This window comes from Sarcophilus harrisii, chromosome 1 (assembly GCF_902635505.1).
Source record: "Sarcophilus harrisii chromosome 1, mSarHar1.11, whole genome shotgun sequence".
Classification (NCBI taxonomy): Eukaryota; Metazoa; Chordata; class Mammalia; order Dasyuromorphia; family Dasyuridae; genus Sarcophilus; species Sarcophilus harrisii.
The window spans coordinates 271703917-271932714 of NC_045426.1; the positions used below are offsets into that span (position 1 = coordinate 271703917).

General features: G+C 36.0%; 2 protein-coding genes across 6 annotated transcripts; one reads left to right on the forward strand and one right to left on the reverse strand.

Annotated features, from left to right (window-relative positions):
• Positions 1-2524: 2524 nt before the first annotated feature.
• Positions 2525-15693, reverse strand: TMEM159 (transmembrane protein 159). Of its 3 annotated transcripts, none has more exons than XM_031942267.1 (5): positions 15536-15556; positions 13292-13476; positions 9942-10110; positions 7954-8092; positions 2525-3432 (listed from the first exon to the last, which is right to left on the reverse strand). In XM_031942267.1, exons 2-5 carry the CDS (start codon positions 13385-13387, stop codon positions 3354-3356), a joined length of 483 nt encoding a protein of 160 aa, XP_031798127.1. In that variant the 5' UTR covers positions 13388-13476; positions 15536-15556; the 3' UTR covers positions 2525-3353. The 3 variants fall into 3 exon arrangements, with proteins under 3 accessions (XP_031798127.1, XP_031798133.1, XP_003763078.1); XM_031942273.1 differs by lacking the exon at positions 15536-15556 and adding an exon at positions 15118-15138; XM_003763030.3 differs by lacking the exon at positions 15536-15556 and adding an exon at positions 15580-15693 and having other exon boundaries at positions 2528-3432.
• A 16244-nt stretch (positions 15694-31937) lies between these two features.
• DNAH3 (dynein axonemal heavy chain 3) lies at positions 31938-228418 on the forward strand. 3 transcript variants are annotated; one of them, XM_031942286.1, is made up of 62 exons: positions 31938-32142; positions 36123-36227; positions 37846-38065; positions 42191-42257; positions 43840-43890; positions 44536-44716; positions 45218-45407; positions 49156-49351; positions 55983-56108; positions 58194-58389; positions 66892-67071; positions 77747-77883; positions 78170-78275; positions 78432-78610; positions 80053-80237; positions 85524-85647; positions 108247-108400; positions 108880-109024; positions 116637-116848; positions 123170-123261; positions 127724-127838; positions 130922-131038; positions 136875-137054; positions 137574-137710; positions 138614-138815; positions 142165-142257; positions 143658-143768; positions 144608-144722; positions 147813-148011; positions 149891-149999; positions 150441-150554; positions 151192-151368; positions 156440-156531; positions 162674-162893; positions 163638-163772; positions 166913-167024; positions 172188-172429; positions 175759-175859; positions 176640-176745; positions 178801-178930; positions 181468-181710; positions 184109-184212; positions 189400-189694; positions 192233-192412; positions 198102-198225; positions 198318-198474; positions 199146-199289; positions 200828-201494; positions 202000-202165; positions 202363-202579; positions 203468-203650; positions 207491-207689; positions 208666-210807; positions 211506-211731; positions 214363-214607; positions 217667-217783; positions 219112-219266; positions 219933-220100; positions 221604-221746; positions 223108-223312; positions 223876-224013; positions 227062-228415. In XM_031942286.1, the coding sequence occupies exons 2-62, from the start codon at positions 36150-36152 to the stop codon at positions 227413-227415; spliced, it is 12198 nt and encodes a 4065-aa protein (XP_031798146.1). In that variant the 5' UTR covers positions 31938-32142; positions 36123-36149; the 3' UTR covers positions 227416-228415. The 3 variants fall into 3 exon arrangements, with proteins under 3 accessions (XP_031798146.1, XP_031798155.1, XP_031798148.1); XM_031942288.1 differs by lacking the exons at positions 31938-32142; positions 36123-36227; positions 37846-38065 and adding an exon at positions 44078-44228 and having other exon boundaries at positions 42231-42257; positions 227062-228418; XM_031942295.1 differs by lacking the exons at positions 214363-214607; positions 217667-217783; positions 219112-219266; ... (3 more) ...; positions 223876-224013; positions 227062-228415 and having other exon boundaries at positions 208666-210829; positions 211506-211627.
• The last annotated feature ends 380 nt before the right edge of the window (positions 228419-228798 follow it).

Genomic DNA, 228798 nt, shown 5'->3' on the forward strand with positions numbered 1-228798 from the left:
GGATTTGATGTGGTGCATTATTATCAGGAATGATACGTGCTCGATCCATTGACTACCTTATCACATACACAAAGGGAGGCCACACTCCTGAGACTGTTAACTTGTTAACATGACTGCAGCTTGCTCAACCCAAAGGACCCTTCCTTCCCCTGAGCAGGTACCCTAGAGGTATTCTTGTTCTACAAATAACCTTTGTGACCTAAGCACCCTTTTCCTGGCATCCCATCATGTGGATGCTGATGTAGAGATAATGTGCATGTTTGTTTTAGTCTAGGACCCTCCCTAACTCTCTAGACCCTCCTCTTACTTCCCTTTCCCCTCTTACCTTTAAATAGCTTTCCTATCACTCACAGCCTATTGCCAAATCATTTTTATTTACCCATGTGCTTTTTTTCAGGCTCCTTGTGGCTACAATAACACCTTTTGTGAGTTTTTCACATTCTAAACTACTCTCCCAGAACCTGGTGTTTTTCAAACTCACATTTTCCTAACTCTGAAGTTTTATGTTCTATCTGCTTTGTTTTTATGGGAAAAATTTTCCAGAACTTGAAGACAGTTATCATTTCCACTCCTCAAATCTTTTCTTTGATCTAAACATCTTTAATTCCTTCAACTAATCATCACATGGATACAAAGAAGAATCTTCCTCCTTCATTCCTTTCTTTCATCACCTGTCTCCAGCTGAAGGTGGTCTCCCTCCTCCTTTAAATTTATAAAGTGCTTTATTTGGAACCCTACCCTCATTCTTTTGCATCTATCCCACTCTACCTTATAATGTATTTAGGACACTAGATTTAGAGCTAAGAGGGACCTCAGAGCTAATCTAAATCAATCTCTCATTTTACAGATTAAAAAAATGGAGGCCTATAATATGGAAATGTTTTGCATGATTTCATTTTATCATGGGTACCATATTGCTATTTTCTTGATGGGTAGAAATGGGGCTGGAGGAAGAAAATTTGGAACTCATCAAAAAATGAGTGCTAGTAAATGAATGATAGCTAAATGAATACATAAATGTGTGCTTTTGTTTTTTAAAGAAAATGAAGGAAGAGAGAGATGAAGGTAAACACCCCCAGATAGCAAATTGTGGGTGGAGCATAGGGAAGGAGAAATACCAAGTGGAATTCAAACTCATCATCTAATACCTTTCCTCCCTTATTCCCCACTTCCAATATAATAATTCTACTGCATCATGATTTGCGTATGTTTTAGAAGGTCCTTGAAAACAAGGTTTATGTCTCATCTATCTTTATATCCTTAGTCTTACACATTTTGGAATGGCCTGAATTTGATGGATATAAATTAAAAGCACTCCCAATGAAGAAACAATGTGAGTCAACACTGTCTCTGTAACTCAAATTCCTAGAGATAGGCCTAGGGCACCAAGGGGTTGTGACTCAACAAGGCTCACTTGTGGTAGTGATAGGCTTTGAATGTAGGTATTCTTAGCTCCACGGTTAGCTCACTTTTGCACTGTACAATTCTGCCTCTTCATTGTAGCATTTAATATTGGTGGAATTTGAATTTGAAATGTAGTAAAATCTGTCTGAACTAAAAATAAGACTAAAAACTCAGGTTTGGGTGAATGTTATGATATCCTATCAATTCCAAAAGACCTTTATCTTATGATTTTACATATACACATATACACGTATACATAGACATACGTGTGTGTGTATGTTTATGTATATATTTTAGGGGCATATAGTTGGTTCAGTGAATAGAGCATCAGCCCTGGAGTCAAGCCAGAGTTCAAATCCAGTCTCAGACACTTACTAGATATGTGACCCTGGACAAGTGGATCACTTAACCCTGATTGCACTCCCCTCCCCCCCAATAACCTAAACATATGCATATGTGCAGGTGTGTGCATATATGGGCATGTGTACATATATCCATATGTGGATTTATATATTTTATATTGAAGATAATTATATTTTAATAATATTTCCTTTGCAGTCCAAAATACATAAGAATTTTTAAAACATCTTTAAAAATATTATTCTGTGCATTGTATTTTCACCTTTTTGTTGTTTGTTTACTTGGTTTTTTTCCCCTGTGATCTGTTTTTTCCTGCACAGCATGATAAATATGGAAATATGTTTAGAAGAACTTTCATGCTTACCCTATTTATGGATGGCTTAGGGGAGGGGGCAAGGAGAGAAAGAGGGAGGAAAATTTGGAACACAAGGTTTTGTAAAGGTGAAAGTTGAAAACTAAATTTGCATATATTTGAAAAAATAAAATACTATTAAAATGTAAAAAAAAAATTATTCTGTGTAAGCATCTATAGGTTTCACTAGACTACTAAATGGGTCCATTACAAAAAAATGGTCTAGAACTCCTGAATTACAATAAAGTGGAAAGAGAAAAGCTTGAGCTCATGAAGTGACTTCAATATTATTAAATTAATTAAAGTAGTGTAACCAATAAAGACTGATCAACTCCTCTGAAATGCAGACTATCTAATTCTATGGAGACATTGGCTAGCACCCAAGCTACTAAGAAAAGATTAAAAGTTAAAGTAAATAAATAGAATTTAGTTTAATAAAGTGACATGGCAAATAATGCATCACCACAGGAACAGAAGTGCTAACATAAGTCCTTTTACATACATTTTCCAGGAAACAGACTAACAGAGCAAACTCTTTAAACAATATCCCACCCAAATTAATGCACAAATACTTTTTTTTAAACCATTAAAAAAGATTAACAGTACACATTTGGAGTGTAGTCCTTATAGTCAAATATCTTTAACAATAAATTCCAATAAGAGAATTTCAGTCTTGAACAAGTGGCTGCTAAAGTACCTCCATATTATTATTCTGATAAAAGCAATTAAGGCTTAAAGTGTTTTTCAATTCATCCCCAGACTCCAAATGGAAGAAGACACAATAAGTAGCCAATATGCTTTGAATAAAGTCCTACATCTTTACAAGTCAGGCCCCTAGGAGTATATTTTAAAGCTTAGATTTGGGATTTTTCAAAATACTAGCAGCCTCCCTGTTTGGGAGATTTTTTTTTTTTTTTTTTTTTACTTTGGAAGAAGGATGGGGAAAAGGAGGGAATTGTGTTATTTTCAAGACTTTCTGGTACTGCTCTTGTGGGTATGGCCCCTTGATAAAGCCTTCCTGACTGTAGCTGTGTCAGCAACATGAAGGGACCATGTGAATCCGCCAGCATCCTGTTGTCCCAGAGATCCTTCAACAATCAACCTGAAAATACTAAAGAATATTTCTATGGTGGTGATCACCTACTAATCCTATTAGTCCTGCACCCTGAAAAAAAGCCATAATCCAATGTCGTAAACACAATATGACCCCTAAAGCCTTTAAAATAAAGTCTTGGTTTCAGTCATGTCTTGTAGAGTCGGGATTTTGGACGGTCACTGGGCACTTGTTTCCAAGGATTTGCTGATGCTTTAGCGTGCTGCAAAATAAGAAATGAAGAGTCAGTCCTAAGACTTTGTTAGTGTATACAGAACTACTTATCTCTTGTTTACCATTCCTTGCTACCACACACCTGTTGGTCCCATTTTACAGGTACCTAAGTGGCACAATAACCCTAGCATTAGATCTGGAGTCAATTAGACCAGAGTTCAAATTCATCCTCAGAGACTCAATTGCTGTGTGACTCTGAACAAGTTACTTAAGCACTACCTGCCTCAATTTTCCTCATCTATAAAATGAGAATAATTATAGTACCTACCTCCCAAGATTGTTATAAGACCAAATGAGATAATATTTATAAAGTACTTTGCAAATCTTGAAGTACTATATAAATATTAACCATTATGATTATGATTATGATTACTATTATTACAGATGAGAAAATAAAGAGCCTAGGGTGGATCAAATGAACTACTTAAACAAATGAATTATTGTTAGGGACAAGTGTAGAGATTGGTGTTCTTAGTTCTTCAGTATGGAGTTATTTAGTCTTTTATTATTTAATCTTTGTATCTTGCCATTCTGACTAATAAAAAAAATAACTATAGACTGCTTGTCATCTGGGGAAGGGATTGGAGGGAGGGAGGGGAAAAATCGGAACAGAAGTGAGTACAAGAGATAATATTGTAAAAAATTACCCTGGCATGGGTTCTGTCAATAAAAAGTTATTAAAAAAAATAACTATAACAAGATTACATTAATACAATACAAGGTTACATATTTTATTCCTATAGTATCTTCACTATTTTAAAGATATAATGTTTCTCTTCTATATAGATATAATTGTATCTAAATTATTCTACATAGATATAAAGGTAAACTTTTAATGAATTATTGAAGTAGTATAGTAGGGCAGTAAGGTGTCACCTTGAGTCAGGAAGAGTTATTTTCCTGAGTTCAAATTTGACCTCAGACACTTACTAGCTAAGTGATTGTGGCAATTCATCTAACTTGTCTACCTCATTTCTCCACCTGTAAAATGGGAATAATAATAGCACCTACTTCCCAAGGTAGTTGTAAGGATAAAATTATGATTACAAATTGCTTAGTATAGTGCCTGGCACACAGTAAGCAATATAAAAATGTTAGCTACTATTACTATTGTTATAATATAGATTAAGCCAAGTATTGTGCTAAGCACTAGATTATTCAGTGATGGCAAGCTGCTTGTTACAAAGATATTACTACAAAATGCATTGTAGCTTATGAGTGAAGTACCCCTAAATTTGTATAATAGTTAAACCCCCAAAATTTCAGCCTCAAATGATGGTATTTTGGTCTAATGTAGCTAGATTGGAGAAGAGAAAATTGGGCAGTATTTCTATAGCATTCCCATGAATCTCTTCCATGTCTAACAATAGTATACTTGCCCCACAAACCTCAAAGACCATATACCTAGCTAAAAGAAACCAGTGCAATCTCACCTCCAATTTCATGGACTTGCTACAGAGCAATAAGTGATAGAGAATGGAGGTGATGAGGACAGAGGGGATCTTAAGATTTCTTTACTTTTTCATTGCCTGCTAGTGAGTAAGACTTCCCTAAGAGTAGGAGTTGTCAAAAATCTCCAAAGACTAGAATCTGATGGGAGAAGTGAAGGAAAATGACCTGAGTAATGAAGGTGGGTAGGAGAGGAAGGCTTTTGCTTTTTTACTTTTTTTTTTTCAACTAACAAGCATTGATTTTCTCTCCCTCCCATCTTTTACCTTCTTTGCCTCCCCAAATAAAAGAAAACAAAACAGAACAAAAATGTAAACTTTCTATTATTTGAGTTGGGAATTAATAATTTTAGATTTTCTTCAACAGTGCTACATATTTGTAGGTAATACAACTATTATTTCTAATTTACAGAAAAAGAAACTGACAGTCTAGAGAGGTTATGATTTGTCTATAATTACACAGTGGATATGAACTAGTTTCTTATTTCTGATGCTCTTTGAACCTCTTCACTAAGCTGCGCCATTATCCTGAGACATGGAATGATTGTTATGTGTGTATATATAAGTGTGTATACAAACATGTTTTACATGTGCATATATACATGTAATTCAGATGTGCATACAGGCATACATACCTATTTTTATTGTGTTTTGCTTTATTGTATTTTACAGATAATGCATTTTTTGTAAATTGAAGGTTTGTGGCAACCCTACATAGAGCAAATCTATCAGCACAATTTTTCCAATGTCATGTATTTATATAGGGTAATTCTCACAATATTTCAAGCTTTGTCACCATTATGATTACTATATTTGTTATGGTGATCTGTGATCATTGATGTTACTATTGTAATTATTTTGGGGTACCATGAACCATAACTGTATAAAATGGCGAACTTGATAAACGTGTGTTCTGTCTGCTTCATTAACTAGTATTCCCCTTTTTCCTGTTTCCTCAGACCTCCCTATTCCCCGAGACATAACAGTATTGAAATTAGACCAATCAAAAACCTATAATGGCTTTTAAATGTTCAAAGGAAAGGAAGAGTCAATCAATGCAGCAAATTTCTTTGTTGCCTTATTTTAAGAAATAGTCAAATTCACCTCACCCTTCATCTAATCAGTCAGCAGTCATCAACATCAAGATAAGACCTTCTACCAGCAAAAAGATCACAGCCCACTGAAGGCTGAGATGATGGTTAGCATTTTTTTTTAGAAATAAAGTATTTTTTAAAATTAAGGTATATACATTGTTTTTTAGACATAGTACTATTATGCACTTAGTATATTAAGAGTATATTATAAACATCACTTTTACATGTACCAGAAAACCACAAAATGCAAAAAATGCTTTATTGTGATAGTCACTTTATTGTGTTGGTCTAGAACCAAATCCATAAATATATCAAAGGTATTTCAGTTATAGAGAACTGCCCAATGAAGGCTCAGTCCTTGACAAGGAATGGAGGGGGTCTTATCTCCACTTCGGAGCCCACATAGGTATTCTATGACTGTTTCTGTTTGGTCAATCATGTTGTAAAGAAATGTTCTTTTGATTGGCTGCTGAACCAGCACTGGGTATACATAAAAAAAAGTACCAGCTTGTAAGGAGAGGTCACATACTCCTTTAAGTCCTGCTATTGGGGGAGGATGCAAACTGCTGCAGCACTAGAGTCTAGCAGTTCCTAGTAAATGTAGGGTTATAAAGCCAATTAGGTGCCCACACTATGTACCAATATGTAGGGGCTGGGGAGGCAGTAGGGGATGAGGGAGGGAAGATGGAATTGGACAGGAAGCAAAAGATGTTAAACTTTCCAGACTCAGGAGGGGCCCCTTCATATTCAGCCTGAGTGAAATGTCAATACCCAGATTCAAGGGGAGTGTAGGGAGGAAGGCACTAATCAACCAAAGTAAACCACTTTTTTTGTGCATAGCAACAGAGATTGCTATACATATCTGGGTGGGGAGAAGATATTATGGCAGAATCCTCTTGCTTCCAAGTGCCTGTCTTCCCACCCAAGCCAACATGTAGCCTTAAGTGAACTTGAAGACCCCCTCTGAGAACAGCCAGATGGTACAACTGAATGCCAGGCTTGGAATCAAGGAGCCCTGAGTAGGCAGCTGGGTGGTGCAGTGGATAGAGCTTCAGCCCTGAAGTCAAGAGGATCTGAGTTCAAATCTGACCTGACACTTAACACTTCCTAGTTGTGTGACCCTGGGCAAGTCACTTTATCCCAACTGCCTCAGGTAAGGGAAAAAAAAAAAAAAAACAAAGGAGACCTGAGATCAAATTTAGTCTCAGGGATTGACTTGCTATGTGACCTGGACAAGTAACAACTGCTGCCTGACTCAGTTTCTTCATGCCTTCCATCTTCACCTCTGTCCCTTGGAATCCCTGCTTTCCTTCAGCATTTAAATCAAATGCCACCTCCTATAGTGAGGCTTTTCCTGATCTCCCCACAACCCTAGCTACTAGTACCTCCTCCATGAAAAGTTCCTTTTTATTTATTTCATACATTTTTATATGAGCACATGTTATTTCCCTAAGCTCCCAAGGCAGAAAATTTCATGTTTGTCTTCATATTCCCATTGCCTAATACAGAATGCAGAACATAACAGGTGCCTAATAAATGACTGTTGACTAATTATAAAACTAATGGGTCCTATATTCAGAGTTAGAATGGGCCTTAGGAAGAACTTTTATACATGGTCTATCCATATAAGCATGGAAGTGATCCAATTGATATTATAACTCCTCCTGAGCTTGATACATGGCAAAAGATGGGAATTCTTAACCATTTTTGTATCATGGACCCCTTGGGGAGTCTAAGGAAGCCAATGAACCCCTTCTCAGAATAATGTTTCTCAATATATAAAATAAAATACATAAAATCCCAAAGGAAACCAATTGTTTTAAAATACAGTCATCCAATTTTTTTTTTCTTAAAAGTTCACAGACATAAGGTTAAGCACTCCTGATCTGAAGAGTAATCATAAGTTGTTATACATATTTTTAGAAAAATCTTCAAATAAGGAAGTTACATTCTTATGTAAATATTTACCTGAAAGAGAACCAATAGTTGGTGAGGCTCGAGAGCACCACGTAGCACACACTGAGTGTTCCAGATATGGCCAGGGACACGAAACCCAAGCCACATAGTACACAGAGCAAGGTGAGGCCGCCCACAGATATAACGAATCCTGGAGAGAGGAGAATCCTGTTATAAAAGGACCCAGGCAAGCACAAGGACTGTGTTTGGAGCTAATGGCACCACATTGTGATTCCTATGTTTTGATGGTGACTGCACCTGAGTTAGAGGCAGAGATCTGTAAAGAGTTCTCTCCTGCCCCGAGGACAAGGACGAGGAGGGGAGGGAGGAAGAAGAAGGAAGGATAGAAAGAGTATAGACATGGAGATCTTATGTTTTCAGAGTACTTGTCATCTGAAAAGTCTGAGTACTTTCCATAGAAAAATAAAGAAAAAAAATATGACAGAGATAAAATCCTCTCTTCAAAGAACTGATTAAGGATTCCATTATGACAAATAATTTCTAATCTGCATTAAGAATTGTATGTGGGGAAGATAAAAAATAAAAGGGGATTCTGACTTTAACCAGAAGCACTTGGTCTAAGAGATTTCATTAGAATAGATATAATATTGCATATAAGAAGTGATCAATAAATGCTATTTAACTGAGTAGTCTTAGGAAAGCCATTTAAGCTTGGGGACTCAGTTCCTCTTTTGTAAAAGTGTGGGTGTTGGGCTAGACTTCCCTGGCTTCCTTTAAGTTTCAACTAAAATTCCATCTTTTACAGGAACTCTTTCCCATACCTTCTTTGGGGGTGAAGAAGAATAGGGGTTAGGTGACTAGTCCAAGGTCACACAGCTAATATGTATCTGAGGCTAGATTTGAACTCGGGTCCTCCTGATTACAGAGACAGTGCTCTATTCACTGTGCTACTTGTCTCCCATTCCCTCTTCATTATAGTGCCCCCCTTTTGTTAATTATTTCCTATTTGTCCTGTATATAGTTTGCTTTGTATATCTTTGATGGGAACAGTCTCACCTATTAGATACTAAATTCCTAGAGGGCAAAAACTGTCTTTTGTCTGTTTTTGCATCCCCCACGTTTAGCACAATGCCTGGAACAGAGTAGGTACTTCTTGTTTTATCTGATTTCATGACATCAGAAAGATGATGCTATGGCATGCAAGTGAGTTAGATTTAAATGAGGGAGGCCTGTGCAAGGTCATCTGCTTCCCTTTCCCCTCCTCAGCGATCTGGGTCTAGTGACCAGATATGGATCGAGACAATTGAAAATGGCCCTAGATGCAATGAGAGACCTTGGCCAACTGGAAATGGCCCTAGATGCAATGGGAGACCTTGGCCATCTGGAAATGGCCCTAAATGCAATGGGAGACCTTGGCCTTTTCAACCTAAGATCTTCAACAGGTCTCATTTTGGACTGAGGCTGCATCCATTCAGTGATTAAGGCTAGGTAGCAATTGAGGCAAAGATTCTAGCTCTATACTTCCTTCTTGGCATTTAAAGATCTGGAACAATGAGAGAAGGGGTAGAAGGAAAATATGGTTACAGGGATGAGGATGAGGCAAAAACACCAAGAAGTAGAAGGCTGTTTCAGCATGGAGCTATTCTATGTTTTTCATTTTGGATAATAAAGGTCTGAGAATTAAACACAGTGAATGGCCATTCAGCTATTGTAAGCTACTAGTTAGTCCTCCTTACCATCTAAAACCAAACTGTCTTTTGACTGTGGGCAGACTGAATTTATCTTCAAGGTTTTTTTTTCTTCAACTCTAAATCTTTAACTTGCCCACAACACAAAGAGAAATGTATACAGAACAAATTGTTGTAGCTTGCTATCATCGTAGAATTTGATACTTAAGTTCATCCACAGCACAGGGTACACCTCAACAGTCAGCACTTAATAAATATTGATCGATTAATAGGTGATTTGTAAGGGTTCTTCTAATGCTACATTTAAGATCCTATGACTAATCCATTTTATGAAGAGAAAATATGAAATACCTTCCACTAATATAACTCCAACACAGGCTGCCAGAGACATCAAGACCACAAGCAGCAGGAAGAATCCAACAGGAATGGAAGATACCATAATGAACATCAGCAAGGTTAAGGCCACAAAGGGATGTTTATCTAGGTATTGACCAACTGGAGAGTTCATAAAAGCAATCACCTGTGAACAAAGGGGACAGAGAGTTACTACATAGGTCAGGCAGCATTGTAACCACGTTGGGGAAACAGAATCTAAAGAACTTTTCTCTTAGTCCTGACATGACTCTACTCTAGGTCAAATAATCAAAGAAGTTTGGATAGTCACTCTAATTGTGATTGTGAAATGTCCTGATGGATGTGACAAAGCCATAGAGATAATCTAAAATTTAGGTCAATGAAAGGGTTTGGGATTTTCTGAAGTAGCTTGGTGTAATCTGAACCTGGTTTTTGTCTCCTTAAATTGAAATGTGAGCATCTTGAGAACAGGGTTTGTTTCATTTTTCAACTTTCATCTTCTGCTTATCCCAGTGCTTGACACATAAATGAGAGCTTAAATGCCTTTTCATTCATCCATTTATTCATCAATCATTCAGTACAACTTGACACAGATGGTCTCTGAGGTCCCTTTCAACTCAGCAATGCCATGATTTAGCTCTGAAGGGTTTTCCTTTCCATATAGTGCCAAACTTGCAATTTGGTAGCCCTATCTTGAAATACAGTTAAGTCCTCTGAAGCTATGACACAAATCTAATTCAAGGAAAGATTGATATAATATGGTAAAACCTGGAAAATTTCTGAGGTTGCCTTTCCTCTCTAACCCCACTCCTTTAGACATTTAATACTCTAATATCATCTGACTTCAGCATCTTACTTTGATATCCCATTTCTGGACAGTGCCCCATGCTCCAATTTTTTCTCAACTCCCTCCCCTTTGCTAAAGGACTCTTCAGAGTGATAACTAGCTATTGTGATAATCCTACTTTTTACAGGAAACTTTCCTAGTCTCCTCCCATTTCCCCCACAGTTAATGCTTCCTTTCAGAGATAATCTTCTAATCTACTCTCTATATATCTTGCCTGTCCATAGAGTAGTGGGGTTTTTTTGTCTTCTCTATTGCATGTGAACTCCTTGAGGATAAGAACTATGCTTTTGCCTTGTTTAGTATATCCAAAGCCACACAGTGAAATGTCTCTTACATAACAATAAAGGTTTATTAACTGATTTGCTTAGTGCTTTTTCAGTGTCCAACTCTTCATGACACAATCTGGGTATTTCTTGCAAAGATACTGGAATGGTTTGCTATTTCATCCCTAATTCATTTTACAGATGAAAAAACTGAGGCAAACATGGCCAAATGGCTTGTCCGGCGTCACATAGCTAGTATTTGAAGCCAGATATAAACTCAGGAAGATGAGTCTTCATGATTCCAGGAACCACACTTTAGGTGCAAAGAAGTCATTCTTTGCCTCAATTTCTACCTAGTTTTAATGACTAAATGTGTGTGGCTTCAGTCAAACTGAGACCTGTTAAAGACCTTAGCTTAGAAAGGCCAGAGTTCCCCACTGTATCCAGGGCTATCTCCTGAACTAAATCTGGCCAAGGGGACCGAAGTGGCTCTGGAAGGGAAAGTGAGGCAAGTGACCTTGCCCAGCCTCTCTCACTTCAATCCAGTTCACTTGCATGTCATAGTATCTCCTCCCTGATATCATGGTCCTTTTCAAGAATAAAGGACAAACAACAATAACTTTCTGCCCATTGAATTACCTACAGACTGGCATATAAAAAGTAACTGTTCTAGCTAGAACTGCTACATTTCTGTGGGAATCTGCTAGAAACACAGCATTAAAACAAAAGTAAATCTGATGGACATTTCAAGTATGGTAAAAGTAGGTGGAGAAGATCGTGGGAGAGGAGCAGGCTTTCTGACAACTTTCAAAATTACACCATATAATGCATTCCACCTACAGGTGTGGTTGATTTTGCTTACTATAGTAATCCAGCTCACAGAGGAAGGGGGAGCTCTGTAATTCTTCTTAGATCAACAACATTTGCTTAGAAATTTCTCCTTGTATCCCCGAATTTAATTTTGGTTCAAGAGCCTCAATAGTCAAGATAATCAGAGAGTAGAGAAGGATCTTTTTACAGGAAGTAGTTAATAGGTCTGCAAAAGCTGATTGGCCAGGTGAGAGTCCCAGATCTTGGACTTGGTTGTGTCTACTTCCAAATGCCTTTAAAGTACTTTTCTAGGATAACACCTTTGAAGAGGCCATTCCCTAAATCAGGACTAGCAGGAAAATAGTTGGCAAGTAGTATTGCTTAAATTATTTAAAGGTGGAGGTCACACTAAAACCAGGCAGTCTGCATTGTGGTCAACAACAAAAATAGAAATAGAAAATAGAAAAAAAAATAGAAATATATAAATAGAAAAATAGAAATATATAAGACTCAGGATTTGAGCATCTATTAACTTGTCAAACTGTTAAGCAAATATCTCAGGGCTACTTGGGGGTGAGGTGGAGTGAGAGAATGATTAATAAACCATCTAACATTATATCCTCTATATTTTCCAAGCTAATATATGTCAATTGTTGTGTAAAATAATAGGGATTATAAAGATGCAAACGAGATGAAATCTGTTATCTTTTCTACAATTCAGAGAGCTTTACAAAACCCTAAAAACGATCCTTGGAAGAGAAATTATTTCTACATGTTTAGCAATCAGACCTTACTTGTGTATCAGGATTCTGTTACTCTCCAGTCTGGATCAGACCCTTTCTGGGTTCTAAGATCAACTTTCTATTCATTACACTGTTTCCACTGTTTCTACCTTAAATTGATAGAGAACAGTGAACAGATATTAAATCATACAACCAGACTAGTTTCTAATAGCTGTAGCGCTTCATTTGAAAAGTCTTCACTAAGACCCACCCTATAATATAAGAAAAAAATTACAAATCACATAGTTTAAGGAAAGAAAACTAGATTTGAAATAAGAGAATTTGAATTCAAATCTGATCCTAAATGTGTTCTCTGAGACTAAATTTCTTCACTTGTAAAGTGATGGGGTTGGATTAGATCAGTGGTTCCCATTTAGCAGTTTGCAAACTCATTGCTTGTTTGAGTCTATGATTCATACTAAAATTTTTCAATATCTCCTAAGGCAGTAAATAACTAAAGAGTAGCATATTAAATTACCTTGGGGAAGTTTATAACACATTTTTGTTGTTGCTGAAACAACATAGAACAAAAAATCAGAACCAGTATTTTAAATGATTTATAAAGGTTTCTTCCAGCTCTAAAACCTATGATAAATAAAGGTTTATATTCTGGCACTGGGAAGCCAACAGATGAATCATACTCACCTTAGAGTTGCTCTGGATGGAATTGATCAATGAAACTAGCTTCCTCTGAAGCTCCTGCAAATCTTTGGACGTACTGGAGGTCTCCATTTTCACCATCTTGCTTTCTTCTCTGTTCAAGCTTTCTCACGGAAGTGGTAAACAGAATAAACCAACTCTGTATTTCACATGTCTCCGTTTACTTCTTGCTGTAAGGGAAAAAAGGTAATTCTTAATCAACTAACGGTCTGCAACAAATCAAATCAAAGTACTATAGCTGCTGAGCATAATTTCTAAAATCCTGCTTTCCTCCATCAAAGATCTGACAATTTCCATCGATGCTGATCTCACCCTTTCTAATCTTTCCCTATTATTTATTATACATACCACGAATTTGAGTACTAGATTCATAGACCTGAATTTTAATTACTTTATGCACACAATTTCTTTAAAGTCCCTAAAAATTGACTGTATCCACAGCACTATGCTAACCTTCTAATCTTTCCCTATTATTTATTATACATACCACGAATTTGAGTACTAGATTCATAGACCTGAATTTTAATTACTTTATGCACACAATTTCTTTAAAGTCCCTAAAAATTGACTGTATCCACAGCACTATGCTAACCTTCTAATCTTTCCCTATTATTTATTATACATACCACGAATTTGAGTACTAGATTCATAGACCTGAATTTTAATTACTTTATGCACACAATTTCTTTAAAGTCCCTAAAAATTGACTGTATCCACAGCACTATGCTAACCTCATAGTAGGAGTTCAATACATTCCCATTAATAATGAAATGGACTTCAAACGTGAATGGTATAAAGGTGAACTGAGCCTACAACCATAGTCATCCTCTTTCTCTCCTATCTCCAAGTGACCCATTTAGTTTGTAATATCAACCTGAAAAGAATCTTATCTCAAGTCCTGTTATATTTGAGCAATTCCCAAGCTTATTCAAGATTTATTATCTTTTATATCAAAAGACCAAATTTGCTAGTGGTTGCATCTAACATTACAAAGTAAACAAGTTTCTAAGAGACACTGATCAACAAGTGTTTACTGAATTCCTGTCATATAAACTGTATTTTTATAAATCCAAATCATAGTCCATATGTAATAGGAACATTTGGTACAGTATTGTTACAATAAAGCAAAAAATCATTTTATTAAGCAAACATTCTCTTCTAAGAAGAGTCTAGATTTGCATCAAGTCTAGATTTTCAACTCAGGTCTGCTTAAAACAATTTCCCAGCAATAGTTCCAGGTTTTGGGGCACTGTGTTGATTGTTTATCTCATTTCTGTTCAACGCAGCTTTGTCCTCCCCAGACCACTTATTTAGGATTTGAGAAACTGTAAAGATTACATCAACAAAGCTTTCCTCTCTCCATCTGTCACCAAGCCCTTGTTTCTAGAGTTTGTTACTGCTCAGCTTTGTATTTATACAGTGATTTTTTAACCTTTTTTTTTGGTGTCAAAGACCCCTTTGGCAATCTAACAAAGCTTGTGGACCCCTTCTCAGAAGAATGTCTTTAAATGCGCTAAGTACCTTACATAGGTTTATAAAGGAAACTAATAATGCAATAGTTTCATATGTTTATATATTATAATTAGATACTGTACTGCCACATATTTATATGTGCACATATTACATACAAGTATATTTAAATATATGTTTATATGTGCATATACATGAATGTTAAAAATTTCAGAACGCCAGGTTAAGAAGGCCTGGCCGGATCATTTCATGCAAAAAGAAGGAATAAATCCCAACAGCTCCCACAGACAAAAACCTAACCACTGTAAGTTAGAGTTCAGGGAGGGAAGTCAACATCTTACTCTTGTTCCTTCTTGAATCCCAAAGTCAATACTGCCTCAGTCTACCCTTCTCCGGGGGGCCAAACTGTCACCCCAACAACATTCTAATCTAGAGCTCAAAGCTGAGGCGGCTGAACTGGGGACGGGGTGAGAATGGAAACTTTCCAAAGAAGAAGAACCAGAGCCCCCTGTTATACCTCTCTCTTCTTACAGCCTCAAATACTAATGTTTCCGCTTTCCCAAACCTCAGATTTAGCTCAGGGCCTCTGGTTCCCAAAAAGCTCCGAAAGTTAGGGAGCAGGGAAACACTAGGTTTCCGATTGGGCCACAAAGAGAGAGAAGGGATTAAGGGAAGGTGTGTTTTGTTTTTTGTTTTGTTTTTGTTGGGGGGGAGGGGAGGGAAGAGGAGGGGGAGGAGTTGGAGGCACCGAGTGCTTACCAGTTCCTCGGGCTCCCCACCTCCCCAGCTCCAGGGACTCTCACCTGCTCTAGACTTCCTCCGCAGCTCCAGCCGTTCCAGACCCCGCTGCCCACCCGCGTTGACCAGCGGAGCAGAGAAGCGAAGGTCCCCGGCCGCGCGCGGGCGGAGGCAGGAGACCGTAAAGGAAGTGGAGAAGACTGAGCCAAAGCAAATGCACGTAGGGGGCGGGAGCTGGGTGACAGTCGGCCTCAGCTTCTCTACGGTCCCTTCCCCGCCCAATCCGCCTCCTACAGCCAGCACCGCCCCTTCTCTCACGAAACAGCCCCTTCTCTCCTTAGCCTGGCGAAAGGAACTCCACCCGAGCCTGGGCGGCTGTCAGTTTGGAGTAGCAGTGGGCAGCTGGGGTCGGAGCGCGATGCTGTGACTGAGAACGCAAGCAGCCGACGATGTTTGGAAACAGCGAGAACAGGAGGATGCAGGGCTGGAACTGTCCAGAGAGACAGCTCTGCTGCTCACCGTGGGGGATGGCAGAGGGTCCGTGAGGGAGTCTTCCGCTTGGTCTCTATGCACCGGGCAGTCCCTTTCTGTCCCCTCCCTGCTGGACGTCTGTCGAGAAACCAGAGTAGTAAAAAACTTCCTTACATCTTACGAGTAGTACTTGTTTTCTTGAGAGGACGGAGGAGGAGTCCAAAGAAATTCATCTCTAAATGGGAGAAATGTGAGCCTTGATGCTCCTCCCAATGTCGTGTGTGTGTGTGTGTGTGTGTGTGTGTGTGTGTGTGTGTGTGTGTGTTTGCGCGCGCGCGCGCTCTGCCTAGTCAAAGTCAAAAAGCGATTATTAAAATTTATTAAGCGCTTACACCGTGCCAGATACGGCTAAACTCTGGGGATCCAAAGAAAGGTAAAAAGATAGGACCTGCTTTCCAGGACTCTCTGTATAACGGGGAAGATAAGTAGGTACAAACAAGATAAAGACAAAATAAATTGGAGATAATCTCAGAGAGAAGGCACTAAGATTAAGAAGGATTGGACAAGGCTTCTTAAAGAAAGCGGGATTTTAGGTGAGTTGAAGGAAGCCTGGAAAGCTAGGTAGTAGAAATGAGCAGGAGAACGTTCCAGTCTAGGGAGATGGTGAAAGCAGCTCGGTCTGAAGACTGATCAGTCATTGAGCAACAACAAAGAGGCCAGTCTTACTGAATTACAGATACTTAAAAGTGCAGTAGCGTGTGAGAAGATTAAAAAGATTAAAAACGGGCCAAACCTGAAAGACAGCCTTGGGTAGGAGATGGCTGTGACTAAGAGACTTAAGAGAATTCAATATTTTGCCCCTGTTCTCAGAGAGCATCTATATGGGAGAGAGGATTTGAACCTTAGTCCAGTAGCCCATTATTTGACACTACTTCTCCAGATCCTTAACTGCTTCCACTACATCTCCAGGCTTCTCCAGATATGAGCAGATGAGTTGAATGTGATCTACTAAAAAATTCATTCATGGATTGAACACTAATTTAAGAGCCAGGTGATCTGAGCCCCACCACTCATTAACCATGTGGCCTTATTTTATCTATCTCTTCTTAGAGCCTCAAATACCAATATTGCCTCTTTCCTAAACCTCAGACCTAGCTCAGGGGTCCTCTGCTTATTAACTAACATACCAGGAGGGTGGCATTAGTCACCATCTTTGAACATGGGATGTATGATCAGGGAGGGGGAACATATTAAGCAGTAAACGTAATGGGAGTCCCTTACTCTCTCTGAATTTCAGTTTCTTCACCTCTGGAATAACAGTCACAACTACCTCCCCCATACATATTGTCATGAGGACAATTGAGATTTTGAAGACAGAGTGCCTTACAAACCTTATTTGTTATTTGGAGGTAATAGAATTTAAGTTATATTTAAGGGGAAACCATTCTTTGTTATAATTTTCCTTCCTTTGGTATTTCTGACTCTCCTGACTTTGCCATTATAACCCTGACTTAGCTTTCTTACCCTGCAATTTTCCTCAGCCATTGGAGGGAATAGAGCTTATGATGGAGGGGGAGAAGAAAGTGAAATTTGGGAGAAAGATCTCCATCAAGGGTGGAGAATTAGAATAGGAGATACTTGTGAGAAGTAAGGAGGGGGTGAAAATTCACACTCATCTTGGGCTCCAGGATAGGAAATAAAAGATTACCTTTGTGGTTTCTAAACTTGCTTACTAACCTAAACACCAATTCTTGCAAGAATGTATTATAAAATCTTTTCAGCATTCACCAGTGAATCAGTGAAGTTCTTGGTAATACATTTTGTTATAAGGGGATTCTTTTTTGGAGACCAGTTGACAAGATGATTTCTGAACTCCCTTTCAGACAGTGGTTTAAATGTTTAACAACTGGCTCTCCAAACAAAACAAAACAAAACAAAAAAACGGTTTGCAGGACTCATTTTTAAGTTTAATCCTAGCATTAACATTTTTCTCCATTATTTTCTTAAGTTTCAAGTCAACAAAACAAAATGATCCCTGATGTGTACCATTTGCTGATTTTTAAGTAAGTTCACACTAGAATTTTAACAATTTGCTCTCATGTTGCTTTTGACTCCAGTACAACTGTATTTCCAACTTTAGATGTATGAGGTATATATATATATATATATATATATATATATATATATATATATAACATTAACAGTAAGTGTGGCCCCTACTTCTGTAATCAGTGTACTCAGGTATTTAGGACTCATAAGGCCTTTTCTGTTTTCACAAAAATTTAGGTAGGGAAGTCATATCTTGGTTTTAGATAAATCTTAATTCCCTCCTTTGGAGCTAACTCGTAACCAGATTAGACTTCAAAATCTTAGTACTTTATTTACAATACACTTGTTGAGTATGAGTCTACACTTAAATGAGGTGTGAGTAGATAAGATAATCATGTTGGTCCCTGTGTACTTTCTAGCTTACTTTCTAAAGTGGGGGAAGGGAGAGAAGCAAAACATTGAGGGGAGAAGGGGAGGAAGAGAAAGTACTGATAATAGTGGCCAAATTTGGAAAGTCAGAATCCTCTCCAGGAGGGACACAAAGCTTGTCTGGCTTGTGCCGATCCCTAAAATGGAGACCCCTTCCTCAAATTTCACAGCCCTCCCCCCTCCTTAAGAAGAAGCTCTACTTCTCTCCAATGACTGAGGAAATAGATTTAGCCTGTCAACTAAGGAATACTCCAATCTAATGGGGTATTCCCTTTTGCGTTCCACTAGAGAACTTGTCCTTTCCATTATTAATCGCTAATTTCCTTGCTAACTGTATGCTTTCCCAATTCTATTTCATATTTATCATTGCTGGTATCTTTTGTATCTCTTCATTTTGTCTGTAAACTCTTCTAAATAAATCTATCTTTTGCCAGAGAGAATTGGTATTGTGAATTGTTTACATGACTGAACCCCAACATTTGATGCCTACATCAATCTCAATATTTGGTGCTGAACCCTAAACATATTATTTGGGACTAGAAATTGCTCTCCTAAATCACATCATTATAACTTCCTAAGGCAGCCAGTTCCATTTTTGAATAATCCTAATAGGAAACTCTTTCATACATTGAACCTTACTTAACCTGCCTCTCTGCATTTCTCCCCCATTGTTCAAAGACTGCCCTGTGGGGCCAAACTCTCTTCTACAGGGCCACTTTGAAACTCTTAATATTCATAACAACTGACACATATTACATTTGTATAATTATCTGTTAATCCTCACAATAACCCTGTGCAGCAAATTATGTTATTTATCCAAGATAAAATCGCCTGTCTCCTATTCTTTCTCCTTTAATTATAGATCTAATGTCTTCCTTTACCATATTCAAGTGTCTTATTTATACTACCTGATGAAGTGCTGGGTCACTAGGTAGGGTTTAAGAGAAATAATACTCTGAAACCCAAAAGGGTACAGTGAATGAACAGACTCAGGATAGGTGAAGCAGTTTTAACTTTACACTCCTGCAGGAGTTGGTGTGAAAACTCCATAGGAGTTACCCACACAACTCACAGATATCAGAACCCACAGTTATACCATGTAATCCTGCCCTAACCCCGCCACCTCCTCCTTCCCAGAGTTTCCAGTAGAGGAGACCTTTCAGAAATCTCACATATTATTCTACTCCCACTACATACATTCCCTAATATGTTCTTGTGTTCTCCTTCCCCCTTATACCTCTCATGTTCAAAGATGATGACTAGTCCCAGTTAATATATGTCAGTTAATTTGCATAAGACTCATTAAGCAGGCATGCTTGCAAAAAAGCTTGTGTCCTGTCATTGGCCCCAGCTGGTTTTAGGTCAGTTTTAGGCCTGAGTCTCCTTAACAGAAACTATGTTTAGTCAGTTCCTTGACTCACAATTTGATTCATGGGAGATATCTTGACAGAATGTTTTAATCCTTCCCTTCATCCTGACTTTGTATTTGAATAAATTCTTTTGTGACTACAAGCACTACTACTAAACAAGATAGTATAAATCACAGATTTAACTCTCCCTCCAATTCCTTATCTTTATAGCCAAGTCACAACATTTATGAAAATAGAACATTGTTCTCCCACCATTCCTTCCAGATTGGCAGAGATTGCCTAAAGTACGATAAAATTACTCCCCGAGGCAACACTGAAGGGAATCAGTTCAACTTTATAATCCCACCCTCTACAGAGGTCCTGGTCAGCCCCACCTTATTTTGTCCAATAGGAAATCCAAATTAAGTCAAACCCCTGAAGTTAAATTTCCCCTCTCTGCCCTTGGTCCACACAATCTTTTTCCACATCAATCATTTTCAAGGGAATCAAAGGCTCAAGACTATATTGTGGGGAAGGATCCTGTGGTAGGAGAGAAGGGGATTTCTCTGTCATCTCCCTTCCTCCCCCCACTTAATGATGGCATTTAGCAGCAACTTGTCTATAGGGAAAGACCTCATCAAACATTTCAAGAGTTTGTAAAATTAAATATTTGAAGCACAACTGATAGATAGGAACATATTATACCCAGACAATGACATAGAAAGGTGATTGGTCACTTGAGGGAAGAAGCAGCCTAGAGCAATGACATACCTAATGGCAAAAAACAAAGCCAGCTTTGAACTAGAAAGCTAATCCTGGCAATTGAGAATTGGGCTATGAAGTTGATCCTGGGCACCCAGCTGAAAAGCCCATCCAGCACAGACCTGATGACCAAAGGGGGCTTGGTGAGGACTCTATAAAGAGAGAAAAAGACTTTCAGGCTCTGATATATTAGGAATTGGGAGTGGTCTTTGTCACAAGTGTATCCTACATGTGTACACATGAGCTACATGGAAAAGTGTGCCACAGGTTAGTTTTTTATTATGACATCTTAGTAAAATGCCTTTGCTAAGAGCCATTTGTGTGGGCAGTTGGGTGGCACAGTAGATAGAGCATGGACTTGGAATTAGGAATCCTCATCTCCTTGAGGTCAAAACTGGCCTGAGATGCTTACTAGCTGTATGAACCTGAGAAAGTCAGTTAACGCTTTTTGTCTCAGTTTCCTCATCTATAAAGTGAGTTGAAGAAGGAAATGGCAAACTACTCTAGTATTTTTGCCAAGAAAGTCCCAAATGGGGTCACAAAGAGTCAGGAATAAACAACAATAATAACAAGTTAGCTACTGGCTAACTGTTCGTGGGAATCTTACTAGTAAAGATTATAATGTTGCAAGTATAGACTGGCAAGATTATCTCTAGAATTCAAGAGCGGTAGTCCAAAGGGATGCTATACTAAATTAACAGCAAATGCTCTCATTGCCTATGCTTTGTGCCAAGACACCAATCTGCACCTGCAGAAAATTGCCAGTCTAGTTGTGTTTCAGTCCCTTGACCCAGCTCCTACAGCTGGGGGTCAGGATAATGTGAGTTTCCAATTCCCATGAAGGATCTCTGGGTTACCTCAAGGATCTCTGAGTAATTTGGAAATCTGCTTCACCTGTCACCTTTACAGATGAACAAAGTCCCTAAGGACTTGAGTTCTAGCCAGAAAGAAGAATAAAATTCAAGTCAGGAAAATGTTTCTGCCTCAAATGTCAAAAATCTGACTTGATGTTTGGGCTAGTTTTCTGGAGGTCCTCAGGATAAGCCCGAGTCCTTGGTCTTAGTGAAGAAGTGATGAAGGCAGGAGAGCAACCACGAGGCTGAGCAAAAATAGAATGTCTCATTTCCAGTCCTTCTCAGCCCTTATATACCTTAGTACAATTAAATCATTACAGCATACTGAATATGTGTGAACTAGAGAACCATTACATCACCATACAAAGTACTAAGTATTTATGTGAACTAGAGAACCATCATCTCATCAATTCCAGTAAATTAACACCTTGTTTCAAGTATACTTCTCCAGAGTTCCAGCCCTTTATAATAATCTACTTGTACAAAGTCTCTGTACAGTAACTCCAAAGACTTAAAATAAAACTAGAAGGATAGAACTAGAAGAATCTTTGGGGACATCTTCATTCAACCTGATGAATGAGAATTGAACTTTTTTTTTTAACAGATGAGGAAACTAAGGCCCAGAAAGTAATATGTGACAGGGTTAGGATTAGAATCCAGGTTCTTTGAATTCAAATTCAATGCTTTAGAGCACTTGAACATGCTATATACAAGAGACTCTAATGGCATAAGAAAAAGAACATTGAACCTGGAAGGAGAAGGCTTGGGTCTAAATTTCATCTCTGTCTCTCACTAGATGCAGGAGGGGAAAATCATTACACTTTAGTAATTTTTCTTTCATCTGGAAAACAAAAGAATTTAACTAGCTCTGACTTCTAATTTATAGTACTGACAATCTGCTTTGAGTAATTTTCCAGACTTCCATGAAGACAGACCAGAAAAGATGAGAGGGAACATTGAATTCTTGGTAAGGTAGAATGTTAAAAAGTGAAAGGCACATCAGGGTCCATCTAGCCCAGATTTCTCATTTTAGAGATGAATTAGCAACACCCTGAGGGTTGACAGGGATTGCCCAAGATCACATGGATAATTAGTAATAGAGCTTTGATTTTGATCCTCTAATTCTGTTCTCTTGCCATTCCACCATGGTAGAAAAGATTTTGAAAATTATATGTATATATATTTAAATTTTAAATTTCAATTTTTTTCCTTTTAGACTCTTCCCCACTCATTGAAGAAGCAAGTAATGATATCCCATTATACATGTAAAGTCATGCAAAACATTTCCACAAAAGATTACATTCTAACAAAGTAAAAATCTAGGGGTCCTCACCATGGTGAGGAGAACAAAAGGAGAAGCCTGATCAAAGATATGAATAGCAATCTTGTACTAGAGAAGCTAAGAGCAAAGATATGTTATAAAAAATCAGATTTTCTATAATAATGTAACTTTCTGATATACATTTGTATTCTGCTCTGATTCACAAGATTGAGTATCAATTTTATAGACAAAATTTTAGCTGTTTCCTACTGAAAAGGAAATAATATGAGAATCATCAGAATCCTAGCCAATACCTTTAGAACTGACCTCATGATATTCATTTGTTCATTCACCAAACATTTATCAAGCTATGTATATTTTGCTATATGCATTACATTTTGTAGTTTCTAATGGGAATATATCAGTTATTTCAATGGATCTTTGTGTATATTAATTCAGTGGTACAGATTCCAACTCATCCATCCTTCCTGTATGACTTTTCTTTGTCTTCCCATGGATACTAGAGAACTTCCTTACCTAATTATTACATAGCTACCATTATATATTAACTATCCTTCACTTCATTACTTGACCAGCCCATATTTTTTTCTTTCTAATTATATATTTCTTTAAAAACATCATTCCTTACATATCTTTTTATTTGTGATGTGTTGCAGCCATTTGGGAGATCCCTACTTTCTATTCTTTGGATACCATCCCATATATAACTTGCAGCTATACAAAGATAAATTGGAATGTCCTTGTTCTCAAGAAGTTTGTAACCTATTAGAAGAGATAAACCTTGCCTGTGGATAGAGACAGTATCATGGTGTAGTATAAAGAACAGTGTATGTGGAATCTGAATGCTTGGTTTCAAGGCCTGGCTCAGATACTGGCTAGCTAGCTTTGGGACTGACTGTGAGAAAGTTACTCATTATAAAATAAGAATAAAAATACTTGTTTGACCTGTCTCTCAGGTTTGTTGCAAGAAAAGCACTTTGTAAATTATTAAGTGTTATGTAAATATGAGATTGTAATGATATCATCAAAATATGACAAGTGATGACTACAAAGTACTACAGGCCCAAATAAAAGCAGGGATGGCTTCCAGATTTGGAAGCAGAAATCAGAAAGGCTTCATGGAGAAGGTGGCATCTGAGTTGAGACCTCGAAAGATGGGCTGGATATCAATAGGCATAAAAGGACAGGAAAGAAAATTATTCCACATATAAGGAACTATATGAATAAAAAAAATCAAGATATATTGGGGTATATTGGGGAATAGTAAGTAGTTGGGAAGAAATCTGAGAAAAATAGAAGAACTAGAGTCAGATTTTGTATGGCCTTGAATTCCAAACTAAGGCATCAAGACTTCATTTAGTAGATAATGGAAAGCAATTGAAAAGTTTTGGGGTTTTTCTTAAAAGTAGTCAAAAGACATGATTAAATCTGTATGTCAAGATTAGTCAGACAGTGGATGATATGTAGGACAAAAGGCTGGAGCTAGAGAATGTTATTACAGTAATCTAGGCAAGAAGTAATGAGGCTGTGAATCAAGGGAAAATTTATTATAAGGAATAGTAAGGAAGGGTTGAATAGTAAGAAAAGGACCTGGATGATTTCCAGTTTTTCATTTTAAACCACAGCTTACCTGAGAATTTTAAAGGCATGGTATTAAGGGTTCTTGAGATGAGGTGATTGATTTTCTTTTTTTTTTTTTTTTTCCTTCCCTTTTTCCCTTCTTCCCTCCTTTCTTGTTCCTTTCCTTTCTTTTTTGAGGCAATAAGGGTCACAAGTCTTGTAAGTGTCTTAGGTCAGGTTTGAACTCAGGTTCTCTTGGCTCCTGGGCCTGTGCAGTGTTTTATCTATTCAGCTGTCCCAAGGTGATGGATTTTTTGCTGGAGAAGTGGTCAGCAATTGAGACTGCAAATCAGATTTCACAATAGGTGTAATATAGTTGATTCTGGTTTTTCTTTCTTCAGCTCTAGCCCCCGTTGGATGTTTCCACTCCATTTTAGGGACCTTTAACTAGTATTCCACTTCTATTTAACCACTTAATATCATTAGCTTTTACAAAGGAATACTTATTTCACACATTAGCATGAACAAAAATAAAAATTTCCACTAACACCTCAAGTGAATAATTTTCCTATACTACTTCTGTCTAGGGAGAGAGATAAGGCAAAAAATTAGGCTCACATTTTTTTTTTTTTTCTGAAGCAATTGGGGTTAAGTGACTTGCCCAGGGTCATACAGCTAGGAAGTATTACACATCTGAGATCAAACTTGAACTCAGGTCCTCCTGACTTCATGGGTAGTACTCTATCCACTGTACCACCTAGCTGCCCATGGCTCACAATTTAGCATTGATCCCACCAAGTTCATGGCCAAAGATAACCTTGCTGCTAGCTTCTGCTGGGTTGGAGTCAGGGACTCCAGGATGTTGATGATGGGCTGGCAGCAATACCTGGTCTGGATTGCTGAACTCCAAGATCCCCATGTCTGGAGCTCATGGCCCAAATTAAAGACTATATATTCTGAACCTAGAATAGAGAAGAAAGAAAAGACCAAAGAAATAGACCTGCTTTTCAAGGGCCATATGGCCCCATAAGGAAAAGGCTCCATGAGCCCTTTCTTTTATAGCATGCTTCTCTCACTGGAAACCATTGTCAAAGGAGTCACCTTGCCTCCCTCAAGTACCTTTGCCTTCTATGGCAAAAGCCTCACAGGTTTTTTATTTTTATTAAAGCTTTTTATTTACAAAACATATGCATGGCTAACTTTTCAACATTGCCCTTTACAAAACTTTTTGTTCCAAATTTTCCCCTCCTTCCCCTCATCTCCTCCCCTAGATGGCAGGTAGTCCAATACATATTAAATATGTTAAAATATATGTTAAATCCAATATGTGTATACATATTTATACAGTTATCTTGCTGCACAAGAAAAATGAGATCAAGTAGGAAAAAAAAAACCTGAGAAAGAAAACAAAATGCAAGCAAACAACAGAAAGAGTGAGAATGCAATATTGTGTCCACACTTAGTTCCCATGGTCCTCTCTCTGGGTGTAGATGGCTCTTTTCATTACTGAACAACTGGAACTGGTTTGAATCATCTCATTATTGAAGAGAGTCATGTCCATCAGAATTGATCATTATAAAGTCTTGTTGCCATGTATAATGATCTCCTAGTTCTGCTCATTTCACTCAGCCTCAGTTCATGTAAGTCTCTCCAGGCCTCTCTGAAATCATCCTGTTAGTTATTTCTTATAAAACAATAATATTCCATAACATTCATGTACCATAACATATTCAGCCATTCTCCAACTGATGGGCATCCACTCAGTTTCCAATTTCTGGCCACTACAAACAGGGCTGCCACAAACATTTTTGCACATGTGGATTCCTTTCCCTTCTTTAAGATTTCTTTGGGATATAAGCTTAGTAGTAAACACTGCTGGGTCAAAGAGTATACACAGTTTGATAACTTTTTGAGCATAGTTCCAAATCACTCTCCAGAATGGCTGAATTAATTTACAACTCCACCAACAATGTATCAGTGTCCCAGTTTTCCTACATCCCCTCCAACATTCCACATTATCTTTTCCTGTCATCTTAGCCAATCTGACAGGTGTGTAGTGGTATTTCAGAGTTGTCTTAATTTTCATTTCTCTGATCAATGATGATTTGGAACACCTTTTCATATGAGTAGAAATACTTTCAATTTCTTCATCTGAAAATTATCTGTTCATATCCTTTGACCATTTATCAATTGGAAAATGACTTGATTTCTTATAAATTTGAGTCAATTCTTTATATATTTTGGAAATGATGCCTTTATCAAAATCTTTGAATGTAAAAATTTTCCCAGGTTATTGCTTCCCTTCTAATCTTGAGTACATTAGTTTTCTTTATATGAAAACCTTTTAAATTAATATAATCAAGGTTATCTATTTTGTGATTAATAATGATCTCTAGTTCTTTTTTTGGTACAAATTCCTTCCTCTTCCACAGGTCTGAGAGGTAAACTATGTTCTTCTAATTTGTTTATAATATCATTCTTTATGTCTAGATCATAAACACATTTCGATCTTATCTTGGTATTTGGTGTGATGTGTAGGTCATACTAGTTTCCATTTTTCCCAGGAGCTTTTGTCAAATATTGAATTCTTATCCCAAAAGCTGGGGTCTTTGGGTTTGTCAAACACTAGATTACTATAGTCACTGACTATTTTGTCCTGTGAACCTAACCTGTTCCACTGACCAACTAGTCTTTTTCTTAGCCAGTACCAAATGATTTTGATGACTGTTACTTTATATTAATTTTAGATCTGGTACAGCTAGGCCACCTTCATTTGCTTTTCTTTTTCATTAATTCCCTTGAAATTCTTGACCTTTTGTTCTTCCACATGAATTTTATTGTTATTTTTTCTATGTCAGTAAAATAGTTTTTTAGGAGTTTGATTGGTATAGCACTAAATAAGTAGATTAGTTTAGGTAGTATTGTCATCTTTATTATATTTACTTGACCTATCCAAGAGCACTTGATAGTTTTCCAATTGTTTAAATCTGACTTTATTTGTGAGCCATAGGTTCTTTTGAAGATTTTTATCAGTTAATAAGTACATGGCCAATGGAAAATGCTTTTCCCAATCATTGGCACTCCAAATGGAATCAATTAGTAAATGTCCATTGATGGCTCACCCTCACTGGTATCTTGAAAGCAACCTCCTAGTTTCTTACTCTTGGAGATTTTCATGTTAGCAAATTTATTGGAATTTGCATATATACTAGACACTATCACCATTCCCTTCTTCTTCACATTATACAGCAAATGTTATTATAATCACATAGCTGTCCAAGCAAGGGGCTTCCAACTCTCAACTAATTAAGTTCCTACTTGCTAATTAAGTCCAAAGTAGGAATTCTGTATAAATATGGGGACATAAAGAAATGAAGATCTTGGAGAGTTTTTGTTTTTGCTTTAATTCATAGAATTCAAAGTTGGAAGGGATTTAGTCCAAGAGTTCTAATCTTTTTTATGTTAAGGATCTCTTTGACAATCTGGTGAAACCTATGGATGGAACCTTTCTCAGAACAGTGTATTCAAATGAATAAAATAAAAAACAGAAGGCTACAAATGAAATCAATTATATTAAAATACAATTTTCAAAATTAGAAGAAGTTTGTGGATGTTAGGCTAAGAACCTCTGATTTAATACAACTTCATTACTTTATGATAAAGAAACTTAGAAGAGGTAAGTGACATTCCCAAATCTAGTAAGTAGCCAGGAGTATTCTGTTACCAGCTTCAATTAGCTCTGAAAAGCTGATTGCTTAAATTGTCAATATCTAGAAAACAAGCAAATGATTTGGATCTGATTTGTATCATCAGAGCTTGATTTATTGTTTCACTGATGATCTGGACTTGATGGAGACAATGTAAATAATGCAGTTTAAACTTAAAAGTGTTTCATGTGTACATTTTCCCAAGAAAGCCAATTTTTAAATACTAGAACACCACTGAACAGTACAAACTAGAAGAAAGAAAAGAAAAAACTAGAAACTGCAAAGTACCTTTTGAGTGATGTCTTTTGAAAGGTAACTGTTTTTAAACAGTCCTTTAGCATAAGGGAGTCTCTCTTGAAAGGACCTAAAGCTTCACTATTAACCTTTGGAACCCATGCTGGCCACCAGGTAGCTTAGGGGATAGAGCACTGGGTATGGAGTCAGGAAGACTAAATTCAAATTCGGCTTCAGATACTAATTAAGAGTGTGACCTTGTTTGACTTAACTGGTTTGTCTAAATTCAATGGAGAAGAAAATGACAAACTACTCCAGTTTCTTTTTAAAGAAAACCTCATACAGAGTCACAGGGTTAACATGATTGAGCAACATTCCTCCTTGTTGTCTACAATTGGGTTCACAGTATCATATTTCCCTAGTTTGGGTGCAATTATCAGTAGGTTAAATCCTTGCTCAGGTACTCATTTTATGTCTAAGGAAAGGTTTGTGACATTGGGGAAAACAACCTCTTTTTTTTTTTTTTTAATTTTAATAGCTTTTTATGTACAGGTTATATGTATGGGTAACTTTACAGCATTGCCAATTGCCAAACCTCTTGTTCCAATTTTTCACCTCCTTCCCCCCACCCCCTCCCCCAGATAGCAGGATGACCAGTAGATGTTAAATATATTTAAATATAAATTAGATACACAATAAGTATACATGACCAAACCGTCATTTTGCTGTACAAAAAGAATCAGATCTGAAATATTGTACAATTAGCCTGTGAAGGAAATCAAAAATGCAGGTGGGCAAAATGTAGGGATTGGGAATTCAATGTAATGGGGAAAACATCCTCTTAATGAGTTTGGATAACATGCAAAACAATTGGAATCAGTTCAATGCAAAGTTTTGTTGCAACAGAAAAGAAGGCATGGGGAGAGAGAGAAAGGGGACTCAACTTATAATTCAGGCATTCACACTAACAGAGCATCACTCATGTAAAAGCAATGCTGCATTGGGAAACTCAGAAATATGGGTCCTATCAGCAGGAAGGGAGTGTTCCAAAGTACCCTTCTGAGAGGGGTTATCCCTCTGATTTTGTATGATACTTCTGGAACTAGTCGATTTGCATATTAAAGGTTAGGGCAAAATGTTTTTGGGGGGATTGTTATCAGGGAGAAATACAAATTGTTGCTAGACAAAATGGGAGACAGAGGTATACTAACCTTTGAAAAATATTACCTGTATTTTTTCATGAGTATATTCTGTAAGATTCCAGCCTCACTTAAGGGAAAACTATACTTCTGCATATTTCAACTAAAAATATTAAGTCAAGAGCTAATTTTCATCTTCCCTCCAGATGACATCATTAAAATTCCAGAGTTACTTCTTCCTTGAGAGAAAAAAATGAATGAAAATCTATTTGCCCCATTAATTACCACTACTATCATAGGTGTTTCAACTCTACTTAAGTAAGGAGAGACTATCATGATGGCCTCAAGACAATCATGCCTAATTTTATTACAATGACTTCCATATATAGGTTATATAAGCTATATCCTCCTTTAGGGGAAACTGTCATGGTAACCTCAAGATTTCCACATCCAATCTTATACCAGTGACCCAATTACTTTTTAAAAGTCTTGGAGAGGGTGGATGGAAAAGAGGAAAAAAAAAATTTGGAACTCAAAACTTTATTAAAAATGAATTTTGAAAACAATCTTTACATGTAATTAAAAAAATAAAATACTATTTTCAAATTATACCATCCAGGATTTTTCTGAAGCAGTCTCAATTTAAAATAGGTGGCTGAAGTTTATAGTTCTTTAACGCACAACTCAAAATCCCATTTGTAACCTTTGGCAAGGTGCTTAACTTTCTAGTTCCAATAAGTAGTGTCAGAAATAGGATTTGAACTTTGGCCCTTTGACTCCAGAATCAGAATTTTTTCCATGGTACTAAGGTACAATAGAGGAAGTTTGAGAAATGAATAATTTATGTATGGTTTATTTCATTTTTTGGGCAAGATTGTTCACTTAAAGAGCAAAACTAAGATAACAGTGTACACAACAACAAGATTATTATTGTGCCACAGTTCCCTTTATTGTCCTGCCTCAGTTTCCCTAAGTTGTCCTGCCTCAGTTTCCCTAAATTGTTCTGCCTCAGTTCCTTGAATTGTTCTGTCTCAATCCCCCTCATTGCTACCCCCTTTTCCTGTTCATTAGGACTGAGATAATTAGGGCTGTGGAGATTTGGTCATTCTAGCATTCCAAAAGAGTCATAAATTGTAAATGTATAATCCAGACAAAGGGGGAATTCAGACTTCCTGGCTTCTAAATTCTCCTAAGTTATCAAGAATTTATGGTCCTACTCCCAACCTTTCAGAACTTGAATTGATGGTCTCTGCCTGGAAATATCCGCCTTGTACCAAGGCTCAGACTCCACCCCTGCCTTTCTCTCCCTGATCTTGGAGCCAGCCACATATAAAAATCATTGGAATCTCACATTCAAGGCTGATGCTGATACTGATGCTGATGCTTAATGCTTTAAGACATCAGCCCTGGGACCAAAATGGATACTTTGGTCCCAGAAAATCTCTCCCTCTCAGAAATCCAAATAAAATATTAAAAACTCTCTAATCTCTATCTTGCCTCAGCTTCTCCGACATTACCTTATGTGATGATCAACTGTGATGAACTTGGCTCTTTTCAACAATGAGATGATTTAAGGTAATTCCAATAGATTTATGATGGAAAATGCATCCAATGCAGAGAGTCTCTATGGAGACTGAATGTGGATCAAAGTATAATATTTTCACCGTTTTGTTGTTGTTGTTATTTGTTTGCTTGCTTTTTTTCTTTCTTTTGTTTTTTTTCCCTTTATGATCTGATTTTTCTTGTGCAGCATGATAAATATGGAAATATGATTAGAAGAATTGCATAAATTTAATCTATATTGGATTGCTTGGGGGGAGGGGTGTCAGGGGGAGACCGAGAGGGAGAAAAATTTGGAACACAAGGTTTTGCAAAAGTGAATGTTGAAAACTATCTTTGCATTATCTGAAAAATAAAATCTTATTAAGATTGTTCACTTAAATTTTAAGTCAGAAAAAAAGTCCTTTGTCAAATCATAACCTGATTTTCAGTAAACGTGGTCACCATAGTGTTTGTAGATATGTGTACAAGTCTGTATTCATCTATTGACATGTGGGTGTGGAGTTATGATCTTTTTCTTTTTACAAAATAATAATACAAATAACATTTTATAGTCATTTATTCTCTTTCTGGATACCGAAGAAATATTGCCCTCAAACTTGGCACCAAATACTCTGCTATCCTGAATGAGGGTCGGTATAACAATGGATGAGACCTGGGGCATATGCTGAGGTCAAGTTCCCCTGTGTCCCCTAGGAAAAAGGAGAACAGCTTCTCTTTCCCTTAGTAACAGACGCTGTAGCCTTGGTTACCAGCCCTAAGACAAGAGAAAATGAAACTCTAGCTTTTAAAAATCTGAGAGAGGAGAAAGGAGTGAAGGGAGACTGACAAAGGTGCTAAAAGAAACTGCTTTCTACTTTTTCACCAGTGTTGGGATTGTATTGTATGTGGACCTATCAAGATAGCCCGAGGGTAAGGAAAAGGGCTGTGGGCCAAGTATGGAAGATCAAGAAAGAGGAAATTTGAAAAATTCTTAGTATCTTTACTTTCTGTCTCCTTTTCCCTATTTTTCCTCCTAGGAATTTACTCAAGTTTCCAAGACCTAGTACTTCCTCAATGGGCAGAATTTATTGAAAAATCCATTGTCTGTGATGCTTCCATTGTGATGCACAGCCTGGGGCATTTTGAGGTTGTCTGGTGCAAACTGTCCTTCAGATACTAAGGGTTGTCTGTTGAATCAGGATAGGGACCCTATTTGAATAAATTTATCAACTTATACATCTCCTGGAAAGGTGAGTGCTTTGGGGATTTTAAGGAATGCTTATTCCTCCTGTCCTCTGACTCTTAATTTTATTTCCATTAGATTTAGAAAAAAAAAAAAATTGTGACCTTATCCCAGGACAAGAGACAAACTGCCACTGGGAAGGAGGGAGAGAGACTGCCTCACTGGGGAGGTGGGGGGGAAAATGTATTCTAACATAATAAACATTCTGAGATCCTGAAAGAAATTACATATGACTTCAGGTCACTGAAGAAGCAATTTTTAAAATGTTCCTTGCATGATACAGTACTTTGTTTTTGCTATCCAAGTTTTTTCTTTTCATGCAACCACTATGGTACTAGGAGTCTAGCCAGCATATTAAGTTTAGCTGGGGAGATTTCATGCCTGTTAATCAGAGAGGCATATTTTTTTCAGCAGTAAAAAAAGAAAAGAGACACAGAGAGAGGGGGAACCACATGGTAAGATATTATTTAATTAACTGCCTTATATTGGGAATAGTATCAGAGAAAAAAGTTTTTAATCTGTCTCTGAAGTTCCTACACTCAGAAAGGAAAGAATGATGCTGGATTGACAATACTATCTCCAATTTTGTTTAGAAAAGCTCCAGGGTTCAAGATTTTTAAAAATTGCAAACCAATTTGTATGGTTTCACTTAAGGAATTTCAGGGCTCAGAAATCTTTTGGAAGTGATATACAAAGTTTATGATGGGTTTGTGAGATTGTGGGTGGTGAATTGGATGGTGAATTTGAGCCAATTCTTCTGGAGGAGGTAGGATAATACTTAGCTGCTCTCCTAGGTTGCAAGGGGCAAGTGTCAGCTGGCCCATGTGCAGTAGCCAGCATGCCATCCTGGTACATGTCACTTGGATTGACAACCCTTGATGTAATTCATGGGGCTCTAACCCTCCAGATATATAAAGCAAAGGTGAAATATGCCAAAGCAAAGGTATTTAAACTCAGAATCAGAGACATTTTCCACTGTTGTCCTACTTTAAGGATTCAGGTTGGTACAAAGGTGGTCCTGCAATCTTGAAGACTATACCTTAAGAGCCCAAGATCTAAAAAGTCCTACCAAAAGTGCCAAGATTTCCAAGATTTCCAGATGGACTTGGGGAGAAGCTTCTTGCCTGTCATCTGATGGCAATTCCAGTGAGGTTTAGAGAATCTCATGACCAGGTTGACTGCAGGATGATGAATTTTTTTAGTCCTAGGAAAATAGAGACAGCCTATTAAATCATATATGGGCTGCAATCTGTGTTAGTGAATCTGCTGTCCATGTTGGCAAAATGAAAAAGCCAAATATTACAAGCATCACATGTATGAAATAATAATAGATTTAAAAACTAATCCATTTAGTCACACTTCAGATTGAGAGACAATGTACTACAGATAGAGATACATTCAGCCCCAATTAGAGTTGATTATTGAAGGAACTAATTGGGAGATATAGCCCAGCTCTCACTAAATTCATGTGTCATGTACTATGCTAGACACTGGGGATCAAAAGAAAAAGAAACAATCTCTACTTTCAAAGAGCTTTCATTCTAACAGGGGAGATGAGATATGCATATGTAAAAAATGACAAATGGAATAAAATATAAATATAGGATAGAATATAAAAGAATACAATACAAAGTAGCTAATTACAAGATGGAAAAGGAAGAAATTGAATGATGGGGAGAAAAGGAAAGACTTCATATAGACCATGCTGGAAGTAGTCTTGAAAGAAGAGAGCAATTTTATGAAGAGAAAGTATATGTTAGAAAGGACTGACCAATACAAAGACATAGAAATGGGAAATGGAGAACTATATGTGAAGAAAAGAAAAGGCTAGTTTGATGATACTGTAGAGTGCAGGAAAAATAGTTATGTATAATAAAGCTCAAAAAAATAGGTCCAAGTTGTGAAAGAATTTAAAAGAAAAATTATGGAGTTTATATTTGGTCCTATAGTTTATTAACTATGAGTTTTTCAATTCAAGTTTATTGAATAGGAGAGTGACATGATCAAATTTATGCTAAGGAAAAATCATTTGCTATCCAGGTGGAGGTTGAGTTGGAGTGAGGAAGGAATAAGAGAGGAAGGCCAATCAGGAGGGCATTGGAATAGGCCTAAACTAAGGTGATAGTTGTGAGAGGGAGTCAGATACAAGAGATATTGTGAATAAATGGTAAGATCTGGCAACTAATTAGCTGTGTGGGGTAGAAGAGAATTAATAGTTGAAAATAAAGCCTCTGAGAGGCTAGGAGAATGGTAGTGGAGGCTGGAATGTCCATCCTCTCCAACTCCATTTACTGGCTTCTCTGGCTTCCTTTAAGTTCCAAATAAAAATTATCTTCTTCAAGAAACTTTCCAACCCCTTTTAATTTCAATGCTTCCTTTTATTTATTTTTTATTTCTCCTATATATGACTTATTTGATTGCTTATAGCTTATTGTACATAGATTAATTGTTTGCTTATTGCCTCCCTCCATTAGATTGTAAGCTCTTTGAGGGCAGGAAGTGGTTTTTTTGCATCTTTTTTGTATACCCAGAGCTTAGCACAGTACCTACCAGATAGTTGAAACTTAATAAATGTTTATTGACTACCTATTGATTGATTGATGGCCTCAATAAAAACAAAGAAATTGGGAAGAAAACTGGTTTTGGGAGGAAATGAAAGAGTTCTGTATTTAATATATTCAGTTTAAGATGTCTATGGCATATTTATGGTTAAAATGTCCAATTAACAGTTGATGATATGGGACTGAGTCTCATGGGAGAGAATGAGACTTGATAGATATGTATATCATCTGCTTAGAGATGGCAACTAAAACCATGGGAGCTGATGAGGATACCAAGAGAATATAAAGAGAAGAGTTGAGGGCTTAAGATAAAGCCAAGAGGAGTGCCCACAACTGGGGATGTGAAGGCAGCAAAGGGGACTTTGAGTGGTCAAGCAGGTAGGAAGAGGAGCAGGAAACACTGATGCCACAAAAGCCCAGTAAAAAGAGAGTATCCAGGAGAAGAGAGTGGTCAGTGGGGTCACATGCAGCAAACATATCATAGATAATGAGGATTGGGAAAGGTAATTAGATTGGACAATTAAGGGATTGTTGGTCAAAGAAGAGAGATGAAAGACATCTTTTCCGTTGGGGGAAAAAGGAAGGTGTCTACTAATCTGTAATATTGCACATAATTAAAAATTTTTTCCCCTATGTATTGATCAGATTTTTCTGAATTCATTTTCTCTCTTTTTAAAAAATTATTCTTATTTATTTAATACTTTCTCTAATTATTTAAAACAATTTTTACATCTTTTTAAAAAACTTTTGTTTCAGATTCTCTCCCTTATCCCCACCCTAAACCCTCATTAAGAAACCACATGTGAAGTTATGCAAAACTTTTCCATAAAAGTCATGTTTTGAATGAAAATATAGATTTCCCACTCTGATAAAAATGCTCAAGAAAAATAAAGTTTAAAAAAAGAGGAAGAAAGAATATGATTTAATCTGTATTCAGACACAATCAGTTTTTTCTCTGGGTATGGATAGGATTTTTTCCTCATAAATGCTTCAGAGTAGTCATGGATCATTGTACTGCTAAGAATAGCAATCTTAGTTTTTTCTTTAAAAAAATTTGTTTTAAAGTGTGAACCTCAAGAAGGAGGAAGGGATATAGGGGAAATTGTAGATGATGTACAAAGAAAAGATATGAATATTATTTTAACATGTATTGGTCAACCTGCCATCTGGGAGAGAGGTGGGGAGGAGGAGGGGAAAAATTGGAACAAAAGGTTTTGTAATTGTCGATGCTGAAAAATTACCCATGCATATATCTTATAAATAAAAAGCTATTTAAAAAGATTTGAATAAAAATCTAAAATATTGTTGAGTTTCAATTGCATGATTAAGTCAGAAGCCAATTTATTCTTCTTCCCTCCCCCACCAGTCAGACAACTATAAGCACATTCTGATTCTTTAAAAAAAAATTTGTTTTTCTTTTCTGCAGTCCTTCGGAAAGAACTCCATAATCAACATGAGACACACTAAATTGCGACCAGAGTTGCCTCCTCTACCTAAATCTGCCAACCAAGAACCATCTGACCTCTACAAGGTCCGTTTGTAGTATTGCTTTTTCCCCTTGAGGGTAATAAAATGATGTGCTAGGACCCAACAATTATTCTCTCTCTCTCTCTCTCTCTCTCTCTCTCTCTCTCTCTCTCTCTCTCTCTCTCTCTCTCTCTCTGTCTCTCTCTCTCTGTCTCTCTTTCTCTCTTTTGAGATATCAAACTAGACCCATATGCAGTGCAACAAATATTCAAACACATCACTATTCTCACTTGCTTATCAGAACGATTTAAAGAAATAGTTTTAAAGAAAGTTTTAAAGAAATAATGAATGGTCCTTGGAATAGCTTTGTCATTGATTCAGAAGTGACATCCATGGATACTTGTCATATAATCAAAAATTTCTAACCCTTTCAACTGGATAAATATTTGTTAAATGCCTGCTATGGATAAGTACTTTGCTGGATACCAATAAGCAGTCCCTGATTTAAAAATAAGTTATATTGTAATAGTGCCAACCATTTAAATCATAAATTCAACTAATGTTGATTAAGCATTGGGCCAGGTACTTAGGGACTGGAGATATTGTCCAATATACTTGTTCTGATATATCTAATTAAGATTAGGTCTCTTTGCACTATGAAATATAAAATATATATATGCAATTGTAAGGGTCTCTCTACTCACCAAGAGGGTCTCAGCTGGACTCCTACCTTTTCCCCGGTCTTCAGATGTATCTGGCACAGCTCTCTCTATAGCGGTATTCTCTCCCCACAGAGCACCCGGGACACCAGATGTTACTAAGTACAGCAAGCGTTTATTAAGCACTCTACATCTCCTCTAATGGGGTCTGCTTCTCTCACAGTTACATTCCTTCATATATACCATCTCATTACATCATCTCATACCCAGCTTTCTTTGTCTTTTATCCTGTCACGGTACAGGCTACTCAATAACAAAATCATTAATCTTGGGGTAAACAACCTTTCACTACTGCCTTCCTGTTTTCCTCCTTTGCACACCTTGTTCCCTCTCCTCAGGTTATTTCCTGCTATACAGCTCCTTTTGCCACATAAACCTAAAATTATCTAACATGCAATATTATATATATATAATATAAAACACATAGTAATAACACTTATTTACATAGTTCTTATATTTCTTAGCTTTTTCTTATCTAGTTTTCCATTTTATTTACACAATATCCTTTTGGTAGTTAGGTAATTTGTCAAGGTAGGTATTGCTTCTAATACCTGGTCAAGCATTCTTTCCCCTTACCCTATAAGAAAATATGAAAATGATATTTCTAGTAGTAAAATAATTCATACAAGAGACATTTAGCTTCAATATTTGATACAATAAGACCTGCTGTGGACATTGTTAAACAGATTGATTTGTAGTGGAAAAAGAAAGGAGAAAAAATGATATGAATGACCGGAAAGAAGAAAACAGGTGGACACTTCATAATATTGTTCAGTTTTCTATGAATGGGTGAATGAAGGAAGGAAAAGAAGCATTTATTAAATGCCTTCTATGTATAAATCACTATGCTAAGCACTAAGGATTTAAAACAGAAATGTTAGATAGTCTCTGCTATCAGGGATCTCACATATTATGTAAATGAGTTGTTATTAGTATGTTTCTTCTGGCTTTCTCCAAATCTAGAGAATCATGTCACACAGTTTTTATCCTCCTTTGATGCAAGATATGTCATGGACTAAAGCTGTGCCATTCAAGGACCAAATCTACTATAGTGGCCCCAGTGATTCCATTGCTAACAACTACTCCATGAAGGCTCGCGATCTGAGAATGAGAGACCTAACAAAAATGTACGGTCCCGTCAAAGTCACCTCATCTGGACAAGAGCGTCAGAAAACCAAAATGGGTATCTTTTATTTTCAGAATAAAATTCACTGATATTAGTAGTTTCATTAAAGGAGAGAAAGTTTTGAGGAAGGTATGATACAGAATAACACTGCACTCCTATAACAGCTGAGACTATCCTCTTTCCTTTGATTGATCTTATCCAAAGAGACTTTACCTACGATCATCATTTCTTCTCCTGAAATTGACTTCACCTTACACTTCTATCTGAAATTACATATTAATTACCCCTCTTCCTTAATTATTTTTAATTTTGGGCCTTTCCTACCAAGAAGTCATCATTCTTTTGACTTTTGCATTATCTTATCATGGTTTAGTCATGGATAAGTGATCTTGTGCTCCCAAGAAACAACTCCCTTTTTGGAAAGTGTAGGTTTTAAATCACTTCCAGATTCTGTTAATCTATATTCTTTTGGAAATTTTTTCTCCAGAAAGTTGAGGTAGAGTGAGGGTGAGCCAAAGCATAATCTGTGGATCAGCATGAAACTGTCCATGGGTTCCTCAGAGGCACCAGGAGACAGTGGAAAGATTATTGGATTTGTGGTCACAGAACCTAGATTTAAATGCCATTTATCACCTGTATGACTTTGGGGTGCTACTTAATCTCTCCTTTTCAGTTTCTTCACTTGAAAATGGAATTGGTCTAGACTTCTAAGCTTATCTCTAGCTCTATACATTTATAATCTCCTACTCGTATCTGGAGCTATATGATCATTGGATATATGGGGGTACTTTCAAGAAAAATTTCTGGCACAAACAAAAAAACTTTTACCTAGACAAATATCTTTACTAGAGGGGCAGCATATTATAGTGGATAGAGTGTTGGACTTTAGGATCAGGAAGACCTGAGTTCAAATCCTACTTCTGACACCTGTGATCATGGACAAATCATTAATTGTCGGTTTTTCTTATCTGTAAAATGAGAGTTTGGACTTGATGACCTCTAAAAATCCCTTCTATTTCTAAATTTTGGAGCCTATGATTAGACATGTGATATAGCATTTGCCAGTTAGTTGGATTACTTCTCAAGGAAGTTTAATAAGGAAAAGAAAAGGAATCTAGTATCTTAGTATTGACAAGAGGATTTATTATCTGCTTTATGGATTATCTAGACCTTTGTTTTTCTTATTATTTTTTCCCTTGGCTATTTTGTTGATTAGAGGTATGGAGAGGAGGGGAAAAGCAAATCAGGATTTCGAAACATTTTAGTGAAAGTTAGCTATAAAGAAAAAAGTTAAAATCCAAGCTAAAATACATTTTATTTTGATTATTAATTTTCTAATTTTCCTGTCCTGATTCCCAATAATGGAAAGTCAGTTTTATTTTTTAGTGGTTGCAAAATGAAAAAAAAAAACATAACAGAGACATTTTATAGTTGGTCTAGAAATGTGAAATCCAACTGTTGTCTTTTGATCCTAAATGAATCTAATTTATCATTTTAATTTTAAGTCATTATTCTCCAATATATTATACTGTCTTTTTATTTGTCTTTTGGAATTAACGTGTATTTTTTTTTGAAAAGCACCCTCCCTTCCACTCATACATATTCAGCTAAAATTGGGCAGACCAGTAATATTTTATAATGATGTGAGAAAAGCAGGAAGTTGCTCATTTTGTTTTAAAATTGCAAATATTATATGTAATGAAATGAAAAATTAAAGCAACAATATTTATTAAACATATAAGTACTCAATACTTGCTTGGTGAAAGATGCAAAAGAAATATGGGAACCAGTCCCTTCCCTCAAGAAGTTTTTAAAGTTACTAGGGAGAAAAAAATGTACATTTAAAATAATAAAATAAAATAGCAATACAAGATAGATACAATTCCAAACAATAAGATACTATGTATATACATATATGTGTATAGTGAGGATTTTATGAAAAAAAAAAGCATCTATGAGCTCTATGGTAGTCAAAGATAGCCTCATGGAAAAGCTTTCATTTGGACTGATTTTCAAAGTATAGGTTCATCAACTAAGCAATGCACATTTATTAAGTATTATGTGCTGGAGATACAAGTACAGAGAGATCCCTGTTCTGAAGTCATTTACATTAATGGTAGTGACAATGTATGTTGGGTTCTGAAGATCAGTGTCCCTGAAGTCATGACTTTTACTTTTCTCTGATGTGTGTCTACTTTGTCCACAATATATGTTTTGTCTCCTGATGCATATATAGTATTAGACATTGCTATCACCTTCAGTGGATACTGCCACCAATAAGACCTCCACGTCTTCCTATCTTTGGAGATAATACAAAGGCCTAACTTGGTCAACTCCATCTCTGTAAACTCAGGTGTTTACCTGAAAAAACATATTTTCTTTGACTATGGCTCTCTAATCACAACTAGGTGCGTCAACTGGTTTTGTCATTTTTCTAGTACAATGTCTCCAATAACATGTTTATTAGGGAAGAAGCAGCAGCAATTCACTTTGAGGGACCTATAATCCTTGGCATTAAATATGGAATCTCCCATTTGGCTGACTAGTTCTAAAATAAATTGCCATTTAATATGTAACCCAAGAGGCATGCCTTTATCTTCTGCAACTAATCACATCCAATTAAGGACTTATTAATACCTACTTTACTTTTTAAAAAACTAGTTTGCTTTTGATTAATTTAATCAAGATGTCTGGGCCTTCTATGATTAACTGGTTTGGGGGTAGACTTTTGCCTTTATATAAGAAAATGTACAAAAGTTATGGTTCTCATAGTTGAACAGAAAAATATATATAATTTATCTTAGAGACAATAGGATAATTGAGCTTATGGAGAACAACATGGTCAGATCTGCTTTTAAGGAAAATCACTTTGGCAGCAAGCTGAAGGATGAGAATATATTAGAGTGGAAAAGAAATTGATATTTGGTATTACAGGGAGTCTTCTGCTGCAGCAAAAGTTAACTGTGGATTTAAGGACACCAGAAGGTTAGAGGTATGTCCTGGCCAAAGTTCCAGATGAGGTAAAATCAACTTTGGGAGAAGTGGAATCACCATTCAGGCTCAAATTTGGAGACTGGAACAGAATAAGGGTGTGTATCAGAACAGTAGGGAAATGCATATATAAAGACAATCCATTAACTGTCTTGGCAGACATCACTGTCCTTGCATTACAGAGGCAAAAACTGTGGTTGAGGGTAGTTAGGTGATGTGTTAAGCCAAGAAAATGGTTGGCTTGGTAGCTCGCCTCTTCTGACTTTGAGTTTGGCTCCCTTTTCCACACCACTAGGCCTTCTAGTTAATCTTCAAAATTAACTTGTTTATCCTCTGGGACAGACTCTGAACATCATCTCACATTGTGTTCTCTTTCTTGTGATTTTTTTTTCTTCTGACCTGTGATTTCATTGTTGTAAGAAACTGCCACTAGGGAAACTCCTTTTAGTGGAGCATATCAGTACTAGATTAAGTCCATCAGCAGGTTTATTAGGTAGGTATCTGGGGATAGGTATGATAGTTGTAATTTCATTACTAAAGAGAATTCTGAGGTTGAGGACACTTTCTCTGTCATTGTAGACCATTATCTTATCCACAACTTAGGAGTTGTCTCTATCCAAGACAATTGCAGAGGACTCATGATGAAAATACTATCTACCTCCAGAGGAAAAAAAAAGCTGATAGCATCTCACTACAGACTGAAACATGTTATTTTTCATTTTCTTCATTTTTTTTGGTTTGAGTTTTCTTACACTAAATGACTAATGTTGAAATGTTTTACATGATTGCACATATGTAGTTTATATCAGATTGCTTATTATCTCAGGGAAGAGGGAGTTAAAAGAGGAAAGGATAAAATTTGGAACTCAAAACAAAAAAAGACTTAAAATTGTATTCACATTTAATTGGGGAAAATATAAAATATCATTTTTTAAGTTTCAAAAGATTTCCCTTGAGCACTGAGAAGTTTAGCGATTGACTGGCTAAGGTCCCAGACAGTATGTATCAAAGATGGGATTGAAATCCAGGCCTTCCTGACTCCCAGGACAGCAATTTGTTCACTCTATCATGCTACACCTACCAATTTCTGGACATACCATTGTTTGTGGCTCTGAATATTGAGAAGAGAGGGAGGAGGTGATATGGAAGTTTCTTCATTGTCTTTATTGCCTTTGTCATTTCTACTTTCAGCTTCAAGAGATGGACCCAGTGCCAAGAGAACCAAATTTTCATCCAAAAACAAAATGGGCAATGTCAGGTAATCTACTATACTGAGTATTCCAGATTGGGACAGAACTGATCGCAGGCCCCATGATAAAATAGGTGAAGTTTATTCTCCTATCTCACTTTTTAGGAGGTCTCCTTTTTCCTTCATCGTCTCATTATAACCATCATTGTAGACACAGATTATATAGTTATGGATGTAGATATAGATTTGATTGGTCATATGATTTCATTGATATAGGCAATTCTCAATGAAGAAATCATTCTACCATGCATATTGGCATCCTCCCTGCAATTTATAATATTAGAATTTTCCCTGCATTACCAAGAAGCCAGGTGATTCTTTCCACAGCCAGCATATAATAGAGATAGGACCTGAGTTTTCAGGTCTTTCAGACTGAGAAGATAACTGTCCATTAAGTTTTCCCATCTACCTGCTGATGGTGCTGCACAGGATGTAGCAGCAATGGGTAAAGTGATAGATTTAAGAGTCAGAAGGGTGTGTGTGGCACTTGAATGCTGGCTCTGATATTTCCTAACTAGTGGATTTTGTTCCCCAAAGGTCTGAACATTCTCTAAACTCCAGTTTCCTCATCTGTAACACAATAATTTTACTCATACTATATACTTCATAGGGTTGTGAGTACAGCACTTTAAAATATTAGAAAGTTAAATAAATATGACCTATTGGGGCAGCTAAGTGGTGCAGAGGAGAGAGCACTGGCCTCTAGAGCCAGGAGAATCTGAGTTCAAATCCAGCCTCAAGACACTTAACACTTACTAACCCTTATGACCCTGGGCAAGTCACTTAACCCTGACTGCCTCACCCTCCAAAAAGGTGAACAGTTCTCTGCATGTGATATATTCTCAGCAGTATTTCTCAAATTTTTTGATCTCAGGATCCCTTGACACACTCAAAACATTTTGAGGACCCTGCCCCAAAAGAATAAAAATTCATGTGGGTTATATCTATGGATATTTATTCTCTTAGAAATTAAAACAATTTTACCAGGAAAATGACCTTTCAGATCCACTGAGAGGATATAGGGACTCCCTGAGCCATAGTTTGAGAACTGCAATTTCAAATTATGGAAGTAAGTATAGCCCAGCCTTTAGCTAACTTCTAATATCAATTGCTTCATGAATTTTCAATTTTTCATTTTGTCATTCTGACATTGGAAATGAACTGATATACTTACGCACATTAAGACATATAAATTACTAACAAATGCTTTGAGAACCAAATTTTCATCCAAAAACAAAATGGGTACATCCTCATCCTGCTGGGCAATCATGTCTTTCCGAATCCCATTCATCACATAATAATTTTCTACAGTTATTTACATTATTTTATCAGAGAATAATATCAGGGAAATCCCATGATATTAAGACTGTAGTCCTCAATGATGGGCAGGAAGAAGAAATTTGGGGGGAAAATCAGGGCAGAAGGGGCAATGTCTCAAATTATGCTAGTGGCTGGTTATTCCTCTTATTTATAAGGTTAACCCTGGCCACTATCCCTCTATTTCAGACACTAGGTCAGCTAGAAACCAGAAATATAGTCCCTCTTACACTGTCCACTCAAAAAGTTTATTTTCTTTTTTCTATTTTTCTAGTAAGAAAACAGAATACTCAGAGAGAGAGAATGAGGCATTCTTTCAGACCAGGTAATTACATTTCTCTATTATTCTCTAAGGAGTGGAGCAAATGAGTTTCTTTGAGTACAGTGGAAAGGATATGAATTAGATGTAATAAATAACTTTCTCATGGTCTCAACATCACTATACTCACCTATACCTAAGCCTGGCCTGATGTATCCTTATGTATACTGCTTTTGTATCTCCCTTCATATAGGAAGATGATTGGTAGCCACCCAAAGTATACATTTTCTAATAGTAGAGATTGATTTGCATTGACTTATCCACACTTTCTTCTTATGATCAACTATATTATATGCACTTGGAAGATAAATGGCTGGAATTAGGAGTTGCTGTCTATTGACAAGGTATAGTGGGAAATGAGCTGGCTTAGTTTTCTGACCTTAGTCTTATCCCATGCAACTGAACTAACAAGTCATTGATGTGTTTACCCAGTGGTCATTCAATAATAAAAATTCATTTTTAACTTACCATACAGGAATATACAACATGGGGAATAAATGTGGGCAAAAATATTCTGTAAGAAGGTACAGAACAGAGGCAGCCTGCATAGTTACTTGTATAGAATTATTCTTGTCAGTCTACAGAAGATAGGATGTATTAAGATGTCTTGGTGTAAAAACAGATCACTTAAAGAGAATGTGTTTATTTCAGAGGCGCACTACCTGCTAAGACTTTGACCTCTGTTTGCTCAACTTCGATGGTCTCAGGAATGGATATTTCTGATTTGCCTGGGAGCCGGCCAATGAGTCCAGAAGAACAGATTAATGCGATGATCCAAGAAGAAAAGGAAAAGGAAAAAAATGAATCTGAACCCTCAGAGTCAGACTTGAAGGTGTTCTCTGTTTTGTTCCTTTTCCCTTCATTGTTTATTATCCCCTATCATCCAAGAAATGAATCCTTATGTCTAACCAAAAGCTCATTTGTTTTTGTTTAAGACCCGTTGTTCTTGGACAGTACTTTGCAGATAAGGAAATGACTGATTAATCTCTTTATTAAAATAAGAAATAACTGGTCCCTTGAACTTAACTGTGACAGCTACATGGTGCCATAATACACAGAGTGCTGGTTCTAGAGTCAGGTTGACTCATCTTCTTGAGTTCAAATCTGGACTCAATCACTTACAGGCTGTGTGAACCTGGGTAGAAAAAGGAGAGTGTTAAAGGGGAAATAAAGTTTAAAGCTATGGAGTATCAAGTCTAAGGCAAATGTCTCTAGAAAGATCATCAATGGCTTCAGTTGTTATACACAGCAGTTTTAAGAAATCCATCCAATTGTTTCCTTTTTAAAAGCTATTTTTGTTGTGATTGTTTACATTTTGTTTTGTTTTTGGTAGAGATATTATTATTATGTGATGAATGGGATTCGGAAAGACATGATTGCCCAGCAGGATGAGGATGTACTTGATCGTATCCTAAAACTTATTCCAACACACTTGATAAAGAATCCCACCCTGGAGAACTTATTTAAAAAACTTGTGCAGGAGAATGACCAGGACTACTACTACAGTCTCATGAAGGACATTGGTAAATCATAGGACAAGTAAGGTCATGGCTAAATATATTCAAAGAAAGGAAATAATCATGTTTAAAGTGTTAATGTGTGCTAGGCACTTTGCTAAGTACTTTACAAATATTATCTCATTCGATCCTCACAACAGCTCTTCTAGATGGATGTTATGTATCATTCTACAGTTGAGGAATATGGGATTAAGTGACTAGCCTGTTGTTTCATAACTATCAAGTATCTGAGGTTGAATTTGAACTCATATCTTCCTGACTTCAGATCCAGGGTGCTCTCCACTGAGTGATCTATATATCTTTAGATCCTATTTTTCATACTTTATGAATCTTCAATTGTGATCATTCTTTAAAGCCCTCCTGTTTCCTTTCCCATTCTTACATCAGCTAAATAGGTTATGTGGAGAGAGGCTCATATTCCCTAGAGTGTTTCACATCATGAATTTTTTTCATTAATTTGTTATTTTTTAACAACTATTTCCGTTTTTCTATCTTCTCTGAATATTGTAAGGACCAGCCCTGTGATTCCCCACTGCTGACTAGGAAAAGACCAAATTCTTTACTTTGGCCTTCATCATATGGATACTTTCTGCCTTTCTAGCCTTATCTGATTATTCAGCTGCATAAGCCTTCAATGTCCCTCATATATGTCTTTCCTTTTCTAATCTTTCATTTTTGCTCAGGTTATTCCCTTTGATTTCCTTTTCATCTATTCAAATTTTAATTGTCCTTCAAAGTTCAGCTCACATCCTCCCTCTCTCATCATCCTTCCCAGACCATTCTGCCCAAATAAACTAGGTAAATTTGTACAGTGGAAATAGATACTGGATTTGGAGCTGGAGAATTTAAATTCAAATGTTAACTTTGCCATCTTTATGACTTTTATGAAGTCACTTGACCTTTCTAGATTTCATTTTCTCATGCAATCTGTAGAAGGGGGACTGCTGTAGCTTTTTGTAAAGTATTTGATAAAATTTCTCCTCCTCTCTTTGTAGAAATGAAGGAGAAGAATGAGCCAGAGCAACAGATCTCAAGATCCCTTCATATGCTAAAATAATTATCAAGGGCCTTTGTTTGATTTCTCAAAATCATTGAGGACTCCAAAGAACTGTTAATATTTACCATTAAAAGTGAAAGCTAATAAATTTTTAAAGATTTATTAATTCATTAAAATAACAATAAACCCACATAAAATAATGTTATACAACATAAATGACATATATTTGTGAAGAAAACTATATTTTACAAGACAAATTTAGTGAGAAGAATGGCGTTATTTTTTACATATTTTGGCAAATCTCAGTATCTAGTTTAAGACAGCTGGATTCCTATATCTGCTGTTGCACTTTTAATCTGTTGGAATGTATTATTTTGATTGAAATATGTGAAGAAAATCTAGCCTCATACAACAGTGTAGTTGGAAAAGAGGAATTTTAATAGGCAAATAATGATTTAGTATTATTATGAAAATAGTTTTAACTTCAAGAACCTCCTTAAAGGGTCTCACAGACCACCTAGGGATCTGAAAACCATAGTTTGAGAATCACTGGGCTAGAAGAGGATATGATTAAACGAACTGAACTCAAACAATAGTCATTAATCACATAATCACAGCTTGAAGGGAAGCTTCCAAAGGATCTGTGCTTGGTCCTAGGCAGTTTAATATTTTTATATTATATTTATATATTATGTAACATATCTAATTATATTTTACATAATAAATATGTTATGTTATATTTAATATATATTACATATTTATATTATATTATCTTTATGCCTCAGACAAGGTATAGAAGATACATTTAACAAATTAACAGATGGCACAGATTTAAAAAAAAAAAACTAGCTAATACATTACAAAGTCAAGATTCAAAAAAACTCTTGATAAATTAGAACAATGTTCTATAAAATAGAGAACAAGGTTATCTCTTGGGAGGCTGTGAACTGACCCCAAAGAGTGTATGATTAACTTAGAGGGTGACATGATAGGATCCCAGCTTTCCCATTGTAGGCAATCTTAAAGCTTGTCTCCAACACAACTAAATCCATCTTTATCTCAGAATACTGGAATTCTGACTGCCTTCCACACCTCCCTTGTGTAGGCTCCCAACCTCTCTGATTCCAACCTAGTGTTAGTCCCTCAAAGCAGTTATAAACTAAACACTATCCAGGCACTCAGCATCCTAAGTTTTCCATATTACCTGGTGACTCAAGACATTTCCTCTCAGAGAATGACTTCTGTAGCTCATACCTGGAATACTCTCATATCATTTGAATGCCCTGAAGACTCAGCTCAGGTATGACCTACATAAGATCCTTTCTTACTCTCCAGTTAAGAAAGTTAAGCTTTCTCTACCAAAATTACTTTGTATTTACTTATCAGTCTATTTGTTGCTTCTGTGAGTAAACTATAAATGTCTTAGTTATGGGAACTATTTTTTCTTTTATCCTTTGTGCCACCATTGTGTAAGCACAAAGCTTGAATGTAATAGGCATTTAATAAAGGCTTATCAAATTAAATTGAAGAGCATAATTTATTGAAAAATGAACAAATCATTTTGGAGACAGAAAGGAACCTTAAAGACTATGTAGAATGGCATCCTCATTTTTTTTTTTTTAGATGAGGAAACAATGGCTCTGGAAATTAAAAATTCTTAATATTTTTTGTATCCTATACACCTTTGGCAATCTAGTGAAGCCTATAAATTCTTTTTTCAAAATAATATTTTTAAATTCTTATACTAAAATGCATAGGATTACAGAGAAAGCCAATTATACAGGGTAAGTTAGCAAATAAAAAGACATGAATTTTGAGCCTACTATGTGCCAGGCACAGTGATAAGTACTTTTTACAAATTTTATTTCATTTAATCCTCCAACAACCTTTTGAGGTAGAAGTTCATTTCCAATATAGCTAAAGCTTAAGCTATAAAATATAGGTTGTTGGGGCAGTTACAATGTTACAGAGCACTAACTCTGAAGTCAGGAGAACCTGAGTTCAAATGTGATCTCAGACACTTAACACTTACTGGTTGTGTGACTCTGCAAGTCACTCAGTTGCCTCCCTCTACCCAAATACACATTGTCTAAAAAGTTTCAGTATAGTTTTAGGACTTTATACCTTTATAAACCTTCAAAGATTTAAAGTTATACCAAGACTTTTAGAGCATCTTGTATTGAAACATAGTTATTAAGAGACATATTTTTTAAAACTCATGAAACCCAATTTTAGAACCCCATCTCTAGACTCAACTGTTTTTTTTTTTATTTCATGGAAACTCCCTTCATCCTTCAATATAGGCAAAATGGTAGCCTTTCAGTTTATTCCATACAAAATTTTGCTCCTTTTATAAAATGTTCATATAATTGGTTCCAAATATTCTATTCAATAGGCATTTTCCATTCCATATTTTCATTTGTCAATCCCATATTTAATCCCACTTTATTTAAGATACTATGTTATAGATTCTATAATATGATTCTGTCTTGGGTTCACTTTACTCTAAACCCTAAACATCTGTTCCTGTCTCTTCTGAGCTCACTCTAGGGGAAAAAAAAGTCATATATTCAGGATGAATGTTGCACCTTGGTCGAAGCCAGGGGATATAATCCAAAAAACCAACTATAGAGGAAGAAAAGAAAGAAATGTTTTAACAGCAAAATGGGCAAGCAATAAGAATTTCTTGTTGAGGGTGAAGATGTGGAGGATCTGAACATTTCTGACAGAGTGTTGTATTTATTTTCTTGGTTACAGTTGATTATATCCTGATGGATCCTCAAGAAAAAGAAAGACTTTCAATTAACAGCACTCCCCGGGTGTTTCCACAAAGAATAATTCGAGCACCAGTACCATGGAACAAAGACTATAAGGCTGCAAAAATGTGGAATGAAGATCATCTCTTTATAGTGAATCCCATGATGCTGATCCTAAAGGAGTTGTGGTTTTCAGAGTAAGACATCCATTCATTGTGTACTTATTAAGTGTCTATCATGTTCTAAACACAGGGAAAAGTAATTATAGAAGCCAGATTATGAGGAATTTAGAAAGGAATGGGCAAGGAATGACATAGAAATAGCAAGCAAAAACAATATTTGATATCATCATCATCATCATTGATATGATATTGGTTTAGGGAACTCTAACTACCATGGCAGATCACCTCCTGCACTACAATTTATAGTTTTGGAGTTCTGCCCTAAGGCATTAAGGGATTAAGAAATTTACCAAAGGTCATACAGTCACCTTGTAGGAAGGGACAGATAGGTCTTGAGTCCAGATCTTCCTGGCTCTCAGGAGGTGTCTTTCCATCATACTGCTGGATGAAACATTTACTAACATCTTAAAGTTTTCAAATAAATTTATATTTGTACCTTACAAGGGAGTTAAAACAAGTCTTGTCATCCCCATTTTATAGATGAGGAAGAATCTGAGACTCAGAAAGGTAGAGAAATGGGATGGTAGCATGAAGGAATAGTAGGGTCATCAAAGATTGACAATGAAAGAGCTACACGTGTTGAAGACAAAGAAGAAAGATCCAAAAGGAGGATGGATGCTGAAAAGAAAGGGAATATAATAATGATAATAATAATAATGATAGCATTTATAGAGCACTTACTATGGTCTAGCCTCTGCACTAAGCACTCTACAATTATTATTTTATTTGATAACAACCCTGGGAGGTAGGTGCTATCATTGTCCCCATTTCCACTGGAGAAAACTGAGGCAAACAGATGTTAAATGACTTGCCCAGCATCACATAATTAGTAAACATCTGAGGTCAAATTTGAATTTGGGTCTTCCTGTCTCCAGGCATATCTACTGTACCACCTAGCTACCTAGGGTATACGTGTTTGAAAGAGATTCCCTCAGAAGCCAGGAGGGCATAAGACCTGGAGAGTTGGTATCAAGATTAATTTTAGAAGAAATGATAGCCTTTCCTCTGGGACTAGAAAGAATGAGTGGATAGTGATATATTGAGATATATAACATCTTGGACAGTAAAATATTGAGATGATGAGAGGGGTAAATAAGGAAGATCAAGCTGAATAGCTTCAATCTGTACTAGATATTGGGTATATAAAACCAAAAAATGATCAGTCTCTTCCCTCAAGGAGCTTATATTTTATGAGGAGAAAAATATACATATATGTAATGTGTATATTTGTATTTAAGTATATCCCATACTACAAAATACAAGATACTACAACTAAGCCTCAGATTAGCAAGGATGATCCTTGAACAAAAGATATACAAACTTTCAGTAGGCCTGAGTTCAAAGCTTTTTTAGATGGGTAAAACTTGCCAGAGCCTGCAGTCCATTGACATAGCTTCTGAGAACTTAGAATCATTTCCATGCAATATTATGGTTTCAAAATAGAAATTTAGTGAAGGATGTAAAATACTTGTGGGAGAAAGCACCAAGATGGTGGAGTAGTGGCAGTACAATCAAGCTCTCTTTCAATAAAAATTCATTCAATTCTGGAGAAAGTGCCCAGTGGAATCCTGATAGAAAATCAGGAAGAAAAAAAAAAAACTCACAGCGAGTCATTTGTCCAGCCCAGTTTGTCACAGATGGAAAAGTTTTCTGACACTGTCAGACTGGATTGGCTTAATTGAAGCACACACCATCTGGAGAAAAGGTTCATACCTGGACAAGAAGACCCAGATATACAACCTGGCACCACCTGACCCTTAGTGGAGCACAGCAAGGAGGACAGAAGCCCCCTGGCATCTTTGTTGTCCACTATCCAGTTCTAGTTCATAAACATGGAGTAAACTGAGATAGGAACTTGTCCTTGGGGGTAGCATCCCAGATAGAGAGATCCCAGGCCACATATCACAAAAGGAGGACATTCAGAAGTAAACCATCAGATCCCAGGAGTTCTGATCAGACCCAAATCTAGATTGGGAACTTGAAGTATTCAGACCAGGAGGCCAGTAATTAGACTTTGCCCTGAATCGTATCTCTTTGGGAGCACAAAACTTTATAGGTTTTCAGCTGTCCTTGAGATCCTAGAATAAAAAAAAACAGTCAATAAATACCTTGAGAAAGTAGCAATAGGAGCAACCCAAACCTCTCCAAAAGTGTGGTGAAGTCAAGGACTTGTCTGAAGTCAGGAAGTAGACTAAGTTACTAAGCAAACAACAACAAAAAAGAATCCTTCTGTAAAAGTGCTATTATGATGGCAGAGATGCTCAAGACACAAACCCAGAAGAGAATGCCTCCAAAACAGAGAAAAATACAGCCTGAGCAAAAATTTAACTAGAATTCCTAAAAGAGATGAAGCAAGACTTTAAAAGAGAATTTAATAAAAGAGAGTTTAAAATATCTGTCTGTTTGCTTAAAAAATAAACCTAAGGACAATATTTGAGAAAAACAATAGAAGATAAATGAGAGCTTTATAAGAAAGAATTGGAAAGGTAATTAATAGTTTAGCACAAGAGATGCAAAAATCTTTTCTAAGCAACAATTTTTTTGAAAAAGTGAATGGACCAAACTTAGAAACCAATGATTCCATGAGGCAAAAAGAAATGTTACAATGAAGTCAAAACCATGAAGAAAAAAAAAGCAAATTCCATACCAAAGTAACTTAACCTGAAAACAGATTAAGGAGAAAAAAATTTAAGAAAATTGGAATTGGAGCAGTGGCTCTACTGGGTCTGTATCCCAAAGAGATCATAGAAAAAGATTCCATAGGAAAGGAGCCACATTTGCAAAAATGTTTATAGCTGCCTTTTTTGTAGTGGCAAGAAACGGGAAACTGAATGGATGTCCATCAGTTGGGGAGTGGCTGAATAAGTTATGGTATATGAATATAATGGAATATTAATGGTCTATAAGAAACGATCAGCAGGATGTTTTCAGAAAGACCTAGAGAGACTTACAGGAATGGATGCTAAATGAAGTGAGTAGAACCAAGAAAACATTGAACACAACATCAACAAGATTATGTGATGATCAACTATGATGGACTTGGCTCTTTTCAGTAATGAGGTGATTCAGGCAAGTCCCAATAAATTTGTGTTAGAAAGAACCATTCGCATCCAGAGAGGACTGTGGGGACTTAATGTGGATCACAATATAGTATTTTTACCTTTGCTATTGTTGTTTTTTGAGTACTTGTTTTTTTCTTTCTCATTCCCCCCCCCCCTTTTAATCTAATTTTTCTTGTGTGGATGATAAATGTGGATATATATATTGAGAAGAATTGTATATGTTTAACCTATACTGGATTACTTGCTGTTTAAGAGGTGGAGGAGGTGGAGAAGGAGGGAGAAAAATTTGGAACACAAGGTTTTGCAAAGGTGAATGTTGAATACTATCTTTGCATTTATTTTGAAAAATAAAAAGCTATTAATAATTATTTAAATTATTTTTTAAAAATTGGAATTGGAGAAAATAGGTGGTACAGCCCTGGAGTCAGGAGGACCTGCATTCAAATCTGGTCTCAGATACATAATACTTACTAGCTGTGTTACCCTGGACAAGCCATTTAACTCCAATTGTCTCTCAAAAAAACCCAAACAAACAAAAAAGACACTTTAAAATTGTTGGACTATCTAAATACCATGAGCAACAATAACAAAAAGAGCTCACCATCCTATTTCAAGAAATCTTAAAAGAAAACCAATGGATGATCTGGAGATGAAAGGACAAAGTATAAATAGAAAGAATCCACCAATCATTTCTTAAAGAAACCCTAAAATAATCATTTCCAGGAACATCTTAGGAACATCAAAACCCAGAGTTTCAAGATCAAATTAAAACTACTCCACTACACACCTCTCACATTGGCTAAGATGACAAGAAAAGGTACTGATAAATGTTGGAGGAAATGTGGGAAAATTGGCACAGTAATACATTGTTGGTGGAGTTGTGAACTGATTCCAACTATTCTGGAGAGCAATTTGAAACTATGCCCAATGGGCTATCAAACTGTGCATACCCTTTGATCCAGCAGTGTCTTTGTTGGATCTATATCCCAAAGAAAGCATAAAGAAGGGAAAGGGACCCACATGTGCAAAAATGTTTGTAGCAGCCCTTTTTGTAGTGGCAAGAAACTGGAAACTGAGTGGATGCCCATCAGTTAGAGAATGGCTGAATAAGTTATGATATATGAATATTATGGAATGTTATTGTTTCATAAGAAATAATCAGCAAAAAGATTTCAGAAAGGCCTGGTGAGACTTAAATGAACTGATGCTAAGTAAATTGAGTAGAACCAAAATAACATTGTATACAACAAGATTATATGATGAAAAATTCTGATGGGGTGTGGCTTTTTTTCAACAATGAGATGATTCAGGTCAATACCAATGGGCTTGTAATGGAGAGAGTCATCTGCATCCAGAAAGAGGACTGCCTGCACTGAATGTAGATCAAAACATAGTTTTTTCACCTTTTTTATTGTTGTTGTTTGCTTGCTTTTTATTTTTCTCATTTTTTCTTTTTTTATCTGATCTTGTGCAGCATGATAAATGTAGAAATATGTATAAAAGAATTGTACATGTTTAACATATTGCTTGCTATCTAGAGGAAGAGGTGGGGGAAGGAAGAAAAATGTGGAACAAAAGATTTTACAGGGTGAATGTTGAAAGCTGTCTTTGCATGTGTTTTGAAAATAAAAAGCTATTATTTTAAAAAAATATATTCCAAGCAGTCAGAAAGAAAGAATTCAAATACTAGGGAGCCACAATCAGTACTACACAAGATTTGGGAGGAAATAAGAAGGAGAAAAAAGGTTAACTTTATTTACCATTAATTAGGGTGCACACACAAATATTGAGAGAAAGCAAGGAAGAGAAGAGGGAGAATGATTGAACCTCATTCTCATCTGGACTGGTCAAAAAAAAGGGAGGAATACAGACACATACATACAGTTGGTACAGAAATACATTTCAATGATCCACTCATTCTAGAGAGCAATTTGGAACTATGCCCAAAGGGATATAAAACTGCATGCCTTTTGATCCAGCAGTCGCACTACTGGGTCTGTATCCCAAAGGAATCATAAAAGAGGAAAAAGGACCCACATGTGCAGAAATCTTTGTAGCAGGTGTTTTTGGTAGAAAAGAATTAGAAAATGAGTAGATGCTCATCTATTGGGGAATGGCTGAATAGTTATGGTATTTGAAAGTCATGGAAGACTATCGTTCTGTAAAACATGGTGAAAGTGCCTTGATTTTAGAATAATCTGGAAAGAATTACATGAACTAATGCTGAGCAAAAGAAGCAGAACTAGGAATACATTGTACACAATAACAGCAAGACTGTGTGATGATCAACTGTGACAGACTTGATTCTTCTCTGCAGTTCAATGATCCAAGGCAATCCCAAATAAACTTTGGTTAGAAAATGTCATCCACATCCAGAAAGAGAGCTATGAAAACTGAATGTAAATCAACACATGCTATGTTCACTTTTTTTTTCTTTTTCTTCTGTTTTTTTTTTCCTCTTGTGGTTTTTCTCTTTTGTTCTGATTTTTTTCTCCCAACATGATTCAAGAAAATAAGTTAAAAAAAAAAATCAATGTACACATATAACAAAAAAAATGTTGTTTTTATGTGTAATTAGGGAAAATTAAAATGTAAAAAAAAAATTTTAAGTTCATCCTGAAGGGACAATTTAGGTGGCGCAGTGGATAGAGCACCAGTCCTTAAATCAGGAGGACCTGAGTTCAAGTGTGACCTCTGATGTTTAACACTTTCTAGCTGTGTGATCCTGGGCATGTCATTTAACCCCAATTGCCTCAGAGGGAAAAATAGTTAATCCTGAGTTAGGTCAAAATTACATTTCACTCAATAGAGAAACAGTAGGGAAAGAGGGAGAGAAAGAGAAATTATAAGGACGGTCAATGAAGACATTGATTAGTTCTAAGCAAGACAAATTCTAAGAATGTATAAAAATATTTGGAGATCTTTTTGAGATGGGAAAAAATGGAAATCTGAAAGGTTATCCATAAATTTGGGAAACTGATGAAACAGTTGTGGTATATAAATATGATGAACTGCTATTGAGCTGCAAAAATAAATGATGAAGGGAGATGGTTTCAGGGAAACCTAGAGAGATTTGTACAATGTTATGTAGAGTGAAGTGAGCAGAAAAAGAGAACATTTATAAAATGACAAGACAACAGTATGGTAAAGACAATTTTTTAAAAATTAAGAATTCTGACCAGCACAGTGACTGATCACAATTCCAGAGGACTAATGATTAAATATGCTCCCTACTTTTTGATAGAAAAATAAAGATTTAAAAGTACAGAACAAGACAAAATTTTCTAGACATGGCAATGTGGAGATTTTTTTGATTCACTATACATTTTGTGATGAGTTTTGTTTTTCTATTCGCACTTGGGAGGAAAGGTTGGGATGAGAAAATGAGAGTGGACTTTTTGGTGATTGAAACAAAATATTTTAAAATAAGAAATATATATAAAATTAATATTAAAGCTCCTCCTAAATCATCATGTCATTAAGTCCCATTTAATAAAAGAGTAGGAAAAATACATTTCATTTGTGAGCTATGAATTTGATTATAAAATAAAATTTAGCTTACACAGATTTTCCCTCTCTTTCAGATTTTGTAACATCCGGTTTGTTCGAACAGCAGAATTACTTGCAGGCCCATTGCCTCTATTGCCCAATGAATTTTTCAGTGTCGTTCAAAAGCACTGTGGTGAAGCTCGCCAGATTCTTCTTGACAAGTCAGTATTATATCCAAATGGTGCTATTAATGAGACAGAAGCAATTGGAATTAAAATTGAGAATGAGCAGAGTTTATATTCTTCTCAATGCTGAAATCCTATCCTCTCTTTGTACTTACATCGATAAACCCTTACATTCATGATCCTAATTCTTGGACTTCTCACTGTTCCCCCCTTCTTGTGTTTTTTTCTTTTAACTATTCCTTTGTTTTCATAAAGCCTCTTTCTCCTGGAACCTCTTCCCATCATCTGTTATCTATTATAGTACCTACTCCCATTACCAGTCTTCAAACTTTTGAGTCCTTTCTTGGTTATGGATGCAAAATATTTAACATTCTTGTATTTTGACCACCCAGCTGATTAACCTCAGAATACTAAGAATAAAGAAGCTTCCATTGTTTTAACACAATTTATTTTTAGCCATGATAAGAATATAGCTACATCTAGAGCCAAAGAAAATACCAGCCACTTCAGAGACTGAACGGCATGAAGAATTTAGGCAAAGATTTCCCAGGAAAATTGGCAACGAGGGTGGATATAGGGAGGCATGTATTGCTTGGGAGCGAGAGTTTGAAGGAGGGCAACGTTCCACTTTTAATTCTGCTTTCTCCCTTTCTGAGCAGGGATCCCTATTTCAGTTTTCTTTTTTTTTTTTTTTTTTTTTTTAGTCAGTGGATAAACATTTTTAAGCACCCACTATATGTTAGGTACTATGATAAGAACTGGGGATATGAAGAAAGGTATAAGACAATCCCTGTTATTGAGAAATTCATAACTTATGTGCAAACAAATCATATACAGAATACATTTGATGTAATCAATGGAAGGAAAATACTAGAATTAAGAGAAGTTGAGAAAATCATCTTGTAGAAGGTGAGATTTTAGCTGGAACTTTAGAAAAGTAAAGAAATAGAAATGAGGGGAGAGAACATTCCAGACATGGGGGACAGCCAGAGAGAATGCCCTGAATGGAGAGATGAAGTGTATTGTTTGAGGAACAGCCAGAAGGTCAATGTCACTAGATTGAGGAGTAAAAGGGAGTGAGGTAGTATAACATGTAGTATCTGATAGTTAGAAATTCACATTTCTTTTTCAATGTACTTTATCAAATATTCCTGACCACATGGGTTACCATAGCAAAAATATCTTTTTGTTGCTTTTATCTCATTTACTTTCTTGGGAAAGGGGAAATGGGTAAAGTTGGTCAGAAAGTTTTTTTCAAAAATATTTCTCATGTGTTGGGGTTATGCATAAGAGAGACAGAATGATGAGATGGATAGAAAACTGGCTGTAAATCAGATCACTGTAGACTAATATTAACTTAGAAAACCACATATTAGTATTATCTATTTCTAATTTTAAAAATTTATTTTATTAAATATTTATCAATTACATTTTAATCTGGCATCTTTGCACTTGGGAGCATTGCAGGTTGCAAATGCAGGTGCAAGCAGCATATTTGCTATCTTTATTCCAGGCATTTCTCTAAGATGATAAAAGAAGGCTATCTAGATTGGTAGCTGGAGTTCTCTTACCTGGGAATTCCCCATGCTCGTAAAATCTGTGGCCCATTGACTAATCTAAGTGTACACAAAGTGTGCCTAGGGATTATAAAAATGAAAACAATGAGTCTGTCTTTTAAAAGATTTACATTCATTCTATTAGTAAGAGGCAACATGTACACAAATAAGCAAATACATCTTTCCAATAATGTTATAAGATCCTACAGGTACTCAGAATGTGTTCACATCTTCTGCATTTGTATTATTCTCCACAGAACCTACCATTAATAATAGCAATAATAATTAAACTTCTAATTCAAGAAGGAAAGAATATTAACAACTGAAGGAATGAGGAAAGGTCTCCTATTAGGAGATGGCACTGCAAAAGAAGAAACTTGTCTTGAAGAAACTTTAAGATAACTAACTGATGTGATTATTTTAGTGGGAAAGGAGCCCACCTACTCTACTTGATTTCCTAGGATCCTTTCTACCATCTTCCTTGGCAGAAAGGTCAGCAAAGAGTGAGGAAGGTCTCCAGAACTCAAATACCTACCTGATCCCAGGTTGCCTTTTGTCCTTGCAGGTGGATTCCCAAGTGTGCCCAGCATTTTATCTCACAGAAGCATCATTGGCTTCGTTTTGCTCCCAAGAGTGACTTTGATTCCTCTCGAAACATTGAAGAGTATTTTGCTTCGGTGGCTTCCTTCATGTCCCTGCAGCTTCGGGAGTTGGTCATTAATTCGTTGAAGGACCTTGTTGAATTTTTTATGATCCACAAGGTACAAATGGACAATGAGTTGATCTTTTGGATATGACAAAAGTAGTAAGAACATCATCCAATGATGGGTGTATAATTTTTGTATTTAAAATTTTTTTTCACCAGTGCCTTTGGATTGGGGTAAGAGGTTGTTCCACCCCACACACAATCCTCCCTTGTAATAGAGATTTAAAGAAACTGTTAATCAAAACTGTCTGACAAAGCAATCATGCTTGGCAGAGTAAAGAGCATTTTGCACCTATAATTACCCTCCTCTTTCTTTCTCCCTCCACTTCTCTCTTGAGAGGAAGAATGTATTCCATCCTCAGGATCCAAGATTGCTCATTGCAATGAATCTGCCTTTTAGTAAAATGTTCATTTTTGTTATAGTAGTCATCATGAAACTCTTTCTTTTGGTTCTGCTTTCTTTGCCCTGCATGAGTTCCTATAAATCTTCCTATGTGTTTCTGAATTCCTCATATGCAACATATATATCTATGTTTATGTACATACATGCACATATTTATATATACACATATATATATTTATAAATTGGTGGGAGAGTCTGGATCTCTGATTTCATTAATGTGTCTGACTCCAGAAAACTCACCTCACTAAGGCATATTAGCGACTCCTTTACAATGTACAGTTATAAAGAGATGTCAAGGATACAGGCCACACAACCAGTTTGTGTTAGAGGCAGTATGTGAATTTAGGTCTTCTTGAGTTCCAGGTTAGCTCTCTCTGGCCTCTGTTCTATGTTATGTCTTTTATCATTTTTTATTGCAAAAAAATATTCTATTATATTCACACACTTCAACTTGTTTAAATATGTTTTCTTTTATATGTAGCTAATATATGAAGATCGGGGTCTAAACAAAAGGCAAATTTTAAAATTAATTGTTCACTTTCATTTTATTTTATTTTAGAAAAGGAAAACAAAACAAAACAGAATATTGTTATGTGCCCAGCAGAACATCAGGAAGGATTCAAAATATGTAACAATAAATTTCCAGTTCAAGAAAAAAATATAATAGAAGAAATTATACCCACAAGTGTCCATCTTTTCTTTGCTTCCTTGTAGGTTGTTCTTTTATTGTCTACTGCATACTTTTTTAACTTCATTTTCCCCCCCTTTCATTCCCCCTCCATTTTCCCCAAGCAGGCTATAGTTAAACACAGATATAGCTAATAGATATACACACACAAATATGTATATACATACATCACACATCCACATACATACATACAACCCCCCCCACATATATATCTATATATACACATATATAAAGCAATGTGCATACATATCTACATATACTCACACACACACACATTTACCCATATGTAAACATGAATCTAAAACAATAATAGTATGGCTGATTTCTCTCTCGATTAAATCTTTAAGTTTGACTTTGCTTAGACCAATGACTACTAGCTGTACTTTTTTTTTTCTCTAATAAAGTTGTCTCCTGATCCTTGTTGTAGTGTTTGTATATATCTCTTCTTTCTGCTAATTATTCTGATTTAATTCTGTTCTTTACCTTGTCTTGCTATTTCTTAATCTTTCCTGATCTATGGATCCCTCTCTGGTTTTCTTCTCCCCATCCTACACTTGTCCTTCTGCCCATCCCTTCCCCCTTATTTCTTAATAGATTTTGGAGGGTGCTATATACTTCAAGGTAGTGTTGCCTATTTTACCCATTCCTGATGTGAGTATGAGCCCTTCTCTATCCTCTAAAGCCTCTGTGTCTATTTTTTCCTCTGTATTTCATTTGTATAACTATTTCTTTTGAGCTACTCAATTAATGATATCAATCTTAAAGATATGTTATACATTTCCATGTAAAAAGCACAAACAATTTGTCCATGTTAAGTTCCTTGAAATTAATCTTGGATACAGGCTCTTATATGTTAAATTTTCTACTGAGTTAATGATTTGTTTGATTGAAATTCCTGAAAATCTGCAAGTTCATTGAATGTCCATTTTTTTCATTGGATATTATAATTTTGCTGGATATGATATTTTTGGGCAGAGGCCTGGGTCTTTTGATTGCCAGTAGATATGATTTCAGGACCTGTAGTCTTTTATTGTGGCTGCTGATAAATCCTCTGCAATTCTAATTGTAGCTCCAGCATATTTGAATTTTTTCCCCTTGTTTCTTGATCCAGGAGTTTCAAAATTTGGCAATAATATTCCTATGTATTTTCCACAAAGGATCTCTATGAGGGTGGTGATTGGTGGATTTTTTCTATTTCTACCTTCCCCTCATGTTCTCTTACTTCAGGACAATTTTTCTTGGATTATGTCTTGCATTATTGTGTCAAGATCACTTTTTTGGTCACAGCTTTTAGGTAGTCCAATTATTTTTATGTTTGCTCTTCCTGATTTGTTCTTCAGATCTGTTGTTTTTCTCAAGTTTCACATTCTGTTTGATTTTTTTCATTTTTTATTTCTGTTTTGTTATTTCTTGGTTTCTATTGCTTCACTGGTTTCTCCTTGCCCAAGTCTGATTTTTAAAGACTTATTTTCATCTTTAAGACTCTGTATCTCCTTATCTAGTTGATAACTGTTTTTTTCATAATCTTGTTTTTCTTGGATTTTTTTTTTTAATTTTCCTCAATGACTCTCTGATTTTTAATTTTTTTTTTTAGTAGTTCTCTAAATTTTCTCTGGGTAGGGAGTCATTTAATATTACTCTTTGGGGTAGAAGCAGCTTTTTTTTTTTTACCTCAGTGTCCTCTGAAGATGAACCCCGGTCTTCCCTGTTCTCATGATAACTTTTTATGTTTGGGTTCTTTTTTCTTTGCATGGTCATTTTTTTTTAATGAGAAGTATTAGTATAAGCACCTCTAAGTAGGGAGATGGTGTCTCTGCTTTCATTTTAGTTCTCTACTCTGATGTGGAATCCTTAATCAAAAGCTTTATTCTCCTTCAGTTGCCCACAGTCAGCAGCATTCTGCCCCACTGCTTCTACACTCACTGGTGTGCTAGTTCCTTCTTGTCCAGGCTCTCTCTGTAGCACAGCTGGATCTGGTATTCCTAATCAGTGGAGGTTCCCTCTGGTTTCCTGGACTCAGATCCCAAACTTGGCATACAGTCTGGGAGTGCAAGTCTCTGTGGTTCCAACCAAGACTCCATCTAAACCCAACTAGCCCCAGGAGTTTCTACTTAGGTGTTTCTGCTGAGCTAGACAGGATGTGTTTGCACTTCACATTAGTTAATCCCACTTTGGGATCGATCTTCAGATCTTATTGGGTTGTGCCAGGAGGATGTCAGTTTTGCCCCAAGTCTTCTTGATTTTTCTTCTTTCTTATGTGCACCCTGAGACATAAATTTGTTTTGTTATTGGAGGGAATCTGGAGAGCTTGAAATTTACTGAGTTACTCCGCCATCTTCCCAGAATGAACTATTCATTTTTAAAAGCACTTCACAATAGGAATTGTTAAAATAGCAAGCACTTCTACTACATTTAAAACAATGATTTCATTTGCAATTATCCAGTTTATGCATAGAACCTTTTAGGAAGTATTACATAAAGCAAAATAAGCATCTACAACATAGTAACTCATCAATTCTGATCATAAGTAGATGTGTGGAGCATATTGAGTTTTAAATTAGATCTTGAAACATCTAGGTAGTGCAGTAGATATAGTGCTGGACCTAAAGTCAGGAAGATCTGAGTGCAAATTCTGCTTTAAATACTCATTAGCCCTGTGACTACAATCATGTCACTTAATCACTATCCACCTATTTCCTCAGCTCCAAGATGAACATATCTCTTAGGGTGGTTGTGAGAATCAAATGAATATTTGTAAAAGTTTGCAAATCTATTAGCCTCTCTCCCCCTTCCTTTCCCTCTTTCCTTCCTACTTCCCTATAGGCTGAGATTAGATTTTCTGTGAAGCTAAGTGTGTCAGATATACCCTTTGAACCAACCATGATGAGAGTAAGATTTACACAATGCTCATCTCCCTCCCCCTTTCCCTTAATTGTAATAGGTCTTTTTTTGCCTCTTCATGAGATGTAATTTACCCCATATCCTCCTCTTCCAATGGAATCACCTTTCCTCCTCTAGTTTCTTTTTAATATCACAATAAAATCAAATTATACCTGCATCCTCTAGATATAACCAAACAGATAGAGATTTCAAGAGTTAAACATATCATCTCCCCATATAGGGATATAAGCTTTTTAACTTTTAAAAGAAAGTTATTTTTTCTTTCCTTCTTACCTTTTTTATGCTTCTCTTGAGTTCTGTATTTGAAGATCAAATTTTCTATTCAGCTCTGGTCTTTTCATCAGAAATAGATGAAATTGATCTGTTTCATTCAATGTCCATCTTTTTTCTTGAAAGATAATACTCGGTTTTGCTGGATAGTTGATTTGTCTGTAATCCAACTTCCTTTGCTTTCTAGCATATCAGACTCCATGCCCCTTTGATCCTTTAAAGTGGAAGCTGTTAAGTCCTAGGTAATTCTGATTGTGGCTCCTCGATATTTAAATTGTTTCCTTCTGGTTGTTTGCAATATTTTCTCATTGATTTGATTATTCTGAAATTAGCTATGATGTACCTTGGAGTTTTCATTTTGGTGTCTCTTTCAGAAGGTGATTGGTGAATTCTTTCAATGGCTATTTTACACTCTGATTCTAGGATATCTGGGCAGTTTTCCTTGATGATTTCCTGAAAGATGGTGTCTAAGTTCTTTTTTTTTTTTTTCATCATGGTTTTCAGGATGTCCAATAATTTTTAGATTGTGTCACCTAGATCTCTTTTCTAGGTCAGTGGTTTTTCCACTGAGATGTTTTACATTTCCTTCCTTTTTGTTTGTTTTTCATTTTTTTTATTTTGTTTGACTGATTCTTGAAATCTCATTGAGTCATTCACTTCTATTTGTTCAATTCTAATTTTTAGTGAATTATTTTTTTCAGTTAGCTTTTTTAAATCTCCTTTTGAATTTGGCTAGTTGAATTTTTATATGAAATATTTTGTTCATTGAATTTTCCCCCCATTTTACAGATTTTATTTTTCAATTAATTTGTTTCTTTTTCATATCTATTTTATAAAGTTATATGCTTTTTCCATTTCATCAAGTCCATTTTTTAAGAAGTTATTTTTCAAATAATTTCTTGTTTTCCTTTTCCATACCCTCTTGCAAAGATTTCATTTCTTTCCCCTGTTTTTCTTCTAACTCTCTTTTAAGATCCCTTTTGAATTCTTCTAAGAGAGCATTGTGAAATGGGGACCAACTCATGTCACCCTGTGGGGCTTCATCTGGAGCTGATTTGCTTTTAAGGTCCTCAGGATTTGAGGTCTCTTTTTTTCTCTATAAAAGCTATTTATGGTCAGAGTTCTTTTTGCTTTTTTGCTCATTTTTTTAAAGGTGGAGTTCTGCTTTTAAGGCAAAGGAGTGACAGCTGTTTTAATTTGCCCCGGGGCCAGGGCTGCTGACTGATTTTCAGGGCTGGGTAGGCATGGCAAGGTTCCCCATTCTTCCAGGGCTCAGTGGCTTTCAGTTTGCCTCCTACCAGATTGAAAGAGACATTTTCTGAAGTTCTTCCAAAGGACCTTCTGGAAGTTTCTTGTACTCCAAATATTTGTGGGTTCTATCACTCCAAAACTAGCTCAGAGGCTTAATGTGCTATTGTTCTAAGGGGAAGCTTGGGGGGAGATCAAATAGAGTTATATCTACTCTCTGACATCTTAGCTCTGCCCCCATGCTGTGCAAATTTTAAAGTGGTATATAAATGTTAGCTATTATTATTTAAATTAAAAACCATATAAATCAGTCAAAGAATTAATCCAGCAATCAGTAAGTCTTTATTTAGCAACTAATAAAAGTAAAGCATTGTTCTAAATACAAAAGAGAAAAAGAGAAAAAAAAAATTAAACAGTCCAAGTCACAAGGGGCTTAAGCTATTTTCTGAAGATCACTACATATTATAAGTAGACTCATTTTCATTTGGAGTTTGAGGTAACTATTTTGAAGATTTTTAAAAGACATTTAAAAATTGATGTCTTAGGGCATTTAGGTGATTTAGTGGATAGAGCACCAAGCCTGAAGTCAGGAAGACCTGATTTCATATCCCACCCTTAGACACTAACTGTGTGATCTTAGGCAAGTTACTTAATCCTGATTGTCTCTCCACTCTCCCCTCCCCCAATCGAAAAGGGACATATTGATCTGGGAACTGGGATGCTAGAGCCAGCTCCACCTGGATGCTCAAGAACCAATTGTTAAATTTTCCATGTGAGCATTTATATTTCATAAATCTGCAAACATTATAAATCAAGGCTGGATTATATTGTGGATTGTTTTGATTTACAAAAGTAATGAAGAAAACATTAATAACGCAGATTAAACCGAAAAGGTATCCTCCTGAGCATTCATATTTATCAGTATACCCCACCTGAAGTTAGGAATGAATTCCATGAAATTCATTCTAAAAAAGGGCTTTGAAGCAAAATGAACCCATCTTCTGAAATCTGATTCACAAAGTGGGGAAGAGAAAATTTACGGCATCCTGGAATTAGGAGATCTGGTCTGACATTCTATAAACTTAACCAAATTAATTCCTTCTCAGGACCTCAAATTCTTCTTCTGTAAAAATGAAGGTACTAGACAAGAGACATCTTAAAGTACCATTCAATTCTAAAATTCCTTGATTCTCTGATTCTGTGACAACAGCATCAGATCTGGATTCTTTAGCGATCCAGAAAATAATTTATAGTGAAATTTATGAACATTCCCTCAAATTATATGATCACAGGATCAGAAGATTTTAAATCTGGGAAGCAACTTGTAGATCATCTAGGCCAAGCCCATAATATTACAGATTAAGAAACTGAGGTCCAGGGAAATTGAATTGATGAGGGGAGCCCCAAAACTCTTTCTCATTCCTCATTCTCTCTCTCTCTCTCTCTCTCTCTCTCTCTCTCTCTCTCTCTCTCTCTCTCTCTCTCAGACTTTGGGGGGGAAAGCTTGGGAACTCTCTCAGAGACACTTTCCCCTGAGAGACCCCCCCCACAGGGAGTCAAGATAAAGTCATTCTGTTATCTGGATGGGACTAGTTGAGTCCAGGACCACATCTACTTAGCCCGAAGCTAGAGATCTGGATTTTTATCTAACTCTATTGAGTTGGAGATTAGTCCAGGGACACTCATTCAAATGGAAGATTCTCTCTTCTGATTTCAACTCAAAATGCTCCCAGCCCCCACCAAGAGCTATCCATGTAACAAGCTTCCTTCAGCTCAATTCCTTGCAGAGGACCTAAAAGCAGGAATTATGTCAGGAAAAAGGACCTCCCTTGGCATACCTGCCTGTGAGGAACTCTCTGCTCGCTGAGAAGACAGTCTCTTTTTTAGCATTAACTTCTCTTAGTCTTTTTCACACATTTCCCTAAAAGCACTATACCTCTCTGTTAGGACTTCTCTGCTAGACCTTTATCTCTCTGCCAGGATCTTGCCACTTGGAAGTCAGTCTTCCTAGCAAATGCTAACTTCCCAATGCCAAGTGCCAACAAACTTCTTTTTGCACTCTAACTTTTTGGGTTCATAAATTCATTTACAAAGGATCTGTGCCGACCAGAAGGGGGTTCCCACAACTCTGCCCTGCGCCAAACCTCATCATTTTTGGTTCCCTGATCGAGGGAAGCCAAATCTCATCAGAATGGCTTGTCTAAGGTAATTTCTGATAGTAAAACAGACTAAACAAGCCTTCTGATTCCAAAATCAGGACATGCTAGTTGTAGTTTAAATCTGATATCCAGATTTAAATTCCATCCCAATGCTTAGGTAATGTGACCTAAAGCAAATCACTCAATCTCATGATCCTATGTCCTTATATATAAAATGCTGGGATTGGTCCAAATGATGTTGAGATCCCTTCCAAGTCTAGATCTGTGATTCTGACACCCAAATATTGTAACAGGTGATTAATTTGTACTTCAGAAAAGGCTAGAGAAACCAGCATTTGTGATCCTTTCCTAAGTAAGACCAAGACTACTGAAAACCAGTTGCAGTCTACTGACTCATCTAAAATACCCTTAAAATAACCTCTGAAGATTTTTTCAGAACTAAATATATTTGGATTGGATTATTAGAATTGCCTGCAGGTGATTCTGAAAAGAAAGGAGGCAAACAGAAAATACCTATTAAAGAGACTCAGAGAGGCAGATATAGGGATTTCTCTGAATGTGACCACTTCATAAGGACTTTCCAAAGGCCACATTTAGAAATAAGGAACATTTTAATACAATAGTTCGTGGATAAGTATATTTTTATTAAGTGGAATGTAGGAATAATTGGAAATCTTCTTCCCCTTGCCTCCAAAAAATCTATTGCAAAATTTTTACTGTATGGTGTCTCGAGACTAGCCACAAGTATTTTTTATAACTTGCTTTGCCAATGTGAATTTCCTGCCTGAACTGAGGCTATAACCTTTTTATTGAGTTCTCCTTAGTTTTAGTTCCAGGATTTCTCACGTTCTAATTGTTATTCTTTTTTTTTTTTTTTTCTCCCATAAGGATGGGAATGATTTTGAACATCCTTATCAAGAGATGGACTTCTTCATCCATCAAATAATCCTCTTAAAACTTGAAGTGAAAGAACCAATGATTATCTTTGACCCACCTTTTGATGAATGCTGGAAAATAATCTATAACTGCTTCATGGAAATTATTAAGAACTCTGAAAATATTCCTAAGGTAAAGTGTGACTCATAGAGAGGGGAGATATACAAAACAAGGTGAAAGAAGACTACTTGGAACATAATAGAACCTAAAAATATCCATGATAATAACATCAAGAGACATTTAATGGGAGTGTATAGGTCACCTTCTAAAGTCCAAGGGAGATTAAAGGAAATTAGAAAGGAAGCTAGAAATATTTTGAGAGACAACCTCTCTCATGGATATATTCTTCATGAATTGAAAGCTTTCTCAAATTAACACATACCTTTGGTTTATGCTAATCTCTTAAATTAAGAGAATGTGGGGGTAGCTAGGTGGTAAAGTAGTAGCTAGAGCACTAGCCCTGGAGTCAAGAAGAGCTGAGTTCAAATCTAGCCTCAGACACTTGGCACTTACTAGCTGTGTGACTTTAGTCAAGTTACCTGACCCCAATTGCCCCACCAAAAAACTACCCCAAAGCAAACAAAAAAGAAATTATGTATAGATTATAGATCTAAAGCTAGAAGGGACTTTATTTTTAATATGCATTGCTTTATGAATCATATCTGAAGAGAAAAATCAGAACAAACAGGAAAAACCATGAGAGAAAAAAAAAGTTTTTTTTCTTGACTTTGTAATAGGCTCATTTCTTGGCACTCTCCTAAAATCATCTTGGTGATTATTCTTGTAGGTTGGTGAAGGTGCAATGAGGACACAAAGGATTCCTCTGCTTTTATTTGCATTAAAATGATCCCTTTGCATTTCAAGAGGTGTCTTTTTATTATTGGAATTTGTAAACAAATATATTACTTCCTCAGTGTCCCAAAACAGATCAACTCTGACTGAATCTCCTGTCAGCTTTTGTCTTTCCAGACTAAAAAGGGCTGTCTTCATATCCAGACCCATCTTCTTTTGACTATTTAAATTGACCTTTTTTCCCCCTAGTTCAATGCAATTCAATAAGCATCTTTTACTTGCCTATCATAGACATTTTACTAGGTACTGAAGATAAAAAGTAAAAAATGAAAATGTTCCTGAACCAACAATTCTAATTGTAATGCCAGAGAAACTGAGGCAAGATAGGGATTAGAGAATTTTTAATATTGTATTTGAAAGGGAGAGATTTACTGGGATCAATTGATTCATGGTTTGGTCCCAGGGCTGAATGAGAGTATAGTCTTCAAGAGTCCAGCAGCTAATGTGTGTTTCCCATGAAGTACACACACACACACACACACACACACACACGGCTCCAAACCATCAGGGTAGACTGAGGCAGGGGTGGAGCCAGAACACTGAGAGCAGGAATAGACTATCAATCCCGTTCTGACAAGGTGGAGGGAGGCACCAGACATTCTGATAAGTTGGGAGGCACCAGACATTCTGATAAGTTGGGATCAAGAAGAGCAATGACAGAATAGGGGAGGCACCAGACATTCTGATAAGTAGGGAAGGGCTGGGGTCATGATGTCTGAAATAGAAGGCATTTATTCATTTGAGTTGTAAAAAGCTTGGTTTTTTTTTAACTTTGAACTTAAAAAAAAAACAAACACAAAACCATTATCTCATACATAGAAACCATGAATCTCCATTTCATAGTACTTGCTTCTTTTGAAAAAGTAGATATTAAATTCCCCACAGTTGTCTGTCCTTCCTTCTGTTCTCTTGTATACATTAAAAAAAGTTTCAATGGTTCTCTTTTTTTTCAGAGGGAAGGGTTAACTATCATTATTGCTAACCCCTTTACACTCTTCCCTCATTTTTCCTAATTAATAAAATGAGAAAAGAAAAATCCATTATAACTAATAAGCATAGTCAACTAAAAAGAATCCATGTAAAGGCCAGGTCTAAAAAAAAGATATTTCTTTCTTCACTTTGAGCCCATTTCTCTGTGAGGAATGGGTACCATCATAGGTCCTCTGGAGTGAGACATTGGTTATACCATTGATCAGAGCTCTTTAATCTTAGAAAGTTGTTTTCCTTTATTGTTATTTTTATTTAAATTCTTTTCCTAGTTTTTCATTATACATTCCTATACTTCATTATTCATTCTACATTAGCCAATAATAACCCAGGAGTTTTAAAAATTGTCTCAATTTATCAAATAGTGCAATATAGCACATTGTTCAGTCATTTTCCAATAAATGGAAACCCCCTTTGATACTACTCCTTTTATTTTTCCTTTTAAATTCCTTAATTTCTTTAATTCTACTTCTCTTCTTTCCCTTTTTATTTCACCCCCAATAGATAGGAATTCCATTAGATTCTACTCCTTTCCTCCTCCTTTTGAATCTTACTCTTCTCCTTTTGGGATAAGGCAATTTGTATTGCTTTCACCTATTTCCTTTCTCTTTAAAAACTTATCTTTGCTTGTTTTCCTGTTGAGTTGCATCAAATCATTTATGTGTGCAATCATGTTTTGTCTATTTCAGAGACTAATAAATAGTAAGTTTCTACTGATGCCCACTCCCTTGACTTCTTTCTTCATGTTTATTAGATGTTTATTATTATGTGCCTGAATTATGAAAAAAATAGCAAGTCCTACCCCTTCTTCCTACACAAATGTATTCCTTTTACCTTTCCTTCTCTTGTCCCCCCACTTAAATCCCTCAAAATAGAACCTATCCATCCTTAGAAACTTTGTTTTTCTTATTTATTTCCCTCAATACATTTTGAATTCATCAAGGATCTAAAAAGTCTAAAAGGTTACTTTTTTCTTCTTCCCTTATCAAAAAATTAGCACCAAACTAATAATTCTTAGATTATCTCTTGACTTGTTTTTTAAGGCAGGTGTTTTTTTTTTTTTAAATGTCAGATAATGTACATTTTCTTTAACTTAAGTCTTTGATTTTGTTCTAATATTTTGGGCTGTTTTGTGTTGCCACTGATTTCTATTTGTTTATATCCTAGTTTTCAAGGAGTCTGTTACTTGTTAAAGTTTAATACTTTTTCTTCTACTCTTTTTCTTCTCCTTCCAATTCTTTTTCCGGAACATTTATTTTATTTTTGTCTGTTTCAATTTTTCTAGATATTAATGTAATCCTTATTTTAAAAGATCCATTCTCTCCCCAAGTCTCTGCTTACCGTAGTTATAGAGTTGCAGTCCCCTTTTATACTGGATTTTGAAGCATTTCTAAGTCTAAAATAATTTTTTTTCACTAGCCATTGTTTCTTTGGTTTACTCATCTCCCTAGCTTTAGTTCTTGAATAAGGGCTTTGTTCTAAGACTGAATTCCATTCCAACCTTTAGAATAAGTAGCCAATTCTGCTTAGTCTCACCCTAGATCACATGGATTTCTACACTGAATTATACCTCTGGAGATCAGGTTCCCCTGGATCCTTAAAGTTCAGAGTGCTAAGTTTTCAAATTCCTCTATGGCATCTCAGGACAGACTGTTAGGGAATTTTGTTTCTACACAGCTGGGTTATCTTTATATATCTATATCTATATCTATATATCTTTTTATTTACAACATATATGATGCATGGGTAATTTTTCAGCATTGATGATTGCAAAACCTTTTGTTCCAACTTTTCCCCTCCTTCCTCCCACCCCCTCCTCCAGATGGCAGGTTGACCAATACATGTTAAATATGTTAGAGTATAAGTTAAATACAATATATGTATACATGTCCATGTAGTTATTTTTTTTATTTTTTTTAATTATTTTTTTTTATTCAATAGCCTTTTATTTACAGGTTATATGCATGGGTAACTTTACAGCGTTAACAATTGCCAAACCTCTTGTTCCAATTTTTCACCTCTTACCCCCCACCCCCTCCCCTAGATGGCAGGATGACCAGTAGATGTTAAATACATTAAAATATAAATTAGATACACAATAAGTATACATGACCAAAACGTTATTTTGCTGTATAAAAAGAATCAGACTCTGAAATATTGTACAATTAGCTTGTGAAGGAAATCAAAAATGCAGGTGTGCATAAATATAGGGATTGGGAATTCAATGTAATGGTTTTTAGTCATCTCCCAGAGTTCTTTTTCTGGGCATAGCTAGTTCAGTTCATTACTGCTCCATTAGAAATGATTTGGTTGATCTCGTTGCTGAGGATGGCCTGGTCCATCAGAACTGGTCATCATATAGTATTGTTGTTGAAGTATATAATGATCTCCTGGTCCTGCTCATTTCACTCAGCATCAGTTCGTGTAAGTCTCTCCAGGCCTTTCTGAAATCATCCTGTTGGTCATTTCCTTACAGAACAGTAATATTCCATAATATTCATATACCACAATTTATTCAGCCATTCTCCAACTGATGGACATCCATTCAGTTTCCAGTTTCTAGCCACTACAAAAAGGGCTGCCACAAACATTCGTGCACATACAGGTCCCTTTCCCTTCTTTATAATCTCTTTGGGATATAATCCCAGTAGTAACACTGCTGGATCAAAGGGTATGCACAGTTTGATAACTTTTTGAGCATAGTTCCAAACTACTCTCCAGAATGGTTGGATTCGTTCACAACTCCACCAACAATGCATCAATGTCCCAGTTTTCCCGCATCCCCTCCAACAATCATCATTATTTTTTCCTGTCATCTTAGCCAATCTGACAGGTGTGTAGTGGTATCTTAGAGTTGTCTTAATTTGCATTTCTCTGATTAATAATGACTTGGAGCATCTTTTCATATGACTAGAAATAGTTTTCAATTTCTTCATCTGAGAATTGTCTGTTCATATCCTTTGACCATTTTTCAATTGGAGAATGGCTTGATTTTTTATAAATTAGAGTTAATTCTCTATATATTTTTGTCCATATAGTTATTTTGCGGTACAAAAAGAATCGGACTTTGAAATATTGTACAATTAGACTGTGAAGGAAATCCAAAATGCAGGCGGGCAAAAATAGAGGGATTGGGAATTCTATGTAATGGTTCATAGTCATGTCCAGAGTTCTTTCACTGGGTGTAGATGGTTCAGTTCATTACTGCTCTATTGGAATTGATTTGGTTAATCTCATTGTTGAAGAGGGCCATGTCTATCAGAATTGATTATTATATGGTATCGTTGTTGAAGTATATAATGATCTTCTGGTCCTGCTCATTTCACTCAGCATCAGTTCATGTAAGTCTCTCCAGGCCTTTCTGAAATCATCCTATAGCTGGGTTTTCTTGATCTGAACACTGCCATACTGCATTGATAGGTCACTGATGCTCCCAGGGACATCTTGATTCTACTACATCCTCCACTAAAAGAATTTTGACACTGCCTCTCCAGCCAGGTTTTCTCTTAAAGGCTTTTCCTGCCTCCTGAAAGTAGCAGCACTGAATATTTCAACCTAGATATCCTATAAGAGCATATCAAATTCAACATGGCTCAAATAAAATTCATTATTTACTAACTTGACTACAAGCATCTCTATTTATCTTTGGTCATCTTGTTAGGCTACTGGACTGATTCTGTGACTTTTTAAGTAGCTCTCTTTCCTATTACTCTGAGCTTTTTAGTTTATCTTTTGTGTAGCTCCAAGGTAGGAGTAGTTATTTCCAATAGTTTCTCATTGAACTTCTTCCTTCTTGATGAAATCAGTGTAGAAAAATAATTTAGAGATGAATTGGGAAGCATTTTAAATTCCATACAAAAGATTTTCTATTTTATCCTAAGGAACCATTGAAATTTCTTAAGCAGGAAAATGACAGTCAGACATAGACTATAGTAATCAAGTGGTCATCTGTATAAAAGATGATTTGGAGAGAGAATAGACTGAAGATAAGGAAACCAGTTAGAAGACTATTGTAATATTGACTGATTATAATTTCAGGGGATTGATGAAGAAGCATCTACTCATCTTCAGGCAGAAAGGATATAGACTTGAAATACATAATGAGGCACTTTTTGAACATGGAAATTTGTTTCAATTGACTTATGTATATTTGCTTAAAAATTTTTTTTCAACTTTCTTCCCCCTGCCCCACCAGTGATAGGAGGAGAGGAGGAGAAAAAGAAAACAAATGTTTGTTAATTAAAAAATAAAATAAATATTTTGGGGGCTTTTAAAATTTAATTTAATTTTTTAATTTAATTATTATTCTTATTAAAGCTTTTTATCTACAAACATATGCATGGATAATTTTTCAACATTGACCCCTGCAAAACCTTGTGTTCCAAATTTCCCCCCTTTCTTTCACCCTCCTCCCCCATTTTTTAAAAAAAGAAGTCTACTGTAGTATTAGTTCAGGAAGAAAGTAAGGAGAACCTAAACTATTTGAATAGAAAAAAGAGGATAGAGGCAAGAGTTGTCATGGAGATAGAATTAACTGATTGGATTGGATAAAGAGAATAAGAGAGATTAAAGAGTGGAGACTGACACCAAGGTTGTGAATCTAAATGACTAGAATGGTAAAGCCCTCAACAGAAATAGAAAAGATAGGAAAAGGAGTGGGTTCAAGAATAATGAATTTTGTTTCAAACATATTAAGTCTGAGATACCTATAACACATTGAGTTTAAGATGTCCAACTAGTAATGTTGAACCTTAAGAGAGAAATGAGGGCTTAATATAGATTTGGAAGTCATCTGCCTGAAATTCTTAATTGAACCCATGGGAGTTGATCATCAAGGAAAAGTTTAGAAAGAACAGAGAAGAGGGACCAAAACCCTGGATGTGACATCACTGAAATACACACATACACATGCACACACATATACACAGAGTTCATTTAAAGTTTTATCTAGTAACAACTCTTATACTGTATTTGGGAAGCTTATTTTTTGGACTCAAGTTCAAAAACCTTTACACTTATTCTTATTAAATTTTGTTTAAATGTAAATGTTGTTAGATTTGTCCAAAGGTCGAGCTTTTTGAAATCTTTTTTTTTTTTGAATACTGATTCTACATCCTTAATATGTGTTAATCCTTTCTGCTTTGTGTCATCTGCAAATATAAGAATTTCATTTGTGCCTTTAGTCTATTAATTTAAATAATTTTTGAACACCATAATATCAAAAATAGATTGTTAGAGCACTTCACTACAGACTTTCAGGTTGACAGTGGACCATTAAATGACTCCACTTTAGGTCTAGTCACGTAACCAGTTCTTAATTCACCAAACTAACACAACTCTTTTCTTTTTGTCCAAAGAGATATCATGAAATACTTTGTCAAATGCTTTTCTGGCATTTAGAGGTACTATGTTCATGGCATTCCCTTGACATACAAGTCTAGTAATCCTGTCAAAAATGAGAAGCGCATTACTCAGGTATAAAATGTTCTGATGGAGCTAGATTGCTATTAGTGAACACCATTTTCTTTTCTAAATGCTCACAAGCCATCCCTTCCAGTTTTACATATTCCAGTTTTCTTTTTTTGGCCAGAAATTGAAGTGAAGCTTTCTGATCTATAATCAAGGTTCTTTTTCCTTTTTTTGAAAATTAAGTCAATATTTAACCTTTAGAATATCTTTCTGTCTTTTAAAATTCCTTCTTTTTTTGTCTTTCCTTCAAAGTATTTCAAATCTTTTAAGAAGTACTGCTTTCTTCCTGATAACATGGAGGGTAAGGAGATACTCCTTCAACTTTTTGCCTATTTTACTAAAAGGGAGGACAGCTTGTATTTTGTTCATTTACAGCAGTTACCAGGCACTGAAATAAACACAAATATAATATACTCATTGCACATCATTGCAAAATTCCCTTTTCTCTCCGTTCTTGCTTAGAAATAATATTTTGAGTTCTGCATTATTTATTGGTGGAAATCAAAGTGGCAAACTGCCATTGCAAATAACTTGTTTGACCTCTAGTGGCAACCAAATGAGGTTTTATTTTTTAGGAGTTTTTCAGTCACTTTATGGGGTTTTCTCAATCTATTCTTTCAATATGGTGATAGTTTGTTCAGCTAGAGTTGTTCTAATTAACAAATTTCTGCCAAAGCATAATGCAATTCCAACCCACAGATTTCTGGGTTGACTTTAAAGTTATTTTAAAGGGGTCTGGGCATATATCAAACATTGCCATTTTCATTTTTATGTAATCTATATCCTAGAATCTGATCTCCAGACTTTCATGCACCAAGTTCAATCTTGGAGGGTTACCTTTCAAATCATATTTCTTTGGCTTGTTTGCTTCCATCAAGAATTTCCTCTAGGAAACTCAGAATATGTTCATATAGATATATTTCCCTTATATAAGTAAAAGGCCCCAAGTCGAATGCAGGCACTCAAGATAACAATGTATCTCAGATTTAAGACAATTTTTATTTTATTACACTGAAAATACAAACCATCCTAGAACTCATAGTAATAGTAGTCCATAAAATGTCAATAAAATTCCTTTTCTCTTTCTGAGGAGTCCCATTTTCTACCTCAGGGAACTAAACAGACATACAGACATATAGAGATTATATAGAAAATTTGTTAAACACTTAATGTATACTAAGGACTGTGCTAAGCTCCAGACATAGAACAAAAAAGACAGTCCCTATTCTCAAGGAACTTACATTCTAATGGAGGAAGACAACACCTAAAATCCCTTCATATTCAACTCACATCTGTGCCCTTTGCCTATATACTCCTTCTCACTGTCATAATAATGAAGGCATAATAATGAAAAAGTTCTAATGAGTTACAAGTATCATCCTTCCTTGTAGGAATGTAAACAGATAAACCTTAGGAAGTTCTTTATATCACTTTCTTGATTACCTCCATATGCTTCTCCTGAGTCCTGTATTTGAAAATAAAATTTTCTGTTCAGCTTTGGTCTTTTCATCATGAATGCTTGAAAACCCCTTTATTTCATTGAATTTCCACTTTTCCCACTCAGTTTTGCTGAGTAGATGATTCTTGGATGTAATGCTAACTCCATTGATCTCCAGAATATCATATTAAGTAGAAATTTAACTTCTAGAAACTTCTCCTCTCTTTCTCTTCTCTCTTTTACATATTGATCAGATATTAAGAACCTATTGTTTCACTTCTTTGAAGACATTTCTATTTCCCAATGAAATACAAATTCCTCTTCCTGACATTCAAATCCCTCTGATCTGTCTCTAAGCTACTCTTAGCCTATGTGACTTCTTTCACAAACTGGTTTTTTATTTTTTTTCTGGGCAAACTAGAAACTCGAGTATTAACTGTCTTAGAGAGTGAGTCAGTCTGGTTTATTCTCACTCTAAGGAAAGTTCAAAGTGATTTTTCCCTCCTTGCATCTCCTCATAGTAACTTGTTTGAACTTTTGCCATGTATTTTATCACATTCTAATTTATATTGTGATTATTTGTGTAGTTATCTTCAATACTAGACTATAAAATTTTCAAGGAAAGGACTAGGGACTTCATCTTATTTATCCTTATCTAATCTGCAAAGTAGGCTTTTAATAAATGTCTGTTGAATGCATTTTTTTGGGTTAATGTGGTCCAAGATAAGTCATTCCTTCCATGTAAGCAACCCATGCAGGTATTTATCATTCACAATTTTGCTAAATTTGGTTCTCAGATCAGCACATAGGAATGTTATTTTCCTATTAAATCAGAAAAGGTTTAATAATGTTTTTCTACTATTGCACATATATAGTGGCCTTCTTCTTTTAAAGTTCAGATTATTCCCAGGTCAAACAATGTTTCCTAAAATAAGGGAAAGCCTGATATAATCAGCATAATTAAGTTATGTTTTTAAAAAAACAAATACAAAATAGAAAAAAAAATTGTCACATGCACAGAGAAACATAAGAGAGGATTTAAAATATGAAACAATAAATTTCCATTTCAAGAATTTCAAGAATTAAAATAAATACTACACATTATATTCAGAACTATCCATCTTTGCTTTGTTGTAGATTTTCTTTTGTTCTTTGCTGTGTACTTTTTACTTAGTTTTTTCTCCCCCTATCCTCCCTCTCCCCAAGAAGATTACAGTTAAGAGTAGAAATATTTATGTATATACACACACACATAAACACATATATGCATAAATATACATAAGATATTTATAATCATATTGATGTATATTACCTATACATTCATATACATCTGTATAAGATTTATTTCGCTTGTTTTCTATTTTTCTAAATGTGGACGACATCATCCTTCTAAAGTCCAAGTCCTTGCATATTTTTCTAAATCCACTAACTCATCATTTCCTAACTCATCATCATATAGCAATATTTCAGCTGCATACTATGTAGTTGTTTTAAATACTCTGAAACAATATTAGTTAATATGATTGACATTTACATAATTAAGTACTAATATGGTCTTTGACCCTGTCTTTTAACATCATCCCATATGAAGTAATTTCATTCTTTTAGGTTACAAACATTTTCCTAGAACATATCTTCCATTTTCTAGGATGTTAAATTGTTGCCTCCCACCTACAACCTCAGATACTTTCTAGCCTTGGGACCTCAGGCAAGTCAATTAATCTCTGCCTACTTCAGTTTCCTCAATTATAGAATGAGAAAAATATTAGTACCTACCCTGCAAGGTTATTGTAAGAATCAAATTAGATAATATTTGTAACATGCTTGTTCTCTTCTTCCCTTCCCCTTTATTCACAGTTAACTACTGGATTTGACCTAACTTTCTTTAGGGACGATTTCCTTCAAGGAAGTGGTCTGGCCACTTTCAAAAGATGTAAAATGATTTTTTAAAAATGCAAAGATCATATTTGGGGGATCCGTGCATTATAGGCATTAACATTTCAAAGTGAGGACTACTTACTTCCCTTTCTCTGTGAAAACAGTTTCATTTATGTTCTTTAGGTAGAAGTAAACCTTTTTCCAGAGCTCCAAGGACAGAATCTGACTCTTGGGACTGTCTGCCCAGATGAAATATTAGTTTCAGATTTTGTGAAGCAAACAGAAGAGGTTTTTGAAAAAAACCAAGTAGGCCCCAAAAAGTAAGTTGGCTTAATCTTGAATCCTATAACCTACTTTGGACCCATCAATTCTACTTATGAAAGAATAGTCTGTTTGTTGGTCTTCCTTCCTTCCTTCCTTCCTTCCTTCCTTCCTTCCTTCCTTCCTTCCTTCCTTCCTTCCTTCCTTCCTTCCTTCCTTCCTTCCTTCCTTCCTTCCTTCCTTCCTTTTTAGAGAGAAGATGGTCTTGATTGGGAGTTAATCACTGCTGACTTTGAGATGTATGTATTGATTATGTGTTTATTTCTTTGTTCTTCAACCTGAAAGATATTTAGATGTGTATCAAAAATACAACAATTTGTTGGATGGTACTGCAAAAGAAGATGTCACATCTTTTCTCTCAAAACCCCATGACCTTGATGATTTTGTGGAGGTAAGAAGGGTTACTTTACCTTGAGTACTTTAATGAACCAACTTGAAATGATCTAGCAATAATAAGTGTTTTTGTTGTGCCTGCCAAATGGCCAGCACTGTGTATGGTATTCCTGGAGGGCCCACTAAGACATAGAATGCTTCCTTTTCCCCACAGTTCATTGACAGCATGAAGAAATTGAAAGGAGAAATTGCATCTATGCATATCACAGTACCTTTGGCCCTGTTCTGCCTTGATGCTTTAGCACTAAATGAAAATCTCTGTGATCGGACCCAAGCCCTGAAAGATCAGCTGATACAATTCCAAGTTGATGAAAACCGAGAGCAGAATACCAAGTACATTTTGGTTCTTTGAAGAGAAATTACTTGAAGATTTGTAGAGATAAGAAATAAGGGGAATTTGAACTTTTGTCCTCCTGACTATAGGGCTGGCATTCTCTCCATCTGCCCTTGGCCTCTATTCTTTCAAAGAAACCCCAAGTTGTCTTTTGGGTTGAATTTTCTCTAGTTAAAGGTTTTTCAAATCACTTAGTAATGCATAACATTTAGGAAACTGGGCTCTCACATGTACTTTTCTCCTGTGCAGGGTGACACATAGTAAGATTCAAGAACTATCCAGGAAAGTGATGTCATAAAATCTGTCTGGAATATTTATTTTTAGTGGCGAATAATCTAAATTTAAAACAAGCCATTTTGTATTTGTGATTCACTTCATTTAGGCTTGAAAAAATAGGCTCAGATTCTCACCTTACCTAATCCTGCAAAAACTCCTATAGGACTTGTCTTTATCTTATTGGTTTGGGCTGGTTTTGACATCTTTTCCAGAAGTATTCTAATGCTATCTTCTTGTTCTCTATTAGCATTGTAAGTACCTCTGAGGTGGGAAGCTAAGGTTGCATGTGTGTGTATACAGTGTTAGTTTTTTATTTCTACATTAGTTAGTCATTGATCTCAATTACTTGGAAAAGATTACTCAGGAATTTTCCTTTTCTTATTGGCTGGGCTATTACTATATTCCGGATGGGCTCTGTTTACATAAAGTAAGGCCTTATGGAATTTGGGCTTACAAGGAACTCTATAGAAGAAACAAGGATAAGGAAGGGGAAAACATGGAATCTAACTGAATGCATTGTTTGGAAAATTTAAATGAAAATCAGGTTAAGTGAACCAATTTCATAGTATCAGAGGCCCCATGTAGGCATATTATAAGTGTAGAAAATGCTTAATGATTTCTGTTTGATCCAATTAATTTCATTTGTGGGAAGCCTCCTTTGAGAATATTCAAAGCATAACCCTCCACTAGGCAGCATGATGAAGTGGATGAAGAGCTGATTTTAGAATCAGAAAAATTTGGCTGTCTTTAACACATACTGGCTCTGTATGAGCAAGTATGGACAAGTCATTTGGTTTCCTAGTGATAGATGAGATATTTGTAAAGTGTTTAGTACAGAGCCTGACTCACAAGAGGTGCTTAATAAAAGCTTATTCTTTTTCCTCCCTTCTCATTGTCTCAGGTTCCTCTTTAACTGTATTTTCTATAGAAGAGATATTGATATGATCTGATAAAGAGAATTTCTTTAACATGAATTCCCTAATTCAACAAAATAACCTTTGGGAGGAGAGAGGGTGATTAAACAAATCCCCTAAAAAATGGAGGCAGAACAGCATATATACATACATATACACAAATCCCAACAGAATAAATAGATTTTTCATTATCCTTTTAGTAGCTGCCACAAAGAACTATTGACACTCCTCTCTGGTTTTTCCTCCCCTAGCCTCTGCAACCAATACAGCATGATTGCCGACAAAGTCAGTGAGATTCCTGCTAACACTGAGGAACTGGTGTCTCTCACTGCATTCTTAAAGAAGTCCAGCGAGGTCACTGTATTCAGGATCAGGAGGCAGATCTCTGATGCAGCTTGGAGGCTGGAGTTCCTAATGAACTATGCTGATCTTCCCAGTAGGTCCAAACCAAACTCAACACATTATTTAAGGGATGGAGAGCAGATGATTAATAGCAGAGCATCAATTGGAAATCAAGGGACTATGCAATCAATGATCACAATGTATAATTAGGTAGTTAAGTGTGATATGCTATAATGATATGATAGTCATCACTAGGCTATGTATTCACTGCTCTGGTTGGTTCTTAGTTCCTTTATTTTTCTATTGATTTGTTGGTCATTTTCAGTCATGCCTGACTCTTTGTGCCCTTTCTTGGGTTTTCTTGGCAAAGATACTGGGATGTTTTGCCATTCCAGTTAATTTTGTTTAATGATGAGGGAAACTGAGGCAAATAGGGGCAAGTGACTTGCCCAGAGTTATACAGCTAAAAAATTTCTGAGGTATATTTTGTACTCAGAAAGATGAGTCTTTCTGACTTTCCAGACCCAGCACTCTTATCAATTTAGCAGCATCAATAAGCACCTTTTATATGTCAGGCACTGTGCTAATCAATGGGAATTCAAAGAAAGACTTAAAATAAACCAATCCCTGCTCTCAAGGAGCTCACAGTCTAATAAAACAGACAGCATGCAAACAGCTATGTACAAATAAGATTTATATGGGATAGATTGGCACTAGCATTAAGTAGGAACAGGAAAGTTTCTAAAAAAAAAGGGGGGGGGGAATTTTAGGTGAGATTTGAAGGAATTCAGAGGTATTGATATGATCTGATAAAGAGAATTTCTTTATCATGAATTCCCTAATTCAACAAAATAACCTTTGGGAGGAGAGAGGGTGATTAAACAAATAAATCCCCTAAAGAATAGAGGCAGAACAGCATATATACATACATACACACAAATCCCAACAGAATAAATAGATTTTGTTTCTCAACTTTTTTGATTTGGAGGACCTTTTGATACTTAAAAATGATACATTAAAAATGAAAGTTTAAAGAAAGATCTGTTGATCTTTACCATATTAGAGTAAAAGGGATTAATTTAAAAATTTTTAATTTATTAATTAATTTAAATAATGCATCTATTTATTACCTTACCTTAAATATTTTTTATGAAAAATAAACTATTTCTCCCCCCAAACTTAGTGACAATAGAGGCATTGTTTTACACATTTTTTGTTTTAATAAAGAGACTTAATAGATAACACCTGAATTCTCAATCTGCTTCTGAGCTCAATCTGTTGCAATCTGTTGTTGTTTTGGTTGAAATCTATGAAGAAAATCTAGCCTCAAACAGATATGTAGTTGGAAAAGGAGAGATTATTTTATTAGGCAAATAATGTCTTAATATTTTTTGAAATAGTTTTGAGTTCTTAGTAATCCCTAGGAAAGATCTGAAGACCACCAGAAATTCATATATCTTACTAGCCAATGCCTTTGCACTCGTTAAATTCTACCCAAAGTCTGTTTTTATATAGCAAGTAGAATATTTTTTATATTTTTAAATAAAGTTTTATTGTATCTAAAATATTTTTTAAAAACAACTCTATCTCTCAGGCCATACAAAAACAAGCAGCTGTCCAGATTTGGCCCTGTGGCTGTAATATGCTGATTCTGCAATAGAGGATGGGACTTGGAATCAGGAAGGCTTGGGTTTTAAACCTGTGTGGAACAGAAAGCACCACAAAATCAATCAGAGACTCTTAGAGTAAGAAAAAGCAAAAAGGGGTTTTTATGCTCAAAGGGCATCTCCTAATTGATAGGGTGTCAGTTAAAGGCTGGCAAAGCACAAACTACAAAACTCAAGATTAAACAGAACAGAAGCTCCTTCCCCCTTTGACCTTTTATCCCAATGTCTGGAGAAATCCCATTGTCTGAGTCTATCCCAGAAACAAAAGAATAAATTAAAAAAAAATTTTTTTAAGTACTTAAATGCTAATTAAAAGTTGGAGGAAACAGGAGGGGAATGTTCATTCAAGACAATTAGAACACCTGCAGCTTTTTAGCTATAGCTCAACTTGTTATTGCAAAGTTTGGAGTCATAATTAGGGCAGAGATTAAGGCCATATTCCCATGAGGGGTTCTTTACTCAGTTTATCCCATACAATCCTTCTTCTTTATTTATTATCTTTTGAAGAACTCTCACACCATTCTTAATACATTTCCTCAACTATTTGTGTCCTTAGTAATTAGGGTAGGATCTTTCACAGATAAAAATACCTATCATGAAAGTCAGCAGCCACAAAAATGCTAAAAGAAACAGATATATGCATCTAGCAACAGAAAGATGACTAGGTCAAATACTTATTTAGGATATAATGACCACATATTTTCATGTTGGGAACTGCAAGATTTTATATCTATTAAATACTTGCCCTGATTAATGAAATTTGCTATAAGAGGAAAAAGCAGGAATATGATTATAATCAAAAACTGGTCTTTCAGCTAATTGTATGCAATAACAATTCTGCCTTATAACCAGACCCAGGAATAATCAGGTGGGTTCTTATTCAAAGAAACACCACTGGGAAAGTGAATCAGAAGGATCCCACCTTAGGCAGAGATCAAGGTTGTCCTCCCAACTCTTGTCCAGTTACTAACATATTCCTTTCAAAAGGTGGATTACTGACTTGATGATCCATTAGACAATCATATCTGAAATCAAAACCCCAAATAATATCGGCTACAGTCCCAAAAGATTTTATCTCAAACAGCAAGTCTCATTAATCAAAGCTTCAGGTGAATTTAGTTTTCAAGAATCACATATCCTAAATAAGTATTGACTATAATCTTGCATATAATAAGAAATTCATCCTAGAAAGTTCACAGCTTATCTTCATATCTAAGTAATAGCTTTTAAATTCAACATCACACAAATCATTTTACTTTAAGATGCTCAATAACTAATCTATATCAAAACATATTCAGGTATTAACCATGTTCAAAGAAACAAAGACATAGACCACTGTTCTCAGAATCTCCCTAAGCAATCGGAACAGCTTTAAAATGACCCAATACAACGAATTAAAACTCACATAGAATATGGGATATCCTAATTTCACATTAAAGAACCCTATCACAATTAATATTAATAATTTCTTCATCCTAAAAAAAAGTTATTTCAACTTCTAATTGAGGAGTCCCTATAAACTTTTCTGGAAATATAAATAACAGGTACATTATTAATTCTGTTAAAATTTCTCTAAGCATAAACATTCCCATATCCCACCAAGACATTCCTAATTGCAAAGCCAATTGAAGAGGTTATAAATTGTCCTTAACAGTCAATTCTTAAGATTGCTTCAAGGATCCTTTAAGTTTGGTGTTCTCAGCCTCCAGACTGCAACTTCCGTCATCTGTAACATCTGGTAAGATCCTTCCCATTCTGCTTGTTTCAGGACTTGTTAAGCACCCATTCTCCTGCAAACTGCAAAGATATTGTCTAGGCCAGCAATCCTTATTTCCTAAGCATTAAAAGGGATAAGGACACTGCTAGTATATAATTTCTTAAAAACTTGTCCTTTGTTTCAAAGAGCCATTGTTCACTTTTTTCTCCCAAATAAATGTAAATCAAACTCATCTCATATGAGGAACACCTCATATGGGGTCCAAGGCAAAGTCTAACATCAATTTAGTAATCTGTTTCTTAAGAATCTGATTCATTCTTTCCACTTTCCCTGATGAGGGCAGATGCCTAGGTGTATGGAATTGCCACTCAATTTGTAATCCTTCCCCATTATTTCTCATAAAATCTTAGAAGCAAAATACGATACTTTATTAGAATCACTGGTCTCTACCAATCCATACTTAGGTACAATTTGTTTCAATGTTATTCCACTAACTCCTCTTAAAGCAGCAAAGCTCAGGGGCAAAGCTTCCACCCATTCCCCCCAGTGTAATTTCATTAAAACCTAACCTAAATATTTTGGAACCAGGCTCCCTTCCTCTGGAGAGACACCTCAGTACCTTCTTATTTATCTTTAGACATATGACACACCGTTCAGATACAATTTGTTTCACAATTACATATATCCCTAGATGCCAAATTTTCTTGTTTTACTTCTTTGTTAAAGGGAGAAAGCAAGACAAACCTTAAGATTAACATTCTAAACAGCTTTGGACCAAATTTCACAAAATTTATACCACATATCCAGCTAGGCTGACAAAATATTAACGCACAGTTCATACAATTTTTACAAATTACCCAATATACAATTTAGAAAGCAACATATTTCATTTAATTAGGAGATAAACATGTGGCCTTTTTAGGTAAGTTATCAGAGAGCCAAATTTTTTTTTAACTTCAAATCAAAGATAGATTTAAATTTCTAGTAGCAATACTTCAATATCAATGCAAACATATTTCTAAAATCTTATACCAGAATAAATAAGTTCACAGTTTTAGCATGTACTAGTTAAGAGTAATTTTCTCATACAATTTCAGAATCAGAATTCCAATGTAAGCACATATAGTTCCAAAATTTAAGGTGACAGAAAACTGCCCTTTCAAGTCCCTCCACTTTAAGAAACTAGTGGAGTTTGGGACCCCTGGGGAAGTCAGAAAAATTTGGACCTAGATGTCCAGTTTCAGGTCTGTGGCTTCAGTGACTAGTCCACCCACCATGCTAAAAATGCCAGGGCAGTAGGGGTGGGGGAGGGGAAGCAGGAGGGAGAGAGGGGGAGGGTAGCTAAGTGGTGCAGTGGATAGAGCACCAGCCCTGAAGTCAGGAGGACCTGAGTTCAAATGTGGTCTCAGACACTTAACACTTCCTAGCTGTGTGACCCTGGGCAAGTCGCTTAACTCAAAGTGCCTCAGCAAAGGAGAGAGAGAGGGAGGAGAGAGGAGAGAAAGAGGAGAAACAAAGAAAGAAAGAAAAGAAATGCTGGGGGGCCATGTCAAGATGTTGGGCACCAGCACAAACCCCAGAAGAATTCAGGCCAGCCAGAGACACCAGTCTAAGAAGCTAGAAAAATCCCAGAGAGAAAAGGGTGATTTTGTTTTTCCTTCTGCAGTTTTTCTACAAACCTCAAGTTCTAGCCCTCCGAAGGCTTTTAGTCATGTAAATTAAACCTACTTAAAAATACAATAGACTAACTTAACTTAGCTATTAGACAGTGCCAAGCAACTTAATGATTAGTCTCAAAAACTCCAGAATCTGCCAAGTTTTTGCTGTTTTTTAACTTTAACTATTTCTGCAGACCCAAATTGACCAGTTCTAGGTCCACAGAAGTGTCAAGTTTTTTTTTTTCCTTTTAGTGTGTCCTGCCACCCTAAGTTTGATGACTCTACTCAGTTCTCTCTATTCTAAGAGTAATATATATCTTTATATTTATGTTTTGCAGCTGAGGATATAAAGTTGAACAGTACCTTGTTCCTCTGGCCAGATCAGATTGAGGATATTTTTGAAAACAGTCGAAATCTGCTGTATACCAAAAGGGAACAGGCAGAGATGAACCTAATTAGAAGGTATGTATTGTTCAAGGAAATGTCTTGGAAACTGAGACCTTCCATTCTCTTGTTTGCTGAGGTCAAAAAGAGATTCTATTCTCCCTACTTCTGACCTCCCCAGAGGATCAGCTCTCAATTCTGTTTTTCTCTCAATTTTATTTTCCTTTTTTATGGAGTTTTGAGATGTCAAGGACTAGAGGCAATGAATGAAGAAGAAATTTCTTTTTTTCCTTGATGAGGGAAACAGTTGTCAATTCAACACACCATGAATCAATTAAGTATCTATTATATTCAAGGTACTGGGGATACAAAGATGACTAAAATGAAAAAAGTTCTTATCCTATAGGAGTTAATAGTTGGAGAGGCAAGGTATATTTATACTGGCTGAAATGTGGCATGCTGAAACCAGCTTGAACAGGTTCCTGGGAATTGATAAATTTTCATTGTGAGTATTACACTTCAGAAATTGGCAAATGCTACAAATCAAGGCTAGATTTTCCATTCTGGTAATTGTCTAGACTTAAAATTATGGAGAAAATTTTAATAATGCACATTAAATTAAAAAAAAATGTGTCCTCAAAAGCCAGTTATTAAACAACAATAGCATTCTACTGCATATAGGAATGTGGGTCATGTGCAGTAGGTCACCATGTCAATGCTTTTTTCTCATGTCCTTAAAAAAGAAATATTTGATTTTGTGTCAGAAGAAATAGCTTTATGAATAATAATTAAATCACCAGCTTCAGGAGGAAGTGTCCTTTTTCCCCCCTCTAGATACCAAGGTAGGAAGACAGTGTGGTATGGAAATAGGACTGATAATGGAGTCAGAAAAGCTGGATTTAAATCCTGTCTCTAATATAGGAATTCTTAACTTGGGGTCTGTGAATTAAAAACACATATATAAAACCATATTGTCCTTTATTATTCCATTTATTTTATGCATTTAAAAACATTATTCTGAGAAGTCCATAGGTTTCAAAGGGGTCCAGGATATGAAAAGAGTTAAGTGCTGATGTTTTAACAGTTTCTAGGAACCTATGAGACTTTAGGTAGTCGTTTTCCCTTTCGGGTTAGTTATTTGGTCTATTAAAGGAAGGGATTTAGACCTGGTGGCCTAGGAGATCCCTTCCAGCTCAAAATCTGTGATCTGAGCGTGGAGAAAGCTTTGGAAAACATAGTAAATAGGATGCAAAACAATTGATTGAATCTGCAGTGGGTCAAAAACTTGTGCCATAATTGTTATTCTTCAGTAAATAGTTATTAAGAATCTTTGGACAGCTAGGTGGTATAATGGATAGGGTGCAAGCCCTAGAATCTGGAGGACCTGAATTCAAATGTGATCTCAGATACTTAGCTGTGGGATGCTGGGCAAATTGTTTAACCCTGTTTGCCTCAGTTTCCTCATCTGTAAAAATGAGCTGGAGAAGCAAATGGCAAAACCACTCACCTATTTTTTTTAAGAAAATCTAAAATGGGGTCATGAAAAGTCAGACCTGACTGAAAAATGACAGAACAATAACTATTAAGAATCTCACATGTTCCCAATATTGTTCTAGGAACTATTATGGTGATGTTACAGAACTTAAAGTTGATTGATTTTATGGAAATGTTTTGCAGAACTTTACATGTGGTTTCTTAATTGTGGGTGGCAATAAGGGAGAGAACCTAACTCAAAATTGTTTAATAACAGCTTTTTATTTTCAAAATATATGCAAAGATAGTTTTCAACTGACTCTGCAAAACCTTGTGTTCCAGATTTTTCTCCCTCCCCCTTCCTCTAGACAACAAGTAATCAATATGTGTTAAACATGTATAATTCTTCTAAACATATCTCCACATTTATCATGCTGCACAAGAAAAATCAGATCAAAAAAGGAAAGAAAATGAGAAAGAAAACAAAAAGCAAGCAAACAATAACAAAAAAGGTGAAAAAACTGTTGTGATCCACATCCAGTCCCCACAGTCCTCTCTCTGGAAGCAGATAACTCTCTCCATGACAAGTCTATTGGAACTAGGCTGAATCACCTCATTATTGAAAAAAGCCAAATCCATCAGAATTGATCATCATATAATCTTATTACTATGTACATTGTTCTCTTGGTTCTACTCACTTCACTTAGCATCAGTTTGTCTAAGTCTTTCCAGGCCCCTCTCAAATTATCCTGCTGATTGTTTCTTATAGAACAATAATATTCCATAACATTCATATGCTATAACTTATTCCCCAATTGATGGACATCCATTCAATTTCCAGTTTCTTGCCACTACAAATAGGGCTGCCACAAACATTTTTGCACATGTGGGTCCCTTTCCCTCCTTTAAGATCTCTTTGGGATATAAGCCCAGTAGAAACACTGTTGGATCAAAGGGTGTGCCCAATTTGATTGCCCTTTGGGCATAAGAACTCAAAAAATTTTAAAACATATGTAAAAAATTAAAATTATATACAAATATATGTTTAAAAAGTACAATTATTACAGTTAAGGAGGTTATGATTGATATAGGTGAAAAATTAAATACCACCCTAGGAGCCCCATGAAAGCTGTTGTCCTTAATTTACAATCTCCAGATCAAGGAAAAGATTCATCTATAGAAAGTTAGCTGAAATCAGTCTGCACTGAAGAGAGGAAGAGACACACCTATGAAGGCCTTAGGGCAGTAAGAAGCCATAAGTCTAAGTGCTGAAAGGATTCTTGGAGATAAAAGAATTATCAAAGACAAACATCACTTATTTCAGAATTTCTTTCACCAGCTTTTTTGTGTGTGTCAATGCACAATCATTACTCTGTCAAGCCCTGAGGAAGAAGAAAATTATCTTTTTTTTTCCTTCTTCAACTCCAGCTCCTCCCCCATTTCTATATGAATTCCTGTTTCCGTAAACCTGCAGCTCTTTAGCCTTCACACAGAGGTTGATTGGTTGGTGTTCATCCTTTGTCCTTGAAGAGGTAAGAGGTCCATGTGTAATGCCAGAGAAACTGAGGCAGGAGAGAGATTAGAGAGTTTTCAATAGTTTATTAATTGGAGAGTATAATTGTATGGACAGGACTCTTGTCTCAAATTATCCAATCAGATAGAGATAAAGATATACTGGGACCAAGGAATCCATGTTGGTCCCAGGGCTGTCATCTCAAAGAATGAAGCAGCAAAGAATAAGAGCGGTCCCCTCCTTTAAATAACCCTAGAGACAAAGACCCCCCAAAAAGGCGGGAAGGCTTCTGTCAGGTTGGGGGGAGACCATAACTCCTAAAAGCCCAGAGACAGGATGTCTGAATGCCCAGAGATAAAGATGTCAGTGAGGTATCTTGGAATATTTTAGAGGGATATTGTAAATTCTTGAGGACAGGAGTTCTGCTCTCTTGTTTATCTTGCTAACAATTTATAACCTTAGAGTAAACGGTTCCCAGTCTTAATGGACCAGAGTGGGTTTTTACAACTAAGGGGATTTAACAGAACAGCTAAGGAAACTGAGACAAAGGAAACTAGTTTAGGGAAACCGAGTCAGAACAGTTAAAGAGAACTGAGGCATAACACATGACATCAGGGAGGGGATGCCAGGGGATGCAGGCGAATTGGATTTGAGTGAGGGAGGGCTGTGCAGGGTCACCTGCCTCGCTTTCCCCTCCAGAGCCACCTGGATCCAGGGGCCAGATACAGATTTTGTGGCCTCTTGGATCTCATTTTGCTTTTTACCCTTCAGTCTATGTTAGCTTCTGTACAGTAGAGGTCAGCAGAGGACTGGAAGTGGATAAGACTTGGAGCGAGCACAGACCATGTATAGAGCTTTCTTCCTACTATTTATAGCCTTCATCATAGCTTTGGACAAACTCCTTAACCTACTATGAAAACAATGACCTAGACTCTCCGGGAAAATGAGGAAACAACAACAAAATAATAATGATAGCCAGCATTTATATGGGGGCAGCTAGCTGGCATAGTAGATAGAGTGCCAGTCCTGGAATCAGCAGTACCTGAGTTTAAATCCAGCCTCAGACACTTACTAGCTGTGTGACTCTAAGCAAGTCACTTAACCCTATGAGCCTCAGTTTTCTCATCTGTAAAATGAGCCAAGCTGTGTGACCCTGGGCAAGTCACTTAACCCTGTGTGCCTCAGTTTCCTCATCTGTAAAATGAGGTAGAGAAGGAAATGGCAAACCACTCAAGTATCTTTGCTAAGAAAACTCCAAATTGGATAATAAAGAATCAGCAGAACTAATTAAAAACAAGAAAAAAAATTATGTATCATTTATCATGTGCGAGGCAGTGTGCTAAGTGCTTTACAAACATTAATCTCATTTTATCCTTACAACAGTCCTGGGAGGTAGATGCTATTATTATTCCCATTTTACAGATGAGGAGACTAAGGCATATGGGTTAAGTTCCTTGTTCAGGGTCACACAGCCAGAATGCCTCAGAGGCAAAACTTGAACCCAATCTTTAGGGTCAGTTCTCTATCCATGATGCCATGTTATATCTCTATGTTTTGTGAAAACAAAACCAAACCTGATGCTTCCTTTAAGTTCCAATCCATGCCCACTCCAGCTCCCTTCTCCAAGAAGACTTTCCTTACATAATAATTACATAATTACATAATAATAGGAAAAACATAAGTTCAAAAATTAGAAGTAAGTACTTTTTAGTCTAATCATAGGCATTATTTAGCTTTGAGCTTGGTAAGACATCAAAGGTGCCGAGGTCATCCGCTGCATTCAGGGTCATCATCAGTCTTCCTGACTTCTGTCTTGTCACTGGACATCAATGATTCTGGAAGACAGAGTGAGGCTGATGACTGTGCAACTCTACCTCACTTTAATCCAGTTTATCAGTTCTTCATTTTGGAAGAGGATATCACTGCTCCTCTTCAAAAATGGATGAACAACAACTTAGTTGTCACTTAACCTCTATAGACCTTACTTTCCTAAATGAGGAGATTGGATTAGGTCATTAAGGTACCTTCCCATTCTGAAATTCCAGGATCCTGTCCTAGCTTGTGATTACCTTTTTCTTCTATGAGTGCCTATAAAATGCTAGCTTATACTATTCCATTGATCCAATAATTAAGCATTTAATAAATTCAAGACTTTTTGCTAAGTGCTAAGGATATACAATTCCTAAGGAGTATATCCTAAGAATATACAGCTTTTCTACTAGAGGAATTTACATTGAACTGGCGGAACAGGGAAAACTTTTGTCTAATTAAATAAGAATTTGAGAAGGGGGAAAGCATTAACCATTAAGGCGATCAGGAAAGGCTTCCTATAAGAAGCTGCACCTTGAAGAAAGTCCAGTATATTAAAAGGAAGAGGTATGAGAGAAAGACACACTAGACATAAGAATGCACTCCATTAATAATAATAATAGCTAATGTTCGTATGGTGCCTGCTACATGCCAGGCTCTATGCTAAGTACCTTGCAAATATTATCTTATTTGATCTTCACAATAAGTCTGTTAGGTAACTCTACTTTGATCATCACTGTTTTACAGATGAGAGTACTAAGGCAAACTAGCTTAAGTGACTTGCCCCAAAGTGTCACAGCTAGTAAGTGTCTGAAGCCAGATTTGAACTCCAGTTGTCTTAACTCCAAACTCAGCATTTTATTGTGTTAATTATTATATTTTACTGTATTCTAAATGTTTTATATAAAGATGTCATCTTTCTAATGTTATATGCTTTTTGAAGTCTGGGGCTACATTTTCCATTTCTTTTGTGCTCTTCTAAGGATTTGAATTCACATCTTCTCAATTTTAAGTTTTGTGACTGCCTTTTGAAAATAAAATTCATTGGAAAAACCATTATATTTTCTAGGCAGCTAGTGACATAATGAATAGAATGCTAGATCTGGAGACAGAAAGGCCCGAATTAAAATCTTTCCTTAGACACTACCTGTGTGACACTGGGCAAGTCATTTAACTGCTCTCTGCCTCAGTTTCTTCATCTATTAAGTGGAGATTTGAAGGATGGTTATGAGCGTCACAACATGAGATAATAATTATAAAATATTTAGGACAGTGTCTAGCACATAATAAACACCATGTGAACAATATTGTTGTTATTATTGTGTGAACTTAGGAAAAGGTATCTTAGCCATGTAAGACAGCTGAGCCACTGCCTGATTTTCCAACTGGCACTAAAATAGTTTCATTTGTCCAATAACTATTTACTCAGGAACTTATTATGTGCCCAACATTGTATTAAGCACTTCTATAAAAGAGAATTTATATAGTTAGGCATGTTTGGGGTGGAAAAAAGTAAATACCATTATCAGGTCATAGTATATGAATGCCTTATATGAGTGGTGCAGAGGGACTGAGACTTAGTTACAAGTGTTTAATGAATATGTATGTGAATTGATAATTAATTTAGGAAATATAAAATTATGCAATGGGAACAGGCATACCCAGTTCTTTGGGTACTTTTGGGAAAGACCATGATGGTAAATGAGTGGTAAATGAGGATGTAATCACACTTTAATAAGACATAGAGAAAGTGGGGGCAAACATGCCAGAAAGTATGGAGACAGGTGAACAGAAGCAGAGGATGCGGGAATAGGAGAGTGAGTGATGAAGGGAGGCAGGCTATGGTAGGGAAGGGGAGAGGCAGAGAGTATCACTCACATAACCATGGATTAGAGTTGGGAGCAATTTGAAATAGAAAAAGGTTGGGGAAGGCCAGGAATTTGAAGTATTATTTTTTAATGGGGGAACAGACTTTTATCTATGCCTCCTTGAGATTATTTCATTAACATAATTCAAAGCATTTCAAAGTTGTCATAAAACTTTAAATTTTATATGTCCACATCATCTCAAAATTATCAATAACTTTATGAATAACTCTATAATAACTCTACAAATATGTGGAACTTGTCTGAGATTTATATATCATAGAATCAAAAACCTTGACTACAGAGTCTATCTATCTTCCCCTGATTCCACTTATTACTAGAATGTGATTTTTGGTTAATATATGATGACAATTTGTAAATTATGCTCCTTTGATCTTTGGGACGGTTTGTACAGGACTTCCTCTCTGCAGTCCTTATTTCCTTTATATCATCTGCTTATAAACTTACCATACTGATTGACTAGAAAAGATGGAGAGGTGGTCAAGAGCAACCAAAACAAGATACAATTTTAACACAACACATATGAAAGCTAATTCCTCAGCAACAGATTCCTAGCTAAGATTGGTCAGTGGTGATAGAATGGAAGCTTGCTAAATAATAAGCACTTATGAATATGGGATGGTTTGAAATAGGAAAAATAGTCTATTTTCTTTCTCTTCATTCTTCCTTGGGAGATATATGTAGATGGAAAATATAATCCATACAAGTGACTTTGAGTATCTCAGAAGAGAAGTGTTTGACCTCAGGGGAGGGTGCTCTCTGAACATTACATTCTTTGCTATTCTTCCAGTGGTCTAAATCTTTCTCTGAAACACCTTGAAGAGAGGATAAAATGTAATGATTCTCAGGATCTTAGCCATTTTTTAATTAGAGCCTGAAGGTCAATATTGTCTGCAAACTTCACCATGCTTGGTATGTCAGTGGCTCACAGATGTTTACCTCAAGCTTCCCTGATCCCTATGATTCATTTGCTATTTGCCCAGATGAAAAGCCTTTTCCCTGGCTAACTCTTCTTGTGCTGTCATCTGTATCCAGCCCTACCCTTCCTCAGTCTTTGTTCTCTTCTGCCTTTCTCTTTCAGTGTACTTTCTGGAACACCTGTTATGTTGCTTAGTAAGCTTGCCTTCTAAAATCCAGTTTCTATCACCCATAACCTGTTTTTTTCCTAAAGATAGCAAGTTAAGCTAAAAGAACACTTCTCCTACTATCATTCATCACTGTCTCTTAATTTCAAGTGTATTCCAAGTGTGTGTATATTATTATTATTATTTTTCTTTTTGCTGAGGCAATTGGGGTTAAGTGACTTGCCCAGGATCACACAGCTAGGAAGTGTTAAGCATCTAAGACCAGATTTAAACTCAGGTCCTCCTGACTTTAGGGCTGGTGCTCTATCCACTGCACCACCTAGGGGCTCGTGTGTATATTACCTTGTCTGAATTCTTATTATCACCTCATCTCTAGCTCATTTTCCTTCCTTTTTTCAGTAAGTAGCTTAAAGTCTTTTTTTCTTAATATTTTTTTCCAATTATATATAAAGATAATTTTCAATATTCATTTTTGTAAGATTTCCCTACCTTCCCTCCCCAAGATAGCAAGCAATCTGATGTTATGCATAAATCATTTTAAACATATTTCCATATTTCTCATGTTGTAAAAGAAAAATCAGAACAAAAGTGAAAAACCAAATAAAGAAAAATCAAATAAAAGAAAAGATAAAAATAGTATGCCTTGATCTGCATTCAGTCTTTTCCCTCTCTGGATATGGACAGCATTTTCCATCCCAAGTCTATTGGAATTGTCTTATATTACTGTGTTATTGAGGAGAAGTAAATCTGCCATAGTTGATCACATAATCTTGCTGTTACTATGTACAAGTTCTCGTTTGGTGTTCACTTCACTCTGCGTCAGTTCATTTAAGCCTTTCCAAGATTTTAGTAGATTAAAGTCTTTCTCTCCATTTCAATCCCTTTTCCTCTTTTTGACTCATATATATATATACATATATATATAATTAGGAAGATATTCAAAGAGACATATATATATATATATATGTCTCTTTGAATATCTTCCTAATTATTTCAATCTCTTTATTCCCATTGACTTACATCTCTACCAGATCTCAGCCACAGACACAAGTGGGCATACTTTAGATCTTACCACTTCTCAAAATGGTTTCCACTCTATGATCTTTAACTTAGAATGATTTTGAACTTAAAAATTCTCCTCTCTGATCATAATCTCTTGTCCTTCCTTCCATTTCTCTCTGCTTCATTCCTCAACCTATGTTACATTTTCACTCTAAAATCCTTCATTCCTGTTATTCTAGCCCAACATTCCAGTTTTGATCTTACTGTCTTTCTATCATTGTCTTGACCCTACACTTAACCACTTCATCAAAATACACTCTTCATCTTTGAGTGACTTTTTTCTATTTTTTCTTCTATTATACTTGCCTTATTCTTATTCAACCACAAGCCATCCCTGCTAGCTGCCTTCTTTCCTCCTACTCCCATGCCTTTGAAGAAAAAGAAAGTCATACAATGATACTGATTGATTTCACAACAAATTCAGTTTCTCTGATCTCAACTGGATCCTCATTGATGCACTATAATACTTTTATTCCTCTGATTCTCTATCACTCCATGAAGCAGTTCCAAACCTTTTCTCTCTTCAAATCATCAACCCTACTTTTCTCAGATGTCTTCACTCCCTGCTTTATTGAGAAAATCAAAGTCACCTTTAGCTCTATCACCTCCCACCCACACCCACATACTTCACCAACTCAAAACATCTCTGTATCATCTGCTTTTCTTATCAAAAGCTACATACTTTCCTCATACTCTAGTATTCGTCAGGTGCTTGCTTTATAAATAACCATTCTATCTCTGTGTGTGTCTGTCTCCCTCTCATTTACTGACTCCTTTCAAATGTCTTCTATCTTTAAAATACTTGCTCTTGACTCATAATCCCATTAAGCTATCATTCTATATTTTCCTCCTTTTGTAGCAGGGGTAATCAGGAAGGCTTTGCTGAAATGACAAAGAGAACTCCTGGTGGGTCTACAATCCTTTTAAAATGATTTTCTTTCTTTCTCTTGGGTTTCTCTTAGACTAGAATTCATCAAAAGTAGGATAGAAGGGATTTCTCTTTTATTTTTGGGAGTCTGGGACATTCCCAAAGTTTATCTCTTGGGTAGAGTTCCTGAGTTGGAGAGCAGGTGTTGGCCACCCAGCAAGAGAGGATTTCTTTAACATACTTCTCATAGGAGAAAAGGACCAACAGGAAATCAATTCTGTGCCTGAAGGATTAAAGAAAGCCTTACACTAACTAGGTGGGAGATTTAAAATTAACCAAACTTATGTAGTGTTTTTTATGAGTTTTTTGGACAATGCAGGCTGGAAGTGAATGTGAAATATCTATTCCCAATTCTACAAAGGCACTTTGCCTTCCAGGAGGAATATAATGGGTATAATTAATTAACTGAACAGTTTATGTTTCCTGTATTTGTTCATGCATGCCTTTAAAGTATCTTGAATTTTGTGAATTTTGTGTGGAGTACAATGAAAGCTATCCTGTATTTCATACTCAAATTATACATTGAATACTTTTGTGGGAGAGCTCTTGTTTACAATTTTTGGGGAAACCCTAGACAGGATCTTGCTTATCCTTTGTGTCAGATGTTTTCCTAGAAAAATCATTAGATTGGAAAGACTGTTTTTTGTCTCTTTTTGTATTCCCAGTGTTTAGCAATAGTGACTAGCACATATAGTAGGTGCTTAATAACTTATCCACTGACAGAAATCCAAGTAGATAGCTAGAGATAGAACTTGGCCTTCTTTGGGGGTCAAATGCCCCTAGGCTAGATTGTAATGCTGGAGAAACTGAGGCAAGATAGAATTAGAGAGTTTTTAATATTTTGTTTGAAAGAGATTGTGCTGGGACCAAATGGTTTCATGATTTGGTCCCAGGGTTGAATGAGACTATCATCTCCAAGAATCCACCATCCATCAGCTAATAATGTGTGCTTCCCATGAAGTATATATGCACATAGCTCCAAGCTACTGGGGTAGACTGAGGCAGGGGTGGAGTCAGAGCACTGAGAGCAGAAACTATCAATCCAGTTCTGACAGGGTGGGGGGAGGCACCGGACATTTTCATAAGTTGGGATCAAGAACCACAATGACAGAATGGGGGGAGGCACTCATTCTGATGAGTAGGGAAGGTCTGGGGTCATGTGTCTAAGAGAGAAGGTCTTTCTCCTTATCTGAATCATGATGATTAGGAGCGGGGGTTGGGGGTTGCAACCAGGCAGAACAATTCAGGGAAATTGAGGTAGAACAATTAGGGAAACTGAGTCAGGACAATAAAAGGAAACTGTGTCACAACAGGATCTGGATCCCTTTGAGCAAAACATTCCTCACTGGGACTCCCTTACACTTTCTATGCCAAACTTCTCAAAAGAATCATCTGTCCTCTGCCTACTTACCACCTACTCAGTACTTGGCTTTTAATATTTCCATTGTAATGAAATTGCTTTCAAGACGTTATTACTCTTTCTTTATAAGATTTTAATTCTTTGTTATTATTCTGAACTAAACAATTATTAACAAACATGAACATTTCCATATACAAAGAAAAAAAAAAGGATTAAAAGTGAAATAACCATTCTTTATAGAGCACAGTTTTTTGGGTTTTTTTTTAGTGTTGAGGTTGGGAAAGGATGGACCCCCAAAATATGGAGTTCTGCACTGGTGTTGCAAGGTGCCTCAAAAGAATTTGCAGGCTTGAACTCATCTCCTAGTCAAGGGGCAAAACTGCATTGCAATAGTAATGCCATTACAAAGCAGACTGGAATTCTAAGGGAATTTCAGCAGAGAAACAGAAGAAAGGAGATTCATTTATCTAGCTTTCAATCCTAGATATGCTAATTCTATGGCTCATAGGTAGGAAGGAGTGGTCTCCAGAATTTGGTTCTCTTGACCAGATTATTACTGAATAATAATCCAGTCAGCAATGAATTGAGGAGTGGTTTTATTCAGTACTGTCTCAGGACTTTGATCTGTGGGACTATCCTGAGGCCAGAAGCTATCTGACTAAGGAGTGGTCAGAATCAGGCAGATTGGATGTGGGAGTTTCCTGAGGCAGAAAATCTAGAATCACTGACTTATTGCTAGAACAGAAGTCCCCCTAAAATCATGGGATTACAAAATCAAATTACATCAAAAGTACATAATAAATTCATCATAGTAGTTCCAAAATTGTCCTGCTTATCTATATTTCTCTCTCTGAATTTCCTAATGATTTCATTGGTTTATTTAAAATAATTCTTCATTGATTTTTTTTACTTTATCTTTCTTCTTTATAACATCATTATCTTTCCTTTCCCACCCCATTCCCTGCTCCCATCCCCCAGTAAAAAGCCCTACTTCATAACAAATATACAGTCAAAAAAAAAATCCATGCATCAGACATATATGAAGATCACTACCTTATTCTGGGTCTACAATTCATTACATCTCTTTAAAGAGCTGAGAAACACTTTTCATCACTGGTTTTCTGGATCATGATTAGTCATTTCATTATTCTATTTTCCTTACATTGTTGTAGTCTTCCTGAACTCAACTTTTGTTTCAAATATTTACTAGCTACATGAATGACTTTGGGTAGTAAATCACTTGATTTCTGTGTGAGACTGTAGCAACCACTAAAACAAGCGGAAATCCAAGTTTGAGTGTAGGAAAGAATTTTTTTTTTCATGAGAAAGGGTATGTAATCTCTGACACACAAAGCATGGTTTTAGAGAGACACACAGGGGTTAAGGGCATTTCTTTTTTTGCTCCCTAACATAAGCTCTTCTCCCCAACTCCCTACCTCCTTTCCCCATTGGCTGGGGCTTCTAAAACATAGTTTCGGAAATATGAGGTAAGAAAGCCTGAGACTATCAAATGCTTAACAGAGTAGGGTGTTTCCCATTCAATCCAGTTCTTGTCCTCAAGGACCTTCCATTCTAGAAGGGGAAAATAACTGTAAAGCTACTGGTAAAGAACAAAAACTTCTTTTCAAATCTCAGGTCACCAGCCCTGATTACAAAACCCAGTCCCTACTCCCTAAGGAGCTTACATTCTTACATGCTTTTGAGTGAGATAACCTCCTCTTTCTCTTCCTTCCCCCACTACCCTGTGGTTTTCATTTCTCCAATTTAATTTTTATACTATGGAAACCAAATAAATTCACTTCTCACCCATCCTTTTCTTACCCCTCAAATATGGCTAATACTTTTTACATCCTACTTCATAAAAGTCTATTAACTTCTGCATAGTTCTCCTCACCCAGGATGGGTAATAAACCCCTGAATTCTCTAATTCTTCTGATAGGATTGTAATAGGAGTATCCTTCTTTTCCTTCCAATAACCTATCCAGGGTCATTCTATTTTCCCATGCATTCTGCTAGTAACATCTAACTATTTTCTGTCTCTCTGGTGTAACTTATCCAATAATATTCACTCAACAGAGTAGAATTGACCAAATCTAGTAGATTTTTAGGCTTGAATTCAATTATCCTTGATTTACTTCTTTGAATGCCAGGGTAAAAGGAATAGCCAATTAGATCAGGGCATGGGTGCCCATTCAGTTCCCAGTCAAAGCAGATTTGAGAATGTTACCTCCACAATACCATCCATGGTTGGGGTATGCTCATTCCTGAGAAATTGCCAGAGCTTCCAGACTCAGGTACATGCCATTACAATCCCTAGAGTTTGGAATCTCTCACCCTGTCATGAGAGGTAAACTGATCTCCAAAAGTAGCCTGGTTTATTCCCTCACAGAAGGGAAAAGTAGAATAAAGCAATGCAATTCTCCTCAGAAATGCTATTTTGGGGAACTGAAAGATCCTGCATTTGAATTCACTCTCACGTTTTTCCATATCCAAAGGGAATGGTACTACTCGGGCATGGGGCAACCCAGAGCACAGACATAGAAATTGCTTTTCTTTCAGACTCTTTGCAGATTATTTTACCAATTCTATCCAGGCATTGGTGTCTATCGATTGCCCTAGTCCTTGACTTGATTCCAAATCTTCCTAAGAGATCTATAGCTATTCCCAATATACCCTTTTGATATACATTTTCTAAATGTCCAACCTTTATAGCAAACTAAACATTTATTCCAAATTGGACAAGTGGTTCCACAAAAACCATTCTCTATCAGGATACAAATATTTTTCTATAGCTAGTTAAGCCTCTATAATTCTATAATTTTAAAATCATCAAACTGAATTTTTTGTGGAGTATCTTTCTCAGGAATGTTAACCCAAATCTTAAACTGATGTCCCTATCCTAAGTCCCAAATACTATTGCAACAGTGGAGTAGCATTGATACTATATAACCTCTCCTCTTCATGGAATCAGTAAACTTATTGGGGACTCACTCAGACACTGGGTAGTTTGGGATCCATTCACAAACCAGTTCCCATTCATTCCCAAACCAATGGGGCCCAAAGTCCTTTGGGTGTGGGGCGATGGTCTCATCTTCTGAAATTACTTCCTGCTGAGAATGGGCATTGAATTGTGTCATCCTACAAAGTCCCATTTGAAGGGCTTGGGCTGATTGAAGATCCACTGGATTGAGTCAGACCCCTAAAGATGGATAATACAGCTATCTGGTCATTTGAAAGTGAAATGCTCAAAGCCCAGAGGAAAACAAAGAGAGAGAATTACAGACAGTGTGAGAGAGCACTAAGAGCAGGACCTCATTCTTGGGAGGTATGTTTATATCTTCCCTGAGGATTATGTAAATAATTAGCTAAGCATCATCTATTTTAATAGAGACTATATTATAATCCAAAAACAATTTTGAGAAATGGGGAATCCCATCAGAATAACAGAGGTATTCACAAAATCCTTCTTTCACAGGTCTCATTTGCCTATCTAAAGTCATATTTTGATAAGAGATTAACCCAAATTTCTTATTTGAGGCATATGTGAAGCCTTTCTGCCAGTATTTTTTTTTTCTAGATAAGTATCCCTCTTCCAAACAACTTTCAAGAGAAGGGGGTTCAATGGTACTTTCAGGAGTCACTTGGGCTCTTAGCCTGACATCAGTGAAAATAGATTTCATTAAAGCCTTTGTAGCCTGTTGTAAGCCTAAGAGAAGTTGCGCTGGTTTGACTCTGGGATTAGAAACTGGCCTGAAGTTTTTTAAAAACCACTCAGATTTCTAGATTAGCCAGCAGCTTTTCATATAAATTATTCAAAAGAAAATGTTTGTGTCACAGGACCCATTATATAAACAAATGTTATTCCCACATTAGTTACAATTTTAAACAAAATCAACTTTCCCATTGATACAACAAAATATTCCATAAGTTACATCTTCCTAAGAAAACTTGAATACACTAAAATCCTCTTCTTTAAACCATACAAAGAATGTTTCAGCTTTAGTTTCAATAGTCAGTAAAATAACAATTAGGTCCCACAGTTAGTTGTATCAATTGTTCTTATGTTATTTTGAAAACTTTTAAGAATCCTCTTTCATACATATATAGAAATCTAGCAACAGATAGATGACTAAGCCAAATATTCATTTATTTGACCTAAATACTCATTTACCTAATTATCTAAGATATTATGACTACATATTTTCAGATTGAAAACAGCAAGATATTTACATACTTGAACTGTGTTTATGGCTTCTATTGACCACTTACTCTGATTATAGAAATTTGCTATAAGAGGAAAAAACAGGGGCATGATTATAATAGTATCAAAACTGATCCTTTGGAGCCTTAGCCTGAGAGCACAGTTGACAAAATCATGTAGTAACAATCACACATTAGCTAACGCAGCTCTCAGATGCTGGGTTACTAATTTAATTCAGCTAATCATTTCTAAATTCAAATCTCAAAATAGTTTTAGTTATAATCCCAAGAGATTTCATCTTGATAGCAAGTTTCACTAGTCAGATTTTAGATCCTAAACTATGTATCCAATGGGCCTGTAGGGCGCAGCCAAAACTCGAAGCAGGACTGTCTGGTAGGAATCCTGGTCTAGGTATATCAAGAAAGAAATAGATCATATTCCCTATCTTATTCATTAAACAATGAAACCATGATGCACTTAATAAATATTAGATAATTTGCTGAATGGCTTTTGAAATAACCATTTTCAGAGAATTTGCAGTTAACCAGAAATCTAACTTCTCTTAGAAGTTCCTTGCATTGTCAAGCAGTAGAACCTTGATAACAGTTTCTTATTTAAGCTATCTTTAGCATTAAAGAAATGATTTTACTCTTAAATCAACCACCACAGACTTGAAAAATAAAAACAAATATTTGGTTAACACCTTCTAACTTCTAGGCTGAAGAAGAGTTTTTTTTTTTAATTTTTTATTTTTTTTATTATAGTTTTTCATTTACAAAACATATGCATAAGTAAATTTTTCAACACTGACCCTTGCAAAACCTTCTATTCTAACTTTTCTCCTCCTTCCCCCACCCTCTCCCCAGATGGCAGGTAGTCCAATACATGTTAAATATGTTAAAATGCTATGTTGTGGTCTACCCTCAGTTCCTATAGTCCTCTTTCTGGGTGTAGATGGCTCTCTCCATCACTGAACAATTGGAATTGGTTTGAATCATCTCATTGGTGAGAAGAGACACATCCATCAAAATTGATCATCATATAGTCTGGTTGTTGCCATGTATAATGATTTCCTGGTTCCGCTCATTTCACTTAGCATCAGTTCATGTAAGTCTCTCCAGGCCTCTCTGAAATCATTCTGTTGGTCATTTCTTACAGAACAATAATATTCCATAACATTCATATAAATCTTACAGAACAATAATATTCCATAACATTCATATACCATAATTTATTTAGCCATTCTCCAATTGATGGGCATTCATTCAGTTTCCAGTTTCTTGCTACTATGAAAAAGTCTGCCACAAACATTTTTGCATATGTGGGTCCCTTTGCCTCCTTGGGATATAAGACCAGTAGTAAAACTGCTGGGTCAAAGGGTATGCAGAGTTTGATAACTTTTTGAGCATAGTTCCAAATTATTCTCCAGAATGGTTAGATTTGTTCACAGTTCCACCAACAATGTATAATGTCCCAGTTTTCCCACATCTCCTCCAATATTTGTCATTATTTTTTCCTGTTATCTTACCCAATCTGAGAGGTGTGTAATGTTATCTCAGAGTTGTCTTAATTTGCATTTCTCTGATCAGTAGTGATTTGGAACACCTTTTCATATGACTAGAAATAGTTTCAATTTCTTCATCTGAAAATTGTCTGTTCATATCCTTTGACCATTTATCAATTGGAGAATGGCTTGATTCCTTATAAATTTGAATCAATTCTCTATATATTTTGGAAATGAGGCCTTTATCAGAACCTTTGAATGTAAAAATGTTTTCCCAGTTTATTGCTGCCCTTCTAATCTTGTCTGCATTAGTTTTGTTTGTACAAAACCTTTTTATTTTATTTTATTTTTTATTATAGCTTTTTATTTACAAGTTATATGCATGGGTAATTTTACAGCATTGACAATTGCCAACCCTTTTGTTTCAATTTTTGCCCTCCTTCCCTCCATCCCCTTCCCCCAATGGCAGGTTGACCAATACATGTTAAATATGTTAAAATATAAATTAAATACAATATAAGCATACATGTCCTAACAGTTATTTTGCTGTACAAAAAGAATCGAAGTTTGAAATAGTGTACTATTAGCCTATACAAAAACTTTTTAACCTAATATAATCAAAATTATCTATTTTGTGATCAATAAGGATCTCTAGTTCTTCTTTGGTCACATACGCCTTCCTCCTCCACAGGTCTGAGAGGTAAACTATCCTATGTTCTTCTAATTTATTTATAATCTCATTCTTTATGCCTAGACCATGAACCCATTTTGACTTTATCTTGGTATACAGTGTTAAGTGCGGGTCAATGCCTAGTTTCTGCCATACTAATTTCCAATTTTCCCAGCAGTTTTTCTCAAATAGTAAATTCCTATCCCAAAAGCTGGGGTCTCTGGGTTTGTCAAACACTAGATTGCTATAGTTATTGACTATTTTGTCCTGTGAACCTAACCTATCCCACTGATTAATTTCTCTTTTTCTTAGCCAGTACCAAATGGTTTTGATGACTACTGCTTTATAATGTAGTTTTAGATCTGGTATAGCTAGGCCACCTTCATTTGATTTTTTTTTTTTCATTAGTTCCCTTGAAATTCTTGACCTTTTTTTCTTTCAGATGAATTTTGTGGTTATTTGTTTTAGGTCAGTAAAATAGTTTCTTGGGAGTTTGAGTAGTATAGCACTAAATAAATAGATTAGTTTAAATAGTATTGTCATCGTTATTATATTTGCTTGACCTATCTAACAGCATTTGATATTTTTCCAGTTGGTTAGATCTAACTTTATTTGTGTGGAAAGTGGAAAGTTTTGCTCATATAGTTCCTGACTTTCCTTTGGCAGATAAATTTCCAGATATTTTATACTATTGATGGTATTATAAATGGAATTTCTCTTTGTATCTCTTGCTGTTGCTGTTGGATTTTGTTAGTGTTATATTAAAATGCTGATGATTTATGTGGATTTATTTTGTATTCTGCAACCTTGCTAAAGTTGTGGATTATTTCTAATAGCTTTTTAGTAGATTCTCTGGGGTTCTCTAAGTATACCATCATAGTGATACTAAAGAGTGATAATTTGGTTTCCTCATTACCTACTGTAATTCCTTTAATCTCTTTTTTATCTCTTATTGCCAAAGCTAGCATTTCCAATATAGTATTAAATAGTAATGGTGATAGTGGGCAACCTTGTTTCACCCCTGATATTATTGGGAATGGTTCCAGTTTATCCCCATTACATATGATGCTTACTGATAGTTGAAAATCTCAAAGTATTTTTTAAGTATTATATCATAAGTATCACATAAGTGATGTGGTCCTGAGTAACAATGTGATAGAGAAAGCCTGAAGTACTGAAAAAATTATTCCCTGAAGCAAGCAAGGAAGGGCACTGATGGAGACCAGTTCAATCTTATAGTCCTATCCTCTTTGGAGGTCAAGGGCAGCTCTGCTATGTTCAGAGTCATGTCAAATCCCTGAGGTTAAATTTCCCCAATAAATCTGTCTATGGCTCATTATCTTTGCTTCAGGCAGTCCACCAGGGCATTCTGCCTCATGGAGTCTTTTCCTTCCTCCTTCCGCCATGCCACGAGGTATTCTCTCCTCTTATCCCCCACCATACCTCATGGTGTCCTTTCCATTGTTAAACTCTTAGCATGCTAAACCCCTCTGTGAGTTTAGCCTACAAACTGGCAAGGTATATTCCAACTAATTTGGAAACTAGGGAGATTCTCCTGGTTAATTGTGAATTCTCCTAGGGAACTAACTGGTCTTTTGCCTTGTTAACTGTATGCTCTCCCAATTCTTATTTCATATTTGCCATTCCTTCTGTCTATTGTGTATCTTCATTTTGTTTGTAACCTCTTTTCCTAAATAAACCCAGCTTTTGCCAAAGAGAATGGCCATTGTAAATTCTTCACATGACCAAATCCAATATTTGGTATATTTGGTGCAAAACCTCAAACATGTCATTTGGAACAAGAAATTGTTCTTTAGATCACATCATTATCACTACTACTATAATCTAGAACAATTGGTTTTTTTTTTTAATAATCTAGATCAGGACTTTCAAAATTTTTTCTACTAGTGACCCCTTTTAACCCAAGAAATTTTTACATGACCTAGAGTATATAGACATATAAAATAGATATACAAATCAAACATTCACTAATAATAAATCATAATTTCATTACTTCAACATTCAGTTAGATGACTCCATATGGGGTCACAACCACAGTTTAAAAAGCTTTGATCTAGACCCTCTTTTCCTGAATATTTATACTCTTTAGCTTCCATGGCACTAGAAAGCTCTATAAAAATGTGACCTCTTAAGATTAATACAAATCTTCTTCCCAATTTATCCCTATAATACAATGATACTCCTTTGCATTCATATGAGGCAGCTAGGTGATAGATAGAGCAACAGATCTGGAGTCAGGAATACCTTAATTCAAACACTACTAGCAATGTGACTCTGGGAAAGACAACATATGTATTTCAATTTCTTCATGTGTAAAATAGAGATAATAATGGAACCTACTAGACAGAGTAGATGTGAAGATTTGTATAATCATCCATTTTCCAATCCCCCCAAGTAGAAGAGGCTTTGTCCTGACTCTTCCTTTCTTCTGGCCACACTCTCCCTTATCCTTCATAGTTTCAGTTATCACCCCTACAGAAATACTTCCAAATTTTCATATACAGCCATAATCCCTTTCCCGAACTCTAATCCCATTTCTGCAACTGTCACTGGTCATTTCTCTTTGTATATTCCACCAGTACCACAAATTCAGCATACCCAAAATGAAATTCATCACATTTCTCTATCCTACCTCTCCTCCAAATTTCACTATTTCTGTAAAGAACCACTATCCATGTTCAAAACTTCAGACCCATCCTGATCTTTACTTCACTCTTACCATACATATTTAGCCAATCCTCAGGTTCCATAGACCCAACTGAAACAGCTCTTTTATCTACCCCTTCTGTCTATTCATACTGCTACAACCTCAAGTGAGAACCATATCATCCTATAGCTGGACTATTGTAAAAAGCTTCCTAATCAGTCTCCCTGGTTCCATCCTTGCTATTCTCCATTTCATTTATTTTCAATACATCAATGGATTTATCGATCTCTTCAGTGAATGTTCTCTCCCATGTTACAGATTCAATTTACTCATACCTTCTCATTTCCTGTGACTTAAGTCTACATCCCCCATACGTTTTCCATACAGAATGAGAGTCCATTAGATGATGACTAAACAGTATGAAGATCCCAGTGGGCTGTATATTTGATATCTGAAAAGAAAATTTTTAAATTTTTGTGTGTGTGTTCCATCTTATAGGCAAATGGAGAGAAATAGAATTAAATGACTTGCCTAAGGTCATTAGTAAATATCCGAGGTCAGATTTTACTTCAGGAAGATGAGTCTCCCTAACTTCAGGCCTACAATTCTTATAGAAAGTTCTTTGCTGGTTATATGCTACTGTCTATAATATAGAGACTCCCCTACATTTCTTCATTGTTTTTTGGATGACCCATAATTTTAGTTCTTCCTTGTTTTGATTCTTTACCAAATAATATGGACAGGAGAATATTGTATTGATAGATAAATTTTCCTTTCTTTACTGCTGCCAAAAAAAAATAATAATCTACCCGAGGCAGAGATTTGGACATGTCACTCCCCTACCCAAACATTTCCTAAGGTTCCATATTGCCTATTTAAAAACACAAACTCCAGATTCTGACATTTAAGTCCTTTTACAATCTCATATCAACCTACCTTTTTATTCTTAGTTCACATCACTTCCCTTCATCCATGCTGTTTTAGATTTACATGAATTGATGCTGAGTGAAGCAAGCAGAATCAGGAAAACATTGCACACAGCAGCAGCAGAATTGTTCAGTGATCAATTATGATAGATTTGGTTCTCAGCAGTTCAATAATCCCAGGCAATCCCAATAACCTTGGAATGGAAAACACATCCACATCCAGAGAGAGAATTATAGGAGACTGAATATGGATCAACATATGCTATGTTCACCTTTTTTTTTTTTTTTTTCTCTTGTGGTTTTTTCCTTTTGTTCTGATTTTTCTCTCCCAACATGATTCATATGGAAATATGTAAATAATGAATGCACATTTATAACCAAAAAAAAAAGCTTTAGCCATTTTTCTAAGTCTGTATCCTAACACAACTCCTCCCTGCATGGGACTCAGTCACCTGTGGGTTTTGTTGTTCTTGGGATCTAAGCATACCTATCAGGGGTGTTGTCCACAAAGATCAGAACCTACTTGTCAGAATTTGAAGAAATCTGGCATCTCAGAGGCTTACCCAACCCTTTTGCCAAAGGGGCATGGGCATAAATCCCTGTAGTATGTTCTGGTTCTAGAAACACAATAAGAAATTCCCCTAGAATTATTTCTCATTTAAAATAAACAGGCTGAATGGAATAAATAGGTTAATTAGGATGAATAGCAAAGTGCCTGGCCCATAGTAATTTCTTAATAAAGTGCTTCTTGCACTTGATTCTGACAATAAATATGTTGCTCAATCGTTTCTGACTCTTCATGACCTCATTTGGGATTTTCTTGTTAAAGATACTGGAGCTGGAGTTGCCATTTCCTTCTCCAGCTCATTTTACAAATTAGGAAACTGAGGCAAACAGGGTGAAGTGACTTGCCCAGGATCACACAGCTATCTAAGGCCCGATTTGAACTGAGGTTTTTCTCTGATTCCAACCCTGGCATTCTATCTACTATACCACCTACCTGCCCACAATAGAACACAGATAATATTATTAAGTGGTTTTCTAAGACAATATGTAGCCTACAGGGATTCAATGTAATTAATGATTCTTGTTTTTATTTGAGTCTGACATTACTGGCTGAGAACACTGAATGGGTCACTCAGCCTATATGTGTCAGAGGTAAGTACTGAACCCAGTCTCTCCCACTCCAAGGATGACTATCCATTATGCATACCTTCTCTCTACATTTCTATATTACTTTATATCTTTCACATAGATTAAACACAAATTGCCTCCTTTTATCTTCACATTAATTCTGGGAGAGAATTAAGACACATTTTAAATTTCACATTTTATGATAAATTGAAATACATGAGTGACTTGCCCAAAGTCATAGAAAGTCAGTGGTGGGCATGGCCATACTATCAGGGCCTCCTGATTTCCTTCTTTAAAGATCTTTAAATTAAATTTCTTTGCAGTTATCTCTTTTAAAATAACAGGGGGTTCTCCAGGGGTAAATTTTTGCCAGGCCTGATAGGGGGAGTTTCTCCATGTTCCATTGCAAATGGACTGAAACAAAACTCATTGGATAACTGGGGCTTTCTTTGATTCAGGTGTGCCGAATTTGAGGGGAAACTCGAGAATTACTTCAAGGAAGTGGAGAGCTTTAGAAAGAAAGAAGTGGTAAACATGGAGGAAATGAAGAACAATGTTGAGAAACTTAATGAGTTGTCTAAAAATCTGGATATGGCACTAGTGGAATTTGAGGTTTGTAATCTAGGATGTGGGAGGGAAAGGCACTGATGAAAGAGATCTGACATTCTTAGAAGTGTTTTGTTGCTTCCACAGACATTACTTCTTGCAACCCTGAACCAGTTAAATGACTTCTTGCATTTTCTGTTACCTGTCACTGTCATGATTAAAAGTCAGAATTATGGTTCTGTCTTAAGGAGGGGTGGCAAGAACATATAATGTTTACTATCTTTGTGACTTCATATACCTTACTTAACCTTTCTGAACCTCAGTTTCTTTATCTGTAACATGAAAGGGTTAAGTGAGATTACCTTGGTTATGTCTTCCAACTCTAGATCTAAGCTTTCTATGATCAGTTTTGATTTGGGAGGGGGAAAGTGAGAGACTGGGGATTTAAATGTAGCAGAATCTCAGAACTCCAGTCACTAGATAGCATCTGGGACGAGGTAGTCAGTGATGGTCAGATGGTTGATAGTTCAGTTTGTTTTTCACAGGCAATCAACAAAGAAGAGGAGCTTTTAGAAAAGGAGAAGAGTAAGTTCCCCCTTCTGCAGGTGATTATGACCAACAAGATGCCTTTTGAACAGCTCTGGACAACAGCTTATAACTTCTTCACCAAATCAGAGGAGTGGATGAATGGTGAGGAAGATGAGCTTGGGCAAGTGATGCTAAACTGGGCAGATCTGGAAAAGGAGAGAGAGGAGAGGGAGAGAAGGAGAAGGAAAAATGGGGTGGGGAGGGACAGACAGACAGACAGACAGATATAGACAGGGAGATATAAACAGACACAGAGAGAAAGAGAAAGAGAGAGGGGGGAGGGGAAGAGAGAGAGAGAAGGATGGAGGGACAGACAGAGGGAGAGAGAGAGGGAAACAGACAATACAGAAAGAGAGACAAAAAGAGAGGGGACAGAGATAGAGACAGAGACAAGCAAAGAAAGAAACACAGAGAGACAAAGATAGACAGAGACAGAGGCAGAGAGATATGGAGACATACAGAAACACACATAGAGACATAGAGAACAAACAGTGACAGAGACATAAACAGAGACAGAAAGACAGAAGCAGAGAGACAGAAAAAAAGACATATACAAAGAGAGACATATAGAAAGAGATAGAGGGAGAGACACATACAGAGATAGAGAGACAAAGAGACGGAGACAGAAAGAGAGCTAAAGAAAGAGAGAAAGAGCTAGAGATAAAGACAGAAAAAGATACAGAGAGAAATAAAGACAGAAACTAAAAGACTAGATAGGGAGAGCACAATTGTTTCTAGTATATCACAAATTAGGGTAACTGCCTGCACCTGCTCTTGCAGAAGCCAGTCAGTTGGATTGATGACTTAGGAACACAGATGGCAGAGAGGAGAATGAACTCTTACTATAAAATACAAACACATATGCATATACCTTCAGGATTATAATATTTAGTTAGAAAGGCCTTAGACATCATCTATTTTAACCTACTTATTTCTGTAGGTGATAAAATTTGACTCTCAAAAATGTAACATGAATTGCCTAAGATCACATAGGTAGTGGGCAGTAGAGCTGGATTTGAACCTAGGATCTCTAGCTCCAAATCCCACATTCATTCGATAATCATTGGCATTTTTCATATAACTTTAAGGTTTGCTGAATACTTTATATGTTGTATCTCATTTGATCTTTACAACTACCCTATCAAAGTTTTTGTACAAACAAACCCAATGGAGCAAAGGTTAAAGGGGAAGAAGAAATCTGGGGAACAATTTTTATAGCCAGTTTTCTGATAAAGGCCTCATTTCTAAAATATATAGAGAACAGAGTCAAATTTAAAAGAATATAAATCATTTGCCAATTGATAAATGGTCAAAGGATATAGACACACAATTTTCAGATGAAGAAATTAAAGCCATTTATAGTCATATTAAAAAAAAGTGCTCTAGATCAGGGGTCCTCAAACTTTTAAAATAGGGGACCAGTTCACTGTCCCTCAGACTGTTGGAGGGCTGGACCATTGTAAAAACAAAAACTTTGTTTTGTGGGTCTTTAAATAAAGAAACTTCATAGCCCTGGGTGAGGGGGACATGTTTGTCGTTTGTTTGTAAGGGCCGTAGTTTTAGGACCCCTGTTCTAGATCAACTACCTTGTCATGTAAGTGCTATCATGATCCTATTTTTATAGATGGAGAAACAGACTGAGAGATATTAAATGATTTACTCAAGTTCACAAAGCTCATAAGCGTCTGAACTCAGGTCTTTTTGACACCAAGTCCAGCATTTTATCCATATCCACTGTACCATCTGGTAAATGTCATAGATTTCTCCTCCCTATTATAGTACAAAAAAACTGAGATTTAAGCAACTTGTCCAACTAATGTGTGAATCAAAATCTGAGCCCAGGATTCCCTTACCCTATGTCTAGAGTTCTTTCCACTATATCATACTCCATTATGCTAAACTTGCATACATAGAATTCAGCCTGTAAACCACCCACACTCCAGTGAAGCACATTTCCCCAAACAAAGCCTCCCTTTTAAGGCCAGCACTTCTGGTAAGAGTTATAAATGGGGTTGTTTGGGAATTAAACTCCCTCCCCCAGAGTCCTACTGGAACTATTCAGAGCCAATGACATCTATCCTTTCATTTCATGAATCCTTTCAGGAAGATGTAATTAAAGATTTATGGATAGCCATCCCCAAGCCTGACCCACCTTCCTTCTCTTCTCTCTTTGGAGAAGCTAAAAGGAACTTTAGATCATTTAATTCTCAAGGTTCTGAGCCTGGGATTGGGTGTCTGTTGGTAGATTTGAAAGGGGTCTATGAATTTACTTCTTTATTTTTACTTACCTCTAAGTGAAATTTAACATTTACCCCAATTATTTAAAAACCTTCTCCTAAGAAGGAGCCCAAAGACTTAACCAAACTATCAAAGGGGCCCATGACAACAAGAGAAGTTAAAAACCACTGCTTTAATCCAACCCCTCATTTTATTATAGGCTAAATTGGTTGTGTTCAGCATAGCTTTTATTCAAGCTACTATAATATTACTTGATGCCTTCTCTTTTAGGAACAGGCTCAAGTTTCCAGAACGGAACCATTATTGCCTAGCAGACAGACAGAATAAAGTGAACACACTTTCACTTTGCAACAGTCATTCTGTTGCATTTCTGTCTTTATGAGGACATCATTTCACAACTCTTGTTAATACCACCCAACTGCCGATGCTGACTCTGTAACCAGCATAAAGAGTGAGCCTGGAATGAGAAAGAAGATAATTTCTTCCTTGCCTATTCATTAATTCGCATGCATTGTATGACCAGAGACAAATAATTTTATTTGTTACCTCAGTGTCTATATCTACAGAGTTGACAGTAAAGTCTGAGGGAATCTCAGTGTAATAACTGAGTCAGATTCATCTTGGTTAAAGGGTAATTCCTAACAACGAAGGCATCTTTAGAGCTGCAGTAACCATTGATAGCAATGAAAATTATCAGCTGTTCAATAATACTGTTCCCTTAATACCTGATTTATGTATCCCTTCCATTCAATTGTAGGCTCATTGTATGTCAGGATTGTCTTAGTACAACGATACTTAGTACAATGTCTAGATAAAAATAAATATTTTATTGATAGATGAATTGATTTTCTGTGCCACTAAAGAATAGCTAAATCACAGGAAGAATATGGTTGAGCAGGAAATTCAAATGTTTTGGTAGATAGAGCACTGGAATTGGAATCAGAAAGAGCTGGAAACAAATTCTGCCTAATATTTACTAGTTGTATAAGTCTTGCAACTGTAACTGTAACACTTAACTGTAAAATGAGAATAATAATATCTCATACCTCAGAGGATTGTTATGGGATTCAAATTACATGATATACAGTACTTCATGAATTTTAAAATGCTATATAATGTGATATAGCGGTAGAAAACCAGTCAGAGGCAAGTCCTGACTGTGAAACATAATGTAATGCCAGAGAAACTGAGCAAAATAGAGATTAGAGAACAATTTAATAATTTATTAGGAGAGATTTACTGGGACCAAATGGATCCATGGTTTGGTCCCAGGGCTGAATGAGACTATCGTCTCAAAGAATCCAGTCCTGAATGACAGATGATATAATGGGAAGTACTGGAGAGGCTCCTAATATTCTAATGATGTCTAAAATGGATAAAGACCTTTATCCCATCAAACATTAAGAGGGAATTATTATAGCCTAAGGTCTAAGATATAAGACCTTTATCCTATCAAACATTAAGAGGGAATGGTTATAATCTGAGGCAGAGTAACTAAATAGGACAATTAGGGAAACTGGGTCAGGACATTAAAAGAGAACTGGGGCACAACATTCTCTCTTCTAACTATTCAAATCTTTGAATTACCTTCCTCTAGAAGGTCTTAGCATCATAATTTTGACCAACCCTTTGTGAAGTAAATATTCCAAATAAAAATCAAAATAAAGCTAGAACAATGCAAGGATTTCTGGCAAGGTCAAGTCTCTCCCTGATAACCCCAGAGTTAATCAGCAATGCACAAAGCTCCTTATTGCAATCATGTCACGTCCTCTGCAGTTGGAGAGCATATGAACAGTTTACTGTGAGTTAGATCTGTGGTCATTTATGACTCAGCCTCTGCTTACAGAGCAGCGGGGCTCAAGACACTTGTGCTGCCCATTTAGAGGGGCAACCTGCTCCAGGGGAGAAGGGTGAGACTTGGAGTAGCTCCCCTTGTCCCTGCCCAGAGGAACAGACAGGGCTGAAGAAAGGATCAGATTTCTGAGCAGATTATGCACAATTAGACCAAGGCAGGCAAATCCCAAACTTTTAGAGGTCCGATACCAAACTGCAAAGTCCTTTTAAGTATGCTGAAATACTAATTAAGGACCTGGGGTAACAGGAGTGGAGAAACACATCAGAAAGATTGCCAGTCCCAGGACAGGTATGTGATTTCTGGTTGTTTCTAAAAAAATAATCCCCAAAATTGAGTCTGCCAGGGCAATTCAACAAAATAAGGGGTTCCAAGGTTAAAGCATAATCAACAAATCATAGTCCAGTAAATTTAAGTAAGGAGTAAAAAAATGAAAAGGACTGTTTAAAGATCTTCCAATTAAATCTGAAGTAGTAAGATAGGGGGGTGGGGCAGAAGTGCCTAAGAAAATATACTAGTTTCCCCAATTTCCTATTTCTTCCTCCCTTTTTTTCTCATAGAAAGGAATTATCAAATAACCATACCACATAAATTCTCAGAGTGAATCAAAATTCCTATCATATACATAAGAGACTAAAAATCCCTCAAACATAACAGCAATAGTTACACAAATTTAACAATTTCCATCCCAAGTCTTAAACACAGTAATACAGTTAAAATTCTAACAATTCAGCCACTTTCTCACTCCCCCATATCAGTCCATATTACATCAGGAGCAGGGGTGATGGTTTTCTCAAAAACTGCTTCTTGCTGAAGATGGGCAGAGATGCTCAGTCGAGGGAGGGGGATGGGTGTGATGTGGTGTGCTGACAATCAAAGCTTGATCTAGGAACCAGAAGCAAGTCAATATATCTGTAATTTGGCCAAATCTAGAAACAAAAACAAATCTAACAAAGAAAAGTTAGAAAAGTCTGGGATAGAAAGACTGGTCCACAAGGACTATTACAAGATGTAATTCTCATTAGTTATAAACCTTAAAAAAAAAACAAAACTTGACTATCCAGACATAATATCTAGTAACTGACAGATGACCAGACTAAATACTTATTTGCTCAAGCATTTAGGATATAGTGATTACACATAATCAGATTGGAAACAGCAAGGTATAACATAATTGGATTGCATTAACAGTTTCTTATTGACCATTGCTCTGATTACAGAAATCAGTTACAGGAGGGAAAAATGCAGTGACATTAACTACAAACCCAAGAAATTTTACCTCCAATAACAAATCCCATTAACCAACATTTCAGATAAATCCTAAACAGATATTTACCTTAACCTTATATTTATACAAATCAGTTTGCTCCTTTTAGCCAAAACCAGGGGCTACAACTTGATAAAAAAAAAAAAAAAGTCTGGAACAGTTTAGAGGGAGGGAGTAAGGAAGGAAAGAATTCCATATTACCACCCTTCCCCCCACTCTACCTCCAAAGAGGCAGGAGGGAGAGGAGTGAACTAACCTGTACTCCGGGGCTAACTAGATGCTCCATAGAAGTAGCAGACAGCAGTGGGGGGTGAGTTTAATCTTCACCTTTGAAGACAAAAGATCCCCATCCCACCCAACCTTTAAAATAGCAGAAAGCAGGGGGGGAATGGCAGGGTTGGGGAGGGGGAAGATTCCATAAAACATGTCCAGCAGAGCTAGATTTAAAGCATAATTTACAATGTTGTAATATAGGTAACAAACTCTGAACTAAACTAAATACAGCTTTAAATTCCCAATAATATAAAAGTGCTTTTCCTATCATATTTCAAATAATAAATTTCACTAAACAACATAGTTTTTCTTTTTTCTCCCTCTGGCCCCAAGTGGCCATTATTCCCAATGGACTTTTTCTAAGCTCCAACTTGGCCAGAGTTGGAGCCTTCAGAAAAGTTAGATCCTTTTTGCTACATACTTTACCTAATTAGAGGCACGTGACCCCTTTCAGGCAAGTTAATAGAACTTCTTTAACAAGCTATTGTTCTTTTAAGATCTTATACTTAAAGATAACTAAATCTAGCCTGCATAGGCTACAGTAGAATTATTTCCCACAATTTTAAAACTGCCGAAAAGAATACTCAGAACAAATCTGGCATGCAAAGGCAATAGTAAAATTATTTCCCAAATTTAGAATCTCCTAAAGTTCCTAATCAAATGTTTTCTCCTGCTGGAGTTCAGAATTATACTAAGTACAGTTACAACATTGAAATAACCAATTCCCAAATTTCTTGATTATTGTTCTTAAATTTAACAGAGCTCTTGAATTAACAAAACAGACAAACAAATTACACAGGACACACATAGACTGTGAAGTCAAAACATTTAACACAGATCAGGGGCTATCTGGAAAGAGTAGCCCTGAGGGAAGTTGTGGGCTCCAGTCTTTCCTCCCATAATCCAAACAGAGCCTTTTTTTTTAGCCAGATGGTGTTTTAAAAAAAGACACCCAGATTTATACTACCTGGCACACAGATGTGTCTTAGACACCCAGGCAAGGTCCTCTGCGTCCAGAAGACCCTACTCCCAGAATTTATGCCCGTCAGCATTTCATAATTCCGGGAATACAAATGCTAGCATAGAGACAGAACAGAACGGGTCTTATACAGACAGAACAGAACAGGTCTTAGGACTTAACCAGATCGTACTCCAAAAGGTACCCAGACAGACTTACTCTCCTATGGCCAAAATGGGGGTGTCTACCATCAGTCTGTTGTGGCTAGAAATTGCTCTCTTTGACAGAGGCTCTGGAAAAAAAAATCCAGGGGGGCCCGGCCTCTCCAGGCCAAGAATTCAGATCTGCAGCCACCCTAAGGCCCAAGGCAGAAACTGAAAAGTCTCTTATCCCTAATCCTGCTCATTTTCTAACATCTTGCTGGGGAGCTCCAAAATGTAATGCCAGAGAAACTGAGCAAGATAGAGAACAATTTAATAATTTATTTAAAAGGGAGAGATTTACTGGGATCAAATGGATCCATGGTTTGGTCCCAGGGCTGAATGAGATTCTCAAAGAATCCAGCAATGAATGTCAGATACAAGATTCTTTTATAGGGTAATAAGAACAATGACATAATGGGGGAGGTACCTGGATGGGGGTGACCTAATGGGGGGAGGCACCTACGATGACATAATGGGAGGTACTGGAGAGGCTCCTGATATTCTAATGATGTCTAAAATGGATAAAGATCTTTGTTCCATCAAACATTAAGAGGGAATGATTATAGCCTAAGGTCTAAGATATAAGAACTTTATCCTATCAAACATTAAGAGGGAAAGATTATAACCTGAGGCAGAGTACCTAAATAGGATAATTAGGGAAACTGGGTCAGGACATTAAAAGAGAACTGTGGCACAACAATAATGGATAGCTTTGTGGACCTGATACAAGCTAATTAACTTTTCAATACTCTAAACAATCAAGATTTTTAAATTACAGAGACGGTAGCTGATCTGCATTAATACAGGGATACAAGTGAAACAGATGTAGCCCCTTCTGAGGCTTAAAATTGTTCAAAGAATTCGGGTTTATAACATGTGACTTGTATCTCTATTGCCTGAAATTCCCTTTCCCACTATTGCAGGGCCTCTGTACACACTAAATGCTGAAGAAATCACTGATGAAGTGAACAACATGTGGAGGACAATGTACAAACTGACCAAGACTTTGAGTGACCTTCCTGGACCCAAGCGTGTAGCAGAAAATGTCAAATTCAAGATTGACAAATTCAAGATGCATCTCCCTGTCCTGTCTATCGTCTGCAATAAAGGGATGAAGGAGAGGCACTGGAAACAGGTCCCTTCTATAATTCTTCTATGCATTCAGTAGCCTCCCTCCCTCAGCTTAATGATAGTTTCTAAAATTCTTGAAGCTTAATGAAACAGATGTTCCCAGACTTTTGAAAAATGTTACTTTTTCTTTTACTGAAGCTTTGAGATCATGGGATAGAAGAAGAGGGGGTTGAGAGTGATAGTGAAAGTAGGTGAGGAATAAGGATATTTTCCATAAGCCATGTTGTCCTTGTCCCTGCTATCAATTTCCAATGATCATGGAAAAAATAGAGAATCATTGTAACAGCTACCATCATATAATCAACCAGGCTGGGCTTTTTGACAACTAGGGATAATTATAGGAGCAATACTTGTCAAAGGATAGTCTGGGGCTACCTGGTTGTTTCCAAAACCCTTTCAAGGGGACCATAAAAACTAATTTTTTTTTTCAAAATAATAACAAGATGCTTTAATTCCCTATTTGATGAAGTTGAAAAAATAATCTATATAAATAAAAGCTTTTGGGGGTCTTCAACAATTTTTAAAATTATAAAGGAGTCCTGAGGCTAAAAGGTTTAAGAACCACTATATTAGACATGGGCCATGGTTTAGTCTGATGAAGCTTGTCATTTTTTCCCAATAGATGATAATAGTATTATAATAATAGATACCACGAAGAATGAGTACTTTAAAATTTGCAAAACATGTTAATTATGTATTATCTCATTTGCTCCTCACAATAAACTTTTGGGATGAATTCTATTAGTATTCCCATTTTACTCACAAGGACATTGAGGCTAATTGAGGTGGAATGACTGACCACCAGACAGAGTCATCTTGCTAGTCTTTCTCAAGATCTGAACACAAATTTTCCTGATTTCATATTCCATACTCAATCCACTATGCCAAGCTGCCTCTCAGATGAAAGCTATATAGAGAATGCCCAACATAGGGATGATTATTTAAATAAATAATAGGAAGAGATTAAGTTAGATGCAAAGGAAAACCTTTCCATGAAGGAAAAATAGCCTTAGTTCCCTAGACTTGAGGCATTTGCCTAGGCTGTTGAAAAGAAGGGCAGACAATTACCTTTTTGAGTTGACCTAAGTATCATCCCCCTCCATTGGAAAACCTCTTTTGATTTTCCTTCCAACCTTTGGATTCTATAAATACGAATAACAAATATTCCATTTAAAAATAGTTGGGATTTTTATATACACTCAAGTGTGAGGGTGATGTGTGGTGTGAAAACAGACTGAAATAAATCTCACTGTGTGGCTACTGGAATCATAGACCCTAAAAACTAGATAGAAAAGCCCTTTGAAAAATCTTCCTGGAGCACTGACACTATGTCTTGATAGTGCTGTGATTTGAGGGTCTTGAAAAGGATTCTAAGAGACCACCATGACTTATCCTCTGTTCTTGTCTAACTTGAAATCACTACAATAAGAATCTGTAAAGGGATGTACTACAAATATGGGGTGATATTTGAATATGAAGATCACTGTCAGAATGTACATATATTACATATTATCTGGAAAGAAAGGAAAGAAAGGAAGAAAGGAAGTAAGGAAGGGAGAGAGGGAGGGAGGAAAGGAGGAAGGAATGAAGGAAGGAAGGAAGGAAGGAAGAAGGAAGCAAGCAAGGAAGGAAGGAAGAAAGAAAGAACACAGGCCCATGGCTTTCCCTCCTCACTCTTTTCCAAATATATCAACATGCTTTAGTTGCTTAAGATTAGCAGGGGTGAGTTATAACCCAGAAAATGTCATTGTCCTAGAAAGTGAAAAAAAATATAAGACCAACAAGCCCTGTGTCACTAGTTGAGGTGTTAGTGACAATGCAGTGCCCCCGAAAGAGATACTTATATTGTGAAAGAGGAATCTGGAGAAGGAAATGTTTAAGTTACTAGAACGAACAAGAATATGGAATGTCTGGCACTGAGGAACATGGGGAGGAGAGAACTGGTATTCTCCCTGATAGGCCGCCTGGATGCCTGGAGGGTGGGATGAATAGGCAGTGAAAAAGACTTAAAGAAGGGCATCACAGACAAATTTTTCATACTTCATGATTTGCCCAGAGCAAGTGTTATATTTAATCCATCCATCCATCTTATAGGTGGGGTTGTAATCATAGTGACATCTATAATTTCTCCCTCTCTCCTTTTCTCTTCCCTGTATACAATACACACACACACACACACACACACACACACACACACACACATATACATACATATATATATGCAATTCAAATTGTACTTCAGAGAAATGGTTGGTTTTGGCTGCATAGCTTAGAATAACAATATTATAGAACAATTTTGCTTAGAAGTTGGCACCTTGGTTTTCTCATGGGTGAAGACCCTATAGAATGCTAGTAGAAAAAGTGAAAATTTCATCTGAAACTCAATTCAAGTGTCATTTCTTAATTGAATCTTCTCTTTCATCTGCCCATCCTAATTTTCTCCTAATTACTTTACATGATCAGCACAGTGCTTGGAACATAGTAGATACTATGTAAATGTTAGCTGTAATATTCTCTTTAAAATGTAATGCCTGGGAGCAGGTTTCTTGGGGGGCTTCCTTTCAGTTTAGTAATCACAAAGAATTAAAATCTAAATCCTTTATTGTCTCCTTCAAAGCCCTATCTCCTTCATTTGGGGCTTGTTTAGTTTTTCTGGAGGCCTATCTCTCTCCTTGGTACTGAGAGGCCTGCCTTCCCTGAATCTCCCCAATTAAATCCTGGCTGAGACTCCGAGAGCTTCTAGTGGGCTTGTCCTTTTTGGCCCTGAGAGCTCCTCCTTATATGTTCCACACTGAGTATACACCAATCATTATGTCACTAGGAAACCATTATTTGTTATAGGATTAAATCAATGCTAAATTAGATTTAACCATTGTCTCCTCAATTCCACTTAGTACCTTGTTTCAAGTCCTGGCCCATAACATTTCCTGCTTTCTTTTGTTTTTAGAACATAAGTGGTTATGACCTCCCTGACTTCTCAAGGAGGTGAGAACCCCCAAAAAGGAGGTAATCCTGCTTTCCCTGACTCCTCAAAAAAGGGGTGAAAACACTATAAAAGGAGATGATCATGCCCTTCCTGACATCTCAGGAAGGGAGGTGAAAACACCAAAGGAAATGGGAAATCAAATCAGATTAGTGGGTTTCTGAAGGGTCTCACTCTTAAAACAGGTATACATAAATCCATTCATATGAGAGGTAGTGCACATAATTACATAAATTACATAAGCACATAGTAACACAGGCTAGTAGTGATATAACAAGTAACATGAGTCAACATGAGGAATTATACATGTCTATAAGTCCTAGAAATAGTCCAAAAGGAATCTATTGTCCATTAGTTCATGTGCCAGGAATCCAATAATTCCTACAAGTTTTGAAGTCCTGCAATAGTCTTATTATGTGTTAGGGAATCCAATGATTCCTGCTGGTTTTCAAGTCCTGCAATAGTCTCCTTATCAGCCATGCTCTTTCAGTGTCAGATGTTTCTTAGGTCTTCTCCTTTGTTTCAAGGTTTTTCTTTTTTCTGTCTTTCTCCAGGTGCTCGTTGGCACGCATCTGATTACTTCTTCATCTGTAGAAATACAAACAAACCCTTCTATTTACCACTTTCTAGATTTCTTCTCATCACCTGGCAATTACATTGAAGCTGCTCATTATATTGAAGGTCTCACTGGACATTGCCCTTCTGTTGGGTTAAAAAGCTTGTATTCTCCCCAGTTGTAATCCCTTTCTGCTATCTGATTGCTTTTCTGAAGCTTGATCATGTAATCCCTTTCTGCCATCTGATTGCTTTTCGGCTGATTGATTTCTCTGGGTCTCTGGTTTTTTTATCTGTAAAATGAGGAGCTGGACATCTATTAGATGTGACCAAATGAGTTAATAGTCTGATCCTCAATTTCCTCATTTGTTAAATGAAAATAAGATCATCTTCCTCACACAGTTATAAGGATCAAATCAGTAAGGTACAAAAAGGCCATTTCTAGAGATGGTTAATATGAGACACAGAGAAACCTTCCCTGGTTCTAATATATCTAATCAGAGGCAAAATTGTAATGTGCTGATGTGTGACTCTGGTGATTACTTTGTTATGGTCTTTCACCTTGCCCTCTTTCTCCCCATGCTGTGACTTGTCTCCTTTCCACCCATTTCCTTCTGGCTTCCAGCGCTCGCATGTTTCTCTAAGTCCCTATTCTAACTGAACATTCAAATCATTGAGGTCTAATTGACCGTGTGATGCCCTCACAAGGGAATTTATCTTTTATAAGAGGGACTTGGACTTGGAGAAGACAGTACTTAAGCCAAAAGCATGAACCTCTTTTATCATTTTTTTTCTTTTAAAAAAATTCAATAGTATTTTATTTTTCAAATTACATGTAAAGATAATTTTCAACATTCATTTTTGTAAGATTTTAAGTTCTAAATTTTTTTCTCCCTTCCTCTCCTTCCTCCCCCCTCCCCAAAACAGTAAGCAATCTGATATAGGTTATACATGTACAATTATTTTAAACATATTTCCATATTTGTCATGTTGTGAAAGAAAAATAAGAACAAAAGGGAAAAGACCACAAAAAAGAAAAAGCAAACAAAAAGAAGTAAAAATGGTATGTTTTGATCCAAATTTAGTCTCCATAGTTCTTTCTCTGAATGTGGATGACATTTTCGATCCCAAGTCTCTTGCAATTGTCTTAAACCACTGTATTGCTGAGAAGTGCTAAGTCTGATGAGGGAGACACATAGGTCCAACATGAAAAAATTCACTAACCCGAAAAGTCTGAATGGCAAAAGGGATTTTTATTGACATTGAGAAGCCAGCTTTGCTAGGAAGACAGACTCCTCAGTGGCAAGAGGTCCTGGCAGAGAAGTAACAAAAGGTTATCACTGAGAAGAAGGTTTCTTCACAGCAGGCAGGAGTCCTGTCAAGAAGAGAGCTTTGTTGGCAAAGCAAAATTCCTACTTTGGCCTTCTGCAGAGATTTGGGGTTCAAAATTGTCTTTCTATTGGCTGTCTGGGGATAGGGCTTTTATCGAATGAGATTCCTTCGAGGGGCCTAGATTTCCAGTTGAAAAGAAAGTACTTATTTTGGGAGTTTCAAGCCACTCAATAACTGGGAGTTCCAGCTACTGGGAGTGGTTCTGGGCTAATCTTAATGAAACCACTTAACTGCCCTGAAGGGTGGGTCTCTGTCAGAGGAGTTTCAGAGTTCACCCCCCTGGCTTCTCCCCAAAAGTCACACTGGGGACAGTTTCAGGGTTCACCCCCATCAAGTCATCACATAATCGTGGTGTTACAGTGTAGAATGTTCTCCTGGTTCTGTTCACTCAGCATGAGCTTCTAATGGCAGAAATTGATGCTGTGGAAATTGGAGAAAGAAAAATTTGTGTTTACAAGATAGTAGTTTTGGTGCAACTCGCATTGCTTTAAAATAAACCATATGGGTAAATACCTGGCATGAAAGCCTTTTGACTCATGGAGAATAATTCTGAACTTGAGATCAGGAAAGAATTGGGCTTGAATTCTATCTCTAAAACTTGGTCAAATCATTTAAACTCTTAATCTCAGTGTTCTCATTTATGAAATGGGGATGCTAATACCTATAGGATCGACCTTAAAAGGTTATCATTATGGTCAAATGAGATAATTCCAAACCTTAATTATACATTTTGTTGAGGAAACAATTCTGCTATCAGAAGAGATAGAAGATTTCTACTCCTCATAAATTTAAATAAGTCTTAGGGAGTTGCCAGAGATGCAATGAAGGTAATGGACTTATTCAAGTGAGCCTTACAGATGGGATTTAAATATAGGTCTTCATACTGAAAAGTAGCTAGATGGCATAGTGGATAGAATGTCAGTCCTGGCATTAGGAAGACCCATCTTGCTAAGTTCAAATTTGGCTTCAGGTACTTATGAACAAATTTTGAAACATCTCTCTCTCAATGTTCACGTGGACTATTTGTGCCCAACCTGTCATAAGATATTCTGAACTCATAATTCTCTGATAAACCACAATTGCATACACTGTATTTTGACTGAAATAAAGTGACATTATTTTTTGTCGTCTTCAAGAATAAAGGACAACAACTAACCAACTAACTGCGTGAGCCTGGGGACTTAACCCTATTGGTCTTAGTTTCCTAATCTGGAAAATGTGTTGGAAAAGTAAATTACAAACCACTGTAGTATTTTTGTCAGGAAAATCCAAAATGGGGTCCTGAAGAATTGAACATGACTGAGCTCTATGCTATATGAAAATGTATGAAAAATGTATGAAAATAAGAAGTGCTCTTGTTACTATGATCTAATCCATTTTATTTCTTTGTTTTAGATCAGTGAAATAATGGGGATTGAAATAAAACCGGATGAAACAACTTGTCTTTTAAACATGGTGGAATTGGGAATTGGCAAGTTTGTGGATAAGTAAGTGATTGAACTCTTCCTTTAGAAGATTTTTTCATGGACCAGAAATTATTGTGAGATGCTATATATCAGTTTCTTGCCTTGTCCTTTCCCTTCCTCTTCCCCTTCCCCTTTCCTTTCCCCTTCCCCTTCTCTTTTCCTCTTTCTCTCTCTCTCTCTCTCTCTCTCTCTCTGTCTCTCTTTTTCTCACTTTCCCCTTCTCTCTCCTTCCTTCTGCTTAAAGTTCCATCATATTTCTTAATAGGGCTCATATTGGATCATTAGCTATTAAAGCATTATTAAAGGTTATAAGGTAGGATAAGGGAAGTATTATTATTCCCATTTTATAAATGATGAAACTGAATCTCAGAGAAGTTCAAGGCCATACACTATTCATTAGTTTGGCACCCTATCTATCACCTGTTTCCCAAGTCAAAAATCTTATTGCACTATGTAATTAGAGAACATTGCTCCCAATTTAAAGTTTTGAGTTCCAAATTCTATCCCTCCTTCCTTCCCTCACCTCCCCCTTCTCTGAGACAGTAATCAGATATAGATTTTACTTATATGATTATGTAAAACATTTCCATATTAGTCATTTTGTATAAGAAGACTTGAGTAAAAGAAAAAATGTATTCTATCACTCTGTATTCAATCAATATCAGTTCTTCCTCTGGAGGCAGATAGTATGCTTCCTCCTTAGTCCTTTAGGATTGTCTTAGATCATTGTATTGCTGAAAGCAGCTAATTCATAATTCTTCATTGAACAATAATACTGTTATTGTGTAAAATATTCTATGCATCAAGTTCATGTAAGTCTTTCCAAGTATCCAGATTCTTACTGATCCTCACAAAAACTTTATGGGTCAAATAGTTATTGTTTGCATTTTAACGATGAGGGAATTCAGAGAAGTTGTTTGAATTTCGACCTGAAACTTAGTTTTCTGACTCAATGTTCTTCCCCTTACACCTGATATTTTAAAATATTGACTTTTCCCCTTTATATATGTCACACTCTTAGTTTTTCTTCTACACATACAGGGGTATGAATGATAGAAAATTTAGGAAATAAATTATAAACAGTGGTTCTAGAGGTCAGATTCAGGACTTGGCCCACACTTCTCTAGAGTATTACTTAAAATAATCTGCCCCTTCTTAGTTTTCCCCTCATTCCCTTATTTTCTGTTCTGTCAGGGAAATTTGAAATTTCCCATCTTAGTGGCCTTTAAGAGTGTAGGATAATCTACTTCTTTGGAAAAGCACTGAGTAAAGATACTTTGCTAACTTGGACAAGGTAAGACTAGCATAATTTGTGCTACTTGACTAACCCACTAATAGCCTTTATCATATGCACCCAGAACAGGTCCTGACAAAATGGGACATCAAATTGCCAGGTTTGGATGCTGAGTCACTCTAGTAGTTTAGGCCTTTCATACCTGGAGTGGTCTAGGACAAAATAGGGAGTTAGGCACTTGAGGAAAATGGATGATGGAAAATTTAATGAACATTCACAGACTTGTCAGGTCTCCTAAGTATGGTCTCAGAATCAGGACCCTTGGCTTTGGTATAGTAGTAAGAGTGCCAGGGAAGTTCACACCTTGAGCCTGGGCAAGTCAAGTAACAATTCTTTTAGTCTCTGATTCTTCATCTGTAAAATGAGTTTGGGACAGCTGAGTGGCATAGGGGATAAAGTGCTGGGCCTGGATCAGGAACACCTGAGTTCAAATCCAGCCTCTGACCCTAGGCAAGTCACTTCAATCCCAACTGCCTCAATTCCTTTTATGTAAAATGAACTATAGAAGGAAAAGACAAACCACACTAGTATGTTTGCCAGGAAAACCTCAAGTAGGATCATGAAGAGTCAGGTACCACTGAACAACAACAAAAATAAGGCTAATAATTACACCTATCTTGAAGTTGTTGTGAGAACCAAATGAGTTAACCAATGTAAAATACTTTACAAACCTTAAAGTGCTATATAAATGCTAACTATAATTATTATTGTTTGTAAGTCTTCCCATAAGTCAACAAACATTAAACACCTACTATGTGCAAAGATTGGGAAAGTCTTGAACCCTGAGCTTTCTGTTTTTCCCTTTTTAAAAAAGGGAATGATAGTATTTCTGCTCTTTTCATAAGATTTCTTTTGTTAATTTGTATATAATTAACAGGTATCTGTATGGGAAATAATCTGCCTTATTAATTATTTGCAGTGACATTTTTATCCCAAACTGGCTTTCTCTGGCTTTGAGCACATTTCTGGGCCAGCTGCCATCCTCTCTTAATCCAAGTGTGCTCAGGGAATGAAAACTCATTTGGTTATTATCCTTAATAAGCCATAATTAGAAAAGGAAATCTGATGATGTCTTTTGGATTAACGATTATTTGAGGTTCTCTGCACCACTGATTCCATTCATTAGTGTTATGGATAATTGAGAGCTCATATTCCTATTTTCTGACAAAGAGTTTTGACTTTTTTAATATAAAAGTTTTCCCAAGTCCTATCCTAGAACTTTAGTACCTGTCATTCATAATCCTCATGAGCTACAGAAACAGTAATGATTATTTTTTCCCCCAGGAAAGTTTGGGAATACAAAATAATATAAAAAAAAAAGACTACTACATGGATTTGGAATCATAGATTTTGGTTCTAAGTCTGCCACTAATTAGGTTTTTTGAACTTGGCTGCATTACTTTTATAGTATATGGATTTGGAATCATATATTTTGGTTCTAAGTCTGCCATTAATTAGGTTTTTTTGAGCTTGGCCACATTACTTCTCTTATCATCCTTATGCTTCTATTTCTTCATCTGGAAAGTGAGTGTATTGTACTTATATGTTTCTATTCTGCTCCAGCTCTCTGTGAAATATTATTTGTTTAGTCTTGTCAAAATAGAAAATTAATTATCCCTTCTCTTAGTTCTTCTTGGGTATTCTCTCATGCCTATAATCCCAACTAATGGGAAAGCTGAAACTGGTGGATCTCTTGAACTCAGGAGTTCTAAGCCGGTGTAGGGCTAAAGCCTATCTGTACTAAATTCAGAATTTCATACAATGAACCTTTAGAAGCAGGGAATGACTAGGCTGCCTAAGAAAGGGTGAATTAACCCAAGATGGAAATAGAGGAGCTCAAAGCTCTCTTCAAAACAATTATAGGGATAGGCTTGTAAGTAGCTCTTGCACTTACTGGGTGAGTTGAGGAGAACCAGTCTTAAAAAAAAAGTTGAAACAGCCTTTGTGGCTCCATTTTTAGTCATGAAGTGTCCATTTTCATAGCTCAAGACCTAGGTCAGAGATTAAGGAATCTGGTTCTGCTCCTATCCTCTTTCTAAAAACTGGAAAGATTCCAAAGGATGAAATCATTTGTTATTATAAATGTTGATGGAAGAAAAAAACAGCAACTTTTAAAAATACCATTATTTATTAACATTCATTAAAACTTTTTTTGGATTCTGAATTCTTTCTCCCCCTCTAATTCTTCTTCCACTCATTGAGAAGCAAAAAATATGATATCAGTTATACATGTGAAACCATGCAAAACATATTTCCATATTAGCCATGGTACATTAAAATAAAAAGAAAGAAAGATAAATTAAATATATATATATATATATATATATATGTATATATATATATATTTCCATCTGCACTAAGACTATATCAGTTTTTTCTTGGGAAAGGGATTGTATTTTAAAATGTATAAATAAGTAAGGAAGGGCAGCTAGTGGTGCAATGGATAAAATGCTAGCCCTGGAATCAAAAAGGCCTGAATTCTAATGTGGCCTCAGACACTTATTAGCTATGTAATCCTGGACAAGTCACTTAACCCTATTTGTCACTTTCCTTTTCTGTAAAATGAACTAGAGAAGGAAATGGCAAACCACTAGTACTTTTGCCAAGAAAATCCCAAATGGGGTTGTGAAGAGTTGAATACAAGTGAAAAGCTTGAAGAGCAACAAATGAATAAGGGGGATTGGATATGGTTAATTAATCTAGACTAAGCATAGGCCCTGTGGCTGAATTTAATTCAACTAAATGTTCAATAGCACTATGTGCAGAACATGCTGTGGACTAGGAGGGTGGACAGAAACTCCCTGACCTCATAAAGCTTATAGTCCTGTGGAGAATGTCTATTGTAGGTACATATGACTGAAATAAAGATTAAATTATAAAGTTAATAGAGAAGGGAAAGATAAATCGTTTGCAGCAGATTACACAGACCCTAAAAGAAACCAGGTAATGGGTGAATGGGCAAGAAATAAAAAATAGAAAATGGTCCCAAGAGCTGGCATTTCTTTAGAGTCTTCTGTTTTCTCTGCCACAAGAAGCATCATTTTAATGATCCTGACAGTTTCTATAGAGGGCATGTGCTCCCTGGTGGGTCAAAAAAAGGTGTTAATAAGGCCAAAGGCTTTCTGAATTTCTTCAAAGCTGTGTTAAAACACCTCTTACGTGTTGTTTTCTTTTTCATCTTTCCATTAGACTTGAGCCTATTAGTGCAGCAGCCAGTAAGGAATATTCCCTGGAGAAAAACATGGATAAGATGAAATCCGAGTGGATCAGCATGCTTTTTAACTTTTCGAAATACAGGGACACGGTGAGCTAGTCAGACATTCTGACCTTGATCTTTTTATACAGATGTTGGGGGAGGCAGTTGAGGGAAAGGGAACTAACCCACAATCACTTCATAACTAAGATTTGAACATTAATGTGCATATTATTTCATATTCTGACTATCAGGAGGTGAGTTGCTAAAACCTGAAGGTTTGTAGAAAAAAACTATTAAACTTATTGAATATAGGATGTGAATTCTTAAGGTCTATAGAAAAAGAACAAGAAATTTACTGGATAGTAAGAAGGAGCATAGTATAATCAATAAGTATTTATCGAGTACCTATCTACTATATCTCAGGTTCTAGGATTACAAAAGACAAAACTGAAAAAAAAAAAACCTATACTGAAAGACCTCACATTTCGTCAGGAGAGCTATCAAGGGAGATTACATGCACATATAGCAAAAAGACCTCTAGATGAATAGTCAGTGGACCTAAGTTTTAATAATGGCTCTGCTACTTGATAATTATATGACCTTAGACAAATCACTTATCTATAAAATGAGTGGTTTGACTAGATTTTTTTCCTAGTCCAGCTCTATTCTATAGCTAGACTGACATATCTAAAATCTTTGTTCCCTTGATACTTAAATCTATCCAGGAAGCATCTCATAACATTTATAAATAACTTAGCATAGAGGTAGGCACTAATTAAATAAATGTTAGTTATCATCATTATCATCACCATCATCATCATCATCATCATCATCATTATGTCCTTTAAAGGTAAATATGCTATATTCTGGACATTCTGGGTCATAACTAGTTTGTGGCAGATGAGGACTGGTCATCTATCACCCTGGGCACCCAAGATTCATATATTCATGTTTGTATGGACAGGTGTAATGCCGCAGAAACTGAGCAAGATAGAAATTAGAGAGTACTTAATAATTTATTAAGTGGAGAGATATACTGGGATCAAATGGATCCATGTTTTGGTCCCAGGGCTGAATGAGACTATGGTCTCCAAGAATCCAGCAGCGAATGTCAGATACAAGGTTCTTTTATAGGATAACAAGAACAATGACATAATGGGGGAGGTACCTGGATGGGGGTGACCTAATGGGGGGAGGCCCCTAGGATGACATAATGGGAGGTACTGGAGAGGCTCCTGATATTCTAATGATGTCTAAAATGGATAAAGACCTTTATCCCATCAAACATTAAGAGGGAATGATTATAGCCTAAAGTTTAAGATATAGGACCTTTATCCTAACATTAAGAAGGAATGGTTATAACTTGAGGCAGAGTAACTGAATAGGATAATTAGGGAAACTGGGTCAGGACATTAAAAGGGAACTGTGGCACAACACAGGCACACATGTAATTGACCCCTGAACTTCCCACCCTTACTAAGGCAAAGTTATAGTGGAGTGATAAGAAAGATGAAGATGGAGAATTCTCATTTTCCCTTCAAAAATAACCCCCAAATGGCATAGTTAGGATATAATTTTTAAACTTTAAAAATGCCCTTAATGTTCATTTTTAACTTTATTGGTAGAATAGAAGCTTTTTGAAGTTAATGTCATTTTTTTTTTTGATCTATATCTTCCTAATGCATATCCAGAGTACTCAGTATTCAGCAAATGCTAAATAAATGTTTGTGGAATTTAATTGAGTTGATTTTTACCAGTATTGAGAGGAAAGGAGGGTGGGGAGAATACTTGATTTTTCATGACTTTCCACTGAACTAAGGATGTTCCTGTGTATATACATATTCATCTTTTAAAACTCACATTTGTTGAGCACTAGAACAGAAGATTAATGATAGTGATAATCCCTTATATTTTTATAGCACTTGTATTTTTTTAAGTGCTTTCAAATGCATTATGTCATTGGATTAGCTGTGACCTCTGTGCACATATTTATGCCATGATAGCCAGGGTGGGGGTGGAAAAATTAATCACTTAAAATCTATTTTCAAGGAGAATAAAAATTCCATTATACCTGGACATACTGATTATATGTGACAGAAATAGCTTCCTATCTCACTGACACAGAAAGAACATCAGAGGACTTCTTATCAGCTAGATAGTACTGTGGATAAAGCATTAGGTTCAGTTAGGAAGATCTGAGTTCAAATTCTACTTTGAATGCTTCCTAGCTGTATTACCTCAGGCAAGTAATTTAATTTCTCTCTGCCTCAGTTTCCCCATCTGTAAAATAGAATAATAATTGTGTCTACCTTGCTGTGTTTTTGCGAACAAATGAGATAATAATTATAAAGTGCTAAGCATAGTGAGTAGCCTATAGTAAGTACTATGTAAATGTTAGCTATTATTATAGTTACAAAAATTTTCAGTTCTTCCTAGTCACTGCATGAAAAAGCCAGTGCAGATTACAGAGAGCCAGGCACACTACAATTTATTTATCCACTCAAGAGTGTTATTTACCCCAGCAGGAAATGATAGACAAGTGTATCTCATAATTTTATAGATGGCATATATAGTCTTTACACCTGAAATACCTGACTCAAGAGAATTTTGAGTAAGGCCAGATAGGACATCTAAGTAGAGAAAAGGTAAATTTTTGTTTTTTTTGTTGTTTTTATAATAATAGCTTTTTATTTTTCAAAATATATGCAAAAATAGTTTCCAACATTCACCCGAAAAGGTACGTTGTTAGCAAAACAAAACAAAACAAAAAGCATGCTTAAACTTTTATAAATTCTTTAGCATAAAACCATTTACACTAGGAAAAAGAAAACTATCTTCTTTATCAGGTAATTGTTTTCATTTGTTAATTTCCTATTCTGTTTGCATGAATGGGTGTGTGCTAGCATATGTCTTATTAGATAGGATTAAGAAAGCTGAATGAATTCCTCAGAACTATTCAAAATCCTATGCATTTTCTTGTGAAACCTTAAAGGGGAAGGAAAATACAAAAGGAAACATCCAGTAATTTATACAATAATAGCAAATTTGGCACAAAATAGAGTTGATGTTTTCCCTAAAATCCAATTTTGACATTATTATTGTTATTGTTAGTAATATTAATGACTTATATTAAGCATTTTTGTCCTTACAATATTTTAACTAAAAGGGCGGGGGCGTCTCTGTATTTGCAGGACATAAGTATTCTGTGTTCAATTGATGACATTCAACTATTACTTGATGATCATGTGATAAAGACTCAGACCATGTGTGGGTCACCTTTCATCAAACCAATAGAAACTGAAGCTCGGGTAAGAGGATGGATATGTTTTTAATCCTTTTAAAGTGATGTGTTCTTCTTTCAAGGTACAAAACTCCCATAGATCCAGCTGTTTTAATTGAACTACCAAACTGCTCCCTATCTTTTCCAAGAATTATGATTTCCTGTGAAAAGGAGTCAGTAAGATAACCAATCATTGTGGAAGAAATAATTTCCTTTTTGAGTTGATATAGTCGTTGCTGCTATTGAAATAATCTACAACATAGAATTATAGAGGTAAAAACCTAGGTTCTGAAGCCTGAATCTAGGTTTTATTATGCTTAAGCATAGATTCAGGCTTCAGAAAATTAAACCTGAATAAAGATTAGGATTTTTAAAGACTCTTTTTACAGACAAAATTATGGTAGAGAGATAATTCTTTTACATGTTGTAGAGAGATAATTCTTTTACATGTTGTAATCTTGTAATTTTTTTAGACTATAAAAATTAAAAAAAAATATTCATAATTCCATGCTTCCTTTAACATCATAAAATTTGAAAAAATAGTTAAACAGAATCATAATCTCATACATTCCCTAAGGAAAGAAATCCAATTAAAAAAGACTTTATAGGTAAACCAAATAAAGTTCCAGATTAAACATGAGTTTGCAAAATTCTACACCACCAGACATATTTTTAAAACGTTACAACAGACTAATTGAAAGAAAAAAAGAATTTACATGTCACAAAGACTTGGGAGTTGGAAAATTTTTTTCCAATAATAAAATCTTTTTGGGGAAGCTTTAAAGATGCTTTATCTTCTTTTTTCTCTCATTTGGTTCTTTATCTCTGGAATGTCAAAAATCTTTTATTAAAATGAAATCATGGTAAGGTTAATATGAAAATAGTATTTCAGTTCATCAAAAGTTCCAGGAAGAATGATCCTGAGCCCCGAATAATAAAAATTAATAAAATGAAATAAAAAAATTAATTCGTGTCAGTGACAGGACTTAATAGTTATTATCTACTAGGCATTATACTAAGCTAGTAATGATGGTCCAAGACCTCCCCAAAACTATTAGAGACTATATTTCCATTCTCTTTTTTCTTTCCCCAATGCCAGGGCATAAAGTACATAGAAGAGAATGGGGTTTAATAGGTGTTAGTGTAAAAATAAAAATAAAAATTTAGTTGACTGACATGTGGTCAGCAGCTCTCTCCTTTCTGGAGTAAATACCTACATACATACACACATACATATACACACTTTTTTTTTTTGAAATGGGCAGGTCATCCCATCCTGATCAATATCTCTTCTTGTCTTAGTAGGAGGAAACTTCAAATTAATAATAAATAGGAAGTCGTATGGTATAAATGGAGTAGTGAAGAATGAAGAAGACCTGACTTTGTCTTGCCTCTGATACCTAACTCTGCAATTCTGGTTAAGCTTAATTAAGAGCCTGGTGTCTCCAGGCTAGCATCAATTGTAGAACAACTGTAGATCTGTATTTAAAGATGAAAATCACAATGTTGCACAACTTCCCTTCTTCTTCCCCCCCCCCCCCCCACTTCCCCCAATGAGTATCAATAGTTTAGTTTACCTAGTGCTTAATGTTTGCAAAGCATTTTGCACTGTGCCACAACTAGGTGGCACAATGGAGAGAGCATCAGGTCAGGATGACTCCTCTTCCTGAGTTCAAATTTGGCTTTGAATACGTGCTAGCTGTGTGACTCTGGGCAAGTCACTTAACTCCATTTGCCTCAGTTTCCTCATCTGTAAAATGAGCTAAAAAATGAAATAACATCTCTCTAGTATATCTGCAAGAAAATCCCAAATGGAATTATGAAGAGTTGGACATTATTGAACAACAAAATTACACAGATTATTTCATTTGATCCTACCTTTGGTCTTAGAGTCTTGAGGTTCAAAGTTCAAATTCTGCCTTTGACTCATACTAGTTTGGTGACTGTGTCAGAGTCATTTAAACTAACAAGACTTTGAGAAACTCTTTTAAATATAAATTATAGATGAATTGCTATTCAGCACAGAGTGCTATATGCACAAGTCATATTATTTGGGACTTGGAAGAGACCTCTGGACTTTTCAAATCCAACCTATACAGAAAGAAATCTCTACAAGAAAATTTTCCTGACCTTGAATTTAAATTTTTCTCTTAGCAACTCTAATCCATTTCTGTCTATGTCTCTGTCTCTGGAGCCAAACAGAACAAAACAAGTTTAAACTTTCCTCCTCCAGATAACCAGATAACCTCCTCCAGATAATCCTTCAAATATTTGAAGACATCTGTCACACCCCATTTCCCTATTATCATCTCTCCCATCTCACCCACCCCCAGTTTTCTCATCTTTGGGCTAGATATCCTTAGTTCATCTAATTAATTACCATAGAGCATAAACTTGAAGGCTTTAGACTTCTGGGTTTCCCTTTTTTTGCACATTTTCCAGATTATCAATGTTCTCCAAAGCTCTGGTCCCCAGAAGTGAATATGAAAGAAGGAGTTTTATGAGGGCAGGGCTCAGTGGAACTCTCACTTCCTTATTCTTGGAAGTTATGCTGTTTTTAATACTGCCTAAAATTTTTTGGTTGCCACATCATACTGCTGACTCACATGGATCTTGAAGTATATGAAAACTCCCAGATATTTACACAAGCAATTGCTATCTAGCCATTGCCTCTCTTATCTTGACATTAAAGAGTTGATTTTGTGTGCCCAAGACAGTTTACATCTAACCCCACTAAATTTCATTTCATTGGATTCAGACTGTCAAGATTTTTTTGGATTCTAACTTCATTGTCTAAGTTCCCAGCTTAGTGTCATCTACAAATATGATGAACATGCTATTATATGCCTTTATCTGAGCCATTGACAAAAATATTGAGCAGAACAGGGCCAAGTACAGACCTCTAGGATACTCCACTGAGACTTCCTGCCACATTAATATAAAACCCTTAACAACAACTCTTAGAATTCATTCATCCTGTATATGTTTAACCTGTAGTGGATTGTTTGTTGTCTTGGGAAGGGAAGAGAGGAGAGAGAAAGAGAAAAATTTGGAACACAAGTTTTTGCAAAAGTAAATGTTGAAAATTATCTTTGCATATATTTGGAAAAGTAAAATACTATACTTTTTTTTAAATTTTAAAAAGTAAAAAAAAAAAAAAAGAATCATTCATCCAAACAGATCTGAATCCATATAAATGTATTATCATCCAGTTCATATCTTTCCATTTTCTCCAAAAGAATAGTATTAGACACTTTAAAAGACTTGCTAAAATCTAGAATAAACTATATCTACAATCTATCCTTCATTACCTAGTTTACTAATCCTGCAAAAAAAAGGAAATAAAATTGGTCTGCCATGACTTATTATTGATGAAGCTGTGCTGACTTTTTGTAATCCCTGTTTCCTTTTTTAATCATTTGTCAATCATCTTTTTCTGGATCTGTTTCGAAATTTTTCCTGCCATCAGTCAAATCTATAGTTTAAAGTTGAATTGCTGAGAATCAAGACATTTGCCCTCTTCCAATCTTGATTTCTTTCCTATTTTCTATGATCTTTATAATATCATTGATAGAGGCTCAGTGGGTCATATCTGTCAGTTCTTTCAATGCCCAAGGATGTGGCTTATATGGGCTAGGCTATTTATCAATGCCAACCAGTAGATTTCATTCTATCTCCTTTCTTATCTAGAATATCAACTCCCTGTTGAGTCATTGCTCTTTCTTGTTGGTAGCAAAAAAGAAGCAAAATTAGAAATGAGCAACTCTGCCTTCTCTCTGTTGCCAGTTATCATTCCATGCACCCTAGAGCAGAGGTCCTATCTCTTCCTTGCTCTTCCCTTTTTCCTGAAAGAATTTTTAAAAAACCTTTTTTTTGGTGGCCTTAGATGCCAAAACAGCCTTACCTCATTCCCTGTATTAGTACACTGACATTTTAAAGAACTGTGCCACACTATTATATTTATCCTTAATTATATGAATAGCTTCTATAAATTAAAAAAAAAATCTAAATTGGTTGATAATTTTTCTGTCCATTGTTTGCATGCTGTTTCCTCCATTAGACTTGCAAGCTCTTTGAAGACAGGGATTGAGGGAGGAGGGTAAAGAGGGATGACTGCCTACCTGTGTCTGCCAAACTTCAATAAGCAATAAGTTGGAATGAAACAGTAATGACCCTTGTTTGTTTCTTTTTTATAAGCAAATTGCACTGTTCAGGACAAGCTTGTTTTTTCTGTTCCATTTGATTTTTTTGTATGTTTATGTTCCCACAAAAAATACCAGAAATAGCATTAAAACCACACCTACACAGACATTTTAATCAAGGCAATTTATTTCCACAGGGAATACTGAGTAAATATAATTTGATATGCTATGGCAGAATTGGAGACCAGACGATAAATCTTATACCATAGTAGCACAGTCCTATTGAAGTAATGGAAAGAGGGATGTTGTGGAAAGATTGCTGGATTTAGATGAAATATTGTTGTTACTATTGGTTCAGAGCAAACCTATCTGTCTAGGGGACTCCTAGTATGAAAAACCTCTTTACAGTTAAATCTCTAAAATACTTCTGTAATTTAACAATCTTACAGGCATTTTCCTGGGGGCACTAAAAAGTTGTGACCTGAATAGACCCATGCAGAAGAACAACACAACCCCAAGTCTCCTCAACCCTAAAACCTGCCTTCTATCTATTTGTGCCATGTTTTTTCCCCCCCCACAAGTTCATATTATCAGTACAAGTGTGTTCTTGGAAAGCTCATCCAAGTTGCAAGATCTCCATGATCTGTTCTAAAATTATTCTATTTTACTAAAATATATCCTTCAAAATTTAGAATGGGGAAGGGCAAAGACCCCTTAAAAAGTCTAGTACAAAATCTAAGCCTTGATAGAGGATTATATAATAAGCATTTCAAGGCAAATTAAAATTTTAATGAGCTTGAACTTCCAAAGTCAGGAGAAGTTAATCTGGGTTCAAATCTAAGTTCTGTCATTTAATGCCTATGTGGTCTTAGATGAATTGCTTATAGTGAATTACTTCAGCTCCCTCATCTGAGAGGCACTATAATGTAGTAGAAGGAGTGAAGATCTGAAGTTAGGAGAAACTTACATTCACATCCTGGTTCTTTCTTTTGCTTGTTATGTAACTTTAGGGAAGTCACTGAATTTGTTTCCTTTTCTGTGAAATGTAGTTAATAATACCTAGAAACTTGCTTGTGATTAGGAAAAAAGTACTTTACAAATCTCTAAGTGTTAGAAATGCAAACTGTTAATTATCATCTATAATATCATTTTAAAAACTTATTTCCACTAGCCACCCCTTTTTGCCTGAGAAATTTTTACACAACTCTGGGTATATAGGTACAGAACTCAAACATGTACTAATAATCATCATTTCACCACCCCCACATTCAGTTATGCAATCCCATAATAGGATAGTGACCCCACATTTTAAAAAGATTTGATCCATAAAATGAAAGGGTAGGACCAGATAATCTCTGAAGTCCCTTCCAGTTTCATGAAATTCCTAAAAAGATAGGCAATTCATGGAACTACTTACTAGATGGTGCAGCAGATAGATCACTGGCCTTGGAGTCAGGAGAACCTGAATTCAAATCTGACCTAAGGCACTTATTGGTTGTATGATCTTAGGCAAGTCACTTAACCCCAGCTGCTTCACCAAAAAAAAAAAAAAAAAAAGAAAGAAAGAAATTCATGTTTCTGAATGCTTACTCTGTGTGTGTGTGTGTGTTTTAATATGTCTCCTGGTATAGTATCATATCTGGATATGGTAATTAATTGCTGGACACTTGTTTGATCTGAGCCTGGGTCCATGACTCAGAATGACTATTGTTGTATTTACAGAAATGGGAAGAGAAGCTGGTCCAAATGCAGAATATTTTAGAGGCCTGGTTGAAATGCCAGGTCACATGGTTGTACCTAGAGCCTATCTTCAGTTCTGAAGACATCATAGCACAAATGCCAGAAGAGGGAAAGAAATTTGGAATTGTCGATAGTTATTGGAAGGGCATTATGAGCCAAGCGGTAAGCCCTTGTCCCCTCATCATGTTTGTTAAAAACAATTTGTCCATGAAAAATTGTTGGTTGATTGACTTTCTATAAATCCAGTTTTATACAAGTATTAGAGAAGTTTGCAAAAGAAAAATTTGGGCAAAAATTATGTGATAAACCCTTTTGCAATGTGAATAACTTTTCTTCCCTACATTCACTGCACTCAATCAATGTTTTTATCAAGTACAGATATTCTTAAAAATTAGACTTTCTTAAGTTGGATGTGCATTTGGTATGACATTAGCCCTGAGGCAGTTTATTGCCCAGTTTGCTTCAAGATAAATTATCTGGGAAGTTATATTCTGCTCACCTCCTCTATTTAACAATTGGAATAAATTCCCTGGGTAACAAGCCATTAGGATCCAGATCAATACTTTCTGGCCAGCTTTGGAAACTAAAGATAGCGAATAGTTATAGTAATTCTAATGTTTGTATGGGAGGTCATACATATATTTTCCCTCTCAATCTTCCCTTTTGGACCCTTCTCTCTAGGTGAAAGATGCCAGAGTGCTTGTAGCAACAGATCAGCCACAGATGTTAGAAAAACTCAGAGAAGCCAATATTCTGTTGGAAGACATCCAGAAGGGACTGAATGAATATTTGGAGAAGAAAAGACTGTTTTTCCCCAGGTATACCATGCTGTCCAACTTATATGAATCCAGTGCTCCAATTCTCTCTTAACAGAGAGATCAATTCCTTTGAACAATGATTTCCAGAAGAGAAGAGGATTCATACTGCAACATTCATACTCATTCTCAGTTCCCCTTGTAGTTCATATAACATATACTTGTGAATATGTTGCCATGTGCTCTGAAACTTAGTGTCTTAAGGGTTTGCTTAGGGCACTTTCCCAGGGTCATACCCCAGGCATATATCTAAGGTAAGAATTTGAACTCAGGTCTTTCTGATTCTGCATCAGGCTTTCTATCCACTATTCTTCTCTAATTATTACTATAATGACATTACACCTAATAATTCAATACATAATTTAGAAGTTGGGGATGTAAAACTATGATAACTTTCCTCATCTTTACATGGAATTGGAAAAATTGATCCCTTAGTGATCATTGCCATTGGACAACTCTTCTCCATGAGCAGCTTTGAGGCTCCATTATAGACTTTTGCAGAGTTTTGAAGATGAATCAGACAGTCTTGACTGTTTTATAAGATGATTAAGCACCTCTCTGTTCAAATGGATATTTAACTAGATTGTTTCTCAACTTTCTTCAGTTATTAGCATGTCCAAGAACTTGCTGAGATGTATCTTAGAAGAGCCCTTTCTCTTTCATCTTCCATACAATCATTTCTCAGTCCACAATAAGCATCCCAAACACATTACTCATGGGTGCCATTTTAGCCACATACACATTCAATCCCTATCTACAACTGGCAAAGAGAAGAAGTGAAGAAACCCAGTTTAACACTAAATACTGAAGATGCCTTTGTGAAGCTACTCCTTGTTTGGGGATAACCCCTGTGGAACTCCTGGTCTAGAAAGGAGATTTCATTTTCCATCTTTCTCTTTGCAACAGGTTCTTTTTCCTATCAAATGATGAGCTGCTAGAAATCTTGTCAGAAACAAAGGATCCCCTCCGAGTCCAGCCACATTTAAAGAAGTGCTTTGAGGGAATTGCAAGACTTGAATTTAATGATGAACTGGAAATTTTGGGCATGATCAGCTCAGAGAAGGAAGTGGTTCCTTTCAGTAGGAAAATCTACCCACTTCAAGCCAAGGTAACATTTACCCATTCTCCTTTCATCAGGCCTTAGGAGGAAGGAAAAGAGCTTATAAACAGTTATACTTTCATAATAACTTTGTCAAGAGCCACAGTTGAGGTATTAAACAGTAATTGATGAGGAACTAGTCAGCCAAAAAAAAAAAAAGTGTGTTTTTGTACTATTTGTGTTACATTTGTATATTATATAAATGTGCTATTTGTACATTTGTATAACATATACTCTAAATCAGCCATTTTGCTAAGCCCTTGGAATACAAAAAGAGGCAAAAGACAGTTCCTGCCCTCAAAGAACTTACTATTTAATGTAGGAGACAACAAAAAAATAAAAACAACTAGACTAAATACAGGATAAATAGGAAATAATAGAGGGAAGACACTAAAATTAAAAGGAATTGAGAAAGGCTTCCCTGGAAGATAGGATTTTAGCTGGGACTTGAAGGAAGCTAGGGAAACCAGGAGGCAGAGATGAGGAGGGAGAGCAGAGAGGCAGGGGAAGATAGCAACAGAAAATCCTGATCACCAAGGATTTTTATTTTATTTTTTTGTCTGTAATATAGGATGGAGGTAGGACAGACTCATGAAAGAACTAGGAAAGTTTAGGTCCTTGAGTATAAGACTGTTATAATTTTTTTCCCAAACCCTTTAGGTCAGATCCCAAATTTGAGAAAGGACTTTAAAAACTCTTTGTGATTTGAAAACCAAGTAACCAGTCCTATAATCTCAATTCTTCTACTCTCTCTGCCCCAATCTCTCTCTATTCTACAGACTATTGCACTGGCTCTGGGAAGGTAAAGGGGATGAAATAGACAAGGAGACACTCAAATTCCAGATTGATCCTAGATTGTCAAGGTTCAAAGTTTTGGTTCTTCAGTAGGACATCAACAGCTTAGATAGTTTTCTCTTTCCTTATCTCTAGTTTGCCTCTCTGGGGCACTAGACTAGGCAAGAAAGTAGAAAGTAGACAAAACCAGGTTCTGGGGACAATTGTATATTTTTGTATTAGTCAAATGGCAAAAATGACCCACCAAAAGCAAGAAACACCAGTTTTATATGGAAAAAAAGGAAGGAAGTGGTGGCTATAGGGTTTTGTCCTTATTTTCTCTCATTTCTTTTTTCATCAACTTTTCTAAAGTGGAATTCAAGGATTTGGGACTTCTTAAATGGTTCAGTGTTTTTGCATGCAAATAAGCCATATAATCCAGATAATTTGGAAGATGGCATTTGTCTTATCAAAAATTTTTACAAAATTAACAAAGACGCCCCAAAGGTTGTTATATTTTTTAATAGTTTTTCAGTTTATTGTAAAATAGTAAAGTTATGATGCACTAGTGAATGTTACTTGTCAAAGTTTTCTTGTTCCCCTACTAATAAATAAAGTGATCAAAGATACCTTTGATTCACAGATGATTCTTATAAAGATTTTTTTATAAAGGGGAAACTCAGCATCTGTCAATAGATGCTGGGATTTTTTTGATCACCTTTTTTTTGAGTATTAATAGAGTCTAACCTTTTTCTTTTCCAAACACCTTTTTTTTGTCTTTTTCCTACTGCAAACACCTTTTTGAAATGACTGACATAAAGATTTTATAGAGACAGAAGAGTAGGGATGTAGGTCAGTGGTCATTGATGTTTCCTCTGTCATTTTTGGGGGGTATCAGTAGGATCCAGCTTTCCCCATGCCTCTTATTATCTTACCCTTTTTCAGAAACTTTATATATTGCCCCTCAGTGCCTGTAGTACAAATTTCTTCTATATCTACTTGGTTCAATCCTGCTGCTTTTCTTGTCTTTATACTCTTTGGGTCATTTTTCCCCTACTCTATAAGCAGAACAGTGGAGTTAGGATCTAAGTATGATGGTTCCATTGCCCTTGATGGAGAAAACATTATAAAATATTTTGTCATAATGAATTTTGCAAATATTTTCCATTTTTATCCTGTTTGTGATCCTCCTTTCATTTTTTCCCTTAAATGCCCTTGAGATGACTTGTTAGGATATCTTGCCACACTTTCTTTAAACTGAATTCTCTTCTGTTTCTAAAGGTTATCATCCACTATTACTTTTTTAAAATAAGATTTTATATATAACTTTACATTCTAGTTCACTCTTTTTTTGGCAGCTACCTCTCTAAATCTGGCAAGTTAATAGAATGTTTGCTGATTAAGGAGCTTTCTGAGCTCTTTTGGTGTACTTATTTGTGGCAACTGATTTACATTAAACATTCTATTTGTTGCCGACATCATTTCTTTTGTCCATTAAAATTTTTTCAGTTACTTGTTTAAATAGTTAGTGTTTAAGTTGTTTTCATTGTATATGATATCTTTTTCTCAATGTTTTTCCTTTTTTTAAAATTGCTTTTTACCAATTCTGATCTTAGCTTCCATGACTTAATGGTCTATCTATACACAGATACCTGATTCATAAATAATCATTTATTACATAAACAAGTCTATCAATTCATCTCCTGTAACTCAGAAGAGACAACCCAGTGGGATGAGACACCCCTCCTTTTAAACACACACTACCACAGGAAGGATTTTTTCTGCTGCTAATTTTCTATAGGTCTTGGCCAATAATAATAATACCAATTAGTACCTCATTTTGGTCACAACAAGTCTGTAAGGCAATTTCAATTGCTATTATCTACATTTTACAGATGAGGAAACTGAGACTGAGATACTAAGTGAACTTACCTAGTGTCATGGAAGCAAAAATATTTGAGGCAGGGTCCAAAGTCAGGTTTTCCTGATTCTAGTCTATCACTCTCTTCCCTCCACTACCTGAATATCTTTCGTCCCAGAGATGGAAACATCTCTGGAATTTAGGTCTCATCTATACTGGAGGTAATAGACAATGTTTGTTCAGTAGTTTCAAGGGTTTTCTTCACCATTCTGGAATGGTTTGCCATTTCCTTCTCCAGCTCATTTCACAGATTAAAAAGCTTATCTGCATACAGGGTTAAGTTATTTACCCGGAGTCACATAACTAGTAAAGTATCTGAAGCTGGATTTGAACTCAGGAATTCCAGGCCTGGTGCTCTATCCATTGTTCTATCTAGCTGCCCCTAAACAATAATCTAGGCTTAAAAGCATCCATCTGTCACAAAAAATGAATATGTGTTGCTTGAATCAGTCTTATTTTTTCATTTTAGGATTACAGGGTTTAAAAAAAGGAAGAAAAAAAGAATTTGAAAGTAATAAGCAGCTTTAGTTTCGTGGAAGGAAAAAGCCAGTTTAATTTTAATATTTGATGTTCTGAAGTTGGGTTCATTTCCACTGTCTTTCCTGGAATCTTTGCTGACTCTGTGCTCAATTCCCATTTCTGTTTCTGTTTCTTCTCTTACAGGGCATGGTTGAAAAATGGCTTCTTCAAGTGGAACAGATGATGCTTACCAGTATCCGAGAAGTGCTTAAGAAAGGAATTGATGCTTATGCTGAGGTAGAGTCCATTCCAGAATTTGTATCCAGGCTGGTAGAGTTAAGCTTTTGGGGGGGGATCCATAGGAACTTCAAAGGTCATCAAGTACAACCCCCTCATTTTACAGCCAAGAAAGGGGAAGTCAAGTTAAGAAGTTAAGTAATTAACCCAAAGTCACCCAAGACAGGGTGGCAGAGCCAGGGTTCAAACCCACATTCTTTAAACTCCAAATACAGTGCTCTTTTCATCTCACATCACTGAAAATTAGAAAGGGCTCACAGTATTAATTCTGGTATTAATTCTATTTTTTCCTGCTTTGTCATGGGACACAGGACAGGTCATCCAATCTTTCTGTGCCTTGTTTTCCTTTCCCATGAGGACTGGGATTCATGGGAAGGTGAACCATGGGAAGTTGATAGTGAAATCTTTACTAGTATAAGCATTAAGGAAGGCAAAACTGACAGGCTTTTCATAAAAACAATCATTAGGATTGTTATGTCTCTCAGGCCACTTAAGTTTTAGTGAGGGGTTGGAATGAATACGGATTCTACTTTGGAAATTTCTTATTTTTTCATTGTTCTAGATCCAAATAGAACATTAAGATTATTAAGTTGTATTTTCTTGCCATCAGCTAAGCATCTGAGAAACTCTACCCACCTTAAGATAGTGAGGAGTTGATGGGTTATCCCTCCCAGGCATTTGCTTTGTGAAAAAGGAAACTAGAGGGCATGATGTATAACCCAAATAAATTAATCACTAATGGTAGAATTTCAGACATTTCAGTAGTGTTTGAGGGGGAGGAAAGTTTTTTTTTTTTTTTTTAAACAGCCTCTTATATACATTCTTCAGAGAGATCACACCCTTTTAGGGACCTTTTATATTTTTCTAGGAATAAGACTAATGTGGCTTGTGTTGTGTGAAAGGAAAAAAGATTAACTCTCTCTTCATAGATATGGAAGACATTCTAATAATCTTTACAATCCTATCTTATCATGTTTGATTCTTCCGCTTATTTTGTTTGGTTTTGGAGAAAGCACAAAGAGGAGGCAGCTTGATAGGAGAGTGATAGAGAGCTGGACTTTGAGTCCAGAAAGACCTGAATTCAAATCCTCTGTCTGACACTGATTTTGTGTGACTTTGGGCAAGACATTTCAGTTCTTCTAGTCTCATTTTCCTCATCTGTAAAACGAAGGAGTTGGCTTTAGTGACCTTTAAGAATTTCCCTCTATAGAACAGCTAAGTGGCACAGAGGATAGAGCACCAGCCCAGAAGTCAGGAGGACCTGAGTTCAGATCTGGTCTCAGACACTTAACATTTCCTGGCTGTGTGACTCTGGGCAAGTCACTGAAACCCAATTTCCTCGGGGGAAAAAAAATTCCCCTCCCGTTCTAAACTTATGTGATCTCTGTCATTTTTAATAGGTTCCTCGAAAGCAGTGGGTTCTGGAGTGGCCTGGACAAGTTGTAATTTGTGTTTCATCTGTTTACTGGACAAAGGAGGTGTCTGAGGCTATCGTAAGCAATACTTTACTGGTGAGCTCAGCACAAATCACTTCTGCCCTTCCAAGATTCACTTTGGTCCTTGTAGGACAATCTAAGCAGAATTCCCAGAGACCTGTTTTCTTGCAATCTTCTCTATTTCCCTAAAAAGTAGCTCTGAAAAACTCAGACTGATGTTCCTCTTCTCCCATCTTACATACCCCAATCCTTCTTCCAATTCCCTAATGCCAGTGTCAGCAATCAAACTCATTTGTAACCAGGACAGCTCTTCATGGAGTAATGGGAAGGAGAAGGGAGCTTCTCTAATTCGTTTTACTTCCCCTACCCAATATTCTCTTCAGCCTCGGATGAGTATGAGTACCACATTCATTTGTCCAGCTGACTAAAGCCACAGGGAAGTTGTTCTTGCTAATAGGCTCTAGAGCTGACTCCTAAAATTTTGTCTTTTCTCTTTGTCTCATATCTACTCTTGATCTGGCTGACTTAGCATGCAAGGATTATTTCAGTGAAGGTTCAAGTTCAAAACAATTGATCCTAGAACATAGAGTGTTAAAAATTGAAAGGGACTTTAGTAACCTTCTAGTTCAATGTTGGGGCTAGGTGATACAATGGACAGAACAATGAAGCTTGGAATCAGGATGATTCATCTTCATGAGTTCAAATCCAGCTTCAGACATCTACTATTTATGTGACTCTGGCCAAGTCCCTTACTCTGTGTTTCAGTTTCCTCATCAGTAAAATGAGCTGGAGAAGGGAAGGGCAAAGCACTCCAATATCTTTTTCTCATAATTTGGGCTTTTTGAGGCTGAGAGAAAGAAGCCAGGAAAATACAAGAAACAATAAATAGCTCATTTCATATGTGCTTCTCACAGGAATTTCTGGAAAAAAGTAACCTTCAAATTGCAGAGATTGTTGATCTGGTTCGGGGTAAATTAAGTGGTGGAGCTCGGCTGACCCTGGGAGCCCTCACAGTCATTGATGTCCATGGTAAGCATGGAGTTTTCTCACCTGCCTGGCCATCTCAACAGGAGAGATTCCTGCAGTCCACAGATCTGAAATCCCATGAGCCAAAAGAAGGCCAGCAGCCTGAGGAGTTTCTCCTCCAGAGAGAAGGAAGGCATCTACCAAATGAAATGAAAACAACAATCTGTTATCCGTGTGTATTTGTTTTGTGGTTATGTCTCTACCCTTTCTACCAGTTCCTTCCTCTACCCCAAAGGGTTCTGCCCATGGCATTATTAGAACCTGAATTGTTCCTAAGAGTAAGCTCTCTGATCCTGCTTTTCAAGGACAATTCAGGAAGGAAGACAATAGGCAAAAGCATTTATTAAGCACTATGTACCAGACATTGTGCTCAGTGCTGGGAATACAAAAAAAAGGCAAAAAAAATTTTTTTTTAAAATAGTTCATACTTTCATGAAACTCACATTCTATTGGGGAAGATGACATACAAATAATTATGTATATATAAGATACATATTGCATAAATGGAAGATATGAAGCAGGTGACTAGGAAAGAACAACTGCAGAAGGTAGGAATTCAGCTGAGTCTTGAAAACAGGAAAGCCAAGAGGCAGAGGTGAAGAGGGAGAGTATTTTAGTAATGTGGGATGGTCAAGGCAAAGGATGGGCTATGGAGATGGAATTTTGTGTTTGAAGGAGAGTAAAAAGAGAATTATCACTGAATCTCTAGAGTATATAGACAGGTAAGATGACCAGAAAGGTAGGAAGGAGCTAGATCATGAAGAGTTTTAAAAAACAAACAAGAAAATTTTATATTTGATCCTGGAGGACCATTGGGAGCCAATGTAGTTTATTGACTAGGAGAGTAACATAGTTAGTTGTGTACTTTAGGAGAAATTTTTCTGTGTTCACATACAATCAATATAAATTGTTCCCTCACACTTAATCATCTCTGATTTTGAAACAACTACTTCCTTCCCTCTTACATATACTTCCTTCAGATTTTATTTTTCCCTTTACAATATCTTCCTTCCCCTCCAAAGGTTATCCTTGGTGTTCATGTAAATCTCCTTTCACCTGTATAAAATGTTAATGATTTGAGGGAGAAAGGGTGAGTTGGATCCATCCAAAGGAATTAGCCTTCCTGTACCTCTTTAATGATGACCCTCAAAATGATTATAGACAAATATGGCCCCAGAGTCAGCTTTGAAACTTGTCCTGATCCAAGGCATATAGTAAAGGCTTGACAGTTCTTTTGCAAAATCTTCCTTATAAGCCAAAGAATTTGAATTTTTGGCACCACTACAGACATCCCATATCACTCTATGAGCATCCTAGAGAAGATTAATGACCAAAGGTCATGTAACTCTTTCCTGCCTCTCAGAAACAACCATTACTACCTGTGAAGGGAAAGAATAAATAGGATTTTTAGGGTTCCCAGATTAAAAAATAAGAGTGAACTCTGTGCCTAAGTCTCCATTATGATGAATGTCTTCAAATTTATTCATTGACTGAGAGTCTTAGAGGTTGTCCCAGTGTCATGGGATCGTAAGGGAGATAGGTTTAATGATTTTCTATGGAGAAAACAACAACAAAAAAAGGAAGATTGGAAGAAGGGGGGAAAGGTGTTGAAAGCTTAGTGACAAATTTTAATCACAATGTTTTTGTGGCCTGATTCCCTACTGGGCTCTGTAAAGTCTCTCTTACATATGTAAGGGAGTAGACCTTGAAAACATAGGATCTGGTCACCTCCCAACCTATTTCACTAGCTTTAAAAGCTGCAAATCATTAGATTTATTTATGAGGTACAGATTAGTCTTTTGAATGAATCAGAAAGGAAGCAGTAATGATGAAGAATAACAGACTGTACTTCAGGGTGAACTTTTAAAAAGTCAGTTCAATAAGTCCAGGAGACATCTCAGATTGGGGGTGAGTAGAAGACACCATGAAGCTGGAGAAAGGGAACCCATAAAAAGTAACTTAGAGCTGAAAGAACAAAAGTTTAAGGAAAGGGAAACAACATAAAGAAAGAAGCATGGTCTTTAGAAGTCAAGCTTCTTAGGTGATGGACCTGATGTTTGTGAGGATAAAAGCTATGTTGCTAGATCACCCTCTTTCCTATAACAAACACACAAAACCACAGACCCCAAATTCCCCTTGAGCATCTTTATGGGAGCCTAGGCCTTTTCCTATGTATACAGGGGAAGTTTATTTATCTTTCTTCAAGAACAGTCAAAAAGCATCTGCTTTGTGTTAGTCACTGTGCTAAGCACTGATAAATTAAAATGAAATGAAAAATAATGAATAAATATGAAATGAAAAATTAATAAATAAGTAAAATGAAAAAATAGTACCTGCCCTCAAGTAACTCACAATCTAATGAGGATAACATGCAAACAGCTACATATATGCAAGACATATACAGGATAAATTGGAGATAATCTCAGAGGATTTCTACATTTTAAATGTTTTCTTTGTCTTTATAAACATCGTTAGCCATCTGTCTTTGCTAGTCTAGGTATACATTTCAGAAAGATAGTTTTCATTAAAGAGTTGGCTGAGGGGAGGATATTCTGAGAGAAGAAATACAGTGAGGTATTTGACCAGATGCTCTCTGTTTAGCTGGGGATTTGTAGCTAAGAAAATGATTAAAAAAAAAATTACAGTTCCTTTGATACTTTCCAAATTGGTTTGTATTCAAGAAACTGGGGAGGGACCAATGGTAGTGCCTGAATATCCCTGCTCACCACACTACAGCCATTTAATAAGATGCATGTATAATATCCTGTAGAAAGGTTGACTTTCTATCCTGGGATTTGGAAAAAGATAGTAGTTGAGGAAAACTCCTCTTGGTGTAAAAATTAGAGGTTGGTGGAAGGTGAAAGATGATTTTCATTTATTAAAGGACAAGTCAATTTTTTAGGCATGATTTAATTAAAACCTATTTGAAGGCAGAAGGTGATCTAATTGACCTTGGTTTCCTTTATGCCTGAGTATCTATGAATTACAAATAGATGATATTTATTCTGAGTTTTTAATAAGGGAAGAAAGAGAGCCACAGAGAGATAGAGAAAAACTGTTCATTCTTATGTGTGTATCTATATATCTGGACAGCTCGTGATGTGGTTGCCAAATTAGCCTCTGACAAAGTTGGAGATCTGAATGACTTCCAATGGATCTCCCAGCTTCGCTATTATTGGGAAGTCAGCGATGTGATTGTAAGAATGATCACTACAGAAGCTTTGTATGGCTACGAGTACTTGGGAAACTCCCCACGGCTGGTGATTACCCCTCTCACTGACAGATGTTACAGGTAAATTTTGATAATTCCTATGGCATGGTTTCACCTTTCAAAATGAGGTCAAATATCTCTCATTTGCTGCCTCTTCCTCTGCTGCACATTACTCCTGGTCAAGACTCTTCTAGAGAAAAATTTGAATGTAATTTGAGTTATAACAAACTAGAAGTATTTGCCCCACAACACTCCCTGAGTCAGATTAAAACATATTGGGGAACATTTAACAAAACAAACAAAAATACAATAGAATGTTGATAATGTTAATATGTAGTTTTCTAAATCAATACATGGCCTGTAGGAATCCTTCTATATGGTTTATCAATCTCATTTCTATTTTGAGTTTGACAGCAGTGGACCAGAAATGCCAATGAAAAATCCCTCCCAGTTCTGAGATTCTGTAATTCTATGTATCTTCCTCTTTCACAGAATTTCATTTGGAAGCAGTTTTAGATTTATAGACATCTAGTGAGGGAGAACATGCTTTCTCCAAAGTCAATTCATTTTAATTTTAGATTATTTTGATTATTAAGCTTTTTGTTTGTTTGTTTGTTTTTCCTTATATAAAGCTTAAATCTTTCTCTCTGTGACTTTTACTTATTGTTTTTAGTCAGGTCCTCTGAGCCCAAGAAAAACGAGTATTTCCTCTTCCAGCTTTCAAATAACTAGAAGGCAGCTATAGTGCCTTTCTTAACTTTTCTTTTCTTCAGGATAATTGCTCCCAATCCCTTCCACTGAGCTTCATTGAGCATAATTTCAATGCCTAATCATTTAGGACAAACTCTTTTCTGAATGCCTTTTGGCCTATAACATCCTCCCTACAATAAAGCATCCAAAATGGAATAAAATATTCAAGATCTTGTCCATCCTAGGACAGACATAGTAGAGCTATCATTCCTCCTTGTCCAGCCCCCATGCTTCTCAATACCTTTCCTCTCTCTTCCAACATGAGAGGGAGGACCAAATTGAATTCCAGTAGATACTGTTCAGAGGCTTGCCATTTGACATTCTGCCCACCCTTCCCAATCTACTGTTCTAAAACCTTTTCTGATCCAAAACCATTTCAGGAAGCTGATGCAACAACACCTTTTGGTGTCCTGCTTTGTATCTACTGTTAAGTTTAAGCTGATACTCTTTGAGAAAAGGCACCATTGGCAGCAAAATACAGCACTAGGTATATTAATCAATTGTAATTCTACATCTGTGCAAAATAGATAGGTATGATGCTGAAAATTACTCCCTATTTTTTCAAGAGCATAAGAAAGCTGAGGTTAGGACCAAGGAGAATACTATGATTACTTTTGTTTTGAGAAATTTGAGATCAGGAAGACCCAAGTTCAAATTTTATCTCACACACTTACTGGCTCTATGACTCGGCTAGTTAATCTCTTTTTGGCTCACTTTCTAATTTGTAAAATAGAGATAATAATAACATCTATTTCATAAGGTTGTTATAAAGATAAAATGAGTTAATCTACATATAGTGCTTTGTAATCCTTAAAGACTATATAATTGTTAGCTGTTATTATCATTATTCATTATTATTAGCCTATAAGTGGCTAGTTAGATGGTCTTCAGTTTTGAACAGGGATAACTCAGCTCCATAACTATTCTCCTAGGAATTTGTAATCAGTTGGAAGAGGGTTGTATCCAAATTTGAACAAGAAATGGGACTGGGGCAGTAATGACATCTTTGGATTTTGATAAAAAACTAGAGAATTCTATTGATTCCCAGCCTATACTAGCTCTTTGATCTAGTCTTTGGCTTCTAATATCTCTGGAGAAAATCATTATGTAGATTGGAGGTCTTTTCAATGGATAACAGCTTTACTGGAAACTCTCCCTGCCTTATAAACTCTAGGACTCCATGAATGACCTAGAGTCTTGTTCTCTTTAGGACTTTAATGGGAGCTTTGAAACTGAATCTTGGGGGTGCCCCAGAGGGTCCTGCTGGAACAGGCAAAACAGAAACTACAAAAGATCTAGCCAAGGCCTTGGCTAAGCAGGTAATGAAAATATTACCCTGACCCTCTTGGTTCCTTCCTGTCCCTTTGAAGAGTTCTTTATAGAAGACAGACCTTGAAACTCAAGATTATAACAGGATTGTAAAGAGGGAGAGGGGTTGGAAACTACACATTGAATAGAAGATTGAACTAGGAAGCATCATGCTATAGGGGAAAGAGTACACTGATACAGAAGTCAAAGCCCTGGGTTCAAATTTTCTGATGCTTAACATTAGCATACAATCATTTGAACTTTCTGGATTTCCATTTCTTCATATTTAAAGTGAAGGGTTGGCCCAAATGACCACTGAGATCAATTCTAGATCTAAATTTAAATCATATGAGCATTCTAAATGTAATATTCTAGCATTCTTGGGGAAGAATGGAGAGCCAAATTGGATTGGAAAGCAGTGACATTTGTGGTACTTTCTTCCCTCTCTTTAGTGTGTGGTCTTCAATTGCTCTGATGGTCTGGATTACAAAGCCATGGGAAAGTTCTTCAAGGGTTTGGCCCAAGCTGGAGCATGGGCCTGCTTTGATGAATTCAACAGGATTGAGGTAATTAATGGCAAAACATGGGAGTGCAAGAAAAAAAGGGAAGGAGGAATTGGAGAATCTGAATTCTATTACTTGAGAAGGCCTTATATTGTTAACCTATCTTTCGTAGCACCCAGGACATAGTAAGTACCTGATAAATATTTATTGATTTGATTTAATTTTGAAATATAACTACTGAGGAAACCATTTACAACTCTCATTATATTTTCTCTCTCCCCATCTCATAAATGCATTCACACATGTATTCAAAGTACACGTACAGATACAAACAGTAATATGTACAAAAATATAAGCACACACACTTATATATGTACTTGGGTAAGTCACTTCTCTCTGGTTCTTAAGTAGTTGAATCTCTAAGGCATTTTCTAGTTTTAGATCCTACTATCTATCACATACTCATCTATTCTTTTAGTCTCTGCTAATAGCCCAAGTCTCCCTTCTAGTTTTTCACTGAGAATTTTACAGCTTAATTTTGGCGTTCCTTAGTAATCTTAAAATCCATTTCTCAGTGAACAATATTTCTTAAGTGATTAACGTGCTTTAGGTAGTTAAATATTCTTTCCTGGAAAATGCTTTGTTGTATTGAGATGGGAGTGAGAGGTTCTATAGCAAGTAGACATTCTTCTCACCCTAGGTTGAGGTACTATCTGTGGTGGCCCAGCAGATCCTCAGCATTCAACAGGCTATCATCCGAAAGCTCAAGACTTTCATATTTGAGGGCACTGAGCTCTCTTTGAATCCTACCTGTGCTGTCTTCATTACCATGAATCCTGGCTATGCAGGTCGGGCAGAGCTTCCTGATAATCTCAAGGTAAATGCTTGGTGTTACGGAATTGGGGCATCCCAGAGACAACTATCATTCATAGGATCAGGTGACATTATTAGAAGTGGAGTCTAGAATATTTGATAATAGGTATAAGTGCTTTCTTTGTCACTGTTCATTGTTTTGTTTTGTTTTTTGCTGCTTACTGTAACATTTCCCTGAGTATCTCTCTAAGGCCATGTAGTATAACAGAACCTGGGCTTAAGAGACAGAAAACCAAAATTTTTATGCCAGTTTTCCCATAATTAGCTGGGTGAAAGGTCTCTTCATCTATAAAATTGCAATAAGGACAAATGTCCTACACCCCCTTTCCCTCCCAGAGATATCTTTTGAAAACCAAAGGAAAGTATTTTGAGAAGTTTAAAATGCAGTACAATTATAAAATATTAGATTCATATTTGTTTTTTGATCCAACAATTCTTTAAGATATATTATAGATTTCCATGTACATTTGAATCTTTTATGCAATGGGTTTTTATTGAGCTGTCATTAAAGAATATCTTTATTTTTCTGCTTTTCTGTATTTTTCTATAATTTTTGTGTTCTAACATATGGCAGAATTTTGTAAAAAATGTTACACACAGCTGAGAAAAGTATATACTTCTTTGTATTTTTGAATTATAAATTTTGTAAATTTCCCAGAGATCTACCATTTCTAATTTTCCTAAAATTCTTCCCACATGTTTTGCTTTTTACTTCAACCTTTAATATATTTACCTTATTTTTTAAGTGCTTAGATAATGTCATATATCAGATATGTGAAATATTGATATTACTTCCTTACCTATGGTTCCTTTAAGCACAATGTACTTACCTTATTTATTTTTATTTTAAAACTAATTTTTTTAACCATTGTTTTATTTGAGATTATAAATTGCTATTCCCTGCTGTTCTAAGTTCAGTGGAGCATAATAAACTCTGTATTAGTTCAGCCATTTATTTCTACTCTGTGAAAATTCTTTTCTTTTAGTTTTAATAGTATTTTATTGTTTCCCCCAGTTACATGTTGACAACTTTTAGCATTCATTTTAAAAAGATTTTTGAGTTCCTCCCTCCTTACCCTCCTCTCTTTCTGAAAGTGGTAGGCAATTTGATATTGATTATACATATGCTATCAAATAAAACATATTTACATATTAGTCACAGCTATGAAAAAGCATATCAAAAGAAAAAAAAACATGAAAAAAATAAGTGAGAAAAATATGCTTCTATCTGCATTCAGAGTCCATTAGTTCTTTATCTGGATGTGCATAACATTTTCCTTTTTGAGTTTTGCATTTGTCTTGGATAATCTTGTTGCTGAGAGGAACTGAGTCATTCATTCATAGTTGATCATCATATAATGTTGCTATGTACAATGTTTTCTTAGTTGCGCTCATTTCACTTTGCATCAATTTGTTTGTCTTTCTAGTTTGTTTGTTTTTTTTTTTTCTGAAATCTGCCTGTTCATTATTTCTTATAGCACAATAATATTCCATTACACTCATGTACCATAATTTGAACAGTCATTCCCCAATTGATGGGCATCCCTTCAATTTGCCACTGTGAAAATAGCTGCTATAAATATTTCATACATGTGAATCCCTTTTTTCCTTTTTTATGCTCTCTTTGGAATATAGACCTAGTAGTGGTATTGCTAGATCAAAGTGGACTGCTGCAGTTTGGTAGTCTCTCTGATTATTATCTTTTTTTATTTAATTTTATTTTTCAATTTAATTTTATTTTCAAGTTCTCATTCTTTTCTAACTCTCCCTAATTCCTTAACACACACACACACACACACACACACACACACACACCCTGTTATAAACATGTGTACTTAATAAAAACAAATTCTTTCATTGGCCAAGTTCCCCTCCTTTCTCAAATATGTTCCAATCTGAGTTACTACCTCTCTGTTAGGAGATGGATATGATGGATTGTGAGTCCTCTGGAGTCATGGTTGGTCATTGTCTATTGTGTCATATAATTTTTCCATCTGGTTCTGCCCATCACTTTTCATCAGTTAATACAACTCTTCCAAGGTTTCTCTTAAACCATCTCCTTCATTTTCTCTTTCAGCACAAAAATATTCCATCATATTCATAAATTATAACTTGTTGATCCATTCCCCAATTAATATATACCTCCTCAATTTCCAATTCTTTGCCACCATAAAAAAAACAAACCCTTTTTTAATTAATGAAATGGTAGGTGGCTGAATAGTAATGATAGTTCACTTTTATATAATACTTTAAAAATGTAAAAAATTTATATAAACCATTTTATGATTTAGACAACTATGTCTATGACTATTCTGGAAATATATTTTGCATGATTGCACATGTATTACTTATATCAAATTGCATGTGTTCTCAGGAAAGGGGAGGGAGTGGGAGAGAATTTGGAAGTCAAAATTTGAAAAAAATGAATGTTTAAAATTTTCTTTACATATAATAGAGAGAATTTTTTTTAAAAAAGAGAACTATGTCTCAGAGAAGGCAAAATTATCTCCCCAAAATTACGCAGTTAAGAGGTCAGTAATATTTGAACTCAGACCTCCTGACTCCCAAGTCCAATGTTCTTTCCATCATATCATATTATTTCCTGTGCTGTGAATAAAGTTATTGTCACAACCCATCACAAGATCCTAGGTTTTCCCCTGATAACCCAAGGAGATAATGTCAGTGGAATTTTTTTTTCTTCATAGAGTAGCACTGTTATGTAATATAAAAAGAATCATGATAGGAGGCAAGAGACATTGTGAAAACAGCGACCAAAAAAGCCTCAAAGATAAAGGTTAATTGGGCCCAATCCTAACAAGAATTCCTTGGAGAGTAAAAGAAAGCAATAAAAACAGTAGAGAACAATTGGGTAAAGAAATAAAGTGATGCAGCAAAATTATGAAAAAAAGACCTTAAAGAAAGGATAGGTTAAAAAGAGAAAGAAAGAAATTGGAGAAAAGTGAATAGAGGGAAAAACAGTAATCATAACAATGAATATAAATGGCATGAATTCACCCCTAAAATCAAATTAAAATCAAGAATTGAAGCAGAATCCAATAGAATAGGCTTTAGCAAAACTGAAGTAAAAAAAAAAAAAGTAGGGGTAACCATCATCTCAGACAAAGCAGAGTTAATGAAAAGAGATAATCAGGGAAACTACATTTTGCTAAAAGGTACAATTGAAGCCATAGCAAAAAATTTTACAGCAAGTTTCTCTGAAAAAGGTCTCATTTCTCAAATTTATATTGAATATAGAATTGAATCAAATTTCTAAAAATAAAGCCATTCCCCAAATGAAAAATCCCCAAAGGATATAAATAGATTTTAGAAGAAGAAATCAAAGCTATCTATAATCATAAAAAGTGCTCTAAATCACTATTGATTGAAAAAATGAAAATAACAACTACTCTGAAGTTCTACTTCACCCCTGTTAGAAATGACAAATACTGGAGGGGATGAGGGAAAAATAGGCATACTAATGGATTGTTGATAAGTAATAAGCGCTCATTTTAGAGAACAATTTGGAACTAGGCTCAAAGAGTTATAAAATTATGAATACCTTTTGACCCAGTAAATAGCACAACAAAGTCTGTATTTCAAAGAGATCATAAAAAAAGGAAAAGGATTTATATGCACAGAAATATCACAGCTGCTTCCAAAGAATTGCAAATCAAGGAAATGTTCATTAATTGAAGAATTACTAAACAAGTTGTAGCATATAATTATGATAGAATACTATTATGCTATGGGGAATTACAAGGTGGGTGGTGATTTAGAAATGCATGGCAAGACCTGTATGAACTGATGCAAAGTGTAGTAAGAACTGAGAGATCACTGTGCCCAGTAATAGCAATATTATAATGATGATTAACTACACTTGGCTACTGTGATCAACAGTGATCCAAGATAATTCTAAAGGATTCATAATGGAAAAAAATGTTATCCACCACTGGAAGAGAACTGATGAACTTATTATAAGTACAAATTGAAGTATAAATTTTCTCTTTATTTTTCTTTCTTTCTTTTTTTTTATTATAGTAACTTTTTATTGACAGAATCCATGCCAGGGTAATTTTTTTACAACATTATCCCTTGCACTCACTTCTGTTCTGATTTTTCCCTCCCACCCTCCACCCCCTCCCCTACATGGCAAGCAGTCCTATATATGTTGAATATGTCCTAGTATATCCTAGATACAATGTATGTGTGCAGATCCAAACAGTTTTCTTGTTGCACAGGGAGAATTGGATTCAGAAGGTAGAAATAACCCGGGAAGAAAAACAAAAATGCAAACAGTTTACATTCATTTCCCAGTGTTTTTTTCTTTGGGTGTATTTCTCTTTATTTTTCTTGCTTTTTTTTTTTGGAAATATGGTTAATATGTTTTGCATTAAAAAAAAAAAAGATTTTAGTTCTCTGGATTCAGTTCTAGGTAGCTAAGTGGCACAGTGTATAGAATATCACACCTGGAATCAAGAAGACATTTTTGTGAATTGAAACCCAGCCTCAGACTCTTACTAGTTTTGTTACCCTGAGCTAGTCGTTTAACCCTGTTTACCTCAGTTTCCTCATCTGTAAAATGAGCTAGAAATGGAAATGTCAAGTCATTCCAGTATCTTTGCCTAGAGAATCCCAAATAGGGTCACAATCAGATATGACTGAACAATACATAAGTTCAATCCCCAGTTCCACTTTTTCTTATATATCTCTTTGGCCAAGTTACTTAGATTTTTTCAACCCTCATTTTCCTCATTTGTAAAATGCGGACAATTTTAACTCAATTACTTCATAAGATTGGCATAAATATCAAATGAGATAGTATTTTTGTAAAAGCCTGACCAATCAAAAATCTTTCCCCATTGATATAAGGGACTCCGATTGAGGAACCAACACAGTCTGGCAAAATCAATAAGAGTCTTTCTAATCTGAAAGTCCATTCTTTATCCATTATGTCATATTGCCTTCCTAGAAGAACATAAATCTTTATTATTATTTTTTACTTTGCCAATATAAGTACAATATTTATGCGTATATTTCTAGTATGTTCTGATTAGCTGTTTTTTTCCTTCCTGTAGGCCTTGTTTCGAACAGTTGCCATGATGGTACCTGATTATGCATTAATTGGGGAGATCTCCCTATATTCCATGGGTTTTTTGGACTCTCGTAGGTAAGCTGTTTTGAATTTTTCATTTTCTAATAGATTCTGAAAGGCCCTTAATAACTAGCACAGTTTCCCAGGAGCTAGTTTAGGGTTTAGCATTTAGCCCAGACCACCTGGATTCCTATGGCAGGTGGGAAAATTGGGATCATACAAATATAAATCTCTAGAATGGATCTCAAAGGTTATCTAGTCTGATCCCAAGAGAGTCTAGTGACTAGCGGCCTTTTCAGTCTTATCATTTATTAGGAGATGTCACAGGGCAAGCTTATATTCCAAGCATCTGCCTACTGCTTTTAAAGAAACCTAGGCTTAAGGTAAATTTGTTGCTGTTGAGCAACTACAGTGATGCTGCTGTTATTGTTGTTGTGTGTCCTTTGTCCTCAAAGAGGTCCATGATCTCAGGAACGGAATGCTGTGACATGCAAGTGAATTGTATTTAAGTGAGTGAGGGCTGGGCAAGGTCACCTGCCCCACTTTCCCCTCCAGAGCCATCCTAGCAGAATGAATGCGACCTGTAAGGAAGACTCATTTTTCTAAGTTTAAGTCTGACAACAGATTTAATAGATCATTTAACTCTGCTTGCCTCAGTTTGTCATTTGTAAAATGAAGTGGAGAAGGAAATAGCTGACCACTCCAGTATCTTTGCCAAGTTAATCCCAAATGGGATCCTATAAAACTAGACATGACTGAACAATGACAACAAATTCCTTAGTGGGAAGGGTTGTGGGGGTACTCTTTGGGATCAATGGTCCATATTTAAGATATTGCAGGGAACTGTCTGCAGTTTTGAAACTCTTTTTGGGTTGTTATTCCTTATGGAGTTAACTAGGTCATGTGAAGATGTAAGTCTGGAAGCCAACTTCATTAACATTATGTTCCAAAAAGTTTAGCCAGGCAATCACAATTCTGCCCTAGAAGACTTTCTTTGGCACATGGGTGGTTTTGATTAAATGGAAGTGTGATATGGCAGCCAAAAAGGACAATTCAATATTGGACTATAATTATAAAAGATCTAACATCCAAGACCAGACCTGCTGTTCACTGGTGTAGAATATCATGATGAGTTCTAAGTGCCACATTTTAGGAAGCATATTGATAAGCTGGGAAGTATCCAGAGGAGGACAATCAGAGTCGGGAAGAGTCTCAAGTTCAACCACATTAAAAAAAAAAAAAAATCAATTAAGAGAACTGGCACTTGTTAGCAATTCTATCCCTCCCAGTCTTCTTTAGGCTATCTGCAAGAATTTTAAGGGTTGTTATGTGGAAGAGGAATTCAGCTTATTCTACTTGACTCCAGAGAGCAGAACAAAAAACAATTGGTTGGAAAATGTGGAATGGCAGATTTAAGTTTGATGTAAGGAAAAACTTCCTAAGAATTGAAGCTTTCCAAAAGTAGAATGAGATCAGGATGTTGGTGAAGACTGAAGACAAAAGAAGAGAATGGCAGAGGGTGAATGAGAGAGAATCATGAAAGCCATGAAGATGACTCATCTTTGGACAGACTTCAAGAGATAATGGAAAGTAGAAGAACTCAGCACACCATGCTCCATGGGGCCATGAAGATCAGATAGTATCAGTAACTGAACAACAACAAAAAAATTAGAATAAGCTGCTTAAGGATGTAGTGAATTCTCCCTCACTGGAGGAGGAGACAAGATTATTGGATATATAGTAGAGGGAATTCTTTTTATATGAATTAGATTAAGTTTCTTCTGATTTAAATTCTGTGAAAAATGATATCTGAGTGTTAATTACTACTAAAGTATATAATTATATTACCTTGTAATTGCTTGTAATTGTCTTGTAATTGCTAATAAGGCATCATTTGGCAGGCAAGTAAGAGGTGCAGTGGATTCAGCATTAGACTGAACCACCAGTCAGGAACATCTGAATTCAATTCCAGTTTTAAACACCCACCAGTCAGGAACATCTGAATTCAATTCCAGTTTTAAACACTTACTAGTAAGTAGTATGACTTTTAATCTCTGTTTGCCTCAATTTCCTTATCTGTAAAATGGAGATAATAACAGTAGCTACCTCTCAGGGTTGTGAAAGTCAAATAAGATAACAATTATAGATAAATTAGCACATAGCATTATGTAAATGTTTATTATTATTATTAAATTCTGTGAAAAATGACATCTGAATGTTAATTATTACTGATGATATTATCTAGAAGAGCTTTGCCTGGTTCCAAATGATGTATTTGGGGTTTAATATTGAATGATGAGATTTAGGCACCAAATGTTGGGGTTTAGTCACGTGAAGAATTCACAATTGTCTTTTTCTTTTACCAAAAGGTATTTTTACTTATGATAAGAAGTTACAGACAAGGAGATAAAACAGAACCAGGAATGGTAAATAGGAAATTGAGTTGGGAGAGCATATAGAAAGGGGTTTTAACAATTAATAATGAAAAGGTCAAGTTCCCTAGTGGAATTCACAATTAACCAGGAGAAAGGGAACATCCCTTGAGGTTGGAGTATGCCCTCGGTTGATAGGTTAAATCTAAAGAAGAGTTTAGCATCCTAAAAGAGTTAGCTATAAGGAGAAAGGCAGCTTGAAGCTTGGTGAGGGAATGAGGGAAGACACCCCGTGGCAGAGTCATGGGAGAGAAGGAAGGGGAAAGAGACCACGAGGCAGAATGTCCTATTAGACTATAACCCAAAAGGGGTTTAGCAAAGATGGCTTGAGTCATGGACAGATTTATAGGGGAAATTTAACTTCAGGGGTTTAATATAACTTGGATTTCTGATCAAATATAGCAAAATGGGATTGCCCACAACCTCCACAAAGGGTAGGACTGTGAAGCATTACTTTAGTCCCTCTCTGCCAAATGCATCCAATTACTCAGGATCTCATCACTGATGCATACAAATACGTTATAAGAAATCTTGTAATTTATGATAAGGTGTCCTTTGGCAAGTAGCAACATGGTATAATGGATATAGTGCTGGACCTGGAGTCAGAAGGACCTAGTTTCAGATATGTTTTCAGATAATTACTAACTATATGAACTTAAGCAAGTCACCTAATTTCCAAAAAAATTAGTTTCACTAATGGTAAAATGAGGATAATAATGGCATCTACTTCCTAGAGTTGCTGTGAGAATCAAATGAGTTAATATTTATAAAGTACTTTGCCAACATTAAAGCACTAAATAAATTATAATTATTAGTTGGGAGAATCTAAGTATATGAGTATGTTGAGAATCCTTATTTATGAAGTAGGATTATTGAACTAAACCAGATACTTTAGAAATCACTCTATGAGTGAATTTTCTTTTTAAAAAAATATTTTATTAAAAAAAACAGAATAGAAAAAAGGAAAACAGAAATGGAAAACAAAACAAAACAGAACAGAACATTGTCAAGTGCCTAGCAGAACATCAGGGAGGATTCAAAATATATAACAATAAATTACCAGTTCAAGAAAGGATATATAATAGTAGAAGAAATTATATTCATGAGTATCTATCTTTTTTTGATTTCTTATAAGTTATTGTTTTATTCTCTGTTGTGCACTTTTTTTTACTTTATTCTTTTTCCCCCTTTAATTCCCCCCACCTCACTCAAGCAGGCTACAGTTAAATACAGATATATGTTATGTATCTATATATTTAAATATATAGAGATATTCACACCTATCCACAGACCCACTCATACACACACATATATTTTTATACATACACACATAGAGCAATATGTATTCACATCTACAGATACTCAGACACATAATATATATACACATGCATTTACTCATAGGTAAACATAGATCTAAAACAATATTTGAGTGGCTGACATAACACAGATTTCTCCCCTGATTGAATCTTTAAGTTTGACTTATCTCTTCTTTCGTATCCCTGCTAACTCCTCTGCTTTAATCCTGCTCCTTAACTTGCCCTACTATTATTTAATCTTCCCCAGCCCATGATTCCCTCTCTTTTCTTCTTCACCCACCCTTTGCTTCTCCCTCAATTTATCCCTCCTCCCTTATTTCTTTATAGATTTTGGAGATTGCTATATCCTTTATGATGTACATATAGTGTTGCCTATTTAGCCCATTCCTGATATGAGTAGGATTTTTAAAACTACAAGCCCTCCTCCCCCCTCTAATGCCTCTGTCTGTTCTTCCTCTGCATCTCATCTGTACAACACAATTGCAATTTTTACTAGGCAGTTTTGCTTTTAGAGTATATTCATCTCTACGCTAATCTTTTATACTACCCAATTGCTGACATCAATCTTAAACATGTTATACATTTTCATGTTAAAACCATAAATAATTTATCTATGTTAAGTTCCTTGAAATTGATATTTGATATTGGTTCTTACATGTTCAATTTTTCTATTGAATTTGGGTTTGATTGAAAAAAAGTCTTGAAAATCTGCAAGTTCATTGGATGTTCATTTTTTTCATGAATATTATGGATAATTTTGCTGGATATGATATTTTTGGCCACAAGCCCTATTCTTTTTATTGCCAGTATATATGATTCCTGACCTGTGGTTTTTTATTGTGGCTGTTACTAAGTCCTGTACAATTATAATTGTAGCTCCAGTGTATTGAATTTTTTTGTTTGTTTGTTTCTTGCAGAATTTTCTCTTTGGCCTAGGAGGGTTTTGAAATTTGGCAATAATATTCTTATATGTTTTCCACAAAGGATTTCTTTGAGGTAGTGATTGGTGGATTTTTCTATCTCTATTTTCCTCTCATGTTCTGAGAGGATAATTTTCTTGGATTATTTCTTGCATTATTGTATCAAGGTTTTTTTTAATTCTATCTCTGCACCCACCATATATGCTGGCTCCTACTTGACCAGGACTGCATTTCTGCAGCATAGGTGGGCCTGATGTTCCTAATCTGGTGAAGTTCTCTCAGCTTTCCCTGACTCAACCCCACCCCCCCAATTCCACAGACAGTCGAGGAGGTCAAAGTTTCTGTAGTTCCTGCAGACTAAGGAGAGGAAAAAACAGTTTCAGGATGCCTATTTGTCTGAAGAACAAAATTTTAAGAGCTGAAAGCATCCCCAGATGTCATTTAGCCTAGCCCTTACCTGAAGCTTAGCAGGCCATCTCAAGTTATTCTGTTCTATATGTGGCCACTGGATCCAGATGGCTCTGCAGGAGAAAGTGAGGCAGGTGACCTTGCACAGCCCTCTCTCACTTAAGTCCAATTCACTTCATGGCATGGCAGCTCCTCCCTGATGTCATGGTCTTGATCTTTAAGAATGAAAGACAAACAACTTCTATAAGTAGAGCTGCCCAACTAGAACTGGTCAATTGAACAACACAGCTCTTTGTTTCTCTCTCTCTCTATCTGCCTGTCTCTTTCTCTCTGTCTCTCTCTGTCTTTATCTCTGTCTCTGTCTGTCTGCCTCTCTTTCCTGTCCACATAAAGTATCATACTCTTACCTGTGAGTACTGGCTCAAAGCAAAATAAATTTTGGTCCCTGGAACTGCCACCTCTCAAGATATTTAGAGGTTTATGGGCTAAATTTCTTTCTCAAGGACTTTGCCTTAGATCCAAATCACTCTGGCTCTCAATAGGTCTCAGGCCAAGCTTTCATTTGGTATTATTAGAACCCTAAGTGATTCAGAGTGAATATAAATAGTAATTTTTTCTGTTTGGGCCAGGAACTCCAAGTGTCTTCTCCTCCCTTATTGATTTTTTTTTTTAAACTAGGTAAAAGAGCCATTTTTTTTTGCTTCAATTCTTATCTAGTCTTAATCACTTAATCGGTATTACCTCAAACAAACTCAGACCTGGGGAAGACCAAGGTCTCCTCCTGTACCCAGGGCCATCTCCAGTAGTCCTGATCTCTATGGACCCAAATGGCTCTAGAGAGGAAAGGGAGGCTGGTGATTTTGCACAGCCTCCCCTCACTTAAATCCAATTCACTTGCATGTCATGGTATCTCCTCTTTATGTCATGGTCCTCTTCAGTAATAAAAGACAAAAAAAACAAAACCAACTTGAAACATAAGTCTCTACAGCATTGTAGATGAGTAGGGGACCTAACAGACTTAACTTGGCAATCTACTTAAAAAAAAAACCAGATAGACATAGAGATCTCACTACTTCACAAGAAGCCTACAATCTAACCCAGTGGTCTATACACAGTTTTTTTTCCCCCTTTGGTTTTGTAGTCTTGCCCAGAAAATCGTAGCTACTTATCGTTTATGCTCTGAGCAGCTATCATCTCAGCATCACTATGACTATGGGATGCGGGCAGTGAAGTCTGTCCTAACAGCTGCTGGGAACCTGAAGCTGAAATATCCAGAAGAAAATGAGAGTGTCTTGTTGCTCCGGGCCTTATTGGATGTCAACTTGGCCAAATTCTTGGCTCAGGATGTGCCTCTGTTTCAGGTAAGTATCTGGTCCTTAGGAATAAATATGAAGCTGATGAATTAAAGGCAGCCCAGGTTAGATATCTTTTGGTTGACCACAGACTGAAGTCTTACGGAGTACCTGGATCCCCATTTAGATTTCCAATAATTCCATTTTAAATACATTTCTTTTAGAGACTGAAGGAGGCATGCTGACCCAGCTATAGGGCAGCTTCATAAAACCAAGGTCTGCTGGTAAATGTTTGACAACCAGCTAACTGGAGGAAAAAAGTTAATTTGCATTATTAACATTGTCTCCATTGTTTTCTTAAAACTAGATTGTTAACAAAACAATAAGTCAAGCCTTGATTTTTAGCATTTGCCAAATTCTGAGATGTTAATGCTTCCTCTGAAAAATTAACAATTAACTAGAGTCCAAATGATGCTGGCTCTAGCACCCACAGATGAAGCAACAGACTCCTCAGGAAAAAATGTTTTTAAATGCATAAAATATAATACATTAACACAGTTATGTTGAAGTAGTTATTAAAATATATTTTTTAAAGTTCAGGGAACCCCAGCTAAAAAAAATCTTACTCTAAAGTCTAATATTTATTAGATATTTGATAAATGTTTGTTAAATTATAAAATTGGGAGCAGGGACTGTGTCATTTTTTTATCTTCAAATCTCCAGCTCAGTGCCTTACACCTAGATGTTTGATAAATGTTTATTGAATTGGATTTCTCCAGGCTCTTAATATTTTTCTCGATTCTATGTTAACAGGGGATCATATCGGATTTGTTCCCAGGAGTCATTCTTCCTAAGCCAGACTATGAGCTTTTCATTGCAGCACTAAATGAAAACATTAAAAAGATGAAACTCCAATCAGTACCATGGTTTATTGGAAAGATTATCCAGGTTGGTTTGTCATATGCCCATGGGAAGGTAGCTGTTTCACTTGTGAGACTTAGTCATCTACTTTGTTCATTCAAAATCATCTCAAAATAACTTCAAATTACTAAACTAAGCTAGGGATTCAGAAAGATTTCATCAGGCACGTTGAAAATCACTGGAATTAGAGGTGCCTACACTGAGACAAAAGTGAAAAAAAAGAAATCATTCAGTGATCCAGGATGAAGGAAGCTCTCTTTCAATTTCTTTATGACAGCCTCCCAAGAGTTATGTTTCTAATATGAAAACTAAGAATCTATCTTGGATACAGGATACAAAAATTTGGCAGGCCAAGGAAATTAACTTGTGCAGTGGATAGGAATAGGTTTGGAATCAGGAAGACTCATTTTCAAGAGTTCAAATCAGGCCTCAGATGCTTACTGGCTATGTGAACCTGGGCAAGTTACTTAACCTTGTTTGCCTCAGTTTCTCACATGTAAATGCACTGGAGAAGAAAATGACAAACTATTCTAGTATCTTGGCCAAGAAGACCCAAAAATGGAGTCACAGAGAGTGGTACACAACTGAAATGATTGAACAATAACATGAATCATTTGGTGCTTTTTGATCATGTCTTTCTCTAAATCATATATTATTGATTTAAATCTGAAACCCCCTTGTTTTATTGATGAAAATCTGAGACTTAGAGAAATTAATTAACTTGCTCTGAGTTGCATAGTTAATAAGTATCAGAATTGAAATGTCTTTCTGAATCTAAGACCTGTGCATTATCTACTGTGTTATGCAGCTTCAAAGATGAAATTATCTCTTTTAGGTAAAACATAATCTTTTGGATAGTCTGGGGAAATAGGCTTAAAATGAACCCATCTCAAAAAATTATAGAGCTTTAAAGCAGAAAGAGGCTTTATCTAGCCTAGACCTTTGACATTACAGATGAGAAAATCAAGTTAAAATGATTTGTTCAAAGCCACGTAGTCAATTATTGGCAAGCAGAGCCAAAAGTAAAATCTGGGTTTCCTGTCTCTTACCTCACATCTTACAAAGAAATATCATCTATAGCAAACAATATTAGGGAAACTCCTGGATTTTCAGTCATCTCTGTAGCAATGTAAATAATTTAGCATGGCACATATGAAGTGTGGCAAAAACTCCCTTAAAAAAAAAATGAGTGATATCTTGAATATTACTATTTTTCATTCAGCCACCTGATTTGGCAAAGCTCTGGACCCAGAGCCAGGAAGACTTGAATTTGAATCCCATTTCAAATATTTACTGAAGTATCGGGCAAGTCACTTTATCTCTCAGCTTCAGTTTTCTGATCTGTAAAATGGGGATAAATAATAGCATCTACCTCACAGCATTCTTGTAGGAATCCAGCAAATTAAAATATGTAAAGTAAGCTTTACAGTGATATATAAGTGCTGACTATTATTGTTATTATCTTTTGGGTTGCCTTCCAATTGGTAATCAAAATGATCCTTCTTTGTTTAAAGGGACAAAAGCACAGAAATCTAGAAATAAGTGGTATGACTATATGGATAGAAAAGGCAGATTCATTCTTGATTATTTCTCTTTGGGCAGTCTGGTAGATTACCATTAGCTGGGTTCCTCTGCTCTAAAGTCATGACTGAATATTTATTATACTGGTTGTCCCATAAGTCCTAGTGCAATTTTAAACTTATAGAAACTGAAAACCTGAGATATATGTATGCTTCTCTATGTGTATAGTTTTTTTTTTTTTGTGTGTGTGTGTGTGTGTGTATGAGAGACAGACAGAAAGAGACAGAAAGAGATTGAAAAGAGAAGAAAAAGGAGGAGGAGGAAGAGGAAGAAGATGATAAAGAGAAGTGGAGAAAAAAGATATATTTTTTTGAGAAATTTATAATCTAATAGGAAGAAAGAAAATCCACAAAATTGAATAAAACATAAATCATAAAAGCATTAAAAATATATATATACACACACACATATATAAATATTCCACTACAAGAGGCCAAATGTGTTAATATATTCAGTGAAGGAAGAACAAATGGAAAATTCAATAAGCATATTTCTATTTAGTTCCACAGTCAATTGTTCAAGTGAAATTTTTTACCTTAATTTTAGTCCTTATTATATTAAAATGCATTTGAATTACACAATTAGGAAGCCATGCTTAGTAGTTTGTCTTTGCTGTTCTATCAGTACCAATCAAAACAAAAACCCATTAGCCTTGAGAACAGAAGATTCAACAGAAATACAATTTGTGAATTTATATATTCATTCTACATAGTTGGGTGAAGAATCTTTGACATATATTTATAATAGCTGTAACTTTAAGTTAAAGATACACCAGAATCATAAACTGGGTTCAAGAGCAGGTAGGTGGATAATTCACCCCTCTTCCCAGGCAATTGGGGTTAAGTGATTTACCAGGGTCACCCAACTTAGTGTCAAGTATCTGAAGTCAGATTTGAACATATATCTTCCTGATTCCAGCATCATTACTGGCTATTGTGCTACCTATTTGCCCCTGGCACATTCATTTTTGACCCATGCACTCAGAGAAAGACTATGATATAATAAACTGTGTGATGCAAGGTTTCTTGAACTTTTTCCACTTGTGACCCATTTTTTGCCTAAGAAATTTTTACATGACCCCAGGTATATAAAACAGGTATACAAATCATACATTTACTGATAATAAATCATAGATTTATTTTAAAACAGTTCTTTAGTATGCATATAATTTTACCATGTATTAAAGATGAAAGCAAATTTGCCTTCTAATGAGATTTGGATATACTTGTTTATTTTTACATAAAAAATTAAATCTTGGTCGAATATTTTATACTTTTTACTGTTGCCAAATTTTTCTCCATCCCCATATTCAGTTACATGACCCCATATGGGGTCTGTACTCACAGTTTAAGAAGCTTTTTTGTTATGGAACAAGAGTCTGGATAACTTGTATTCAAAATCTTGCTTCAGACACTTACTACTCTTGAAACTTCAGGCTAGTCTTTTAAATTTTCCTGGTGTATCAGGAAAGTGAGAACGATAAAAATACTTAGGACATCTAACTTACAATATATTATTAATTATATATCTAAACTTGTATTTTGAGAAAATCTGCTGTAATTCCTCATCTGATGTTGCTCTCTCAGATTTACGAGATGATGCTGGTGAGACATGGTTATATGATTGTTGGAGACCCCTTGGGCGGGAAAACCTGTGCTTACAAAGTCCTGGCAGCAGCTCTGGGTGATATGTATGAAGGTAAAGATGAAAGCTCTCCAGCTTTCAGAGGAAGAATTAATTTCACTCCACAAACTGGTTTTAAAGAGATATTATGTCGGGTGGTAGTTTTCCTGTCATTGGATTACAGTGTAGTAGCCAGAAATAGAACAGTGTGCAGGCTTCCCTCTGTGGGCAAAAACACTGCTATTTTAAATAGAATTCCATGATGGCACTGGGGAACTGCTTGTGGTGTCATTAAACCCAGGGTAGCTCACAGATGTAGAGAAGATTTACAGAAAATTTAGGCATTTGGGGATGGGGAATACAAGTTTCAATTAAGCAATTAGCCTAAATAGATATGTTATAAAAGCAAATAGTTTGATTTTTTTTAAAGTTCATTTTTATTCTCCTTCCTCTCCCACTCTCATCTTCCTTCCCTCTCCTTTCCCTTCTCTTCCTTCTTCTTTCAACCTCTCTTCTCCCTTTTCTCTCTTCTCTTTCTCCCCCCTTTTTCTTACCTTCTTTTTTCCTCTCCTCTCCCTTTTCCTCCATTTTCTGTTCTCTCCTCCCTTCCACTCCTCTCCTTTCCATGTGCCTTTCCTTCCTTCATCCCTCTTCTACCTCTCTTCTTTCTCCCTTCCTGGTTTCCTCTCTCTTCTCTTTCTCTTCTTTATTTTTTCCTTCCCTTCCTTTCACTTCCTCCTTCCCTTTCCTCTTACTTAGAAATATATTTAGTTTCAAGTCAAAGATTTGCTACTCTCTAGGTAAGTGATAATTAATGAGTCACTTGACCCTCAGTTTCCTGCTTTGTAAAAGGAGAAAATTGGATTAGATGAATCCCCTTCAGCTCCAAATTGTATGGGTCTGTAAAAATAATTATAACTCAACATTTACACAAGCTTTGTGAAATCAGGGAAATCTCTCTGAGACTTTTTCCTTATGAACTAACATAAAACTTGTACTGCAGTCTAAGGGCTAGGACTATTTTAATTTTTGTCTTTATATCTTCAATGCCTAGCACAGTTTCTAATACACAGTAGGTGCTTAATAAATGCTTGTTGATTGATTGATAGGATTTCTATGAGAAGAGCACTTTGGTCAGTCTGTTTTTAAAATAGCTTTTACATGCAAAGTTAGTTTTCAACATTCACCTTTGTAAAATCTTATGTTCCAAATGTTTCTCCCTCCTTCTACTTTCTCCCTCCCCTAGACAGCAAACAATCCAATATAGGTTAAACATGTACAGTTCTTCTAAACATGTTTTCATATTTGTCATGCTGCAAGAAAAATAAAATTAAAACAGGAAAAAAAAATCACAAGAAAAAAAATAAACAACAACAAAGTGAAAAATACTATCCTTTGATCTACATTCAGTCTCCATGCTTCTCTCTCTGGATGCAGATGACATTTTCCATCACAAGTCTACTGGAATTACCTTGAATCACCCCATTGTTGAGAAGAACCGAGTCTTTCATAGTTGATCATCACACAATCTTGTTGTTATTGAGTACAATATATTACTGGTTCTGCTTGTTTCACTCAACATCAGTTCATGTAAATCTTTCCAGGTCTTTCTAAAATCAACCTGTTTATCATTTCTTATAGAACAATAATATTCCATAATATTCATGTACCATAATTTATTCAGCCATTCCCCATCTGAAGGGCATCCACTCAATTTCCAGTTCCTTGCTACTACAAAAGGGGCTGCTACAAACAATTTGTATATAGTGGATCCTTTTCTCCTCTTTTATGATCTCTTTGGGATATAAAATCAGAACACTGTTGGATCAAAGGTAATGTACAGTTTTATAGCCCTTTGGTCATAGTTCCAAATTGCTCTCCAGGATGGTTGGATCAGTTCACAACCCCACCAGCAATGCATTAGTGTCCCAATTTTCCCATATCCCCTCCAACATTTATCATTATTTTTTCCTGTCATCTTAACCAATCTGAGAGGTGTGAGGTGATACCTCAGTTGTCTTAATTTGCATTTCTCTAATCAATAGTGATTTAGAGTATTTTTTCATCTGATTAGAAATGACTAATTTCTTTGTATGAAAATCGTCTGTTCATATTCTCTGTTTGTCAGTCTTAAAGAGTTTCATATTGGGATGACAAGGTAGCAGCTGGGGATAGAGTGTCCAGCCTGGAGTCAGGAAGAACTGAGTTCCTATCCAATTTCAGACACTTATTGGTGGGAGATTCTGGGCAAATCACTTAACTGTGTTTGCCTGAGTTCCTTGTTGTAAAATAAGCTGGAGAAGAAACTATCAAACCCCTGCAGTCTCTTCGAAGTAAACATCAAACAGGATCACAAAGATTCAGACAAAATTGAAACAATTGAACAAAAAGAATTAATGTACACAAATGTAAACTGTTATTATGATGTTACAGTGCAATGAAAAGAGCACTGACCTTGGAGTCGGGAGGACCTGAATTTAAATCCAGCCTTGGCCACTGAACACTTCCTACCTGTATGACCCCGAGCAAGTCACTCAATCTGCAAAAAAAAATTTTTTTTAAGTTTCTTATCCTGCAAAGTAGGCATCTTAAGAATTATAAGGGATAGGGTAATGCAAGTAGAATACTTCATAACTTTAAAGGACTATACAAATGCAAATAGCATACTTTAGTATCTTCCAACTAGTGTTTTTTGTTTGTTTTAAATTATGACTTTGTAAGCATGGAAGAACCCAATACTTAAAGATTCATGCCTGGGTCATATTTTTAATCTTTTGTCAATTATTCTCCATTAAAAATCTTCCTTATAAAGTTTCTTCTTGTTCCAGTGAAAAAGTACTGATGTTGGAGTCAGAAGATTTGGATTCAAATTTTGCCTTAGAATGATTTCTACTTTTGCAACCTTGGACATGACTCATATTTCTAGTCCTCAAATTCCTTATTTGTAAAATGAGAAATGGGATGGGTGGGGGGGGGGGGTGGAGTTGAATAGGATGACACAGCTCTAGTCCTATGATCCTATGATCTTGGCCCAGAGATGACCCTGCATTTGAGAGCTCCATGCAAATGGAGCACAAGTTCTGGCTTGGTTAGAAATGACTTTGAGCATGACTTGGTGATGGATAGAATGCCTGTCATCTAGCCCACTGGAAGAGACCCATTCTCATATTGATAAGTTTGGGAGCCACAACAACTCTTGAAGATCATCTATTAAGTTATAGAGAGGTTGGGATCTGCTTTGAAAGATGGTGTTGCCACCATATTGAAATCACACATTCTTGACATGTTGAAATAGGTTTTTTCTTTTTGGTGGGAGAAGAGTCTTCTAAACAATTTAGACTCATAAATGTCACAGCTGAGAGAGATTGTAAACATCATCTTTGTGTTCCTTCTTATTTTCACAGTTGAGGAAATGGAAGTTTTGAAAGGGAAAGTGATTTGCCCAAGATCACATAACTGATAAGTTACAGACCTTAATACCTGAACCCACGTTTTCCACCTCTAAATCCAATGATCTTTTAATTACACCATTTGACTCATACTGGTTTCATAGATTTGGAGTTAGAAGGATTATGAGAAATCATCTAATCTGACCCCCTCATTTTTTTTTAATTGAAGCTTTTTGTTTTCAAAACATGTAGAGGGCCAGAACTCTGAAGAAGTATACTTGAAACAAGGATACTTACAACAAGGTGTTAACTCAATGGAATTGATGAGATGATGGTTCTTTAGTATACATATACTTAGTACTTAGCATGGTGATGTAATGGTTCTCTAGTTCTATACTGTAATGATGTAGTTACAATAAGGTATTTAAGGGTTGAAAGGACTGGAAATGAGACATTCCATCTTTGATCATCTTCCTGGTGGCTGTCCTGCATCCTGCATTCCTCCACTTAGACCAAGACTGGGTCAGACTATGACAGACACAGATTGTAAGGGAGACAGACTGTGAAGGAGACAATAAAAACTCTAGACTCTATTCCTGACTATCCTCATGGTGTCTATCTTGCTGAGACCAAGACCTGTCTGGAGGATCTCCAGAAAGCTAGCCCGAACATTACAAAAACATATACAAGGATAATTTTTTTTTAACATTGACTTTTGCCAAACCTTTTGTTTCAATTTTTCCCCCTTTGCCCCACCCCCTTCCCTGGATGGCAAATTATCCAATATATGTAAAAATATATACACACCAAATATAGGCATACATATTTATATAATTATCTTGCTGCACAAGAAAAATCTGATCAAAAAGGAAGAAAAATGAGAAAGAAAATAAAATTCAAGCAAACAACAACAAAAGAAGTGAAAATGCTATGTTGTGATCCACCCTCAGTTCCTACAGGCCTCTCTCTGGGTACAGATGGCTCTCTTCATTACAAGATCATTAGAAATGGTCTGAATCATCTCATTGTTGAGAAGAACCACATCTATTAGAATTGATCATCGTATAATATTGCTGTTGCCGTGTACAATAATCGCCTGGTTCTTAATTCACTCAGCATCAGTTCCTATAAGTCTCTTCAGGCCTCTCTGAAATCATCCTGCTGATCATTTCTTATAGAACAATAATATTCCATTTCATTCACATACTGTAACTTATTCAGCCATTCTCCAAATAATGGGTATCCATTCAGTTTCCAGTTTCTTGCCACCACAAAAAAGGCTGCCACAAACATTTTTGCACATATGGGTCTTTTTCCCTCCTTTAAGATTTCTTTGTGACCCCCTCTTTTTATAGATAAGGAATCTGAGGCCTACAGAGAGATAAACTGATTTGCACACAAGTAATAAGTAGCAGACCTGGTATTTGACACAGAGTCCTATGATTTGTAATCCAAAATTCTTTCCATTGCAACACAATATTATCCTAAGCCTATAGACCTGATTTTTCTGGTTCCATTAAATCTCAAAGAAAAAAAACCTTAAGGAAAGAGAATAGCTAGGATTCCTATTTAAGATAGGTTCCATCATAATGCCCTAGTTTCCCCATTCTAATTAAGGGAAGAAAGAGATGAATGGCACCTGTTTTTTTTTTCAGGGTGTTTGGGGTGAGTTATCAAAATCCATTGGGCTTTGGGAGTATACAAAGATCTAAGTAGATTCTGTCTCTAGAACATTTTATAAACAGCAGAACATTAAATAAATGTGACAGATGTTGATGATGGAGCATGGTTCTAGTTTCACCAAGAATCAGTGATTTTGTGATTTCTCTCCTTGATTATTCTTGCCCAGCCAATCAGGGAGATGAGTTTGCCGTTGAATACAAAATCATCAATCCCAAAGCCATAACCATGGGTCAGCTATATGGTTGCTTTGACCCAGTGAGTCATGAGTGGACTGATGGGGTCCTTGCCACCTCCTTTCGAGAACAAGCATCATCAGTGACTGAAGATAGGAAATGGATTATATTTGATGGCCCAGTAGATGCTGTTTGGATTGAAAACATGAACACTGTGCTGGATGACAATAAGAAGGTAGTTCTTAGATCTGGTAACACTTTAATATTATTGGAAAATTAAATCTTCTTGATTGGTATATTATATAATTGCAGCACCAACAGTTAATGCCCATACTCCAAAAACAGGAGGTAAAAATAATAAGGAAATTAATGAATTATGCTTCTCTTTGCATGTCTGTTCCCTAAGCTAACCATTTTAAAAGCAAGAGTTTCTGTATTGATTATTGTCTACCTATCTTTTATACTAGTCACATATGGATGGTACAGCTATCCCAGGGTCTAGTAATGTTGGACAACATTTGTAGGGTTCATTGAGGTAGATGTGCCCCAAAGTCACAATTATTTGTCATGGAAGGCAATCTATAGAATCAAGGTAAGTATTGTGATGACAAGGAAAGTCAAGGAATCAAAACCAATTTCAAGTTGGGTTCCAAGGCATGTTTCAAGGGGCAGTGAGTGAAATGGTAATGGGGGAGATGGCTACATGTACACAATGTTTTATTGCATACTTTCTGCTTTTATATGCATGCCCTTATATGCTAGTTCCTACATCTGGAAATCTATGCTGAAGCCATGGTTGTGCTGAGCGGATCCCCTTAAAGGTCAGCATTTACTCATGTAAATTAGGCTCAGAAAAGACATTCATGTGCAGAAATCTCTGATCCAAGCAGAAGGTTTTACTGTAATAAGTGTCTGCTTATGATTGAGAATAGATATGTGAATAATAGTTAACAAATATCCTAATTTCCCTTCCCTGCTTGAGAGCATTAGCCAAAAGACTGGAACACAGTCACATCGATTTTATTAGCCTGAGTATCTGGAGATGACACAAGAAAATTAATTGATTTGTGTTTATTCAACAATAATGATTTCTACTCCAAGAGATTTGCAGTGATGTGGAGAACTTTGGTATAAGGAATGTGATAGTAAATCATAAATTTGCAGAATGTTTAGCTGCAAAGGACCTCAGGTATACTAATAAATTGCGTCCATCATTTTAAGAATGAGAAACCTGGCCCTGGATTGTTCAGTGTTAGACTAACAGTTTGCATTGGGACTAGTAATAGAAAACATTTCTCTTAGTTTTCATGCCAGTGTTGCTTCCATTCCAGTTTAATTCAATTCAATTCAATTAGTGCTTACTCTATTCAAATCCTACTGTGTGTACATTATGCTAGGGGCTGAAAAAAAATAAAGACCAGATCAAAAGAGTTCCTACCATAAAGGGGCTTACTTTACATACCAATGAGTGATGATCAGCCAATTCAATATTACTGTTTTCTAATGAGTAACAACACATTCCTCAATTTTCTTCTGTTCAGCATATGTCATTTTCTTCATGTTATACATATGTTCATGGGGTTTTATGTTGTCTTTCTACAATTCAAATCGCATCCCTAGTTTTCCTTCATAGTATACTTTCATATCTTCAAAATCACTATTCCAAGCTTCTTCCACAGGATACCTTTTTATGCCCAAATTACCATAAGAAGAACACTCTTAGTTAAGGTTAAGTAGTATGTTGCTTCATAACTGAATAAATAATGTTTGATAATGATAATAATTGCTAACATTTATATAGCTCTATGTACCAGGCACTGTGCTAAGTGCTTTATAATGATCATCTCCCTTGGTCTTCACATCATCTCTAGGAGAAATGTTATTATTTCTCCTGTTTTCAGATGAAAATACTATAAGCAAACAGATGAAGTGATTTGTCAGGGAGTCATATAACTAGTGAGTGTCTGGGGCCATATTTGAACTCTTCCTGACTATAAGCTCAACTCTTTCTCCCTTACTCCACCTAATTGCCCCCTTTTTATTCCCAAATTATAGTGAGCAAATAGTCTTAATTAAATCTATATGGTAGTGTTGACTTATAACTGAATGAATGATGTTTAATATTAGTACTGGAAAGGAGCCCTTAGTTTATAGGTATGGAAAGCAGTGAGTCTAAGAAGTTTCAGTCTCAACTTTTTAGTCACACAAATTAGTCCTGGATTATTTACTGTTTAGAAGTATTAAAAGAATCCACCACAATGTGAACTCATTTCTTATCATCTTGGTCATATTGTAACTGGAAAAAGGCACACTTCTATCTGTCCTTCATGAGTTTCTACTTAAAACCCCACTTTCACTCACACACTTTGGGCAGTAACAATTTATGCTTTATGAGTGGGCACAAGGAAGGATGTCAGTCACTCAAATTCTATCCCACAAATCCTTATTGAGCAACTACTCTATATGCATTTAAAGCCTTTCACATCCTGGTTCCAACTTGCTTTTCCAGACGTAAATCATCATTATCTTTGTGTACTCTTCAGTCCAGAGTACTGAAGTGGCCTTTGTGCTTCCCTTCACACAAGACATTGTATTCCCATGATCAATGCACTCACTCCCTCTTCAAGTATTTTCTCTCTTGTTTCCATCACAGCACAGCTTAAACAACTCTTTTTACATGAGCTCTTTCCAGATTCTTTGAACTACTAGTACCTTCTTCCCAGAATTACCATGCAATTATTTTACATATGTTTTGAATAGATTGACTTTATTTATACAAGTTGTCTCAAATCTTAGTGAATTTTTAAGCTACAGCTAGATGGCTGAGTGGAGAGAGCTGGAGTCAGAAAGACCTGAGTTCTGAGAAGTCACTTAATCTATGTTTGCTTTAATCCACTGAAGAAGGATAAATTGCAGACCACTCTGGTATTTTAGCTAAGAAAACCCCATGGACAGTGTGTCCCCAAGGGTCACACAACAAAACTACAACAAAAGACTTTTGGAACACCTGTACTTACCTGTGGTCGTGTTCTCTCCCTACTCCAGCCCCATAGAATGTAAGCTTCTTGAGGGAAACAGCTGATTCATTTTTGTCTTTGTATATCAGTGCCTAATTTAGCATTTGGCACATAGTAAGAGCTTTAATAAATGAGAATATCATGATAGATATAGGATTTTACTAAATGCAAAGAGTGATACACAAAAATCATGACATGTTCTTTTGCTATCAACAAATAGTGTAGTCTTTTGGGAGAGAGACAGAACCTATGCCCTTGAAATAATCCAAATAAAGCAAACATACAAGATAGTGCCAAGTGAGGATAGAAGGAGAAGGCCGGCTGTTGGAATGTTGGCATGAGTGGCTAAAATCTGTATTAAAGTGACTCAGATGTCTTTGTCAAGCCTGCAAGTGGCTATGATTCAAAGCTGTATCGCAGGGATGTGGACTGACTTTTCCCAGAAGCTCAGCAAATGGTAAAACAGAACTTAACCCCTTCTTCTTCCTTCTTTTTAAAAAAGAACTTTTTTTTTTCCTTTCTACCTCCCACCCTCTTGTACTCCCAGCTGTGTTTAATGAGTGGAGAGATCATCCAAATGAGTGTCAAGATGAGTCTGATCTTCGAGCCAGCAGATTTAGAGCAGGCCTCCCCAGCCACTGTCAGCAGGTACTTGATCAACTAATAGATCGATAATCCATATCTGGTACTAGGGGTGGGTAAGTGAGGCAGCTTCAAAGGGCACAACAGAAGGAAGGGGAAAGACTGAGTGATACACTTTAATATTTGTGCTACAGTTATTTTTGTATTAATGCATATATGTTTAATAACAGAAAATTCTCCCTTCCAAGGCATATATTTTTATGATGTCAGATTGCATGTATTACAGCAAAAGCTATTAAACTTGTGGTGGACAGTAATGTACAGAAGGCATGATTTTTAAGCTTTGCCTAAGATATATAAATAACTTGTCCTTGCTCTTGGTTAATCTCAAGTATCAGTTAACTCAAAAATGGCTTTGGAGTGAATTATCTGATTTGTCCCTGTTCCTGCCAGCCTCTTACCTTCCTAATTAAGGTGAATTTTAAAATTAGAATGCATTCTGAGAATGTGCAACCAGCAAATGGTGGGAGAAAATGGGCCAGATGTGCCCAGATTAAAAACTTGCTACAGAAAATCTGCCAAATGAATTACAGCTGATAATTCACAGAAAAAGCCATTATACCTTCCCTTCTAGAATCTAGTGATTGCTTGTCTGTGTCTCTGGGCTTCTCTCCTTATACCCCACCCCTAGAACTGCTCCTTTCTATCTCTCACTAGAAAAGCTCACCCCCACATATCCCCTGGGCTTCCTAATGGGATAGCCACTGGAATGGGACTCAGTGCTGTTAATTAGGACATGACTGTCTAGCTCATACTTTTTGTTTATGTTTTACATTTGCCTGGAAGATGTGGGATGATCTACATGGAACCACATCAACTGGGTTGGAAGCCCTTGAAGGACTCATACATGGAAACATTGCCCCCCAACCTCACTGAGGAGCACACTGAACTGGTAAGCATTCTGGTCCTCTTCACTAAAATCTCTACAGGGACATCTCACATCCTGTCTCAGATAATCACTTGCTGTGTGACCCTGAACAACTCACTTAATTTCTGTCAGCCTCAATTTACTCTTCTGTAAAATGGATAAAAACAGCACTCACCTTATAGGCTAGCTTGTGAGGACTGCACAAAAACAAACGAATGAATGAATACATAGGTAAATAAATGTGTGTGTGTGTGTGTGTGTGTATATCTTTAGGTGTACATTTACACACATACACATATACTCACAACATATACATATATACACATGTGTATAAGTATGTACATATACAATCTATAATATATTTTATATGTGTATATACACATATATACTTTGGGATGCAAGCTATCATTACAAAATATTGTGTCACATACAGAAACAAAAAAAGCAAACATCCAACCAATCAACCCACTAAACAAACCAGTCCTTGCCCTCAAGGAATTTCCATTTTCCAAATTTTCCCGCTCTGGACTAATCCTTTGCTCTCCCAGATAACTTAAATACTGGCCATGATGGTGCACATGGTCCTCAGTGCAGGACTGGGGAGCAAAACTTCAAGGCCTTTGACTCTTGAAACAACAAAAATAAGTGGGGAAAAGCTCTCCCATTTTCATCAAATCAACCAAAATTCATGTGAAATGCTATTAAATGGTATGGAAGAGCTTCCATGTTGTATATATAAAAGTGAAACAAAGCAGAGAAGTTCATTCCAACAATCCATTAATGTTAACATGTGTCATTCAATCAGCTTTCTGTGGAAGCTGTTTCAAAACTTCATTTTTTAAGTTAGTTGTTGGGAGTTTGGCAGGAATTGTTCTGTTTTTGTTGTTTTATCTCTAATGCTAGTGTAGGGGGTGGCACATAGCAGGTATTTATTGAATACTTATTGGATTGATTAATTGATTTCCCCATAGACACAATACTATCAATCAGGGGTTCTTAATCTGAGAATTTTAACTTAAAAAAAAGATTTTGATAATTACATTTCAATATATTTTTTCCTTTCTGTAATTTTCTGGTTAGCTTTCTGGAGGTCTTGGGACCAATCTTGTTTTCAGCAGAATAATCACTAAGGCAGTAGCCAGGGATAAAGTCCAAAAGTCTTTAATGTCTCCTTGCCTGGAGCCTGGCTAGCTTTCTGGAGGGCCTTCAGATGGACCTTGGTCTCAGTGGAAAAATGAAAGAGGACAGGCCAGCCACCTCGATGGTGGGAGATGAAATGAATCTCATCCAGTCCTTGTTGGCTCTTATATACTCTATTTTAAGTACATCATTATAGGTGTGACTCTTGTAGAACTATATTAAGTACTAAGTACATGTAAAACTAGATAACCATTGTCTTATCAATTCCACTGAGTTAACACCTTGTAGGATTAAATCAATCATACTGAGCCTTAAGTATATTTCTCCAAAGTTCCTGCCCTTTACACCTTTCCTCTTTTGGACTCCTAAAACATAGACTATAGCAGCTACTTAATAAAATATTTCTGGATTTACTCACTTTAAAATCCTATGTATTTTATTGTATGTATTTTAAAATGTTGTTCTTAGAAGGGATCCCCAGGCTACATCAGACTCTGTCAAAGGACCAGGACACACCTGAAAAATTAAGGACCTCTATTATAAATGTTATAAATTCTTTGCCCATAAATATTTGTTTAGCTCATAAGATAGATGTACTTTAGAATTAATAATAGCTTTCAATCTTGGGTCTAGAAACCTTCTAAGACCTCAGTCCCAAATCTTTCTCAGACAATGGAAGGAAAAGACAGGGCTAAAAAAGGGAGATTAGGAGGTATGAGAAGGGCTATTCCCCTGGAAGCTTTCTATAGCATAGTGGAACTGAGGAGAAGATTCTAAGCTAAAGTGCTAACTGGGTATAGATATCCAGTCATAGTTATGGATATTTAACCATGAAAAGTTCTTAAGTGAAAAATTTCCTGAATTGTTGCTGACTTCTCTTTCTAGGGAAGAGCAAAGTAATACAAGATGTATCCTAATTATGTGAATTTACATTTTCAGATTGACGACATGTTCATGTGGCTAGTCCAGCCTTCTTTAGAATTTGTCCGTCTCCAATGTAAATGTGTAGTCCAGACATCACCCATCCATCTTGCCTACTCCATGATGAAACTATACAACTGTCTACTTGGTAAATGTTGCCCTCATTCTTTAAGGCAAATACAGAGTGGTCTGGTATTTCTGCTCCATCCTACCCCTTTCACCCTTTTCCTGAGAAATAGTTTAGAGAACCATAAAATACTGCAGATAAAAAGTCCAATCACAGACAATGCAAGTTACATTAGTAAGTTGCATTAGGAGTTTTCTTTAGATAAACAAATAAAAAACTTATTTCATTGATATTTGCAGGAAGAATGGGCAGCTAGATGGCACAGTGAATATAGTACATGCAAGGCCTGAAGTCAGGAAGACTTATCTTCCAAGTTCAAATCCAGCTCCAGACACTTACTAGCTGTGTGATCCTGAGCAAGTCACTTTAACCTTGTTTGTCTCAGTTTCCTCATCTGTAAAATGAGCTAGAGAAGGAAGTGCAAACCATTCCACTATCTTTGCCAAGAAAACCCTAAATGTGGCCAGGAAGAATCAGATATGACTGAGAAGAATGAACAACAACAAAGAAGTAGGAAAAACACTGGCCTTGGTATCAGAGGACTTGAGTTTAAGTTTTACCTTTGAGTTTATTACCTGAGTGATCTTAGGCAATTCATTTAACTTCTTGGGGTCTCAGTTTCTTCAACTATAAAGTGAAGGATTTGGATTTAGACATTCTCTGAGGGGCCCCTTCCAGTGTTTATCACCTTTATTTCTGAATATATTCTTCCATATTCTCTTAGCCAGAGAGATATCTTTTCTAATGAAGATTATAAATCAGTCATTGTACTGTAGTTTTAATCTTGGTTTAGCCTTTAATATCGTAGGTTAATTGGAGCAAGATTTGCAATGTTTCCAGGCAGGCCTCAAGTTTTCTCATGAACAACATTAGATCAAATGAGTATCAAGGGGATAAAATGAAATGCTAAATGTAAAAACTCTTTAAAAACAAATATTGGATAAATGTAAAGTATAGACATACTTATTTTATGAAAGCTTAGTGTTCTTTTAAAAAACCCAGATTCATGGAAGGGATAAATAAGATGTGATTATTTGAATTACAAAAGGATTAGATTAGTGCTAGGACCTTTAAAGGAGCCCCTTTAACACATTTAAACAAGTGGTTCATTAATCTGTATACCTCACTGAATCTATTGAAATCTGTTAAAAATAACCTAAGACAGTAATTTCTCTACTGTAGGGATCTGTGAATTTTATCTACTATCACAAACTGAAACTCCTTTACATTTTAGTTGATGGTCTTCATGAATTGTTGTATTGGAAAAATTCATTACCCTGTGACCTATATGAAAGGGAGTCTCTTTAAGCTTAGCCAGGCTGGTCTTTGGATGACAGCCTGTTGCTAAAGTTTATTCTAAGTCTTTCCATTTTAATAGGACTTGCCAGATTTGTCATTCAATGGATACAGCCTTTAAAAACTCAGTTATCATTCCAGAGGAAGCACTTTAGTGGACAGAAGATATATACCCATTCAGAAGTTTTAATTGGCTTCTATTTTGTTACAGGGTGATGGGCTGGAGCACAGTTAATGTCTTGATTGTGTCTAATCTTGCAAATTTTCTTAAATTAGTCAACTTTTCAAGCTGTTTTAAAGCTAGGACTGACAAATCCAAAATGCTGAGCTGTTGAGTGGAAACAAGTTTATTTCAGTTAGTTAAATGTGATTCAACTTTTAAAAACTAAGTGTATATATATATATATATATATATATATATGCTGCTTTTCCAAAAACACATCCCTTGTATAAAATAAGGAGCACCAAAAATAAATATTCACTCCTTAAGCTAAGCTTTTTCTGCTGCTACTTTTAACCTTGAAAAGAATATACTGAGAAGTTGCTCTTCCCTTCCCTTCCCAAATCCATAGATATAAGTGTCCAAAGATTTGGGCATAGATGGCACCAAGAAAATATGACAGAAATAACCATTTCTCTGGCTTCAAAGTTCCCCCATATTTCCCAAATCTCCAGCATTTGTTATTTCTTTGACTTCAGTTATTGAAAGCTCTTTTTAAAATGTCAGTTTAAATCTGCATACATTTAATGCAGGTCGGTGTTCAAGGCAAATATAAAACAAAAAAAAAAAAATTAAGCAGTAAGTCATTATCAGCCATCAACATCTCAGCACAAATTAGTTTATCAGATTAGTTGATTTTGTACTGAGACCTGAGGAGACAATCATCATCACTGACAGGAGACCAAAAGTTTCTGGCAAAAAGCCTGATCAGGGCAGTCCCCTGCTAGGGTCTGCTTATCCAGAGAGCATAATAAAGGTGGAGGGGAGAAAATGGTTGGAGGAGAACTGAGAAGCAGCTCAGAACCTGGAAATAGCAAAGAGGAGGAAGAGGATTAAAGCTGGGGAGAAGGGGGAGAACCTTACCTACTTCACAGTGTTGAAGCTTGTTCCTTTTGCCAGAAACTCTGATCTCCCAATGTCTCCAACATGTCAGCTGCTTTCTCCAGCTCTCAATCTTCTCATGGCTCTCAGAAATGATAGGGGAAGAACGGGTTTGTACTTTCAATTGTGATTTTAAAGATCTGGTCTATTGTTTTTGTAGATGAAATCAGAGATGTGGGTGACCCAGACTATGATGGAGAAAACTTGACAAACCAGCAGATATTCCTCTGGCTCCAAGGCCTCTTCCTCTTTTCTCTAGTATGGACAGTGTCAGGGACCATCAATGCAGATAGCCGAAAGAAATTTGATGTTTTTTTCCGCAACTTGCTGTTGGGCATGGATAACAACAACCCACGTCCCAAAAGTGTCAAAATCACCAAAAACAACATATTCCCAGAAAAAGGTAACCTGTTTATTGTTTTCTACTAGTTTGGACCCTATGTCCCAAGGGAACAAGGATTTGATGGCGGTTCCAATATATATACAATAATAATCACAAAGTTGTTTGGAGGGAGATTCATGCTAATAGATATAATCTCTTCTATATGACAGTCCTACATGGAGAAAAAACTGATGGGATAAAATAAAATGGAAATGAAGGATAACCTTCCCAGCTCTCTTACTAGATCCCTCCAACAAATATTCTCAGGGTGAAAGATTTGACCTGAACTCAAATAGAGTTGGTTTCTGGGTCTATTCATGAGATCAGATTTGGAAGTTACTTTATCAAATGCTTCTGCCAAATTCAAGGAGCAATGGTGCTGAACTGAGACATGCAGAGATGTAGCTGGAACTGGAACTGAATTCCTTCAGGGTTAGCTACTCATAAACCCATAAAGTCCATGTTTTAGGGTTTCCACATGAAGTGGGGCACTGATAAATTTTGTTGGGGCAACCTAGATGTGCAGTCACTCTACAGAGCTTACTACATCTTATGTTTTGGGGCTTTAAATGTCTAAAGACATAAATTCAGAAATATTTAACAAATAGCTTCTTGTTGAACAAGAGCTGATATTGGTTTTTCTCAGCTGCCAATGATTTGCTCATGATCTTAGGCTACTGATTTATTATCTTCCCTGATGATTCTTACTTCTCTCTACAGGGTAGAAGGATAAGCAATGCTTTTGGGTAGAGATTGCACATCTGGTTGCTTTAAAAAAAAAAAAAAGTTATCTAGGTCAGAAATATTTAACCTTCTTTGGTCATGGACTCCTCTAGAAATCTAGTGAGGAGAAGGGCTATAAAATCATGCATATTCTTTGATCTAGCAATACCTCCACTAGGTATGAATCCCCAAGGAGATTTTAAAAAAAAGGAAAAAGGATCTATATGTACAAAAATATTTATAGCAGCTCTCTTCTCAGAGCAAAGAATTGGAAACTGAGGAGATACCCATCAATTGGAAATAAATTGTAGTATGATTATGATATAATATTATTGTTCTAATCTATTGTTCTATTGATCTATTGAATCTTAGAAAAACCTGGAAAGTCCGCCATTAATTCAAGCAAAGTGAAATATACTGTGTACAAAGTAATAGCAATATTGTGTGATGATTAGCTGTGAATGATTTTGCTTTTCTCAGCAATTCAGTGATCCATTAATTGCTCTGAAGCACTTAACGATGAAAAATGCTACCCTTACCCAGAGAAAGAACTGATTGTGTCTGATTAGAGATTGAAGCATACCCTTTTTTTTAAGCCTTTATTTTTTCTTGAGGGTTTTTTTTTTGGGAGGGAGGGGGTAGTGGGAGATTTATATTTTCTTTCAGAACATGACTTTTAAAGAAATATTTCGCATAACTTTATATATGCCTTCTTAATAGGGAGAGGAGTGGAGTGCAGAGGAAGGGAAAGAATCTGGAACTCAAAGTTTTAAAAATAAATGTAAAATATTGTTTTGGATGTAACTAGGAAAATATCAAATAGAAAAATCAGGGAAAATAAAGAAATCTGGTGACATCTATAGACCCTCTCTCAGAAAAATGTTTTTAGTTATGTAAAATGAACTACACAAAGTTACAAATTTGTATAACAGATTATATTGAAATAAATGAGACATAATTTTTTTTTCATCTAAGTTCACGGATCCCTTGTAATTTATCCTTGAGGGCTCTGGACGCCACGTAAAGAATTTCTGCTCTAGGTGCTGGAATAGACATACAACCCAAGAGGGAGGAATGATAACAGTTCTAATAGATAAATGGCGAGTCCAGGCATAGTCTATATAGAGTCAGTACCATTCTTCCAGACCTGTGAGTTCCCCTCATAAGCCCCACATGAGTTTGTTTATCAGTAAATACAAGAGAATGAGCCACTTTTAAAGTCCCATTGGGCTTTATCATAGAATCTAGAGCTGAAATCTAGAGATTACCTTGAAGGTAATCTAGCTCAGAGGTTTCAATCACTTTCAGATGGCATGTGGCTCATAGCATTCCCAAGAACATTGATTAAAATGTAATTGGGAAATAGTTAACAAAATTAATTAATACAAAATAAATATGTAAATCTGTGGTTTTCTAAGTCAAAATTATTCCTTGCAAAGATCTTTATGTATGGTTTAGTGGCCCCCATTTCTACTTGAGTTTGACACTTCTGATCTAGTCTGTCTCATGCCCTGAGAGGTAGTGACTGGTCCAGGGTATCACACATGTGATAAATAACAGAGCTATTTGTTGACTCCAGAGCAAGAACTCTTTCATTAGCTCCCATGGCTTCTATTAAATAAAAAAGTTAAATACAATGGATGTACACTTTGATCTTTTATGTATCTGAATGGTTTCCTCTACTTCCTTGGTCTAGGGAGCATTTATGACTATTATTTTCATAAGCATGGCAGCGGACAGTGGAATTTGTGGACAGACTACATCACCAAGGATGAGCAGATAATCCCAGCTAATGCAAAGGTAAAAGAGGAGTTAGCCTTCATGGGCATTCTAATTTGGTGATTTCCTGGAAAAAAATCTGCCAAGATGAATATGAATATGGAAATCTCAATGCTATAAATCAGCATGATTAAGCTTTTTCTCTGGCTATATTAAAACTAATACAGCCAAAAAGATATCTAACTTTTCCAGAAAATCTTAGAGGATGATTTCCTATTACCTAATAGACGAATAAAGACTTATGCAGAATAGTTAGGGAAAGGGAGGAAGGAGATTTACTTAATGGGATCTTATATTTTTGTTTGGTCATAACCATTTTTGAAAATGTTCTTAAAAATCCATTTCCCTGCCTTCGTAAGCAGAGTTGAGTGAATAAAACCAAATCTTTGTGGGATGATTGAGGACTTTAAAAGTTTCATGATCATCATTTTGGATAATAAATAAAGAGTTTTCAGAGACCGCAGAGACCCTCTAGTCTTTACTGTACCATGTTGATATCTAGAACTATGAACAAGAGAATAGAAAGGGACATGAAATTGTGATGACTTCATTCTCTGATTAGGATACATTCCAGTTCTATGTGAGACAGACAATCCATGTGTTTTAAATATATCCCTACTAGTGGTTTATTTCTTGTGATTTCCCTTTTTGTCCTAAAAGGTATGTGTTGAATTTGCGCATTGAGGTTTCTCTGGATGAAGACTGCCTACTGGTTTTCTCCATATGTGTGGGCAACATTTGAACATTTGGTTTTTGTTTTAATTTCATCACATAATTATTTGAGCCTCTAGAATTTACATAAAACCAAATTCATTGTGAATTCCTTGTGCCAAATCCCATAACCTCCAAACCATGATTTGTCTCCATAGTATGAAAACTATGTCTTTATAGTATGAAATTATCTCCTTGGCCTAGTCATAGAAGACACCACTTTTTAAAAAGTGTTCTTGATACCCTTTTTGTTTGTTTTCAAATTTAATCATTCCTGGATATAACACCTCCAGTCTCACCCCAATTGTAACTCCCCCTCATACAAAAAAAATTAGTTAAACAAAAGCAAGTGATAGTGACTGCATCTGACAATCATAATATGCAATGTGCTGTATTTGTATCACATGGGAGACAGGACTGCCCAGCAGGGCATGCTTTCATCAAGAAAGTTGCCATGCTCTTTGGGCAAAGAGAAATTGAAGTAACTCAAAACTCAAAAAGTAATTAAAAATCCATCCTAAATATTCATGTGGATTATTTGTACCCAACCTGTGGCCGAGCATCCAAATTCATATTAATGTGATCAGCCACAGTCGGACGCTCTGTAACTTGACGCTAACATAGTGATGTCATTTTGGTCCTTTTTGAGAATGAAGGACAACAACCAATTAAGAAAACAGAGGGAGCCATTATCTATTCTAAGACTGATCATTCCAATCACTTAACAGAAACAATAAGCTGGAGTCCCAATCCTCAGAGCGACCTAAAAGAATCCTCTAGGTGGTCTATGGGTTAGCTTTTGAGGGCATCAAGGTTTATGTTATGACAAATGAAATCGTCACTTAAATCACAACATAATTCGGAGCTTATCTTTCCAGATTCATTTCACCTCACTCCCTTATATACATTCACTATTTCCAGGCACTGACCTCCTACCTCCTAACTTGACATGACACCTATCTCTGTGCCTTTGCTTAGATGATGTCCCATGTCTGGACTTACTTTATCTCCCTACCTTCTCCTCTTAAGGTTCATCACAAGTGTTACATCCTATGGGGATCTGTTCCTAATATACCCTCCCCTTGATGGTTATTGTTCTTCCCCTCTTGAAATTATGTGTATATTGTTACTTGTGATTAAGTTATTTCTTTAATCAATCAATAAATCTTTATTAAAACCTTATCACAATGTGGAAATATGTTTAGCAGAATTGCACATGTTTAACTTATATTGGATAGCTATGCAAGGTCCCAGGGAATAGCAAGACAAAAGTAAAACAGCTCCTCTCTCCAAGGAGCTTGCAAGCAGGTCGAACAGTGAATAGAGTGTTAGACCTGGAGTCAGGAAAACCTGAGTTCAAATCTAGCAAAAGGATGGATTTACTAGTTGTAAGATAAGAATAGCACCTAGTTCCTAGGATTCTTGTAAGATAATATTTGTAAAGCCCTTCACAGATGTTAAAAATGCTATATAAATGCTAGCTAGTACTATTATTATAATTATAATTATTAAATTCTAAAAGGAAACAAAGTAAATATAAAACATGGAAAAATTTAATACAAGGTAATTTGGAAGAGGGAAGAAACCTGGAAAAGGTTCCAGGTCATACCCTCTTAACTATTGATATTCCCAAAGATTCTGTCTTAGTTCTCTTCTCTTTCTCTCTCTATACCACTTCCCTTAGTGATCCCATCTATTCCCAAGGATTTAATTTCCATCTCTATACTGATGATTCTCATATCTACCTTTCTAGCCCCAAGTTCTCTGCTGACTTCCACACTTGCATCTCCTACTGCTTTTCAGATATCTTGAACTGAATATCCACTAAACATCTTAAAATCAACATGTCCATAATGAAACTCATCATCTTTCCCACTAACACTCTCCTCTTCCAAACTTCCTTATAACTGTAAAGGGTACCATCATCCTCTAGTCTTCAACTTAGAATTCCTAAAGACTCTCTCTTTCTGAATCTGTCTCTGTCTCTCTCTCTCTTTGTCTCTGTCTGTCTGTCTCAGTCTCCTTGTCTGTCTCTGTGTATCTCTCTCTCTTTCTATTTCTCTCTCTCTCCCCCTCTCTTCCTTGCCCCAATCCCCCATATTCAATTTACTGATTTCACATTTGCAACATCTCTCCAATATACCTCCTTGTCTTTGCTGGCAGGGTTTTTTACAAGAGCCTGTTGATGGGCTGATTGGCTTAAGTCTCTCCTCATTCTAATTCATCCTCCATTCAGCTGCCAAAGTAATTTTACTAAATTTAGGTTCAGCCCTTTTACTCAACAAATTCCAATGGTTCCTAATAATTCCAGGATCAAATACAAAACCCTGTTTGACATTCAAAGCCCTTCATGACCAACTCTATTTCCTTTCTAGTGTTCTCACATCTTACTTACTACATGCATTCTTCAGTTTCATGCATTTTCCTTGGCTATTCTTCATCCCTGAAATGTTTTCCCTCCTCATCTCTACCTCCTACCGTCCAACTAAAATCACATTTTTACTGGAAGCCTTTCGCAAATACTCTTTATTCTCCTGCCTTTCTTCTTTTAATTATTTCCTATTTACTCTGTTTATATCTATGCTTTTGCTTGTTGTCTCCTTCAATTTAAGCTCCTTGAGGGCAAGGACTGTCCTTTGCCTCTTTTTGTAACCTCAGTCCAGTATCTGGCACTTAATGAATGCTTATTGACTGACATAGAATGACAAGCTACAAAAGGGGAAGTGTAGATCAGGAAATGTCCCATATAATGAATGGCACTTGAGTTCAGCTTTGAATGAAGTAACTTATTACTCATGTAGCTCTATTCAGCCCAAATAGCCAAATAGCTAGAAACTAAATAGTGCTTCTAGCAAGTCAAGAAGCATTTATTATATACACATATGCCAGCCACTGTTCTAAATGCAAAAATCATAATCCCTCTCCTCAAGGAACTTCCATTCTATTGAGAGAAACAAGTAAATAACTAGGTATAGCCAAGAAAGAGAGTAGATGGAAAATAATCTCAGAAGAGAAGGAATAAGCATATGGATAAAATAGGAAAAACCTTCTGGATTAAGTGAAATTTCCATCCCAGGTGTGAGGGAAAACTAATGCAAAGGTGCAGAGATAGGCAATGGGATTGTGTTTGAGGAACTGGTAGTGGGCCCAGAATGGGGTACCTCCAATGAGCAAAGTGGTTAAGTTTAAAGCGCTTTAAAAAGTCATTTTCATCCAAGAAATAATAAGGAGCCATTGGAACTCACTGAGTAGGTGGAGGGTGACATGGTCAAACCAAGAGCTAGAAATTCTAAAAAGTAGAATGTAAGCTCGTTACTATCAGACATGCTCTCAAGTTTATCTTTGTGTTCCTATATTGTAATATAATGCCTTGAATATAGTAGGGACTTTTAAAATCTTTGTTGAAGTCAATAAATTTAAAAAAAAATTATTTTGATGTTGATTTTAAAAGACTTTGCTTCATAGAGACCTCACTATATATGCAATAGCACACATACCATTCATTCCATATGGGGAGATTATAAAAGTCAGAGTTTGAAGGTACCTTAGAAATCACTCATTCAAATTCCTTTGCTTTATAAATAAAGACATTAAGACCTATAGAAATGTTTTGTCCAAGATCATAAAAGAAATAAGGAGCAGAACCTGGCTTATTGAAATCAATATCTTCTGATTTTCAATGTAGAATTTTAGACCACAATTCATGGTCTCCCTAAAATGGTGACTGGGAAAATAGATGTTGGGCAGGTGAAAGAAGGGATGCTCTCCCACTGATCTATGATCTAAGAAAGGTAGATAACCACTTGTAGAGTAGAATAAGTATTCTGGGCTAGAAGAGGAGACCTGGTTTCCTCTCTTGGTTCTGCTATCCACCCATTACATGCTTTCTCCGTTTTCAGCTCTACAAAATGGGGAGAATAAAATTCTTAATTCTCAGAAATCGTGAAGATAGGAAATATCAGTAGAAGTATACTATGAACTCTTTAGGAAAAAGTCACTATAAGGAGAAAAGCGAGTGTTTGCAATGATGATGATCTGAGGTACCAGAGTCACTCACTGCTAGAATATATAGATCTGGAGTCAGAGAAGACTTGAGTTCAAATTTAGCCCTAGAAACTTAACTGTATGTCCATGGGCAAGTTGAGTAATATTTATCTGCCTCAGTTTCTTCATCTGTAAAATGGGAATAGTAATAGCCTCAATCTACCTGGATTATTATGAGGATAAAATGAAACAATATTTGTAAAGCACTTTTGCAGATATTAAGGTACTATATAAATTCTAGCTATTATTATTTATAATATAAGATTTTTTTTCACTTTCTGATTCTATTTCAAAAAATCCTGAATATGATTCTTCCTGATGTCTGCTTTTCCTAACACCACCTGTGTTTGTAATCTACTTCCACTTGGAAGCCAACAACCCCAGCTTTTGATAGATCTTGAAGATATAACTTTTCTATGTTAGACATTAAGGTTTGGTTTTTTTTCTGAACAGGTTTCTGAACTCATTATCCCAACTATGGAAACAGCCCGTCAATCCTTCTTTCTGAAAGTCTACTTGAACCATGGGATTCCCATGCTTTTTGTTGGCCCTACAGGAACTGGCAAATCAGCTATTACAAACAATTTTCTGGTCCGCTTGCCCAAGAACTTGTTTCTGCCAAACTGCATCAATTTCTCTGCCAGAACTTCAGCCAATCAGACCCAGGACATTATCATGTCAAAGCTGGATCGGCGAAGGAAAGGTCTCTTTGGACCACCTGTGGGAAAAAAAGCTGTGGTATTTGTGGGTAAGTGGACCTTTCTTTGTGGAGAAGCTGCCTTTTCCCCCTTCTCTTTCCTTCCGTTCTTTCAGCAACTTCCTTAAAAATGAAGTGGTTTTCATAAGGGACTTCATAAGGTTAAACTGTTTTCATTCCTACATGAGAAGATATTTGTAACTCACAAAAACTTTCTCATTATTAGGGTAAAAAGAGGGAGTATATATAGTCAGAGGGGACAGATGTTAGTTGAATGTGAAGGGATGATATCTAAAATAATAAAATTAAGGTGCAAGAAAGGAATGTGCTGGGAGAAAGGGAAAGGGAGAAGGTAGAATGAGGTAAATTATCACACATAAAAGAGACAAGATAAAGCTTTTATAGTGGAAAGAAGAGAGGGGAAGTAAAGAGGGAATGAATGAACCCTACTCTCATCAGAATTGGCTCACAAAAGGAATAACATACATACTCAATTTGGCATAGAAATCTTATCTTACCTTACAGAACATTAGGAGAGTAAGAGGATAAGAAGAGAGAGAAGGGATTGATAGAAGAGAGAGCATATTATGGAGGGGTAGATAGAAGCAAAACACTTTTGGGGTTGAAAGGAGAGGGAGAATGGGATAAATGGAGTGGGGGAGGAGAGTTAGCAAGAATAATTATGAAAAATAAATTGAAGCAAGTTTCTCTAATAAAGGTCTCATTTCTCAAACAAAAAAAGAAAAAAGAAAAGAGAGTGATTCCTTAGGAAGAAGAGAATCCTAAGAAAAAGGTTCCTTTTCTTTCTCAAAGAAATAACCAGCTAAGTGAATAGGACTCTTATAATCAAGAAAATCTAAGTTTAAATCCAGCCTCAATTAGTTACTAGCTGTATGACATTTAACATCTGTCAACTTCAGTTTCCTCATCTATAAAATGAGGATAGCATACTACCTAACACATCTTGTGAAGATCAAAAGTAAACATACATTCAGTGCTTTGCAAACTTAAAGCACCATAAAAATGCTAGCTATTTTTTTGGTTTTATTTATTTAATATTTCTTTCCAATTAAATTCAAAACAAAAAAAATTTACATTGTTTCTAAAATTTTTGAGTTCTAGGTTCTCTCCCTTATACTCACCTACAACTGAAACCAATTGTGAAGTTATAACGCTAGCTATTTGTAAAAAAATTTGTTAGCCCAATCTCTTGAGAAATACTTATGATCATGGGACAGATTCAGGGTGTTACTGTGCCCACTACCATTTCAGTATTTCTTAGTTCCTGTAGGAAAGCAGCAAAGATCCTAAGGATCAAAAGAAATTGCCCTAAGACACTTACTTGCTGAAGGGGCTATAGCTTTTGCCTGTTTAGAGTCCCCTTTAGAGCATGCTTCTAAAAAAGGATTATGGATTGTCCATTTTGATGATACTTCTTTATGTTCTGTTCGATGAATTCTTGTCTTATGAGGGCAATATGATACAGTGAAAAAAATACTAGACAGAGTCAAAGCACCTCATTTCAAGTCCCAGCTCCACTTTTCCCACCTTTATGATCTCATGTCTTTAATCTTCATTTTCCTCATTTGTAAATAAAGGGATTTGGATTTTGAGGTTCTCAGGGATGCAGCATAGCATAGTGGATAGATCACTTCACTTCGAGTCTGGAAAATCTGGGTTGAAATCCTACTTTAGACACTTCTTAGTTGTGTAATATTAACCTCACTGAATCTTAGTTCCTAATCTGTAGAATTAGGTGACATAATAGGTAGTGTGTAACTGTTATCCTATGATCTTGTGAACTTCTGTCACTCATTTGCATAGTCTCACTTTGTATAGTACTGATTCAGTAACTAATTATTTGCTGTCTTATGATTACTCAAGGGTTTAAAAAAAAAAAAAAGATTTGTAATGAAATTTAAGAGAGAGAGAGAGAGAGAAAAGAAGACTTGCCCAGAATTACATAGCTAGTATGCATCTAGTCCGAAGCTGAATTTGAACTTAAGTCCTCCTGCTTCCAGAATCAATGCTGTATCTATCGCTCCATCTAGTAGTTACAAAATGCAATTTTTATAAGAGACAGTACATGCCCTCATGGAATCTTGTATGGAGCATAACATACATTCATGTAATTGTACCAAAAATTATTTAATTAAGTACATCATTGAGATGTAAAACAAGATACAATATATTTTATGTATTGTATAAACAGTATATGTAATTCATTTTGATTGTCATTTATTAAGATCTTTTTGGGGGAAGGGAAACCCCTCTGATAATACTTAAATAACATTGAAAATCATAAGAGACAGAGATCCAAGAAAGAGGATCAAGAACAAATCCTCAGGCCTTTTTTCTTTTCATCCTACTTCTATAACAATGTAATTAAATTGCCTGCTCCCTGTGCAGAGGGCAAAGTAACTGGGCCAGGATTTGAAACAGATGCTGGAAAACTTGGGATTGCATTCCTCAGTTGAGAATCTCTTTGTCCATCTAGGCAACATGGAAAATAGCAAAAGGCAGAAGGCAGGCATCAGGTCCCCACATTTATTCCTAGCTTTCTCATTCAAGAATAACTGCTTTCCTCAGATGATCTCAACATGCCGGCCAAAGAGATATATGGGGCTCAGCCTCCCATTGAGCTCCTGAGGCAGTGGATCGACCATGGTCATTGGTATGACAAGAAGGACACATCCAGGTTGGACATAGTAGATATACTATTCGTGTCAGCTATGGGCCCTCCAGGTGGGGGAAGGAACAACATTACAGGTATGTAAAGTGGAAAAAGCAAAATCAAAAATCTAGCCATTGTTTCAGCAACAGAACAAAGAGCCTATTTCCATTTTAACCTAGAGCAAAACAGTAGGAACTTGGGTTAGATATAGAAAAAGAATTTTACAATAGAGAATTAAGGGACACTAGAATGAGCAATCAAAGAAAATCTGAAATAAGAAGCAGTGGGACTCAATCCCATAGAACCTCAGACTCGGAAGGAATGTCAAAGACTATCCACGTTTACAAATAAAAATCCCCTCTACGATAAATTTGACAAGTGGTCCTCTAGACTCTATATGAAAACCTCCAATGATAAGGAATCCATGATCTCCTATAAGCGACCCATTCTATTTCTGTATAACTCAAATCATAAATTATTTTCTTCCATGAAACTTAAACTTGCCTCTTTGCAACTTTCTCCCATTGCTTCTGGTTCTGCTTTTTGGGACCAAGTAGACTAAATCTGATCTTTTTTCATATTATATCCCTTCAAATACTTCCAAGCAGCTTTCCTTCTCTCCTCCTTCCCCTTTCCTCAATAGTCTCTTCTTTAAGTTAAACATTTCTAATCCCTATTATCAGTCCTCATATGCTCAGTCTCAGGCATCAGGTCCCCTTTCCTCAATACCTTCACCATAATGGCTGCCCACATCTGGGAACTCCCTTGCCCAGTGCCCTTCTTAAATTGTGATAATTCAGAACCAAATATGATACTCATATGTAGTTTGATCTAGCACAGTAATCATAAAGTACAGTGGGCTTGTCACCTGTTATGCTTCTAGTAATGATCACATTAGAATTTTGACTCTAAGGTTACAATATTGAATCACTGAACTTTTAGTTATTGTCTTTTTTAAAAAAGAAATTGCTCAATAGCTACCCATCTTTTACCTTTTACTTCTGAGGTTGCTTTTATCTTTTTCAACCTGTGTGAGACTTCACATCCCTCTAACTTTCATCTTAGTCAATTCAGCTCATCATTCTAGCTTATCAAGATAATTTTGGCTCTTGATTGTCTTCTAATATGTTCAGTATCCCTCCCATTTTTGTGTCATATGAAATTTTGATATGCACATCATCTATGTCTTTTAAATTATCAAGAAAAATTATATTCTTAGCTTCATTTTTGTGAAGCTCTCTGCTAAAGACCTTTCCAGTTTGACATGGAACCATTAATGACTACCCTTTGTGTCCATTCAATAATTTCTTAATCTAATGGGAACCTAAGAAATCTGATTGTACTGTACTATCATCTATCCAATATCTCTCTACCTTGAATAATATGACAAATTTTATGAAACTTTTTTTTTTTTTTTGGCTAAGATAAGCCTACCAGTCCCTGGGAAGAGAAACATGATTAAACTGACATGACTCGTGGTTTTTTTTTTTTTTTTTTTTTTTTTTATTCTTAGTATTGATATTTTTTGTTTTACATTTGTTTACCAGTATATCCCTTTCTCCTCCCAGAAAACCATTCCTTGCAGCAAAGAATGAAAAAGAGAAAAAAATCAGAAAATTCTAACATTTTATAGAGTATTCCACACCATGGCCCCTGACCATTGAGGAGAGGGCAGTAGAGTTGCTTTCTAGTATTTGAAGGGGTATCACATGAAGAAGTTTACACTTAGTCTACTTGGCCCCCAAAATGATGAAGTTGCCTTCTTGTATTTTTCTTTAGGATCTAGCTTGGTATCATAATTTTGTATCACTCAGTTTCAACTGTTTTGTTGCTGTCCTTTCCATTTAAATTGTTATAGTCATTGTGTATATTGTTTTCCTGGTTCTGTTCATTTCACTTTCCATCACTTCTTTCTGTGCTTTTCTATTTTTATCATATTTATTTCTTACAACACTTTAATATTCTAATACATTTATGGGCCATGACATTTTTAGCCATTCCATGGTTAATAGGCATCTACTTGGCTTCCAGTTTTTAAAAATTATATTATTAAATTATATTATATTAAATATTATTAAAATTTATTATCAAATTATTAAAAATTATATTATGTACATCTTGGCACATATAGACACTTTCTTTTCTATTACTGACCTCATTGGAGTATATGCCTTACAATGAATTTCTGGGTCAAATGGTATGGACATCATAGTTAATTTTTTTTAAAAATAATTCCAAATTGTTTTTCAGAATGGTTAGGCCAATTCACATCTCCATTAACTATGTATTTGTATATCTATCTTCCTACAGTCCTTCCAATATTGACTAGTCCCATAATTTGTCATCTTTGCCAGTATGTTATTGGGTGTGAGGTAAAATCTTAATGTTGGGTTTTGATTTATAGTTCTCTTCTTATTAGTGATTTAGAGAATTCTTTCATATGGTTGTTAATAGTTTGCAATTCTTTTGAGAACTGTTTGTTCATCTCCTTTGACTATTGGGGAATGATTGCATGACTTATTCTTGATAAAGCTATTTTAGTTCTTTGTGATTATTATTATTTTTTTAGTCCATTAACCATCCTTTTAAGAAGTCGTTAAGTTTGTCTCGGAATTGAAGCTTACTCACTTACATTTAAAAGACTCCCATTTGCTTCCAGTTTTAAAGATTTGAATATTTGTTCCATTCTATACTGATGGGAGAAAAGTAATTTGCCCAGAATCACTTGAATTAGAATTCTTCACTCTAGGTCCTATGCTCTATTTATCCATTGTACTATCTAGCTGGCTTGTCTTTTTAAATTTTACTCCCTCCACTCTAATCTCCATCTATCTATCCTTTTTCTTTTGAACAAGGTTTATTTGTATAGTCCTATTCCAGCCATGGATCTTACTCTACCAAGTGTAACTGTTAACATCAAGTCTGCCTCCTCCCTTCCATTGTCTGCTCCATGGGTGGGACGCCTGATTCTCAGGAGAATGTATAATAAACTTTGCTTTGCTTCTAGGTATCTCTCCAGCTTTTTTTTTTTTTTTTTATTAAATACTGTCTGAACCACACATGTATATATTGATAGAGGTTGACATTTTGATATTCTATACTCATTCTATCTCTGAAATGCTTTTTATGGTGCCTATATTTAATAATATACTCATAACATCAAGCCACAAAATTAGGTAAATTTACTAATGGCAAGGAGAATGCCATTTCTGTATTTTGTGCCGTAGTCCAAAAGTCAAAATTCTATTCTCAGACATCATCTTCTTAACTAGCTATTCATTTCCCAAATCTTCTTTTTTCTTTTAAAGTCTATTTCTTTGACTGGAATCAGTAAAGAAATCTCCACCTTTGATCAGAAAGTCTTCAGTTTCTTCCCCAAGATTTTTGCAATTTTTAACAAAGTTATCTAAGAAAAAAATTTCAAAAAAAAAAGAAAAAAAATTCCTTCTGGCAATGTCATTTGTACCCTGTAAATGATTAGAAGTGGGCCATAATTATCTGCTTCAAAAAATTTTTGGAAGATTCTTGTTTATATCCTAATATATATTTCTTGATATATGGTCCCTGAAAGATAACAGATCTATCATTAGGTTGATAAATAATCACAGTTACACATTGCACAGGCTGGATGTTTCCACACACCTGAATTATTCTCTGTGCAAGACTATTTTAAGTAGATGATTTGTTAACCATAGATAGAAGATACCAATCTCCACTACTTATCTTTTCTTCCTCTCACCCACACTGGAAGGTTTATCTCTCACCTGTGAATCACTATTATCATTCCTTTGTAGGTCAAATATTTATTTTCTTCCTCTTCAGGAAGAGCCTCCTACCTATTGCTTAGATCCAAGTAGATCCCTTCTACTTTGTGACTTTCCCCATCATGGTTTCAATATGACCAGGGATAACTGGTCACCATTAGAAATTAAATGGGAATTTTTGGGGAGTTTTATAGAAGCTGCAGATAACATATAAAGGTCTGCAGAAGACACAGAAAAAGCTTAGAAACAGAAATGCATAAAATATATGTATAGTTTTACATAGTATCAACATATTTTCACTTTTAATACCATAATAATTCAGACTTCTCTGGTATGAAGTAAGGACAAAAATTTTTATATATTATGTTCCTAATCTTCTCAGTGATAAAAAAAAAAATGTATTCAGGGGTTCTTCCTTTTCAGTGACACATGTATCACTGAACTTCCTGTCATGATGGTTCAAGATTCTCTTTTTATCTCTTCAAACCTATTTTGTTGTTGTTTTTACATTGGAGCCTTTATTCTGTTGTTTTGGAAAACTTCATTCTTATTAGTAATTTGGGAAGTGGAGAAGTTCCTGGAAACCCCTAGCCTTCTCCTCCAGTTGGGAGATTGGCCTAGACCTTTTAGAATAGATAATAAAAGATTACTTAGTGATAGCATGAATACAAACATTGCAACCACTATCTAGGTAATCAGAAAATTCTTCCTGCTCTCCATATTTGCTGAAAGTAAGATTCTCAGAGCTTTATTGTCCTTGGAACACTAGATAGCAAACTATTTGCAGATTCTATGTATTTGTAATGGGTTTTATTTTTTCTCACCTTCTCAATGAAGGAGAAGAATTTGAAACCAAAAATAAAATAAAAGTGAATTATCAGATTACTTATTGAAGTCTTCAGCCCCTAAGGTAACCACTTTCATTTTCACTTCAACAGTGTTTTGAAGGCTATATCTTCCTTCTATTCTTTTGATTTAAATAATTCCCTGTCTTGTTTCATCAACTTGTTTTATTTACCTTGTTTTTACCAACTTTCTTTTCCTCCTCCTTACTTTTCACTACCTTCTCGAGGCCTTTTTCCCTTTATTTTTCTTTCTCTTCTTCTTCTTCTTCTTCTTTTTTTTTTTTTTTGATTATCTTCTCTTCTTCTCTTCTCAATTCTATTCTCTTTCTAGTAATGTTCATCTTTCTCAAATGCTCTTTTGACTTGATTTCTCCACTTCCCAGCATTTCCTTAGCCCTTTTTTAGTTCATATCCTTCAAATCTTTGTCTTCTTTCAACTTTTCTTCAGAACCTTTCAAATTCTGTCTCATCTCACCAAAAGCAATCTTTGTTGTTGGATTTTTTTGGAAGGTGGTGTGAGCAATCCGGGAAAAATAACATGCCCAGAGTCACACAGATAATACATGTCTAAGGTCACATTTGAACTCATTCTCCTGACTCCAATGCTTTATCATTCCACATAGCTACCCCATTCTCTTAAAGGACCCTTCAAATCTTTACAGCTTCTTCTCTTTCTTCTTTAGTTCAAGTCTTCTATTCCAGAGCCTACATAATTTTCTTCACTGAAGGTGGAAGCAAATGGCTTATTAATCATAGATAACCTGTAAGGTTCCTTCCCAAATAAAATCTTCAAAGTTCTATACTTTTAATGATAGCTTTTCTGTCATATTGTCTAAAGGCAAAGATGTGGATTAGATAACCTTTCAGGGTCTTTTCTAGACTTAGGTTCTATGAGAACATTAATGAATATAGGGAAAATAAAAAGCATTTCAGAGTTTGAATGAGAGGGAGTCAGGTTCTCATATATATATATATGCAGAGAAAAAATTCTGGGAATATCCCCTCATCAGCGTTAGGAAGATGAAATTCCCATTTTCAACATGTATCTTAGAAAGGAAGTCAAATATCATATCCTCCTTTTCATTTGATGAGAGGGAAAAGTGACCTTGTTATTAGGTCCAAAAGGGAGTTATATGTGTGTGTGCATGTGTATCTATCTATCTGTCGGTTTTCAGGACGATTCACCCGCCACTTGAATATCCTTTCTATCAATGCTTTTGAGGATGAAATTTTGAGCAGGATTTTCAACTCCATTGTTGACTGGCACTTTGGGAAAGGATTTGATGTAAATTTTTTAAGGTAAGAAAACCAAATATCCTGAAGAAGATGAGGTGAAGGGGATGTTACTTTCCAAATTTTTCATGACATTGTAACTTTGCTATTTTTCTAAGACTTGGAAAGATGATGATTCAAGCAACAATGACCATTTACAGAGCTGCAGTGGAGAATTTCCTGCCAACTCCCTCCAAATCTCATTATGTGTTTAATTTAAGAGATTTTTCACGGGTTATTCAAGGAGTATTGCTGTGTCCTCACACTCGCTTGCAGGTTAGCTTCTTTTTAAATAAATATTATCATAAAAATAACTAAATACTACTATTTATTATCTGGGATTGAGACATTATTTTCCTCCAAAGACTACAGTATTAGGTAAATTAGGTATATGGGGTTATTAAGTTCGCAGAATATTTTTCTATGTGTTTTCTCTTTCTTAATAGATTGTAAGTGTCTTAAGGGCAAGAAACATGTCTCTTTGAATAAATAAATGGTTGTTTTTGGCTAAACTTTTACATGAAATAGGGAACATGCATGAGATGTGTGTACACTATGTCAGGGAAACAAAATTACCAGGATTTATACTTCCATTTTCAATCTTTATCATTCTTCTTCTATAACCCAAAATTGAGGACACTTACGTTGCTTGACTGATATTCAATTAGTATCAAGTCTCATCTCTTCCAGGCATCCCCATTATCTTTGATCACTGTCTTTAACTTTTATATTTTCTTAAAAGTCATATGGTTTGTTTGTAAATGTCATCAACTTTGTCTTAGCTCTTAAGGCATGAATTATGTCTCCTGCTCCATTTGAATCATGTCATTGTACTTGTCAAAGAGTTTTTGACATCCTAATAATTGTTGATTCAATGGAGGAAGAAGTTACTAACTTTTTCCAACTCTGCCTCCAAATAATTCAGATACTCACTTTTTGATTTGCAGGATGGAGAAAAACTGATTCGACTCTGGATTCATGAAGTTTATCGAGTCTTCTATGATCGCTTAATTGATCGTGGTGACAGAAATGTGTTCTTCAGTATGGTAAAAGAGACCACAGCTAACTGCTTCAAACAGAGTGTTGAGAAGGTATGCTAAATTCTTTATAATGTAGCTGTGAGTCATTTAATCTCATAGGCAACTGGTTGTGAGTAACCTTGATATAGAAGATTTTTTTACTTTTTGAATTACTTAAGACTGATAATTGCAGATTCTTTAAGAATACCCATAAAATCCCTAAAAGAATGTTCCATCTAGGTGCTTTGACATCTAAAGACTTACAGTAGTAGGCTTATTGGTTTAGTTCAGAGGATATCTTGGTTTTCTGACTCAAAGATACAATAGAAAGAATTTGATTTAGAATTAAAAGCCTTTTCTTTTCTTTTCTTTTCTTTCTTTTTTTTTTTTTTTTTTTTTTTTTTTAAGGTAATATCCTCACACTGTTCCTCTCTGGTCTCAATGTTTCTACTGGGAATATTAATTTGCTAAATTCACAGGGTCTGTTCTTTGCTAGACTAGAGTGTCAATGTTAGGTGATGCTCCTTGGCTCTGTCCTCTTGGTATTTCTTCATCTTAGTGTTGGTCTGCTAGGTTATAGTAGCTAGACCTTTTTCTCCATAAAAGCTATTTAGTTATGGCTCCTATATCCAACTAAAGCCTGGTTGTACAAGAGTACTGCAGAGTACAGTCATTACAAGATTAAGTCATTCCTTTGTGAATCTTTTGCCTGGGCAGAAGCCTATTGTGCCAAAGTTCCCTTTTTAATGTCATGACCTAGTTTCTCCAATTTATTTATTTATTTAGTTATTCTGCTTCAAGTTATAACCTTTTCCTCTTAATGTTTAAGATAAAGGTTTTATATCTTTAGGTTATAGACATTTCTTCTTAATGTTGACAAGATAAAGGTTTATCCATTTTAGATGTTATTAGAATATCAGTAACCTCCCTCCATTAGGTTATCCCTACCTAGGTACCTCCATTATGTCATTGTTCTTGTTATACTATAAAAAGCTTGCTGTCCTGAGATTCGGGGCTAGACTCTTTGAGATGATAGTCTCGTCTAGCCCTGGGATCAACCATGGATCCATTGGTCCCACTATTTCTCTGTCTTGCTCAGTTTCTTCGGTATTACAGGCCAAAACTTTCTACTACAAATAACTATCTAATTTAGGGTTGAAATTCTCTCCTAATCTCACTATTCTCTCTGGATTGGGTACAGATGAATTTGAGCAAAATAAAGAAAGGTAGGCCAGTGGAGACAAACTCACAGTTATCTATCCAACTAACCCAAATTCCTATGTTTAATTATGCTTATTTGTCAGCAACAAAGCCTTTTAGGCACTTAATGTAGCCTCCTTAAATGATACTCAAATGCTTACAATTCTCAGAAAAGATAAAAACATAGTACTTTGTAGTACTTGAATAGTAAATTTTAAATATAAGTGGGATTTCCTGCTAAATTGCTTTTAATTTATATTTACTCATCTGTGTACATTTTACTTCCTCTACCCCCATCCAGCAGAATGTCACTTCTTTAAATACAAAGACTCTTGTTTTTTTCTGTGTATTTCCAGTGCCTAGAAAAGAGAAGGTGCTTAATAAATGCTATTAAATTGAATTTATTCTAGGTTCTGAGTCATTTATCACCTACTGGGAAGATTGTGGATGATAATATCCGTAGTCTGTTCTTTGGAGATTTTTTTAAGCCTGAGGCTGATGTAAAAATCTATGATGAAATTACTGACCTGAAAACTCTCACTTCGGTCATGGAGTATTACCTAGAAGAGTTTAACAACATCAGCAAAGCCCCAATGTCATTGGTCATGTTCAGATTTGCTATTGAGCACATTTCTCGCATCTGCCGGGTTCTAAAGCAGGACAATGGCCATCTACTGCTAGTGGGCATTGGGGGGAGTGGGCGGCAGAGTGCCTCCAAACTGTCCACATTCATGAACTCATATGAGTTGTATCAGATTGAGATCACCAAGAACTACACCAACAATGACTGGAGGGAAGATGTAAAAAAGATTATGCTTCAAGTCGGAGTGCTCAGTAAGAGCACAGTTTTCTTGTTTGCTGATAATCAGATCAAGGATGAATCATTTGTTGAGGATATCAACATGCTCCTGAACACAGGTGATGTGCCCAATATCTTTCCTGCTGATGAGAAGGCCGAAATTGTGGAAAAGATGCAAACAGCAGCCAGGACTGAGGGCAGGAAAATTGACGCGACACCACTTGCTATGTATACCTTCTTTATTGAGAGGGTAAAAAAAAATCTACACATTGTTCTAGGTAAGTAACAAATTCATCCCTACCTAAGGGTCATAGATTTAGAACCAGAAAGAATTTTAGAGGTTAAACTCTCATTTTTCAAATAAGATGACTGAAGCCCAAAGTGGCCAAGGGATATGTCCAAGGTTGTATAAATAGTAAGACGGTGTGAGGATTTTAATTCTGATTCATTGATCCCAAATCCAGCATTCATTCCACTGTATCATTCACACATACATATTCATACACAGTGCCTCTTAGCTATGTATACCTCTGCTCTTGATATTTTAATGGAACCCAAGGATTTCTGATAGTGGGACAGTTTCCAAAATTTTAGGTCGGCCTTTCCCATTTTGACTCCAGATTTTCAAAGAGATTAGGGTGTAATTACTTCTGAACTTCTCCAAAAGTACCAAAGGTATATATTATCCCATGAGTACTCTCCTATTCTGAAATTTAACCCCAAAGTCCCATCCTGCCTGGAACTGGAAGGAAAGGAACTAACAAAGTATGTTCTTTCTAAAAGCCATGAGTCCAATTGGAGATGCTTTCCGGAATCGCCTACGAATGTTCCCTTCTTTGATCAATTGCTGTACCATAGACTGGTTTCAGACTTGGCCAACAGATGCATTAGAGATGGTGGCCAACAAATTTTTAGAAGATGTGGAACTTGATGATGAAGTTCGAATACAGTATGTATTGGGCTGGTTATTTATGGAGGATTGGGAATGTGGCTAATATTTCCCTTAATAGATGTCTTTCTGACTTGAGTTAGCCAAAATCAGTTGAGTCAAATAAACATATCAGAGAACAGATTCTAATGATGAGCACCATCACAATTTACTTGGAAAAAGATGGGCCCAGTGTGACTGCCATTTATTCTGTGCAGGGTTGTGTCCATGTGCAAGTATTTCCAGGAAAGTGTGAGACATCTCTCAGTGGACTTTTATGGTACACTACGAAGACACAACTATGTTACTCCAACATCTTATCTTGAATTGATTCTGACCTTCAAAACACTATTAAATAGCAAAAGACAAGAGGTGGATATGATGAGGAACCGTTACTTAGTGGGGCTTCAAAAACTTGAGTTTGCATCATCACAGGTGAGTTGCCACTGAAAAGAAATAAAGACAGGCTTTCAGAATCTTAGTATGTATCTGAGCTTCAAATGTTAATATATAATGTTATAGTAAGTAAAAACAAACAAAAAATCTATAGCAACAATAACTTTCTCATAATTGATCCTTATCAAACCACATGAGATAAAATTTTTTTTTTAAATACTTAATATAGAGTTAGCTAGGTAGTGTAGTGGGTAGAGCACTGGCTCTGAAGTCAGGAGTTGGTGAGTTCAAATGCAGTTGCAGACAATTATTAGCTGTATGACTCTGGACAAGTCACTTAATCCCAATTGCTTTAAGAAAAAAAAAAGAAAAGCTTATTACAGTGCCTGGTACATAGTAGGTGTTATATAAATGCTTTTCTACCTTCCCTTCTTTCTTGTCAATCACAGCATAATTTGGGGATTCTCCATAAATAGTGAATAGTGAAGAAAGACTTTGCTTTGAAAAAACATCCCGACCCAAAACTCCAGACCAATCAATCAATGGCTCTTCATATTTATTGAAAGTGGAGATATTAAACTTGCTATTTAAAAGATATTAGGTTGTAGTCATATATAGCAAATCTAAAAATAAGAATTGGAAGAGACTTCACAGATATTCTATCTATTTCCCTCAGCTCCAAGCACCTTTGATCAGAAAGACAATATTCTTGACCAACATATGTATTTATAACTAGATCCTTGTTGAAATCAATAGCTGTTCTCCATTTTTTTTTTTGTTCAAGTGGTAAGTAAAGTGTCCTTTTAAGCCATATTTTTGAGTCCTACTCATCTCCACAGCTTTCTGTTGAATAAGAACCCAATTCTGACATATATTCTCTGCTAAGAAATGATCTGCTGCTTTCCTTGCTTCCTGTTTCTCTCTTAGGTGGCTGTAATGCAGGTAGAACTAACTGCCCTTCAACCAGAGCTGATCAAGACCTCTGAAGAGACTGATAAAATGATGATAAAAATTGAAGCAGAGACAGTGGAAGCAGATGCTAAAAAGCTCTTGGTCCAAGCAGATGAACAAAAGGCCAATGCTGCTGCCGCTATTTCAAAGGCTATTAAGGTATAGGTTTTTCATTACATAATTGCAAAGACCAAGTCCCTCATGGAAGTCTCTGTTATGATACAAAAAGTAAGAAACCGGCCATCTTGGGGGTTGGATTTCTCTCAGTCATATCTGGATACTTGGATACTTAGACAGGTCTGTGATTGATCTCTTTGAATTGATGTAGATACTCTTTCCCACTGATACAGATTACAAAACATCAATATCTGTCCATCCTATGGAACTCTTGTCCATGTTCTCCCAAAAATATGCCAAAGGGGAACTACTCAATATGCTGTTAACATTGTCTAGAGAAGAAAAACTTTTTTAAAATAGTATTTTTCCAATTACATGTAAAGATAGTTTTTAAAAGTTATTTTTGTAAGATTGTGTATTCCAAATATCTTTTCCCCTCACTTCCTTACTTCCACTCTTCCCAAGACAGGAAACAATCTAACATAGATTATACATTTTCAATTATTTTTTTAACACATTTTCATATTTATCACATTGAGAAAGAAAAATAGAACAAAAGAGAAAAACACAAGAAAAAAACCCAAAATAAACAAAAGGCTAAAATCATATCTGAAATCAGAAAATTTATTATAGAACAATAATATTCCATTACATTCAAATATGACATCTTATTCAGCCATTCCCCAATTGATGGGTACCAACTCAATTTCCAAATCCTTGCCACCACAAAAAGAGCTGCTACAAATAGAATCTTTTTCTTGTGGATGTGTGTTTGTTTGTTTTTTTTTCTGTGATAGATCCTGTTGATTGAATAGAGAAACCTATAGAAAAGGATGTGCTAGAGCCAGAATGATCTAGTTATTACATTTTCAGTATGAGCATTTACATTTCAGGAATTAACAAACCATACAAATAAGGGCTTGATTTATTGCTAAGTGACAGAGAAAAGGCAGATAAAGTTTAAAAGTATATAGTATATACATTTTTCCAGACAACCAGTTGTTAAACATTTAGTAGCATACTCCTACCTGGGCACACCCCCTCTTGCTATGTAAATAGCTTATGGTTTTGTTTTTTTGTTTTTTCTGGTCATACGTTTCCATTATCATCTCCTTTACATTTCTCAGACAACAGAAGGTAAATACTATTCATGATAATATTTTTGAGTTTTATAATGCCATATAAATATATGAAGCACTTTTAAATACAGACTATTTTCTGATTTTTGTAGCAATCTCTTAAGGCAGTGTGTTGTAATGGATGGAGAATCTTGAAGTCAGGGAGAGCCATGCTCAAGTTCCTCCTCTCACAAAGACTAGCTATGTCATCCTGGGCAAGTCACTTAATCCCTCATTGTATTGGCCCGTGGTGTCAAACTCATAGAATAAGGATCACTGTGCACCAAATATTGACAACGAAAAACATGTTAACGTTATCTATGTTTTATCATATTTTTATTTATTTTGTTAAATATTTCCCAATTAGATTTTAATCTGGTACAGATAATATTAAGGAGTGTTGTGGGCTTCTTGCAGGCTTGTGGACAACCAACTTTGACACCTCTGCTCTAGGCAACTTTCTAAGATTAAGACTATAGAGAATTTCCTCAGCTAGAGATTTCCTATAGCGATAAAATCATAGGTCTAGTCCCTGTCCCTTTTTAGTTGAAGAAACAGATCAAAGATAGAAAGGACTAGCCTAGAGACACATGACTAGTTAAAATCTAGACTAGAATTTGGGTCTCCCAATTTTTACTGTAATGAAAGAAGAATTGATTGACATCTTTAAGGCTTACAAAGGAAAATGTGATAGACATTTAATTTCAAAAGTGAGGCAGCAATAGAAAATTATTCTGAAAAACAAAGTCTGGAGAAAGATTGTCAAAGACCACAAGTGTAAAGCTAAAGGGTTTGCATTTTATCTTGAAAGTAATGTGGAAGGTCTTTGAATAAGAAAAGTGAAACAAACCATTAGTTAGATTCTTGTTTTAGGAAGATAGATAATTTCTGCAATTTTGTGGAGGGTGGATTAGAAAAAAGAAAGATGGGAAGTTTTAAAAAAAACATTTAGTAAACTCTTACTATAATGGTTTTAAGAGTTGAAAAGCGTTTGAATTGGATGTGGCTATGGGAATATGGAAAAGAGTGACCTTATTTGTTGTTATTGTTGCCCTTATAGAGATAGTATAAATTAGACTTAAGAGTTGATTAGATATAGAGGCAGTTGAAAGAGAAATGTTAGTGATGACACTAAATTTATGAACCTGAGTGATTAGGAGGATGATGGTGACCTCAATATTTTTTAAGTATTTAATTTTTTTTTTTTGACTGGGTAAAAGAAGAGATTCTTTGCTTACCTAGCCTTTATCTCTGAAAGGGTACAGTCTCAAATTGATACTTCAAGACTTTAGCTTAAAAAGGCCAAGGTGTCTCCCATTGCATCCAGGGCCATCTCTATCACCTTGATCTACATGGACCCAGATATCTCTGGAGGGGAAAGTGAGTCAAGTGACCTTGCCAGCCCTCCCTCACTTGAATCCAATTCACGTGCATGTCCTGGTATCTTCTCTTTGATATCTTTGATATCATGGTTCTTTTGGAGAATGAAAAACAAAATGCATCTATGGGCTAGGTGCTGAGCTAAGACCTTTACAAATATTTCATTTGATCTTCACAACAATACTACAAGATTGTAAGTGCTATTACCTCCATTTTATATTTGCAGAGGGTGTGAAACAACATATAATGTCAGACTTTTTCCAATATGTTGATTAGTTTTGGTGAACTATTTTTCCTCCTCATTTTTATTCTTTGTTATAAGCGATGACTTTCAGGAGGTAAGATCTTGCAGGGTTAAAATGGGATAAAAATAAAGGGCATTAATAAAAAGGTTATTTTTAAAAAAAAGAAAAGAAAAGAAAGTTAGCCTGATCTGAGAATGGGATTTTCTCCAATTCCTTCCCTTTTAGAAAAAGAACAGAGATTTTATCTGTTCATAGGTTGATAATTGCTTTATATTTTCAGAGGAACATGGTACAGTCAGTTGTTTTTTTTTGTTTGTTTGGTGCTTATGAGAGACTGGGATAACTTAAGGCCACTGGTAATCCAAAAGCTTTGTTGTAGGCAACAGCTTTGACCTCCTCTCCTACCAAACGCTTTGCCAGGGCTGCCCATGGGAGTAATGTGATATCTATCTTTTCTTACTGTTTACTTTCTGGAGGACAGAATGAAGCAAAGCAGCTCAAAGAAGGCAGGAAAAAAAAAAGAGGAATAGAATAATTTGTACCATCTACCCACTGGGTGATTAACCTTGGAAATAATTGTAACTGCATGGTCCCCTTTCCATGTCAAAACTTGACAGAACAAACCTTAGATGACCCATGTTCTGGGGAGAGTGTTTCTTAACAGAAAAGACCTCTGGTTGAGTTTCACTATGAATCCTCTCCTATTAAAAGTAGCATCATTGGAGTGATAATGGCATCACTGTGTCCAGTTCCAGATGATGGACTTTAATGATTTAATGAGGGACAGGCCAATTAGTGGGCCAAAAATATGGAGAAATCCAATCGACTCTCTGTATTCAAACTTTGTGACAGCAACTATGTGAGAGTATTAGTTCCTATTAAGAATTCCTCTAAACCTTAACCTGGAGTCTATGGACTTTTATTTTTTTAAGAAAATATTTTAATAGCTGTATTTAAATATATTTGGTTTCCTTTGTAATCCTAATTAATTTTTATTACTTTTAAAAACATTATTCTGAAGAGGGATCCATAGGTTTCTTTGGATTGACATAAATAGATGAAGAAATATTTTTTGTGAGGATGGTACAATCTGACATCATTCCCATGGAACTAATCATTTTTACCCCCTTTGTCTACAGGATGAGTGTGAGGGTGATCTGGCAGAGGCTATGCCAGCATTGGAAGCTGCCCTCTCTGCATTGGATACCCTGAATGCCTCAGATATCACCATGGTTAAGTCAATGCAGAACCCACCTGGCCCCGTCAAACTTGTCATGGAGAGTATCTGTGTCATGAAAGGACTGAAACCAGAGAGGAAACCTGACCCAACTGGCACTGGTAAGCTCCCCATTTTTCCCTCTTTGTACCTCAGAAAAACTCTGGAGATTCTGAAGGCAATCTAGAATGAATACACAGCAACTAAATCACCTCCAGGTAAGGATTTGTTTAAAAGCACAGTAACGGACCCAGAAACTAAGGCTGTAATTGCTTAGAAACAGAAAAGCTAGTTTTGAAATCAGTTCTCCCTTTCAGACACTCAGTCAATTAACCAATCAGAAAGCATTCATTTTCTATAAGTAAAGAAATTTTTCAAAGGAGATATAGCTTCCTGACTTTGTTAAGCTTAAAATTAAGACAGGGAGGATAAGTACAGGTAGAAATGGAACTACATTTAGACAAAAGGACAAGTAAGAAGATTTAAAAATATGTGAGAGAACAGAGAGAGAAAGATCATATCTAAATAGTTCTAGAAGCATAAAAGTATTAAAACAGTTATTTTTATTCTATTTAAAACTAGACTAACTTTAAATTTAAATTTTTAAGCTTAAATTTTACATTTTTCCTAAAGTAATATTTCTTTGAAATCTAGCATTAAAAGTTTATACCCCAACCCATTCTCTTGCTATCCCCATAGGAAATCTCTCATGAATCCCCTTTATTTACAGAATATTTAAGATTCTGATCAGACTGAATTGTAATTTTGTGGTCCCTCTTCAAACTCTTTTGAGATTTCTCCTTTTTGAGTTAATGAAGATCCAGCACCCTGAGAAATTTTCTTTTGGCTGCAGCAACTCTCAGTGACTATCTGCTATGTCACTGAAAGTTTGTACTAGGGAAAATATTTCCCTCTCAGTTAAAACTGTGAAGTGTTGAAGTAATATAACATCATGTAACAAAATATTTTAAATTTGTTTTATTTGCAGCCAAACTTAAAAAGTATTTACAACACTGAATTAAGCTGGCCTCTAACTTTTCATTGAAAATGAATGATTTACATAATAGGTACTCAATAAATACTTCTTGTACTAAACAGGTAAGATGATAGAAGACTACTGGGGTACATCCAGGAAAGTCCTTGGGGATCTGAAATTCTTGGATAGTTTGAAGACTTATGATAAAGATAATATCCCTCCCATAGTCATGAGAAGGATCCGAGAAAGATTCATTGACCACCCGGATTTCCAGCCTTCAGTCATTAAGAATGTGTCATCAGCTTGTGAGGGCTTGTGCAAGTGGGTGAGGGCCATGGAGGTGTATGATCGAGTGGCCAAAGTGGTGGCTCCCAAGAGGGAAAGATTGAGAGAGGCAGAAGGGAAACTGGCTGAACAGATGGGAAAGTTGAATCAAAAACGGGCAGAGTTGAAGCTGGTGGAAGATCGACTGCAAGCCCTGAATGATGAATTTGAGGCTATGAATATGAAGAAAAAGGCATTGGAAGACAATATTGACCTCTGCTCCCAGAAGTTAGTCAGGGCAGAGAAACTGATCAGTGGCCTTGGAGGAGAGAAAGACCGATGGACAGAAGCTGCCCGGCTATTGGGGATTCGTTATACTAATCTAACAGGGGATGTGCTGCTGTCCTCGGGCACTGTGGCTTATCTGGGGGCCTTTACCGTAGATTATCGTACTGACTGCCAAAATGAATGGCTACTATATTGCAAGGAGAAAGAAATCCCAGGCTCCAATGACTTCAGTCTCAGTAACACCTTAGGAGATCCTGTGAAAATCCGAGCCTGGCAGATTGCTGGATTGCCCATAGATTCTTTTTCCATCGATAATGGCATTATTGTGTCCAATTCAAGACGATGGGCTTTAATGATTGATCCACAAGGGCAGGCCAACAAATGGGTCAAAAATATGGAGAAATCCAATAAACTTTCTGTAATTAAACTTTCTGATAGCAACTATGTGAGGGTACTAGAAAATGCTCTCCAATTTGGAACTCCAGTTTTGCTAGAAAACATTGGAGAAGAATTGGACGCTTTCATTGAGCCTATTTTACTCAAGTCAACATTCAAACAGCAAGGGGTAGAGTATATGAGATTAGGTGAAAATATTATTGAATACTCACATGACTTTAAATTTTACATTACAACCCGTTTGAGAAATCCCCATTATCTCCCTGAAATAGCCGTGAAAGTCTGTCTCCTCAACTTTATGATCACTCCTCTGGGTCTCCAAGATCAACTTCTTGGTATTGTTGCTGCCAAGGAAAAGCCTGAGCTAGAAGAGAAAAAGAATCAGCTAATTGTTGAAAGTGCTGACAACAAAAAGCAGCTGAAGGAGATAGAAGATAAGATCTTAGAGGTCCTCTCCAAGTCTGAAGGCAACATTTTAGAGGATGAAACTGCCATTAAAATTCTATCATCTTCTAAAGTGCTGTCTGAGGAAATATCTGAGAAACAGAAAATTGCCTCAGTGACAGAAACACAGATTGATGAAACAAGAATGGGCTATAAGCCAGTAGCTGTTCATTCTTCCACTATCTTTTTTTGTATTTCTGACTTGGCTAACATTGAACCAATGTATCAATATTCTCTGATCTGGTTCATCAACTTGTATGTACAGTCTCTGGCCCATAGCCGGAAGAGTGATGACTTGGATCAACGTATAGAGAACATCATTATCGACTTCACAGTGAGCATTTACAACAATGTCTGTCGTTCATTGTTTGAGAAAGACAAGTTGCTCTTCTCTCTCCTCCTGACTATTGGAATCATGAAAGGGAAAGGGAATATTGATGATGAAGTCTGGCGTTTTCTTCTGACAGGAGGTGTAGCTCTTGATAACCCCTATCCCAATCCAGCTCCTGATTGGTTGTCTGAAAAGTCATGGGCTGAAATCGTTCGTGCATCCCAGTTACCCACTCTTGAAGGTCTGAAAGAGGATGTGGAAAACAATTGTTCAGAGTGGAAGGAGATATATGATTCTGCCAAACCCCATGAAGAACCACTCCCTGGGGAATGGGATTATCTCTATGGATTAGACCGTTTGGTGGTTCTCCGATGTCTGCGACCAGACAAAATTGTTCCAGCTACCCAGGAGTTTATTGTTCATAACATGGGAAAGACATACATTGAACCACCTACATTTGACCTGCAGGGATCCTACAATGATTCTAACAGCTGTGCACCATTGATTTTTGTGTTGTCTCCAGGTGCTGATCCAATGGCAGGTGAGGAAGACAACATTAAGTGGTAAAAAAAAAAATTTGCATCCTCATTAATAACAAAAAACAGTTTCTTTGCATATGCCATTAGAGGAGGGTCTTAGATAGTTATTCTCTATTTTTTAAGATTTTTGAGTTTTCCTTTTATAAATATAAATAGGATATTTAGGAAAGAAATTCAAGAGGAAAACCAAGAAATAATAAAGAGAATTAGGCAAGGATCCGAGTATTGAATGTAATTATACACTTTATATTCACAGAATCTGAGTTGATTGATTATAATTACACATGGATCCTATTGAATACTTAGAAAAGGGCAACTCAAAATCTGAAATTTTTTTTTTATATATATAGGAGGAGCAATAGGAGCTTGAGCATTAATCAAAGAGTCCCTAATACAGTGATGACATCTTAGCATGAATGTTTACTACTAATTATTTTTGAATATAAATAACCATATTAAAAGAAAGAAGGAACTGTTTATTTTAGCCCTTGGATTGACCCTATCAAGGGTAGCTTTCCTTGTGAAAGTTAGGTGAAACTACATGTCTTTTGACAAACTTTTTTTCTTGTCGATACCATAGGGAGAACTCTTTTTGAAAGGGTTAGGAATTTTAATTTACAGCATTGCTTTCATGGGATCATTGTAAACTTGGCAGAGTCATTGTGGTCTCTTCTAAAAGCTCTCTTGGCTTTGCTCACAGGTCTGCTCAAGTTTGCAGATGATCTTGGCATGGGAGGTAACAGCATTCAAACAATCTCCCTTGGCCAGGGCCAGGGCCCCATTGCTGCTGATATGATTGACAAAGCCATCACTGAGGGAACCTGGGTGGTCTTACAGAACTGCCATCTAGCCACCAGCTGGATGCCTGCTTTGGAGAAGATATGTGAGGAAGTGATTGTACCTGAAAACACCAATCCATCTTTCAGGTAAGAGGCTACCCAGAAAGTTCCCTATTTCTATGTTTAACTCTTATTTGAGTAGCTCTCCTTCTCCCACCTCCAGTTTTTTTTTGTTTTTTTTTTTTTGGTAAAGTTTTTTTGAAGTAAAAATGAAACAATAAATAAAACAAAATAAAAAATGTTAATTCATATAAATAATCCAACTGATCAGTTTCTATTATCTTTTTTTTTTTTTTTTTTGGCCACCTGCTGCATGAATCATAGAATTTTAGGGTCCAGAGCTCTCTTGTGAATCAGCCAGGCAGTACAGTGGTTAGTGTCACACTAGTATTAGTCAAGAAGACTTGAATTCAAATTATAGTTCAGGCATTTACTAAATTATATGACTCTGGGCAAATCACTTCACCTCCACCTGTCTCAATTTCCTAATTGGAAAAATAGAGATAATAACAATCACTTACCTCACAAGGTTAGTTGTGAGGAACAAATTATGTTACTACATTATATAAATGTTATCTATTATTATTAGAGGATACTAATCCAGTGATTTCTAACCTTTCCAATATGAGGACCCATTTTTAGCATCAAAATTTTTCATGGATCTCTATATGATGATAGTACTATTAATATCCATTAACTGAGAAAATGCATAATTGCTGAGCTCTTATGAGTTTAATTGTTGCTTTTAGATTTATATTTTATTTATCATAATACTACCTACAGACTTGTGAGAAATATATGTGAGTGACACATCATTTGTTCAGTCTATAGAAAGTATGTTTTATTGTTTTCTGTGCTCCCTTCTACTACTTCATATCAAAGCCTGAAGGTAAGTCTGGTTTCTCAAAGCACTACTCTCATGAATTCTACAAGGTTTGAAAGGCTTTGAGTACAATCTCTTTTCTGAGCACAAGCCTAGCTACGGGTAGAGAAGTTCATGAATTGTAGACCAGACTCACCTTCAGTGGTGAATTCTTTAGTCATAAAAAATTCATGGAATCAGATGATGCCTTTTTCCATAAGTATCCCTACCCCTCTCCTTGATCAAAGCAAAAAACAGTCCAAGGCCCACAGGTTGGAAAATATTGACCTAATTTAGCACAAATTTGAAACACAGCAAATAGTGGTCTAGAAATCTTGAGACCATCAATGATAGGGACCCATACCCTTCAGAATTAATGACCTGTGGTCCATGAACTTGTTGATGTTGTTTTTTAATATTTTCATAACTATATTCAATATAATTGGTTTCCTTTGTAGCCCTACATATATTATTTTTTACATTTAAAAACTTTCTTCTGAGAAGGGATTCATAAGCTTCACCCACTTGCCCAGTCTCTATGATAATAAAAAGATTAAAAGCCACTGTTTCCTCAAAAAAGCCATTCTAGTTTAGGATAGTTCTTTCTAATTGTTATAAAGTATTTCCTTTAAGTTTAAAAGGATAGCATATATTTAATTTATATCAGATTGCTTGCTGTCTTGGGGAGACAGGAGGTCAGGGAGGGAGGGAGAAAAATTTAGAACGTGAAGTCTCACAAAAATAAATGTTGAAAGCTATCTTTACATGTATTAAAAAATGCTATAGAAAAATATAAAAATTTTAAAATATGCTTTAAAAAATAAAACATTTCCTCTTCCTCTCTATCCATGTCAAATGAAGTATAATCAGAATAGCTATAGAAAAAGTTACTTGTTGAAGTCTAATTTTGAATGAACTTATGTTTGGAAAGATAAATCACTTCCTTTCATCTATAAAATAAAGGTATTCAAATAAGTAATCTCTCAAGTCTCTTTCACCTCAAATTATTTTTGCCTCTGAAGTAAATTTTTTTAAAAAAGGAATATAAATTCTATTCATTTTTGCTATTTATGTACCTCTTGAGAATGGAAACCCATTGTTAAATTTACAAACTGTGTGACCCTGAGCAGAATGACAACAGGGTGGCAACAAACATTTGTTATTAACATTATTATTATCTATTATGATACATACATTGTAATATTAATATTATTAACACATGTAAGACACCATGCTAAGCACAGGGAGACAAATGCAAGCAAAAAAGAAAGTCAGTCCCTGCCTTCAAGGAGCTTACTTTCTAATGGAGGAAAATAACAAGAATAAATGAGATGAAAAGCAGGGGAGATGGGGTAAATACCCAAACTAAGTTTGGAGAGTCAAAAGCAGAGCTGAGAAGGGAACGAAAGATGGCTGGCAAGGTTCTTCCCCAAAATGAAGGCTTCCAGAAGGAACCCACCAATGAGAGAAAAGGGCTTTGGGAAGGATGGGAAGGATGTTCCAAGGTTCCTTCAGCAAGACTTGACCTTTCCATCTCAGTTTCCTCACCATAAAATAGATCTAATAAGAGAGCTATCTCACAAGATTGTTGTGAAGCGCAAAGGAGTAACCAACATACACAAAGTGTTTTGCAAACTCTAAAATGCTATCTGAAGAGTTGCCATTATTATAATTATTACATTTTAATAGAAAATGAAGTCTAGTTTAGGACATAGGTTATTTGTGTCAGTTCTCAGATCATTTAAAACAAATTTTTGCAGGGATCTGGTGATTTCTAGGAAAAAGTTTTTTTTTTTTTTGGCTTTAGGAAATAAATTGATTTTCAGGTAAAAAAATGAATTGCACTTTTCTCCTAGGCTGTGGCTTACCAGTTATCCATCAGAGAAGTTTCCCGTCAGCATTCTCCAGAATGGAATCAAAATGACCAATGAACCTCCCAAAGGTGTTCGAGCCAACCTCTTGCGTTCCTACCTCAATGACCCTATTTCAGATCCTGTTTTCTTCAACAGTTGTGAAAAAATTCAGATGTGGCACAAATTGTTGTTTGGCCTTTGTTTCTTCCATGCCATTGTTCAAGAGAGAAGAAACTTTGGACCTTTAGGTAAGTTCTAGGAATCTTCACAAATTTCTTTCTTTTTTTTTAAAACACCATTTAATTTATTTATTTAATTTTAAGCTTAAATACAAAATAAGAAAAGAAAAAAAAATATTGCCATGTGCACAGCAGAACATGAGAGGATCTAACATATAAAGCAATAAATTTCCATTTCAAGAAAGCCCATGTAATAAATACTACACATTGTGTTCAGAGTTGAACATCTTTTCTTTGCTTCCTTCTAAGTTTTCTTCTGTTCTCTGCTGTACACTTTTTAATTTTTTTCCCCTTCACCACTCAAGAAGACTACAATTAAGTACGGATATAATTATAGTTGTACACACACATACACACAATATACACACAAATATATATACACATGCATATATAGATATCTATTACCATACATATATATTCATATGCATGTATATAAAACTGTGCTATACTTATTTCCACTTGTCCTGTTTCTCTGAAGGTGAATAACTTCTTCTTTCATAAGTCCAAGTCCAATATTTTTCTAAATCCAATAACTCATCCTTTTCTACACTACAGCAATATTCCAACCTTATACTGTCTAGTTATTTTAAATAGTCTAAAACAATATTAATATGGCTGACATATAGTATAGTTTCCCTATTTTTCTCTTTTGATTAAATCTTATTTTAGCTTTATTTTGTCTGAGATTGTGATTATTACCTCTGCTTTTTAAAAAATATATAACAAATTCTACTCCTGATCTTTATTTTATGCTTATGTATATCTCTAATTTTATAACATTTCCTGAAAGCAACATATGGTTGAGTTGTTGAGTACAAATTTTTAAGGTTTCCATTTTATGGGAGAACATGCAATACACTTTCTAATCTATAATTACTTATTGTTTATTTTTTGCCCATTTTCCCTCACTATCTTTCTTATCCTATTTCTGTCCCTTCTTACTCCTCTGCTTTGCTTCTACTCCTCATTCCTATCCCCTATGTTGGGGAATATATATTTACTTCTTAGGGTGGAAGAGATGGTGCAAATAGATAACAGAGAAAATACAGAAGCAAAATGAAATTGAGGGTTAACAGAAAACTAATATGAAATAGAAATAGAAAGAAAGCACTGGGATGCTTTCAGTGAATTAGTTATCATAAGTCATCAGACCCAGGAAAATTAAACTACAAATTACTGTTAGTGGGCTTTTAAAAGTCATTGACATTATTATTTGAAAAAAAAAAAGGAGTCATAAAAGGAGAGATATCATAAGACAGCCAATTAAATCAGTTATCCCAAAATGAAAGAAGCTACATTCTTCAAATTGTATACCACTGAGCTGGAATGCTAGAAGGTATTATTATAGAGATTATTTGACAGCATTTTGTTTTTTGTTTTTTTTTTTTTTGAGTTTTATTTTTTATTTTTTTTTATTTATTTTTTTTTTATTTAATAGCCTTTAATTTACAGGATATATACATGGGTAACTTTACAGCATTAACAATTGCCAAACCTCTTGTTCCAATTTTTCACCTCTTACCCCCCCCCACCCCCTCCCCTAAATGGCAGGATGACCAGTAGATGTTAAATATATTAAAATATAACTTAGATACACAATAAGTATACATGACCAAAACATTATTTTGCTGTACAAAAAGAATCAGACTCTGAATTATTGTACAATTAGCTTGTGAAGGAAATCAAAGATGCAGGTGTGCATAAATATAGGGACTGGGAATTCAATGTAATGGTTTTTAGTCATCTCCCAGAGTTCTTTTTCTGGGTATAGTTAGTTCAGTTCATTACTGCTCCATTAGAAATGATTTGGTTGATCTTGTTGCTGAGGATGGCCTGATCCATCAGGACTAGTCATCATCTAGTATTGTTGTTGAAGTATATAATGATCTCCCTGGTCCTGCTCATTTCACTTAGCATCAGTTCGTGTAAGTCTCTCCAGGCCTTTCTGAAATCATCCTGTTGGTCATTTCTTACAGAACAGTAATATTCCATAATTTTCATATACATTTGACAGCATTTTGAAAAGGATTAGTGATCACCATGAGCCAGAACAACTTTATTGTAGAAATGTATAGGAGATGGGATTTGGGGTTATGGGTCATAGACTATTCCATGAGAGAGATTGATCCTGGGACAACTTGAACAAAGGCATAAGTATCACAAGAAAACTGCTGGAGGATACTCCAGGAGAGAACAGGCATATCACTTGGTAGCTTCCTATTTTAACAAAATTTTCTCAATAACTAGGTGTGAAGATAAGTACTTTTTTTCATACATAATATCTAAAAAATCCAATTACTTAAAGAAGGAGGAGATTGCGGAAAAAAAGGAGGAAAGTGGTCATACAGTATACAAATAGACATTTTGGTGAAGGGGCTGCAAAAGGTCTTAAAGTCACATGTGGGCACAGACACACAGACGTGACTTGCTCAAAACCATTCAACTCTTACTGAAAGTAAAGCTGAGGTAGAATCAGATGGAGTACAAATCTCCATAATTTGCATTATTTTAATAATTTAATTTTAATTAACTTGCATAATTTTAGAGTTGGAAAAAGCCCAAGCAATGACCTTGTCAGTTTTATAAAGAAGAAAAAACAATCCAGCCCATGCTTCCAAGAAATGATGGGACATGAAGGTAGAAAGGCATGGTTGCACACCACTACCTGGACTGGATCAGATTTGGTCATGCTCCAAATGGCTGCTGAGCTGCCCTCTCTGACTTGGGTGAATTTGGGATCAAAGCTGGGAAAAGCTAAGGACCTCTCTCTAACTTTATTACTATACTAGTTTTGGAATTTTTTGCTATAAGAAAGTATTTCAACCAAGATAAATAATCCCAAATCCCAGCTTGCTGACATTTACCACACTAATTAAGAGAATGTTAAAGAAGTTGATTTAGTACCAATATGGTCAAAGGCAGACCCATATTGATTATAAATATCAGTGCAAATTGGATTTTTTTACTCTGGAAGAAAGATGCTGATATATCCCATAATGGAACTTTACTCCTCTATATGTGATTACTAAATGGGAGCTTTCATATCTGTATTTCTCCGACCCTGGCAGGTTGGAATATTCCCTATGAATTCAATGAGTCTGACCTCAGAATCAGCATGCGGCAGATCCAGATGTTCCTTAATGAATATGAAGAAGTGCCATTTGAGGCTCTGACCTACCTAACAGGTATTGAAAGAGTTTAGCTGCTATAGCAAATATTTCTTTTCTATGTTACATCCACCTATTCTTTCTTTTCCTTCAACTACCTTAAAGGAGCAGCAAGCTTCTTTGCTTCCTAATCAATTAACCAAGTCAAATATTTATTGCTTACCTATTATGTGGAAGGCTATTAGGAGTTGAAAAAGATGCATAGTTCCTACTCTAAAGAAACTTAACACATAGGGAGACATAAAAAATATGGCAAAGCAATATGTACATTGCATAAATGCCGGATGAGTGATCCCTACTAGATCCTTGAAGAGATAGGATACTGTTTACTTAATAACAAACTAACAAAAAACCCCAATATTTTCAAGAGATCATTTCAAAGCTACCTCTGAATTCCTTCATAAGACCCATGTGCCATTAATTTTTTTACCTTAGAAACCCAATACTAACTAGATTAGCAAAACCTCTCCAATAAACTGAGCACATTCCTATGTCATCCTCCTAAGCTCCAGACGTCTCACATTTAGCCATAGTCTGATCAGCTCTCCCTAGACATCCCACAAGCACCTTGAACTCTGTCTTAAACCAGACTCATCCTCTTCTGAAACCTGTTCCTCTTCTTGATTTTCTTTGTTGCCATGGATACCAACACATTCCTTAATCCTGTGGGGCATGGTTTTTTTTTCCCCTCAATTTTCCCCATGATTTGCTGGGACTCACAAACAGTGATTAAACAGTATTCACTTCTCCTGATTAATATGATACTTTGTCTACAATGCCATGGATGAACAAATTTTTCATAAAAGATTTAATATTTGCAGGCCTATCACCACTAAGAATACCTTTGTTTCCTTCCCATCCTCCTTTAGCTTCCTTTTTATATATTATATCCTATGCTTTGATCAAACTAGACAAATTGCTGTGCTTCAAAATTTGGTTTTCTACATTTGTTCCCTGGCTTACGCTATATCCTTTCCCTGGGATATTCTCTTTACTTAGTTCCAATTTTTATATAAACTTTGAAGACCCAACATAAATACCATTTCTTCCATGAAATTTTCCCTGACTTCCCAATCCCTCCCACTACTGATTCTGTGGCTATCCCATATAATGTTATTTATTCTTCTTAAGCATTTATCATATTCCAAATTGTGTTATAATTTTTGCTTGTTTCTCATTCCCTATGAGACTATATGCTTTCAAGAACAGAAATTTTTTTATTCATCTTTCTATCTCCTACAATACTTAACCCAATATCTGAGATGCTCCATAAACCCTTTTGAATGAATGAGTAATAACCAAATCAAAGGCTTCATTTCTGCCCAGTTTCTGTTGACTTTCCCCAGGTGAATGTAATTATGGTGGCAGAGTGACTGATGACAAAGACAGACGCCTCCTACTATCCCTTCTTTCCATATTCTATAATAAGGATATAGAAAATGACTATTACAGCTTGGCTTCTGGAGGCATCTACTATGTTCCACCAGATGGTCCGTACTCGGTAAGACATTGCTCCAGAATTTTACCCCACATTTCTCAGTACTTTAAGTTCTACTTTAAGACACAATTCAGTGACTCCCTTTACTTTTGAGGCATGCAAAGTGATGGATACTCTCATGAATGATCCTGAATATATAGGTAGAGGAGAAAAGGGGATACGGGAAAAAATAAATGAGATGGGAAATGAGGAAGCGAGGCAGGAGGGAGGGAGAGAGAAAAGGATGGGATAGAGTACTCTCAACCATTAATTATCTCAGCTCTTCCTCTACTGGCATCCATGTCATCAGCAACTCTTCTCATCCTCAGTTTTAGAGTTTGGTTTGATTTGTTCTTCTGCCCAAAGGCTCAGTATATAGTTATGATCGAGTGAATAGTACAAGGTTAACAGATTAAGAATTAGTAGTAATACCTGGGTTTATCTTCACTATTTTCCTACAAAATTACAAATATGAATATTAGATAGTTGCAAATGATCTTTACAGTCAGTCACTTGAAATTTATTGAAGTTAAAGGGGTTTGGTTGTCACCATGATGATCCCGGTAAACTGATGTCAATCATTAGTGTCCCTTACTGGTCAGTACCTCTTAAGGATCTGAATCATCACGTCCTGTCTGACCCATGTGGATTCTGAGTCTGTCCTTCCTTAATCTGAGGTTTTATTTCCAGGACTACATTGACTACATAAGGGGCTTGCCCATAGCCACCCACCCTGAAGTTTTTGGCCTTCATGAAAATGCAGATATCACCAAGGACAACCAGGAAACCAATCTATTGTTTAATGGTGTATTACTGACACTTCCCAGGCAAAGTGGGGGAGCTGGCAAGTCTCCTCAGGTAATAATAGGTTTGAGATGACATCAACACCCAGTTCCACTCCCCTCCCACCCCCTACCCGCCCAAAGGAATGACATTGTTGGATAGTATAAGTTTCTAGATGGATTGATTTGGAGCATTGGAAAGAAATGATCTAAGACATCGCTGTGTTTGGGGAAGATGTGTAAACTGTGAAATGGAGACTTCAGAATTCTAATCATGGAATGTTAGAGCCAGAAATCTCTGGCTCTAGAGATGATCTCATCTCATCCAAACCTCTTATTATAATAGTACCTTACTTTCTTTTTAATTCTTTATATTTTCCTTTTATAAAATTATATTGATATCTTTTGTTTTTATATCACCTTCATTTCTGAAATATCCCTATCTCCTTCCCGCTCCAATTTGTCATAAAAATGTTTTTGAAAGAAGTAGAAAACACGAATTCAAATGGGATTAGCAGCTAATGGTTTCCTAGCTCTCAGTTCAAGCTTTAAAACATGCTGATTATCTTCTCATCTCCACTTTGACCCCTTCTAGCTGCATAGTTTTAATTCATTCAGTTTTCAAGAGATACAACATAATTGGCTATAATATTCTGATATGATTCTGCACAAAGTAGGGACTGTGTCAGTATTTCTCAGTATATAGGGTAATGGTTTTCCCAACACTGAAGAGGAAAGATCAGATTTCCTGCTTTAATAGGATTGTTCTAATACAAAAATGACTGTACTTATTCTCTAGGCTTAATTGTCTCCCAGCAGACAATACCCATCAGTGGCCTTTTTCTGTTTGCTAGAAGGGATAATGCAAAAAAATTAGTGGGGGAAGAGGGGAAGTGAGGTAGTAGGTAAACAGAGTCACTGAGTGAGAAGGATTTATAATTGTTGAATAAGGTGACCAACATCACCAAGAAATGCCCCTGCAGAGGTCTAGCACTAGAGTCCCTGGGGAGCCCATGGGTAGAGACTCAGGGATGATTCCTTTGGAAGAATGAGAAATTTCTTAATGATCAATGGTAATCTCATCTTACTAACCTCCTTGGTTAAAGAGCAAGTTTGTGTCTAGATCATAGACTTAAATATCAGAGTCAGATTTATGGATCTTACTGCCTATCGTGAACCAAAAGGTTATGATTCTCCTACAGTTAATGTAGATAGAATTCACAGCAAGAAGAGAGGGGGAACCCATATGATAATTGGTTTGTATTTTACTGGGGCAGAGTTGGGTTTTTTTCTAGGGCAATTGGGGTTAAGTGACTTGCCCAGGTCACACAGCTAGGAAGTGTTAAGTGTCTGAGGCTGGATTTGAACTCAAGTTTTCCTGATTCTAGGACTGGTGCTCTATCCACTGCACCATCTTGCTGCCCAACTGGTTTACATTTTATACCCTGCTGATGATTTCCAGAGAAATTCTATCGAAGCACATTTAAAAGAACTATTTATTACATGTTAATTCTTTTGAGAAAGTTACCATTCAGAAAGCTTATTTCATATTTGCTTCTCTACCAATTTGTAATTTAAGGAAGTGGTTGAAGAGTTGGCTAAGGACGTCCTATCCAAACTTCCTAGTGACTATGACTTAGAAATGGTCATGAACATGTACCCTGTGGTCTATGAAGAGTCCATGAACACTGTCTTGAGGCAAGAGCTCATTCGATTTAACAGGTAGGACTGGCCTTTTTCTCTGTGGTCATAACTGCTGATTTAGACTGTTCTCTATAAGTTGATGGTGAGGTGGCTCAGTGGACAGAGTACAGGGCTTGGCATCAGGAAGAGCTGAGTTAAAATCCAGCCTCAGACATTTACCAGTTGTGTTATCTGGGCAAGTCACTCATCTTTTATTTGCCTTAATCCCCTGGAAAAGGAAATGGCAAACCACTATAGGATCTTTGCCAAGGAAAATGGTATTTGTGGTCCATGGGGCCACAAAGAGTCAGATTCAACTTAATAACTAACTCAACAACAATTTTAAGTTGTAGAAAAAAAAAATGATGGCCTGATAGAGAGGATATTTCTTTATTTAGTAATTCTCTATACCAATCAAATCAGAGATCCAGACCAGAACTTAATAGGACCTTCAGATTAGGGAGAAACTATTTCAGGGGACATTGGACATTTGCTTTTTAAAAGGTGAAAATGATGGAGCAGAAACTATTTTGCCTGGTGGCCTTCCATTGGAAACCACTGTCTAACTTGCTTGGCAATGAGCCTTTGGATGGTTCACCAGCTAATGTAGTTCTATAAGTTTATTTTGCATCAGCATGACTCTTTACACAAGTCATTTCTGATGGAGTATAGCCTAGTAGATATAATAAAGAAATAAAACTCTATATATCTTTCAATCACTTCCCTCAACTTCTGGTGGAATCAGGTTAAAGTAAACACCAAGAGTGTCCTCAGAGACTGTGTATGGAAGGAAGGGAAAAAGACTTTCTCAGTGATAGTAGTTGGACAGGAATATAATGGAGTGATAGTGACTGATAGGGCAGCAACATAAAGGATTAGTTTGGGGCATGGGAGGCTCAATTCATTATTTCGCTTGTTAGTTTTTTACCACAGGGTACCAATATTTCTTCCTAGCCCAACATCACTTTCCCTTTCGGGGCCCTAATTTGCTTTATCCCACTGATGATTCCAGCTTTGAAATACTAAGAAACTAAACATATGAGTCAAGGTTCCATAGAACCTTGGAGATGATAGACTTTTGTTGTTGATTGAGCCTTTTGCATTTTCAGTTTGTTTCCAGTCAAGTTTAGGTCCAGGGAATGGGTCTTATATGGGACAAAGAGATCCTTGTTGTCTGGGCTCCCTTAAAGTAGAAAAATTTTCTGTAGATTCCAGCAAACCTCCCTGGAGAATAGTAAAGCTCTTTAATTTCTCTCAGTCAAATTCTAGTCACCTCATCTATTCTGTTTATTATTGTGATAATAAAAAAGGAAAGTATCTGCCTTAATACACTTGGGATGGGAGGAAGAAATGATCCCTGTCTAGAAATATTATTTCAGCTTGACTTCTGTCTCCCACAGACTGACATCAGTGGTTCGGAGCAGTCTGATCAACCTGGGTAGAGCCATCAAAGGCCAAGTCCTAATGTCTTCAGAGCTAGAAGATGTCTTCAACAGTATGTTAGTGGGAAAAGTGCCAGGCATGTGGGCAGCAAAGTCATACCCATCTCTGAAGCCCCTAGGTGGTTATGTGTCTGATCTCCTGGCACGTCTAACTTTCTTCGAGGTAACAGAAATCCATTACACCTAATAGTTTTGTTTGGGGAGGAGAGAACAGTGAGAGAGTAGATGAATAGACTGGGGGTTGGCAACCATACAACCAACAATATGGTGCCAATGCCTACTCTTTACAGGGTATCTTTCTTTCATGAGTTGGGAAGAGAGGGAAAATGAAGTTAAGGATAAAGAGAGATTATTTATAAAGAAACAGAAGGCAAGACAAGATAGTAGGATAAATCCATATGACAAAGATATAATTTGAATTATTGTCCAAAGAAATGTCATCAACAATACCAATACAGAATGGGCAGTGGAATGATGAAATGATTGATGGACTTGTTAAGAAAAGACTTTGTAGAGGAGGTGACTTAGAAAGCTAAGTTCTGCTATTTCCAAGCTTTAAAAGGGGATTTTTTTTTTAAAAGAATAGAAACAGTAAGTTGTGAGGGGGAGGAGAATATTAAGAGTCTCATTTTTACCAATATAAACAAGCTTCTCTCTGATCTAGACCATTTCCCCCTTGTGCGAGTGTCTGTGGTTTGATTTTACTTTGTTCCTTTGCTTCCTCAGGAGTGGATTAAAAATGGACCCCCAAATGTGTTCTGGATTTCAGGATTCTATTTCACACAGTCCTTTTTAACAGGTGTTTCCCAGAATTTTGCTAGGAAATACACCATTCCCATTGACCACATTGGATTTCAATTTGAGGTAAGGTGGCTTCAGGTTGTTTAGTTCAAGGACCCATCGTGAAAACAAAACTTTTTGTTGTTGATCCTTTTGATCAGTTGATCCAGTTGATCAGTTGATTATAACTGATGATCCTAGGATCTCCTCTTGTTCTGTCTCTTTCATTTACTGAGCTAAAGAGATGGATAATTTGATAACTTTTTTCTTGAAAGGTGGCCCAGGTTGCTATTCCCATTGGCATCTGTTTCCATGATTCTAACTGCATTTCCATCCTGTCACCTCCATACTATGAAAGCAGTAGTTTGGCTGTGAGTTCTAATGATGCCTTTACAATCTGGTTGGGTCCTTCATCCTGAAGAATGTTACTATTTAGCTTTGCATCTGAATATGATAAAGTGGTACTTTGAAGATTATGGAAAAAGCAAACAAGTACATTACTGGTTAAGCACTGAACTAACAAAGCATATAGAGAAAGGGAGCAGAAAAGGCATATAATTATCTTATGTCAGTAGAATATTAGAACTGGAATAGTTCTCAAAGATTACCCACTTCAATCCATTTGCTTCACAATTGGGAAATATAGGTTAAAAGATGATTTGGAAATAAATTTACTTATGGTTACACACTGAGTTAATGGCAAGAACAGAATTATTTAGAATCTAGAGTTGTAATTAGAACTTTTTTTCACCTGGGGCAATACCCCTTTTCTTCCTCCCAAAATACTCTCCCCACCAAAAAGCAAGGGGTAGCAGTACAGTGAAAGCAGTAAGATTGGCCAGGATTAGAACCTTATCGTGTTATCCACCCTGCCATTGCTTTTCAAGTATTTGGAGGTGTGGGCCAAAAAGACAAATATAGGAATGATAGTAATCATTCAGCATGATTGTGACAATGCAGAATCCTTGAATAATAGAATTTTCAATCAAGAAATTAGCTAGGATAACCCAAGATAGGTAATGGAGCACCTGGAATGTCAGGCTAAGAGTTTGGGTTTCATTAAGAATAAATCAAAGTGTGGTGGTAGTTTTTGCCCAGAGACTATAGAATGGTTCTGTGGTTTTCTCACAATAGCTTCAAGTGATATGATTATATGTAAAGTCCTGGGCAAACTCCAAAATCATACATATATACAGATAGGTATGTGTATGACATAGGGATTAGAGAGAGAGAGCAGATTTGGGGCCAGAGAAGCCTGGGTTCTTGACCCAGAACTGATCATTTAACTTTCTATCACACCAAACAATTCTCTTAAGACTTTAAACTTCAGAACAGGTACAAATCTGGATTGATAGAGACAATTTTCCTCCCTAGCAGCAGATGAAGGGTTCAGATTTGTAATTTTATAAGCATAGAGATTTCCTAGTATGAAAACTCCCTCCCCTGAAGCAGATCAGCAATTTGTCTACTATTCTTAAAAATTCTTAATTAAATTTAATTAATAATAATTAATTAAAATTCTTAAAAAGAGTTGTCTGACTTGTATTAATTGACACAAAGCGAAACCACCAGAACCAGGAGAACATTTGTACACAACAGCAACATTGTATGATAATCAACTATGAATGACTTGACCCTTCTCAGCATATAAGGATCCACAGTTCCAAAGGACTCATGTTGGAAAATAACATCTATGTCCAGAGAAAGAACTGATGGACTCTGAATGCAGATTGAAGCATATTATTTTCACTTTATCTTGTTTTTTTTTTTTAATTTATTTGTTTTCCTTTTGGTCTGTATCTTCTTTCACAACTATGATTAATATGGAAACTTGTTTTCCATAATTGTACCTAATCTATATGAAATTGCTTACCATTTAAGGAAAAGGAGAGGCAAGGGAGAAAAATTTGAAACTCAAAATGCAAAAATGAATACTAAAATTTGTCTTTACATATAATTGGGAAAAAAATACTATTAAATAAAAAAAGAATCTGGACTTCCCAGGTGATTGGAGACTCCTCTTGAGTCTAGGGGATGTCATTATAGCCAGGAAAACTAGGCATATAATATATATAGAAAGATAGTTTTCTGGGCTCCTGAGAAGTTATTCATTTATTTACAGATATTTACATACTTGCAGTGTGAAAGAGCCTTGTTAAGTATTCAGGGAAAGAAACAAAGTTTAAATGTTTAAAAGATTTTGCCTTCATGGAGATTATAGTCTAATAGGGAGAAAAGACACAAAGAGATGACAGGATGGATGTGTTAAAGATATAAAACAAAGTGCTGGGTAAAGTCCGATGGGGCAGGCTGTTAGGGATGGGTTCATGTAGGAGTTGAGCTTTAAAGAATATGTAGGAATTCATTAGGCCGGAAGGGAGAGGCAGGATAATTGTAATAGAAAACAATATGAGAAAATGCATAGAGGTAGGAGAGTGATAGATATGTTGAAAGTGATTAATGGTAGCAAGAATAGTTCATTCACTTTGAATAGAATGGAGTGTACATGGGGAGGAGCCACATAAGATAAGGCTGGGCAGTGACTAAATGACAGAGTTCTTTCAGTGTCAAACACAGAAGGTTGAACTTTATTTTGTGAACCATTGTAAGCCATTAAAAATTTTTGAGCAGAAGAGATATGAACAGATTCTGTATGTGAAGAGATTATTCTGGGGCAGCTAAGTGGTACAGTGGATAGAGTGCCAGTCTAGAGGACCTAAGATCAAATCTGTCCTCAGACACTTAACCCTTCTTATGTATGTGACCTTGGACAAGTCACTTAACCCCAAATGCCTCAGCCAAAAAAAAAAAAGAAAGAAGAAGAAGCTATTATTTTGGCAGATGACAAATGGATTGGTTGAAGTTAGGAAATAAGGAATAATAACCCAGGCAAGTGCCAGTGAGGACCTGTTTTAATGGTGATGGCCCTGGGAGTAAAGGAAGGGCTGGAAGTCAGGATGTTATAGTCATAGAATTGATGGGATTTGGTCACTGATAGATGTAGGAGGTAAGAAGAAAATGCTAAATAACTCTAAGCTATTTTCATATACTTGAATGCAATGCTTTATGTGTCCCAGAGGATAAATGCTAAAAAAAAAAAACCCAACCAAAAACTGTTGTACATTCTTCCAGGTGACCTCACAGGAATCAACTGTAGAAGAGAAGCCAGAAGATGGAGCTTTTATCAAAGGCCTTTTCTTGGAAGGAGCTCGGTGGGACAGGGTTACTATGGAAATCGGAGAGTCTTTCCCTAAGATTCTTTATGACCCTCTCCCCATCATTTGGCTCAAACCAGGAGAAAGTTCCACATTCCTGCATTATAACATTTATCAATGTCCTGTCTACAAAACCAGTGCCCGGAGAGGCACTCTATCCACTACTGGCCACTCAACCAACTATGTCCTTTCCATTGAGCTTCCTACAATGATGTCCCAGATGCACTGGATAAACCGTGGCGTGGCATCACTGTGCCAGCTGGATGATTAAAAAGATATCTCCTACTTACTCTCTAGTATATACTTAACTTTCCTTAGGCCAGTAACTATAATCTCATAAATATAGAGATTATAGGATGATAATAACTGGTGGGGGACTTCAGAGGTCCCATAGTCCATTTTACAGATCAGGAAACTGAGTCTCGGGGAGCCTATAATTTATCAAATTAATTAAGAGTTGCTTAAGTTACAAGAGCTTAAGTGACTTACTCAATGTCACACAGTTAATATGTATCAGACTTGAGATGGTCTTCCAGAGTCTGAGAATGCTAGATCCACTATATCATTTTGCTTCTCTTGGGATACTAATAAGTTAATCACTTTTTTGGGTATATTTTTTGCTGTTTCTATACTTTATGTTCCACTCATCTCTCTGCTGTTCTACAGTTCTGCTCAGAAGGAGTTAGGAAAGAAAACAAAGCAATCAGTCTGGTCAGTGTTTTAATAGAATTTTCTTACACTTAGTTTCTACCTCCTCTTTATGTTGATATATCTGCTATAAAGCCTGGTTATTTTGTTAGGTGACACAAAACCATGCTTGATAACAAGTGTCCTTTCTTAAGTGACTTTCATTCTAACTGAATGCATATGGAAAATCACTTCATGGGAAAATCATTTTCTTTAAGGAAAATAAATTGGGATGTGTCTACAAACCCCAGGATTCTTCTAAGACATGTAAAATTAGCAGGATTGATAAGGTGTAAAAAAAAAAAAAAATTTAAATTCTTTTAAAGGCCAATAAGGAAATAGAATCATTCTACTTTTTTGAGAATTGTTTAATGGCTGGTTTAAAAAAAAATTAACATTTCTCATGTCCAAGGACAAGATTCTTTAAGACTATGTTGCCTAGAATAGAAGGTGAGATTCTTTTTTAAGAAAATGAAACTTTAAAAATAAAACTTGCTTTATGTGGGCAGATGTTTTGAATAAAGGCAAAACCAGTCCAAAGTAAGAAGAAATAAGAAATTTTTGAAAATTTAAATATTTGTTTTCAGTTCCAAATTTTCTGAGAAGGCAAGAAAAACAATATCCATTACACATGTGAAGTCATGCTAAATATATTTTCACAGTGTTGAAGTTTTTCTTTCTCAAAGATGACCATGGGAGGTGATGCCTTGATGTGAAAGTGAATTGGATTTAAGTGAAGGTAGGCTGTGCAAAGTCACCAGCCTCACTTTCTCTTCCAGAACCATCAGGGGCCAGGGGCAAGATATACATCAGGAGTACTAGAGATGGTGTTGGATGCAGTGGGAAATTTTGGCCTTTAGCTATGTTGTCCCCATTTTCTCCCCCAAAGCAATAAAAATAAAAGGGGAAAAAAGCCCCAGGTTTAATCTGCACTCAAGTTAATCAGTTCTTTCTGAAGGTGGATAAT

What these genes read in the sequence shown, in the direction of transcription:
- DNAH3 (XM_031942286.1), top strand. Translation starts at nt 36,150, where the DNA reads ATGAGACACACTAAATTGCGACCAGAGTTGCCTCCTCTACCTAAATCT. An exon ending in CAGTCTCATGAAGGACATTG is followed by an intron (nt 45,408 to 49,155) that starts GTAAATCATAGG and finishes TCTTGGTTACAG; the next exon opens with TTGATTATATCCTGATGGAT. An exon ending in TCAAACAGAGTGTTGAGAAG is followed by an intron (nt 199,290 to 200,827) that starts GTATGCTAAATT and finishes AATTTATTCTAG; the next exon opens with GTTCTGAGTCATTTATCACC.
- TMEM159 (XM_031942267.1), bottom strand. Translation starts at nt 13,387, where the DNA reads ATGGTGAAAATGGAGACCTCCAGTACGTCCAAAGATTTGCAGGAGCTT. An exon ending in CCATCCAGAGCAACTCTAAG is followed by an intron (nt 10,111 to 13,291) that starts GTGAGTATGATT and finishes CTTTGTTCACAG; the next exon opens with GTGATTGCTTTTATGAACTC. An exon ending in TGGAGTTATATTAGTGGAAG is followed by an intron (nt 8,093 to 9,941) that starts GTATTTCATATT and finishes TCCTCTCTCCAG; the next exon opens with GATTCGTTATATCTGTGGGC.